At 35.4% G+C, this 288,358-nt stretch overlaps 1 long non-coding RNA gene and 1 pseudogene across 3 annotated transcripts; both read right to left on the minus strand.

Annotated features, from left to right (window-relative positions):
• Positions 1 to 3,081: 3,081 nt before the first annotated feature.
• LOC119540641 lies at positions 3,082 to 4,326 on the minus strand (annotated as a pseudogene).
• A 31,151-nt stretch (positions 4,327 to 35,477) lies between these two features.
• LOC119539289 lies at positions 35,478 to 169,503 on the minus strand. 3 transcript variants are annotated; one of them, XR_005217829.1, is made up of 7 exons: positions 169,395 to 169,503; positions 138,842 to 138,929; positions 135,980 to 136,015; positions 73,258 to 73,338; positions 39,325 to 39,430; positions 38,213 to 38,442; positions 35,478 to 37,096 (listed from the first exon to the last, which is right to left on the minus strand). It is a non-coding gene; the product is annotated as an uncharacterized LOC119539289 (long non-coding RNA). The 3 variants fall into 3 exon arrangements; XR_005217828.1 differs by adding an exon at positions 74,390 to 74,451 and having other exon boundaries at positions 35,478 to 38,442; XR_005217827.1 differs by having other exon boundaries at positions 35,478 to 38,442.
• Positions 169,504 to 288,358: the final 118,855 nt, after the last annotated feature.

A 288,358-nucleotide genomic window follows, 5' to 3' on the forward strand; every position in this document is an offset into this window, starting at 1 on the left:
GAAATTTAATGAATGAGGAATTTCTTCTTATGGATGATTAAAGAAAGTGGTTTTGGAGATAAAGCATCTACTCCTGGTGAAGATGTTGTGAACATTGTTGAAATGACAACAAAGGATTTATAATATTACATAAACTTAGTGGCAGGGTTTGAGAGGATTCACTCCAATTTTGAAAGAAGTTCTACTGTTGGTAAAATGGTATCCAACAGCATCACAGGCCCCAGAGAAATCTTTCATGAATGGAAGATTCAATTGTTGTGGCAATCTTCATTGTTTTCTTATTTTAAGAAATTGCCACTGACATCCAAACCTTCAGCAACTACCACACTGATCAGTCAGCAGCCATCAATATTAGTATAAGACCTTACACCAGCAAAAAGATCATGACTAATGAAAGGCTCAGATAATGGCTAGCATTTTAAACAGTAAAATATTTTAAGGTAAATACATTGTCCTTTTAGAAATAATGCAATTGCACATTTAATAGACTATAGTGTAAACATAACTTCTACATGCACTGAGAAACCAAAAAACTCATGTGACTTTCTTTATTGCAATAGTTGCTTTATTGTGGTTGTTTTGAATTGAACCCACAATATCTCCAAGGTATGCCTGTATGGGTAATACCTTGTTAACACAAAGAAGCGATTTATAAATGTGACTGATCATATGCAACATCTGGGAAGCTTAAAAAAAATACATGCTCTGTGGCCCATGCCTATACTTTAGAGTTGCAGTAGGCTGGAGTAAAGCTGATAACCTGCATTTTGATCAAATGTCTTGGGCCATTCTAATGATCAGTTAGGATTCAAAGCTCTGATATAGACTCTTCACAGTGCTAATTGCTAATTCTGGCTGACCCTTCCCATATCCTTCATTTCTCAAACCACACAAATATTTCAAGATATTAACCAGAGATTCCTTAATATCTAGGTTTAATTTTAAAATAGTTTTTATTGTAAACTATTTTATATGTTCATGTATGTGCTGTAAAGATATAAAATGGACACCTAGCATCTAGCTTCAGATACAGACTGTTAACAATGCATGAGGAATCCTCTCCAATATAATCTTTTCTCTCTCCCAGCAAGGTTAAATACTCTTATAAATATTGTATTTCTCATTCACTTACTTTTTAAAGAAAATTATTGTGGTAAAATATATGTTATATGAAATTAGCTATTTAACCATTTTTAAGTTTACACTTAAGTGGAGGTAATTATATCCATAATGTTGTGCAACCATCGCCATTATCTCTTTCTGAAACCTTTTCATCATACCAAACAGAAACTCTGTATCCATTATGCAATAAATCCCCATTCCTCCCTCTCCTCAGCACTGAGTAAACTAAAATCTACTTCATGTCTGTATGAATTTGCCTTTTCTAGGTGTTTCACATAAATAGAATCACACTAACATGTCCTTTTGTTTCTGACCTATTTTACTTAGCATAATGTTTTCCAGGTTCATCTATGTTGTAGCATGTAGGAATACTATTCTTTTTATACCTCAATAATATTCCATTCTATCTGTCATAGTCCATGAATAAATGCTCCTAATTCTTTGCTATTTTTCTGTATACTTTGTGTGTACATTATTAGGTAGGCATTGTTTCTCCTGATAGAATCATTAGTTGTTTTTTTGTTTATTATAAAAAAGTCAGTTTCCCTTTTCATATGAAACTGAAGCTCATGTCCAGTATATTCTTCAAGAGTGTTCTGGGAAATACACAGAAAAAAAAAAAAAAAAAAAAAAAAGAAACACCAACTCACAACCATTGAATTTTTTTTTGAAGAGGTAGAGTTTTATTAAAATATGAACATTTGAGAACATGTAAAATAGAAAAAAACCACAACATATACAAAAGACATCTGAAGTGTTTATCCACTGCCTAGGCTACCCATGTACTATCATATTTTTTCTGGTTAGACTATTTGAGATGGGAAGGGGGGACAGAGCTTCCCTGGCCCACTGCCTCCCATGCATTCTTCAGGACTGCCTCTTCAGGGAAATCACCTCCTGGCCCAGGGCCCCATTCCCGGGGCACCTGCTGGTACCCCCACTCTTGGGCTTCCTGGCTGAAATTCTACTGTTGTACTTAAGGGTGGTGAAGGCTCACTCAGAGGATGAGGCTTGGCAAGCTGCCTGGGGAAGGGACCCAATGACTACAAAGACAGTGTGCTGTCCCTGCACCGTCTGGATGGGAAGAGGCCATCCTTCATGACCAAACCCCTGAGAAAGGGTCAAAAACTTGTTGGCAAGGATGTGGAGAAATTAGAACCCTTATACATTGTGGAAACGTAAAATGGCTCAGCTGCTGTAATAACCAGTTTAGTGGGTCCTCAAAAAGTTAAACATGGAATTACCATATAACCCAGCAGTCTGCTCCCAGTATGTATCCAAAAACTGGAAGACAGGTACTCAAACAAATGCATATGTATGAATCTTCATAGCAGCACTGTTCACAATAGCTAAAAAGTAGAAAGAGCCCTAATGTCCATCAGTGGATGAATGGATGAACAAATTGTGTTATATACATGCAATGGAATATTATCCAACCATAAAAAGGAAGAAAGCCCCAATAAATGTTATAATATGGATGGACTTTGAAAATATTATTCGAAACAAAAGAAGTCAGACACAAACTGTTGTATGATTCATTAAGTTAAATATTTAGAATAGGTAAATCTATAAAGACAGAATGCAGATTGATGATTTCCAGGAGCTTGGGAAGTGGGGAATGAGGAGCAATTATTTAATTGGTACAAGTTTTCCTTTTAGATTGATTAAAATATTTGGATACTATATAAAGGCAGTGGTTGCAGAACATTGTAGATATACTAAAAAACAGTGAATTTTTCATTTTTAAATGGTTAATTTTATGTTATGTGAATTTCACCTCTGTTTTCTAAAAAAAATGTCCTTACACTGCATCTCAGTAGATTGCATGTATCTGGGATTTGAGTCGATGAATAATTCTCCATCCTTCATCACATTTTCTCACTCTTTTTTTTTTTTTTTGAAGATGCAGAAGTTTTTTTTGGTCACCAGTTCCCCAAAGGGTACCCTGCTTCTTCTTCCTCAATGCATCTGAACTTTGGTGTCATTGGTCTCAGATACCACTTTGCCATCGATTTTGCGGGTGGTGGTCTTGTGGTTGGTTTGCATAGAGTTGCTGCTGCCTAGGGCATCGCTGAGACTGAAGTCCTCTCCGTCTTCTAGCAGGCAGCAGTAGGTGGAAATCTCAGTCTCCAGCTTGACCTGGATGTTCAGCAGGGCCTCCTACTCCTGGGCCTGGCACTGCCCCTCTGCCCGGGTCTGTGCCAGCTCCGACTCCAGGTGCAGCAGGACCCCGTAGAGCTGCTCCATCTGTAGACCATAGCGGGCTTCCACCTCCCGCAGACTGTTCTCCAGGCTGGCTTTCAGATTTCTCATGGAGTCCAGGTTAATTTCCAGGGACTGAACAGTATGTCTCAGCTCCGTGATTGTCACCTCAGCAGCTCCTATCTCAGCGGACTGAGAGGTGACCACTGTGGTGCTCTCTTCAATCTGCTAAGACCAGTACTTGTCCAGCTCCTCTAGGTTCTTCTGAGCCAACTCATCATACTGGGCTCAGATGTCTGCCATGATCTTACTGAGGTCCTAAGACTTGGGGGAATCCCCCTCCATGGTCAGCTCAGAGCTGGCAATCTGGGCTTGTAGACCCTTTAATTCCTACTCATGGTTCTTCTTCATGAAGAGCAGCTCCTTCTTGAGAGCCTCGATCTCCATCTCCAGCTGCAGCTGAGTGACGTTGGTGTCATCAGTGACCCTGCGGAGCCCATGGATGTCGCTCTCCATGGACTGGCGCATGCCCAGCTCAGTCTCGTACTTGTGTCTAAAGTCATCAGCAGCCAGCTGGGCATCGTCAATCTGCAGAACAATGCAGGCATTGTCCACAGAAATTTCAAAGATCTGAGCCCTCAGTTCCTCGATGATCTTGAGGTAGTGGCTCCAGTCCCTGACCTGGGGTCCATTCTTCTCCAGGTGTTCCCAAATTTTGCCCTCCAGTCTCCGATTCTCAGTCTCCAGGCTCCTCACCCTGTCCAGGTAGGAGGCTAGGTGGTCCTTCAGGGCTTTCATGGTCTCCTTCTCACCCTGGATGCCTCCCATTCCCACCAGACTCCTGGCCACCCCGCCGACCAGGCCCCCGGACCCCCAGCCGCCCCAGGAGCTAGAGGAGCGGCACACGGAGATCCAGGAGCCTGAGCCCCTGGCGCCTGCATAGACACTGGCTGTGCTGCTGGACGGCCAGACCTGGTGGCTGGGCAACTGGACCGAGCCCATGGGTGCTAAAACTCATGTTGTCTGGGGAGCAAGGCGAGAGGCCAGGGCTTGGGATATGGACGCAGCTTCTCTTTCTTCTCTTCCTTTTCTTTTTCCCTCTACTCCTTCTCTGCTACTAAATGCAAAGGCCCTTTCCTTTTCTCTAGCACAGATTTTCTCCTCTTTTGTTCTTTCTTTTCTTTCTTACAAGTATTGATAATTCCCAAGAATGTAGATATTCCTCCCAATGACACCCAGGAAAGCTTTTATCTTGCAAAAATACAATAGTAAAGATGAAATTAGAAATATTTGAAAATGTAAATTCAAGTTGAATTGAGGCTCAGAAGTCTTTTTTTTTTTTTTCTCACTTCAGACATTATAAGTTTGAAATTCTTAGGTCTACAATATAGACTGAGATAGCACCATAGATTTTCTTTGTGATAATTAGAGATATAAAAATTAAACATTTATGAGGTTAATCCACATATTTGTGGTCAAAGAAATATGTCTTCATATATTCCAATCAGTTAGTGGCTTATAATATTTTGAAAGTTATGCCAGGTGATCTTGATATTGTGTCTCAGAAAGATCCTTCTATATCTGAAATATCTACATCAATGACTCTAATCTAGAAGCAACAGAAAAGTTAATATTTTGTATTCAATAGTTATAAAAGGATATAGTTTCAATGTTTTTGGCAATTAAAATTTATTCAGGTTCACACCCTCAATGTTTTGACATTAATTAAAGGGATAATTGATTCCTGATGGATGGATAAAGTAATTATGTTTATAAAATATTTTTAAACTATCCCCTATTTTACTGTATCTTTCTGGAAAGTAAGGTACTATACAAATAATTATGTCAAGTCAAGGGAAGTCTATATTGAAGTATTCTTGGACTATAAAAATTAAAACTGTGACCCTGCCACCGGTGAATAACAATGACTGATACATAGTGGTTTTAAAGTCCTTTGAACTTCTGTGCAGTTGTGCCTGGGAATTAGGGAAGTTCTCTAAGTAGCACCCTCTGCAGTCTCCCTTTGAACCACAACATTTAGTTCTATCTGGATTTAAAAAAGGCCTTTTGCTTAAGAGTTATTTTAAAGAAATGACTCTGTGACTATAATTATTAATTAATATTTATGAAATGAATAAATGCACAAAATATTTGAAGCTTGCACAGTAGTGCAGGCCTTGTCTCACAAAACAAAACCATGATTTTTTTAATTTATAGTTGCCATTTTCTGGGCTCAGTCAATCCATCTTTCATTTGACTTCTAAAAATTGTTATGGAAATATTCATTAAATTCCATTTCACTTGCTGAATTTATTATGCAATGTGATATCATACTAATAATATTACCACAAAATTGTTTTATCAAGTTATCTGAATAGTCAATAATCCCAATGGTCAAGTTTTCTAAGAACACTTTAATAGTTAATGGGGTTGAACGATTGTTTGCTTTGGTAAATGAATAAAAATGAAACCGTTAAACTGATAGCTAGTTCAGACACAGTTAAAAAGTCAGTTTCAGTATGACTTAAACATTCTTACTGTCAAATGGAAATATAGTAATTCTTATTGTATAGGGATTTGTTGTTATATAAAGGTAACTGTGTTTGTTTAACAGTCCTCCGTGAAATTTAGTAAGGTAAGTGGAAGATGGGACCTATAAACAGACCCTTTTTCTAAATAAGAAATAATAATCAATATACCCACCTAGTAACCAAATAATGACCAGAGAATGGCCCTTACAGTATCAAATCAAGACTGATTATATATAGCCTCACAAGTTTAAGTCTTCCCTATTGAAAGGGCATGAGTATTTCTTGGAGGATAAGATCACCCTTCTATCTGTTTCATATTTTTACATAATAATAATTTATGCTTTGTGTGAACTTTCTTGTAGCAAGTCAGTTAACTAATACTCAGAGGCTTTAAAATGTCATTTCTAGTTGTTCTTCAGTATTTTGCTAATGAATTTATATGTAAACAGTGGTTCAAATGGATCAAGAACCACCTGAAACAGAATTTCCTGTCCTTTCTCTTCTCATCTTTGGAAAGGTGATTTGTTTCTCTCTTTGTTTTTCTCGTTCTGTAATTGTTGGCAGTAGTTGCAGCAGTACCAGTGGCAACAGCATTGGTCCTGAACATCTGATATATTTATAAAACCAAGGAAACATTTTAGATTCTACAAATTTAATTCTGTCTTCTGAAAAATCATTGAAATATCAAACTGTGGTAATAAAAGGAGCATAAGACCAGAGATACAGACCATAGTGCTGCTCGAGTTTAATTTTCTCCTTTCCTGGAAATGCTGAACTTATTCACAGTATAGAGGAAAACCAAAAGGCTAGAGAGAGCCACAGTAAACCACCAAGGAGGAAATTATGGGGCTGACTTGCTGCCATAGAGAAACTCTCCAAGTTAATTTGAATCTGTATAAAAAAAAGAGAATCAGATGCCAAATCTTAACTATGGTCTACAAGCATTTTTAACTCACCACGATGGAAGAAATCTTAAACCTTTCTATTAATATCAGTTGTGGCATTCGGCAGAGGTTATTGCCAAAATCTTCAATATCCCCTGGAAACAGTAAATGTGTCATCATAGAAGCTGATTCAAATATTCCATATGAGCTGGGACAAAATCTTTCATGTTACTTTGAGACATGTTTATATTTTAAAGTCTCACAAATAGATGTATAGGTGTGCATCGCAAGATTATTAGATGGGTCTCTGAAATATTCGTGAAAACAAATACTCAATGAATATAAAGTAAACAATGCCTCTATTTTTCAGATATTTTATTTTGTAAAATGTGGAGGGAAACTTAAATTGTTTTTTAAAAGGTTTACAAGAATAGAACTCATTTTGACGAGTAGAGTAAAAATCATATAAGGATCAAGGCAATTCCTTTGAAAAGAAAAATAGAGTGCATTCAATACCAGCTATTAAGGGAATATATAATAAAATATGTTTTGGAGAGAAGAACTAGATGCATGCACCATCTATAAATATTAATTTGAGGAGAGATTTCTTTAGTACTGTAGTATGTAGAAAATAAACCATATGTTTATGTAGATGAGGAAAATAGGAATAGCACAGTCATGTATTTCATTTTTATGCTTTTCCAACCCACCTCCACACTTACCACTGTTGTGACTTTCTAGAGAGGAATTGATACACATCAGAGTTGCATTTTTTCTCTTTTTGTATTTCTGCCATCTAGATCTAAAGTTTTGTGGGTGTAGAATACATACAAAATATAAAGAATGACCTAAACTTATTTTCTTCCTGTGAAAAATGGGAATTATGCTAGTGTTTAGCCTATAAGGTTGCTATAAATCAAAAATGGAAAAGCATATCTGATATACTTAGCAGAGTACTTGGGCAGAGCAAACACTTAATAAATGCCAGTTATTAGTTTTCAGTTTAATGTTTCTTAATTAACATCTAGTTTTCTCTTAGATTCAACTAATTCCTTTGTGCCTTTGAGATTTAGTGCTGTGTTTCATTTTGACAGATTTTTTAAGCAACTACTGTCAAGCAGAGTAGTTAGGTTCTGTGTTAGGTTATAGAGGCACTTCATGAGAAAATGACTGAGACACAATTCCTGGCCTGGAGGGCGTCACGGGCTTGACAGGAGGCAATAGCTAAAAAGGCAGACCAGTAGGGGGTGCTACAGAGTAATGCTGACAAACCTGGTGCCCTGTTTTCCAGGGAAGGGGCATCTGACCTGGGCGGAGAGGAAGCAGAAATAGATCTAGAAGAGAGTCCCTGAGATATTGTGGAGAACTTAGTGGAGAAGAAGGCAGAATGAACGGAATTATCCTGAAGAATTATGAAGAAGATTGTTGGGGGAACAGGGTAGAAATATTTTAGGCAGGTCACATGGGTGGAGAATGGAGACTGGGTGCTTTCTAGCTACTTCACATAGTAAGTCTTTATTTGTGTGCAAGCCCCTTAACTCTGAGTTTACTCATGATAAAATTAGAATACTAAAATATATAAGCAATTTCTTCCTCATGGTTTTCTTGGAAGGAAGATAAGTGAAATGCTATATTTCAGAGAGTATTTGTTCCTTAGAGTCCAGTGAGAATATGAGTTTTAGTATGATTAGCATTCATTTTGGTAGAATACTTATTCATTAAGTGAATTGTTGTTACTGAATTCCTGCTGGAATAGTTAAGGTTTACTAAGTTCCTACTTTATGCTGGATACTCTTTTCAGTATTAACTCATTTGATCTCCACAACCATTTTATGTAGCCGACTTCATTTTAATTGCCCATGATCACACAGTTCAAGATTTAAATTGCTAATATTGCTCCACAGCCCCAATGTTCACTCCTAATCTTATACTAGTGCCGTTGGGTACACTTGTTCATTATTTAGGATGCAATGTGTCTAGTACCAGGGATGAAGTCATAAATAGAAGGGTTCTTGCCCTCAAGAAGCCCATTGACAGTCTTGAAGACATCCAGGGAAGCAAAGCGAGTTTAGTAAGTGCATGATTTGAATGTATTATCAGGTCTGATGGAAGGACACCTGGTCTAGACCCGGACTAAAAAAAGACATACTTAAGGATGTTGAGACAGGGAAGATATTTGTGATAGAACTGAGCAAAGAAATTGGGAAGGATATTTCAGGCAGAAAGCCTAAGGGTAAAATGACTGACCATTCAACCCTGTTTGTCTGGGATAGTCTCAATTTATGCCTGATGTCCTGGTACAATTATTAATAACACTCACTTTAGCTCTCAGAAGTGTCCTGATTTGGATGATAAATTATATGGCCACCCTCCCTACAGGCAGACACACAGAGTTGTGAACAAACATAACATATATAGAAAAACGCAAGTGATTTATCATGGCTATAATTCAGGATGTGTGATGGGAATGGTGAGATGAGAATGAGAAAGTCTGGAAATAAAGCATGAGGGGCCTTGCTTCTCAGGCTAGGGGAGGTTAAATTTCATTTTTTTTTTTTTTTTTTAGATTTTATTTTAATTGGAGAAGTTATAGATTTACAGAAAGATTGTGTACAAAATGCAGAGTTACTATATTCCCTTCTCCATTTTGAACATTTTGCATTAGTGTGGTATGGTGGTGGGAGGTCACTACAAGTTTTTAAGCAAAGGATATGGTGTGATCTGATTGTACTTTGAAACATCAATCTGATGTTATTAAGAAGAATGGATTCATGTGACACAAGATTAGAAAGAGAGAGACATAAACTTCATTCAACACATATTTATTGAGGCCCAACTATATGCACCATTCTAGATTCTTAGGATACATCGGTGTACAAATTATGCAAGATCCCTGCCTATATTGTGCTTTCATTAAAGTAGGGAGAGGCACAATAGCAATAAATATAACAAATGGGTAAATCAAATTTGTTAATAGAAGGTGATAAATGCTACGGGGGAAAGTGTACAGCAGTGTAAAATGGGTCAGTGTAATGTTACAATTTTGAATAGAATGATCATGGAAGAAGTCCAAGTTCATATTTAAGCAAAGACTTGAAGATATAGAGAAAGCTAGCCATGCAGATACCTGAAAGATATTCTAGCTAGAGGGAATAGCCTTTGTAAAGGCCCTAAGGTCGGAGCATGTCTGGCAATTCCAGAGAACAGTGAGATTGCTGAGGCTGGAGCAGGGAGAAGAGGGTGTTGGGGAGGAAGTCAGGGGACGTTGGGGGTCCAGAGCACTTAGGACATTGAAGCCTCTTTTAAGGACTTTGTTTAACTTTGAGTGACACATTGCATATCGTTGAGCAGAGGAATGACCTTCTGCCATCATTTAAAAGGATCATTCCAGCTGCTATGTTGAGACTAAACAATGTGGGGGTGGGGGTGAGGAGGGAGAGTGTGACATAATTTCTTAGGGCTACTGTAACAAATTACCACACACTTGATGGCTAAAAGCAACAGAAATATATTGTCTCACAGTTCTGGAGGCTAGAAGTCTGAAATCGAGGTGCCGTCATGGACAGCTCCCTTTGAAACTTGGGGAGAATCCTTCCTTGCCTCTTCCTAGTGTCTCGTGTTTGCCAGTCATCGTTGGCATCCCTTGGCTTGTAGCTGCAGTACTTCGGGCTCTACCTCCGTCATCACAGGTGTCCTCACTTTCGCGTTTCTCTTCTTCTTATAAGGATGCTGACCATATTAGACTAGGGCTCACCCAAATTGATTATGAACTTAACTTGAATATATCTGCAAAGACCCTATTTCCAAATAAGGTCAGATTCTGAGGTACTGGGGGTTAGGACATCAACATATTGTTTTGGGAGACACAATTCAACACAAAACAGGGGTAAAGACTGAGCTCAGAAAGACCAGTTAATATTATTATAGGAATCTAGGACACAGATGTTGGTCTGTGGGCAAAGGTATGCTAGGAAAATAGTGATAATAAAAAAGAGAGACTGTGATCAGACAAGATAGAATTGAGGCCAAACATAATAATAATAAAAAATGAGAAAGGATTCTTTACATGGTGAAATGCTATACTTTCTGGTAGATATATAATGAATTTGAAGATCTATGGGTCGAATTAAAAAAAAAAAAGTAATCTCCTTATAAATAGGTACTACAGGAAATGGAATAAGAAATTGATAGAATATATTAAAAACTACTCTTAGTTCAGGTAGGTCATGTGGACAAATTATATATTAATTATACTGGGAAAGTCTTTTTAACTGTGCCTCAAAATCCAAATGCAAGAAGCAGCTTATAAATTCAATTATATTTTTTTAGTTGTAGCAACAAACACCAACACAGTTAGAAAACAGGTGACAAACTGGGAGAATATACTTGAAATATCAATCACAAAGGGATCATCTTCCCAATGTAAAAGTAATTCTTTCAACTTGAAGGCAAAAGGAAGTCAAAAACTTGCTAGAAAAATTATTAAAAACCATGAACAATTGACAGAAGCAGATGAAATATAGGAAAACATTCTGGATTTTACCCATAATAACAAAAATAATTTGTACTACACTGAGATATTGTCACCTATCTACATTGCCAAAAATTAACTGATGTCATAAATAGAATACGAAGTTGTGATTCTCACCCAATTTCTAGTTATTAGTCAATTTTTAGATCCAGAACTTGCTGATTGAAGGGCAAACTCTTGAAGGAGGAACCTACAATACTATCTCAAGAATGTAGACCAAGTATTCCTCCATGAGTGGATTTGAGCCACGTAAGTTGCAATATTCTCTATTTTTTATAGGCCAAATCTCCTTGGCTCACCTCTTATTTCAGCAGCAGCTTTGGTGGACAACTCTGTGCAAGTCAGACTTCTCACACTTACAGCTTCACAGCTCAAACTCATAAAACTTATCATTCTGGATTCTGCCTTTGGCCTTTCTCCAAAGTCATGGGAGTCTGCTTGATCCAGACTTACTTCAGCTTGGAAGTGTTGGAATAATTGCTCTTAGGGGTTCCCTCAACTTATGGGAGATGGGAGCTGGTGGAATAATTGGTCTTTCAAGCAGGCAATTCTGCAAACCCTACTCTACCCTTCAGGATGCTCTGGCAGAGTCCTGACCATTGCCCACCATGGTGAAACTGAAAATGAACTTGTACTAAATTTTCACCTTTCCCTAACTCACTCTTCTAGCTCTCTCATCTTTGCTCAGTGCTTCTGAAAGCACTGGACATTGTGAGAGAGCACTTTACAGGCATTAAGTCATGAAACCTTCACATCACAGTAAGTCATATAATCCTCACATACTTGGTATTTAACCAAAGAAACAGTAAGAGAGAATAATCATGTTTCCCAAGGTCACATGGCTAGTAAGTAGCTGGAATTGAACCTAAGTCTGACACCAAATTCTGCAGCTTACCTATTGTTAATTGTCAAAATGCATGCTGTGATGAAAACACATTTTTATATGACAATTATTTTACATAACTATATGATATTTTACATAATTTTACACTGAAATCAGAGAGTGAGGTTTAATTATTCATCCACAATCAGTCATGTTGTTTGCTGATATCACTTAAATTCTCTGTATACTAATAGCAGCTCATATGCTCACTATTGGTAACATTGCTAAAAGTGTGGGCTAGGTGTAATTACAAAAAGCAGCTTCAAGAATGTAGCCATTTTCCATCCTGTTAGGGCTTGGATAGATGTCTCTTGTAACTAGTTTCTATTAGTCACATATCAGGCTGGGGTGTTAAATCATTACACATGTCTAATTAGAGAAAAGTCACCAATCAGGGGGAAATGAATCAGGGGTTCTATTTCATTTCTCAGACCCTGGCTATATGTGGTGGGTACATAGATAGGGTGCAATTTTCTATGCTGATAAAAACTCAACTCATTTTGCTTGAGAGTGGAAGGTTAATTTCTATACATAACACTGAGATGATTTGAAATGAAATTCAGAAGCCCAGAGAACTATTTGGCTGACTTAATTTCTTGGCTGGAAAGCATTCCATTCTTAGGGTTTAGATATATTAGATATATATTGCTATATATGCAATAAAGCAGCAGGGACAGTGAGGGTGATGGGAAGACCTAACCCGCACCGTGAACTCTGTGGCAGCATGGCTATTGGAAAATCAGGCTATGAGGCACACAGAAGTCCACATGGGAGTTCTGTGGGCATTCCAGTTAGCAAAGAGTGGGGAGTAGTAAGATGATAGAAGCAACTAGGTTGAATGTATCAACAAGAGAGGAAGTAATGTTCATGCTGGGTAAAATTAGCCTTGAGTAGATACAGGTCATACCTGTTTGGTTATTTGGGGAAAGAACATAAGGAGAGTGTGGTAGGCTGAATAATGGCCTCCCCCAAATGTCCAGATCCTAATGTCCTAGTGCCAAGCAATTGTGAATATGTTACCTTACATGGCAAAAGGGATTTTTCAGAAGTGATTAAGTTATGGATCTTGAAATGTGGAGATTTTCTTGTACCATCAGGTAGGCCCACTGTAATGACCAGGTTCCTTATAAGAGGGAGACAGGAGGGTCAGAATCAGAGACAGTCAGGGGAGGAGAGAGGACAGAGGCAGAGGTCAGAGGAGAGGGGAGGCAGATATAAAGGTGCTATGTTCTGGTTTTGAAGATAGAGGAAGGGACCACAAGCCAAGGAATATGGGTGGCTACTATTAAGCTAGAAAAGACAAGGAAAAGGGTTCTGTTCTATAGCCTCCAGAACAAACATAGCCGTTTTCATCCATTTTGCACTCTGACCCCCAGAATTCTAAGGTAAAAAAAACTTGTGTTGTTTTAAGCCACAAAGTGTTTGCATTAACTTGTTAAATAATTTTTAGAAAACTAATACAGGGAAAATGAGTTTCTTTGAACTTTCTGAGAAGATAAAACAGGAAAAAAGACGCTAAAGGTGCATGCCTCAGGACCTGATTAATGGAGAGCAGGGCAGAGGAGACAGGGAGAAACTTTTCTCTGCCCAGAGTAGACAAATGAGATAACATGTCCTTAGCAGGGTTTTAGAAAGATAGCTAACATAAATACAAAAGGACTGAATGTGGGCTTAAAGCTGATTTGATACTGATGAAGTTTTGTGAGCTGATCTTTGATATTTATTATGTTTCTTTTAAAGGTTCATGTTTCTTATTATTAGACTGCAAAGAAAATCTGTGAGTAAGCAGCACAATGAGAATCCCAGTATTATAAGTGAACAAACTGAAGCCCAGAAAGGATAGATGGTTTGACCAAAATCAAACAATGGCATCTTCCTAATTGAACAGAATGGAATTTCAAATATAGTATAACTCTTTTTACAACTACATTAAAGTATTTTATTGTTATAATGCAGTGGGTTGCCAACATGAAAGCATAAAGGGAATATGAAATAAATGAATTATATTAGTAATAATTAGCTGGAGACCACACCTGTTGAAGAATAAGTTTTGAATTACTAGCAAGTATGTTACAAAGAGAATAACAGTTGGTTCTACTTAAGTATTTTTTTTTCTTTTGAGTGTTTAAAGACTTAATATTGAAAATTGCTTCAATCCATGAATTTTCTCTAGCTGTAGCTCTCCCAGTCCCTAGCCCTTTCCTGGTACTTTTCTGGAACTCTGCTGAGTGTCTGAATATGTCTGGATGCCACCCAACCCATCTGCCCAGAATCTGACATGCCAAAAATCACAAGTCATCATGCTCTCCTGCAACTCTTGCTCTCAGTATCTGATAAAAAGTAAAATCAGGGCCCTCTGATAGGGCACCACAACATGAAGGCATGTGCTGACTTGTCAACTTATGAGCAGGAAAAAGGGACCAAAGCAGTTTCTTTGCACAAACTGAATCATATATATTCCAGTTATACAAGAAGATCTAAAGTATATAAACTATACTTTTACATCTGAAAACTGAAATATTATATTTATCCACTTACTCAATGCATATGTATTATTCAGACACTATGTTAAATACCTGTACAATATGGTAAACAAAACAGACTTGCCCATGTGTAGTTTGCAGTCTAGTTGGTCAGACAGTTAACAAACAGGTCAATGAAGAAATAATTATACAGTGACAACTTAAGAAAACACCTGAAAGGACTGCTAAGAGAGGAGGGGTAGGAGTAGGAAACTCGCTCTAGCTTAAGTAGTTAGAAAGACGACTCTGAGAGGAGAGCATTTACACTGAGATACAGGATGAAGAGAAGAAACCAGTCATGTCAAGATGTCGGGAAGACGCTTCAGCCAGAGGGGCTAGCAGTTACAAAGGCCTGGAGAGAAAGGAGTTTGGCATAGTAAGAACATGTTTGACGGCAACATAGTGAGAAAGGGTGAAACTGCTGTGAACAAAGAGTGGAGATTAGCGAAGTTAGGTTCATGTGGGGTATTTGAGGGAATGAAAATAAGCTGGGGTCTTATTCTTAGTTCAAAGGAAAGTGATGGGCAGATTTTTAGCATAGCATTCTTTGAACAATGTTCTAATTAAAATTCACAGGAGTTGTGAATAGTTATGGAACTTGAGGGGGTGGTGGTGGCAGGGGAAGGTGCCTAAGGAAATATATTTTATCTTTAATTCCCAGTTTATACTGAAGTATCTAGCAATATATATTGGATAAATGTGTGATTAACAAAAGGAAAGAAGAAGGAAGGAAGGAAAGAAGAAAGGAATGAAAGAAGGAAGTTAGGAAAGAAGGAAAGAGAAGGAAAGAAAAGGAAGGAGGAAGGGAGGAGGAGTGGAGATATTTCTAGTCACAAAATTGGGGAAAAAACTTTATTATAAAAGTTAAATTGACACAGGAGTAGAGTAATTGGGAAATATATCCTGAACTGGTCATTATCAGAAAAGAGAATGAAAAAGAGAATGTAATTCATAAATACAAGCAAGGAAAACCCTATGTTTCTAAAAGCATGACAGAGAAATTGAATGGGAGCTCTGTAGCAAAATAGTCATATCATCCTTCAATATTTAACATGCATTTGACATAAATAGGAAGATATTTAACCTCACTGAGCATTAGTTTTACCATTTATGAAATGAGATTAGTAACATTACCTACCTCCCTGGATTTATCTGAATAATAATTGTAAAATGCTTCATTAAGTGGTTGGCATATAGAAAACATTATAATAATGACAAGATTGATAATCATAGATGGTAAAGATTGACAATAGGAAACCCAAATATCCCTTATTTTTATGTCAAAAGAGACATTCCTTTCACAGTAAAGAATATTTAAATCCAAGGCATAAAACTAATTCACTTCATTTTGTAGCATTCAAGATTTTCTCCTTCAGTCATTCAACAAACATTTATCTAACATACAGTACATGCCAGATGCAATGTTAGACATGGTTTCTGTCTTTAGAAGCTTACAATTTGGGAAAGAGACAAACATGAACAACTACTTAAACATTGGACTAAAAAGTAAAAATGACATTATGACTACAGTGAAGGAAATTCTATATGAATAGAGGAGAAAAAGCAAATAAGAAAGATCTGGGTGTTCAAATGTGAGAGATGGGTCTTAAAAGTGCGGTCACAATTTTTTAAGCTTAATTGAAAACCGTAGTAATATTTTAATGAGTGGAGGGACATGATCAGATTTGCATTTTCCAAAGGTAACTTTGGATACGTGATGAAGAGGGCAGCTATTAAAATTCCAAGTGAGAGAATAAGATATGGTTGCTTTGTACTAGGGAACAGAGAAAAGTTAAAAGAGCAGGGTGAAGGACAGGGAGTGCCACAAGTTTCTTGCCTGAGCAACTGAGGAATGTTGTGATTCTAAAAAGTGAAAATGTGGAGCAAAAATAAATTAAATGGTCATGGGTTTAAACATATTTTGTTAAAGGTACTTGAGAGTGATTCAGGAAAATGTATCAAGTTAAATATGCAGGTCTCGAGTTCAGAAAGGATGTCTCAGTAGCAAAAACATTTTGGACAGCCCTCAACCTAGGAAAAATAAAGGAAGTTGAAGCCATATTTTGGATTAGATCTGACATTGATGGATACCAATCAATATTTAATGCTTCCTCAGATAAAGTATTAGACAAATGGAACCTGAGAAGACACTGAGAAGAGCAGTTATTGTAGAAAGAGAAAAAGCAAGAAAGTGTGAGGTCTTGGAAACAAAAGGAAGAAAAATTTGAAAGCAGAAGTGTGTGTTCAACAGAGTTAGCTGCAGTCAAGAAAAGGATAAAGATATTAGTTGAACAGGAAAAGTTAGAGAAAATGAGGTGTTTTTGTTTCCTAGGTTGTTTAAGCAAATAGCATGATATGGTTTAGCTTCAACAATGGGAATTAATTCACTCACAGACTGGAGTTGGGAAAATGTCTAAATCAAGGCATCTTCAAGGTTATGCTTCTTTTCCGAAGGCTAGCTGCCAGCGATCCTTGGCTCCTCTATCACATGGCAAGGTATATGGCAGTGTCTGCTGGTCTCTCCCTTCTCTTCTCAGTTTTGTTAACTTCTGCTTCTTGCTTCCTGTGGCTTTCTTTCTTTATCTGAGTTTCAGTCTCATTCTTTTATAAAGGACTCCAGTAATAAGATTAAGACCCATCCTGATTCAGTTGGGCCACATCTTAACTGAAGGAACCTCATCAAAAGGTCCTATTTACAATGTGTTCACACCCACAGGAATGGATTATGTATAAGAATATGCTTTTCCAAGGTACATACAGCTTCAGACTGTCACATAAGGGAAAGAAGTATTGCATTCTAGATTGATGCAATAGCATTTACAAAAGAATAGTATATATAGTACAAAAGAATACATACACACACACACATATATATATACATATATATATATACACAGAGAGAGAGAGAGAGAGAGAGAGAGAGAGAGAGAGAGAGAGAGAGAGAGAGAGAGAGATTACCATGGAAACAAGGTGAAAGCAAGGAAACCCAAAACCCAGAAGAAAAGGGAGAGATCAGGAGACACCACCATGTGCATTGCTATGTGGCAGAGGAGTCAAGGATCACCAGCAATCAATATTTGGGAAGAAAGCATTGTCTTGATGATGTCTTGATTTGGACATTTTCTTGGCCTCAAAACTGTAAGCCAATAAACTGTCCAAGCCAAACCACTCCATTGTATTTACTTAGACCAGTCTAAGAAACTGAAACACTCTGGCTTAGTGGAATCTCAAAATTATTGACTCTTTTGGGAGAGATTTTAAAGACTGAAGGTTTTCATAACATAATTCAAAATTTTACAACAGACATTTATTGGAGTGGAAATCAATTTTAAGTATTTTTTAATAGCTGAAAAAATGGCCAAATATTCTGAATATACAACAGAAATAATATCTACTTTACATATTCATTTGACCCAATCTACTCTGACCCCATACAAATAGCTACTTAACCAATAATTGTGAAACCAGGCATTCTTGAACTTCAATCATGTCATTTGTAGCGGAAATTCATCACTTCATCCACAACCTCTCTCCCATTATACTCCATTTTATTCCTGATTCTTGACACTTAGCTTAACCTCTCATTTTATTCCTGATCCTCTCTTTGGGGCATGGTAATGGCCTTTACTTTCTGTAGCTTTTATGAGCAAATCTATGCTCCCTATGTAATTTGAATCAATTTCACCATTCCAGCTCTTACCACAGTTATACTACTCTAACCTGATTTTGCCATTTAGGCCCAAACTTCAAGAATACAAATATTCTCTACCTCTAATCCTTAACAAGGGAGACTTCAGGCAAGAAGTATTTGTGTAAATATCAAAGGACTTCTTAGCTCCACTACTGGTCAAATATTTATTAGCATAGTGGGTTTCATTTAGACTCCCTAACTGAGGCACGATAAAGAGAATTTGGACAGAACCCAAAGAGTAACAATCAAAATGATTAATAACTTAAGAAATGGGCCCTATGAGGAAAGGAAAAAGGAATCATATTTGTAAAACCTGGAGACATGACTGTTTAAAGCTAGAGAGCAGAGACTTAAGCACTACAGTGAAGAGGCTCTTGATAGTAATAGAGAGCAATTGTTCTTTCCAGGAATAGAGGTTACAAGTTCTTTGGCCTGAGAAAGGACAAGTTGATTTAATGGATTGTGAGAATGAGGTCTCTTCTCTGTAATACCATAATGAGGCTGTGATATTTTTATCATTAAGCTCACACATCTTTATTGATATTTCTCCTTCAATAGTGTAATTAAAGATATAGCAGGAAATGTAGAATATTAGGAATCTTGAGAACAACATACAAAATAACTATAAAGCCTGGGTATCTATAAACATCCATAATATTTGACTGAAGAGATGTGGATTAACACCTGGTAAGAGAGAAAATACTATTCTCTCAAGGAAAAAATAAATTTGAACATTTTAATTTAAATATCTTGTCTTCAATTCATCTTGAAAATATTACTTTGCTACAAATTCCATAATTTTTGACCTTTAAATTTTCTTTCATATATTCTTGACCTTAGGAAAAAATCACTATGTATCTGTGGTGGTTTGGAGCTACGCACCCCAGAAAAACAAGTTCTTAAATTTAACCATTCTTATGGGTGAGAACTCTTATAAATAGAACCTTTTGATGAGGTTACTGCAGATAAGTTGTGGTGTAGTATGGGTCTGCCATGTGCATTGCTGCATGACAGGGGTGTCAAGGACCAAGGATCACCAGCAGCCAGCCTCAGGTCACTAGTCATCAGGAAGAAAGCATCACCTTGATGACACCTTGTTTTGGACTTCTCTTAGCCTCAAAATGGTGAGCCAATAAATTCCTATTGTTTAAGCCAATTCATTGCATGGTATTTGCTTTAGCAATGAGGAAACTAAAATACTATCTTTATTCTCTATAGAGAGTATTTCTTTGGGGGATATTATATCAAATTTGTGATATCAGGCTACAGAATCAGAGATTACATGGACATCGAGTGCTCATATTCATTCCATGCTCAAATTTGCTTTTACTACATTTACAGAAAGAGTACAATACTAAAGGAAGTACTATGCAAAATTAGTCACAGAAACTCTGTGTGATGATGTAATCAGCAACCTTTAGCAGTACCTGTGCCCATGTGGAAGAGCTGGGATTAATCCACTCGAAACTTTAGGCTAGTTGCACAATAGCACTACCAAAAAATCTTTAGAAACAAGTAAGAATTTATTTTAACAAATTTTAATATTTAACAAAAATTTAAAGATTAACAAAAATTCTTATAACATATTGTACTGGTTTGTATATATTATGTCACCCAGAAAACACCATATTCTTTGATGTAATCTTGTGGGGACAGAATATTAGTGTTGATTAGATTGGAATTCTTTGATTGAGTGTTTCCATGGAGATGTGACTTAATCAACTGTGAGTGAAACGTTTGATTGGATAATTTCCATGGAGTTGTTACCCTGCCCATTCAGGGTGGGTGTTAATTGGATTACTGGAGTCCTATAAAGGAATTCACAGACAGAAGGGCCTCAGAGCAGCTAAGAGTGACATTTTCGAGAGCAACTGAGAGTGACATTTTGAAGAACAGCTGCAGCTAAGAGAGGACAAAACGCCCCAAGAGCAACACTTTTGAGAACACCATTTTGAAACTCAACCTGGGAGCAAGGAGACACCAGCCACATGCCTTCCGAGCTAGGAGAGGTTTACTGGATGCCAATGACATTTCTCCAGTGAAGGTACCCTTTGTTGATGCCTTAACTTGGACACTTCATGGCCTTAAGACTGTAACTTTGTAACCAAATAAACCCCCTTTATAAAAGCCAATTCATTTCTGGTGTTTTACAAAAGGGCAGCATTAGCAAACTGGAACACATGATTCTATAAAACTTTCCAATGCTTAAAAATATCACTCAAGGAAAATTCTCCCCTTCAATACAAAGTCCATTTACTCTTGGCTTAATTTCAATATATAGAAAGGACATCTAATCACTATCTCAAAAAGATTCCTTTAAATTCTTGCAAACATTAGCTAATTGAAGCTTGGCATTCTTAAATTCTTTATCTGCATGGCATCATCCCTGGTTCTTTAATTGTCCCTTTTATGTGATTATTCAACTGGTAAATCTATCTCTCTTGTAAGCCTTCATATTTTCCATATCCTTCAGTAAACAGATTTTCAGTATGAGAATAACAAGGAAAAATTGTAAAAAGAAAGAAAAGGAAGGAACAAAGAACAGGGAAGAAACAGAGTTAAGTCCACTGAAGAAATATTTATGAAGTATCTAATATGTAATTATTCTGTTAGTTCATCAGAGGATTCAAAGAAAAATTGTTAAATGCTATCCAAGGCCTCAGAATACTGTGCAGTATTTGGTAAAACAAAGCATGCACAAATTAAGCAATTGGTTAGTTACATAATAATGTTTACCAAGAGACTTCCATGTGCAAGGCCTTGTGATAGGTACTTGCTTCCATTTTCTCATTGGATTTTGCAATAACACTTTGAGGTATTTATTACTGTTGCCATTTTAAAGATAAAAAGGAAATGTTTAGTTATGTATGCTCACAGAACCAAAAGTGGCAGGTCTGGTTTTCAAGCAAAGATTTGAAACCAATGCTTGGGCTCAACTTATAAGACTGCAGTCTCTATCACTAACTAAGCAATAAAAATCATTGGAAAGTATCGAATTTGATGGGACTGCCTTGCATTAACTACATGAGTTCATCTCATCTTAAACATGGGTTTTATTTCCACATTTGCCTAATGACAAGTTGTTGCTGGATGCACCTGAAGGTTCCCTCCATATCTAAAATTTAGTAATTCTACAATTCTGTGATTCTAAAAGGAATCAAGTTCAGCAGTAAGAAGGGGCAGGAAAGAAGATGTAACTTGATCAGCAAACACTTATTGGAGCAGGAAAGTGTATAATTGGGTAGGCAATGTGGAGTCACATTTAGGAAATGTTTTTGAATGGATGGATGAAGTATTCTAACATTGAACAAAAAACATTTATAAGGCATTTGGCACTAATATGATATCAATAAATATAAGCTTCAGAAGCTGCCTACAGTATATAGGTATATTTGGGGATGATTAGTATATCAAATGTAGTATATTTGGGGATGATTAATTCTTTCAAGAGTTTCTCAAAGCAGGGAAGCTGATGAGAAAAGATCCAGATACTAATTAGAATCTAGACTAGAAACATCAAAAAGGATAGGGTTAAGTAGAAGAAAGAACAATGAGTAAAAGGCTCCCAGGTCTACGTCAAACTTATTCCTTAGAACTTCTTTCTCTATATTCTAGTATATTTGCCTTTTTATGTCTTACTCAATTTACATATCCATATAGACAGTACTAATATATAAACTGATCTACCTCTTAGCTTAGATTTTTGAAATATTTTATCACCTCAAAGAACTATCTAACAGGTATTTATTGTCCAGTTTTTTCCCCACTGCTTTGGCCCACTGTTCAAATTTCCAAAGTTCACTTTCAGTGCTGATGCTGCTTTTATTTCAGATGATCGCACACATCTCCAGATGATTTGCAAACTTAACTCATCCTGGTCACTAATGGAAACTGTAACCACTGAGGTATTTACAAGTGCTTTCTATTAATCATTTTCTGCAATACATCCCCAATGACAGAGATCCTTGAATAAACAGTTGTGACTGTAACTTTGCCTAATCATGAGTCATCCTAATAGTCATGTCATCTTCGATTGATGAATGATGATAGCACACAAGGCAGTTGAGCAATTTCCTAAGCCAGGACCAATGGATGTCATATATTAACCATTTACATACATGCAGTTATCTCACTTAGAAATATAATTGTTTGAGGGCCTCTCCCTATTTTAAATTTGGCAATTTGCAAGTTGCACTTCACATGAATTTAAAAGAAATAGTTGTTGAATATAATTTCGTATTTAACATGCATTCAAGAGAAATATTGTATTTGCTAGTAATATTTTACATGGTATGATGTTTTGCACAGTTGAATTTCATTTAGATTATGTTTTTCATTATTTTCCTAGATTTTTCAACCAGGCTTTTAGGATTTTAAGAGTTTGACAATAGCTTGTCACCCTCAATAAACTGTTCTTAAAGGAGATGAGCTCTCTCTTTTCTCTTGAGACACTCACAGCATAATGCAGAAGGTGTCAAAAATAATTAAGATGAATGATTGTCTAGCCAATCAAATGAAATTTATCTTGGGTATTTTGACATTTTTCCTATGCTGCCCATGATTCTAATAAGAGCAAATCAAGTGTGCATCTTCTCAACAGGAGTGGAAACAATCTTGTATATTGCAGTCTAGAGTAATTAGTTGGTAGAATAATGTAGAGGTTTCAAATCATTAATAGCCCCTGCCTTCCAACTATTACATAAACAAGGTTAGAGCTTACGGCCCTAGTAATTGGCAATTTGAGAATCTTACCAAATGGAAAGAACTTCTGTGACTTTCACAAAGAGAAAACTGAATTCCTCTGAAAAAATAACACTGTTGGGAAGACAGTCATAAACAAAATTCACAGGAATTAAAGGAGGGAGAACCACAAAATTGAAAACTCCCATTTGATGGTAGTGGCAGAGGAAAGTAGTTTAGAGTACGAGCTTTGATTTTCCCATGGCTGGATTTGCAAAAGGTGAAATATGATGGCACCCCGCATTGTGCAGAGTGTGTAGAGATACGCACACTTCTCCACTCTCCATGGAAGCATCAAGAGTTTAATCATTCCAAAGGAATCATTCGATGATACATACAAATTTTAAATTCTGGATATCCTTTGACCCAGGAAACTTGCTTTTATCAATTTATCCTATGGGAAAAAGGGGGCAAGTGCAGGAAAACATACATACAAAAGTGTTTATAACAGCATTGTAAAAACAAATAAATAATGTTGTTGGGTGGCACAAACAGGCTTTGTAATTTAAGTTATATGTCCCAGCTGTCTAATTGTTGAGATACTTAGCTATCTCTGGCAGCTTCAGTAACAATGACCTAGACATGGCCAGAGAATTATTCCATTGACAGGAATAAGTTTTATTTTTTATTATTAACATTTTGTTCATTAATTTTCTGTAATGACTCTCTAAAACTATACTTTTCCAAGATTTAGATATAACCTCAGATCATTTACTCATTCAATTGTACAAAAATCATTTGATATAAATAACAACTTTCCTCAAAAGTTTCCTATGTGTGTGTTTAATATTTGGTAACTATCTTGAAAATTACCAAGTTGGGGATTTATTTGCCCATTTTTGAGATGTATCACTAATGTTCTCATGTGCTGAGAAGTTGATAATAAAATCAGAAAAGTTTGCATACTCATGCAAGTATTCTAAAGATGTGGGTTCACTCTAATGTGATGGTGTCTATCACATTACAATTATTATTACTGAGACTTGTCAATATTCTGATTGTCATTATTATGTTTTTAAAATTTCTTCCTGGATTGTGAAATATATTTCTTTTTCTCTTTGTGGTTCACAATGTTCCTATCCCACCATGATCTGAATGGAAAACATGGTTTTGTTTAATAGCTTTTATATCTGTAGCAGAGAATTTTTACCTACATTACTCAAAATTAGATTTTAAATAACAGAACCCCCATGAACTGTTTCTTAAGGAGGCTATTTGTTTCTCCAACATGTTCATAAAATGTATTACCCTTAAAAAAGAAGACTTCTCACCCTGGCTCTGTAAATTCCATTCCTTCTGCATTTAGACACATTTTTGGATGTCTCTTGTATGTTGAGCATAATGCTAGGGTCTGGGGATTCAGTGTTGTTTAAAAAGAACCATGGTGGCTGCCTTTGCAGAGTGTTAGCTACTGAGGGAAAATGCAATAAATAAATACTCACACACATTGAAAACCACAAAAAATAATATACAGAAAAACTACAGTGATGTTATGGAATTATATATCAGGTATATCTGACCTAGTCTGAGTGAACATGGAAAGCTTCCTTGAGTAACAGTCATCTTAGCTGAGGGCTAAAGAATGAATTGGAATTGACTAAGAAAATGGGGCTGTGGTAGAGAAAACCACCTGTGTGACGGCTCAAAGTCTAATGTATGGAAAGCTGATATGGCTCTAGTCAGCCATTTGATTTCCCAAATATCATAAGGACAAATGGAAGTGAACTGGAAACATTTGTCATGATCTCTGCACTATTTTTTATAATAGAAACATCTAGTCATATGCATTAACTGTAATAAACAGTTCCAACTACAGGGCTGTAGAGATAATTCTTAAGAATGTGCTATGAAAATATATAAAACATCATATATGTATAAAGAGTTATCATTTCTACCAAGAGCAAAAATGTTTGGAGTCAAGGACAAGTCTAGTGTTTTGGGGATTTCCCAACAAATACATATACTATGAATGAAATAAATTCATGAATGGGAATAAATATACATATACATATACATATTCATAAACATATATATATATATATATATATACATATACAATGAAAGATAAATATTGGTGACTAACCATGGAGCAACACATTTATCTACAGAGACTTCAGGCAGGTATACATGGAATTTTCTGAGAAAGTAATAACCCTGTTACGACCCTCTATGGGCTGGACCCTCTAAAACAGGTTTCCTGTCTGGTATTGCTCTCACCAATTGAACAAAACCAGATTTGGTAAAGCAAGGCAGCACTTTGTTCTTTGGCCAAAGAATGGAAAAGGATGAACTCATGTCCAAAAGCCACCTTCTCTCTGCAGGGAAGCAAGTGGGATTCTTTTATAGGGGATCAAGGGATGTGAGCACAAGTAGGTGGGGCAAGTGGACAGAGGGTTTTCTAAAGAATTCAAGGGTTTTTTCAAAGAATTGGTTTTGAGCATGATCTATAGTCATGCTAGAACATACTTTTACATACACTACATGTTCAGAAAATGGCATCTAAATCCAACCCAGAGGTGGGGAATTTACTATTATAATGAGCAAAGTTAAAGTAGAGTCAGGGTTGGGGTCTTAGTGTGCATGCTCCAGAAAGGGGGCTTTCCTGGCTGTGGCAAGGCAAGAACTCGAGGTTAGCATGGGGATAGGTTCTTGCTTTTTCATTGGCTGGGGACTTTGTGGTTCACTGCAGGGCAAGGAGGCGATGGCTGCAGGAACTAAAGTTTTCAGCAGCTTAGCTTTTTTGCAGGGGTTTGCAGTTATATTTCTCTGAAAATAAGCACACCTGAAGCAAAGACAGAAGTTACCTGTAAGTGTATATGAACAACCTCTTGAATCAGACTTCATCCTGGTGACACCCCTTCAGAAAATTTATTGATACTCTCTGACTACTTTGCCTGGACAATTTTTTTTCAGCAAAGCTAATTTGCGTGCCCACCCATGTCTACTATCAACCTTCCATTCTAGAATAAAGCATGACTGGTAAAATACAGTTCAGAGGAGTTATGAATGTAACAGTGGAATGAATTTGTATGGACATGGTTTATAATGAGCAAGTTATGACGCAGGCTGTTTTATAGATGATGCAGATAGATCATTGCCTTATCACAGCACTGTTGACAACCACTAAAATTTGGGGGAAAGCCAGCTGCTCTTTCTTGAATTTTATTTACTAATTAAAATTTTTTATTTTTTTTATTTTTTAGTCTTTTGTTTGCCTGATCTCAAAGTAACCATACATAATCTAAAATCAGTCCATGCATTTTGTGATGGGAAACGCATCATGGTGCCTGATTTATAATTGAAATTATAAACTAACCAATCATCATGGAGTCATTTTCCCTAAATGGTGAGTCACCTAATTTACAACTTAAAAAAAGCAATGGCAATTCATCTTCTAATTTTATTCGTGATGCTTAACAATATTATAAAGCATGTAAGTATTTTCCCAGTGTGCTAAATTTAAAATCAATGTTAATTAGATGTGTTTGAATTACAAAGCTTTTGCAATAGAAAAAAATAACACAGCTTGTATTTTTAATGTTCATATTGCACCAGAGATTTCTTTATATGAATTAGTAGAAATGTGAAAGGTGAATTATTTACAATTTTAACATATTATCTGATATATAAATATACAAAAGATAACAACTCTTGTCTCTGAATAGAATAAGAATGGAAATAAATATAGCAAAGGATTCTCAGGCTGTTTTTAAATGGAGAAATTACATTCCTTTTCCACCATTGGATGGAGGAAGTATGTCATTCTGGATGGGCTCATGCTAATAAGTATCTGTCTTGCCTCCTGCTTCTCCATCAATTAATTCTCTACCCAGTAATAAGAAACATTTAAAATATATAAACAGGTTCTTATTAATTCCCTGCTTAAAACACACACCATATTATTCTTACTATCGTCTACAGGATCCTCCCTAACTCTGGCCTCATCTCATGTCACACACTCTTTGCTTTTCCTGCCTCAGCCTAACAGGCATTTTGTTTTTTAAGGTCTATGAACATTTCTAACTCCAGCATCAAGGACTTTGCACAAAAGATTACTCTCTTTACAAACATTCTCCTGCTCTGGCATGTCTGGTTCCATCTCATCTATCATTTCTCAGTTTAAATATAACCAGAGAAGACTTCTCTTGTCACCCAATAATAAGGTCATCTCTCCCAAAACACATGCACACCAAGATATTTTTGGTGGCTATTTTGGATATTTTTGAAGTTGTAGTATTCCATCCAAGCTCCCACACTGCAGAAAAGCTGAGGCATTGCTGGGAGTGGAAATACTAATTATGTTCATATTACTTTGTTTAGAAGTTTAGGGAGAAAAATGAGACTATGGTATGGATTATTTGGGTCATCCAACTTCTATAGAGTCCTGTTTAAACAGTTAGGTAATCACACAGTCAGACTTTGAGATCCAAAAGCTGTTAAGAATTATTGGTGGTAGGAGTTCTTACATGGCATGCAGTCCAAAACACAGGGTGGAATATTATCATGGAGTGATTGTTGGCCTGGCTAGCTCATGTTAGGATATCAAAGTGGGGAAGGGTCCTAGGATGTGGTCTGTGACAGGTTTGAATGAGAACTCTGCAGTAGAAAGGGAGTGTTCAGTAAGAAAGGTAGGGGAGGGGGGCAGTAAATCCAGGGATTACTAGGTAAGTGGAATGACACATGCTATAGAAAAGAAAGGTAGGGAGGGACCAAACTGACATGCCAGAAATTATAGTATTAATAAGAAAAGCTTAATTTTCACCCAGGTCAGGGGCCTCAAACCCAAAAGGCAGAACACACCCTTGAGACCCTTCTCTTTGCCACCATGAGATTATATGAACTTCCTATACATCTCTTTACATCTAAGAGTCACGTGGACAAAATGAGGAATGTAAAATCATTCGTTGCTCTTGAGTGAGACAAGAAAGTACCATTAGCTAATTCTACCATAGCATGCTCTCCAAGGCATCTCTACTGCCTTATTTCTGACTTATCATCAGCTAAGGGTATATTTCAGCATTCTACTTTAACATTCTAGTGGTATTTTTTTCCTTCAACTTTTCTACCTAATGGATTTCCAAGATCACCATTTCTTAGGCCTTTTTAACTTTGAGCCTGCTAGAAACAACTTTACTTTCCTCCCCCAATTTCAAAACCTAACACTAACCAGGTCTTATTCTTTTGTTACTTTAGTCTTGCTAGTTCATTATTTCCTTAATAGGATTAGATAAATAATGAGTCATTCATGCATTAAACTCTTTGAACTCTTTTATTAGCCATTATGGTTTAATGGAAAGAACATGGATCTCTGATTTAGAAGACCTGGGTTTGAATTCTGACTCTGATCACTTGAGCTTATCAGATAGAGTAACTGTGCTTCAGACTTCTAATTTTAAACTGAAAAAAAAATTTGCCACAGACCACATCCAGGGAAATGTAAAGAGTAAATCCATGTGACTATGCCCAAAAATTATAAATTGCAGAGAAGGGGCTTAATAAAATAAAGTAGACTCTGAATCTAATTTCAAAGAAATGTTCAACCTCATTGAAGATAAATCTGAAATTCATTCTGTCATGTGTATTTATTGAGCATTTACTGTGCTTCAGACATTGTGGGATACATCAGTAAGCAGCAGCAGCAACAACAACAAAGTGTCTCTGTAGTCATAGAGCTTAGAATATTAGTAGGATTCTTTAAAATAAATCTGTATGAAGCTAATATCAATTGCCTTATGACATAAGACCTCCTATTGAAGGATTTTCTCATGCCAGGCTTACACAATCTTGATTAAAAATATAGACAGGAACCCTTCTGCAACAAAGCGAAAATGTAGAGCCCTTAAGAATTGTCGTATAATAGTCATGATAGTTTTCTCTTGTCAAGATGCTGATTACTGGGTTTGATAGCATCTAAAAGACATATGCTAAAGGATAATAAATGGCTAGTAAATGAGAGTCTCTGCAGACGCATAAAAATAATTTTGTTTGAGACAAATACTTCATATGTCAGAATAATTTGGAGTGGCAACCAGTGAATACCCAATTTTTCACATGACCAGCTAAGCCACACTTCAGCTTCTCCAACTCCGTAAGTCCATCTACCACTAATTGCAAACCAGGAGAAAATGAAAATAATTATTACAACATTTGCATTAAGAATTCCAGAGTCTAGATTGTATTATTTTTTGTAGACAGTTAGTTTATTCTTGGACTTCAAAACTGAAATGTTTTCACGTTTTCTAGTTGATTAGCAAGGCTAAGGGATTATATTTTCAGTAGAACTCATCTCGTTGTCATCTACAATCTCATCAGGAAGATGTCTAGCTAAAATATAATCAAGGAACAATATTATATTTGTCACTAAAAGTTAAAATAATAACTACATCATACTAAACCTTGGAGTCCAGTCTTAAAAATCTGATTCCCAAAACAACATAGAAGATAAAAAAAAAGTATAAGTAAAAAATATTTCTAATAATCAGAAAGGTCTAAGTATGCTAGTTCTTTTTAAAAGGATTCTATCCTCAAAACATTTTATTAAATATTAATGCAATGAAATAACTTGATTTCTTGATGGATAAAACATCATTCAATAGATCCTATATTTTTAGGGTATAGCTTATATATTCATTTAATAGACTTGCTTGACAATAAAATGCCTCTTTTAATTTACCAAATCACTGAAAAATGTTTCCATGGCAGGTACCGGGTTATACTGATCAAAGTTTGTTGTCATCTTATCAACTCAGTGTTTTTCAATTAGGTTTTCCTGATATTCAATCTTTGAACATAAATAGAAATTTAAAATAATAGCTTAACAAACTTAGCAACAACAAAAATAAACAACCATTAGCATTTCATATGTGAAGTAAAATATTTAAACTGTTTGAATAAGCAATAATGTTGTTTCCATATTTTTCAAGAAAATTTATATAAATCCATTTTGAAATAGACATTTCTGGAAAATTAACTTCAATCCAAAATATAAATAAATATTGTTTATGAACGTCTAAATAATTGCCTACACATAAAAACTTAGGTATACTTAGGTATAAAATTAATGGAGGCCTTTTATTTCTAATGCATCAAACCCCATTTTACCATACAGACGTAATCCAATAATCTTCACTGTCAGCAGGTAGAATTTTTAGAGGCAAATATAGGAATCAGATAGGCCGTGATGCTGTGCTGTATGTGAGCAAATGATTCTAATTAAGTGATGAGATATCCAACCAAAAATTTGCCCCAAGGAAGGAAGGAAGGAAAAAGGGGAAGGGATGGGAAAGGAAGGGAAGGGAAGGGAAGGGAAGGGCCATGAGAAGTTTCAACTCAAAACTGAAGGAGAGAAAAATATAAAATGAAGAAAGTTAAGTGGATTCAGTATGCAGAAAGTTTGATAAGTGATAATATTTCCCAGATTAAAGTCCTGAAAATTATTAACCCGACAGGAGAGTCTAATTTGTATTTATTATTAAGAGTGTTAGATTTGTTATCACAGGTTGGTTCCCCCAGAAGAAGACTCTGAAATAAAGGATAGTGAGTAGGAAAGTTATTAGGAAGTTCTCTTGGGACAAATACCTGTGGGAGAGGGAAGGAAGTAGGCTTAGGCAAAAGGAAAAGTTGCGCTATGATGCAGTCCCCGTGGAGGACTCTTCTGCAACCTCACAGGATGTTCGGATGCTAGGATGGGAGAGGGCCCTGGGCCTTCACATTCCTATACTGATCAGTCTTTTTTTACGGTTGCCACTGATCGGAGAGGTGTCTTTGGGTGGGGACTGTGTTTTGGCCACACTCCCATAGCTGGGGGAATAAACCCGATACACTTGAAAGGCCTGTAAGTGAGGTACCTAGGGAGCAATATTTGAGGAGGGACACTCTTTATGACCCTAAGAATGAGTGCTCCCTTAAAGTTTGTACACGAGGTGACTCATTCACCTCAGTCTAGTGCTGGCGCTGGTCTGGCCCTTCCATAGCTAAAACCCCCGTGTGGCTCAGATCCACTTCCTTGTATAGGGTCTGTGAGTGGCAGCTCTAGGATTTCAGAGGACTATGCTTCCAGGGAGAAAAGGAAATTTCATGGGATGATTGCAGCCCCAGATACTGCTGCTGGTCCTAGGCTTTAATTATATTCATTTCCCTCATCTGCCATCCATTCTAAATAGCCGTCACTCTCAGCTAACACCTCTTTTGGTCTTAGCAACCTTCCTGGTGGTGTGACCCAAATTCTTTGTATCTCTTCAGCAATCCGGTTTCTGAGTCTCTACTGTACTTCACTAAAAGTATATTTTCAGTAATATCCTTGACTAAATTTATGAAATACTTCAGGGATCTTGACATAGGAGGCTACATCAGGAATCACACTTCAGCAGCAGCAGACAGAACTATTATGCCCTAAAAGAACATGTGGGTCTATGACATCTCAGAAGACACCAACTTGTGACTTCAGTGGTCTGACTGAATGAGGGATATATCAGTGGAAGGCCACCAAGAACCGGCAGGCAACATGCAGACTGCAGGACTCCTTAACACTGTAGCATTATGCAATCTTCACTCTATACCCAGATCCTGCCTCTGAGACAAGGCCCAGGAGGGAAACTACATGCAGGTGAAAATAATATCTCTCTTATGGACTTGAACTGTGAATGGAATTAATAAATTGCCTCCTCCAGGACTGACTAAATTCAGAGGGGACTAATTTGATTAACAAGTTTATTAATTTTTCCATGATCTCTCATTATCTTCACTGATAAGAAGGGAGTCACTTCTAGAAAGTCAAGGAATTTTCATTTCTTATGTATCTGAATTGTAATATATTAGCCTGCTCCATTGAATTTGACCATAGTTGAGACTTTTATTAATCATAGATTTTTGTCATAAATTTGCTTTTTTCTTGCATTGTATTGAAGTACATCATTTACTTTGGTAGAAAAAAGCATATGTAAATTATTTAATATACTAAAATGTAGAGAAACTATAAATAAATTCATGGAAGTATTACTTTTTCCTATTACCTGGTCACTTGATGCCTGACTTATAAGAAAGAATTGGGATTCACCTGCCAAAGGAAGCCTACCCAGAAACATTGCAGAGATAATATTGCATTGTATATATTAATCTGGCTGTTGCCTTTTCTATATGCATGCTCCTAAAGGAAGGGACCATAAATCTATAATCATTCATCAGTTATTTTTCAATATGTGCATATCAAATTGATGTGTCAATGAAAATTTGCTCTCTATTTTAGAATTTTCTATGTATTCTAAATATTCTACAACATAGGGAAAATCTATTTTATAATCAGAAAAAAAACAAGATAAACAGAATAAAATAATTAGAACTTCTTCTACTTAGATATTTACCCATTCTCATTTGCTATTTCTTCTGGAGTTACTCATCTTATGACATATATTTTATTGCATATATGATTTTAGCTTTTCTTACTTCCTTAGAAGCTAATCTTCTTTTTTAGTATACAACATTTTCAGGAAAGAGAACGGAATGAACTTTGCAGAGTTTTGAGTTGAAGTTATTAACAGTAGAAAATTTCTCTCAGTGTAGTCTGTGTACTGTATCAAATATTTAGGTGCAGGGCATATCTGTATGCATCTCTTCAAATGAGTGCTTAAAAACCATTTAAAAGGCATCCATAAAATACTGAATGCTGTCTCTTTTTTCTTAGATGCCGTTTTATTGAGATACACTCACACACTACACAATCCATCCAAAATATACAATGATTCACAGTATCGTCACATACTTGTGCAGTCATCACCATGATCAATTTTAGAACATTTTCATTACTCCAGAAAAAGAAATAAAAATTAAAAAAAATCCCAAACATCCATATCCCTTATCTCTCCCTACCCTTTTTTTAAAACAGTTTTATTACACACAATCCATCCTGAATGTACAATCAATGGCTCTTGGTATAATCACAGTTATTCATTAACCACCACCACATTCTCATTTCTTCCCTCCCAAAAATTCCATACCTTTAATACTTTAATATCCCCCTATTATTGACAATTAGCTTTGGTATAGTGCTTTTGTTACAATTAATGAAATGATATTACAATGTTACTGTTAATTATTGACCTTAGTTTGCATTAATTGTATTTTTCCCATATGCCACCTGATTAACACCTTGTAGTAGCGACATACGTTTGTTCCAGTTCATGTAAAAACCTTCTATTTGTACAATTAACCACCATCACTGTCTGCTCTAGATTTCGCTAAGAGTTCTAGAGTGCCAGTTTTTATCCTCTAGTTTTCCTTCTGGTAACATATGTGATCCTAGTCTTCTCTTTCAATCATACTCCTACCAGCTTTGTTAATTACACTTACAGTATTGTGTGACTATCACGGAGTTTTGTGCTATTCATTTCCAAACATTTAAAATCAACCTTATTAAACAGTCTATATTCTTTAAGCATCAATTGCCCAATCTCTGCCTTCTTTCTTGTTCTTGAATTTAACTCTCAGAATTTGCTCATTATAGTTAGCTCATATTAGTGAGGGCTTACAATATTTTTCCTTCTGTTTCTGGCTTATTTCACTCAACATAATGTCCTTAAGTTTCATTTACATCATTGCATACCTCACGACTTCATTCCTTTCTGCAGCTACACAATATTCCATTGCATGTGTACACCATAGTTCGTCCTTCCACTCATCGGTCAATGGGCCCTTGATCTACTCCCAACCATTGGCAATCATGAATATTGCCACCATAAACATCGGTGTGCAAATGTTTACATGTGTCCCTGCTTTCAGTTCTTCCTAGTAATATATCTAGTAATGGGATTGCTGGATTATATGACAATTTTATACTTGAATGCTGTCTCTTAAACCCTTAGTGATTTTCCCAAGTATTTATTCTTCCCACTCCTCAGCATGGTGGTGTTTGCGTTGGTTATTTGATTTTGTGAATATGTGTGTGTGTGTGTGTGTGTGTGTGTGTCTTTGTATACAAAGGTAAAGAAGTAATTGGACTCAATACCTACTTTCTCAATAGTCTGCTACCTACAAGAAACTGCTGAGCAATGCTTAATTGCAAAGCAAATATAAATCATTTGATGATATCCAGGAATGCTGTCTGTGTCTTACCTAATGCTCAATTTTATTTAACTTAAACTTTTTTCGTTGACTGAAAGACAAGGAAGAGGAGGTCGTTGTTTTTGTAGTAATCTTTAAGTCGTCACTCCTGAACCACTCCTTTCTTTTCTTTCCCTTCCCTTTTTATCAATTTTTACTATTTCTTTATTTATACCTTGAACAATATGTAATAATGTAATATGTATCTTGTCTCAATGCAATAACCATTATGAGACATTACCTGGCTGGTATTTATATATATATATATATATATACACATATACTATATATATATATATATATATATATATATATATATATATATACACACATATACATATATATACACACACACACACACATATATGCATATATACACACACACACATACCCAAAGAATCCAGAGCTGTGATATGTGAACTTATACTGATTGAGGAGATGCCTGGGAAGGAATAAGGAAAACTCAAGGGGAATAGTGGAAGGGAGGTAAAGGACTTGATAACATTTGACCTGAAGCCCTAATATCTAATCTTATTTCTATTACGGTACATAAGTTTTTCTCATGTTTCCTTTATAACCATATACAATACCAGTCCCATCCTAACTATGATACATACTCAATAACAATTTGTTGAATCAAACTATTGTTGTTCATTGTCCTGAGATTGTATCTCTGATTTCTTTTTTTCACTCTCTGCTGGGTTAAATTCTTTCCAACATAGCAGTATTCCCTATTTATTTACATGCAGAGAAAATCAAGCCAAATAAGCAGTAATTATTTTTCTTTGATCATATGATTATATATTTTAACTATAGTTTTCTGTTTTTAGAATTGTATTTCCAAATATTATTCCCTATAGCCCTAATCAAAAATATATTTGAATATAAAGCAATAGGAAATAAAATGAGTCTGTAGTTTTTTTTTTTTAATTCAGTTTTATTGAAATATATTCATATACCATACAATCATCCATGGTATACAATCAACTGTTCACAGTACGATCATATAGTTATGCATTCATCACCACAATCTATTTCTGAACATTTTCCTTACATCAGAAAGAATCAGAATAAGAATAAAAAAATAAAAGTAAAAAACACCCAAACCATCTCCCCCTTCCCACCCTATTTGTCATTTAGTTTTTATCACCATTTTTCTACTCATCATCCATATACTAGATAAAGGGAGTGTGATCTACAGGGTTTTCACAACCACACTGTCACCCCTTGTAATCTACATTACTATATAATCGTCTTCAGGATTTTTCTACTCATCATCCATATACTAGATAAAGGGAGTGTGATCTACAAGGTTTTCACAACCACACTGTCACCCCTTGTAATCTACATTACTATATAATCGTCTTCAGGAGTCTGAGTCTGTAGTTTTTAACATTTCTTGAACAATTACTGTTTCCAAATGAGATTTTTTCTGTTTGGTATTGTTATCCAAACAGTAGTAAACATTTTAAAAATGTTATTGTTTAAAACTACTTTTCCATACATAATCTCATTTAATCTTTACAAATAAATTAAATGAGGTCTTACTTAATTTAACATACCAGCAAGTAACAGAGTTGGGTCTCAAATGTAGAACTGTTCCACTTTTCTCCCTGGTATACGTAAATGGTTTTAAAAAAGTGGGCAATGCTGTGTCTGAAGCCTGAGTTGATCTGTAAAGATAACTGAGTCTTTTTTCTTAAAATGTTGGTATGTAAAAATGCTTTGAGAATCAAGAAAGCATGAATTTTAAATTTATATTTAGAGAAAAGCTCTATTACCTGGAGCCTGTTTATCCTGCAGTTTTCTGAAATGTTGAAAATATTCATTTGATACCAACTTGGATGAATTCACATTATTATATTGTTGGTGAAAGAAAAGTGAAACCATCAATAGGATTCAGTTATAATTGCAAGATGGATTAAAATCACAGACACATATACTAGTTCATTTTCACTTGACTTACTCATTCATTAAAATATTATTGTCCTGTATCACCCCCCAGACATGTTTCCTTTGAACAGGCACAAATGTTTGCATGTCATTCCATTTAAATATCCTTACTATCTTATTCAAGTTGTGTCTGCACATGCAAAATGAAACGTTGAGCAATTTTCTGACTAATTCAATTAATTGATGTATCCACCCTGGATAATTTGAACCAATGAAACCACTTTAATTTGGAAAAAGTTTATTTATCTTCATTACCTGAATAGTTGCCTTTAATAACCATTCAAATTTGCCTGCAGAGAAACCACATTCTGATTTAAGAACCAAAGTAATAAGATTTTTGAATCACCTTCAAAAGGAATTAGAAGAAAGCAGCCTAAAATTACAAACATCTTTCATTTTCCATTCTTTTCCAATGAATTTTTTATTTTATATATACTTTAAAAATTCATTTCCCATCCGGAATGAAAGCCTGGTAGCAAGTTTTAGTCCAGAGAGAATTTTACTCTAAAAATGTAATTTTTAAAACAAAATATCCTTGTTTATATTTGTCTGTCTAATGATTGATCAATATACCTCAATCCTAATATAAGCCACCAAAGGATATTTTATGATACTGTATAATCCTATGGAGTGAACTTTTTCTCCACCTTTGAATATTTTGTTGTTACAGATGTAGAGTATTTTAAAGGACAGAAACCATTGGTAAGATTCAGTTATAATTGCTAAAGAAGCACAATCAACACTGCTGTTAGCATACCATGTTTATAGGAACTAGAAAAATTGAGATTTTTGCTTAAAATTTTATACTTTCAGACCTCACATTACTGTACTGTAACTCATTCCATTTCCTTCTGTATTGGTAAAAATAAACATGTTTTAAATGTACAATAAATCTCCATACTTACAAATTGCAGGGGAGAAAAGTGGCCTTCCTGGCAGTGACCTTGAAATGTAAGCCAATGAAATCAATAACCAATGAGGGTTTATATGCATCGTAGAAAACATCATACAGATATTTAATATACAACACCCAGACCTCATTTTCTCTGTGACACTAATTACCAGTATTTAACATTATTCCTAGGTTCTTTGTGGTCATAAGTCTTCCATGGCATATTATTGAAACAACCAAATCACATTACTGATATATACCTCACCCATTGTTTACATGCCTTTTGGGGAGACAGAGTCATTATCCTTACACAATAACAGATATATTGTATCCAGATGTAGAACAAAATGACATCCTCTTAAGACTGAGAATATAGTGAATATAGTATCTTCACAGAGATGATTTCCTTTGAATTTCAGGTAATTAAAATGAGATTATATTAATTTGTGAAAGTCAGTTCTCTACATATTTTCTGAGATACCCAACTTCCTAACTAAATATGTGCTTGTTCATTCTGTATCTCTTACTGAGGCATCTATTCCTCTTTTTTTTTTTTTCATACATGCCAGATGGGCTCATTGATTCTTCGGCATTCATTTAAAAAAAAAAAAAAAAATTAAACTATGTGGGCAGGTTGTTATAGTGTTGGCAGGATATGGTAGGACATGTAGTTGAAAATGGATTTTAAATGGGACAAATCCTGTCTCCTGTTTGCAAATGAAAATATTTCAATGCAAACTTTAAGTTTTATGTAACATGCATTGACACAGACTTTTGAGTGTAGAATTAAAATGACAGAACGTTTCTCAGATTAAGTAAGGCTAATTTTTAAAATATAAACTTTCTAGTGGGTTCTTACTTACTTCAGTTTTTCTGGATGACTAGAGATAATCCAAATTACAGATTAACTGAACTGTTAATATAGGGTGCATAATGGTTTTGTGTCATTGTGATTTTTTTTTATCTTTGATATTATGAACCCCTGAATGAAGGACAAAAACCACAGAAGTACATGGCATGTGGCCACTGACATAGCAATTGTATTCTATTCCATTGTAATCTGAAAGAGAATCAAAAACAGTATGCATTCAAGTAGGATAGACAAGAATATTCATTAATGGTTTTATGGCAGATCTACGTAAACTTTCCCTCCCTGTCTTAACATACCCTGAAGAGATGTGGACTGCCTGAACATCCCATAGAATATCATTCGGCTCCATTGCATTGATGATGCCATGTTGGTTGGACAGGATGAGCAAAAAGATTCCAGTGTACTAGAGGCCTAAACATAGGTTCCAGAGGGAGGAATACAAAACCTTCAACGATTCATGAATCAGCTGCTGTGATATGCTTTAGGGGCCAATTTTCAAGTGTGGATTGTTGCTGACAGGGCAAAGCTGAAATGAGACACACAAAGTTAAGATTTAAGGGAGCAGGGGAACCACTGCATCTCATGCTAAGTGGGTGCTGATGCACCTGTGCTCCAGTTATTTATTCATTTGTTACACAAAGCAAGACTATGCTACATGATCAAAAGCATTCAGGGTCTCTCAGATATTAATCTTTACATCCTGCTGCGGACAAGAAGGAACAATCTGTGGTCAGTGGTTAACGCTGCTGTCATAGTCACAAGACACACATCTTTACAGGGCATGCCTACATGGCGTTCCATGCAGGCTTGTGACCCAGCATTCCAGGCCACTGCCCCGGACATGGTCTAAGTGACATGAAAAGCTTGGTTCCCCACAGTGGATCAGGATCTCTCTGCAAAAGTAAAAGACAAATTTCTGTATCTTATGCTTCGTATCACAAAGAAGGAAGCAGAGAACCTTGTAGGGCAATTTGGGTTCTGGGAGAAACACCTTCCTCACCTAGGAATATTGTTCCACTCTATATACTGGGAAGCACAGAAATCTGTGAGCACTGAGTGAGGCCTGGAGCAAGGAAGGGCTCTGCAGCAGGTAGAGGCTATAATACAAGCAGCTCTGTCACTTGTGCCACATGAACTGGTTGACTCTAAGGCATGGGAAGGGTCAGTGCAGGAAAAAATATAGTATGCATATTATGACGAGCCTCACAGATGTTGTACCAACACTCCTCCCAAACGTACACCCAGGGACATATAGGGCATCCCATGTGACTAGCTGAAGTAGATGGAAAGACACTTGAGTTTTGATATGGTTTCTGTATAAACCAAAAACGGATGGCAGTTGCATTATGACAATATTTGGGTGTGGCCTTGAAAAGACAGTGAGATGGAAAAACCTTTGAAGTCAGACCTATGACTGGGGCAGAGGTCATCAACTTTGTGTGAAAGAAGATGTAGCCTAAGAATATGTTTTGATTCCTGGGCAGTGGCTCATAGCCTGGTCATCTGGTCAGGGCCTGGAAGAAAAAAGGGTAAAAGATCAGAGAAGAGAAGTCTGGGGACGAGGCATATGAATGAATATACAATAATGGGCACAAAGTACAAATATTTTTTGTGTCATGTTAACACCCACAATAAAGCATCTACCCTAGAGAAGGCACTAAATGACCAAGAAGAATGTTGATGTTAGTCAGCATTCACCATTGACCACTTCAGAACTGGTATGATGGGTGTATAAGCAGAGTGGCCATAGCAGAAGAGATGAAACCTAGTATGAGCCCAACAGCATGGACTCCTACTTACCAAGGTTGATCCATCTTTTCAGCAACAGAGACCAATACTGAGCCCTCAGTATTGCACAATCCTCAAGGAGATAAACCAGTCACATAATGGCAAGTTGTATATTTTGGACCCCTTCTATCATGGAATAGCTAGCAGTTTGCCATCCTCAGGATAAGTACCTACTCCAGGTACATATTTGCCTTTCCTTCTTGCAGAGCTTCAGCTAGCACTGCTATCCATGGTATAGGATGCTGCACAGCATTGCATCTGACCAGGAGACAAACTTTGCAATGAAGGAGGTGCAGGAGAGAGACAACAACCACGGGATCAACTGGCTGTATCATATACCTCACCATAAGGAGAAGTTGGCTCCCTAAATTGCCTTTTAGGAAGGCATTTTAAAGAGCCTTTTAAAAGCACAGCTGAAGTACCAATGGCCCCACTTATCATCACTCCCAGACACTCACTGGGCAATTTTTTGCTCCTGTCCATGAAACACTGGGCTTTACGTGATTGGAAGCGCTGGTCCCTAAAGTTACCCCTTTGCCAGGGGAGCAAGAAAAGGTCCTTCTGAACTGTAAGTTACCATGCTTTCAAGGGACTTTGGATGCCTTGTTCTCAGGGATGAGCAAGTGAGAAGAGGAATCACCTTCTGGCAGGAGTAATTGACCAGATTATCAGGAGGAGGTTTGACTGCGTTTCATGATAGGGGAATGGTTAAATATACTTGGAACCCTGGCAATCCATTTGGGTATCCCCTGCTACTCTCTCTCTCAATTTTAACCATGAACAGATACACGCAGCAATCCTGACCTAAGAAGGATGTGATTAACAAGAGGTAAGAACCCTCAGAAATGAAAGTTTGAGTCATACTATCAAGCAAGCCTTTAAGAACTTCTGAGATGACAGCTGAGGGTGATGGGGATTTAGAAAGGATTGCGGAGGAAGTAGAGAATAAGTACCAGTTGCTGGCCTAAGATCAACTGCAACAATGGGGCTATAGTTCATCGTATAGTCATCTGTCTTAGTTTCCTCTCAGGAAGAGAGGTTCTTGGGAATCATGGATTAGATGTCCCCTGAACCTCTGTGAGTCAAAGAGTGGACTGAAGTGTCAATGGAAATGCACCATAAATAAATGGCTAAATTATTCATAGGCATTTTAAAATAACACTCAATTATATATGAAACTATTACAGTGCACTTTTTGGCTTTCATTGCTTTGTGGTGAGTGTTTTTTTTTAATGATGGATTTGCATGGAGGCCTTTTGGCAACATTTTCAGCACATCAGGAATAGGGGAAATGGATATACGGTCTGGAAAACTGGGACACTGAGATCATTAAAAAGCCATATGATATTAGTTCACTTACAGTTGAATTGAATTAGTTACTTGGGGAAAACATATTCCATTATAGAATCTTACTAAAATAACTGCTATTTAGCTGATATTTTACAATGCTAAAATCAATTTATAATATATATACAACTACTGTTATAAAAATTCTCCATTAATATCACCAGAATGCTTTTTTGAATTATTACATGAGTTCCACTATTTATACAAAGAGAGTTATTTGAAAATAGAGAGAAAAAGAGAGAAAAACACATCCATAAATGAAAGAATATTAATGTAGGTTATAAATGGTGTTTGGTCTATATGATTAACAATAGAGAAAGGTTAATCTTATTTTAAACTTTTGGTTTATCACAGCAGTTTGAGGCAATATTATTTAACTTATGACGACATTCTGATTTACATAATAGTAATCTGTATTAGGATGAAGTTGTTTGAAATGAACAAGAATCAAAATTATTAACATTTCTATTATACTAGTAATTTATATAGAAAATAGTCAAATGTCAGCTATTGGTAGGAATAAGTGGCTATGATGGACATTAAATTCAATTTGATTATGGAGACCACAGTCAAAATAATGAGCCTAAAAGTAATGAAAGGAATAAACAGATCAAGAACAGATACAGCATTTTAAAAAAATGCTTTCACCTGTTGTATTTCTTCTAGTAACATTTGGATCATTTGTGTAATCACTTGTGCATTTAATTAATGGCTCTTCCCAAAGAGACTACTTGTCAGAGACAAATACACATATATTGCAAATAAATTCTTAAGACAAACATGACATGGATATTTTAATGGTCTTTTTATAAACACCTTTGCTGTGTGATGATGCATGAAGCTAGGGCTGAAGTGTTTTAGTTGCCTGAGGTGGGTATTAAAAGGGCATAAAATAATATCTAGTAATTATGTAATGTTCTTCTGACAGAATTAACTGTCAACACTATATGATCTGTCCTCTTAAAACAACTAAAACAATTAAGCATTGTACATTTGTATAATAATAGGTATAGTATTTTCTTCTCCTTACGAATACATGGTTAAGAAAGAGGATATGAAATTAATTTTACTTAAACAAATTGAACTTTCCTTCCACGTGACAATTAATATTACCTTTTATCAAGCTTTTAATTACAGTTAGAGATTCTCGATCATTTTTTGTTTGTATGCTTTGAAAAACATCCTTAGAACTGTGAAGCTAATCCCAGTTTTGCAATGAAATTGTATCTTTGAAGAGCATGGCCTCAAGACAATTTAAACACTGACAGACCACATGTACTTAGGTAACATTATGATCTAATTGTTTTTAAGATTTGAAATGAATGATTTAATAGTATACTAATTCCTCACAATTATACCCCGAATTGCATAAACCATGAAGCATTTTGAGTTCATTAGCAAAAGAGGCATTAATAATGGTAGCTCCATATTTCACAGAGCTTATCAGTTACCTCTTTTATAACAAAATGATGCTCACATAGTCTGTACAAAATAACTACATAAATAGGTAAGTAGATTAAATTCAAAATATTAAGTTTAAATTATCAATATTTTGTGGCTCTCTGAATGAATTGATTGGATTCTATTTTTATTGAATTAGTTTTAGGGATTGCTGTCGTTGCATGGATTCTCAGACAGGGTGTTAATAAAGTGATAACCTGTAAGCAAGTAATGGTCCTAAAGAAGGAATATGATGTCCTGCCTCTGCTATTCTCCTATTTGTTATTATGCTCATGAGATTTATGTATGAAATGGCTTGGATCTTAGATGCCATAGCCTACCGTTACAGGGAGCATTAGCCAAAATTAGAGGAACACAGAGGAAAGAACTTTAATTGAAATGGGGAATTAAATTCAATTTGTGCAAACTGAGGAGGCTTTTCTTGCACCCAGTGACTATATTTGCTTAGGCTGCATGTTTTGTAACCCCTTCAAATGATTCTTTATCTGCCTTCACCCTCTTCTTTTACTGATAGGAGGCAGTGAGGTCTAGATCATTAATTCTGCAGGGAATAATTCTAATTGCCCTCCCAAGCAGAACTCCTTCCTCTCTTAGTGGTCCTTGAGGCAATGAAAACTGGCACAGAGCAGAATTTAAACACGGCAACACTTAGAGAGGATGAGCAGGTGATTTAATTCCAAAGGACTTGATCACATCTTCTTTTCAGACTTAACTGCTGTGCTCTTAAGACATTTTGAACTTCTATATTAGAATATGAAAATAGAGCATTTAAGTTGCTTGTGGCTTTAAACTGAAACCAAGGTGGTAAAGCTACCTGGATAATCCCCCAAAATATGGGTGGTAACAGAACCTTGGAAGGAAAAGTGTGTTTAATTTCAAATCCAGCCATGTGGTGCTTGTCTGTGCTGTGAAGGAGGTGTAGCTTGAAAAGTGATTCTCTTTTCCTAACACACGGTCCTCAGAGGCACTTTGCAGGGGACTTATTTGCTATTTAATTTCACATTTAAATAGTTACTGATTTAGCTCATAGGGAAATATAAATCTCAAACCACCTCTGTTCCTGCAATATGCTTTTTATCTCAGCAGGATGTCTAAGAAAGGAGATAAATGATTGATTTGGGGATGGCAGGGTAGAAATACCAACTTTTAAAGTAAAAAGAATAACAAAAATAAAAGCAATTTTGCAATGCTATGTTATTTCCAATCAAACAGCATGAGGTGAATTGAAAGTATATTCTTCCTTTTCATTTTTTGTACTCTTTATTAATTCATTGTCTACATAATGTTTACAAGATTGTTATAGCTCTTTTGTTTTCTTTCCTTTCTTCTTGGTGACAGTAAATTAGCATCTGAGAAATTAATTGCCTTACCACTTTGTGTTAGCTGCTCTTTTGTCTTGTATTGGCCCTTCTGTCCAAGATTGTTCTACTTACATCACTGAGCAGAGAGCAGCTTGCATCTTTTCAGTGTTTGCTTCCTGACAGCACTTGTCTTCAATGATAGAAAGACAGAGCTTTCAGAGTCTCTATTAAATAGACTTACTCAATTTGTTTCTGCTTTTCCATTACACAGACAAACTTCAAAGAAAATATATACACTGGAAAGCATATTGGTATAACTCCCAAGCATGTTACCCTAAATGATTTGCTTTAGGATTTTGAGTGCAGGTTGCATGGGGAAGGGAACATATCCTGAGGTCCAGCTTGTTGACGTGATAAATAAAAGTGTTGCTTTAATGAATCAGTTTAAAATACACTGACTTACTTCCAGCAGTAGTGGTCTGTTATTATGGGAATGGATGCAAATTGGAAAATTAGGGCAGGAGGTAGAGCTTTAAGCCATGGGACATAAACTAAACATGACTAAAATTCAGCCATACATAAGAGGAGAGAATAATTCTCCAAGGCCCCCTGAGTTTTAATTCTTGCCATAAACCTTCTCTGAGAGGCAAGAAAGGAGGAAAAACAAAATAAGGGCATAAGCTTCTTTGGTAGGTAAGACCGCTTGGCTGACGAATAATCAAATTTCCACCAAGAGACCAAAAATGCCATGTTTACTTTGCTTTTGTTTTTCCTAGAGTTTAAAATATAGCTTAAAAAGTCTGAAAGAAGAATCCAAAATTTGGTACAAGTCCTCAATAATTTTACAATCTACTATTATTTTACTGTAGTTTTTTTTTTGTCAAAGTAAAAACAAAATTGCTCTTAATGTTTTGAAAAGTAAATCTTTTACAAGTAACATTTGAATTGTACTAGTTTATGAAATACAGATCTGTCAATCAACTTGCTTGGATTCATTATTTGTGAAATTATCATATCTTCTTTACAAGTCTTAGAGAAAGCAACTGATAAACTAAGTATGTCTTACAAGGATCAGCTATTTTACATGCTACAACCTGACTGGGGTCACAGCTGTGAAGCTCCTGGGCAATGTAAGTAATATGTAAGTAACTACATACTCTCAAACAAGCCATAACTGGAAACATTTTTCATAGACGGTAAAACTAATCTACTGTATTGCTTGATGAACAATAAGAAACATGTGATTGTTCAAATATGCTTCTTGGAATTTTTTAACATACTGACAAGACAAAAGTTTTAAAAAATTATCTCATCTGACAATTATCTTTAGCTCCAGAGGGTGGAAGAAATATAACATTTTATCCCCTCTCTACTTGCAAGATAGAGTATGTACCCTTTAAAGAGGCTGAGAAAGCTGCTTGGTGAAGTGGAGGTGGGTGGGGGGAGTATCAGCTATGGTTAAACTAGCTGGATTGTTTCTGGTTTACAGCAGAGAGTGGTTTAATCTGGCTTCCTCAGGACTCTGTAATGGTTATTTCTTGAGAGAAAATATATGTAAGCTAAGAAGGAAGCTCTATCTCTGAACTTAGACTTAAGAAAGATGATTCATGGGCTCCTATTCTCAAATGGGAGATTGGTTCAGGATTATATTCATCCATGTTGCAGAGAACAATAAGGATATTACATCTGGAGAATGTTTTTCAAAGATTTATCAAATAGGGATCTATTTGGAGCTAATGGGATTATGATGAAGACCAGTGAGATAGTGTACTTTTAGATTTCTAAGGAAGGAGCATGTTAAAGCTAGTGAAAATACCATCATTGTTAAGTCATAGAATCCCATAAAGTTAAAATATCATTTCTCAAAAGCACTTCTTGCAAACTATGAAACTGTAAGCGCAGCCATTTCTCTGCTATCTTTTATATATCCAAGAAAACTGCTGTCAGCTAACTACTATTTAATAAAAGTAAATTAAGCTCTTCCTTTTGCAGAAAACATCTTTCATCTACTGAGTGCCAAGAAAGAATATTAATACTGACTCAAGATTCAGATATGAATCCTGACCTCAAAAATATTGAATGTGATTAACTTGTATGTGCATTGGCCCAATGGATTATGAATTCTTACTTTTTCTTCATGATGACATTTTAAATCAAAGCAGTTTGAGCTTTCTCTAGTAATATTGAAGCCCTATATTTTCAAATGCTTTCTGGTACAGCCCATAAAGGATAGAGAACTAGACTGTTTTTCCTCAATAATTCTGCACAATGGCATTTCATCTATGGTTAGTATACATCTTCCCGAAATATTTTTAGTAGAATCAAAAAGGCAGAAATATGGTAAATGCTTGTCTTGTCTTAACAACAATATCAGTGAAATAGGATAAAGTGATCACATTCATAGATAATGGCATATACTTGCTTCCTTTCAGAAAGAAGTCTCTGTTCATAACAGAATGATGATTTCAGATTACATAGGAGCCCAGTGAAATAAAAATCAAAGAATTATGTTTCTAAATGCCTTTTAAAAAAATTAGGTCATTTCCAATTCCAGATTAAAAAATACTACGAACTAATTATTTTTTTCTTTGACACTGATGAAGATTTAATTATGTACCTCAACTTAGACATATTCTTAATCTGAATCCACATTCCAGTGAGTGTGTCCCCATTGTAAATAGGATCTCATAAAGATGTTATTTTAGTTACGGTGTGGTGCAGCTGAATGAGGGTGACTTAATCCAGTTTGCTGGAGCCTTTTACAGGCATAAGAAATTCAGGCACAGTCACAGAAAGCCAGAGGGAGAGGCCAGAAGCTGGAAGTCAAAAAAGCCCACCAGATGAGAAAGGAAAGAACATTGCCAGGGAACCAACCAGGAAAAGAAAGGAGAGGACATCACCATGTGACACCAGGCAGGGATACAAGCCAAGGAACCATAATGATAGCCAGGAGCTAGCACCAGAAAGTTATATACTTTGGGGAGAAAGCACTGCCTTGCTGACTCCTAGATTTGGACTCCTCCTAACCTCAAAACTGTTAACCAATAAACTCCTGTTGTGTAAGCCAACTCATTGTATGGTATTTGTCACAGTAGCCTGATGAACTAAGACAGCCACCTCCCCTAAATTTCTCCCTGGTCATACACATATTCTGTATAGTTCATATAGTTTATTGACAAATGATCCAGCAATCAAATATATATACACTCACATACACACACATATATACATATACATACATATATATATTCCCTGTTAGTTCTTTTATAAGTTATTGTTTTCTCCCAAGCTCAATCATTTTACATTCTTCCCTTTCTCTTTAGTTTTCCACACTTTTTTTCTCATTTCTCTTCTCTGTTGTCTTGTTCTCTTTTTCTGCTTATATTGATGGTTGAGAACTTCAAATGAGTTGCATTACCATGGATCAGTTTAAGGGTCTTTCATGTTTAGAGACATCCCAGCATGACATTTAGTTACTCGATTCCCTCTGATGCTGTATTAAATAAAAACCTGAGAGAATGACCAATTAAAAAAGTCAATAAATGTGTACATTGTAAGATAGTCAAATACATCCTGTCACTTTTACTTTTACTCCATTGTATTTTGATATAAACGGAGAGTATATATTGTATTGTGTGTTTTTTTTCCACCCCCCTATTGAAATGCTGCCTTGTTTATTGTGGTACTATCAACTACAAGAAAGAATGGATTTTTGAATTTGAATATATTTTCTGTGGTTATTTATATTATTTTAAATAATGTTGTGGAAATGATTCTACCTGAACAAACTGACCAAATGCTTGTTTCAAGAGATGCTATTGCTCCAGAGGGGACAGTCTGCTTCTTTCACTTCTTTCTTTGTGTAGAATTGTTGGATGATTTTTTTGGATTTACGTAGTTAATTTTTCCCTACAAAGTGTCAGCAGCTCTCTTTAGGGGTTCAGACTATTTATACATTATAATAAGTTTTCGGTGATAAGCAGTAAAATTCCGTTCTTATACAGTATTTTTTATTATTGTATCTACCTTGTACACACATGAGAACCCTAATTGTTTTCTTTCTTGTATTTTTCAGGAGGCTACACCAGATCAGATGACCCACAAAGTACTCACTATTGTTTATAATTAAGCATTAAGGAGAGAGAGAAAAATTACAAGAGCCCAAAACTGGATAGAAGTAAGGTGAGAACGTTATCACTATGTTGTTGGGTTTTAGTTTCACCATTTATAGGTTACTCTTTCTTGTGTTCAACGTAGGATGCCCTGCTGTCCCCACGTTCCTCATTCAGTGATCTCCCTCCAGTGACGTAGCAAACATTCATTGAATAACTTTTATATGACAGATCCATGCAGGACAAAGAAAATTCAGGAACTACTTGTGAGGAGCATACAATACAAACGTGTACATAAGAAGCGCAGCTAAGAGGTGTGATAGGTACAAGTACTTAGAGGGACAATAAAGAGCCTTATGGGTATCTGATTGAGACATTCAGGACACAAGATGCTGTAGAGTGGATCAGTGTTTAGTTTCAGAGGTGTCTGAGATGTTCATTGAGCATCAGCACAGAGAGCTATTCATTCGTTAAACTGACCAGATCTATTTCTTTCACAGATACTATAATGTTCCATATGCCTTAGATTTAATCTTAATCAAGAGGCTATAGGACAACAAAATTTAAGCACTTGATATATCATAAAATCATTAAATTAATGTAGAAAAGAATTAGAAGTATTCTAATCCAATTTGAATTTATTAAGCAATGTTGCATAAAATTCAGTATAAAATGTATAAAATTTCTTAGATATTGAACAATAACAAACTCAATGGTAAAGTGATATTTTTAAGAAATTAAATGCATTCTGGTCTATGGGACATTTTATTATATAAAATCATGGGAGAAGGATTTTAAAATAGATTTATCTGGTAGGTAAAACAGGTATAACCTATTAAAAAGGGAAAACTCATTAAGTAGGGAAATTCAAGAAATAAATATCTTTATATCTTTCCCAGAAGGAATATTGAGAGACCCAAGTGGAAGGCTAAAATAGAATGTACAGCAAAATTAACTAGAATGGTTGAGAAAGAAAAAGTATAGAAAATTAGGTGACTTAATAACAATAATTAGTTTTAAAGTTATATTCCATATGTACAAGTTTTCAATTTATTTTGTCTAATTTTCTTCTGCTTATTACCATAACCCTGCTATGGATTAGCGTCACATTTCTTGTTTGGAAGGCAATGACACATGGAACTGGGACTACTTTATCTCAGTTATTGAATCATAGCAATACCATGTCTTTTTAGCAGGAGACCAATAAACGGATGATTGCATATGAAAATACTATGCCAAGAAAGATGGACCTAAAAGGAGTAGATCTGCAGTCTTAAAAGTACTGTTTTATAAACATAAGGAACTGAACACATCCAACCCATCAATAATTTTTCTTGGCACCACGTTTAAACTATATCCAGGATTTGAACGTCACTCCAGTGTAGCTACTCGGGAGCCAGGTGCCACCTTTTCGTGGATTCTTGAAGTCTGCTTCCACTCATACACCATATATATCTTACACCATATAGTCTATAGTCACTCAGAGTCAAAGTGACCTTTCAAACATAAGGCCATGTATAACAAGTGACCTCCTATCTAAGAGTAGAAGCCAAAGTCGTCAAAACGAACCCCTTGTAACCGCTGTAGCCTCATCCCTTTCACTTTGCTCGCTCCGCTCTGGGCAGAATTGCAACTTTCTGTTCCTGCAACATACAAGGCAAGCTCCTCCTGCAGAGCCTTTGAAACGTGCTGCTTCCTTTTCCTGCGATGCTCTATTTCAGGTTATCTATTACGTGCTTGTTTACCTTCTTCATATCTTTGCTAAAATGTTAGATTCTGGCTGTTACTGAAGTTTAATATTTTATTTTGTATTTAACATTCTGTTATTTTTATTAAACTGTAATAAAAGCCAATTTTAGCAAAGTTAACTAGATCTTCTCACTAAATTTTCCTGATCAGAGTTCCTACATATAGAATATGCAAATAAGTGAAATTTAGAATGTGGTCACACAAATACATGTAAAATTTCAGTTCAATAATTTGTCCTAAACATATTAATTTTAAAACTAAGAGCCATTATTTTAAAAATGTGTAATTACTATTTGATATCAGCATAAATTGTATATACATTGAGAAATATTTTAATTATTGAATGAGTGTTTACCTTTTAATACACTTATTTATGAATATTTCAAAGTTCAAAGACTGAAAACTTTATAGAAACTAGCTTTAAAAACCAAGGTGTACAGTTCAATACAGTTATTAATGAAAACACTGGACAATTCAACTTCAATTCAAAACTATTTTTATCTTAAAGGTTTGTATTATGCATTTTAATGTAGTTTTTTCATATGTACTATGCCCTTAATTTGGGGCACAGGGGTAGTATGTTATACAAAATTATTTAGTGGTCATTAACATCCCCAAAATATTTAGCTTGAACCTTAATAAATTCTTTGGCTACCCCGTTAAGAATTTCTCCTAAAGATTTTATTTCTTTTGCCATAATAACTATAAACAACATGGAAAACACATTTTACCAAATATTATGGTTAATTCTGTCTCTGAAAATGGTCCTACTAACTTGTAGACTAGTTTACCTCTAATAAGATGCTGTTAAAAAGTATCTACAGAATGACATTTTCTACTATACATTTTTTGAGGAGTTCTCAGATCTCATTTTAACATGGATTTATGTTCAATGAAAAGAGAAAATATGTCTTCTATGTGTCTCCACAAATAATCTGAAACCCTTCAGTATTCTTCCAATGTCAAAACGTCTTGGTGATTTTCTCTGAAGGCTGGATTCAATTCACTATCATGATAAGCAAATGCATTTATAATTCTAGTCATATTTCTTGACACAGTTATTCAGTAGTTATAGTAAATACTTTTTTTGTTTATTCCAAGAAAAGTCATTAATAATTCAAACATTTTCTAAACTTTTGAATTTTAATCTCCACACTTCTTGCGCTTGCTGTTTTATTGTCTTAATGCACATTTGTTCTAAAGAGCCTGCTAAAATTGAATAGGTCAAATTGTTCGAGCATATTCTTATCAGTTTTTTTTCTCTGTAATTTCAGTGTCTTTGCATTCATAGTGTGCAAACAATATTTGAATTTATTTTATTAAAGAATTCAACTCAATTTAAATTTTTTGTAAGGATTGGTGAACCCAGCCCTCTTTTTCATTTGTCAAATGACTTGCAATTTTTCATAGTGTTTTGGTTCACTACAGCCCCAGTAACCTGCTGTTCTGACAAGTGGAACTTGGAAAAAATACACATAGGAATAACACTTTTTATTCTTTATTTATTATATGTGAAGAAATATAGGTATTTATGTCATTTTAGTAATCCATAAAACTTTGAGTAAAATTGTAAATGAATTTTATAGCATAACTAGATACATATGTCTGTGTAAACAATTGAAACCTGTAGAAACCTATATTCCAACATATCACTCCATCTTTTTGGCCTGTTAAAGCTCATTGATATCCTAGAACAATGAGGTCAATAGACATAAAACTCAAGTAGACAAGTAAAAAAATGCCTATGTTCTTTAATAGTTGCTTTGTAAAATTTGCACCAAATACTCATAACTAAAATAATATATGGTACTTTTGGAAGTATTTGGATTGTTTTTCACGTTATTTGTTAGCCAAATTACTAAATATGTTGGAGTTCAGAGAGTAATATTCATAATAACCAAATAACTCAAACAGCCACAGATAAATGAATTCCTTAACGTTCTATTAAAAGCTTTCATGAGCATCTACTGTGGTCTCATCCACAACTAAACACAGTGAACACAAAAAGTGTGAAAAGACATGTCTTTCATTCAATGAACTTTGGATCATTCAGAAAGAACACCCGTGATATTGGTGCATATATATTCTGACTTGAGTGAGCATAGCTGTCAGCTTGTAAACGTGTACATTCAACAGTTGCTCACTGCATCAAAAAAACAAATTGCTTCAAAACTTGTTCCTAACTGTAAATCCAACAATTAAAAAAATGAAGTCATTGCTACACTGGTAATTGATGTGGGCCTCCCTTTTTTTCATTTTTCAAATATGGTTACATCAGGTTAATTGATCATAATAATGAATGACTGAGATGTTTGGTCATGTGGGAAGGATGTTGGTGTGTATTACTCTGTCTTCTGAGTTAGTAATATTGTATATTACATATCAGTGCCCCAAATCAGGGCATCCCCAGCTATGAAGCAGGAAATGAACATAGATTTCTTCTTCACATTCATTTTCACCTCCCTCCAACGTCTGAGCCCTAAATCTACGTATTCACTTCCCCTTTCATTCCTCCCAATATATATATAAACACATGCTCACACATTGTTCAGGGGTAATAACAGGAATAGCAAACACTTTCATAACACTTATTATATGCTGGACCCACACTAAGAACATTACATGAATTAACTCCTTCAATCTACGTACTAACTTAAGAGGTATTATTATTTTCTCCATTTTACAGATAAGGAAAACAAAGCACCTAAAGTCACACATCTAGCAGGAGAAAAAAAACCACTTGAACCCTAGCCAGTCTTAATCACTGAACTAGTGCATCACTCTGGGATCTGGTTGAAATGTACATGCTAACTGCATAGGTCTGGGTTGGAAGCTAAAATTGTGCATTGAAAGAATAAACTCCCAGGTTTTGCTGCTGCTTCTCTGTGCACCAGGTGATCAGTAGCAAGGCTTTACGCTATGCTGCCTCTTGTATGTTAGGCAGGCATAGAACAAATGCGTGGTAAGAAAAGACCCCATTTTGTCATACATGCTTTGCCTGCCAGCAAGCTCTCCACATTGAAAACATGCAGAAGTTTTGAGATGCTTGGGCCCTCCAAAGCTTTAGACAAGCTATGTTTGGCCTCACTGCACCTGATGTGTCAGCCCCTTGTCCTTTATTTAGGTCTTACTATCTTTGGGTCAAATAACTCTTTCAGAATGAACTAAGACATGATCCATGTTTATGTAAATTTGCTATAAGATTGGACTTTTGGAAGATGAATTTGATATTATCAAGACAACCTTCAAAGCAGAATTATATCAAATGCCCTGTGTACTGTCTCCTCTGTATCCTGTTTAAAAGAATTTGTGATTTTTTTCTAAAGTAAACTTTAACACTCTTCCTATAAACCCAGAATTTCATTAAGGCCATTCTAGATTAGTAGAAATCTCTTTTTTTTTCTGGAGGGTCTTGATATTCTGAATAATTTAGGGATACATGTAAATGATTGAAACAAAATTATTATTCAACACCCTTTACCATATATATGAACCATCAAAAAATGATTTGGCTGAAAGTTTTATATCCCTTCCTGTATTACAACAATTTAGAGGCAGTGATCTTTAGCCTTGTCTTACCCTAGTCTTTGAACTTCTGGCAGTCTTTTCACTGATCCCATGGAATCTTTCAAAATTCTTTGCAATTCCACTAACGCTTTCTTTATAGACATTTGCTATTTTGATGGCTAATAAAAAACTCTCAAATTTATTTTGTTGTACTTTGGTAACCTTGACTGGCTCTGATACATGTTTTTCTCCCTGATACAGTAACATTTTAACATTTAAGTTGTTTTTACGTAATACATATGCATAATCATGCGCCATACTGTTCTGAATTCTAAGCATCAGGTAGAAAAATAAGCATATACTATTAAAAGAATCTGTGGGGGAAAGTAGTGAGTTAAATAAATACAGGTAGTATAATTTGAAAAGGCAAGCTAGTTTAGATTTTAAATGTATGATTACTGAGTGTTTTCTGATTATGATCAGTATCCAATTGCTTAAGACTAATCAAGTGGTTCTAAATATGACATTGTCCATCCGTTTTTATCTCTCCTGTGAAAAGAAATAGTCCCTTTCTTCAAGGATACTTGACCCATAATATAAGATGTACTTACATTAATTAAATCTTTTGATGTCATTAAGTTATTGACTTGGATTTTTTCTTTTGACAGATTTGAAATTATTTTTGAACTAACTATGGAAGTCACTCAACACAGATGAATTAAAGCCACTCAGAGGAAATTGCTTTTGAAAATTGTATAAGAAAAAGACAAAAAGATATAAAATATCTCCCAAGTCTAATAAGCATAAAAACAACTGCCACGATGTGAAGAATAGTTAGGCTAAGTAAAAGGCTAGAAGTCTTTTAGTCACCAAAGCATTTGGAATTAGGCTTTCCTGGGAAAGACAGCCAAACTGTTGGAGGTGGCAGCCTTTTTTCCGAGTCCAAAAAAGTGGAGTTCCATAGCATAGAGAAAGGTGAATATATGGTAATGAGTTGGAACCAAACAGCCTCACAGAAGAGAGAGAGAACTCAGATCACTCCAGTGAGAATGTATGGCCATTTGGGACTGTAAAAGAAAATATTAGGATTTTTAAATTGATAATAGAATGTAAAATAAAAGAAGACAGTAACTTTCAGGTGAGGTTTGTGATTAAATTCAGGACAGTCAAAAAGAGCAGAAAAGTTACATCCTGAAAAGACATTGTGTTAGAGACAGGAAATTAGTTCCTGGCTTAATGAAATGCCAAGAAATTCCAGATGACATAGTTTTAAAACATATTATATCCAACTGTTGGTCATAAGGAAATCAGGACATGGAAGATTCTGAAGTAACTTTAAGAATCTCTCTGCAGTAGAGGTAGGAATTATTTTGTCAGTAAAGTAATCAGAAAGGTTGTTTAGAGTATAAATAACCATGACATTTATAAAAATGCTTATATCACAAACCACCAGAAGTTTCAGAGCATCTGAAATTTATCACATTCAACAGTCTCCTCAAGTGTACTTTTCCAAAAAATGCCTTGAAATATCAGTTTTGTTATTCTTCAGTGATGGATATAAACCCCAGTAAAACACATTTACTGGCTTAATACCTTTGTGTACAACTTTTGTTTATAAAAGGAATGCTTACACATTTAACTCTGAATGAGTTTTTTTTTCCTTAAGAAAAAGTGCCCAAAGAAAAGAAATTAAATTATGTGTTAATATGACATGAAAATTAGAATTTGAAATGAATATTATGGGAATAAAATCTTCTCAGTTTTATATTTATAAATCACCTGGAATTATTATGTATGTTTTTGTACAAAAGACAGATCCAAGGAAAAACCAGACATTTTCCTGCCCTCTTTTCACTCCATATGCCCTTGTTTCTTTTTGCTTTGGCATACCCTGCACTGACACGTATGGTTATAATTCCAGTCTTGTGAATGACATTCAAAGTGACAATGTATGCTAGGAGATGTCCAAACTACACATATTTTCATTTCCTAGTTTATCATAACAGCAACTTTTTGAGTCATGGAGACTGAGGATACAGCAAAGTCAGTGAAAGATGAGGATATTGAATTTTCATTCCAGAATATCTTGTTTTTCAATAATAATAAATTCAAGATATGAAAAGAAAGTCACACACACATAAATGCTTATTTCTAGAGTCCACCTTTCATCCTTGGTAAAATGTGAACTCCCTAGATACAATGAGCCATGAAGATATTGAAATAAGAACTTTCCTGTGGCTTTTCAGAAGTATTGGCAGAAAGGTGTTCTAAAACCAAGAAGAGAATTGGTAAGAAAAACTAGGGGCTCAGTCTCACTTCCTTATTCTGGAAAGACTCTTTTCACCTTGAATGCTTCATAAGGGCATGTGTAAGAATCATTCAGTAGTACTTAATTTTCATTCAGGTCATAAAAAAATTGTGTATCACATATGTGTGTTCCAATCTGCTTCTATTGCAGGGAACAGAGAATTATAAAGTAGATTTTTATTTTGCTAAAATTTACAGTGGATCAGAAGATATTGTACCAATCAAGACTTTATTTAGTTTACAGATATCATCACCAATGTTCAAAGCAACTAAAATACAAAATTTGTGTGTATATATATATATTCATTTGTATATGACTATATGCTATATATTATATAAATATACATGTTATGTTAAATATATATGTTTATTCATCACACATGTCATTTTTGATTACTTGGTAAAATACCCCCTGATTGCTGTTTCAATAGGTTATCTATTGTGGTATTATAGATGGCAAATATATGAGAACACTCCTGTTATCTTCCTGAAGCAGGGGCTTATCTTTTCAAGGAGGGTGTACTCCTATATTTTTATACAACTCAATTATAATTAGCAAAAGTTCTCAATCATATTATATAATACCTAAGCTGTAGTTAGTGCTTTCTAATATGTCAGGTGCTGTGCATTTTCCACAGTTTACCTAGCATAATGTTTATAGCAAGTTTATGTGGCAGCCAAACTGTTACAACATATAGATGAAGAAGCTAAGATGACAAATTAAATAACTTATCACAATTACACAGTTAATTACTGGTAATGCCAGTAATAAAATCCAGGTGTGTCTGACCCAAAATGCAAGTTATAAACCATTTTCTTCTTACAATTTAGCTCATAGGATATTATATAAGTACTTATTTTTTCTTATTGAGTGTCGTTTTGGAGAAGAAACTCAAGCCAACATTTTATCCCACATTTTTATGACTCAACCTTGAATTATCAATTTAGGGTTTAATATAGTATATGTGGGAATGATATGGGTTAATTACCTGTCCAAAATACATTCACCTCTTCTTGCTAACTAGTAAAACATGATTCCATTAATGATGGTAATGTTCCTGGCTTAAAGAGATATATTTCCCAGCTTTCCATGTAGGTAGTGCAGGTCAAGTGAAACGATTCAAACAATGAGATGTAAGCAGTAGAAGTTACATGGACTTCTGGAATGGTTCTTTAAAGGGGAATTATTAATATTGCACACACTTTTTTTTTTTTAACCTTTTCTCTTTTCTTTTATTTAGCTTGAATCAAAGATATTTTGCCAAATCTTTGGCAGCGTTATGGAGACAAAGAGGATGAGGGTCTGCACATAAGGATGGCAGAGTTCAAAGTACTTGCATCTTAGCTCTTGGATTCTACTTTTTTTTTTTAATGAGAAATAACCAAACCCTAGTCTAACATATTTGAAATCAGTGATTCTGAGTGTCTCTTAACAGTAACTGCATGAAATTCTTACTTGATATGATATACTATATAAAATTAAACCATAGAAAAAATTAAATTTTTCTTAGGTAAATCTGATTCAAATTATTTAATTTAATTCTTAGGCTCTTAGAAGGAAACTGAAGTATGTGGCAAAGGTGTTCCTTACGTTATTACAGAAAATTTTCCCTATGGCTAAAGACTCATGTGATTTCAAAATTAAAATAAAGAAATTGGCATTACAAAGAGAATATATAATATGAAAATTAAACTGTTCCGATCACATGAATATTCCAATCTAAATTTTATTTTTGGTTTTCACTTGAAATTCCAATATAAAATTTATTTTTGCTTTTCAATTTAAATTTCATGGTACCAGGATAGAGGATATATTTTTAGAGAAGATCTTAAGCAATCCTCAAATCATATCCATGTGAGCAAATAAATATATAGTAAAAATTAAGATTGTTTATAAGAAGGAAGGAAGGAAGAGAGGGAGGAAGGACAAAAGAAAGAACAATTATGAACTAGTTCAATGTGCAAAAAGTAAAGTATATTTTTTCAATGGCAAAGATAAAGCCAGAACAGTAAATTGCTCAACTTTAATTCTAATAGTGCATTTTATATTATTTTTAGAAATAAAATGATCCTGACCTATTTCAACCATTACTATTTTCTCTAAAAAATATTCTATTTCTTGTAGCGAACAGAGCCAAGGTGACTTTTGTGTATTGAAATGAATTTTAAAAAGGGTACATGCAGTTTTACATTTGTTTTGTTTAGGATGAAAATAGTGAAAAGGAAAAAAAAAAGGTTTAGAAACAGTAGGAAAGGACTTACACAAGTAGGAAAAAATGTCAACTGAAACATTAATTCAAGAGAGCAAAATTTCTAAATCTGTTTTTCTTATAAGTAGTAATAAATAAATGCAGTGATGATTCTGTAACATGTATATGTGCTTTGAGGGTTTAGGAGGAATGGGGAGAGAAGGGAAATTAGCAAAAAAACAGAAGAATTGGAGATGTGAGTATCAACTATCCTTACATACACACATGGATGCAAGAGTGTATCATACTGCTCAGGGACTCAGTTCTGATTTTCCCTGTGGTCTGATGGCCTTTACACCTCATCAAAAAATTAAATGTTTATTGACAATGAAGTCTCAGAATGTAGCCCCCTTTGGGTATCCAATTACTTTCTTTGCTTACAGCCAGCTGCTGGGAGATGGGAATTGATTGACAGATGGATTCTGGAGTGTAATCCTCCAGGCCCAGGGAAGTGCCTCCAGATTGCAAATCTCAGTGTTGAGACTTGTTCCAAGACTCTTCCAAGGACACCCTGGAGGCGCCTAATTGAACCCCAAGGGACTGAGCTTAATTCATTTCTAACCATTGATGGCTCCCAGCCTGGAGAAACCTCCTCAAGCTCAGAAACAGTTTGGAGTTGAAAGAAGGAAAAGGAGCCAAACCAGGAGATCTAGGCTTCTACTGCATCAACATATCTGTTCTTGGTACACAGGAGCATCTTTAGGCTTTTGATAGTGGATAGTGTCTGTCTGGAGTGTCCTTCCTTCCCTCATTCTCCATTTCTCTGTAGAATTCTGTAAAACCTTTAAAGCCTAATTCTAAAGTTATGTTCCTGAGAAGTCTTTCCTAGGCTCCTACGTCATCTCTGAGTTTCAGATGGTTTTGTTGGGCTCCCCTAATGGCATATAATATTAGGTTTTTTATAGCAGGTATTTGGGTATGTATTTGTGGTTACTTAATGACAGGGAAAGTGAATTTTATACTATTATATCTTCCTTGTTGTTCCTATTGGGTTCTGAGTAGATTTTTTTTTGTATGAAGAAAAATACTTGGGCACAAGCTATCAAAGCTTCTATGCTTACTTCCTTCTAAACAAAATGGGAAAATAAGTAATGCCCCAGGGAAAGAATTACTGGGATAATCAAACATTAATGCATTTTGTAAAGCATCTAGTTTGAGACTCTATATAAAGAGTCTGTTAGTAAAACAATGCATTTGGGGATTGTGCTGGTTTGTATATATTATGTCCCCTAGAAAAAGCCATATTCTTTAATGCAATCTTGTGGGGGAAGACATATTAATATTGATTAAGTTGGAACCTTTGGATTAGGTTGTTTCCATGGAGATGTGACCCACCCAACTGTAGGCAGTAACTCTGATTAGATAATTTCCATGGAGACATGGCCCTGCCCATTCAGCATGAGCCTTGATTAGTTCACTGGAGCCCTATAAAAGCTCAGACAGAAGGAGGTCAATGCTAGCTGCAGCTGAGAGACACATTTTGAAGATGGCAGTTGGAAGCTGACACTGACATTTTGGAGAACGCCATTTTGAAGCACAACCTGGGAGCAAGCAGATGCCAGCCACGTGCCTTCTGAGCTAACAGAGGTTTTCCGGATGCCAGTAGCCTTTCTCCAGTGAAGGTACCCGATTGTTGATGTCTTACCTCAGACATTTTATGGCTTTAAGACTGTAACTCTGTAACCAAATAAACCCCCTTTATAAAAGCCAATCCATTTCTGGTGTTTTGCAAAATGGCAGCATTAGCAAACTGGAACAGGAATCATGCATAATATACCTTTTAACACTTCTGTGGACTTTTGTAAAATGAATGGAGTGAAGGCAGAAAAGAGGTTCTTGAGATTAGCTACCTGTCTTGTTGATCTCTATATTACCATTTACTGAGAGTTGTACAAATTCCTCCTGGGTCTGATTTACTGTTTCAGATGTCTAGAAAAACACAGTTATGTCAGGCTTATGGGAGCACACACAAGTATTTCCCAGTCCAGCTTCTTTGTAGCTTCTGGGAACAATTCTGAGAGTGAAATTAGCATATGACCAAATATTGGATGCCCAGAGAAGTTCCTGAATCAAGCTGATATATTTCTGTCTATTCATTAGGATTATGACCTGAAATTTGGTTTCTTGAGTTTATGACTATTATTTATGAAGGATGATAGATAATTACATTATGCTTCACTTCCTCCTTCTATGAAATTGATTACTTACCACTCAACAACAACAACAAAAAAATATGGTGAATTTTTTGGTTTGCTAAAGCTGCTGAAATGCAATGCACCAGAAATGAATTAGCTTTTACAATTTTCAATAAGTTACAATTTACAATTCTTAGGCCATGGAAATGTCCAAATTAAAGCATATAAACAAGAGTATACCTTCTCTGAAGAAAGGCTGCTGACATCTGGGGTTCCTCCCTCACATGGGCAAGCATGTGGTGACATCTGCTAGTCTTTCTCTCCTGGTTCTGGGCTCAATGGCTTTCTCTCTCAGCCTCTGTCAGTCCTTCTTTCTTCTCTGGGTGTTTCTCTCTCTCTGCTCTCTCTCCAAATGTCTCTGCCTTTTATCCTCTCACAAAGGACTCCAGTAAAAGATTAAGATCCACCTTGAATAGGCTAGGTCACATATCAGTTGAGACAACCTAATCAAAAGGTCCCACCTACAATAGGTTTGCACCCATAAGAATGGATTTAAAGAACATGACCTTTTCTGGGTAAATAACAGCACCAAACTACCACAGCAAATATTTCAACTCTCATCCAGTTATATGTAATGTGTTCTCAATAGGCAGGAATTGGGGAATGATCTTTAAGTACATACACCTATGGTGCTTTATAAAGATTGTTTTTATTCCTAGGGCAATATTTTAAATAGTGTGTGTATATGTATGTGTTTGTGTGTGTGTGTGTATGCATTTGGTGTTTTTGTTTATATACATTAATAAGGTCTCTTTCAGGAAAAGTTAAACTACATATATCCCCTTCACATTGAAACAAGCTTGTTTAACTCCCCCTTCCCCACTTAAGAGATGTGATCTGAATAAAATTCAGTGTTGTCTTTCATTGCCCATTTCCTTTAAAATTCATTTAGTAGGGAGTGTCTTATCTTGTTGTTCCAGTTTACTAATGCTGCCATTATGCAAAATACCACAAATGGATCGGCTTTTTTAAAGAGGAGTTATTAGGTCACAAATTTACAGTTCCAAGGCTATAAAAGTGTCCAAAACTAAGGTATCAAGAAGAGGATAACTTCACTGAAGAATGGCCAATGGCATCTGGAACACCTTTGTCAGCTGGGAAGGCATATTGCTGGCATCTGCTGGTCCTTTGCTCCTGGATTGCACTTCAAATTAGCTTTCTCCAAAAAGTTTCTGGGCTTGTCTATCTTAGCTTCTTTAGCTACTATGCATCTAAGTATCGGGGTCCTATCTTGGCTTCTCTGGAGCAAACTCTGGGGTAACATCTCCAAATGTCTCCAGGCATCTCAAAGCATCAGCAAGCATCTCTCCAAGAGTCTCTCTCAGCTGCTCTCAGGGCATTTTGTCTTCTCAGCTTCTCTGGAGCAAACTCTGGGCTAGTATCTCCAAACATCTCCAAGCATCTCAGAGCATCACCAATCATCAACAAGCATCTGGGTCTCTCCAAATGTCTGTCTCAGATGCTCTAAGCTCCTTCTGTCTGTGAGCTTTCTCATAGGACTCCAGTGATTTAATTAAGACCCATCCTGAATGGGCAGGGTCCACATCACCATGGAAGTAATTTAATTGAAAGTTTTCACCCTAATCAACAGACTAATAAATCTGCTCCCACAAGACTGCATTAAAGAACATGGCTTTTTCTGGGGGACATAATATGTTCAAACCAGACCAGTTACCCTTAGATTCAACCTTAGAAAAGTGACAGAGCTTCTCTATTCATTTTCTTACTATAAAGGAACTTTTAGGTTACTAATTCAGAGATTAGACTATCCACCCCAAGTAATCATCAGAATTCTGAACGTGATATAACATCATTTATCTCCCACCCACCACTCCTTTGCTTTGGAAGAAGGCAGCATTGTCCTTCTACTCTCTTTCCCCACTCAGTCATTTCTCCTTTTCTCCCAACTTGCTAGAAATGGATTTAGTCTCTGCTAAGATCTGACTTAGAGGAGAAGAGATGTGGGGGAAAGTACAATTTCCACATGACAGAAAATGGTGCCTCCAGTATTGGGACCATTTGGGTGTGCAGATGATTCAATGATTTTGTTTTTTTTTCTCTTATGGTGTTTTCTTAGAGATATCAGAGGCTTAGCTGGTTCCATTTTGCTAAGTCTGCTAGAATGCAAAATACCAGAAATGATTTGGCTTTTATAAAGGGGGTCTATTAGGCTACAAATATACAGTTCTAAGGCCATAAATGTGTCCAAACTAAGGCATCAATGGGAGGATACCTTGGTCCTTTGCTCCTGGGTTACATTGCTTTCAGCTTCTGATTCCAGTGGCTTTCTCCTTAAATGTCTGTGGACTCTCACTTAGCTTCTCTGAGGCAAACTTGGGGCTTCATCTCTTAGCTTAGCATCTCCAAACATCTGGGCCTGTGTTGGCTGTGGGCAATATCTCTGTAAGTGTCTCTGAGCTCACTTCAAGATGTCTCTGCCTTTTACCCTCTCACAGAGGATGCCAGTAAACTAATTAAGGCCCACCTTGAATGGGTGGGGTCACATCTCCATGGAAACAACCTAATCAAAAAATCCCCCCCCATAATAGGTCTGCTTCCAGGAGACTGAATTAACAGAGCAGTCTTTTTTGGGGTACGTAATGGATTCTAACCGGAATAGTGCCACATGGGTGATATCTCTCCACTGGCTTGTCCCAGCTGTTCAGTGACAGTTCCACACTATTACAGTGTTATCTTCTCTTTGAGCTTGTCCTATTGAGTCTTTGGAATCATGATAATGTTTCTATAATTAAAAACAAATTAAAGGAAAAGTACCAGTCTCTTCTGGGCCAGTCTGCAATGGGCATGGGTATGGTGGAAGCAGATAGAAAGGAATCTTACTGCAGAGGTAAAGAAAGAAAAATGAGTTGGGTTCATTGTGACATTGGCATATTGAAAGCTGAAAAATGAGAAGGTAGAAGTCTCTGTGGTCACTAGACTAGTGTTTGCCACTCAAAGAAGGAGAGGTGTGATTTTGAGGAGCATCACTTGGGTAGGGATGTTTTGGGAATTGGAGAGAACTGGCTTAGAAGCGTCAGCAAGACTAGCAACTTCTTTCAAAACTTTAGGGCAGATTAGGAAACTTAGTCAACTTTGTGTATACAGGGGAAATCTCCATGGAGGTAGGATTTAAAGGCATAAAGAAAGGGAAATTCTGGAAAATAAATTGTATCACAGGGCTGAGAAAGTCAGTTTCGGGACACTGCCAGAATAGTGAAACGCTGAGAAATTAGAAGGTAATTGAGAGTGTGAGAAATACGAAGTTTGCGTGGAGACTTGACTTATAAATGTGAGCAACCTGCAAAAGTTGAGATTGTCCTGAGGCAAAACTCAGGAATGATGGTCAAGAATGAAAAAGGAAATTATATATATACACACACACATACGCATAGTTATATAGTTATATAGTTACATAGTTATATAGTTATATACTTGTCTTACATATACATATGTTAAAGTTTCTACCATGTATGTGTGTTTGTGTCTGTGTATGTATGAACATGAAATATGGAAAGTATGAAGGAGGAAAATGCTGAAACTATGCTTAGCAGATAAACTTCAAAACTCTGTAACTGTGCAGTCCTGTCTCAGAGTGCAATTTTACAGCAGTTGGTATGACTAAGTAGTGGATTTCTGTAACCTTGGATTCTGCGAGTCTAGTTACACCCTAACAGAAGCTGACTTTAAAATAAACATGAGTTTACACATGCTGGAAAACACTGGCTAGAAACCCTCAAACATGTAACAGAATTCACAAATATTAGTTTATGTGAGTCATGTATGGCCAATTATAGTAGCGAGGAAGGAGTTAAAACAGTTGGTCTATCATCCTTTCTTCCCTGATTACCAGGAAATTCACTGCAGATAAAAGAACACAGTCTAATCTTTTTGTAACCATAATATGTCTACCTCTGGGTAACTGAACTAATGATATTTGTGAGGAAGACAGTCCTTATTTATGGAATGCTCTAAATAGTAAGTCTCTGGTTTAGGATCACACATGGTTAATACAGTTAGAATCTATAGGTTTATAAAGTATAGCTCTTTGGAGAATGTACAGGCGCTATATAATCTTTGGGTATAAAATGACAATGTTGCAAAAATTAAATACCTCACACCATATGATATGACTAACACATCTCAGTAGAGACCTCATTTTATAATCTGGGTCAGAGGACATGTGTCCTGTGGGAAAGAAGGATGTGTGGTGCCACATATGAAGTCTCAGACCTTTCCTTGTTTCACCTGTGATTCTTGAATTAGGCTTGATCCTGGGTAAGGTCTCAGTTTGGTAATCTAATTTGACAATCCAACATATTTCTTTCCTCTCAGATCCTGCTATGATCAGGATTGTTTTTTAGCCCCACAAATAAAAATCTTTTATTAAGAAGAATGAGATGATGGAAAAATATGGTGAGACTAAGGTACCGGGTGTTTCCTATTATTTAATATAAAGTAGTGAAAGATTGGAGGTGAATTACCATTGATAAGTCACATGACTGAAATACTGTTGAAGCAAATTGATATCAACTGGGGTTTACTGGCTAGGTAGATTAAAAGCAAGTGCTAGGCCAAAGGAAATGGAGCAAAAAATTATATACATCTGATGTGATTAGCACTTCACTTAAAATCTAGTCAACTGTCCAATATAAATCTAATATGAGCCACAAATACAAGTCACATTTGTAATCATAATACCAGAGTCACCTTAAAAAAGTAAAAAGAAAAAGGTGAAATTAATTTTAATGGTATAATTTATTCAATCAAATGTATTAAAAAATATCATTTCAACATGTAATCATTAAAATCATTAATTCATGTTATATATTTTTGTACTAAAATTCTGCAATCAAACTTGTATTTTCCACTTAAAGTATATTTGTTCTAACCACATTTCAAATGCTGAACAGACACACATGACCAATGGTAAATGCATTATATACAGCAGGAGTAACCTTTAAAGGAAAAAAAAAATAGAAAAATGAACCAAATTTCAAAATTCTTATACAGTAACCATTACTCATAATCCAAATACCAATTTCTTCTTAAATTAGAAATTTTAAGCAAATCAATGTTCCCAGAACCCCCCAAAATCCAGTCTAACCACACAAGAGAATTTAGCTGGTGTTAAGCTTTCCTAATAATTTTAAGGATATAAGCAACCAGGAGGCCAAACAAAGGAGGTAGAGAGCTGGCTCCACATGGCTCCCTGGGTCCTTGCTTTCCATACTGGACATGCCATAGAGTTAAAATTACAGTGTTATTCCCATTACTAATGACATTTCCCATGTATCATACCTTCCCAAAGACCAAGATGTTGAGTAGGGGCCATCCTTCAGTAAACTGGTATTTTAATTGGCTTATGGATATAATCTTATGCCACATATATAGTACAGGTATTTATAGACACTGGTGTCCCAAGCACAAGGTTATACACAGTGCACAAGACTAGGGAGCTCCAACCCCACCCTACATATTTGTATCTCTGTGTTGTGTCAATGCATTACATTATTTGTGTCTCTTCAGTCATCAAAAAGGCAATCTAGGCTCACCTATACAAATTAGCATTCCAGTTGCTATATACGATCTCTCCTGGTAGCAAAAGAAGCATAAGACACTTTCCAGTGATGGAAAATATTTGCATTACAGATTTCTCTACTACACCCATATCCTCTTTTTTCTAAGTTCTAGGAAGGGGCTAAGCTCTAGAGAAGATGGTGAAAGCTGCTAAAAGAAAGAAGTAGACTACAAACAGGCACACGAGTGAAAACCCCTCTGTTTTGCGCTGAGCAGAATAAGAAGAAAATTGAATGGGTGAAAATGATTTTATATAGACAGTGAACAATTAATTTCACTGTGGAATCAAAAGGTTCACTTGAAGACGTGAGGGATTCCCACTGTTACAGTTTTTGGGCTACGGAAAAATTTGAAGCACTTTATACTGCTGGCCTCATGCTGTTATATGGTTTGCTGTGTATTACCCTACACAGTGAACTTGAGTAGACAGATGGTTTGGCAAAAACAAAACAAAACAAAAAAAAAACAAAAACAAAAAAAACAAAAACAAAAAAAACAAAAAAACAAAAACGATAGGATCAAGAAGAAGATTCAGTTTTCATTCTATAGCCTGTGTGGTCTTGGAGTAAACTGAATTATTATCCTCTTATGTTCCATTTTAGAGGTCTCTGGGGTTAAAATATACATGCCATTGTTTTAAGTGAATATACATATTAGATCAAGGAGAAGAAAGAGAGAAAAAAGCACGTCAGGGAAGTTTGGACAAGACGTTTCCGAAACAAGACTCTGTTGAACTCCTTCCTTCACAGCTATATTCCTGGTGGAAATAGGCTGATTTTTAAGCCCTGTATGTTAAATAAAAGTGGGAAAACTTTTGCTTCTAGAGAGGTGAAAGCTGCTTCTTTCTTCCCTCCTTGGTTCTTTCCAAAGGTAGATCAGCTCAAGCATGAATGGTAATTATTGGGCCACAGTTACAGTGGAAATCAAACATTCCCCCTGTCTTTGGAATATCTCAGGTATCTTCCATTTGGCCAATAGGGAAGAAGTTCCTAGGCTGATGTTTACTGTTTGAGAAGAGAGCCCATCCTGGAGGAAGTACCCATCCTGGGTACAGATTTGACATGTTCTTTCCTCATGTCTTTTATCTTTGAATTACCTTTCTTACTTCTGGTGTGTCAATCTGGAGTAGAGTTCCAGGCCCCTCAGAGCACCCAGTTTATTTACATCCCAAGTTTAAGGCATGCCAATTTCTGCCTATTGTATTCAGAGCTGCTCTGGGTTTGTCTTATTCTAAAAATAGGGAGATTTTTGTCTCATACACCCTTTCTGCATGTCCCTTGTACATCTGTGGCAGAAGTATGCAAGTGGTTGGGGATTTTGGTTTTCAGGATTGTGACTCCCAGTCAAGTGTTATTTCATCCAGATTAACATCCATATTGTGCTTTATTGCCACAAATAACGCCATCCATTCAATTTGGCGGGGCTGCACAGGCTGTACCTCTCCTATAGTTTTGCAAACATTACATCATTTCATGAATATCTGAAAAAACCAGAGTGAGGGCCCCTTCTGTAAAACTTCTTTTTCTTGGTGGCAAAAAGGATTTATCAACCTAGATACACCTGTTTGGAATGAAGCCAGTATCCTTGATTTAAGCGTTCAGCATGTGCAGATGCTGCTAGGGGTCTCTCTTGCATCAATTATTATGGAAGCCATGCCTTAAAAAAAAGGAAAAAGACTTTTTGTCTCTTAAATCAACTTCAGTTGGTGGAGATAACACGGTTGTAAAACTTATCCTTTGAGTAAATAGAGCGTAAGAGACCATGAATTCTTTTTTATAAGAGCATGTCAGTTTTCTATAATAACTGTTTAAATCCCTAGATTCATCAGATGTGTAGAGTTAGCATTTGAAACTTATAGCAGTCAGTTCAACTGTAGTGTAGTACGTGGGAGACAGGAAAAAAAAAAGAACATTACCCAGTTTATTTCAACAAGAGTTTAAAGTCTATTGTGTTTTTTAAGACAGCGTTTCCTAATAATCCTGAGTCATCTGGAAAGGGAATAAGAGTGATTTAGAGCTGGGTAATTTTATAAAATACCAAAATGACTATTGGCAATAAGAGAGGAGACAGAGATTCAAATAATTTAGATCTTAATTTCTACTATTTAATACTAAAACATTCTTTGAACTCTTTAACCTATAATTCAATGGGATGCATAGTATCTCAAGAACTCTTTGGAACATTTTTCCTTTTATCCCCTTATTACCATAAATAAGTCAAGATGTAATCTTCCTTACTTTAGCCAATTTCATCTGTCTAATTGGATGAAGGTTATCAAAAGATGGAATCTCATCATCTCATCATCTAAAATTCAATCATTCAATCTTATACATACAAACTTACCTTTATCTCACCTAATTTATGGAAAAGTTAAAATATACTTAACTCAAAACTGATTTCGTGGTGATATCTATAAATATACACATATAAACACAGACACACAGACAGACACAGGCATATACACAACTAAAATAAAATTAAAACCAGACATAAAAATTTAAATATCCCTTAAAATGTGTATTTGGTTATTTAAGGCATGATTTTAATTTATGATGAGCTGAGTGATAAACATTCCATCAATATTTGGGTCCTACTATATTTGAGTCACCTTTTTAAGTACTGAAGGGTATAGCAATGAATATGGGAACCCAGGTGCTTGTGCTCATGGAACTTATGTTTCCGATTCTGGTGCAAAGCAGAAATGAATCAAATATCAGATATAATTCAAGTAGTGGGTGATCAATATTACATAGAAAAATAAAAGAGTAAGGGACAAGGGAGTGACACAAGATTGCTATTACAGATAGAATGGCCAGAAAACTCCTTTCTGATACAATGACTTCATTTGCACCATTCTTTGCCAAGGACTATGTGGTCTTGTAACAATAATTTTAAGACAAGAGTTTGTAATACAAGTTTATTATTTGCCTGATATTACACTCATACTCATACTTCAGGCTTCTTTGAATCTGCCCATATTGTTTCTTCTCTTTAGAATGTCTTCTTTTCCTGGGAAAATCTTATCCATCTGTAAGCTAATCTATCATCAGATAGCTTGCAAACAGAATCACTCATTCATTCATTCTGAGGTAGTGATTGGTTTACTTTTTCATTCATTCCTTCAAAATTCCATATCAAATACTCTATATATGCTAGCCATGGTGTTGAAGAGAGTGTTTAATATAATAGGCACAGACTCTGCTTTAGAAGGTTTTTGTATTTATACTGCACACTCTCTGCATTGTGTCGTGATATGTTGTTTACCTAACCCTCTCCCTGGGGGTGCTGTGAGAATCCAGGGCTTAGGGGCGAGACTCCATTGCTTATCTTTGTATCCCAGCACTGATCATTACATATCAGGCAATGGCTACTTATACATTTTCCAAATAAATACATAGTGGCTTTCCCAATCACATACATCTCCAAAATAACAGAGCAAGAAGCAAAGCTTAGATTCTCTAAATCCTACACTTTTTCTGCTGTGCTATATGGGCTCCAATAGAAGTTCATCAGAGGTAGTAATCATTCCATTAATCTACTTTTGATATAATAAATAGATACTTTTTTTAAAGTTCAGGTGATTCTGAATGCATACATTAAATTTACCAAAGACTTTCAAGTATTTAGCCCTAGTGTAAAATAGGCATACTAAGTAAGGAGCTTCCTTTATTTTCTTAGAGCACTGGGCTGATGAGCCTATAAATTAGGGGCAATTGTTACGGGTTCAATTGTTTTATTTGTTTCATATGCCAGAGGGAGAGCATAAACTCCTTTTATGGCCATGAAGGAGGCAAGAGATGATGGTGTGGGTGAATAAGCAAAGAACATTAATTATTCCTTGAAAAAAATTACTACCCCCCAAACACTCTACAATTCAAACAGAAGTCAATATGTGAGTGTTCCCATCTGAATATGGGAGGATGATAAGGATGAGGATAATGGAAATAGATAGTTTTAAAGTTTTTATTTGAATTAGGAACTACTATCCCCTTTGTTTAAAGGAAATGGTTAGCGGATGTTCCAGTTTGCAAATGCTGCCATTTTGCAAAACATCAGAAATGGATTGGCTTTTATAAAGGGGGTTTATTTGTGTTCTAGTATGCTAATGCTGCCAGAGTGCAAAACACCAGAAATGGATTGGCTTTTATAAAAGGGGGTTTATTTGGTTACACAGTTACAGTCTTAAGGCCAGAAAGTGTCCAAGGTAACACAACAATCAGGTACCTTCACAGGAGGATGGCCAATGGTGTCCGGAAAACCTGTGTTAGCTGGGAAAGCACGTGGCTGGTGTCTGTTCTGGAGTTCTGGTTTCAAAATGGCTTTCTCCCAGGATGTTCCTTTCTAGGCTTCAGCTTCTCTCCAAAATGTCACTCTCAGTTGCTCTTGGCGCATTTGTCCTCTCTTAGCTTTTCTGGAGCAAAAGTCTGCTTTCAAAAGTTGTCTCCAAAATGTGTTCGTAAGCTGAAGCTCCTCTCTCAGCTCCTATGTGTTCTTCAAAGTGTCCCTCTTGGCTGTAGCAAGCTCGATCCTTCTGTCCGAGCTTATATAGCACTCCAGTGAAGTAATGGAGGCCCATGCTGAATGGGTGGGGCCACACCTCCATGCAAATTATCTAATCAGAGCTGTCACCTACGGTTGGGTGGGGCACATCTCCATGGAAACACTCAAAAGAATTACAATCTAATCAACACTGATAGTCTGCCCACACAAGATTACATCAAAGATAATGGCATTTTGGAGGACATAATGCATTCAAACTGGCATAATCTGATTACAAAGTTACAGTCTTAAAGCCATAATGGTCTGAGGTAAGACATCAATAATCGGGTACCTCCACTGGAGAAAGGCTATTGGCATCTGGAAAACCTCTGTTTGCTCAGAAGGCACATGGCTGGCATCTGCTTGCTCCCAGGTTGTGTTTCAAAATGGCATTCTCCAAAATGTCAGCTTCCAATGGCTGTCTTCAAAATGCGTCTCTCAGCTGCAGCTAGCTATGAGCTCCTTTTGCCTGAGCTTTTACAGTGCTCCAGTGAACTAATCAAGGCCCATGCTGAATGGGTGGGGCCATGCCACCATGGAAATTATCTAATCAGAGTTATCACCTATGGTTGGGTGGGTCACATCTCCATGGAAACAACCCAGTCCAAAGGTTCCAACTTAGTCAGCACTAATACATCTGCCTTACAAGATTGCATCAAAGAATATGACTTTTTCTGGGGGACATGATACATACAAACTGGCACAGTAGATAACAAAGAGATTGAGTATTGCATCTGAACTACATTTAGATATAGTGTGATATTAGCTCTTGCTATTTTTGCTATTAGGTAACAAAAATTTCAAATATGTATCCAAGATGGCAGCAATCTTTATTTTTCCTGTTATCAAATTAAGATAGAAAGCTATGATGAAATTTTGTTTTTACCAAGCAGAACATTAATGATAGATGAACTCTGGAGAGACCAGAGATACTAATGCTAGTGGGAAAAACAAAAGCTTTCTGATACCAGAATTGTTTGGAAATTTACTAACATCAAAGATGAGTAAAAGCATTTTCTTTAAAAACTCTTAAGCTCTTATATTAAAATACACTGCAAATGTTTAGTTTACCATAAAATCACAATTCATGGTTCAGGGATAATTTTTATTTTTTCAGACTAGCATTGTTTTTCTGAGTATTGACCTACTTCATCTCAGGCATCAGGTACTACGTAAAAGAGATTTCATAGGAATATTTTCTCCTTCCAGTACAAAATCTCCAACCTTTCAACTTCACCTCTTCACTTTCCTAAACACTGATTTATTTCTCATTCTCCTGCTCTATGTTGGATTTGATGCATGATTTTGGTTCCCAAAGACTAGTTCTCTCTGGCTATATTGAGGCATTAGCTCTAGGAAAAGACTTAGATAATGGAGTAGCCCTTCCTCACACTTAGCACCTAGCTTCCTTTTCTCTAAGGGTGGCATTTAAAAGCCTTTGTCAGAAGAAAACATAGATATTTTTAACCTGCCTTTGTTTTTACTATCTATTAACTTGATAATATAAAGTTTTCATTAAGGAAATTAAAACATATAATCCCCAACATGTCACTCACTAGTGTGTGTGTCTAATGGGGATTATGAAGTTGGTAGAGATAAAATAGAAGGCAGAAAAAATAAAAGTAAACCAATACAGGTAGATTGGGGAAGTAATGCATCATAATCACTAATGTTATGGAAATGTATCTAGCACAGAGATAGGTCTTTAGTTTGCCCTAAATTCTTGTGGAATGAATTTTTTGAAAGTCCGACATCACAACTTCCTGTCTGGAGCTCTTTTGCATTTCATATTGATTTATTATTTTTATATGTTTTTGGTATATAGTCTGTGTTCAAATATCCAAATCTGGCACTTCACAGTTCTATGATCTTGGGCAAATTACATAACCTCTCAATGAAATGTGAACATTGAAAAATTAACCTCTTAAGGCTTTCTATAGAAACAAATGGAATAAGATAAATTCCTAAGAATAGTTGAAAAGTACTTGAAAGTATTTAATACTTATCATTTATTATTTTTAATTTATTGTACTCATCATTATAGTTATTATATTAGTGTTATGATGATGAGCATGATAATGACGTGATGTATTTTTAAGAAATTTTTCTTGACTACCCCATATAAATTGTATTGCTTCCAGTTCAATATGTATTGCAGACAGGTATAGTCTTTATAGTACTTGTCACTTCTCTGGTTCCTCTGTTAAATGTTTATTTTATAACATTCCCCATCTTATCTACTTTGTCATTAGTCTATCTTATTCATTCCTGAATACTTAGGACAGGCTCCCGATAAATTTCATTAAAAGATATTCCTAATTAATATCAATAGGGAATGTTTATACAGGATACCAAACGTTACTCAAAAAATTATATATTTTTCTCATTTTTTTAACTGAAAACTATCATATCCTATTATTAACCCTTTTCTATTTATGAGAACTTAGATATGTTCCCATTGCCTCACAATTGATATTTCAGAGGGCGGGAATGTGAACTCTTGGTACTCCCTGAAACTCCTTAAGTATTTTGTTATGGGTCTCCATGCACTGAGCTTAGGCTGGTTTCTTAATTATGATAACTGAAGTTATTTTCAAATGTTTAGACCATAACAAAAATAAAGAACCATACAAATAAACCAAAGAATATTTAACTTATATGTATATGGTTTCCTAGTGTTTATGCAGAATTAATACCCTTTGGTATTCTGCCCAAGAATAAGTTTGCAAGAAGCAAGTGTCTAAAAACAATATTCTTCAGGTTTGGTACTTGTCATTAATGACATGATAAGAGAAAAGAAAAAAGTTGAAAATGAAAGATTGACATCAAAACACGGTAGTTTTGTTATAGAGGCAATTTTGTGTTATTTGTAATTGAACGATGTTTGGGATTAATTAAATTAACTTTAAGCTGCCCAGACTTAGATTCTAAGCATGGTTGAGTAACTCATTCCTTTCTCAGGCTTAGTTTGGTTATTTAATCATTGCTAAAGAGTTTGTAATGGCTTCAGGACATCTTAAGAAAGTGTTCTGATTCCCTTCATTTCTATATCCAAATTTTGTAAAATGAGTAACTGATATATGATAAAACATTTAGGTGAATCAACTATCTTTGGAAACTTAAATCCATTTGAACTAGTTCCTCTCATATCTTTGAACAATTTCCTTGAATGTCTTTGAAACTACAACAAAAGATCATATAAAACTTACATTTAAATGATGGAATAGTCCTGTGACTGCTCCTGTTCTTTGCTAAATTCTCTTTGTAGTATATACGGCTGATAAACAGAGCTAGAAAGAGAGAGAGATTAATTAAAAAAGAGTGAACTTTCAAGACTTACATTCATTTATTTTTTCATCAAGTTCCTTACTATTTAAGGATTAAATTAAAGCATTCTTCAGGATTTTTAGATTTTAAGTCCCAACATGTTAAATAACTACCTTACTTGTATTCTCTATGTATATATCTATCTCCATCAGAGTCATCTTAGAAAGAATAAAACATTTTGTCTTTTGGCATATGTTAATCCATTTTAGATTTTATCTTTACCTACTAAGTGGGCAAGGCAAATATCAAACTAAAATTGGCAATCTCTAAAGAGTATAAATACCTTGTATTGTTAGAAATTTTTTTTCTATGATTTTTCTTTTCCAGAACTTTTTATCACATTTTGAAGGAAGGGTAGGATTAGTCTATCTATTTATTTAACTATCCCTCATCTATCTGTGAGAGAGAATACTAGGTAAGTTTATTGACTGCTGCCTAGAATAAATCATCTGTTAATAAATAAAATATTCAGAAACCTGCAGCATAATAATGGTTTCTAGCTATACAAGAGCTTATAGAAACATCAATAACAAAAACAAGAATGAAAAAAGAAAAAAAAATACAACTAGAGACCGCGAATTGAGAAAACATGAATTTTAATAAAAGTGGAAATTATGATAGCATTAATAACATAGTATAATGCTAGTTTCATATTTATTTCATGAATTATTTTTACTCAGTTCATTGGGAAATATAAATCAAATAATCAATAATTTGAACTAGTATAATTAGGGCCTTTCAAGGAACCATAGAAGAGCATGGTTAGGTCTGATTTCTGTGCTATAGCCTTGATTTTCTTATAATAATTCACTTAAAAAATTAACAAAAAAGAAAAAGAAATTAGCAGAATTCATTTGGACAAAGAATTATAGAATACTCTCATATGGTGGATTTTGGGGTAGATTGAAATTTTGTTGTTTATTTTCCTATGTAAATTTGGATTGAGGTTTTCACTTCATTAGAGTTAGTGGGGAAACTGAATGGTGAGAATATGGGCAAAGGTCCTGAACTCACAATTCATTGCTGCTGAGGTGGAGTTGATTCATCTAAAATGGATATCTTTGCTGGGGCTTGCACTATTAAAAAAATAAATAAATCTCTCACTTATCCAGTAGTTACATACATTATAAATTTAAGTGCTGAAGGGCTTGCATGCTTAGGGAGAGCTATTTGTTCTGTATACACTGGTGATTGAATAGCTAGAAGCAAAAACAGCTGTCCTGTAGAATAAAACATCTCAAGAGGGAGAAGCTTCTTATTTGGCTGTAGGGCTCTATTCTACACAAAATAACCCTTTTTAGCAACAGCCACAGTAACAGATCAAGCAGTAGATTTTTTTTTTTTTTAAAGCCCATGGACAAAAATCTCCTTTGCAATATTTGATTTTAAAAAGAAAAACATAAATTGAAAAGTAACGTGTCCTAGTTAAGAATTGGCTCGATATCTTACTATGCTCAGTCAGCCTTAGCTTGAGAATATCAATTACACCAAGACATGTACTTTTCTTTCCCCATATACATTTATGGCATAAATGTTCCATATGCTGTTAAACATAAAATTATTCAATATTGGTGTTTTTTAAGGATTTTCCAACAATAGAATTCATTTTCTCGTTAGGCCTCCTACAGAAGTCTAAGTCTTGAAAGCATGTCCCATAACCAACACTTTATAAAATGAATATAATCCTCAGTTCTCTGCAAACAAACCAACCATAAGAAAGTGTTCATGTTGGGAAGATGAAGCGTTGCCATGACCCAGCTTTTCCTGGGATCAGTGAGTAAATATTTAACAACAAAATATTCAAAGATAATGTACTAAACAGCTATGCCAATATATATGAATGTCAATTATCCATAAAGAAACTCAAGAAGAAAACAAGCATCACAGCATATCAGTTTAATTGGAACAGAAAAGGTGTAGATGTTGAAGCAAAGACCAAACCCAGAGACCATTGCTCTAGTTATTCCAGTTAAGTGTGGTTTAAAGTTTCTTGTTGAGAAGGAATTGAACAATAAATCTCTCAGCCATTTATTCTTTATTGCTTTGGTGTTTCTACTGTTTATCTTTCATTCTCTTCTTTTCTTCCTTTCACTTACCCAGGAGGATCTTTCCTCTCTTCTCATGATTTCACTACCATCCAATTTTGATGACTCTTAAGTCGCCAAGAGCTACAAATAATACTACATAATGGATAGTGCACTGGATGTTTCCAAGGAACATCAATGTCAATATATATCTAAAGCATAACACATCACCTGGTTTCTTCATCTCAAACCTCCTCCTCCTATATTACCAATACCTTACTTTGCACCACAATCTATCCAGTTGCCTAAGGCAAACACCAGGGAATCATCCTTGAATTTGATGTCTATCTCACCTGTGTTTGCTCATTTATCAATTCATTACTTGCTTCTATCTACTTTGCCAGGTACTTTTTTCTTCTGATTCTGTTTTCATATGTCTTTCACTTTTATGCCTTTTTTGTCATCCATACTGTCATTGCCCTGGTCTAAGCCACAATCATCTCCACTTAACACCAAACCACTTTGCTCCCCATTTCAACTCAGCTTCACAAGACAGAGTGCCTTTGTAAAACAAACTTTATTTTTTAGAACAGTTTTAAGCTTTTAGAATATTGTATAGTACAGAGTCCCCATATACCCTATACCAAGTTTCTCCATCATTATCATCTTACATTAGTATCATACATTTGTTACAATTAATGAATCAGTATGGTACGTTGTTATTAACTAAAAGCACATACTTTATTCAGATTTCATTGTTTTTACCTAATGTCATTTTTTTCTGTTCCATGACCCATCCAGATGATGACATTACAGGTGATTGCCATGTCTCTTTAGGCTCTTTGGGAGGAAGTCACTATGGGCAGCATACATGTACGCAGTGTGCCTAAATTATGCTCTCCCTCCTTGAGAGAAGATTATAGACAAATTATTTGGTATTCTTTTGTATGAGAGACTTGTGTCTTCTCTCCCACTTATTTATTCATTTAGTCATTTATATCAATGTGGACTTGTGCTGGTTTGGATGTATTATGTCCCCCAAAACACCATGTTCTTTAATGCAGTCTTATAGGGGCAGACGTATTAGTGTTAATTAGGTTGGAATCTTTGGATTAGGTTGTTTCCATGGCTATGTGACACACTCAACTGTGGGTAATACCTTTGATTAGATTATTTTCATGGAGGTGTGGCCCCTCCCACTTGCCATGGGTCTTGATTTAATCATTGGGGTCCTATATAAGAGCCCAGACAGAAGGAGCTTGCTGCTGCAGCCAAGAGAGACATTTTGAAAACAGCCATTGACTGTAGCCTTTTCTACTCCAGAGTTTGCCTGGGAAAAACTAAGAGAATGCCCCCAGAAGCCTAGAGATAAATGTCCTGGGACAAAGCCATTTTGAAACACAACCTGGGAGCAGAGGAAGGAGACACCAGTCAAGTGCCTTCCCAGACAACAGAGGTGTTCCAGATGCCACTGGCCATTCTTCTGTGAAGGTACCCTATTGTTGACACCTTAGCTTGGACACTTTTGTGGGCTTAAGACTGTAACTTTGTAACCAAATAATCCCCCTTTATAAAAGCCAATCCATTTCTGGTATTTTGCATAATGGCGGCATTAGCAAACTGAAACGGGACTCATGGATTATTTTTATACTTTGGGTTACAATTCAATACTACTTCATTCATTTTGTTGCTCAAATTGTTCCAGCATTGCCTCATTTTGTTGCTCAAATTGTTCCAGCATTGCCATTAAGAGTTCTTTCATTTGGCTCCTGTGTCCCTTTGACACACAGTGCTTTAGTTTGTTTCTGTATTTTTTTAAAACACTTCCTTACTTTCTGGTACTACAAGATGCTCTGGGCATATTTAGTGTATTTCCTGTGCTAGTCCCAGAGTAGGGCATTTCTCCAAGGAGCCTGGGTTCCTTTTGTTGGAGAATGATATTAGAAACCAAGATCTAAATGTTAGATGTTGTACCAGTTTGAATATACTGTGTCCTCCAAATGCCATTATCTTTGATGTAATCTTGTGTGGGCAGACCTATCAGTGTTAATTAGATTGTAATTCTTTGAGTGTTTCTGTGGAGATGTGCCCCACCCAGCTGTGGGTGATGACTCTGATTAGATAATTTCCATGGAGGCATGGCCCCACCCATTCAGGGTGGACCTTGATCAGTGGAGCCATATAAATGAACTGACAAACAGATGGAGCTCAGTGCAGCTGTGAGTGACATTTTGAAGAGGAGCTACAGCCAAGAGGGACACTTTGAAGAAAGCACAGGAGCTACAGATGAGAAACAGTTTGAAAAAGGCCATTGAAAGCAGACTCTTGCTCCAGAGAAGCTGAGAGAGGACAAATATCCCAAGTGCAACTAAGAGTGACATTTTTGGGGAGCTGCAGCCTAGAGAGGAATGTACTGGGAGAAAGCCATTTGAAACCAGAACTTTGGAGTGGATGCCAGCCACGTGCCTTCCCAGCTAACAGAGGTTTTCCGGACACCATTGACCATCCTCCAGTGAAGATACCTGATTGCTGTTGTGTTACCTTGGACACTTTATGGCCTTAAGACTATAACTGTGTAACCAAATAAACCCCCTTTTATAAAAGCCAATCCATCTCTGGTGTTTTGCATTCCGGCAGCATTAGCAAACTAGAACAGATGTGCTGATTGCTACTGTGGTATTTTTGCTTCTAGGATCACTCAAGTGAAAGAGCAAGGAAATGTGTGTACACTAAAACTTGTATATACATATATCTATAAATATTTCTATATCTAAGCATCTGTGTATCTAAATTAGGCTAATCATGAGTTCATATTTATATGCCCAACTCTAATCCATTACCACATAAATTATTCTAGCCTCTTCCTCTTGCTGATTTGTGAACTACACCAAAAGGGAGAAATCTGACTCTCCTTATGAACCACTCATTTACTTAAAGGTTCAGTTCACTTACATATGTATATGAGTATCAGAATTGTTCACCTATATCCCATGGTAAAGAATTTTATCAATTATGCTACAGTGCTTGTGTACAGTTTTTTTTTTTTTTGCCTTTAGTTTTACAGACTGTGCTCATTTCAAAAGTTACTTAGGTCAGCATCTTCTACCCACACTTTTTTTTTAATGCAATTTTATTGAGAAATATTCTCATATCATATAATCCATCCAAAGTATACAATCAGTGGCTCACAGTATCATCACATAGTTGTACATTCATCACCACAATCAATTTTTGAACATTTTCATTACTCCAAAATAAAAAACAATAAAAATAAAAAAGAATACCCAAACTATCCCATACCCCTTATCCCTCCCCCATTATTTATATATATTTTTGTCTCTATTTTATTATTCATCTGCCCATACACTGGGTAAAGGGAGTGTCAGTCACAAAATTTTCACAATCACATGGTAACATGATAAAAGCTTTTAGTCATACAATCATTATTAAGAATCAAGACTACTGAATTACAGTTCAATAGATTCATTATTTCCTTCTAGTTATTCTAATACACTAGAAACTAAAAAGGAATATCTATCTAATGCATGAGAATAACCTCCACAATGACCTCTCAACTCTATTTGAGATCTCTTAGCCACTGAAACTTTATTTTCTTTAATTTATTTTCCACTTTTGGTTAAGAAGGCATTCTCAATCCCATGAAACCAGGGCCAGGGTCATCCCTAGGAGTCGTGACCAACTTGAGAGGGAGACTTCAGAACTGGGAGTAATTGCAATTCTAAGACCCCCCAAATAAATGTCTTTATTGCCTTGCAGCTTAGTTTGTGATTTTTTGATTGATACTAGGCAAATATGTAGACTCTGAGGTCTAAAGTTAAAAATTGTGATAACTAAGATTTATTCTGATTTCAATTGGCATCCCCATTATATTTAAATATACTTGTAAATGATATTAGTGTTTTATTGAAAAATCTTCTCTCTGAAGTCTATTATTTTTGTAGCAATTAAATATTTTAAGAGCAAATTGAGGCTTTTCACATTGTAAGACTTAATTCAGTATCAGCAGTTAAGTTTCATCTGTCTTTTACTGGATTTTGCTATAATCATTTTTGAATTTTTTGTATATGTTTATCAAATTGTCTTTTAGTTGCATTGCTTCAAATCAATTCATTTAAAATTTCAAACTGCACAAAAAATTATATTGGAACTAACTGGGAACAAAATTGTAGAGGTTCCATTTACAAAATGAATATGGTAATGAAATAAATGACTTTCAATATCAAGGTTATCCATTAAGTTTTAATTGTTTGCTTTCAAGCTACTTTCCAGTAGCTCATGCTGTTGTTGTTGTTGTTTCATCAACCTTAATAATAGACCTGCCATAGGGGAAAAAATATTTAGGCCTTAAAGGTGCTTCATATCTAATAATTTAACTTTTTAGATTTCCTCAGCAAGTAACTATATCAATACTGAGCAAAAACAAAAAAAATTAAAAACATTTTTAAATGTATGTATCAAGTATTCTCTGCCTCCAAGTGCTGTCTGTGTTTGCCAGTGGATGGCTTGGCAATTTAAATGTGAATTATACTATAGCAATTGATGTAGATCTGTTCTTAATAATTAAATATTTTCAACAGAATTGTTGAAAAAGCCAATGAAGAGAACTAGGAAGGCTTGCTAATGTTTTCTGCTTTAGAGAATTACCTATTCACATATTGTGAACATTTTTATAATCAGTGTTTTGTTTTTTCTTAATGAATAGTAAAAGTGATTGATAAATTCTAGCTATATCTTTTATGAGATATACATACTGCACACATTTTCTCCAATTTTATTTCTTAATACTATCTTTCAAAAAAGAACACTCTATTTTGGTGAAGTCTAATTTTTCATTTTTTTTTCTTTTATGGTTTGTTGTCTCTAATATAAGAAATGTTATCTTATTCAAAGATCTCCAGAATTTTATTCTATGTTTATTTGTATAAAGTTCATATTTTTAGCTTTTAAATTTAGACCTATGATTCATTTCAAGTTAATATTTGGCCATGTTTTTAAGTATGTATTTTATGAGGAAAAAGATATGGTTCTTTATTTTCCATACTGATACCCAGTTTTTCAGAATCACCTCTTGAAAAGACACTTTTCCTCATGCAACACCTTGGCAATTTTTTCAAAATCAATTTTATATGTATATTTCTAAACATTCAGTTCTGTTCTATTGTTCTACATTTCTGTACTTTTGCCAGTGTAATACTCTCTTGATTAATGTCGCTTTATATTAAGTTTTATGTTAAAGAAGTGTAAGCCATTCAACTTTGTTCTCTTTTCTAAAAATTATTTTTTCCATCTATGTTCTTAACATTTCCATATAAATTTTAAAATCAGATTATCAATTTATAAAAATAAAATCTAGGATTTTAACTGGGGTTGTATTAAATCTATACATAAATTTTTGGAAAAAAGAATCTTTCCATTTATGTTGGTCTTAATTTTTTTCAGGAATATTTTGTATTCTTCACATATTATGGTTAATATATACTTATATGTTGCACATTTTGGGATGTGTTTCAGTTTGCTAAAGCTGCTAGAAAACAATATACAAGAAATTGACTTTTATAAAGGGGATTTATTAGGTCACAAATTTACAGTTATGAGGTCACAGAAGTATCCAAACTAAGACATCAACAAGAGGATGCCCTTACTGAAGAAGGGCTGATACATACAGAACATCTCTGTCAGCTGGGAAGGCATGTGGCTGGTGTCTGCTGGTCCTTTGCTCCCAGGTTGCATTGTTTTCAGCTTCTGATTTCAGTGGTTTTCTCTTTCAGTGTCTGTGGGTTCTCATTTAGCTTCTCCAGGGCAAACACTGGACTTCATCTCTTAGCTTAGCATCTCCAAATATCTTTCTGTCTGCATCTCCAAGCATCTGGGTCTTTGTTGGCTCTGAGCTCTTTCTCCCCGAGCTTTCTGAAGGACTCCAGTAAACTAATTAAGACCCACCTTGAATGGGTAGGGTCACCTCTCCATGGAAACAACTTAATCTAATAAGCTCACTCAAATGGTCTGCCCCCAGAAGAGTGGATTAAAAGAACATATTTTTTAGTGGGGTACATGAAAGACTCAAACCAGCAGAGGATACACTGTGAATATTGTTTTTAAAATTTCATTTTGTAATAGTTTTTGATAGCATATAGAAATGCAATAGATGCTTGTATATTAGCTACATATCTTTAGCTGGTCTGAGTTTATTTATTCTAATTGTTTGTTTTATAGGTTCCTTAGGGTTTTCATTTAAATGATCAGGTTTTTTGAGAATAAAATCATTTTAAATTCATATATTGCCTTATTTCACTGTTTCTTACCACTAGGACAATGTTAGATAAAAGTGATGAGAATAAATATCTTTTATTTTTCCCCAATTTTAGAGGAGAAACATTCAGTTTTTCACACTAAGTATAATACTGGCATTTTTTTTTTTTTTTTTTGTAGATCCTGTTTATCTGGTAAAGAAAATTTTCTTATATCTCTAGGTTGCTAAGAGTATTTATGATGAATTCATGTGGGATTTTACCAAATGACTATTCTGCATCTAATTAAATAATCATATTTTTATTCTTCATTATATTAACATCACGTATTAGATTGATTTTTGAGTGATAAGCCAACCTTCCATTTAGTTATGATGTACTATCATTTTATATACTCCTGGATTTGCTTTGCTGATATTTTGTTAGGAATTTTTACATTTATGTTCATGAAAGATGTTGCACTCTAGGATTTTTTTTCTTTGGATGTCTTTTATAGTTTTGGTATCATGGCAATATTGGCCTCATAAAATCAGTTTGAAATTCTCCATCCTCTATTTCTGAAGTTATTTCCTAAAAGTTCATCTTATAGTTCTCCAAATTTACTTATCTTCCAACCTTGTGGAATTTCACCCCACACATTCATACAATAGTATTCAAAGATTCCAGGAAGACTGCATGAAGATTTCTGGACCTCTTTCTATAAACTCTCTCTGTTCTCATGTTATGCCCCACAATTTCCCATTGCCTCAGGATCCCTGAACTCTGGTCTCTATATCCTCAAATCGATGAGACTTCTATACTCTGTTTAGGTATCCCCTTTTTACTGCACTGAAATCTGGAAACTGCCTACCTGTAGCAAGCTAACTGATTATAGGGCTCATCTCATTTAGTTCCTTTCTCTCAAGGATCAAATTCTTCTACTGTGTATTTTCTAATGCCTAAAAATATTTTCATATTTTGGTCCCATATTCTAACTTTTTAAGGCATAAAGTTACCCTGGTACCAATAACTTCATCATGGCCTGGCTCAGAAGTAAAAAAATAATGCTGTAAAAGGGAAGCAGAGAAATACAGCAATAGCCAGAAGGGGTGTGATCAGGACATTTTAGTTGTTTTTGTTATATTTGTTTGTAAGTTTGTTGAGTTTCATAACGTTTGACTACTAAGGGATTGGATTCAGAGTAGACGGAGGGATGTAGAAGAGAGGAAAAATTCTATGAGCAAACTTCCTGATTAAAGAAGATACAGATTTCACTGTAGAAACAGAAAGTTTAACTTAGATAGGGGAGACAGTTTATACAATGTAGAGTTTGGTTGAAATGCATTTCAGCAGAAAAATGTAGAGTTTGGTTGAAATACATTTTATTTGAATTTTTGTGGGTTAGATTTACATACATTTAAATATAGGTAAATATGTATATGTGTATGCATGTATATATGTATGTGTGTGTTTGCATGTGTGTGTGTAAATATATATTTTAAACCCTCCTTTTCTTAGATAAATGGAAGCCCAAAATGAACACTTTCCTCCCACTTAATTTTCCTGAGCAACATAACCTGAAATTATTCCATAGCAGTAGAGACATTCTTCATTCCCTTTTTTTTCCTCATTCCTTTTTTTTTTTTGAGATGCACAATACAACATGTGGATGATCCCTAATACCTTTACTTAATCCCTACTGGTTTTTTTTTCCCCTATTCTTTTACCTTTAGAAATTGTACATTCGTCTTTTTTAATTTTTTTCTATTGTATCTATGGGATAGAGTCTTAATACCAGAATGCTGAATCAAAAGTTACATACATATGTAATTTTACTACATGTTGTCAAATCACCCTCCTGTCTGAACTTTATACATTCCCTCTAGCAAAGTGTGAAACAGCTTGTTTCCCCAGACTCAAAACAAAGTATGTGGACAAACTTTTGGATTTTGCCTGCTATAAGTTAAGAAATGCTGCCCCAAGAGTAGTTTTAGCCTGCATTTCTCCAGGTATGAATGAAATTGAGACTCTTTTTATATAGTAAGGGCATTTGCATTTCTTTTATGGTAGAGTCCTTGTTGATATTTCTTGCCTCCTTTCAATAAGGTTTACAGGATTTCCCTTCTGTTTTTAGAAGCTTTTTCCTATTAAGTATAATTTCTAATAAATATTGCAAATATAATTTGCTTGTGGTGTTTTTAGCTATCCACAAGCTTTCCTACATTAAAGTCAAATTTATCTATCTTTTCTGTTACTGCATTTAATTTTGAGTCATCAGCAAGAAAAAATTACTCCAATCCCAAGTTATAGCTGAATTTACATATGTTTTCTCTTATTACTTGAATATTTTAGATTTCTGCATTTAAATCTCTGATCCACTTGGAATTTATTTTTGGGTATGTTGTGAGAAATGTGAACAATTTAATATATTTTATTGTATAGTTATCTAGTTATCCCTTTAACATTTATTAAAAACACCATCTTTTCCCACAAATTAAAGATCTCTTCTTTGCATATGCCACTTCCATATACAATTTGGTTAATATATTATTCTATTTTGTTCTCTTGGTCCTACTGTTTATTTATTCACCAGCCTCATATTCTTTTTAATTATTGATATTTTATTTTGTGTTTGAATATCTGGTAAGAATAACCCACATCCCTGCTATTCCTTTTCAGAATTGTGTTGGCTACTCTTGCTTGCTTGTTCTTCAAACTTATATATATAACGAATTTGTCTGACTTGAACAAACATGTAAATAAATAAAAACTTAATTATGTTCTTATTTATTTACATTATTTTAACAAGATATGCCTTCCCATTTGCTTAAGCTACTGTAACATCTTTCAGGAGCATTTTATAGTATCCCCATATGATTTTGGACATATTTTGTTAAGGCTGTGGTTAGGCCATCACATATCCCTTTCCTATACTAGCTCATGTTGTTGCTGTCAGTAGCTTGTCCACAATTACATGTATTTTGGGGCTCACAGAGTTACTTTTCCATTTAGTTTTATTGTATATGTTGGCTATGCTAATTTCTCATGTTTTGCTAGGCTTTTATCATGTTATATTTTGGGGGTTTATTCAGGGATATTAAAAACTACTCTGCTGCTACTGTCACTTCAGCTCCTTAGGCTAAAAAATCTAATAAACATTTTTTTATAAATGTTTTCTAATAAAACATTTCTTTTATGAAATATGTAAAATATTTCAAAGATTAAGGGATAATTATCCTAAAGACATGCATTTAGTCACAGAAGAAGTGCAATGTATACAATCCTGCCCTCTGGTGCTTACTAATTAGGATAGACAGTGCAAATGGAACCTACAAGAAGCAGAATAATTGAGTTGTGACCTGTGATGGTTAGGTTCATGAGTCAACTTGGCCAGGTGATGGTACTCAGGTGCCTGGTCAAGCAAGCACTGGCCTAACCATTACTGCAAGGATATTTGTGGCTGGTTAATAAACCAGAAGGCTGGTTTATTAAATCATCAGCCAATTGGCTTCGGCTGTGACTGATTACATCAATGAAGGGTGTGTCTTCCACAACGAGACAATGCAGTCAGCTGGATTTGAAGACTTTTAAGTGAGACAGATAGAATACCTTCATTTCTTCTTTGAGTAACCAGCAAAGTGTTTTCTGAGGAGTTCATCAAAGTTGCCAGTTCATTCCTGAGGAGTTCATCGAACACGTTCATCATCGATGTTGCCAGCTCATTGTCTGAGGAGTTCATCAAACATCTTCATTGAAGTTGCCAGTTGCTGCCTGCCTTACAGAATTTGGACTCATGCATACCCACAGTAGCATGAGACACTTCTACAAAATCGTATATTTATAGATATCTCTTGTTGATTCTGTTTCCCTAGAGAACCCTAACTAATACAACTTGGTACCAAGAGTGGTCCTTGAGAAACAAAATCTTAAAATGGGCTTTTACAATTGGTTTTCTACTCTGATTAGATTCAAAGGCACTAATGACTCCATTTCCAGTAATCAAGATGGCACTGACAGTCCACGGTGTGAGCTGGCAATGGAGATACGCAAAATAGCACCATTTGATTCTCCTAATAATACTCTTGTACAAAGCAAGGCTCTAGGTGACACTGTTTTTGACACCTTAACAGAGTTTTGCAGAGGTAAGAGGTATAATGAGGTTGGCTGGTTGCTCTTAGATATGCTGGATAAAGTTATATGAGAAAGGGATGAGCTAAAGTCTTCAAATTTAGAACTTATGCACCGCATGACAGATGTAAAGGTTTCTATGTGTGCCCTGAAAGAAAATCTTATTTCTTGTGGCCACAGACTTGAGATTTCTGAAAACTAGACCTAGATTCTCATTGTGCAAATAGCAGATTTACAACATAAACTAAAATCTCAACCTCTCTGTGTGTCTGTTGTTAAAGTAAAGGCATTGGTTGGAAAAGAATGGGATCCTGAAACTTGGGATGGGACCATATGGATTGATAATAATGACAATGAGGACATTGGGACCCTGAATTCTGATGAGTCTTTGTTAGATATATCTATAATGGTCAGTCCTGAGGACGCAGACCCCCCACCTCCAGTCTGTCCTGAGGAGAGAGCTACCCAACCTCCGGCTAGCTTTGAGGAAACAGCTTCCAAACCTCCAGTCTCCCCTGAGGAACCTGCCATCCAACCTCCACCTAAAGATGTTAATACTTCAGTGTCCTCTAAAAGTGTAATCACCTCCCCTGAGGAAGCAGTCCTCACTCCTCTGATGGGGAGGGATTAATGCTGTTTCATCAGATGAAACTGCAATAGAATGTCCTGAGGTGAATGGCTTGAGGGGTACTTCTAATTTGTTTTTCATGACCCACACCCACCACCAGTCTTTGCTTCAAGACCTATCACTAAAGTCTCAACAGGCCCCAAAGGTTGAGGTACAAAGTGTTACCCATGAGGAAGTACACTATACTACAAAAGAACTGTATGAGTTTTCCAACTTATACAGACAGAAATCAGGAGAATATGTGTGGGAATGGATGTTAAGGGTGTGGGATAATGGTGGAAGGAATGTAAAGTTGGATCAGGCTGAATTTACTGATATGGGCTCACTAAGCAGAGATTCTGCATTCAATGTTGTAGCTTTAGGGGTTAGAAAGGGTGTTAAGAGTTTGTTTGGGTGGTTGGCTGAAAGGTGTACCAAAGGTGGCTGGCATTACCTGAGGTTGAAATGCCAGAACTGCCCTGGTATAATGTAGAGGAGGGGATTCAAAGGTTTAGAGAGATTGGAATGTTAGAGTGGATTTATCATGGAAGACCTGCTCTCACACCCCTGGAATGTCCAGAGGACACAACTTTTACCAGGACTGTGAGGAATAAATTTGTGAGACTAGCTCCATTATCCCTGAAGAGCTCTGTAGTTGTGCTTCTCTGCAGGTCAGATATTACTGTAGGAACTGCTGTCACTGAGCTGGAATCCTTAAACACAATGGGGATAATTGGATCCCAAGTTGGCAGAAACCACGCAGCAGCAGTTTATCACCAAAGACAAGATGGGCATAGCTACCATGATGGAAAACAGGCTCAAGGCAGCAGTCAAAATAATCTGACTCACAGAGACTTATGGAATTGGTTAGTAGATCATGGAGTACATAGCAGTAAAATAGCTGGTAAGGTTTTTGTGTGTCAGAGGATGGGAGATAAATCCAACAAAAATACAGGGGCCTACCACCACAGTAAAATTTCTAGGTGTCCAGTGGTGTGGGGCATGTCAAGATATCCCTTCTAAGGCAAAGGATAAGGTGTTGTGTCTGGTCCCTCCCAGGACCAAAAAAGAGGCACAGTGCTTCATTGGCTTCTTTGGATTTTGGAGACAATATATGCCTCATTAGGGTGTGCTACTCCAGCCCATTTATTGACTGACCAGAAAAGCTTCTAGTTTTGAGTGGTGACCAGAACAAGATGAGGCTCTGAGACAGGTCCAGGCTGCTGTGCAAGCAGCTTTGCCACTTGGACCATATGATCCAGCTGATCCAATGGTGCTGGAACTGTCAGTGGCAAATAGAGATGCTTTTTGGAGGCTCCTATAGGAGAATCTCAACACAGACCCTTAGGATTTTGGAATAAAGCCTTATCCTATGCAGATAACTAGTCTCCATTGGAGAAACAGCTTTTGGCCTGCTATTGGGCCTTAGTGGAGACAGAACCCTTCACCATGGGGCACCAAGTTACCATGAGAAATGAGTGACCTATCATGAGCTGGGTGTTGTCTGACCCACCAAGCCATAAAGTTGGGGGTGCACAGCAGCACTCCTTCATAAAATGGAAATGGTATATATGAGCTAGAGCTTGAGTGGGTCCTGAAGGTACAAGTTACATGAGGAAGTGGCCCAAATGCCCATGGCCTCCACTCCTGCCACATTACCTTCTCTTTCCCTGCCCACAGTTATGGCATCTTGGGGAGTTCCTGACAACCAGTTGACTGATGAAGAGAAAACTCGAGCCTGGTTTACAGATGGTTCTGCATGATATACAGGCACCACCCAAAGGTGGACAGCTGCAGCACTGCATTTCTGGGATGTCCTTATAGGACAGTGGTGAGGGGAAGTCCTCTCAGTGGGTGGAAATCTGAGCATTGCACCTGGTTGTTCACTTTGCTTGGAAGGAGAACTGGCCAGAGGTGCATCTGTGTACTGATTCATTGGCTGTTGCTAATGGCTTGGCTGGATGGTCAGGGACTTGGAAGGAACATGACTGGAAAATTGGTGACAAAGAAGTCTGGGAAAAATATATGTGGATAGATCTTTCTGAGTGGGCAAAAAACATGAAGATTTTTGTGTCCCATGTGAATGCTCACCAGAGGGTGACTTCAGCAGAAAAATATTTTAATAATCAAGTGGATAAGATGACTCATTTGGTGTATACCAATCAGCCTCTTTCCCCAGCCACTCCTGTCATTGCCCAATGGGCTCATGAACAAAGTAGTCATGGTGGTAAGGATGAACATTATGCATGGGCTCAGCAACATGGATTTCACTCACCAAAGCCAACATGGCCACAGCCACTGCTGAGTGCCCAAGCTGCCAGCAGCAGAGACCCACACTCAGTTCCCGATATGGCACTATTGCCCTAGGTGATCAGTCTGCTACCTAGATGCAGGTTGATTACATTGGACCACTTCCATCATGGAAGGGTCAGTGATTTTCTACCTGGAATATACACATACTCTGGATAGGGGTTTGCCTTCCCTGCATGAAATGCTTCTGCCAAAACTACCATCCCTGGAGTTACAGAATGCCTTATCTGCCATCATGGTATTCCACACAGCATTTCTTCTGACCAAGGAACCCACTTCACAGCAAATGAAGTGAGGGAATGGGCACATGTTCATGGAATCCTCTGGTCTTACCATGTTCCCCATCACCCAAAGGCAGCTGAATTGGTAGAATGATGGAATGGCCTGTTGAAGTCTCAATTACAGTGCCAACTAGGTGTCAGTATCTTGCAGGGCTGGGGCAGTGTTCTCCAGGAGGCTTTATATGCTCTGAATCAGCATCCACTCTATGGTGCAATTTTTCCCATAGCCAGAATTCATGGGTCCAGGAATCAAGGGTGGAAACAGGAGTAGTACCACTCACTATCACTCCTAGTGATCCACTAGGAAAATTTTTGCTTCCTGTCCCTGCAAGCTTAAGCTCTTTTGATTTACAAGTCTTAAGTCCAAAAGGAGGAGTGCTTCCATCAGGAAACAAAACAATAATTCCATTGAACTGGAAGTTAAGTCTGCCACCTGGTCACTTTGGGCTTCTCATGTCTCTGAATCAACAGGCAAGGAAGGGCACCACCTCTCAGGTCAGAGTGATCTGTTCCTGCATCTATGCTCCTCCCCACACTTAGGAAGGCCTTTGCCTTAAACCCTTATAAAAGGCTTTCTGTCTTCTTTGCATCGCGTGGTCAACTTCCCTGTGAATGTGATGCCTGCCCAGCCTGAGAGAGCCGTCATGATCTCTCCACATCTTCTCACACTGTAAGTAAGCCCTGAATAAAAGTTCATGTATCAGGAAAAAAAAAAAAAACAAACAAAAAAAAAAAAAAAAAACAAAAAAAACAGGCAAGGAAGGGGATTACTGTACTGACTGGGGTGATTGATTCTGAGTATCAAGGGGAAATAGCACTGCAACTACACAATGGAAGTAAAGAGTAGTTTTCCTGGAATACAGGAGATCCCCTAGGGCATCTCTTAGAACTACCATGCCCTGTGATTAAAGTCAATGGAAAATTGCAACAACTCAATCCAGGCAGGACTACCAATGGCCAAGAAACAGGAATGAAGGTTTAGGTCACCCCACCAGGCAAAGAACCATGGCCAGCTGAAGTGCTTGCTGAGGGTAAAGGGAACATGGAATAGGTAGTGGAAGAAGGTAGTGATAAATATGAACTATGGCCACATGACCAGCTACAGAAATGAGAACAATGATGGCATGAATATTTCCTTCTTGTTTTGTTATGAATATGTTTGTATTTGTTGGTAAAGCAAATATTTTGCTTTCTTTTCTATCTTATCCCCTTACCATATGACATAAGCTGTATTGTTCATTTTGCAGTATTTAAGTTAAAGGAGGTCTATTTTAAGAGTTCATGTCACCCAAGGACTTGCACCCTATTCTGAAGCGATTTAGTGCAGGTTGTACACAGGTTGTTAGGTGAAATATATGTCTGTTATTGTTCTCTATTTAGAGATAAATATGGTTTAAGGTGATGTGTATAACTGCCAAGTTGACAAGGGGTGGACTGTGATGGTTAGGTTCATGTGTCAGCTTGGCCAGGTGATGGTACCCAGGTGTCTGGTCAAGCAAGCACTGACCTAGCCATTACTGCAAAGACATTTGTGGCTAGTTAATAAACCAGAAGGCTGGTTTATTAAATCATCATCCAATTGGCTGCAGCTATGACTGAATACATCAACAAAGCACGTGTCTTCCACAATGAGAGAATGCAATCAGCTGGATTTAATCCAATCAGTTGAAGACTTCTAAGTGAAACAGATAGAGGACCTTCACTTCTTCTTTGGCTAACCAGTAAAGCATTTCCTGAGGAGTTATCAAAGTTGCCAATTTGTTCCTGAGGAGTTCATTAAACGTCTTCAATGGAGTTGCCAGTTTGTCGCCTGCCCTATGGAATTTGGACTCATGCATACACACAGTTGCATGACACATTTTTATAAAATCTTATCTTTATAGATACCTCTTGTTGATTTTGTTTCCTTAGAGAACCCTAACTTACACAGGACCCATAGTTCAGGAAGCTTTGTCTGGCTGTCCTTCCTGATCTGTGATATTTGTCCCTGCTAGTATTCCTTATTTCAGAAAAGAAAACACGTATTTTTGTTCATAGTGAAGATTTCCATTTAATCCATTGTTTTCCTTTGTTTGTTAGACATTGTGAATTATCTTACAACATTGGCCTTAGTGCCATTCAATCGCTTCGTGTACATTCAACCAAAGACAAGGAATTACTGAACAGACAGATGGATTGTGGATATGCAACTGTCTACAGGAAGAGGGTAGGGTTTGATTGCCAACTGGAGGCCACTCTTCTGCCTGACAGTGTGGTCTCTCTAGTCATGGTGAATCTGAACAACTCTAGAAAAAGTCTAATGCTTACGGGGCAATGTAAAGCTTTCTGAAGACTTTGAAGAAAGATGTGTCCCTCTTCTGTAGAATCAGAAGCAAGTCATGTAGGAATGAAATTCTGCTGCTTGTAAAATTATTTTTATAACAGTGGATTGCACAGTTTACTGTTGTATCTTTCCTTTTTCATAAAGATATCCAGAGGAAGGTCATCTATAGGAGCTCTTTCTATCTTTCTGCTCAGCCATTCTTAGTGTGTGACTTCCCTCCTTAAGGTCACCTTGTTGTTACAAGATGATTACTGAACTTCCAAATGATATTTCTAGGTTTAAGGAAGAAGGGAAAGGGGACAAAATATGGGTAATATGGGATTTGCTAGCGATGTTGGGTCTCCTTTCAAAAGCATCCTCAGAAACTTTAATCAATGGCTTTCACCTACATTTCATGGGCCACTCCTAGTGGCAAAGAAGGCTGCCAATTTATTTATTTATTTGTTTGTTTGTTTGTTTGTTTGCTTTTAAGCTTTCACATTGCTGCATGAAACAAAATACTTGCTGTTACTAAGGAAGAGGAAGGGAATAGGTTTTGAGTAGGAAGATAGTCTTTTTGTCATAGGATTAGATTACATTTACCATGTTTTATTGCCTCCTTTTTAATCTGAATAGGAGGAATCAATTGCAACACTTGTAAGTTAAGTTTTTAAGACAGCATTTTAGTGGCATTTATTATACTTTCTACCTGTAAGCACACATATCATTATTAGTGTTTACAAACCCAGGCAAAACAAAACATAATACCAAAAGCATTTCTTCTTTGAATGACTGGACACTCATCTGAAAAAAAAAATAACTTATGACATTCAACCTATATATAATGAGAAATCTTTTGTTCCCAATATCTTATTCTGCTTTTTGTTAGGAAATCTAACACACAGGCAGATCAAGATGAATGTGTCCATGCTTGTTAAATAGGGCACTGTTTGCTCTATGGAAAAAAGATATATTAACAGGGTGGAATGATATATATATTTCTGCAACATCTTGTAACTGCACTCCATTAGAAATTATTACCACCACAATGCTGCATGGTCTGAATAGATTCATATAGTTTTAGAGCACAGGGTAAGAAAGAGAACAGCTGTCAGGACAGTGTGGCCCTGCTCCGCCTGACCTATGTCAGGAGTCATCTCAATCAAGCCAGTATAGACCACCATCTTGGTCAGGCAATTCCAACACTGGTGAATTGTTACAGCAATGGATCTAAAAATAACATCAGTTGTCAAATGCATGCAAAATTGAATTTCATCAGAATTTAAAAGAATTGTGGACTAGACTAAGACCATAGAGTAAAATTTTATGACTGTAAATTGTTCTCTCTATTGCAGAGAGATGGCAAACTTGTGACTAATATTATACCACATTCTCTCATCTGTGGGGAAAATGACACAAGAAGACTTTTCAAAAATATTTATCCACTCTCATAAATGTCTGGGTATGCATAAAATATAATTTTAAGGGTATTTTAATTTGATACAATTTACCACCTGACAATTGCTCTTTTGGCATTTTGGATTCAACTAATGATGAGTGTATTCATTAAAATAGTCTTCTTTAATGAAGAAAGGCTTAATTAATATCTACATCGAAAGTCAAGACTCAAAGCATACTGATGGCACTGATTTATTTAGAGATGAATATTCCTGTAGTAATGAACCCCAAATGTAATCTTAGGCTAGGAAAGAAGATTAAATAAATGAGTCCCCAGTGTGATCCAACTTGATTCTGTTGTGGTGAGGACAAAGATGGACGTTCAAAGGTCAACATGGAAATTGCTCTGGAGTAAGTTTCATAAATTCACTAAGCTGAAATTTTATTAACTGTCTATTTAGAGTAAATCTTCATTAACAGGGTTAGAAAACCATCAACCCTAAAAATAGAGATGATTACTCCAAATGATAAAATGATCAAGCCACAAATTATTAAAAACTAATACCTTTTGAGTACTTAAATGGACTTTTCTACTCTTATGAGTAGAATATGAATGTAAAATAAAAATTGATTCTAGAAAAGAATTAAATAGAAGGGGTAGAACTCTTGTTTGCTCCTGGGAACAGTATAACTATCTAAAAGTAAGTTATTGGGTCTTTCTCTTCTCACAATAAGAGCATCTGTCAGGATGAATAGTACCAACTATGAATAGCACTTCTACAAAGAGGACTAAAAGCAAGATTAATGCAGAGAAAAAATGAATCAAGTAGAATAGAATGTATAGAATAGATTAAAATAATAAATATGTAGTTTCCCTTTATAGACAAAAAGTTGTATCTCACATAGCCATCTCATATAGCTATGTCATGCAACCCCCACGTATGTGAAAACAAAAAGGATACAGAAATAGGTGGAAAATAAAAGCACAACAGAAGGCACATTGATATAAAAGTGGTTATGGCACACCACCTCTTATAATAAGAAACATGGGTAGGGTAATTTAATATAAAGCTTGGTAAGTAGTAAAGCAATGCAGTTTTCTCCTAGGGAAAACATTGTAATAGAAAAAAGCCAATTCAGTGAGTATCCAAGGAAATACCAGAATAAGACTGGTGTCTTTGACTGGGACTGCCACTTTCCTCAATCCCATGCCATTTTATATACTGGCTATCCCTACACTTGCATAATAGGAATCATAAGTAGTTACAGTGGTGCTCAAAATACTTGTTAGATTTGTAAATGTTTCACTCATGTTATTTTCATTCACTCATATTGTTATTTTGGTTTTTTAAATTACGCCCTCTGTTTATAATATCTTGAGTTACAGAATTCCAGTGAGAATCGACATACTAGGAACATTTGAACTTAAGCATTCTGGAGCAACTTAAAACATCCCCCCAGCTTCACAAATATCCTGGCTAAAATATCATGATCGTGCAAGCCTTTTTTCCCTCACATGCTAGTTGCACCAAAGAAATATTTGTGAACTAGTTAGACCTGGTTGGGTAAAAGCTAAATTTAGTATAAGATAGGGTCGGAAATTAGAGAAACCCAGGCTCAAATCATGGCTCTGCCACTTACTAGCTGTGTTTCAGTCATTCATTTAACAAATATTCATTAAAAAGCAACAATTTTCCAGGTACTAAGACCTGAGTACTGCAATGAATAAAGTACATAATGTCCCTACAATCATGGAGCTAGTGGAAGAGCAGGGATAATAGAAAAATAAACAGAGATGGCCATTCCAGTGAGGACTAAATTTATGAAGAAGAAGAAACAGGGTAAGGAGCTAGATAGTGGAGTTTGTAGAGACATCTTAGTTGAGACAAGAGGGAAATGAGAGAGGACTTAGAAGTATCTGTTAAGAGATTCTTTCAGGTAGAAATAACAATCAGTGTAAACGCTTTGAGGCAGGAGAGTGAATAGCAGGTAGGAGGAATAGCAAAAAGGAATGTGCAGCTGGTGCCTGGTGAGCAAGAGAGATGGGTAGGAGAGGTAGAAGTCAGAGAGGAAACTAAGAGTCAGATCATTTGGGGCCTCTGGGTCATGATAAGCACCTTAAATTTTGAATTTAACTCTAAGTTTTGGTCTGATTGACAGTTAAAAAAGATCACTCTGGCTACTGTAAAGAGAATAGAGAGTGTGAGGGTAGGGCAGGGGCAAGGCTCTGTGACAGGAGACTATTTAGGGAATATTTTCATAGTCTAAACTCAGTTGTAGTGGCAGAAATAATGAGAAGTAGTCAGTTTCTAGACATACTTTTCAGATGCAATGGATGGTTCTTGCTAATGTATGAAAAAATGTTGACATCAAAAAGACTTAATTAGCTTCTCTAAGTTTTCATTTCTTTAAATACACAATGGAGAACTTAATTAAGTACGAGTTGTGAGAATTAAATGACAATATCTGAAAAGCAATTAAGACAATTATTATATATTATGATACAATACCTATCTCATGTAAAATTATCTATATTATTATGTTATAGATAATATTTGCAGCTTACCCAAGCTTTGGCATTAAACCATTTTAAACTCTTCCAGTAATAGTCCCAAATTCAAATTGCAGGACTTGGTCTTTTCACATCCATAAGGGAATTTCCTGGTCATGAACATTTGTTTATGTGTCTCTACAGGCAGTTTTCCTACAGCTACCTTCTTTTATTCGGCAGGAGAAGTTTTAATTCATGCGATAATAACTTACTTAAAAGTAACCTAGTTTCTTTTCCCTCTTTTCTGGTGACTTGGCGTGTTTGCCTAGCCACTAGCTTACAGATACTGTGCAAGTGCTCCATCGTGCAGTTTCTTATCCTGCTAGAGAGGACTTGTGGTCAGAGGGCAGAATGTTTCCTGCAGAATAAAGTGGCAACATGATGAACTGCAAAAGCCAGTTCTAAGGGTTCCATTATGTCAGGCAGGCAGTCAACTGCCCTGGAACAGACCACAGCATGTGGCTGCTGGGAGGTGCTTTCCAGCCCTGCTCAGTCACGTCACACTCAGAAAATGATAGCACTGTGTGGCACACTGTGATGTATTACATTTTCTTCATGTTACATAATTATGATAAGGAACATAAAAATCAAATAGTAGGGAAGATTCTAAATGTTGAATTTGTATAAATTCTTCACATGTAATATTTTCAAATTTCTAAAGATATTGAAAAGTTGAGCTTGTTGAGCTTGCTTCCATGAACATATCTATATTGATATCTGTATCCATATTTATATAATATACATTTAAAAATATTTTTAATATTGTTTTGTGGATGAAATGACAATTCCTGATTATGTTTTACTTTTCAGGGTGATTTTTTATTCTTGATAGAAACCATAAATAAGAAACTTTTAAAAGTGAAGAAAGCTTATTCTGAAAAGTCTCCTGGTTTGGCAACTTCTTGTTGGTTAGACTGTCAAACAAAATTATATATATGAATTATATATAAGATGTGGGCTTGCATTTATAAAAGGAAAGAGGACTACTTTAGTAATGTCAGAAAAATAAATAAAATTAATGGGTTTTACATGTACAATTTTTCTTCCTAGAAAAAGTTAATATTTGTTCAAATGGGTTTTTTTTGTCCAATTATAAAGCCATTCTTGTTCTTTTGAACAGCTATCACTTTAAAATATATTTTAAATTTATTTTATTAAATAAATATCAATATAAAATGGGACTGGTTTGCATCACCAACTCAAAAATAACAGGTCAGGATGATTGCATGTCGTTTTAATAAAAAGTGACTCAAAGTTGTGTAACAGCATTTTGTACTTGAAAAGTACCTCTCATCTTTAAAGTTTCAAAAGCCATAGAGTATAATATAGTGATAAAGTACATCCACTGGAGCTAAATCTTTAAAGAAACCAATATTCTTACGAATAAATATTTTAACAGGAACACTACAAAAACTATATTGTCTTTTTGTGGTTCAAAATCTCAAAAGTTAGCACTTGCAATGTAGTACTGGGTAACTGCAGGAGACTCATGAGTCATCGTTCTCTGTTCCTCAGAAAATTTCTTAAACTGAAGTTCTTATTCCTCTGTAAACTAGCTTTGAAGAAAATTAAGCTGAACCCTAGATGCCCACTGCAGAATAAAATCACTCTTTCAACTCTAGAAGCCCACCGCAGAATCAAATCCCTCTTTCATTATACTAAGGATTTAGTGATACATGATAGTATATTGGTGATCTGGAAAAGTAATTCCATATATATGCTAATATTACACTTTGAAACAGCTTCCTGAGAGCCTACAATGGCAAAAGAACAGAGGAGACTCTAACAGAAATCTTTAAATATATTGATAAAGCCTGTAAGAAAGTAACATAATAAACAGCCCAATTACATTTTTACAGATCAACAAAAAAATACTCTGTTGCCATTTCTAAGTACTCAATTAGTTTAATGTAAAAATTTAATATAATAGTATCATTTAATAACCATTATAAATTAAGTACTCAGTAAATTGATTACACCTATTAGTAACCTCTATTATCTTATGGAATCTTCTTGGAGGCTCCTCTAAGCAGAGTAGGCCCTTCCAGAATCCAGAAGGTCAAAGAAGGAAATTTTTACATCCTGACCCATTACAAGTACTTTAGGATTTAACTTAGACCAAGGTTATTCTGATGATCTTAAACTTGCTCAGAGATTTTTGACCAGAGATTCAAAAGCAGGGGTCCATAAACAGAATTAAGGAGGTCTGTAAACTCAAATTAGAAATATATATATATGTATATTTCACTAACCTTTTATTTATATTTTGCATTTCATTAAGTTTTTGAATGTAGATAACAACCTACAGTCATTTTGGCTGTACCTGAGATTGTGAGACTTGGTCACCTCCATTAAAGTTGTTGCAGACATCTTAAAGAATCTTTTACACTTATCGCTAATTTAAATTATAGTAATTGTTAGACCTATTACTTAATATTTTTACTTAATATTTTAGTAAAGAAATATATATTTATCTATATAGAATCTGTTCTCTTCGCAATTTGCAGTTATATTTCAAGATAATTGATATTTTTTACAATCCTATTTATAAGCATTTAAAAACATTAATCAGAGAAGAGCTCCATAAGCTTTACCAGACTTCCAGAATTGTCCATAGCACAAAACTGGTTAATAAATTATATTTTAGTCAAGTCAACCTGATCAAGAGTGCAGGTTAGATCATCCTTATCCTTACTGATTTTTTGCCTGCTTGATCTATTAATTACTGAGTGTGGGGCATTGAAATCTGACTATAATTGTGAATTTGTCTATTTTTCTTTTCAATTATAACATCTTTTATCTCATTTATTTTGATGTTCCCTTGTTAGATGCATACATTGTAAGGATCTTTATGTCTTCTTAGATAATTTACCTCTTTATAATTATGCAATATTTTCTTTATCCTTGATAAACTTGCTTGTTTCAAAGTCTGCTTTTTCTGTGGTTAATGTAGTTTCTCCACTTTATTTTGATTAGTGGTAGCATGGTATATCTTTCTCCATCCCTTTACTTTTAACCTGAGTTTTTATATTTGACACGGGTTTCTAGAGAACAGCATAAAGTTGGCTTCTTTTTTCCAATATGACAATTTCTATCATTTAACTTCTCTGTTTATGCCATTCACATTTTTTATTTAAACATTTTTTATTGTGAAATATAATGTATATATAGAAAAGTGGTAACTTTCAAAATATGGTTTAACAAGCAGTTATAGAGCAAATTTCAAAGTATGGTGTGGGTTACAGTTCCACAATTTCAGTTCTTTCCTTCTAGCTGTTCTAATACACTAGAGACTAAAAATAAAATCTATATAATGATTTAGCAGTCGTAACACTTTGTTAAATCCTATCTTGTCTGTTGCTAATCCTGCCTCTCATTTGATCACTTGCTCCATCTTCAGGGATATATAGTATGCCATTCACATTTAAAGTGATTATTGATACAGTTGGATTGCAATCTCCCATCTTGCTAATTCTTTCCTGTTCATTGCTGGAGTCCCACTCCAGACCAAAATCATATTTTCATATTTTATCTTTTAGGCCTGATCATAGGCAATTACAAAGGCTTTATCTGGAAGAGTCACAGGGGAAAGGTGCCCTCCCCACACCATATGTTTTGCACAGTCAGTGCATTGTACATCATATGTATTGCACAGTCAGTGCACCGTAGTGTCAATGCACTTGTTGTACAGCCAGTGCATTGCAGTTTTAAGGATTCAGAACTCCTCTTCCACCAGTCATGCTCTTAAGTATAGCTGCATTTCTTAGCCCAGGGGCCTCCATTTGGGACCTTCTTATGTGGGGTGGGGTAGAGCTCCACTTGAGATGTTAAGGTGCCTCTGCCAAGACCTCCTTATGAGGGGTCTTGAAGACACTTTTCCACTCCTTCCCCATCTTCCTTTTCTCAGCTGACTCCATGAAATGGCAGGAGCCGTTTATTTAGGGCTTCCTCAAAAGAGAGACTATCTCCCCTGGATGTTCAGTAGGGAAATCCCCAGTGCCTGTACAGTATGGAAAAGTGTGGCCCTGGGGGAGTCAGCACCTTTCCTTTGTGGTGTCTTGCTTATACTACTGCAATAAGCAACTAAAGGCTTGATTGTTACTTTTCAGTTTGGCTCATGACCTGATTAACACCCTCAACACCTGGCAGCTCTTGGCCATTTCTTTCGTCCTTTGTTTCTTTTTTTACCTTCCTATTTTGCCTTCCCTCTTTTTCATTGTTTATGATTCTATTAGATCTCCTCTCTTCACATATAATTTATACTTGTAAAAAATGTTTGGCGGTTGCCCTTGGATTGACAATATACATTTAAAAATAATGTAATTCCATGTTCAGATAATGCTGTCTTAGCTTCCCAGGAGAGTCATAAATGACTATCAGAAACTGGATGGCTTAAAACAACAGAATTTTGTTATCTCACAGTTCTGGAGGCTAGAAGTCTGAAAATGAAGTGTCTTTCAGCCATGCTCCCTGGGAAGTTTGTAAGGAGGAATTTGTTCCATGCCTCCTCCTGGCTTCTGACAGTGACTGGCAATCCTTGGCATTTTTTGGCGTCTGGCATAACTCAACCTCTGTATGCACTGTCACACGGTGTCTTCTCTCTCTGTGTCTATGTCTCCTCCCCCACCCCTTTTCAGTGTTTTACAGTTTATCGGCACAGTAACAAATGCAGACTTAAGTAGTCTACAAACTATAACCAATACACTGAGCAACTCTATTCCACATCTTACAGTTAATAGCTTAAGGTATTCCACTACAGTTTTTAACACCTAGCATGATGTGGAATATTTGTTACAACTGATAATAGCACATTTTTATAATGGTACTACTTATTATATCTCATGATTTAACATAGGGTTTGCTGTTTGCATAGTCTAGTTCTGTTGGTATTTTTGTTTATTCTGTTATCATATACACAATCTAACATATCCCCCTTTTAATCACGTTCAGATATGTATTTCAGTGCTGTCAATTATGTTTGCAATGTTGTGTTACCATCACCATCATTCATTACCAAAACTTTTCCTTCATCCCAGATAGGAACTCTGTGCATTTTAGACCTTAACTTTCCATTCCCTATCCCTACCACATCCCCTGGTAACCTATATTTTAGATTCTGAGTCTATGAGTTCAGTTATTCTAATTATTTCAAACAAGTGAGATCATACAATATTTGTCCTTCTGTGTCTGTCTTATTTAAGTCAACATGATCTCTTTCAGGTTCATCCATGATGTCGCATGTATCAGGACTTCAGTGCTTTTTACAGTGGAATAATACACACACACATACTGCATTTTACTTGTCCATTCATTGGTTGATGGACATTTGGGTTGCTTCTATCTTTTGGCAATTGTAAATAATGCCACTACAAATGTCGGAGTGCAAACCTCTGTTCTAGTCCCTGCTTTAAGTACTTTGGGGTATATACCTAGTAGTGGGATTGCTGGGTCACATGTTAATTCTATTCTTAGCTTTCTGAGGAATCACCAAACTGTCCTCTATAATGGCTGCACCACTTTACATTGCCACCAGCAATGACAGAATGTTCTATTTATCTGCATCCTCTCCAACAGGTGCTAATTTCTATTTTTTTAAAAAGAGTAACCATTCTAATGGATGCGAAAAGGTGTCTTATTGTGGTTTTTATTCGCATTTCCCTAATAGCTAGTGATGTTGAGCGCCTTCTCCTGTGTTTTCTGACTGTTGTATATCTTCTCTGGAGAGATGTCTATTCAAGTCATTTGCTCTTTTTGTAAATCAGGTTATCTTTTTGTAGCTAAGTTGAAGGATTTCTTTACATATTCTGGATATTAATCCTTTATCAGATATGTGATTTCCAAATATTTTGTCTCATAGGGTAAGCTGTCATTTTACTTTCATGATAAATTCCTTTGAGGCAAAAAGTTTTTAATTTTGATGAGATCCCATTTATCTATTTTTTTTTTTTATTTTGTGTTTGGTGTAAAATCTAAGAACCCTTTACCTAACACAAGGTCCTAAAGATACTTCCCTCCATTTTCTTCTAGGGGTTTGATACATGTGGCTATTAAATTTAGGTGTAAAGTGTTGCAAACGGGGTTCTACTTTTCCCAGCATCATTTGTTGAAGAGACTATTCTTTCCCAGTTGAGTAGATTTAGCCCCTTTGTCAAAAATCATTTAGGTATAAATGTGAGAGTAGATTTCTGGGCCCTCAATTTGATTACATTTGTCTATGTATCTGTCCTTGTACTCGTAACATGCTGTTTTGATTACTTTGTCTTTGTAATAAGTTTTAAGATAGGGAAGTGTGAGTCTTCCAACTTCATTTTTTATTCAAGACGGCTTTAGCTATTTGAGGCCCCTTTCACTGAATTTGTTTATTAGCTCTAGGAGCTATGTTTTTATTATTTTTCAGGATTTTCTCTCTATAAGATCATGTCATTTGCAAATAGGGAAAGTTATACTTCTTCCTTTCCAATTTGGGTGCCGTTTCATTGCTTAATTGCTGTGGAAGAACTTCCAGTACGATGTTGAATAACAGTGGTGGTAGTGGGCATCCTTGTCTTGTTCCTGATCTTAAACAGAAAGCTTTCAGTCTTTTGCTATTAAGTAGGATGTTAGCTGTGGGCTTTTCATATATGCCTTTTATCATGTTGAGGAAGTTTCCTTCTATTTCTAGTGTTCTAAGAGTTTTTACCAAGAAGGGGTGCTAGATTTTATCAAATTCTTTTCTGCATCAATTGAGATGATCATGTGTTTTTCTCCTTCATTGTGTAAATGTGGTGTATTATATTAATTGATTTTCTGATGTTGAACCAACCTTGCATACCAGGGATAAATCTCACTTGATCATGGTGTATAATTCTCTTAATGTGCTATTGGATTTGGTTTTCTAGAATTTTGTTGATGATTTTTGCATCTATATTCATAAGAGATATTGGTCGGTAGTTTTCTTTTTTTTGTGGTAACTTTATCTGGCTTTGGTATGAGGGTGATTCTGGCCTCATAGAATGACTTAGGGAGTGTTCCCTACTTTTCAATTTTTTGGGAAAAGTTTGTGCAGAATTGGAGTTAAGTTTTGCTGGAATGTTTGGCAGAATTCTCTAGGGAAGCCATCTGGTCTTAGGCTATTTTTGGGGGGAGATTTATCTCCATTCTAATCTGTGTTATTTCCTTCCTTCTGCTTGCTTTGGGTGGAGTTTGCTCTTCTTTTTCTAGTTCTTCCAGTTTTGAGGTTAGGGCTCTGATTTGAAGTCTTTCTTCTTTTTTTGACGTAGGCATTTAGAACTATAAATTTCACTTTCAGCACTGCCGTCACTGTGTCCCAGGTTTGTTGCATTTTCATTTTCATTTGCCTTAAGATATTTCCTAATTTTGCTTGTGATTTCCTCTTTAACCCATGGTTGTTTAAGAGTATGTTGCTTTAATTTCCATGTTTTTTTTTTAGTTTTCCATTTCTCCCTCTGTAGTTGATTTCTAGCTTCATTCTATTTTGTTCAGAGAAGATACATTGTATGATTTTAATATTTTTGAATTTATTGAGAATTGTTTTGTGATCTGACATATGATATATCCTGAGAATGATCCTTCTGCACTTGAGAAGAATGTGTATTCTGTTTTTGTTGGGATTAGAGTATTGTTCAAGTCTTTTACTTTGTTATTGATCTTATGACTACATGTTCTATCCATTATTGAAAGTGGTATATTAAAGTTCTTACTATTAACGCAGAACCATCAAATTTTTTGTTCAAATCTGTCAGTATTTGCTTCATGTATTTTGGGACCTCTACTGTTAGTGGCATATATATTTATAATTGTTACATCTTCTTACTGAATTGTTTCTTTTATCAGTATAAATATCTTTGTCCCTCATAAATGTTTTGACTTAAAGTCTATTTTATCTAATATTAGTATAATTACCCCAGCTCTTATTTGATTATACTTGCATGATATATATTTTTCATGCTTTCACTTTCTACCTACTTTACCTTTGTATTTAAGATGAGTCTTTTGCAGTCAGTGTATATTTGGGTCATGGTGTTTTATCCATTCTGCCAATCTCAGCCTTTTGAATGGAGAGTTCAATCCATTTACATTCACAGTCACAACTGATAATGCAGGACTTTCTTCTGCCATTTTGCTATTTAGACTTTGTATGTCTTATACATTTTTGGTCCCTCAATTCTTCCACTAATGTCTATTTTTATATTTATTTGATTTTTTGTGATATATCACATTGAGTTCCTTCTCTTTTCTATCTGTATGCATTTGTCATATATTTTTCTCATCATCACTATAGGGTTAATATTTACTGTCCTACATATATAACAATAATATTTGTTTTGATACCAACTTAACTTCAGTTGCATAAACCTATACATTTTCCTCTGTCCCCCACATTTTTTGTTATTACCTCTTATATCTTTGTACATTGGATATCCAAAACCATATGCTTATCATTACTTTTTGTAAATTGACATTTATAATTACCCAGTTGGTTACCTCTACCCAATTTCCCCTATTAATAATATCACATATTAGTATGATACATTTTTTTAAACTAATGAACTAAATTGATATAAATGCTTATGCCACTTTGAACCCTTGTCTAGCGTCCTTTCATTTCAGCCTGAAGTCTGAAGAAGTCCCTTTAGCATTGCTTATAGGGCAGATGTACTAGTGATGAACTCCCTCAGCTTTTGTTTATCTGGGAATGTCTTAATCTCTTCCTCATTTTTGACAGAAAGTCCCACTGGATATAAAATTCTTGGCTGGCAGTTGTTTCCCTTCAGCACTTTAAGTATTTCAACCCACTGCCTTCTTGCCTCCATGGTTTCTGATGAGAAATTCGCACTCAATCTAATTAGGGCTCCCTTGTACGTAACATGTTACTTTTCTCCTCCAGCTTTCAGAATCGTCTCCTTGTCCTTTGCATTTGAAAGTGTGATCAATATGTGACAGGTGTATTTTTCTTCATGTGTATCTTGTTTGGTGTTTTCTGGGCTTCTTAGATATGCCAATTCATGTCTTTCATTGTGTTTAGGAAGCTCTCCGACATTATTTGAAAATTCCTTCTGCCCTGTTGTTCTCTCTTTCTTCTCCTATTGGAAATCCCATAATACATATATTGGTACCTTTGATGGTTGTCCCAGAGATGTCTTAGGTTATTTTTGCTTTTTATAAGTCTTTTTTCTTCCTGCTCCTCAGCTTGACTCATTTTAAGTGTCTTGTATGCAAGATCACTAATTCTTTCTTCTGACAGCTCCAATATGCGTTTGAAACCCTCCTGGGCAGTTTCCATTTCTGTTATTGTAGTCTTCAACTCAAGTAGTTCTGCTTGTTTCTTTAAAATTTCTATCTCTTACTAAGATTCTCATATTGACTTCACTTCTATTTTCTTGATATCCTTTAGGTCTTTCTTTTCATCTCCTTGGGAATTTTGAAGAGTTTTTTTTTTGTTGTTGTTGTTTTTTTTTTTTTTTTTTAAGGTTTTGTTCATTATGTCCACATTCTGGCCTTCTTCCTTAGTGTTTTCTGGATTTTTTTTCTTTTCCTGTAGATGGGCTACCATTTCCTGTTTCTTTGTTGTCTTATATCTTTTGCTGCACACTGTACCTTTTAACATATTAAAATGTTGACTCAGGGATTATTCCCTGAGATTGTCTGTTTCTTGGTTTTGTAAACAGCTGGTGATAAGACAAAGATTATGTTGAGCTTTAGCCCTCCTTAACAGGAAGGTCTCTGCCCAAGATGAATGCAGTGTTTGCAAGGGTTTTCCCTGTCTTTCTGGACCTCGGTCTTGTCCTGAGCTTTTGATTGTAACTTGTTTTGGAGTTCTTCTGCTTACAGGAGTTTGGTTGTCCCCTCTGTTTCCCAGGATGACAGACCTTCTGTCCATTTATTGGAAGCTGGGACGCCTTTGCCCCAGACTCTCTTGCCTCTGTAGTTCTTGCACTCCTTTCATTGCCTCAAGTTGCTTTTGCCTGGAGGGCAAATTCTGGGAGGAGGGGCATGCTGGAGAGAGTCTTTTAAGTCAGTTTTTCCTGCTGAAACAGGACCAGGGAACCACCAGGAGGCACAGACAGGCTCTACAGTGCCCCTGAGAGGGGAACCAGAAAGGGTAGCAAACGCTTCTTTCACAGCTTCCCAAAGCTGAGCTTTCCTGGCCTACTCAGCAAATGCAGCCCTTTGAAGAAATGCTGCCCAGAAGAAACACAACATACTTACTGCTACCCCAGTGCAGGATAGTTGAAACAATGCCTGCTGCTGCCTCTGTTCGGGGGGGGGGGGTGACACAATGGCTGCCCTCAGAGCCAGGCCCCCATGATCTGAAGTCGCTAATCAAAAGCCGGGATCATTGATCAGTGGAGCCCACCCCTGGTCTTAGGGAAAAGGATTTTTATGTCCCTTTCTGTTAGCAGCAGGTAGCCAGCAGCTGGGCCTGCAAAGAGAGAGCAATTTACTGTTCTTTACCTTAATTTATCACTCTTCATCCTGTTTTTCCCTGGGTGCTGTACAGTGTTCCTTTGGCCTGAAGAGTTTCAAAATATTTGTTTCAGACAGTTCCTGCCTTTTTATTCATTGTTATGGTTGAAGGGCTGAGTCCTGCAGCTCCCAACACCACCATCTTCCCACAATCTCTCCTTTACTTTTTAAAAGTAGACTTTACTTTTTAGAAGTGTTTAACATTTACAGGAATATTGAGAAAGTAGTATAGAAAAATCCTTGTGTCTCTCTACCCAGTTTCCCCTATTAATAGCACATATAGTATGATACATATTTTTACCAACTAATGAACTAAATTGATATGTTATTATTTACTAATGTACATATTCCATTCATACTTCATAGTTTTATCTAATGTCTTCTATGTTGCAGAATTCCATCCAGGATATCACACTGCACTTAATCACTGTATCTCCTTAGGCTTCTCCTGGCTTGAGTGTCTCTGACTTATTTTGGGTGACCTTGACAGTTTGAACAGTACTGGCCAGGACTGTTGCAGGATGTCCGTCTGTTAGAGTTTGTCTATTGTTTTTTCACATAGTTAGACTAGGATTATGGGTTTTTTGAAAGAAAGGCCATTAAAGGTAAAATGCCATCTTCATCACATCTTATCAAGAGTACATACTATCAGCATGATACATAGGACTGTTGATGACTTTGATCCCCAGGCTGAGGTGTGCTTCTCAGGTTTCTCCCCTGCAAAGTTTCTATTTTGATCCCCTTTCCATACTGTACTCTTTGTAAGGAAGTCATTATGCTCAGCCCAAATTTAGGAGTGTGGAATAATGCTTCCCCTCATTCAGGGCTGAGCATATACAAATTATTTGGAATACCTCAGCACAGGAGATTTGTCTCTTCTCCCCCATTTATTGAAATTTTAATCATTTATTTATATCAGCATGGATTTATGGATATACATTTATACTTTAGGTTATAATCCAATACAACATAGTTTATTGCTGAAATTGTTCCATCTTTGGCCATTGGGATTTTTTTTCAGTTGGATACTATGATCTTTGACATTGTCCATCAACTATTATTATTTTTGAGCACAGCTTAACATTCTGGCATTACACAATGCTCCAAATTCATCTTGTATATTTCCTGCCCCAATCCTAGAATCAGCCATTCTACAAGGATCTCAGTTTCCTTTCATTGGAGGAGTGTATAAGAAAACTAGTCCCTAGGTATGCTCATTGCCATGAGGTATTTATGCTTCTAGATCGTCTCAGCAAACAGGCACAGAAATATATGTGTGTATATTAGCCCTTGTACACACACATATCTGTAAATATTTCTATATGCAAATGTCTGTATCTATATGCAGCTAAACATGAGTGCACACTGATATATTCAACTCTAATCTATTACTACAAGGATAATTCTAATCTTCTCCCCTTTCTTGTCTGTAAATCCACACTCCAATAGTGAGAAATCTGGTCCCACCATCACCCTCCATTTACTTAATTGTTCAATTCCATTGTACATGTTTAGCAGTATTAGAATATATAATCCAGTCCTTCATGGAAAACAGTGTTATCATCTAGAATATAGTATTCATGTGCAGAGTTTTTGCCTTTAGTTGTACAGAATCCATTCATTTCCAAAGTTACTTGGATTAGCACTTTTTCCCCCACTTCCTTCAGTGGGGTTGTTTCATGTATTTGTAATTTAGTTATATTCTCTTGTCACAGTCCTCATTTTTTCCTGGGCATTCTCTGACTTCCTAAATATAATATATATTTAAATTTACATACATTATTGTTCAGTGTTTGTGTTGTAAAGTTATATGGATTTTGACAAATGTATAATGTCATAGCTCTACCATTAGAGTTTCATACAGAATAGTTTCACTGCCCTAAAATCCACTGTGCTTCATCTATCTAATTCTCACCCCATTCCCCTCCAAACTCCTGGTTACCAATAATTTTTATTGTCTCTACAGTTTTGCCTTATCCAGAATGTCATATAATTGGAATTACAGCACATATAGCATTTTTAAATTTACTCAAGACCATTTTTTTTTTTTATCTAATGTCCTTTTTCTCTTCCAGGACCCCTTTTAGGATACTATGTGGCAATCCTTAGTGTCCTCTTTTTGACTGTGACAGTTTCTCATACTTTCTTTTTTTATTGGTTTGAAGGTTTTGAGGAGTAGTAGTCAGGTATTTTATAGATTGACCCTCTACTGGAATTTGCCTTGTTTTTTTTTTTCCATGATTAGACTGGGATTATGGGTTTTTGAACTAATTAAGTATTCCATTTAGTTCAACATTTCCATGGTTGGATATTTCATATGGCTAAATGATACAGGGTTCAGAATAAAATCTAGTCTGTAGGCCACTGAGAATCCTTGCCTCACACTAGATATGGGATGGGAATTAATATAATTTTATTATAAAGTATCACGCAATCCTTTGAACTTCATCCAAATTATAAGCAAAAAATCACATGATTTGTTAATAAAAAATTTTATGCTCTGTTAACTGATAACCCTATAGTTCTTTTTTAACTTTGTTTATCAAGTAAAAAAGCATTTCCAAACAAAATGAAGCAAAGCAATGGGAAAAACAAATATCATGAAATAATTTTATTCCTTCCAATATACTCTTATTCAAATAGTTCTTCTTTCAAATGTGTTGAGGCTAAAAATTTGGAATTACTTGACTTTTACAGAGATTTGTAATATTTTCACCACAGTTATTGATATATTGGGAAATATATAAAAATGTTGCACAACTTAGAAAATGACTATTAAATAAGATGTTTACTCTTTAATTCAAGGCATCTTATTTAAACTTGATCTTTTCAGAAAGTGATGGTTGATTTGAAATATATATATATACACACACACACCCTTCTACAAGTAAATATTTTTGAAAAATTACATTTATTATATCCTATGCTTTAAACATGTTTTTGTGAATTCTCAGAGCTCTGGAATCAGCTATTTTAATGGGAAATATCAACAATATATACAAATTGGTAAATCCAGTCCCCATTTTCAAATCAGTCAGATTAGAATTAGTTTTGTGAGAAGAAAGTCTGAACTTGATATTTCATTCCATATAACATGGTGATATACAGGTCCCCATGAAAAGTCATCTGATCTCTGAATTCTAAGATAAATATACAAACAGATATAAGAAGGTGTCATGGAGTTGTGTCATGAATGTGACTGTATAAACTATATTAGCTCTTAAATGTATCTTACCGACATTCTGTGCTTGTGTTTCATGGATACTACCTAAAAGAATGATGAACCATTTCAAAATAAGTCCTTGAATTAAATTTATTAACATTCCCAACAATCCCACTCTACATTACACCTGAATTCATAATTCATAATATCAACCTAAATACACCACTCCTAATGCCAAACCTATTCCTTAGCAAGACCATGTTTAAGTTGGGAAGGGAATGATGTCTTATTGCAAGTTTCTGAAGCCATGACAAAAGGAGGCCTCTCTGGCATTAACATGCTTTAGCTCATAGTATATTGAATTCTTCGTTTGTGTATCCATGTGGACTTTTAATTTTTTACAGCTAGGCAATTGACTAGGCAATAGTAGGATTCAGAATGGAATAAATATATGCTTTTCTTTGATAAAGTGTAGGAATGGTGATCATGAGAGCTGAGTTGGAAAAAAAAAAGCTGCAGAATTTCTGGAAATAAGGACCAATTCTGCCAGGTCAATATTTGGATCCTGATTTTACCTTTTTATATCAGACTATATAAACACACATACATACATACACATATATACATATGTAAATTATATATAACTTTTTTGTAAGACATAGTAAATATTTTTTTATTTACTTTGTTGTAATATTATAAATCTTCTTAAGGATTTACTTTTATTTTCTCAGTCTTTGTGATTTATATTGTTTTACATATAGTGAAAATGTTAGTCTATTCTCTCGTCAGAGTTTCTAAAAATGGTATGAAGACAATCAGAACTCTCACCTATGAAGCATCTACTGTGCTAGAGTATATGCAAGATACTTTACAGTAAGGTTTACAAAACCCTAGAACAATGATTGCTATTTTTCAGTTATCCTAGAGCAGTTTGTAAAGTATCCCCCACACATGCAACTGAATACTTTTCCAAAATGATCTGCAAAGGAACCCCTATTGAAAATGAGAATAAATGCATGTCTTAAAACTTTCCAACATAATTAACCATTTCTCTTTGGATGTTTACTTTGATGTGTCAACTTGGCTAGGTTATGGTGCTCAATATTTGGTCAAGCATGCACTGGCCTGATTGTTACTGAGAGGGTACCTCATAGATTTAAATTATTAGTCAGTTGATTGCATCTACAGTCAACCAATGAGATTGCCTTCAGCAAAGAGGGATATCTCTTCTTCCAAACATTTAGAGGCCTTAAAGGGAGAACTGAGGATTCCAGTTTCAGAAAGAATTTCTTTCTCTTATTCAGTCAGTCAGCTACTCTTGGGAAATTCATTGTTGACTTCAGTGGAGTTCCCAACTTGAGGCTTCACCTGGGGAATTTAATGTCATCATCGAGCGCCCATCTTGTAGCCTGCCCTACAGAATTTGGACTTGCCAATCCCCATGGTGGCATGAGCAAATTCCTATAATGAATCTCTTAATATTTAAATATATATGGAGAATCCTGACTAATATGCTTTTATTCTTCATTCCATCAACAGATACACATTTCTGTCAGGTATTGTTTTCCTTTTCCCTGAAGAATTTGTTTTAGAACTTCTTGCACTGCAGATATGTTGGTGATCAATTTTCTCAGTTTCTGTTTATGTAGTAAATCTTTATTTCATATTAATTTTTGAAATGTATTTTCACTTGCTCTATAGTTATAGATTGGCTTTAATTTTATATTAGTACTTTAAAGTTGCAGGTTCTTTGTGTTTTCGCTCACATAATTTCTGATACAGAATCTATTGTAATTCTTATCTATTTTAAGTGTTTGTGTGATGAATCTATTTTTCTTGGCTATTTTTGTCATTTTCACTGGCTTTCAGAAACTTGATTGTGAGGTGCAATCATCATCATCATCATCATCATCATCATTATCATCCTCCTGCATGGGGTCCATTGAGCTTCTTGGATCTTTAGAAATATGTGTGTGTGTGTTCATGTACACACACGCACACCTATACATATACAATCTAAATGGAAAAATTTCAGCAAATGCTTCCTCAAATATACTATCTGCCTGCCTTAATTCTGATATTCCTATTAAACATAGTTGATAGACCATTTGATACTGTCTTAAAATTTATTGTTGTTCTGTTCATATATTTTTAAGTCATTTTTATTTTCTGTTTCAAATTGATAGCTTATATTACTATTTTCAAGTACACTGATATATTTTTCTGTGTTGTGAATCATCTGTCTATACCTTACAGGGTACTTTTCACTGAGGATCCTGAATTTTTCATTTCTAGAGCTTCCTCCTGTGTGTATTTCATATCTTCCATTCCTTTTCTCATCTTGTTCACATTTCCCTCTATCTAGATGAGCATATGAAGCCTACTTATAAAAGCTTTTCAACATCTTTGTGTGCATATTCCATAATTTCTGACATTTTGAGGTCTGTTTTTATTGATTGATAATTCTTCTGGCTAGGGGTTATATTTTCCCTGCCATGCATTGTCATTGCGTTTTTAAATGTTTGTGAATGCTGAATTTGTTTTTGTAGTTCTTTAAACAGTGTTGGGACTTGTTCTGGGACTCAATTAATTTCCTGGGGAAATAATTTTTTTTTTTTTTTTTTTTTTTTTTTTTTTGCCTGCTGTTAAGTTTTGTTTGGTGAGTCCAGAGCAGTTGCAATCTAAGGCTAATTTAGTTTCCTATTAAAGTGATATACTTCTGAGGATTCTACCCAATGTCCTCTATGTTATGAGGTTTTTACATACTTGCTGGTGTGAACTATGAATTCTTGGAAGCCATGTGTTTGTTCTTGAAGTTGTTTGTGCTACTGTTCTCCAGTGATTTGTTCCTTAAGCTAAAGTACTTTCTTCTCATGCATTCAAAGATTAGAGGGGTCCCATCTGCAGGTGTTTGGAGTTCTTTATCTGTAAAGCTCTATCATCTCTTGTATTTGTCCCTGCCCCCCCCCCCCCGACTGTAGCTCACTTTGTCTCTTTAGCTAATTCCCAATCTGAATCCTAAACTCAGTTAGACTACCAGAGGTTTTTGTAATTCCAGCTCCTAACACTGAAGACTAAAACCTATCTACAGGAACTGAGATTGGGGTAAGACTTACTTACATTTACCACTTCTCCATTATTCCTCTACTATCTGTTGTCAAATGTCTGAAAGCCCTTGTTTTAAATAACCCATCCAGCTTTCTAATTGTTTAAAGTGGGAGGGTGTTCTGATTTGCTAAAACTGCTAAAATGCAAAATACCAAAAATGGATTGGCTTTTAAAATGGAGGTTTATTAGTTCACAAATTTACAGTTCTAAGGCCTGAAAATGTCCCAGTTAAGGTATCAATACTATGCTACCTTCTCTAAAGAAAGGCCAATGGCATCTGGGGTTCCTCTGTCACATGGGAAGGCACATGGCTGGAGTCTGCTGGGCTTCTCCTGGAGTTAGCTTCTCGTTTCTGTTGTTTTCTCTAAAACGTCTCTAAGGTTCTGTCTTAGCTTTTCTCTCTCAGCTCCTGTGCATCCTTGCTTGTATCTTCCAGGGCATTTTTCTCTAAGCGTCTGGGGATTCTCTTTTAGCTTCTCTGGTGCAAACTCTGTATTTCATCTCTTAGTTTCTCTCCTGGTTCTGGTTTCAATGGCTGTCTCCAAAATGTCTCTGGGCATTTTCTCTCTAAGCATATCTGAGCTCTCTTCAAAATGTCTCTACCTTTTATCCTCTCATAGAGAACACCAGTAAAGATGATTAAGACCCCCCCTTGAGTGGGTGGGGTACATCTCCATGGAAATAATCTAATCAAAAGTCCTACCCACAACAGATCTGACCCCACAGGATAGATTAAAAGAATATGGCTTTTTCTGGGGTACATAATATATTCAAACCAGCACAGATGGTAAAGCAGTTTACTCCACCATGCTTGGAAAAGGAAGTCTGTAATCTCTATTAATAGAGCAGATAAACATGAATCTTCTCTGCCTTAAGCAGAGGTGAAAATCTATGGTTGTTCCCAACTAAGCCTCTTCTTGCCCCATAATATGGCCACTGCTGGACCACGGGATTTGGGAGGCATGGTTTGAAAATGGCTTATATAAAATAGCCATGACTACAAAATCAATCTTAGTAACAAGTGGGTGCTTAAAATATAAGCCCATTCATTCAATACATGTGTATTATGTACGATGCTTTAGGAATTGGAGAACACTACAGTATGCTTCGTATGCTCTCTGTGTGCTAGATACGAAACCGTGAACATCATTAAAAAGTAGCAATTACAGATCAGTGCTAGCAGAGTTGTTTAAGGGAAGATGTACATGAGGGGATTTGGAAAGTTTTCATTGAAAAGATGACATTTTTGCAGACTTGAAGGAATAATGGGAGTTTTTTCACTGGCTAATTCAGAGAAGGGCATCCTATGCAGAGAAGAAAGATTAACCAAAGTGTAATAACTTAGAACAGCCTTGTTTGTTCTGGAAATTACAAGGAGAAAATGAATTGAAGGTGCTGGATGTGTAGGTCGTTCCAGAAAGTACAGGCAGGAGCTAGATTGGGAAGTTATTCTATTGTAGAATTTAGATTTTATCCTTAAGATTATATTGAGCCACTGACTGTGTTTTAAAAGATTTACATTTTACAAAGATGACAATGGTGGTAATTTGGGAAATGTCTTAAGATTAGAGTTCTTAACATTGACTGCAAGTTAGAATCATCTGTTAGCCCAGACCCTACCAGTCACAGATTCTGAGTCTGGGCCCCGGCTTTGACGTTTTTAAAAGCCCCATATGTCTTTAATAATTTGCAGTAAAGCTTGAGAGCTGCAGTTATACTGGAAAGATCAGTGAAACCCAAAGTAAAGACATGATTTGATACTCTTACAAAAGGAAATTTTAACAAAAGCAAAGGCCAGGCAGTAGTTAAAGAGGAGAAAAACTAGGTGTTAAAACCATGGTTCTCAAAGTTTGATATACAAAGGAATCACTTAGCATATTTGTTTAAAATGCAGATTATTTTAGATCTTATTTTTAAAGATTACCGAATTTGTATATATGTGGTAGCATGTATTTAAGAAAAGAATCTCCTTGAAGAATACAGTTCAAAGGGAGAAAAAAATTCAAGAGATACTTAGTACTCTTTGGTTTGGATTTGGGGAATATAAGAGAAAGATGTTTTAAAAGCTCAAAATTAAAATCTTTTTCACATTATACAAAATAAAGGTTACTCAAAAGTAAAAAAAAAAAAAAAATCCTAAAATACAGTTTTTTTACTTAACATACATATACATTGTCAAATTCATAAACATAAAGAGAAAGATATTCTTCTATGTAGGTGTACCCTTCTATTTAATAAACAAAACATAAGTAATCGATTAGGCTGATATCATCTCAATTTTGATAAAGTCACTGCATTGACTGGGTTTTGACAGATTTATTTTATTTACTCTCTAAGACTTGCTTAATGGTAGGTTATTTATTTTAATCAGAATATTAGAAAGATTGAATCTTTACATTCATAAATCTAGTTGAATTAATATTTTCTTCCCAGAAATAGTAGTAATATCAGAAAAGATATTTCTATTCAGGAGCATGTAAGTCTACCAGAGCATATAGGATTGGAAAAGAAAATACTATTGATTTTAGTATCTGACTTTTAAGATTGGATTGATGAAATTACCCAGTCTGTAATTCAAAATATTTATTCAAAATGAATCTATCAGATTTCTAGCCTGTGATGTGTATGTTTGTATTGTTTCCTACCGTTCATCCTCTTGAATGTTTTAGGCAAGCTTGCCCCTTCGTTGCTTTTTCATAGGCACCAGTTGTTATTTTTTGCTCAATTGTTCCTGTGTGGGAAGGAGCTTTTTGGTAAAATTTCCTTGAGAACAGCTGTACTTAAAATGATTTTAATTGACTATGAAAATACTTCCTTTCTTTTTAAATGCTTAGTCTACTAAGTGGGCAAAATAAATCAAGTATGAAGTAGGAGGGAGCCAGATAGAGTGTGATAAAGTATGCCTTAGAAAGAGTGAAATAAATATTAATTTTGAGCCTACTTTCTGAGTAAAATCAATAATAACACACTTAGCTCCACCCATGGAAGCATGAGTAAAAACTAACGAAACTTTGATAGAAAAATTGCATGTGTAAAGTTGTTATCACCAAACTAATATCATTGATGAGAAGGACTATTTGCTATTCAGTACTTTAGGCTGGTGCTTCCCTAATTATTTTGTTAAATAGAATGAGGTTGTTTTCTATTATATTCAATATAGATAGATACAGCTAATGTTGAATTTTAGCTGAAATATATGTAGATACAAAGAAAATATGGGCCAAGGAGGAAAAAGGAGATAGACAAAGGGATGAGTTAAGAATATTTAAAAGATTACTAAAAGAAATTTACAAGGAATAAAAATGGGGGAGACACTGTATAAGAAATAAAAAAAAAGAAAAGCCCCTTGGACAAAGGTCAAGTTGTACAAAGATACATAGTAGCTCCTGCATTTAATATACAACTTGACTATCCTTCATGCCATCAAAGAGCAACATAGTCCACCTGTACTTCTTTTCCTCCAAACCTGTGAGCACTTCTCAGAGAGAGTAAGTTGCCACCCCACACTCTCTATGTATGCTAATGTTCTAATTCAGAGACCAACAAACTACCTGGTCTGCAGGCCACATCTTCTCCTCCACCTTTTTTGGTATAGCCTGCAAACTGAGAATTGTTTTCACATTTTTAAATGGTTAGAAAAAAATCAAAAGATTACTAGTATTTCATGACATGTGTGAAATGTAGTATGATAAGAAATTCAAATTCAGTGCCCATGAATAAAGTTTATTTGGAGTACAGCCATTCTCAGTTGTGTATCTATTTTCTATGGCTGCTTTTGCTTTACAACAGCAGAGTTGAGCAGTTATGAGAGGGAGAGTGTGGACTGCAAAGCATGAAATATCTAGCTGGCTTTTTGCAGAAAACATTTGCCAACCCCTTTCCGCATTCAATAAACCTATTTTGAGTGTTTAAAGTTAAGTAACTTGCTAGGAAGTCAAGTCTTAGACTCTTCAATATGATTGGTCCACACTCTATAGGCCCATTCATTTCATCATTAGGCTGACCTTAATTCTCCTATTTGTATATGTATCATCTCTGTCCACCCTACCATGATAAAATCTTTACAAGGGTAATTTACATGCTTTAGATGTCTTCTAGTTCCCTTCTTCAATATTTTTGTAGTTCTTACAGATCATACTAGAGACACAATAATGGTGGATTTACCTCTTTCTACTTATAATTTTATCATTGGTTATGGGGCTAAAGTTTTCTCAAAATGAGGTTTAATAAGTGATGAATAATATGGAAAATTTATCTTCATCCACTGTGGAGTGAGTTTCAATACGGTGTATTATGGGAACACAGGCTCAGGAAAAACAGAAACTTTCAGCAAATGACTACTTTATTCTTACATAGCACAAAGGATCCAAAAGAGCAGGGCAAGTGATCCCACTGTGGCTAGTCTCCCGGGGATACCTACTGCTGGGGTCAGGGTCGGTGGATATCAGCTCTGCAGGCCCCACTTTGCTTTGAAGAGGAGAAACAAACCTGTACTGCCAAGGGTGCGGTATTTGTTCAACCTAGAGGAATGGGCCTTGCCACTTAGAGTTCCTGCCCTCATGGGCAGCTGGGCTGCTTCTTCACGGTTTTCAGGTTTAAGCTATGGTCAGTCCTTCTCATCAGACCTAACATCTCCTCCTGGGTTGTAGAATGGAAATAAATTAGAACGTCTGTATGCTATAGAAAAAGAGGTGGGTGAGTAAGCAAGGGCTGGGAGATGGCCTCTAGGTGTGTCCCTGACTTCCCCAGCATCCACATCACTTTGCTCATTTAATTATTTTTTTCCAAAACTAAGTTGCTTTTCGTGCTTTGCTATCTTCTGATTTTCATTTCCTGGGTTGTGATGATAATTATGTTACCAAAATAATTTAAATTCCATACAAGTTAAACAGTGGGAAAGAAAGTTAGGAGAGTTCAACACCCACTTTAATTGATTTTCTGAAGTAAATTGATGACATATGAAGAAAAATACTTTTCCTAGGTTTTGTGCACTGTAAGACATTGCTGCCGGGTTCTTCTGTGATCTATGGGGTTGAGTGTATTAGTGGGTCATGAGTAAATTTTCCAGGACATTTCCATCATCAGAATGGGTAGCCTAGGGAGAAAGGATTTTTCCCCTCATATTTTTTTTGGGAAACGTAGGTATGAGAACAGTAGCAATGAGTATGATAGCAGAGATGAAGAGAGGAATATATTTGGAAAAGGTTTTGTTCACTATGTTCCAAAAATATAAGAATTTGTATTATTTAAAAAGTGTTTCTTTGTCTATGGAGCTAAGCTGGGAATAGAATAAGTAACAGGAGCCAAAAAATTATGGTTTTATCAAGGTTAAAATTGGAGTGGTGGTGGATTTTTACTTACTTAATCATATTTAACTGCAAGTGGGAGCGTTTTCATCATGGTTTCCGGAATTTTGCAATTATGCTATGAAAGACTGAAATGGGATGTGGTACAAGCTGATATGTTTATTGAAATACTATCAGAAAGATACAAGGGTATTATAAAAATCATGCTGAGTTTAGAATCAGATCCCCCACCCCCCCCCACCCCCAGAATATCTAGTTTGGGCCTGCATATTTTGCATATTTCCCGGAGAAAAACAAAATAATATGGCAAAATGTGAATTAACTAAATAGAAGATGTGGAAAAATGTGCCCTGGTGAAATGGCTGGTTGATTTTTTTTCTTTAATCCAAACTGAAAGAGAGCTGGCTATGAAAAAAAAAAGATATCTATTCTGGGAAGGAAGAGAAGGACAATGACAGGAACTTGTTCAGGATTTAGCACTTTTCCATCGATCAAGTCTCCATAAATAATCTGGGGAATCATGCACCTTTGGGCATGGTGCTTGGACAGGCTTTAGAATGGGTATAACAGTAATGCACAGGAAATAGTATGTCAGATATGGGAGAAAAGGAACTTGAGTAGTGATAAATATATTCTATCAAGATGGTAAAATATAGTCATGCTAAGAGGTAGAGACATACACAAGAAAGCCACAAGAGAGCTTAGGAATTCGAACACTAAGACTGCCCATGAATTTAAAGCTTTAAAGATTAGTGATTCTATGCAGAAGGGTGCTGCTGACTTCCTGCTCTGACTTCAAAGGCTGGGGGGTTAGATTAAAATATACACACACTCATAGACAACACACAAAAGAAAACCCTGGCTACTTACAGAGTCTAAGAAAAAGAATAAATAATTCAAATCAAGTTAATATTATATCTTGGCCTTTGAGATGTAATTCTTGTATGTGACACCCCAATGACAATGAGCTTTGGGAGCCCATGGCTCTATAAGAGTTATATATAAATTTTTTGTGCACCTGATGTATCAAGCTTGGTTCAGATTCTTTACGTACAATTTTTTTCAGTTAATCCTTATAATAGCCTCTGAATAGGAAGTACTCCAACATTACATTTTACAGATAAGAAAATGAGGTTGGAGACATGAAGTCATTTTTCCAAGCTGTGCCAGTTTGAATGTATTGTGTCTCCAAACGCCATTATCTTTGATGTAGTCTTGTGGGGCAGACATTTTGGTGCTGATTAGATTTGCTTGGAATGTGCCCCACCCAGCTGTGGGTGATGACTCTGATGAGATATTCCCATGGAGGCATGGCCCCACCTATTCAGGGTGGGCCTTGATCAGTGGAGCCATATAAATGAGCTGACTCAAAGAGAAGGAACTCAGTGCAGCTGGGAGTGATGTTTTGAAGAGGAGCAAGCTTGGTAGAGAGGAACGTCCTGGGAGAAAGCCATTTTGAAACCGGAACTTTGGAGCAGACGCCAGCTGCCTTCCCAGCTAACAGAGGTTTTCTGGACGCCATTGGCCATCCTCCAGTGAAGGTACCCGATTGCTGATGTGTTACCTTGGACACTTTATCTTAAGACTGTAACTGTGTAGCCAAATAAAACCCCTTTTTATAAAAGCCAATCCATCTCTGGTGTTTTGCATTCTGCAGCATTAGCAAACTAGAATACAAGCTAAGATCTGTAATAATTGGCAGGTCAGAGATTTTGATGCACATCTCTGGAGCATTTTACTGCAGAAAAGGGACCCAGAAAGGCAGAATTATATGACTAAAGAGGACTTGAGAGAGGTCAATTTAAACTTTTTTTTTTTTAGTTGAGAAGCTGCAGCTCAGTGTAATCTTAAGTGATTTATTCAAGGTTAATTGGCAGAGCAGAACTAGAATCCAAGTCTCCTGACTCCTTTACACCCATCTGTCTATGCAAAATTCCTGTCATTACTTTCATAACAACATATTTCTTCCATCCATTGGACATCATTATTCTTATTTGGGTAACTTTCAATATACTGAGTACCTACAGATCAAGTAATGTAATTTTATAAGGCATGTTATTCAATGATTGCATCTTTTTTTAATAGTAACTTAAGTTTTCAGTAAAACTTTTGTGTTGTTGTCACTGACATAGTAAAAATGAGTCTTCATGGAGCTGGTTAAGAAGATATCATTATAAACCATATTAAAAGCTATCTAAGCACTTGAAACTAAATTGATTCCTATGCCCTTCAAATCACCAATCTTGAAACAAAATCAGAAACCTGGCAGGTTGAGCTTAAATCCTTAAATGAAAAGGCTCAGATTCTACAATATGAACTAGAGACCTCTAAAGCTCTCTCAGGAGTTTTAATTAAGGATAATGCTGTTCTCTTCAGGAAAGAGAGAGATACTTTAAAACTTTATGTAAAAAAAGAAAGCAATAGATCTTAAATCCATGGAATAACTCAGAGAGAAATACTACATACTAATCCTCAGCTATAATTGAAGCTATTTTGAAGATTAAATTCTCACACCTCCCTTTTTTCCAAAGACTAATGCTTTTGTATGCCAATGATAAGGTTCAATATTCACACAAGCTCAGAGATAGTTTCCTTGGAGGTTTAGGAAGCAATGCTGTAGATAAAGATAGAATCGCCTCTTTTATATGGGAAGAAATTATGTATGCAATATAAAGTATTTTCTCCTTTTAATTATCCCCTTGCTTTTTATTTAAAGTTCTTTGAACCTCTCCAAAAGCGGTACTATTTTACCTTAGATAATCCTTTCCATCCTTATCCACTGTGACTCATTCACCATACCACTGAATAAATATTTAAAAAAAAATTGACATAAAAATAATGCAGTAGAGTAGGTGTGCCAGTTTGGATATATTTTATCCCCCAAAAGCCATATTCTTTAATGTAATTGTGTGAGGGCAAATTTATTAGTCTTGACCAGGAAGGAAAAGTTTGATTAAATTATTTCTATGGAGATGTGGATCACACCCCATTCAGGGTGGGTCTTAGTTAGATTACAGGAATCCTTTAAAAAGAGCTGACATAGACCCAGATATGTGATGATGCTTGGACATGCTCGGAGATGCAGACAGAAGGACGTTTGGAGATACTGAGTTAAGAGAGGAATCCCAGAGTTTGTCCTGGAGAAGCTAAGAGAGGACCCCTAGATGCTTAGAGAGAAATGCCCTGGGAGAAAGAAGCAAAGATGACATTTTGGAGAAAGCCATTTTCAATTGCAACCCCAGAACAAAGAGCAAAGGGCCAGCAGATGCCAGCCATGTGCCTTCCCATCTGACAGAGGTGTTCCAGACACCATTGGCCTTTCTTCAATAAAGGTATCCTCTTATTGATGCCTTAGCTTGGACACTTTTATGGCCTTACAACTCTAAATTTGTAACCAAATAAACCCCCTTTATAAAAGCCAATCCATTTCTGGTATTTTGCAAAATGGCAGCATTAGCAAACCAGAACAGCAGGCCTTATCCATAGTCCAAATTTGTTCCAGAGCTATGGTGCTTGGATCATAAAGCATTATAATACGTAGTGTTTATAATGTTTTGATTGGAAACATTTAAGATGGAGGGTATCACATTTAAAAAAAATAAGAATTCCCATTGCAATCTGGCAATAATGGGTCTGCATTTTTGCATGGAAGCAGGGGGTTCTATTTTGCATGGCTTTTGGGGTCTCCAGTTCAACACCTCACAATCCTCTTATTAATCCACACATCTATGCATTTTCCACAGGTTCTATAGGCTTTTGAGATTTCTGCATCAGCAGTAAACTTTTGGCATTTGCGCATGTGCTTCTCATGTTTCTCACTATTCACAAGAAAACTCAAGGTCCAAGATATGAAATAATGTCCCTTCAGGGAAGACCAAATTAATTTAAATCTACTGCAGGATACGGTGGAGTAGTGTATCATTGAGTTAAGAGAGTGGGCACAGCCCAATTCTATTATCTTTATTTCCACCCAAATTTCCCTTTCTTAGCTCATTTATTAAGTTCAATAACTTAATAAATAAAGCAAAATAAATAAATGTACAAATAAACACACATTAAAAAGTTTTTTTACTTTGAAAGATAACCATAAAGAGAAAACCAAATTCAAATTTAGTTATATATTAAAAAAAGAAATAATTACTGTATGTAGAAAATGATGTTTTCAATAATGGGATCTTACATTTATTGTGGATTAGATTCATGCCATGATTAATCCACCATGGCCATTTTATGGAAAAAATAAAAAAGCTATTTTATAATATTTATAATAAATTTTATAGTTAAAGCAAAAATGATTTATCAAGTGGAAGAGAAAACTTAAGTGGAAATTGAAAATATAGCTACCTTGGGATGTGAATGTAATGCACAAGGATTACAGAACTCTCCCTAGCAATGTGGTTTTAGAGAACCCCAATAAACTGCACAAATACTCCATAAATTGCTATGATGTAAATGTGACTAATAAGGTTTTATTTCAAGTAAAATTTAATTAGAAAATTTCAAGAAGTGTTTTCTTTGCATAATCCATTCACTTATGCCACAAATATTTATTGAGTGCCTGTTACACTGACCATTTTTCTTTGTTCTAATGACTCTTACAGTCTAGTGGATGAGACAGTCATTAACCAGCTTATCAAACAAATGCATAAATTGCCATATTCAGTGGTGTTTTGGAACCAGTTCCTAATGGCTGTTGAGAGCCTACAGTAAAAATTTCAGTAACTTTGGGACTGGTTGTTAAACACAGGCATTATGAACATCAACTTTTTCACAGTTACAGTTGAATAAATTGTATTAAATACAAAGGAACTCAGTTATTCCTAACTTACAGAGTCGATGTACAGATTAATTTAAAACACTATTTGGCACTTATTAAACACTCAACAATAATAGATATTATTATAATGACAAATATTAAGAGCCAAAGAATTTCAAATATATTGGATATGTACTGCTATCAAAAAAAATTATTTTAGGAAGAAAATTAACTGGTACCCCAAAAAACAACTGATTCAGCTCTTTTGCATGACAGCAGTGTGGCTGTCTTCACAGTTAACCAGGCTCAATCATTTGGATCCTAGGCACAAATTCTTACCAAAATATTAGGAAGGTAAATCCAGAAATATATAAAAGGATTATTAACCATGTCCATGTGAAATTTGTCACAAGATGGCAAAGTTGGATTAATATATTAAAATAAATCAACGTAATATATCATGTTAGGAGAATAAAGGGCAAAAACTACATGCATATGTGACTAGAAACAACAAAAACATTTGACAAGGTCATACACAAGTTCATGAATGAAAAAAAGAACTCAACAAACTAGAATTAGAAAGGAATGTCCATAACCTGATAAAAGCTATCTTCGAAAGATCCATATTTCATCACACTTTACTGTGAATAAATGAAAGCTTTCCCCATAAGATCAGGAACAACATAAGGATGTCTGCTCTAACCACTTCAATTCAATATTGTAGTAAGGGTCTTAGGAAGGGCAATTAGGCAAGGAAAAAAAGTGACACAATTTTTTAAAATGGTCAGAGGCTGTGAGCAGACATTCCTCCAAAGAAAATTTATAAATGGCCGATAAGCGTATGAAAAGATGCTCAACATTATTAGTCATTAAGGAACTGCAAATCAAAACCACAATAAGATACCATTGCAAACCCACTAAGATGGCTTTATTCAAAAAGATAGACAATAACAAGTGTTGACAAGAATGTGAAGAAATTGGAACACTCATGCATTGCTGGTAGGATTATACAATGGCACAGTCAGCTATTTTTGAAAACAGTCTGTTAGTTCTTTGAATGTTAAACATAGAGTTATGATATGACCCAGCAATACATTTCCTAAATATATACCCAAGAAAACTAAAAATAAAAGCCCACATAAGAACTTGTATAAAAATGTTCATCGCAGCATTATTTGTAGTAGACAAAAGTAAAAACAACCTAAATGTCCATTAATTCTTGAATGGATAAACAAATGTGTTATATCCATATCATGGAATCCTATTCAGCAATAAAAGTATGATATATACTGATACTGGCTACAATATCAGTGAATCTTGAAAACATAATGCAAAGTGACAAAAGCCAATCACAAAGAACAACATACTGCATGATTCCATATAAAGTGTCTAGAAAAGGGAAATACATAAAGACAGAAACTAGATCAGTGGTTTTCAGGGGCTTGTGGAAGGGGTGGGTTGGGGAATAGATACTAATCTGTATGGGGTTTCTCTTTCAGATGATGAAAATATTCTGAAATTAGTAGGGATGGTTGCATTCAAAATTCTGTGAATATACTAAAATCCATTGAATAGTACATTTCAAAAGGGTTAATTTCATGGTATATAGCTTATATATCTAAAAAGCAATTATTAAAAACAACAACAAAATTAAAACAGATCATGCCATGCCCTGGCCCAAAACCCACTCTCCAGTGATATTCCATCAAGCTTAGAAGCATATCAAAAATAATTTCTATGACCTTTGAGTCTCCCAATTTTAAGCAACTATCTTTCTTATCCCAACTGCTACCATTCTTTGCCTCACATTCTGCTCACATACAGACCATCTTTTTGATCTTACATTACCAAATATATGCTTGTCTTAGTGACTTTGTACTTGCTGTCCCTCTACATGGAAAGTCATCTGGGATCATTTCACCACTCAGCCTCTTTTGTCATTGAAGTCTCTGTTTAAATGGCAGAAATTTAGAGATGCCTTTCTTGAAGTTAGTGACTTAAATAGCTTAGTTACTCTACCTTCCTCACCCACCCCATCTTATTTATACTTCTTTTGTCTTTAGAGCCCTTAATATTAATTTATGTTATGCACATTTATTTGTTTATTATTTATATTTCCTCTCTCCCCCTATAGAATGTGTCAAGGTCTTTGTTTTATTTACTTATATATGGCTTCAACATTTTTGAAAGAAAAAATGAAAGGGTAAATGAATGAATGATTGATTATGCGAGTACATTGAGCTTGAAAATTAACTCTTAAGTCTTAGTTTTCTCATCTGTGAAATGTGACTAATAATACTCCATGTTTGGAAATATTTTATGGTTGAAGGAAATAATTTATTCAAACTGCCTGTCATATACTTTACTCAAAAATTAGTGATGGCTGTTAGTGGTATATCCTAAAAGATATGGTTTAAAGCTGACTTTTACTCAGTGGGAAATTATAGGGGTTTTAATATTTTTCTGAAAAGTATCACAGCTTCATAACTCAATAAAATAAAACATTAATAACTTTGCACTCCCTTGAAAATATCTATATTTAAAGTCCAAGAATTGAAAGAAAATAAAGAAGGAAAATAAGAAGTATAACATGTGAAGTTTAAATATAAGATGCATTGAGATCTTAAAAGCGGATATTAGCGATTTCTCAAAGTGCCTCGCTTAATGTCACAAAAACCCCGTGCAGTAATTGGACTACTTGTCCAACAGTACTTCCTAAAAGGAAGAATTATTCAGGCCTGCTGATTTATCTGTAGAAATGCTCTGCAGAAAGAAGATTTGAGCACTGAACCAATTTTATGCTGTCAACATCTGAAAGAGTTTTGCCCAAAGGAGAACGTAAAAGCTGAGGAGTTGAAAATTCTGCAAGTTTTCTTGCTTGTTATTAAAATCATAGAGTAGAGCTACATTTTATCCTCATGAAGTTGTTAAAAAAAAAAAGCACCTCGATTTTGAATAAAATACTACTAAGTGGGTGAGCATGCGCTTTCAAGGATCATCTGAACTGTCCAATTCATCCAAGTGACAATCGTGCTGAGTGCCTAATGTTTCCATGGCTGTGCTTGCCCTTGTGACTATAGTGAAGAACAAAATGGATTTCATGTCTTCTTGGAGACTGGTGTGTTACCAGGGATAGAGGCATTTAACAAAACATATCGTAAAAGAATGCGTATTTAATAGTGTGATAGGTTAGGAAGAAACAAGAACAACATGCAGATTCCAAGGAAGCTGAAGAAGTGACATTTGGATAAGGTCCATTTACCTAGTTGCATACATCACAACTTCATTTCTTCTCTCAGTATTCCATTGTATGTACACATTGCAGTCCACCATTCTGTTTATCACTCGATGTGCACTTAGGTCACCTCCATCCATTGAGAATTGTGAATTCTGCTGCCATAAACACCAGTGTGCAATGTCCACTCATGTCCCTGCTCTCAGTTCTTTCAAGTATATACCCAATAACGGAGTTGCAGGACCTTATGGCAACCCCACAGTTAGTTTCCTGTAGAACCACCACAATGCTCTTCAGCTGGGCTATGCCATTCTACCTCCCCACCAACAAGGAATAGGTACACACCTCTCCACATTTTATCCAGCACTTGCATCCCTCTATTTTTTAAACAGTTTTATTCACATGCCATACAATCCACCCTAAATAATCAATGATTCCCAGTATAATGACAAAATTATTCATTCATCACCACAATTTATACGAGGCCACTTCCATTTCTTTACCAAAGAAAGAGGAAGAGAGAAAAAAAATGAAGAATAAAAATACAAAAGATGGAAGAAAAATAAAAATAAAATACAATGAAAAGGTCAGACACCACCAATACCAAGAATCCCATGTCACTCCCTTATATACTCTTCCTATAAACATTTAGTTTTTGTATATTGCCTTTGTTATAATTAGTGGAAGCATCTTACAATGTCACCATGAACTATAGATTCTAGTTTGCATTGATTATATTTTTCCCCTATACCATCCAATTTTCAACACCTTGCAAAGTTGACATTCATTTGTTCTCCCTCATTTAAAAACATTCTTATATTTGTACACTTAATCACCATCATTGACCACTTCAGGGTTCACTGAGTCAAACAATTCCAGTCTTTATCTTCTATCTTTCCTTCTGGTGTCAAGCATACCCTTAGCCTTCCTCTTTCAACCGTACTAACATTTGTTCAGAGTCGTGTTGCCATCACACACTATTATGCTATCCATTCCATTTCTGGATCTATATAATCAATCCTGTTCAACCTTCTGTACTCCTTCAGCATCAAATGCCTGATCTCTAACCTCCAGACAGCCTGTTCTCAACTCTCATGTTTTGCTTATTAATATTAGTCCATACTAGTGGGACCATACGGTACCCTTACTAATAATCTTCATTTCTACAGTCTCTGCCAAACCTATCTCTCCTGTCTTTTCCTATCTGCCTGTAGTGTTCCCTTTAGAATTTCTTGTAGAGCTGGTCTCTTGTTCACAAACTCTCTCAGTGCCTGTTTGTCTGAAAATATTTTAAACTCTCCCTCATTTTTGAAGGACAGTTTTGCCAGATATAGAATTCTTGGTTGGCAGATTTTCTCTTTCAGTATCTTAAATATAACATGCCACTGCCTTCTCATCTCCATGGTTTCTACTGAGAAATCCACACATAGTCTTATCAAGCTTCCTTTGTATGTGATGGATCACTTTTCTCTTGCTGCTTTCAGAATTATCTCTTTGTCTTTGGCATTTGATAATCTGTTAAGCGTCTTGGAGTCAGTCTCCTTGGATCTATTCTGTTTGGGGTACATAGCCTTCTTGGATCTGTGATTTTATGTCTTTCATAAGATGGGAGATTTTCAGTGAATATTTCCTCCATTATTCTTTCTGCCCCTTTTCCCTTCTCCTTCTGGAACACCCATGACTTGTATATTCATGGTCTTCATGTTGTTATTTATTCCCTGATACCCTGCTCACATTTTTCCATTCTTTTCCATATCTGTTCATTTTTTGTGTAGGATTTCATATGTCCTCTCCTCTAGTTCCTGAATCCTTTCTTCTGCCTCTTCAAATCTTCTGCTGTATGTCTCCATTGTGTTTTTCATCACTTTTACTGTGCCTTCATTCCCATAAGTTCTGCCAATTGTTTTTTCAAATTTTCAAGTTCTTCCTTATGTTTGCCCAGTGTCTTCTTTATATCCTTCATCTCTTTTGCCATATCTTCCCTCAACTCATTGATTTGATTTTTGAATTGAGTTAGCATATTTGTTTGAAGATCTTTAATTAGTTGTTTCAACTCCCGTATCTCATTGGAAGTGTAAGTTTGTTCCTTTGACTGGGCCATATCTTCATTTTTCCTAGTGTGATTCAAAATTTTTTGTTGTCTAGGCATCTGATTCCCTTCATTACCTCAATCAGATTTTCCCAGACCAGAAAGGCCCAGGTCTCAGGAGGAGGCTGTATTCAGTATCAGGTTTCCCTGAGGGTGAGATCCCATATTTGTCAGACCTTCCTGTGAGGCCTGTAGACTCTGTGTTTTTCCTATCCTGCCAAGCAGGTGGCACTTGTCAGTCCACAGCTCCCCACTGGCATTAAGAGGTGTGGTGCATTTAATTTTCAGTGGGTGCTGTTCTGGCCAGGGATGGAGGATGTCAGAAGACAAGCTTAAGAGTTTTTGTTTGTTTGTTTGTTTTTTTTCCCCCCTGGCCTGAGCTCTTTGAGCAAGAATTGCCACTTGAGCTGCGGTCCCCTTCTCTTAGGAAAGATAAGCCATTTAGAGAATTATCTTTTACACTTGAGTTATCTTAACTCCACCCGTGCCTGGGTCAATGCTGACAATTGAAAATGCCTGAGGCTTTCTCTAAGGAGCTACTTAGAATGAGAGAATAAAAAGAAAAAAAGAAGTCCCCTTTTCAAAGCCAGTCCCCAGCCCTACAGTTCACCAGGTAAGAACCAGAGTTGGTACCCAGTCCTGTGTGCCCCTTTTCTTTGGACACAGCCCTTTTCCAGTATTCTGAAATCAGCAGACGCCAAAAGCCTGTTTTTGTTTATTATTATTTTTTTCCCATCAGCCCCACATCCTCTCTGCCAGGAGAAAGCTCTGGGTTCTTTTCCTGCTTGCTCCTTGTTTATCTGTGCTTTTAGCATATATTCAGTATTCCAGATTTGTTACTTAAAACCACAATTGGAGCTTGGTTAAGCTACATTCCCTTGCTTCTGGCAGGGACTACTTCTTTTTCCCACACAGAAGTTTTGCAACTCAGCCTGCAAAACTGGTGGAGGAGGGGTGCCAGCTCCACAGTTTGGGGAGCTTTATTTACAGTTCTATGCTGCGATCTCAGCCATTCCACCCATTCCTGACTGGTGCACGATGTTGTCTAGTCACAGATGTCCCCCACAGTTGTTCCAGACTATTTTCTAGTTATTCCTGGCTATTTACCAGTTGGTCTAGGGAACTAACTAAATTCCACACTTCTCTATGCCGCCATCTTTCCCTGCCTCTAGGTTAAGGTTTGATAACCTAAGGTTATGTTGTTTGGTCAAAAAGCAGCATTGCCCTGATTGTTACCGTGAAAGTATTTCATAAATGATTCTAAATCATTTGTCCATTGATTGCATCTATGGTTGATTTCCTCTATAATCAACTAAGAGATTTTCTGTGGCATTGAGAGGAGTCTTCTCCTCCCATCATTTAGAGGCCTAAGAGGGAGAACTCATGATTTTAGCAGTCAGAAAGAAGAATTTCTACCTCCATTTCAGCCAGCCAGCTTCTGGGGAATTTGACTTATCTTTCATTGAGTTTTCAACTTGTAACTTACTATGTAGAATTCAGATTTGCCGATCTCTACAGTCATGTAAGCCAATTCCTATAATACAAATAAACATATACAGTATATATGTATGTATATATATACACAACACACACACACACACTGTCAGTTTTGTTTTTCTGGAGAATCCTGACTAATATACATACTACACTCTGGATTTGACCTTCAAAAGAATATGGAATAAATGTCATTATTTCCACAAATTTATAATACAGACTAGAGCTTAGAAAGCCTAATTTACTTAACTTGCTCCATATTTCATAGATAGAATATTCAGAAGCTCAATTCTAATTCATATTTGTCTGTTTCAAAAACCACCATTGCCCTATTTGTCAAACCTCAGCTGGTCTAAGCATTACCTAAGGTTCTGATTAAAATATATATCCAAGATTTATGATACCATGGATAGTATATTGGACTTATGATATGTGCTTTTAATATACATACCAAAAGGAATCTGATGAGGACCACGCTTTTATAAATACTAACACTAACAGATTTTCTTTGGATGTATGGTTATGTAAGATGAAGGACCACAACCCTATGCTTCTATGATGCTTCATATTTGACTTTAAAAGCTGCCTCTGCCCCCATCTTGTTGGGATACTAAAGGAAACTGCTCATCCTTTAATATGCAGAAGTATAACAGTGTCCATGCATCAGGGAAGCCAGTATGGTGATAAAAGTTAAAGTACTCAGGAAGGAGGATCTAAGATGGCAGCATAGAGAGGAGTGAAAGCTTGTTAGTCCCCCTGGAACAAATTAAAAAAAAATCAAGAACAACAGTAAATAATCCAGAATAACTTTGGGGTGGGGAAAGTGTGACCATCCACTCATCATACACCAACCTGAATTGGGAGGAATGCCTGAGATCACAGCGTAAAATCTGTAAGTAAAACTGCAGATCCAAGCCAGGAGCCCCCTTCCCTCACAGCCCGAGCTGCAAAGCCTCATGGTGCCAGAGAGAAGCTCTCTCCCAGCAAGCAAATGTAGCTCAGCTGAGCTCCAAGTGGGGTTTTAATTAGTGAGTGTGAACTGATCACTATGAGCTATGAATCCCCAACAAGCAGACAGAGGCTTTGGGTGATGACTGAACTTGGAGAGCTGGAGGATCACCGCAGACTAGCCCTGAAGGGAACTTTCTGTCCCTTTTTCAGCTCAATGGAGAAAGCCTCAGCCATTTTCAGTTCCCAGTGCTCTGACCCAGAAAAGGGTGGAGGTAGCACAGGCAGAGAGAGACCATTGAAATGCTAATGACCACTCCCTAGAGGGGGTCTATCTTCTCTAAGAGGAAATGGGTGGGGCCCAGCTTGACTACCTACCTTCCATTCAGAACCAGACCCCAGAGCCTGGGGGAAAACAGCCATGGGCCATACCTCCTTATACCAGTCTGGAATTACAGGCTGACAGGTGCCACCTGCTGGGCAGAAAAGCACAGTGACCTGAGGCATCACAGGGTGTACCAATTTTCTAAGACACACCCTCAGGGAAACCAGATACGGAATATTTCTTCCTTCTGGGACCTGAGCCTGTTCTGGTCTGGGAAAACCTGATTGGAGCAACCAAGGAAACTGTGCCTAGACAACAGAAAACTGCAACCTACACTAAGAAAAATGAAGTTATGGCCCAGTCAAAGGAACAAACTTACACTTCAACTGAGATACTGGAATTGAAACAACTAATAATAAGTCAATTCAAAAAGTTTAGGGATGATATGGTAAAGAGCTGAACCAGATAATGAAAACACTGTGTATACATAAGGTAGAAATTGAAAGTTCAAAAACCCAACTGGCAGCATCTATGGAAATGAAAGGCACAACAGAAGAGATGAAAGATGCAACGGAAACATACAACTGCAGATTTCAGGAGGCAGAAGAAAACACTCAGGAACTGGAGAACAAGGCACCTGAAAGCCTACACAAAAGAACATATAGAGAAAAGAATGGAAAAATATGAGCAACATCTCCAGGAACTTAAGGACAAAACTAAAAGCAAGAACATACATGTCATTAGTGTCCCAGAAGGAGAAGGGAAAAGAGGCAGAAGCAATAATAGAGGAAATAACCAATGAAAATTTCCCATGTCTTGTGAAAGATGTAAAATTACGGATCCAAGAAGTGCAGCATACTCCAAACAGAACAGATCTGAATAGGCCTATGCCAAGACACTTAATAATCAGATTATCAAACGTCAAAGATAAAGAGAGAATCCTGAAAGCAGCAAGAGAAAAGCAATCCGTCACATACAAAGGAAGCTTGATAAGACCATGTGTGTATTTCTCAACAGAAACCATGGAGGCAAGAAGGAAGTGGGGTGATATATTTAAGATACTGAAAGAGAAAAACCACCAACCAAGAATCCTATATTCAGCAAAACTATCCTTCAAATATGAGGAAGAGCTTAAAATATTCTCTGACAAACAGACAATGACAGAGTTTGTGAACAAGATACCTGCTGTATAGGAAACACTAAAGGAAGCACTACAGAAAGAAAGGAAATGACAGGAGTTAAGAGGTTTGGAACACAGTTTTGGGAGATAGTAGCACAGCAATGTAAGTACACTGAATAAAGGTGACTGTAAATATGGTTGAAAGAGGAAGGCTGGGCCCATGTGGGACACCAGAACAAAAGACAAACAATAAAGACTGGGACTGTGTAACCCAGAGAAACCTAGGGTGCTCAATGATTGTAATAAAATGTACAAACATGTTTTTCCATGAGGTAGAACAAATGAATGTCAACATTGCAAGGTGTTAAAAATAGGGTGGGATTGGGGGGAAAATACAATCAACGCAAACTAGAGGCTATAATTAACAGAAACATTGTATATACTTCCTTTAATATAGCAAAGGCAATATTCCAAAGCTAAATACTTATGTGGGGGGTGGGAATAGGGGAAGGGTATGGGACTCCTGACATTGGTGATGTTGTCTGACTCAATTCTACTTATGTTAATTCTATCTTTCTTTTTGTTGCTTTCTAGCTATCAAGTTCTGTTTGGTTTCCTTTTTGTTTGTTTGTTTGTTTTTTCTCTCTTTCTCTTTTCTTTTTCTTTTGCCTCTCTGCCTTCTTTGACTCTTCCTCTGTCTTTGTGGAAGAAATGGACATGTCCTTATATAGAGAGTGGTGATGGGGCAGAATACATAAATATGTGACTATACAGGGAACCAACGATTGTTTACCTGGGATGGAATGTATGGTGTGTGAACAAAACCATCTTACAAGAAATGGGTTGATGAAGAAAACTTGAAGGCACTATTTTGAGTGAAATAAGACAGACACATAAAGGCAAATATTGCAGGGTCTCACTGATATGAACTAATCATAATACGTAAACTCATAGACATGAAATATAAGTTACCAGGATATAGAATGAGGCTAAAGAATGGGGAGTGGTTGCTTATTATAAGCAGAATGTTCAACTAGGGTGAACTTAAATGTTTGGAAGTGGACAGGGGTGATGGTAGCATGTATTGAGAATAACTAACAGTGCTGGAAGGTGTGAGAACCTGGTGGAGAGGGTAAGCTCAAAGTCATGCATGTCACCAGAAGGAAAGTTGGAAGTTAAAAGATGGGAATGTATAAAACAGTGAATCTTGTGGTGGACAATGCCCATGATTAACTATACAAATAATAGAAATCTCTCTCATAAGCTACAGTATGACACTGTAACTAGAAGCTAATAATAGAGAGGCATATAGGGAAAAAATATATACATATTGCAAACTATATACTACAGTTAGTAGTATTTTAACATTCTTTCCTCAACAATAACAAATGTACTATACCAAAATTATGAATCAATAATGGAGGGGGCATGGTTAGGGATATGGGAGGGTCTGAGATTCCTTTATTTGTCTTTATTTCTTTTCTGGAGCAATGAAAATGTTATAAAAATTGGAAAAAAAATTAATTGTGTTGATGGATGCACAGTTGTATGATGGTACCGTGGGCAATTGATTGTATAGTTTGGATCTTTGGATAGTTGTATGGTATGTGAACAATCTCTAAAAAAAAAATAAATAAATAAATAAAGTTAAAGTACTTAGGTTTACTCTCATTGATTTTCCAGGAAGGTCTTTTGACTCCTGTAAACTAGTATGAAAGCAATGGGAAGAAAAAGCTAGATCTCAGGACTGTGTTAGAAAGAATATCTTTCAAATAATCAATAGCTACATGAAGTCGATACGGAATATAAATTCTAACTTGTAGTACTATTGTCAGCACATTCTTCTACTTTAAGGTTTGCCTTAATTCTCACATCCAAAGGTTATCTTCATTGTAAATAGTGATAGAATATAGTGCAATTGTAATGTACGTTCATGTCAACAACCTTTCAGTCAGATGAAATTTTCCATTTACTTGACACAAAGTTAATAACATTACTGCTGCTAATAATAAATGATGTATAAAGTGTTCTTGCTCTGAAACCCATAATCAATAACATTCCAAAATACTGCATTCTTAGATTTCAAGCCTATTCTTAGTTTGTGCCACTCCTTTATGCTTAGATCTACAAACTTGACTCATTATTTTAATCACTAACACTTATTTGAGAAAATTTGTGATATAGTACAAAAAAAGACATGAAATTGTTAATCCTAGTTTAGCCCCTATTGAGAAATAATTATAACTTGGACACATTCATTTTCCTACAAATGTGATAACTTAGGGAATTTGAAAAAAAATTAAAAAGTTAGGGAATTAATTATACTAGCAAAAATGTTATATAATGCATTTCAGGAGTCAGTTTAGTGTCTTTTAGTATGTCTATGGCATTGAGTCTCTCTTTAGGTTTGAATAAAACTACTAATAATTTCAAGAAGCAAACCATACTATATTATGTTAAAGTATAACATATTGCATTTATCTTTCTTCTTTATTTTCATAAACATTTGGAAGGCTGCTCCCAGTTCATTGTGGAGTTATCAGGACAGCCTAATACAGACATCAATCAAAATGGGCAAGGGGGTTTTAAACCATAGTATCTATGATTGATAGGAACATATTTCAAAATTACTTTCTTTTTATGCAACTAGGGCCTCTTGAAATATTTCCAGGGGGAGATTCAAAGAACATTGTAGAATACCATCACTTTTATTATTTAAAGCAAAAAAACTCTGGCATAGGACATAAAAACATTAGGAACATCAGGAATGTTGTCATCAGATGTGAAGAACAAGGTAAATAAGCAAACATACATACTCATAAACAGTGCTATAAAACAATTATCCATACGGAAACTCTGTATAACAAGCCCGAACACACCTGGAAAGTGTCAATGGTTTTTGAAATACACACTGAACACTCCTGAGATATGAAGTATTCATTTATGGATGGTGCTCTTTGACAGAGCAGTAAATGATATTTTATTTATTGCAACTGACAAAACTAAATGCAAGTATATCTTGAACTTTTATACAACTTGGCAAAGTTTCAAGCTGGAGATGGCAATGGTTGTTGATATGACTCTCCCTACCATAGTTTAGAAAGATGCAGGAAAGTCTCAACCAATTTTAGTTTTAAGAGAGCCAGACTTGTAAAAACAGTGTTATTATGAGAGAAAAGGTCACTGGTTTTCTAAACACAGAGACTTAGCACCACCATAAAAGAGAATTCATTTTATTAAATGAATGATGAGCCAAGAAGGTCAAAGTAGGTTGAAAAGAACAATAGCAGGTCGTGAGCTTATAAATCCTGGAGAAACTTTCTTTGATTTTAGAATCCAAGGATAATATATGAATTGGTTAAGTGCAAGAAGCAACAGGAGGTCATTCATGCTGATGCAAGATACGAATTAAAACTTTTAAAAAATTGAGCATTGAATGTTACCAAGTCTGGATCTAAAAATATTTTTAAAAAGCACAAAGTATATAATTTCAGTTGTTTTGTAAAATGTAACCCTGAAGCAGGGGATTAATGAGTGTGTGATACTTCAATAATGTTGGTTCTTATCCAGTTAATGTAGAAAAATTCAATTCAACTTAACTTTTACACTGCTTATTTGTCCAGTCTGCTTATTTTTATTTATTTGATAATTAGCTTGCCCAATTGTAACTTGAGCTACTCAAGTTTCTATGGGATAAGGAAAATAATTACAAATATTTAGTGTCATTAATTGGTTTCCAGCAAATGTTAGATGTACCACTACCATTAACAGCATTTCAAATTATCCCAGTGATAATTCTTATCAATTTCTGGGAAAACTGGAAAAAATATGCATATATCACAAATAAAATTTATTCTACTGTAGTTATTAATAAATATTATTTTCCAACATGCACTCTAAAATTTCCAAAAAATGTAGGGCAGAAATTTTGCAATCTTTATCTCTATGAAATCTAGCATAATATTTTGAACATATTTACTACAAAGACATTTGTAAAATTGGTGATTAGGAATGTAATTCATTAGCAATTTTATTTGAAGAAAATCATTCTCAGTGGATTTGAGCATGGTGATTATTTTTGTTTCTATCAAATTTAGAAAAATTAAATTTGAGTTTCAGCTGTTAAATATAAAGAGCTTGGATGTTGTTGCTTATGACCTAAAAACAAAATAAACAAAAAGCTGAACAAATGGAAAATTAACAAATTTTTTGGACCCATCAGAGAATTGAGGTTGTATGGCCAACTGCCACCCTGAAATCTGAAGAGATGCACAAATCCAGAGAGTCACCCCTGAGATCTGCTAACTTGGAGCAGAGGTGGCTGGAGCCATAAATGGTAGGAATATTTAAATGGTAATTTTATCATATTGCTGGAGGCTGAGGGTGGACTAGTGTGAAAGTGAGCAACTACCGGGGCCTGCACTCTTTGAGGCCCAAAACTTTGGTGGTTTAACCTACAAAAATTCCATGAGTGTGATACTGAAAAAGATGCTGACCTAAGAAACTTTGGAAATCTTAAAAACTAACACCCCCAAACCATTCTTAATATAACTGTACATAACCAGTTAATGCAGTTGATTCCTACAGAGGTGAGAATTAACAGTTCTGATACTTCTCTACATGCTTGCTCTCTCCCTTATTTCCCGGGTTTCATTGTTTCCAGCTTCAAACTAGCACAGTAATCAATATGAACATCAACAGTAATTAGTCTTGTTGATATGATGCTATTAAAATGGCACTTTACCTCAGTGATCTTCCTCATAAAACATATATCTGCAATCTAAACAAGAGGAAAAAGAAAAATATCAGAAAATTCCAATTTGAAGGATTATATACAAAATATCTGACCAGTTCTTCTTTAAATTGACAAAGTCATTAAAAACAAGTAAAGCAGAAGCTATATTTTCCAAGATGAGCCAAAGGAGACATGAGGACTAAATGTAAAGTGGTATCCTGTATGGATTCTGGAACAGAGAAAGGGCATTAGTACGGACTTTAGTTAATAATAATGTATCATCAATATTGGTACACAAATTGAAACAACTGTACCATACTAATTTAAGATGTTAATAATGGGGGAAACTGAGTGTAGATTATGTGGGAACTCTCTGTATAAACTCCTCAATTTTCCTGGCAATCTAAAACTGCTCTAAAATAAAAACTGTATTTATAATAAATTAACTGTGTTAATTCCAGCAACCCATTGTTATATTGATTGCAATATATTACCAGTAATCCTTTTTTGTCTTTCTCTATTTTTTTCAAAATATTATGCATGTGATATTCATATTAGGAAGACTTTGAACCAGTTAACTAAAATTGCAGAACTTCATTTTCCATATTTGTTTATCTTAACCGGTAAAGTTGTCATAAATATTAAAATATAATGTAGTGACATCAATGTATTGCTTCAACCAATATTTGCTGAACACACACTTGGTGTGCCAGGGACTGCCCTGGGTAATGGGAATACTGAAATATATATCTGCTCTCATCTAATTCTAATGGCAGAGGAAAACACATGAAACAAACAAAAATCAAAAACCCAGTAAACAAACAAAAAACCAACACAATGACTAAAGGAACAAATCTGTATAGTTATGGCCTACAACTATTTATAAATAACAGGGTAATATGACATGAAACAGCACATTAAGAGGCACATATCAGGTTATTAATGAATGGTGGTATATTCAATTTAAAAAATTCATTGTTCACACTTCACAGTCCCTACTTCTCCTTAGTATCAACTTTCAAAATTAACTGCCTACATGCTAACCTTTGTTTCACACTCTTCTTTTTGGAGTGACTTGGGCTAAGAGAAGCAGTTTTCTTGTTTGTTTTTTGTTAGTCAATATTTTTCTTGAGTTGTTCAATATTTTGCTCTTTTTAACTCAATGATTAGTTTTTTTTTTTCTCAATAAGTACTGATTATATGAAATTAGATGGTGCTTCATAGTGAAGGCATAATTAAAAGCATAGATCAGTTGATTTTGAGTTACACAAACCAGAGATAATCTTGAGTGCGCCTGACTTAAGTGTGTGAAAGCCCTTAAAAGATGCCCTGTGTCTTTCCTGAGGTTAGAAAGCAATTCTTTTGCTGGCCCTGAGGAAATAAGCTACCATGCTGTGATGGGTTCACATTCCAAGGAATGAACACAGCACCCAGCTGACAGCTAGCAGGAGAATGAAAATGTCAGTCCTACAACCTCAAAGGACTGAATTCTGCCAACAGCCATGTGAGCTTGGAAGAAAACCCCAAGCTCCAGAATAGCACACAGCCATGTTGGCACCTTAACTGCAGCCTTGTGAGATGCTGGGCCAAGGATCCGTACAAACCAGATTCCTGATCGACAGAAACTTCAAGATAATAAATGTATTTTTAAGCCACTAAATTTGTGGTAATTTGTTAATTGGCAATAGGTAACTATTACAGTTCATTTAATAAACAATAAAATAAAATAGTAAATTTTGTCACCAGACAGCCTATCTACCATAAGGGATTAGCTAAAGGAAGTCCTCTAAACAGAAAGGAAATGATGAAAGAAGGAATCTTGGAACATCTGGTAGGTAGAAAGAACATCAGAAAGAATAAAAATATGTATAAATACCATAGGTTTTCATTCTCTTGAGTTTTCTAAATTATGTTTGATGGTTGCGGCAAATATGATAACATCATCAAATATGGTTCTCAATGTATGTAGAGGAACTATTTAAAACAATTATATTATAAATGGTGGAACATAGACCCTCTTAAGGTAGCGAAGATTTTTGCACATTACTCAAATTGCTAAAATGTTGATGCCAATAGACTGTGATATATATTATATAGTGCTTAGAGAAACCCTAAAATATCTATACAGAGATACACTCAAAAATACAATAGATAAATCAAAATAAAATTCTAAAAAATACTTTTGCAACCCAGAGGGTGACAGGGTATAAAAACAGCAGAGGGAAAAAAGCCCACAGAGAAATAATTTAAAAAGTAGGAACTAACAGAAAATAAAACAAATTAATAGATTAAGCCCTAACATATCAATAAAATGGGAAGACATATTTAAAGGTGTTTGGTAATTACCTGTATTTTAAATATATGATTGATTCACCAAAATATTAGCATTATTTTTTTTCCTTTTGAGGTTGCTAGGATGTCTACTTCATTAATAAGATATCATGCTTTGCTCCCAGCTTTTATGTAATCACAGTCCTGCTGTTTGTAAAGTTAGAAATTCTGTGACACATAGGGAACAACCCATAACCAATCTGTTCTAGCTGAAGCTCTACTTTGTTCTGGAGGAGTATACCCACATTTGAGGCATGTGTTTTTCCAACTTTGCCAGGCAAAATAATCAGAGCTATTGATATGATTTATAAAGATAGACAATAAGAGGAATCTACCTGTTTCATCTGCAAAGCATTATAGTATGTACATGGTTCATTCACCATAGTTTTGAAACCAATAGGAAATGAAAAAGAAAAGAAAGGAAACCAAAGAGAGGAGGGAAGGGAATGATGGAGGGAGAAAATGGTGGTAGAGGGAGAGAGACAGAGAGAAAGAGGGAGAGAGAAACCCAGAGAGTTGGATTCCTGGAGGTTGGCTTACCTCTATCATCCTTAACAATTGAGACCTAAGTCCTTGGCAGCCAGTATACCTCCTGTGATGCTTCAGTAAATAAATGAAGAATTATTTCCTGTTAAAAGGAAGAACAATATCTGAGCCTCTAATTACCATATGGCATAGAGCTAAGAATTTTAAATTTAGTAACTGTATACTTTAAAAAACATGGCTCTTAGAAAATACTGTTCCTTAAAAGGCCTCAATATTCTAGATGTAAAATGCATCCACAATAAAATATTTAAACTTTTATAATAACAAAAAAGCCTCAAAGTTAAATTGTATTTAAACTGTTTTGTGAATGGAGCCAGCAGAGTATTAGCAAGCTCCATATTTATTAGTGTTTGCCTGCATCAAGCTAATCACATTCCCTCAGTGGAACTGAATTTTATAATAGAGAAATCAGGCCACAAAAGATGAGTATCTTTATTTATCTAAAGACGTTAAGTAATTTAAATTCAACTCCAAAGCTGCCCATGAGAAAAGAAAAATAATGACATCTTCCACAAAATTGAAGCTTTAAAAGCAGTTATAGACAAAACTTCACAAGAATGTTATTGTCTATTGTCTCTGTCATTGCATCCATAGATACATAGGATGTAAGTCTGATATCTGATACAATGTGCCCTAGTTACTTTGGAGTATGAAAATGGAATTTCTTTTATTTACAATATTTGCTGTTCAAGTGAAGAAAGGAAGAGGGATCCTCTGGAATTGCATTATTTGGAGCCTGAACTAGAGATCAACAAGGGAAAAATAAAGATGTCTATACTTTGTAGCAGCACTGTCGTCGGAGATATGTTTGATGCAATAATATATAGAATGGTACCCAAAATTTGGTGGAAAAGAAAGAAAATTGGATTAATGAGATTCCCTTTTGGTAATCATAGCCACACTAACTGAATATTCTACTATGTACTAGACATTTTTCAAAGTGATTCCCAAATATTAAAGCATTTAACTCCTAAGAAACCATTATTATTCCAATTCTAGACATAAGGAAATAAAGGCACAAGAGATAGAGTAGCTACAATATGGAAGATAAAGATGTTAGGTAATTCACCCTAGGATGTTGTTGCTCATCAGCTGTGAAGCCAAGAGGTAACTACAAACAGTCTGGCTCCATAGTCTCAGGCCATTAATCACCATATTCTGCTGCCTTCCAAAGAAAGCAGTATTAAAGCAAGACAAAATAAAACTAGCGAATGTAGAGAAAAAAGTGGTAAATTTGTTCCTATCATAATAGTGTCTAACAACCCTAGCGACACTGAGCTGTATCTCAAGATTGCATCAAGAAGCATCAGAAATCATGGCCAGATTTGGTATCTAATACCCTTCTTCACAAAAAGCTTCTGGAATCCACAGAGACAAACCGATCTCAGGTTTTAATAGGAAGACTCGAGATGGCCATGGATTATCTTGCTTTAAAACAACAAAGAAAGTTCCAAATATGTCTGACTAAACTAGTGAAACAGGAGACAGCTTGAATAGGCTCCTGTTTTAATTTTCCAGGGCTGGTGTAAACAAAGTACCACAGACTTGTCACCATAAACAACAGGATTTGTTGTCTCATAGTTTTTTGAAAACTAGGAGTCCAAATCAGTGTGTCGGCAGGGCCATGCTTTCTCTGAAGCCTGTAGCATTCTGGTGGTGGTTTGCCAGTAATCCATAACTCAATCTCTACCTCCGTGATGTGGCCACCTCTTCCCCGTCTGTTTCCTGCTCCTGTGCTCAAATTCCTCTATGTAAAAGGATTCCAGGCATAAAAGATTAAGGCCCACCCTGACCCAGTGTGGCCTCACCTTGACTAATAACCTCTTTAAAGATCCTGTTTATGAATGGGGTCACACCTACAGGGCCAGAGTTTAGAACCTGAACATATCTTTGTGGGGAACAGGATTCAATCCATAATAATAGGACCTCTGAATCCCAAAAGATATCTTCCCACATTCAAAATACATTCACCCCACCTGCTTTATTTCCTAGCTGCTGAAATAATTACCATGAAATGGGTTGGCTTAAACAATGGGAATTTATTGGCTCACAATTTTGAGGCTAGGAGAAGTCCAAAGTCATGATGTCAGCAAGGTGTTGCTTTCTCCCAGAATACTGTGGTGTTCTGGGCTGGCTGTTGGCAATCCTTGGCCCTTGCCTTTTCTGTCACATGACATTGCACATGGTGGTGTCTTTTCCTTTTCCTCTGGGTTCCATTGACTTCCAGCTTCTGGCTGCTCCCAATGGCTTATCTCCGTTCTGTCTGATTTTTAGTCTGCCTATGAAGGACTCCAGTAATCTGGACTAAAGCCTAAACTGATTCAGTTGAGCTACATCTTAACCAAAGTAATATCTAGAAGAGATCTTCACAGTAGTCCACATCCAAAAGAATATGTACCAAGAACAAGAACATGTCCCATCCTGGGTACACAATTCAGTCTACACACCACCTCAAAAATCTTAAGGCATTTCAGTAACAGCTCTAAATTCAAAACCTCATCCAAATCAGTAACGGGTGTTGTCGATTTGGGGCAAAATTACTTTGTCTATGTATCTGTGAATTCTGGACAAGTCACCTGCTTCTAAAATACAATGATGGGACAGGCATAACATAGACATCCTCATTCTGGACTAAAGAAGTTGGAAGGGTTAAAAGGGTCACAGTTCCTAAGCAAATCTTAAACCCAGCAGGGAAAATTACATAGATCTTAGGGCCTATGGGAGTGGCATCCCTACTTTCTCCGAGCTCCAGGGTGGTAAACACATTCTCCTCAAGTACCAGGGTAGACGCCCCAACATCACCAAATACTAGGGTGGGCCTGACCTTTCCAAACACTGGGGTGGTGGCCTCTCTCTCTTGGCTCAATGAGGTCCCCACATCCTAGGCCTTTGCATCCATGGTTCTGCCCTTGGGATCATTCTTCCTTTATTTTATCCCAGCTCCATCCCTTCCAGTCCAAGCTGGCAGTTTTTATGCTGATACAGAATTCTCAAAAATCTTGTCAGTCTTCTGTGTAATTCAAGGGGGTCCAAGACATCAAATGTGAAGATCTTTCACAGATATTTGCTGGGTAATTATATTTCTATTCCTGACTTTGATCGTTGATTGGATTTATGAGTTATATGCCTAATCTCTTTATCAAATTGTTCTTTAGCCATAACTAGTGCTGAATCCAGTTCTCTAGGAACTCACATCCCAGGAATTCAGGGAGAGACCTGTTAGAGTAGCTTCTGGCCCTAGTCCCACCACATGGTATCTGAAGAAGTTCAGAATTTTCCAAATCTTCAATTTCTGGTTCCATTTTGCTTAACAGTCATCCTCAATTCAGTTCTTTCCTCTCACATTTTACTGCAAGCAGCAAGAGGAAACCAGGCTGCACTTCCCACACTTTGTTTAGAAATCTTCTCTGCTAAATATCCAAGTTCATTGCTTATAAGTTTTGTCTTCTATCGGACATCAGAACACAACTCTGCCAATTTCTCTGCCATTTATAACAAGGATCATCCTTTCTGCCAATTTCCAATAACACACAAATTATTTCTATCTAAGGCCTTTCCCAAAGCCACATTTAATGTCCATATTTCTACCAACAGTTTCTTCAAGGTGATCTAGGCTTTTACTATCAATGCCTTGAAAGTGTTCTAGCCTCTACTCATCACTCAATTCCAAAGCCCTTCCACAGTTTTAGGAATTTGTTATAGCAGCACCCTACTTTTTATTACCAAAAATGTCTGCCACGGCTGCTGTAACAAAGTACCACAGACATTGCCATAAACAACAGGATTTGTCGTCTCTCAGTTTTTTGGAAACTAGAAGTCCAAATCAGTGTGTCAGCAGGGCCATGCTTTCTCTGAAGCCTGTAGCATTCTGATGGTGGCTGCCAGCAATCCATAACTCAATCTCTACATCCATCAAGTGTCCATCTCTGCCTTATCTGTGCTCAAATTTCCTCTATGTAAAAGGATTCCAAGCATAAAGGATTAAGGCCCACCCTGACCCAGTGTGGCCTCACCTTAACTTATAACCTCTTTTAAGATCCTAGTTACAAATGGGTTTACATTCACATGAACAGGTTTTAGAACCTGAACATGTCTTTGCAGGAGACAAGATAAAATCCATAACAGCTTCCATTAACCACCTTCAAAATATATGTGCTTCAAATGGAATATAGTGGGTACAATTCATTGGGACCAGGATTCCTTAAAAGCCCATGAGATATTATGACATTTGGATGCTTGCAATGATACAAAGAATGTTAAAGAAAAGTCAAATCAACCAGTTGTTGGCACCTGATTACAAAATGAAATGTGATGGATTTGTATAAACCACCCATCAACAATGAGGAGAAAAACATTTGTGACCTTGGTCCTTGGTCTAATTTTATTATTTAAAACATTCCTGGGATGAACTGTGGGGAGTCTGGCTTCCTTGGGCTCTAAAAAGCTGAGGACAGATATCCTATTCAAGAATGCTTGGAATTGAGCCTGCTTTTCCCCCCAAAAAACAAAAATGTGTGCTCAGTTCAGCCTAAGGATGAGAAGAGTCCAATGTTTATACACATTTCCTTAAATGGAAGCATGTTTATTGTTAGTACAAATTCCTTTGCAATGGTGATTTACAATTGAAAATAAAAAGTTAACCTGGAAAGAATTTCATTCTTTTTCAAACTTGACAAGACTGCATAGAGAATGTTAAGAACAGCTATATATACCTCCCCTCAGGGAATTAAGGAATAAAGCAGAGCTGTTTTAAGATATCTTGCATTTGCTTTTCCTCTGTGGAGCAAACTTATACTAAGTGTTGTACTTTTGACTATATAAGTTGACAAATTATAGCTGATATATGTATGTCATCATATATAGTCATGCCATATTAATGTGATCTCTACATCACTAAAAATCCCTTACCTAATTCAATTTACAGGGATAATGCAATTGATTACCTATTTAAATATACTGCAGAAAATACGAGGGAAAAATCCTTTAGGGAGGGAGTTTTTACGTCTCAGGAATGAAAGACCCTAAACAAAATAGGAAATCTAGCAGGCACAATGGAAAAGTTTGAGAAAATGGACTATATAAACATTTAAAAGGTAAATATGGATGAAAGATAGTCTGGGGAAAATTATTTTCAAAACATATTACAGAAAAAGAGTTAAAAGGATTGATAAGAAAATAAAATAATAGGAAACAGGCAAAGATATGAATAGGAAACTCATAGAGACGAAATGCAGATAGCCAATAAGCATAAGATTGGATATAATATTTGTAACTATTAAACAAATGCATTGTAATTTCTACTTACATTGGATTCTCTGCAGGAGCCCAGGTAAAGTCACTTCATGGGGAGCGCCATTAAGTCTGACCGAGCACAGACTGAGATACTACCATGGCTTATGCCTGCTGGGACTCCAGCTGCATATAGTGGCAGAGAGAGTGAGACAGGCACACAAAGGGGAGCTGCCACATGGAAAGTGTGATCCAAGGCTTCCCATATGAATCTAAAGTCCCCATTTCCTTTCCCACTGCCAAGAGGAAGCATTTCATCTTTAGAAGTGTTATGAGTAGGCGTAAGTATCAAAAAACCACACATTTTTACTGAAATATACAAAATACAAAGCTTTACCTAAAGGAACTTTAGTCTAAGTTTACCATATTTGGAAAACACACACAAACACATGATACAAAACAACAAAACAACAACAGATAAAGAAAATTATTTCTTTCTCACCCTCCACTACTGAGTGCAGGCTCATAAACGAGATCAAGGGAATTATAAATAGAACTAATTTACATTCCCTCTGAATGCAATACATGGAAAATCTGTGGCCTCACTACTCTTATGAAACAATGTTCAACTGATATATCATGAACAAATGAAAGTTCGAATGGCATTTATGTAGCATAATCCACCCCACATAGAGTTAATAAAAATTAAAATGATGATAATAGTCAGTGTTGGTGGTGGAGGAAAACAGCAACTTCATTTGGAAGTATAAGTCACTACAAACCTTTTGGAAACTAATCTAATAAAATCTAATAAAATGTGAAATTCTCTTTGTAAATATTCTTTGATGAAGAAATTCGACATTTGGGAATTTCAGCACTAGTACCTGAGGGTATATGTAAAAAATATTTACTGCTATGTAATATACATCTCAAAAACTCAGAAACAACTATTCTATCATTAAGATAATAGTAGTACATTCTAGGAAATTTAGTCTATGGAAATTATTACAACTATTACAAAGAATGAGCCAAGATGTATGTAAAGATATTCATGACATGTATTTTGAGTGAAAAAAGGAAAGTTTCAGAGTAGATGTGGTAAAATACCATTTACAAAAGAACAAAGAAAAAACAAATTTATAAAAAAATAAATTAGGCAATTTTAAATATAGAAACTTAAAAGAGGGAAAATCACAAGGTGCATGGCCAGAATGAAGAAAACTGTGCCCAGATATACATGCATTATTTTATACAATTAAGGTCCTTTTTTGGAAAAATGTAAAGATTGTCCATAATATCCTTTAGCAAATCTATGCAAGCAGTTGAAGATTGAATCATGACCCCCACAGAAGACAAGTTCAAGTCCTAACTCCCAGTCCTGTGGGTATAAACTCATCTGAAAATAGGACCTCTTAAGGTGTTATTATTAGTTAAGGTGAGATCTCTTTTGTGAGTAGGATTTTTAAAGATCCTCTTTTGATGAGGCCCAACTGAATCAGAGTGGGCCTTAATCGATATGGCTGAAGTCCTTACAAGCAAAGAAACTGGACATGGAAGTAGAAGCCAGAAGAAAGCAGAAGCCAGAAAATAATGCAGATTATCATGTGTTGGAGGTAGAGATAGAAGCCAATGAACTTCAAGAATTGTGACAAGCCAGCACTGGAATGCCACAGACTCTGGGAGAAAGCATGGCTCCTTGAGACCATGATGTTATGACTTCTAGCTTCCAAAACCCTGAGATAAACTCCTATTGCTTAAGCCAACCCTTTGTGTGGTATTTGTTGCAGCAGTCCTGGCAAACTAAGACACATGATCTTACTTTGTTCTTGTCCTTTGCTCTGCATTTGAGCTATTGAGGGACAAATGGATGCTATCAAAAATATTAGCAACTTATGTAATTAACTCTGAGAATCTGTGATGCCCAAAAAGCTAATTCATGACCATAGTGTATTAAATTTGGAACTTTTTGATTATTGTTGATATCTATACTACCTGAATTATAAATATATGTTTTCATATTCTTTGAAAAGATTGCTCCATTTGTCTGGCATTTTTGTTGTTGTTGTTTTGTTTTGTTTGTTTTCTCCTATGTTTTCCAGTAGCCAAGTTGACACTGCGCTAGTTGTAGCTCCACTCCTTTCAGAGCTTAGAACACTAACCTAGATCATTACATTTTCCCTTATTTTTTCTTTTTTCTTGGTCTTTATCATGGTCCTTTCCTAAGGGGCTTTGTGCTTTAACTTTAAAGCAGTTACTTATTTGAAGAAGCCAGATTGCTATACTTGATAGATAAGAAAGGGTTTCAAATAGGTACATTTCAAAGCTCTCACTTGTTGAAATATAAATAATATATTCTTTTACTCCATGACTTACACACATTTGTTCAGTCTGTGATACATGTCTTTTCCAACAAGTTTCCAGATGATGGAAACTGTATCACTTGTAACTATGAGAAAATTGCACTTTGGATTCTGTCTAGAATGCAGACTGGATATTGCTCTTGTGTTCTGTGAAATAAGGTCTCACAGTTAACGAATTTTCTGTTTATTTTTACCATGTTTCAGTATCAAATCTTTGGAGAGAGAATAGAAGCAAAACCTTCTGACCCTCCTTCTATTTTCTGCATTGGGATGAGAGTTTGCTCAGATACTGACCCTCACCAGCTACAGTTTGTTTATGGGTATGTCACTATATTAATGATCTGTGCTCATGTGGAAGCACTCTTACTTGCTCTTACATTTTCAGAACCCTCTTAGAGGCAGAAGAGCCATTCATAGCCACATAACTGATTGGATAATTGGACACAGATATCTCCTATTTGGTTGGGCAAATGGAAATTAATAGGAGTTTCTGCTTTGACCTGTAGAACTAAAATACTGTTTAACTTCTGCTCCACCTACTAGAGAATCTCTGCATTCATTGAGTAGTTACTAGGAAGGAGTCAGGGATAGGATGTGAATGTCAGATATAAGCCCAGGAATTAATATTCAGCAGACTATTTGGCTATTTTCCCTGTGCATACAGCTCTCATTCAAGAAATAAAGAAGAAAAGGAGTCGAGCAGTTTGATTCAAGGAGTTAAAGGTTAACACAAACTACTCATATACTAACCTCCAAAATGGGGCTGGGGGAGCACATTTAAAGAAACTGGCATTTTAGACCAAAGGATCATTTGGGGAGACATAAACTCTGCATCTGCCAAAACTAATTATATCTTATGTAGGGATGCAGTAATTTTAAATTGCAGCTGAGCCTCTAGGTTGGCATGGAGTTCAAAAACAGTTTGTGCATGATTGCAAACTAGGCAAACAAGAATTTAAAACTGAATAGCAATAGAAGTTTCTTGTCTAGGGTGAAAAGAGACTTTATTTGCAATCTGACTACCAAAGCTGCTCCTATGCTCTATGGCAGAATTTCAGGTAGGGAGAGACCGGCTAATGCTGGAGCAGAGTCGGCTGACTTATCTCCAAACTGTCTCTAGTTGACAAGGACTAGCCTAAATTCTACCTGATGTTTAGTGGCTCAAGTTGTTAGGATCCTGGGCATCAACATATGGGGTGGAAACAAGAGGAAAGTAGGTTGAGGAAAGGGATTATTTTACTGCAGTAATAATAACGAAAGAAAGTTAAGCCATGGGAGAGTAAAGAAGTGAGGAAATCAAGGTTTAAGGAAGGAGCATGTAGCATAAATCATTACTTCTTACCAGTTGTCTGAGGCACAGGCTTGAGAAGATCAACCACTCCACAGAAGGCAAAAAAAAAAAAAAAAAAAAAAAAAGAAACCTAAGAAACAAAACCCTGACATCTGCAAAGCAATGGAAGACATTACTGTCTCACTCATGGTATCTGGACCTCTGGCACAGTCCAACTCCTTGTTTTGTGATGCCGAAACAAAAAAAGACGTTCTGTTTTCTCTGATGCCTACATTTGTCAAAATGTTGTTCTTTCCTTGGGCCCAGAACAGACAAAAAATAAAGTGAAAAAATTATTTCCTGAGTAATATGTCTAGATTTTGTGGGAGTGAAGCTTTGTAAGTCAAATTTGGAAGACCCTCCAAAATCTATTGCATCATAGAGACTTTGAAAGGTTGACTGATAGTAAAAAATAAAACCATGGTCCACAAGGACAGGAATCCAGAGTGCTTTCAGTCACTCCACCTCTTGAAGGCAGGAAAACACACTTACCTGATAAGCCAATCTTACCTTTCATGAGCAAGATCACTGTGGAAAGGTTAAGAGTTATACAGCAGGCACCTACCTTTTGCATTTTTGCTTCTGGCATTGTCTTAGAAGCAACGTTAACCTTACTTACCCAGGTGATAGGCAAGTGTGGAGGAGAATTTGGCCATTACAGATTTATGTGGGAGAAATAGGAGGTCTTGAGCCTTATGTCTACATGCAGTACTCTGAATTAGAGTTGCCCAGCATTCTTGGCTTTGTTGGGGATTGGAGGCAACAACATGTTTGCTCAGTACTTATACAGGGCAACTTTACCTTTCAGCTATTATCTCTGAAGCACACAGATTCCTTGGCCCAGTATCCCAATGAGAAGGAGGGTATTGGTAAGATTCCATTCAGAACCCATATACTAAATAGATTACTAAATAATAGTAATAATAATAATAATACATAAGACATTTTCTTTAAAATCTGTTATCAAAGGATATTTCAATCTCTACCTCCATCTTTTTGTCTCTTTCTTTCTGTCTCTACATCTGTTTTTATCTATATCTTCAAGGATACATTGATTTTCTTTTCACAAAATTAACAAGTGTAGATTCAAATATCAGTTTATTTTTACATTCTAAAATGTAATGTTTTCTTGCCTTTCAGTTGTTTCCAAATAACAATGTAAATCCTTTCTGTTCTAATAGTATAAAAGATAATTTTGAAGAAAAGAATCTGTATTCGTTTTAATATATACATGAAATATTTTAAGAACATTTTAAATGAAAATATTCTAATATATTCAAATGGGGAAATGAAAGAAACTGGAATGATAATCTAAAATTATTTTAAATCTATTAAATATTTTTACATAGAAGAGAAATTTTAATTTCATGGGAAAATACATCATTCAATTTTTTTTTAAATGAGTATTGAATAATACAGATTTTTAAAAGACTTTCTGAGGGATACTAATAATTTATTGGTAAAATTGAAAATAAAATGCAAGGTATCATATCTATTTCAATACTCTTGCAACTAGAACATTGCTCTCCTTTTACAGTCAATTGAGATTTCAATCTTTAACATGAAAAATAAAATCTTCCAAGAATAATCCATCTCATTTTAAATAGATCTTAGAACCATTTTTAAAAAAGCAATAGAATTTTTATTTCACTGTTCATCTTTAAAAACTTCAGGACTGATCTTTCATAGCACCACCCAGTGATGAGAATCTTAAGGGCATTCTGAGATTAAAGAATTAACCCTCTAGTAATGATTAGAATTGATTAAAATATTTGTATTGTTTTTTAAGGGGGCTATTTGTGCCCCCTTAAATTCTATATTATAATTTCAGCTTTCTCTAATAAGAATGAAAATCTATAATGAATATTACATGTTCCAATTAAAAAAGTCCAAAACTCAACATATTATGAGGCTTGTGCCATTAAGCTGGCTCATTTAAAAAACCAGTAGAGTACCTGCATGATAAGACACACTACTGTCCTAAGATGAGCTGGTAAAATACTGGAGATTTTCTTATAGCTCTAGGGGCTAGAACATTTTTTCATGGCATGTGATCTGTTTTTCTGTATCTTTAGTGTATTTGTGCAACTCTAGCAATACAACTTCAAGAGTAACTACTTTTTTTTACATTTTGAATTTAAATTATCTGCTTCCACAAAGTATTCTTGAGGTTATAGATTTTTCATTTTAATAGTCTGAATCCCTCTCATTACCACTCTTCTCTAGATGACATAAGTTTTGAGAATACCTTTTAAAAAACTCTCCAGTGTGGATCTATATTCTCACTAGTGAAGAGTATAGTAGAAATGCCACATCGTAGAATCTAAGCACAAACTGCTATTAACATAGCCTCTTTAAGAATCCACTTCACAAGTAATTTGCTACCAATATATTAGGTTGATCATCTACCATAGTATATGCCAGGCACAGTTCTAATGGCACTGAGGATTCAGCAGTGATAAGAGGAGAGCAGACAAAATCCTTGCCCTCATAAGCCTTAAATTTTAGTGTAAGTTCTCATTTAGTCCTTTTATACATGGACTGCTACCAAATTTTTTTGTTTTGCAAATTGCTTCTGTTAAAATTCATAAAAAATTCTGTCTATTTCTCTTTCAGAAATAATTCATCTCTAAAATTATTATCTTAAAATATGTATGACAATGACATGATTATTAAAAATGTAGATAATTTTTGAAAAAGTAAATCTATTTTTCTCCCTCAGTTTTTTTTTTTTTTTACATCTTCTTCTACAGATAGTTTAAATAGGTGTTGTTGGTAAATAGAAAGTTGAAATAATTACATTTCTGCTTCCTTTCTTTTCCATTTGACTTCCTGCTTGTAAATTCAGACTTAGGGAACAATAAGCAAGTTTTAGGAAAAATAAAAGAGTTAATACTAATGAGAAAATTGAAATAAAAAAATAGCTCTAACGGATTGGTGTGTATAGATGTGTGCGCGAAATAGAGTAGCTGTAACTGATGTTCAAAAAACAGTGAATTCATTAAATGAGTATTCATCTATCAGACATTGTCATAATGAATTCAACCTGAAACACACCATCACCCTCGCGTTTATCACATATTAACAGAAATAGACAAACGTTAGTGAGGCAAATCATGTTACTGAACTGGTGGTTTACAGACAGCAGTAGTCATAACGATGACACACAGTCCAGATCTGTCAGTAGGCGAACTATAGCATAATCAGATTCTATCTCTCATAAAACTAGAAAGTATCCACAGGAGAGTCATTTTTTTCTTCTACTCTTCTGTCAAAGAATAAAAAGTTAGATATTTGAAAATTTTTAAACCTTTTGTGTTTAGGATAAATATTCGTATCTAGTTATTATATGGCATATCCTATTTAAATGCAAAACTGACATACTATTTGAAGTGCAGTCACAGACTATGAAAACAAATTCCAAATAGAGTAAAGCCACAAACACTTATCTTTTGGTGTACCATCACTCTAAAACATGTGTGAAAATGACCATCATTCATACACTATGCCTGAATCATTCATACACTACTCTTTTCAATGATATTATTATCTTTTATGAAAAAAATTAGGAATATTGTGCCTGATTTTAAAAAGTGCACAAAAAGTCGCTGCATGAATAGTGGTTATATTTTTATTTATGTCAAAAATGAAACCACTTAGATATTCTGAAGGTTCATAAAAACATCAAGATTGGCAACTGAATTTTAGCCCCTGTGTCCTTGTACTGCATGGAGACTCAGTCTTGAATCTTTTCGTTTGCATTCAATTTACATAATTCTATTTCTGACCACACTCTGCAGTGACACCTGGATGTAGCACAGTTGTAACTCTTCTTAAAATAACGAATTTTCTGAATTAAGCTTTGCCATCTAGCTATTTAAAACTGTATCAGATGGCACAGTAGAAATACTTTAAATCCTTTGATCAGAAATTCTGTGCCTGTTTCACATTTGAGATGAACACTTTAAGAAATATCACATATTCACATGCAAATGAATGTTGAGCTATGAAGAGTATTTATTTATGCAAGCATCTGCAATGAATGTTCTGGTCATATTTATTTTATTAGATTCGATTTAGACTTATATTTGTGGAAACCTTAGCATTGCCCATCAATATTAAGTGAGCCACCTAACCTTATACATATCTCCTTTAACTCCACACAATGCTATCCCTTATGGAGTGGAGAATGCGTTCAATTTTGCAAAACGGGGGGACCTTTTGATATAAATTTACTTTTAATTGTTTTTTCAAGTCATTGATTTGTCATAATTATATTATGAAGCTCAAGGTTAAATAAATTACACAACTTCCCGTTAAAGATACAACCCTTTAGAAATAGATGTGCCCAAATTATTAATTTGAAATTAATTTATGAGACTTTGTATACAAGTCACTATTCAAGTAGGTAGATCAACTAGGTACATAATGTAAAATGACCGAATTCGTTATCTAAAGAAAAAGAGATGTATATGTGTGTGTGAATGTATGTGTGCTTGTGTGTTAATTCATATAAGGAAGTTAGTAGAGAGTATACACTTACTGGTTATGGATAATAATTATAGAATATAAGTGATAATAACTGTTGATTGAGACAATACCACTTGGCAAGCAACTGGTATGCATAGATTCTAATCTTCATAATAATCATGCAGGTTAGGTGTTTTTACTTCTGTTTTGCAGTTCAGAAAATTATAGTTCAAAGATGTTAACTCACTAGCCCCAAAGGACATGGGTGTGAACTACTGTAGTCAGAAACCCAAACTAGGGCTACTCTTCCACAACCATTCATTTTCCAATATTTTGCTTTTATTGTGAAATGCTTTTTAACAGAGACTTGGTTAACAATAAGTATATATTTGAACATGGGGGTTAAAAGCTGTGTAATTTAGGCAAGTTATAAATCTTCCTGGAGGTTCACATTTTTTCATCGTATAAGAAGATTATTAATACTTTTATTTAGATTAAATGTTTTTTAAAGATTAAATGAGATTATATATGACATCTAGGGAATGTATATTAGGGAATATACATATATATGGAAAGAGAGGAGATACACACACACAGACATCTCCCTCTACATATATACATACATACATGCACACACATCCATACATATACACAGATGTATATCTATGTATATCACACAGAGGCTTTTTCTTAGGTTGAATTAAATAGGAATTTATGAGTGTTCCATTTAATAATATTCTGGGCATTATTAATATGCAGAATAAGTTGAGATTTCAAATAAAATTTGTTCAGAAAATATTTTTATATTTCCGTATATTCTGCTTTTTTAATATCTCTAAGTTGGAGGGTGCCTTCTAAACATTTTAGTTGCCCATTCAAAAGACTTCAAAAAGTGAACTACAGACACATTCATCTCATAAAGAAGTTTTTAAAAAATTTATTTTAAATTAGGACCCAATATTGGACAACAGTGATGTTGCAATGGGTTTAGTAGAGTTAAATTCTTTCTTTTAGCTGTGGTAATGACTATAGTCCATTATTGCAGTTTGATTATGTTTTATTAAATGATTATGCTTTCTAAGTCCTTAGGAAAACCTTAATCATTACTTGAAAATTTTTTTCTTCCACTTATGGCATATGATTTTCTGTTTTCCTCATATAAATGTATGTTTTTCTAATGTTTCTCTCATCTGAATTTTAAATAACATATATGAATAATATAAAAGAATTTCTTATTTTGAATTCTGAATATAATACAAAGTAAACCCTTGAGTAAACAAATATTTATTCATACCTTGGATTTTCCCATATAGTATTGTAAGTATCTTAAAATTTTAATTAGAGACTTGAATGCCTAGATTTATTCAAATATTATAATATGTATCCTTATTTCATGGATAAAATAAATGTATTGCAAGAATGGTCAGATGCAAATGTGAAGTTTTGAACTGTTCTGCTCTTGTGATTTATGTACAATTATACTAGCTTTTTGATCCATACTATTTTCCTGTTTCAGGAAATGTTTGATTATTAGTAAACTCAGGGTAATTTGCAATTTAATTTTTAAAGTTTAGATGCATTCTATTGTAAGGCATAACTTTAATATAAAAAATCACCATAACATTATATGGATTGAAATTATATCATTTAAATCAATCCTTCAGAATGCAGGTAAGTCAAATGTAGACTTGGTAATTCAATTGCATGACAATTAGCTATACTGGCTACATTGCCTCCCCTGAAAGATAAGTTTCAGCAGACATAACTCATAGGATCATATCTTAATGATGGGATTTTTTCCTTTGCTATGTCATCATTTATTGCATCCATTAATAAATTTTTAATTAAGGTTAAGATAAAGTATTTGGATACTACTAATTTAAAGTTTATTCATTAACCCACTCTTAATATTTTGTTTCTTTGGAAAACAATATTTACATAAGTAAGTTATATACACAAAAACATGTACATGTACTTCTGTTGGGGATTGAATCATATCCCCAGAAAAGGCATGTGTAGGTCCAGTCTCTGCTCCTGTGGGTATGAACCCATTTGTCAATATGACCTTTGAAGATGTTATTAGTTAAGGTATGTCCAAACTGAATGAGGATGGCCCTTAATCCAAAGTAGCTGAAGTACTTATAAGCAAAGGGAATTGGACACAGAGAGACAATCCCCAGGAGAAACAAGAATCTGGAAGTTAATGGGACCCAGAAGAGAAAAAGAAGATGCCACCATGTGTATTGCCACGCAAAGGAGCATCTCAAAGAATGCTGGCCAGCCAGAAGATACTGACACCGGCAGGAAGCAAGCTTTCTAACCTCTGAAACTGTGAGCCAATAAAACCTGTTCTTAAGCCAATCAAGTATATGGTATTTGTTTCAGCAGCTAGGAAACTAATACACCTTCCAAGTAAGATTATTAGTACTCTTCCTCTTTTATACAATATTGCATTGTCATATAACTTTCTAATTATATTATATATTAAACCTATTAACACATCAAATTAAAAAGTGGGGAATTCAAATTACGATGTAATGCATGCATGGGGTAAAATACATTGACATTTTATTTAAGGAATAATAAAAAAATGTTTTCCCTGATTTAAGTTCCTGTGTTTATAATTAATCTGAGATTGTAAAATGATAATAATAAAATGAAAACAAGGCCTGTTATACTTGTTTTCCCTCACAGGATATCCATGGAATACTATTATATACAGATTAAGATAAGTTCCTATTAGTTTCAGTTTCATAAATGAAACTGTACTTTTCATAAATGAAAAGTACTTCAGCTACTTTGGATTAAGGGCCATCCTCATTCAGTTTGGATTTTGTAATTTTAATTCCATGAAAACCTTGAACCTCCACAATAATATATTTACCCAGGACCTCCACAATAATATTCATTCTCTGAACTCATGCAGGTAGAGCCAAATTATATTTGTACTTATATGCTTATATAATTTTTCCCTAGCTTTTTTGAAAACACATCCTCTTCAAGAGGAAGGAGGAGGGTCCCTTATTATTAAATATTATATTCTTATATTAAATACAGAAAATGGTTTTATATATATACTCATATACATACATATACATATGAGAGGGAGAGGAGATCCTTTATTTTTGCAAGTGTTTAAATTTATACTATATTTTACATTTGGAATATCTCATAATCTGAGATTCTTTATTATTCACATTGACCATCAATGTCAAGGTAATATTATATCCCCACTTTACAGATGAAAACATGAATGCATGAAGCAGAACAAATCAGACAATGGGGCAATTCAGGAGTTCAGGAGCAAAGACTGACTTAATCTGTCCATAACTCATCAACCACCTAGTGAATCGCTACATATTTGAGCACTAAAATTAATCATACAGGGGGATTTACTGTTTGAAAAAGAATAAAAATAGTAAAAGTCTTAGCTGGTTGCTCCAGGCATTTATATAACATTTTTGTTTGGCCACAAACCTTGTATGGCCTCTTATTTGACGTGTTCTTCTATTTCTAGGAATCTCATTACACTTATTGTAATGAGATTCAGAGAATATTGTACATTTGTCAATTCTGATCTCCTGAAAGGCTGTAGTATAGGAAAAGCAGCAACAACTTGGAAATTTGATCGTATGGCTTACAAGTGTGACATTGGACATGTTACTAGACTTTCTGAGCCCAGTTCACAGGGTATTTGTAGGGATAGAGCAATCCAGCATAGTGAGAAAGACAGCCTAGCAAAGTGAGAGGGAGCAGAAGATACTGATAAGGAAGATGATGGTGTCTGGAACCAGGCAGCCTGATTTGAATTCTGACCTTACCATTTATGTCTTTGTTTTAGTCCCTTCATCTGTAAAATGTGAATAGCAGTAAGAAATAGCCACAGTTTGTTGTAAGGATTATATAAGCGCTATGTCAATGTATTCAAATCTTATTTCTATTATTGCCATGATATAAAGTATGGCTAAATGATTAGGCTATTGCTTACTCATGTTTTATTTTATCATCACTGCTGTGAACTCTTATTTCCACCCTGTACACTTATCTTTATGAAATAATTATGAATTTAAATGTATCCTCAAACTCTAGGTGACATGTGACTTTCATAACATATTTCTAGATAGGAGATTATATCTGTTCTAAATCTGAAAATACCATACTTGGTGGTATGTTATTTCAGTTAAAATTCATTTTGTTTAAATTTGGCAAATATAAAAATATACTTAGGAAGAAAATAATTGAAACAAAGGAGCAAAGTACCAACTTGCCTGATTTTTAACAGTGAGAGCCCAGAAGACAGGGCTACAATTTATTTAATATGAAATTTATTTCTCTTTCGTCTATTGGTCCAGAGGTGAGAAGTCCAGTGTTGGTCAACCACAAGTTCATTCCAGGACTGGTTCCTTCATCTCATCACTGCACAGTTCTTTAGGGTGTTGTCCTCATCTATGTGCTTGAGGCTGGCTTTCTGGTACCACATTCCCATTCTAACATAAGCACAAACAACTTCCTTGTCAAAGTTTATGACCCAGAATTTACACAAGTCCCTTCAAGATACATCCACTGGTTGGAACTTTGACTTAAGTCCATACCTGGCTGCAGTGAAAAATCTGTTTTCTTGCTAGAATTTATATGCCCTGCTGCAAGGAAAGAGGAGACAATGGATGCTAGAGAACAATTTGCTCTGTTGCAAGGGAAAAACTACTAGAAACATTAAACTGATGGTGCTTTGTTTCAGTTAATACCTAAGATTGAATTTGCACGGCATAAACTGAAGAGTGGAATGAAGATAAAATAGAGCTGTGAAAGCAGTGACACAACTGCTTACTTCAGCTTTCCTAAACTGTTTCCCTAAAATCTTTATCCACATATGAACTGATTTGCCCTCTATGTACATACAATTGTTTCACTGATTTTGCTACAAAGTAATTTCTAGCATTCCAGGGAATATGAGGAGAGCAGTACAAAGGAGACTTTTTGCAAGCACCTTCTTTTTATAGCCCTTCCAACTTCAAAGAAATCAAGAACCATTAAGCCACTTCAGTGGACTGAATATCGTTAGGAATGCAGCCAACATACAGATACCAAGATCATTGGAGTCTCATGGGAATATCAAGATTGGATGTGAGAAGATGTCAGGGAATATTTTCTTCCTTTCTCTTTCCCTCCTGTCTTTGAAGACAAGTATTTTCTTACCCATGTTTCATTTTCTCTCTCAAGACTTCACTCTACTGATTATTCACAGTTTCTGCATGGTCATAACACTATGCTTGGTTTTCTGTTCAGCTTTATGTCATCAAAACCCCAGATTCTCCATATATATTTATTAAACATTTAAAAACTGAATGTGTTTACTTTTTTACCCTTAAAGTAAAAGTACCTTTAGGTACTCGAGGACTATTCCTTACAAGCACTACAGCCAGAGACAAGAGCTTTCAAAAGGCCTAAGGACAGGTAAGGATAGTTCATATGGTGTATCATCCTGACTTCAATGTACTTTGTGGCTCTGCTGTTAGGTCATTTGAATATTGCACCCAACCCATTACTTTAAGGTTTCAAAAAAAAAAAAAAAAAAAAAACAAAAAAAACAAATAAACAAACAAAAAAACTAAACCTACATTCTTTATCTGATTTAATGTATATCTTATTTTGTTAAACCTTCTTTAAAACTTCAGATGCAATTAAAGGGACGTGGAAAGGAAAGAAAGGGTGCATTGAATTACATCTATAAATGCATGTCTTTTTAATGTGTATATACCCACACCTAAGCTTAGTTTCTTCATATAAAAAAAATAGATAAGCACATTGTATCAGTAGATACAGCTTTAGAAAACTGATACAGAGCAAGATTATTTGGTAACATTTATAAGCACAGATAGGAAATTCATATAAGAAAACTAACACTAAAACCATGGAGTTTCTTCTAGAAATTTGTCTTATATTATTTGAAAAACTTTAGAAAATATATGTTTAATTTAGCTCATTTATTCAGCAAAATGTTTATATACTGACAGTTGAAGCTGGAACAATATACATGGCATAGAAAATATTTTATGTGAGTGTAGATTGCATAACAGTGCTTATTGATGTTGTCAATAAACAGATTCTATATAAAATCTTATCAGAAATAAGGTCAATAACTTGCATTGTTATAGTCAATAACTAGCTTAGATTATCTCTAGAGGAAAAGTTCGTTCTGAAGAAAGTCAATATAATTGATGATAATTTAGGTCAAATATTTTGTTATTGTGAAAAAATACATTTTTATTGATTTAATTTTCCAAAATTCCTATCTCTGTTGGTCTGAATAAAAAATTGGTTGCGTAACTGTCCTCTGGAAATTTTATGGTAGATTCTAAAGTTAAGGTAACATTTTTCCTCCAGTAACATTCTAGTTGCTAAATAAATAAATTGAAAAATGAAGGAATAAATATTTTACCATAGAGTTCAACTGAGTCAAAATAAATTATAGTATATGGTCAGTTTGGTATTTTTTTGGAAATATGATTCACAAGATAATTTGAATCACAGAAAGATTTTATGAATCTGAACTTTTTGAAACAAAGTTTATCAGGTATTACATATATTACCAAATGAAACAAAAATATCATAAGTAAAAAAGGTAATTGAATCTTATGAATAAAAAAGGCATACCTGAAAAAGTATTAATTAATTCAAAATTATTCAATAATATATATTGAGTATCTATTATATGCCAGCTGCTGTTTTAGGTGCCAGGCTTAGAGCAACAGAGGTAAAAAATCCATGCTCTTGGGGAGCACAGAAGTTAAACAATCAAAACAATCAACAATAAATATATTGATAGTATATGAATGGTGATATATACTTTATAGAAAAAAGTGGACCATTGCAATAGTAGAGGAAGTGGACAGGAATTTTAGATAGAGGAACTGTCATTTAGCAGAGACCTAACAGAAATGAGGAAAAAAATCCAAACAACCTACAGGCATATGAGACTTTTTCAATGCTGAATCATCAAAAAGATCACTAAAATAGCTTGTTAGTTAAGCAAAGCCAGATTTATTAACCTACTGCAGTTAGGGAGAGAATCAGAATGGGTAAGGCAGAGGTGGATCTTTATGATGCTTTGGGGTATATCATGTTGTTTAAGATAGATTTTACAATTCAAGGATCTAATTGTGTTTGAGTAAAGTTAGAAACTTAGTAGTTTAAGATTGGTGGACACAGCAAGGTAATAGTCTTGAAGCAAGATGATAAGTAAATAGTTGTTTTATGAGTGAGATTTTTCCAGTGGGCAACCTATTATCTTAAAAAGTGGCCTGTTTGCCCAGATAATTAATATAGTGTATAAAAAAAATTGGGCCTCATGAATGTCCTAAATCAAACTATGAAGAGTTTGTAGTATTATCTTCCTAAGGAAAAAAAAATTTCTAAAAGAAAGAGTTAAGACACAATGACATCCAGCAGTTTAAGTTTTCAGTCATAACGGATAAATGTTTTTGGATACAGAAGGTTTCTGTTCTCAGCAGGAAGAGAATCTCAGGCACATAGAACAGTAAATACAGGGAAAGGAACAAGTAAAGGCAGCAAAATTATAGTAGCACAATAGTTTTGTTTCAGTGCTTAGCACAAACATGTATACCAGAACTGAGCACCATTTTGCCCAGGCTGGCATGCCCTGAGTCTTTGTTATTAGCCAATGTCCCTAGACCTCAGTCTAAAATCCTTTTGAAGAAACATCATGACAAACAGTAAAGAACAGAGAATGTATTGTCCTCTTAAAACACCTTCTGTTCTTTGGTTTTATGGATTTTTACTTTGAAACTTACCTAGAGTAAATGAAAACAAACAACAACAACAACACAAACATTGGATATGATCTACCAGAGAAATCTTTGGATTTCTATTGCCGGAAAATTTCTCAGTTTTCTTTTTTGGTTGCACTCTAGGGGTTACCTTCCAGACCCATTAGCCATCAGCCACTGTTAACTAGGACCCATCTCTGCAATACTGGAAACTACATATCCCCTTATCTAAGAATTAATTAAGCCCAAAGGAGAAAAGTATACCTGAAGACACACAATCGGAGGAGTTTGTTAGTTAAGTAGCAATATTGGATCTACTCCATTAGTATCTTGGCCATAAAGAAAAACAGAAATATAAGAAGAAATGGTTTAGAAGCCACAATATGTGGTATATAGCTAAATTTTAATTTGAAAGTCTAGGAATAAATGACAGGAAGTAACAGAAATGGGATTACAGAGGATAAATGATTATATAGTCTGAATTATGCTAATAATTTTGTAACAGAATATTTTCTTAATTTTGATAAGTAAAAAATGATGCTATTGACAACTGAATATGAATTTTGAAGTCGATTTCATTCTAGGTTTAACATTTTGTTATTGCCTTCTGCATTATACTTGGAAGGAACTTTAGATGTTGGCATAAACAGACAAGGAATAAAAGTTTTAAGACTTTGGACAATGTGTGTCATATCAGCCCTTCAAGTTACTTGAGAATCAGGCAGGTGCTTTTAAAATGCTTTATGTGTTAAAAAACAATTTGGAAATAACCTCAGGCATTTTAACTGAATGTAAATGCTGCTTTTTGAGGCTGAATATGTCAAGGAGTTAGAAAGAAATTGAGATTGAAAGCGTTCACTGCTGAGAGTCTAAATAAACGCAACTGTGAGTTTTCTTTTGTAATATCATCTTTGAAAAAGAGTGGGAAGGAAAGCAAAACAACATTCAATTTATAATGCGTTATTATAAGTACTGGAAATAGAAAACATGGAATGTTAATTTTTTATATTTTGAAGCTTTCACATCTATTAGGATCTAATTGGCCAAATTTCCTAAGCTGAAAGTTAAAAATTAGCTTGCTACATGGAAAAGAGTAAAGAAAAAATATGCATTACCATGTGTGCCAGTTTCAATGTATTATGTCCCCCAAAACGCCATTATCTTTGATGCAGTCTTGTGTGGGCAGGAAACTGTAGGTGTTGATCGGGTTGGAGACTATTGATTGGATGTTTCCATGGAGATGTGATCACTCAACTGTGGGCGAGATCTTTCATTGGATAATTTCCATGGAGGTGTGGCCCTGCCTATTCAGCACGGGCCTTGATTAGTTTACTGGAGCACTATATTATCTCAGACAGAAGGAGTGAGCTTGCTACAGCCAAAAGGGACATTTTTAAGAATGCACAGGAGCTGAGTGACATTTTGAAGAGGAGCTGCAGCTAAGAGAGGATAAAACACCCCAAAAGAAACTCAGAGTGGCATTTTGAAAAAAAAAAAGCTGAAGACTAGAGAGGAATGTCCTGGGAGAAAGCCATTTTGAAACCAGAACTTGGAGCAGATGCCAGCCACGTGCCTTCCCAGCTAACAGAGATTTTCCAGACACCATTGGCCATCCTCCAGTGAAAGTACCTGATTGTTGATGTGTTACCTTGGACACTTTACGGCCTTAAGACTGTAACTGTGTAACCAAATAAACCCGCTTTTATAAAAGCCAATCCATTTCTGGTGTTTTGCATTCTGGCAGCATTAGCAAACCGGAACACCATACGTGTCCAAGGAATCAGAGAAGAGAAGCTGATAAATACCTTGGAGAAAGTGCAGGCATTTCTTATACCTAGGAAAGCAGAGGTAAAAATTGTGGGGGAACTCTCAGTGAAAAGCATTTCTTCCAGTGAGCCTTATGTCAGCTCACTTTGAATTATTAAATATTTCAGCTGAAATTTCTATGTGTCCTCTTACTCAGAGTTTACTGTAAGTGTCCACTAAGTGTCGAAAATAAAATAGATTTTTATGGTTTAAGGTGGGATAAGGTCTCAGATGAATTATGCTGTGGACTAAGTCCTTACAAGCACTAAAAAAAAATTATATAAAGAATTTCTTTTTCACTCTTATTCTCTTCCTTTTCTTCTTTTCTCTCTTCTTCCCCTTGCTCCTTTTGCTCTTTTTTCATTTATCCATCTTCCTTTTGTCCTACTTTTGTCCCTCCCTCTTTCCTTCTTTTCTCCTTCTTTCCATATTATTATGTGTTGTACATTGTTGTTCAAAACCATGCACAGAAAGAGTATTCCAACACTATAGAGCTGTATAAAATCCTTGAAACACTACTTTGGGGTATTTACCCAATGCTACAATAAAGTTTGGGCCTTTTGTGGCATATATCTCATTTTATGGAAGCCCTAACTTGAGAGAGAATTGGCCCTTAGTCAACCTGGCAACTGACTGCAAATCCATTTCTTCCATTATTATATCTCCAATGTGTCCCAGAGATAAATATAACTTATACACAGAAGTATCAATAACTTCAATTTATGCCCCCATTCATCTCTGGGGGCTCTTCCATGAGGACACAGGAACTGGCCTTCTTGGCTGGATCTCCATGAGATAAACTTCCTTCACCCATTCTATCTGTCAGTGCTTAGAATTTTAATTACATGTAGTACAAAGTAAATTTCTCATATCTATTACACATAATGCATATAAGCATGTAAGTATCAATGAAGATTGAAAGGTCTTTTTTTCAACTAGGTAGGAGTTCCTCTGCTTTTTACCACCATCATCTCCTCATTTCATGGGAAAGTTAGTGGATTTTTAAGTAGTTGCTGTTCCCTGGAAAACTTGTTTTGCAGTTAAATGGAGAACTGGAGAAAGTCACTGGAAAAAACAATCAAGCAACAGTGTAATTTTACTTGATTATTTTCATAGTAGGTATTTACATGTACAATGTCATAGAGTTTCTTTAATGTCTAAAATAATGTCCCATCCTGTGTTTGTGCCCTTTAAATTGTGCTTTCCCATACTACTAAGGACTTGGCTATGTGACTTCCTTTGGCAAATGGCACAGTAGCCAATGTAACACAAAGCAGAGACTTGAAAATTGTGTGTTCACTGGGGCTTGCAGACTCCTTCTGCAGTTGGGATTCCTTCCTTAATAAGAACAAGTAGACTGCTAGAGCAGAGATGACCTGTCCCAACTAACAATTCCCTATAGCCTTTTAAATGTCTTCTGGAAAGAATTAAATACAAATACTATGAGGCATCTGTATACATAATGAGTTACCTCTTTTTATAGTATCTATAATGGTTTTAGTTGTTTACCATCATTGGGAGAAAGTAAAAGTAGTTTCTTGAATTATTTTCTGTGTTCTGTGGTCCAGAGGAGAAATGTTAGTTGAGAAAGAATTGACCATTAGCCAACCTGTCAACTGACTGCCAATCCATGATCGAGCCCAGCTGAGACTAGAAGCCCTGCCCAGCAAAGCCGTGGCCGAATTGCCATCCCTCAGAATGATGGGCTAAATAAATTAAATTATTGTTTTAAATTTTGAGGTGGTATACTACACAACACTGGAAACTGATACAAACAATAATTTGAATAGGTTAGTTACTAAACTAGCAAAAGGAATCAAACTGCTTGTGTTATAGGCACAACAGTATTTTTAGTATTTTAATATGCAATGCTTCATTTTCTTGATTTAATAATCAGTAATACTGCATAGTATATATTGAGCAGTTGATGCTATAAGATTTCCAGATCATCATATTTCCACATAACTATCCCCTTAGCAGTTCTTTCTCATTAGATTTTATTTTTGTTTCATTTTACTTACCATTATATAAAAGTCATTTTGAAAGATCTTAATTAACAGAGTAAGCCAAAGTATGGGTAATCAAAATATGAAATGTGAGAGTGTGTGTATGTATAATTAGGAATTTTAACATTCATAAACAATATTTTAAAAATATAAATTTTCCATATTATAGGCTTGCAAACTCTAGAATATATTTAAAATGTGTTGCTGTAAGCAATTATCAAGTTAAAATGACTTGCTGTTATGAAAAATATTAAGAATGTACACACACCATTCCCATGGGTTCCTGTGAATAAATTATTAACAGGAGTTGGACCTCTTCCAGTACTTTGGCATGAAGGGTTAGGAAAAATATAACAATATAGAATGTGACAGGGTTTGTTTGTTTGAGCCATAATAATACACATCCCTGGAGGGCAAGAATCTGAATTAGGTTTGTTAAGCAACTACTTAGCAGTTTGTTTATGAGACACTTAAATATCATTCAAGAGTTGCAATTAAATGTCGGCCACCATCTTTGTCAATCCAATATATGGAACAAATTTTCCCTAATTAAATAGCACTGTAGAATCAGAATGTGGGTTAAAGAAGGGATAGGAAAAGCTCTTGAGATTTTGAAGATGATAACTAAGAATAAACTAATTAAGACACTAAAGTTGTTCTTTGAGAAGTAGGACAATGATAAATTAAGTTAAGAAAAAAAATAGAAGCAGGAAAACTAGGTCAATGGGCGGATTTGCCATCTGTACTGTTCTAAATGATCTTGGTAAACTAAACACTTTCTTTTTCCTATTTTGTGCTTTTTTATTCTTTTACAATTCCCTCCTCTTGGCCCTTCAACATACTGTTTTGTTCTTCTGCCAATTTTTAAAACAACTTGATAAGCCCATTAGATAACCATAAAATAATCACATGGAAATCAAAGAAGGAAACAGTTATACCAACCAGACTGATTTCATGAGCTCCTACCCTGTCAAGACATACACTGTCCACTAAAGTGATAACTAAAAAGTCCAAGTTCCTATCCATGAGAAATTCAAAATATAGTCAAAGTTGTAAACCTGGGATTGTAAGGCTACATGTTATGTGTTGCTCACTTACTTATCATTCTCCACCACCATTTTATTAGCTAAGCACCAAAAAATGTCAAAGAGCTATTTGATATTTTATTCAAGGGTTTCAGGGAAATAAACATAAAGTTGAAAGTAATATGGAATAAAAGACTGTTGTTAGAAGTGTATTTGATAGTTTAGAAAAATGTCTGGTAAATACAAAAGGAATAAAGCTATATTAGGAATATATTTGAACATTAGATAGGCAAAGTGAGGGTACAAGAGATAATTGGAATTTTTAAATTCATACAGCTACCTGGGTGGCATGCAGGCACTTTGTAAGTGATGCAGCATGGCAAATAGCTTGTAAGACTTAATATCAAGCTTACAAAAGTGTATAGAAAGATGCTCATGCCTGGGGCTTTCTGAGAGAAATCAACGGAAATGCTGGAGTGTTTAGTAAGAAAGATTTCTAAGTGACAATTTTCTCTATAAGGACTGCAGAAATACTAACATTTTCCCCATGGAAGGAGTATGTGCCAAGTAATAGAGGAAGGAATGCAGCTAAAAGATACTTAGAGGAGACTATATTAGTATTCCCCGTTTTCAAGTCTCGCATAAGTGACTGACAAATATGCTTTTGACCCCAATATGAGGCCTTAAATTAAAAAATAAAATTATATTTGTTAATTTAATGGTGTATTAAATGTGTTCATTTCATATTTCTAGATAAATGTGGCCTATTGTTCATGAGTTAGCTAAATAATTTATGCCCATCTGCAGTAAGCCAACCATGTATGTTGGTCTATCTAAATACATTTAGCACCAGGACAAGAGAGTGAGAAAGGCAGGGAGAGAGACAGAAACAGAGATAGATAGAGAGATACAGAGACAGAGAGGAAAGTTCCATTTATTTGGTTATAATGGATAGAGCATGAAGTAGTACCAACCCTGTGCTATTAACCACTCTCCAACACTTATTTCTAGCTGGGTCTTTCTCAGGGAACAAATTATATCCCTTGGTCTGGGGCAGGTTGTCAATGATTGCTGTTAGCAACTCTTCTTGGAACACGGCATAATTTATTATGTCTCCATCTTCAATCATTCATCCATAAGGGGAGGTAAATGAAAGGTATCATGCCTTTCTCCCATGGCTAGTCTCATGGTTTACCTGCTCCCCCAAATCCCATCTTCTCATCAAAAGGAGGGCCCTGCTCATCCAACCTGATCCATCCCCCCAGGGTTGTAAGGTTGTTATATTGCATCACTTATTCATAAAATTTGCTTATGCAATTGGAGTCCAGATAATTATTGGCTCAATCACTACATCTTCCTAGGCACATTTAAGCAACACCAGCAATTGAAACAAAATATCTATGGCCAGGTTACTACTTTTGTTTTCTTATCTGATCATAATCAAATTAAGACAAGTAACTTGACCTCTCTGGGCCTCATTATCCTCATCTCTAAAATGGGAATAAGAAAAATAGCTACTTTATAAGGTTGTTGTAAGCGTTAAATGAGTTAAAACCAATGAAGTGCTTAGAACACTGATGTGGTAAGTATTGTAAACATTGACTATTATTTTCATCATAATTATTATCTTCATTATCATTGTTATTTTTATATTATGCTTCCACATTCCCCATCTCAAAAGTTGGGGACCCCAATTTTAGGAACTCCAAATCTCCAGCTCTCTTCAGATTTTGTTAAAGATCTACACTTCCTGCATGTATCTCTCTCTGAAACAAGGTGAGGAACCACAGATTCCAGGAGTGCAGTTGTTGGGCAGCTGATGTCAGACCATGTCCACCTGTAGGGTGTTCGTGAACTAGAGTGGCAGCTACGAGAGACAGACGTCAGAAACATTGTTGATGCTGAGAGGATCCAAGAAGGCACCTAAGATATGCCCAGTATGAGTTTATTCCTTAGACTTTTTGCTTTTATGTTTAAAATTTTTTTTCATATCAGTTCCTATACTATTATTTTATTGTCCTTTGTTTTATTTTCTTATCTTGGAATCCTCTTGTATTTCCTTAAATTTTTAATTTTTCTGTATTTTCAGGAATTATATCATTTATTAATTTTATTTATTATTATTATTTCATTATTTTATCTTACTTTTACATGTTATTTCATAATTTGATTTCTATTTTACTGCTTGGTAACAACCATGGCCACTGAGAGGGTAGTAACAAATAAGCCTATGCCATAAATTCAGGGACTTGAAATCCTCTGTCACCACCTGTCCTTTAGAATGACCTGTCCAGATTCTCCATTTGCTTTTCCAGGGCTTTTGTTCAGTTATTCTAAAGTGGGACCCAGGTTTCTATAATATTAGCAAGCACCTTAGGTGATCCTCATGCAGATTATAAGAAACCCATGCTTCCAGAAAAGCATTCTACAGTGAAAGGATTTATTTATTTATCTAATTTTGGTCTTATGTTTTATTTATGCAGATTTTCAATTTGTACACATTCCTCTCATTATTTTTTAAAAAAATCTGTTTATTTGATTCCTGCCCTTTTATACTTCTGATTAATTTCAGTGTCATTTTACATGCCCATAAAGAATTAGTGGAGTGTTAATTTCTATAATGTTAAGAAAAGATTCAGTATTCATTTACTAGGTGATATATTTGTACCTTTTTTTTTCTTTTCCTTTTAGATCTCAGTGATGTTTTGTAGTTTTCTAAATAAAGTCTATTCACATATCTCTGCCAATTTATTCTTAGGTGATTTTTGTTGTAACTATGAGAATAAAAATGTAATGTGATTTTAGATGTAGAATTATATGTGTAATGTGTTACTTTACATTTATTCCTTTTTCTGCTTCAGATAAAAACAGTTATCTTTCTTGTATGTTTTAGAGTGGTGAAAATGAGCAAGCTTCATGAATATTTTAAGAAAATGAGATTATTAAAATAAGAAGAAACAAGCTTATTGTATTGCCCAATGCTGCCATATAATCGTTTCCTCTAAAGCTTTTACTCTCTCACAGATATGACTGCTTGTGGTATCTTTAGGGCCAGAACAGACTGTCTTTAATCCACTGGCTCTAAAATTCAGGGAGGAGCCTGAATACTTTAGTACTCCAACACAGAAATGTCTCCCTAACAGTGACGTTATCATACCTTGACGTTATAGTGAGGAACATTGTAGTCTAATGACCTAAAGAATACAACAGTTTTCTGTGGCAAGGGATTAGATATCTCTAGCAGGTCCTGATTGCTGTGTAGGGAGATACAGAGGAAAGGAAATAACAAATATGCCAGCATGACGGAAACAAATATATTTAAGAGCCAATGCAGAACTACATTCCCTGTTTTTCTTTCATGAATTGCACCACCTGTGGTAATAATTTTTTAAATATTTTATTTTTCTAAATATTTTAGAAATTCTCTAAAATATTTTTCTAAAATATATGTAGGAAAACCAAGAGGTCTTGCTGGCATGATGGTTCCTGTGGTCAAGTACCAAGATTGTGAAACATCCATACCCAAAAAAGCATATTCGCTTTTTACTGCATTTTACTGGGAAGAAAGCAACAAAGAGATGCTTTGGGGTTAATCATAATTTGTTGACCACATTAGAAACCAGTAATTTGTTGACCACATTAGAAACCACATTTCTGTGGTCTTCCAAAACATTCCTTCATTAATTTATCAACATTTTTTGCTTGCCTCCCAAATGCCAATCACAGCAATGAGTTTACTTGTATCATGCAGAAAGAAGGACACCAGAGAAGAAAGATGCAAGAATTTCTTTGACAAAGCACCTAGTACAATATTAAGGACCAAGTTGTAATGTACATAATTTTAACTGTTATTGTTAATTCAATAATGAAGCTGATTCTCTGAAGCCCATGTAAAATTGGGCAAAACAAAATAAGCTTTGGGTTGTCCAAGACCTAAAGTAAGTCTATGGTATAAGGGCATTGTGAGATAAATTTCACATCTCAATTTTCAGTATTGAAATTTCTTTACATTTCCTCTAATATTAAGTACAAATGTCTATGATTATCTCTAGAAACCTTCAAAATCCGGTCATATTTTTACCTGCACAAATTTACTTTCTAGTAAATATCCACATGGTCTTTTCCATAGTTTCTTACTTTTGCTCTTTTTCTTTTGTTCCTTTTCGGTATATCTTTAATATTCCATCTCACCTCTCACCTACTGCCTAAGACCTTTTGATGTCATTCTGTTTTGAGGTATTTCAGCAATTAATTTTGTACTCCTTGATTTAATAGAATTATTTACTGTCTTGTTTTGTCCAATATTGTTTCCTGATTTGTTTGAAAATACTTAGGAAAGAAGTCTGGCAAAAATCTGTTCTACTTTCTTTGCCATTTCTTACAAGCAATTTAATCTTAGATGAATTTTAAAATTTTAAAGACTTAACAATCATATACCTAGGCTGTTGTGGACTGAATTGCTGTATGATATATCATGGGAACACAGGCTCAGGTACAATAAAAATTCTCAACAAATGACCACTTTATTACTTACATAGCACAAAGTTTCCAAAAGAGCGAGGGAAATGTTCCCATCATTCCTAGTCCCCTGGGGTGGCCCAGTGCTCCCGTCATGGATGGTGGATAGCAGCTCTGCATGCCCTGCTTCACATCAGGGAAGAGGGACACCTGTGCTGCCCAACTGTGGGGTATTTATACAACCCAGGGGGAGGAGCCCCTGATCCTGAGCAAAGAGCATGTATCAAGCAATGTTTGCACAGAGTTTCTGCTCTGATAAGCATCTGGGGCAGCTTGTTCCTGGTTTTGGGTTCAAGGTACAATCTGGCCATTCCATTAGACATAACATCTCCCAGGGACTGCAGAACAGAAACATATTGAAGTATCTGCCTACAAAGAAAAGGAGGAGGGTAGGCAAGGGCTGAGTGACAGTCACTGAGCTGTCTGTGACTTCCCCAGGAGCTGCTCATTTTACAACCAATGAAACTAAACTTTAGAGTGATTAGTGACTGCTCTGCCAGGGTAAAAATGTTTCTAAAATCTGGAACTTTTAACTCTGATAAATTTCCCCCCTTACATCACCATCCAGATATTTTTTGACAATTCTATCTCTAAAATGCAATCATTTCTTATTTTGTGTTTTTAATGTTGTCTTACATCTGACTGTTTCATCATTGTTTTATTTCTGATCTCCTTTCCAGTGATAGAATAATGCAGAGCAAATACTATTCAGAAACTTAGTGTGTTCAGATTGATTGATTTACCTGGAAATGTTTTGCTTGTTAAAGTTTTAATATCATCTATATGGACTTATTATTTCTGATACAGAATTCAGGTAGTCATTAAAGCATTCAATGTCTCCCCCTCCCATGCTTCCCATTGCCTCTTCCCTATGGTATCTATTGATTGAAGATAATTTCAAATATACTGATTGAACACCTACAATCAATGAAGCAACATGATAGGCTATAGAGAAAAAATGGTGGGAAAAATATTCATCTTGCCCTAATGGAATCTGCAATCTTTCGAATAGACACATACTGTTCAAATAAACACACATAAACACTAACACATACACAAGCACATCCAGAGAGAGAGAGACAATATCTAGCTAGGTCAAATGTTTAGAGGAACATGTACACAGTGACTATAACTATATCTTATCTAGGAGTTGACACAGTGAGGATGGTAGATAATCATTACTTCTTGAATAGATGCTGGTGCTCATTTTTTAAAGGCTGGGCAGGTGTTATTTAGGTGCTATTCACTAAATTAGAGTACTCTGGAAGAGAACCAGATTTGGGAAGGATGGCTTGATAATAATTTTGGTTTTAACCTAGAGCTATTTCTATTATAATGCCACAATTGCATTCCTGAAATATCTTGCATTGTACAAAATAATGCTTTGAAAATAATAGTGTTTATAGTGATTTTTCAAAATAAAAAATCTGATCGAGGGTGTAGTCTTACACACACACACACACACACACATATTTTATTTTAACACAGAGGGAAATGCCCTTGAATCTTCCTAATGTGCACTCACAGCTTTACCGACTGCTTAATAGTGTGGAAAGTTTAGTGATTCTTAAAACCACTCAGCCAGCCATTACTTGCATTTTTGCAGACTTTTCAGCTCTTCCTTAAGATCTCCGTGTATTACTAAAGCTTTCTTTTTAATTGTGAAGTTGCTTATTACTGAATACTTCAGTATGTATCATACTAGGAAAAATCACATGTGAATCAATGTGACTTTTGTGTTAAACTTATATCACCCGATATGACAATTTTGCATGCATTAATTTTCATTAAAGAACCACATGTTGTAGTGGAATACATGAAATCTAGTTTGAAATTCCTTTGAGACGAGTGGTTAGACATGGGTCTAGAGTTCAGAGGAGACATCTGAGCTAAAGATACAAATGCTAATTATATGAACATGGTTGGTTACAGAAGCCTTGATTGTAAATGAGATTATATATGGAGAGAATATAAAATGAAAAGACGGGGCCTAGGAGTGAGCTGCGAGAATTCCACATTTTTATAACCATTTAGAACAGCATGATCTTGGAAAGGAAATAGAAAAGGAGTGACCAATGAGACAAAAGTGGGAAAATGTATTAGAGCAGTGAAGAGGAGAGGTAAACTCACAATTTACATATTCTCACCTGATTATCATCTTCCTTTTTTACACCACCCCAAGAATACATTTAATAAATCAAAAGAAAATTAAAACAACTTTGAAAAATAGCAGTAATGTATTAGTATGTTCAGAAAAGTCATCTATATTAATATATTTAGGAGTTTAAATGTACATGTTATTCCTCTGTGTGTGTGTGTGTACATGCCTTTTTATATATGCTTAATGAACATATTATTGTGGATTCTTTTTTCCTTTTAATCTCTCTGGACAAGATAATGAATAAATGACTCATATGAAAGCTGTTAGAGAAATTATATGATGTGCTAACTTGTGACTTAAAAGGAGCCAGAGGAGGAACTTTGACAAGAGATTACATACACTTAAAAAGTCTGACAGTTATGTCAAAAAATGACATATACACCTTGGTTGACAATGATACATGGAATTTGAAAGCAAGATATAGAAGCCATCAGTAACTCCTCAAAAGTCTGAGCAACAATTCTAAGACATCTAATAATGCTAAAAAGCCAAGAGCAACTCACTACTAAGGAAATGGAGCCTGGCAGTTACAAAATAGCACCTACGATATGATAAGAGGGAATGGTGGATGACCTGAAAGAGGGTACGTTGTGAAACTTTTTTACTTTTCAATACAAGAACATATGGAGAAAGGCAATACATGAAAAATGTAAAAAAATCGCAAAGTACTTTAGTGGAAATTCCTAAAAGTACAGTGAAAGCTAATTCTAAATCTAAATGAAGTCTTATAAATCAGATTTAGAATCAGATATTCAAAAACCAACTGTACAACTACCAACTACAGTAATCTTGGTCCAATTTTATTGGCTTCACTTTTTTAGAGCTAAGATTAGCATAAACCCTTTGTGGCTATGAACTGATGGGACTGTCTATTCTATTTCATGTTACTTTCAAGTCTCGCCCTTAAAAGGAATGTGAATGCCTCTTAAAATTGCCCTGTTCAGATCCTTGCCTACACAGATGGAAGAGTGAACAGCAGTGAAGCTGAGCTAATGTTCCTACTCCTACTTCAGAAACCTGCCCAAACATTTTCAAAGTTGACTCCACAATATTAACATTTTGTGTTCTTTTAACTTCCCTCCATGACTCCAATCAACCATAAAGTGTATGCTTTCCCTTATATCTAGATGGGTATACTTTTAACCTACTTTGTTTAAAATTTTTCTCTAAGCCATATAGCTTGAGAAATTTGAATTATAACATGGTTTATATTGGGTGAGGTGCCGTTGAGGATGGTTTGCTTATTATTTAAATAGGCTCTATCATAATTTTTCTATTAGTTTATTGTATTTACAATCAAATTATTTTAATGGATTAGACTCACCAGGCCATAAGACAGGAAATGGTTTTGGTTCTTTTCCCCAATGGCTTTCGAAGGTACTCTGTCGGATCTCCCTGCCCTACACTTGGCACGATTTCATACATATCTCAGAGCTTTTTTCCATTGTTCACATTTAGGTATTAAGATAGAATCAAATTTTTTACATAGTTTAAAAATTATACCTCCCATTCAGTTTAATTATTTTTTCCTCCCCACCCTAACCAGGCCTGACACCCTTGTCAAATAGCAAGTGTGGTAGGATGGGATGGATGAGGATTAAAGTAAAATAGCAAAGTTGAATATATCTGGTGATATAAACTCTAGCTTCTAGAAGTTCTATCTGGCAGAGTTTCTTATACTTTCTTGAAATACACAGAGTACTTTTGTTAGTACTTACAGACCGGCTACTTTTAACTGCACTTTTTCCTGAATGGGCCATGAGCCCTTTGGCATATGGCGTAGAACCCCCTCTTCACATCTGGTATCCAGTAGAACATCCTTCAGTGGAACATCCTTCAAAGGTTTGAGTCACTTGACCCAGGTTTGCAGAGCTCTAGGGCAGAGTCTTTTTAAGATGATTCTCAAACCCAGTTCCCCCTCATGTTGACATATAAAGCAGCCAAAATCTAGAATTGCAAGCTGGTCATAGTTCTAACATCAGAACTAGATGCACCCATCCTCTCATCTTTAGATTTTTCATTGAAGATGTCAGATATCAATCCCTGTGCTATTGAAAACTAGAAGACACATGTAAGGACTGAATAGGTATTGAAGTCATTTCCCTAGAAATGGTTTTAGGCAAGATGAAAAACAGCAGGCAGACAACTTCCTTCAAATAATTCTCCATCTAACAATCCTCTCCTCTCATTGTTCTCCTGCTTTCCCCTATGCATCAGTGTGGTAGGGATGAGTCAATTCCCATCCCCTTAGCAACAAGACCTTTATTTGAAATTTAGGGCAAACATCATCTATTGTTACCAGATTTGGGTTCTCAGACAAATTAGGACAAAAGGAAAAATTTCATTTAACATCAAATTTCATATCTAAGGTTTGAAATGAATTTGAATATGTTTTCAATATTTAATATTAACATGATTTCCTACCAAATAGTATTTATTAAAAGAAGTGGCTCTATATTGATTTATGCCAATTAGAATATCCTTTGAATGCTGGAAAATAATATGCTCCTTAAAAGATAGGAGAACATTGATATATAACAACCAGGCAAACTATAGAAACTACTGTGCCTCTGATATCCAATAACATTCCCAGCTTGATATTTTCAAAGATGTATAATATCATTTCATAATCCTGCAAGAATTGTTCAGGAAAGATCTAAGTACTTCATGTTTTATGCTTCATACAAGCATATTTTTGGTATCTACTGACACTGGGCAATGAGAACTCTTTCCACTTCAAATCTAGACTGCCCAATTTATAATAGGAAATATACATTTTAATCAACAAATTGATAATTTCAGAAGTGAAATAGGAAGAAATATGGGGATAACTGAGCTAATATAGATCAAATACAGTTCAAAAATAGTAATACTGACATAGGAGGAAAGAGAAACGAGAAAATCCAAAACTCCATTTAAACTACCTCTTTAAAAATATTATGCATATCTGTTCTTTAAAACTTGATGACATAAAAGATGAAAGAGTTACTTGGAAGTATATCAATGGAAATATAAATATAAATATTCCCAAAAAGAAACATTCTCAATAATAAGTAAAATAGGCAATGCTGAATTAGTGAATGACTATTTTATTTTTTGTTTTGCAGCAATGGATGAGCTTACCAATTTTTGATGGAATCATTCATTATTTATAAAAGGTAAATGAAAAATTCCTAGGCTGTCTATTAGAGTGCCAGGCAAGTTCCTTTAGGCTAAGTTTGGGGGCAAAAAAAATGTTTAAATGTTTTTAGGGACTTAGAAATTTCTGTGGGGTTAATTTAGATTAACTGATTTTTACATATGTATTATGTGCCTAAGACTAATGCCAGTCTTGTGGGTAAGGAGGAAGAAAAAATTTGATTGATGACAGAATACCTCCATGCTTTGTATTGTTAGTTTTATCAATATATGGTATGCTGGTTTGAATCTATTATGTACCTTCAAAAAGACTATGTTCTTTTAATCTATTCTTGTGGGAGCAGACCTATTGTGGGTGGGACTTATTGGTTAGGCTATTTCAATTGACATGTGACCACCCCATTCAAGTGGGTCTTAAACCTTCACTGAAGGATGAGGATAAAAGGCAGAAACATTTCAGAGAGCTCAGAGAAGTTAAGAAAGAAAATAATGCTGAAAATAATGCTCAGAGACATTTTGGAGAAAGCCATTTTGAAACCAGAACTAAGGAGAAGGCCAGCAGATGTTGCCATGTGCCTTCCCATGTGACAGAGGAACCCTGGATGCCATTGGCCTTTCCTCAGAGAAGGTATCTAGCTCTTAAGGCCTTAATTTGGACATTTGACTGGCCTTAGAATTGTAACTTGTAATTTAGTAAATCCCCATTGAAAAAGCCAGTTCATGTCTGGTATATTGCATTCTGGCAGCTTTAGCAAACTGAAACATATGGCCTTACTCGTGAAGGCTAAATTGTCTTAAATTTTCAATTTTCTGACAAATTTATATGTAGTGATATTCTCACCACTTTGACTCTTCAAGCGATGTGTTTATTGCACAGTGAGCAATCTGTGTGCGATTGATTCCTTATTAATTTCAAATTAATTTGTGGACCTTAAAATTCAGTGATATCTTCTTTGCTAATGTGCTAAATGGGACAACAATGTGAGCTTCCAGGAATGGTTTTTACCCTCTATCCCAAAAGCTCAATAAAGACAAGCTTAGGAAGATTGAACTCCTCTCCACAAACTCCTGCCTCTGATCTTGCATTATCCTATGTGACCTTCCAGTAAAATTGCTTTCCAAATAAGAGTCTGTCCCCTAAACAAGTTATACAAGATGGAAGCATGTAAGAGAATAAAAGGAAACTAAGTGTTCTAGTTTGTTAATGCTGCTGGAATGCAAAACACCAGAGATGGATTGGCTTTTATAAAAGGGGGTTTATTTGGTTACACAGTTACAGTTTCAAGGCCATAAAGTGTCCAAGGTAACACATCAGCAATCGGGTACCTTCACTGGAGGATGGCCAATGGTGTCTAGGAAAACCTCCGTTAGCTGGGAAGGCACGTGGCTGGGGTCTGCTCCAAAGTTCTGGTTTCAAAATGGCTTTCTTCCAGGACGTTCCTCTCTAGGCTGGTACCAAGTTGTATTAATTAGGGTTCTCTAGGGAAACAGAATCAATGAGAGGTGTCTCTATCAGGTTTGTAAAAGTGACTCACACAACTGTGGGTATGCACGAGTCCAAATTCTGCAGAGCAGTCAGCAAACTGTCAACTCCAAGGAAGATGTCCGAAGAACTCCTCAGGAAACAAACCAGCAACTTTGACGAACTCCTCAGGAAATGAACTGGGATCTTCGATGCACTCCTCAGGAAATGAACTGACAACTTCGACAAACTCCTCAGGAAATGCTTCACTGGGCAGCCGAATAAGAAGTGAAGGTCCTCTAACTGTCTCGCTTATAAGTCTTCAACTGATTAATTGGATTAAATCCAGCCAATTGCATTCTCTCATTGTGGAAGATATGCCCTTTGGTGAGTCATCAGTCACAGCTGCAGTCAATTGACTAATGATTTAATAAACCAGCCTGTTGGTTTATTAACCAGCCACAAACGTCCTCGCAGCAATTGTTAGGCCAGTGTTTGCTTGACCAGACAGCTGGGTACTATCACCTGGCCAAGTTGACACATGAACCTAACCATCACACTAAGACAAGCAGATGTTCTGCTTGCTTGTTTTCCCAAACCCTTTCTGCCTCTTAAAACTCAAGTATGTAGGATAGTAAATTACCTGCATTTCATGAAGACATGATTTTGTTGCTGTCCCATGGCAGAGATCTTCCTTTATCGATAGACTAGGGGACGAACTCTGTGGTCTAAACCTAGAGCATGATTCTTAACTTTCATTTGGAGAGCATAAGTGTCTGAGGGTCTGATGGAAGAGCTATAAACACACTTGCTATAAAAAGTCACAAAATATATGTATGATGCAATGGAATTCTACTTAAAATAGAAGGAAAGAATTACTGATACAACAGTAATATGAATGATTCTTAAAAACATTATGCTGAGCAAAAGAAACTAGGTATAAAATAATACATACTGTATGATTGCATTTATATGCAACACACAAAACTAGGCTATAGTTTCAGAAAACAGATAAATGGTTACCAGGAGCCGGGCACTGAGGTGAATGCAAAGAAGTACATTCATCTGGAGTGATGGAAATGTTCTTATTTTGATTGTGGTGGTAGATACATAAGTATACACATTTTTCATGTCTCATTTTAATATATAAATTATACTAAAATAAATTTTATTTTTAAGAAGTCATATACCCCAAAATGCTGCATTCAGATTCAAGCGCTTTATAGACCCCATGAACTCTTTCTAGTTATCTCCTAAGTATCCTGGGATCTAAGTCTGGGTAATAAAATATCATGGGGAGAGTAGTAGTATATAAATGGATTTTGAAGGACCACAGAAAGTTAAGATTTGCCATGAGAGTGAGAAGATATATCTATTTTACACAGAATCAAAATGTACAAAAGTTTCAATTTTCATTGCTTATGTAGAGTTGAATTCAGATAAAGATGATTCTGTAGCTGGTTCTAAAAATTAAAAGCACTAACATGTAATGTATATATTTTGTAATATTCTGAGAAATCCAGAAAATAATTATATATTAGTCTTAGCTTCACCTGAACTGCTATCATAAATATCATATAATGGGTTGGCTTAAATGATAGTGACAAAGACTGTTTTTCCTTCCCTTGACCAAGCTGCCAGCCTTATTCCTCCCACACCTCTCCCTGCTTCTTCCCCCATCCCACTACATTGTAAGCAATCTTGCAGGTGTAGGACTGCAGAGGAAAACAGCTGAGAGACTGCAGGGAATAAATCCAACCAATCAACCAACCAACCAAACAAAAACAAAAAACAAGAAAAAAAGACAACCTCAGACCCTAAGTGTTCTAAACATCAGTCTCGCCTTCAACCTCCCTTCCCCTTTTCCTCTTAGCCCAGCCCTTATGCTACCCAGGTGCTTGTGACACTCCTAATTAGGCACTTCCCTATCCCCTTCCTCCTCTCTCTTGTCCCTTATAGTCCCTAGGAAAAGGAAAACATTGTGAATCAAGTGTTTCTAATGGAACCTCAGTAAATCCCTCCCCACCTCAGGGATCAAACCTACCAATCCATGCCCACATAAACCCCTTACTATCTTCCATTGCTTTTCCTCCAACCCACTCCCAGCCAACTCACTGGCTGTTCTCTGTTTCCATGGAGTTGGGTTCTGTTCTCTCTCCCCTGCTATAGCAGCCCCCTGATTAAAGTCATCTTTGCCTGTAAAACCTATTGTCCACTGCAATTTTTTCTTTGGCAACAGGATTTCATTGGCTCACCATTTTTTGAGGCTAGAAGGCTTGCTTTCTCATAGGGTTGGTAGTGTTCTGGCTTGTTGGCAATCCTTCAGTTCCCAGGCTTTCCCATGAGCAATGCTGTTCTAGTTTGCCAATGCTGTGGAATGCAAAACACCAGAGATGGATTGGCTTTTATAAAAAGGGGGTTTATTTGGCTACACAGTTACACTCTTAAGGCCATAAAGTATACAAGGTAACACATCAGTAATCGGGTACCTTCACTGGAGGATGGTCAATGGCGTCCAGAAAACCTCTGTTAGCTGGGAAGGCACGTGGCTGGCGCCTGCTCCAAAGTTCTGGTTTCAAAATGGCTTTCTCCCAGGACGGTCCTCTCTAGCAAGCTTGCTCCTCTTCAAAACGTCACTCACAGCTGCACTCAGTTTTCCTCTCCTTGAGCCAGCTCATTTATATGGCTCCACTGATCAAGGCCCACCCTGAATGGGTGGGGCCATGCCTCCAAGGAAATATCCCATCAGTTATCGTCCACAGTTGGGTGGGGCGCATCTCCATGCAAACAACCTAATCCAAACATTCCAACTTAATCCCCACCATTATGTCTGCCCCACAAGATTGCATCAAAGAATATGGCTTTTTCTGGGGGACATAATACATTCAAACCAGCACATTCCACCTCCTGGACCACAGAAAAACATATTCTTTCCAAATACAGAATACATTCATCCCACAATGCCACAGAAACATAAATCATTTCAGTAACAATAGTTAAGTACAAGATCCCATCAAAATCAAATATAGGCATGGTCAGTCCTAAGGCATACTTTTCCTTTAGCTTTGGATCTGTGGGCTTAAAACAAGTTATATGCTTCTAATATACAAAGGAGGGACATTCATAGGATAAACATTCCCATTGCCATAAGGAGAAACAGTAAGGAAAACAGGGTTAACAGGACCAAAACAGTTCCTAAAACCCGCAGGACAAACTCCATTAGATTTCAAAGTCTGAGAGTCATTTACAGAACAACGTTGCATCCTTGGGGCTTGAGAGAGCGGGAGCCTAACCCTTCCTGAGGGCCTTTGTGGCAGCCCTTTCCTCTCCAAATGCTTAGGTGAGTGCTCCAACATATCCACATATTGGGGAGACCACCTTCTCAGCCCCACCCTCCTCAAACATCGGGGCAGCTCCCGGATTCCCTTCCATCTCCGGGGCACATGCTCAACCCCTTCAGAACAGTGTGGTGGCAGCCAGGCTCTCCCCAACTCCCTGGGAATGTGTTCCACCCTCTTTGGGACTTCGGGTGGCAAAACTCTTTCAGAGCATCGAGGTGGAATGCCCACCCTCGACCTCTGGGGCAAACTCACCCTTTCCATGCGTGTGGGCTGCTCCACTCTCCTAGCCCAAGGCCTCTTGACTCCAGACCTCAACCTCCATGTCTCTGTCTTTGAAGAAATTTTTCCTTTAATTTTCTCCTCCAATCCAAACTGGCAATGGCTCTGTCTATAAAGATCTCACAAAAATTCTGTTGGCTTTGCATGAAGCATGCAGGGATCAAAGCCATGAGACAATAGGACTTTCCACAAATCCTTTCTGGATAATTCCATCTCCAATGTTGGCTTGTACTGAAAGGGCGGCTGGATTCCATGTTTGGTTACATCCTCACATTGGGCTGTAGCTTCTGGGATTCCACCCCCTGGAAGCTTGTAACTTTCCAAGCCATCAGCTTCTGGTTTCTTTGAACCCAAGAGTTCAGTTCTAAGTTTATTTCTCCCCACTCGCATTTTACTATAAGCTGCAAGGAGAAGCCAGGTTACATCCTCCACACGTAGTCTGGAGATCTCCTCAGCTAAGTATTCCAGGTTGTCACTTTCAAATTCTTCCTTCCATCTGACACCAGGGCTCAATTTTGCCAAATTCTCTGCCACTTTAAAACAAGGATCGCCTTTCTTCCAGTTTGCAACAACACATTCATCATTTCTGCTCAAGTCCTCATCAGAAGTATCTTTAGACTCCATATTGCCATAAACAGTCTCTTTAAAGCAGTTTTGGCCTTTTCTATCAAGCGCCTCACAATTCTTCCAGAATCTTCCCCTTATCCATTTAAAAAGCCGTTCCAACATGTTTGGTATTTGCTAATTCAGCAGCTAAAGCACCCCACTTCTCTCGGTACCAAAATCTGTTCTCGTTTGCTAATGCTGCAGAATGCAAAACACCAGAGATGGATTGGCTTTTGTAAAAAGGGGGTTTATTTGGCTACACAGTTACACTCTTAAGGCCATAAAGTGTACAAGGTAACACATCAGTAATCGGGTACCTTCACTGGAGGATGGCCAATGGCGTCCGAAAACCTCTGTTAGCTGGGAAGGCACGTGGCTGGCATCTGCTCCAAAGTTCTGGTTTCAAAATGGCTTTCTCCCAGCACTTTCCTCTCTAGCAAGCTTGCTCCTCTTCAAAACGTCACTCACAGCTGCACTCAGTTTTCCTCTCCTTGAGCCAGCTCATTTATATGGCTCCACTGATCAAGGCCCACCCCGAATGGGTGGTGCCATGCCTCCATGGAAATATCCCATCAGTTATCGTCCACAGTTGGGTGGGGCGCATCTCCCTGCAAACAACCTAATCCAAACGTTCCAACTTAATCCCCACTATTATGTCTGCCCCACAAGATTGCATCAAAGAATATGGCTTTCCTGGGGGACATAATACATTCAAACCAGCACAAATGCCCTCTCCTTTCTCTTCTGGTTCCATTGACATCCTGCTTCTGGCTCCTTCCTGTGACTTTCTCTCTATAATGCTTCCAGTAATAGTGATAACACCCATCTTGATTCAGTTGGTCACACCTTCACTAAAAATGGTATCTTCGAAGATCCTAGTTCCAGTTGGTTCACACATACACACAGGGATAGGATTAAGATTAAGAGTATGTTTTTTTCTGTGGTACATAATTCAATACACCACATATATTATCTAAAAACATATAGCAAACAAGATGAATTCTTAAACGTTGGAGTTGAGGGGAATTATGCCAGATCCTGTATTTTTCTCTGTGAATTAAGAGGCCAAGCCCTCTATTATCCAGGGAAACAGACAGTTTAGAGTATAGAGGAAAGCTTGAGAAGAGTGATAAAGTTTTGCAATAGGTGCTCTAGGGAATAGGAGGGGATGATGAACAAAACAAAGTTCTGTAGAGAAGCAAAAATAATCCATCTTAACCTTTAAACTGTGGAATTATGTTAATATTAATCCAAACTGTTGTATAATGCTTTTCTCCCAATGTGCCAATTAGCCCAGGAGGTAAGATCTACAGCTGGATTGAGATAGGAGTGGGAGTTAAAAGGTCAGTGTCTTATAAGGGTGAGAAGTTAACACTGCTTTGGAGGTGGAATTCAGGTTCTGACTTTGGAGTCCAGGCTGAACAGGAAAAGAAATAATCTAGGAGGAGGGAGCTGATAAACCAAGGGAAGGGGGGTCCTTCAAGGCACAAGAGCACAGAGGAGGCAAAGAAGTGCATATATAAGAGCTCTGGATGCATAGGATGCTGCAGGTAAAGGATAGGATATTTGATCTTTAAAATTTTAGAAGTATGGCAATGTGCTTTCTGAGATATCTGGACTTTCTCATCTTCTGAAACTGAAAGTGAGCCTCTGGGCTTTCAGTTGAATCAGAAATGGAGTTGGTGGAAGTCACTTACTTATTAACTTACCAGACACAGATATGGAACTTGATAGGAAAAAAACACACAAACAAACAAAAACTTACCCAGTGTTCCAGTTTGCTAATGCTGCCATTATGCAAAATACCAGAAATGGATTTGCTTTTATAAAGAGGATTTATTTGGTTACAAATTTAGAGTTCTAAGGCCATAAAAGTATCCAAACTAAGGCATCAACAAGAGGATACCTTTACTGAAGAAAAGCTGATGGCATCTGTGCTAGTTTGGATATATTATGTCCCACCAAAAGCCATATTCTTTGAAACAGTCTTGTGGGGGCAGACATATTAGTGTTGATTAGGTTGGAACCTACTGGTTCAGTGTTTCCATGGAGATGTGACTCAATCAACTGTCGGGGAGACCTTTCATTGGATTATTTCCATGGAGGTGTTGCCCCATCCATTCAAGGTGGGTCTTTATTGGGTCACAGGAGTACTTTAAAAAGAGACACCCAGGCCCAGATACAAAGCAGCTGCAGCTAAGGGAGGACAAAATGCCCCAAGAGCAACACTTCAGAGAATGACATTTTGAAACACAACCTGGGAGCAAGCAGATGCCAGCCACATGCCTTTCCAGCTAACAGAGGTTTTCTGGATGCCAATGGCCTTTCTCCAATGAAGGCACCCTTTGTTGATGCCTTACCTTGGAAACTTAATGGTCTTAAGAATGTAACTTTGTAACCAAATAAACCCCCTTTATAAAAGCCAAGCCATTTCTGGTGTTTGCAAAAGAGCAGCATTAGCAAACCAGAACAGCATCTGAACACCTCTGTCAACTGGGAAGGCACGTGGCTGGTGTCTGCTGTTCCTTTGTTCCCAGGTTGTATTTCAAAATGGTGCTTTCCAAAACATCTCTGGGTCTCTGTTAGCTTTTCCGGGATTCATCTTTTAGCTTAGCATCTTCAAATGTCCTTCTGTCTGCATCTCCAACTATCTCTAAGTGTCAGCAAGCATCTGGGTCTGTGTTGGCTCTTAGCTTCTCTCTTAAATACTCCAGTGAACTAATCAAGACCAACCTGAATGGATGGGGCCACACCTCCACGGAAATAATTCAGAGTTATCACCCACTGTTAGGTAAGTCACATCTCCATAGAAACATTCAGTCAAAGTTTCAACCCTAATCAAAAGACTAATAAATCTGCCCCCACAAGACTGCATTAAAGAACATGGTTTTTGGGGGGACATAATATATACAAACTGGCACCCCTAGAAAATGTGCTAATCAAGATTAAATAGGAATAGAACATAAGAGATAGGAGATTCAGGGAGAGTAGGTGAGAAAAGACCAAAGAAAGAATAAGTCATATTTTATTTTCTGGAACATGATTTACAATCTTCTTGCCATTTGTATTCAAATACTCCAACTATCTTGCTAAGCCCATCTCTTTTTATGCTGAAAGGAAAGTGGGCCCAGTTCTGATTTGCTGATTAATTCAATGCCTCAATAAAGTTTAGATTTACTGTCCAAAGCCATATTCTGCTTCTCATATACGAATTGCCTCAGAGAAAATTTCTAACAGATTCCCCACTAGTTTGTTATTCAGGAGTGATTCTGTGAAGCTATGTTATTTTTAAAACTTGAAAGGAATCTGCTTGTCTTCAGAACTGCCCTCTTCTGGTCAAGTTTCTCTTATGAACACCAGAATTTACCACAGAAAAAAATAAGAAACAAGACAGAGATACTTCTGCACGGACAGTTTCTTGGGGGCTTATTGATTTTATGTTCATATTATGCACATAAAAACCACAAAATAAAATGCTGTTCTGGATGTGAATATCATGTTCAAAGAGCATGATTAATTTAATTAATTAATTTAAAAAAGTGACTCATCATTGAAAACATTAAAACCATAAAGTGAATTTTCATATTTATCAAGCAAATTCTGAAAAATACCAGGGTAAGATCTGTGGGGATATACAATATGCACTATCATAACATATATTTTCATAGTACTTTATTTTTAAGATGCTTTCTAAGTTATCAGTTGATCCCAACAATACCTTGTGAGGTTGGTGATGTCATTCCCATTTTATAATGGAGGAAAACTGAGGTTCAAAGTGATTATATTATGTGACAGGTAAAAAATCATAAAGATGCTAAGCTGTGAAGACTGGTTTGTTGTCTTCAAAACCCATGCCTTTTTCACTAAAACATGTCATCTTCCTGAAAAAGTTGCTGAACACAAGATGATAAGAACCAAGTTATGGAGAATGACAAGGATCAAGTTACAGAGAGAGAGAATATTTTATCTCTTCAACTATTTTTTTTTAATTGAGTGTCTTTTGTATGCAGGGACTGTTTGAGAAACTGAAGTTGCAAAGGTGAAGGGGACAAAGCTTTTGCCATCACAAAGCGTTTGGTCTAGTGTCATATATGTAAAGGCAGCCTGAGTTAAACAAAATACATTTTAAAGGGCATTTAAAAAAGGCATGGGTAAATTGTGAGGTAAATAGTTCGGACAACCTGAAAAGGTCAGGTAATTTTCAGTGGAATGGTTGTAGAGACTATATGGAAAAAGGTGTTTTGGCATTTAGAATTATGTACCTTAATTTAGATGCGTACTTGGTCTTGATCTGTGTTCCTGTGAGTGTGGACTTATAGATAGGACCTCTTGAAGATGTTAATTAAGGTGTGGCCTAACTAAATGAGGATGGGCTATAATGCAGATTACTGGAATCCTATCTAAGCAGAAGAAATGAAGACATGAAGAGAGAAAGCTACAGGAAGAGGAAGTAGCCAGAAGTTGGAAGTCAACAGAACCCGGAAGAGAAAGGAGAGGACATTGCTGCATGATGCGAGGTACAGATGCAAGTCCAGGAACCCCAAGGGCCACTGGCAACCAGCAATAAAATGTTACAGACTTTGGGGAGAAAGCATCTCCTTGCTGATGCCTTGGTTTTGAACTTCTCCTGGCCTCAAAACCATAAGCCAATGAATTCCCCTTCTTTAAGTGACCCCATTGTGTGGTATTTGTCATAACAGCCTGGAAAACTGACAAAGATGGTCTTGAGTAATAATCAGAATTAATGAAGAGGCAGAAATGACTGACCTATTGACTTTGGAGCGTGATTTTACCAGGCTATTTCCTGAAAGTCAGGTGACTTCAAAAGATAAGAGTATGAAAAAGGAAAGAGATTAAAGCTAAGGCATGTGGTCAGTTCTGTGAAGAGTCCCGACATGGTCTGCTGCAGTTGTCAAAAATACACATGCCCACAGGATCCACACAGGAATTGTATCTGAGGGAAGGGGAAGAGGTTGGCAGATGGGGGATGGGTGAGTTAATGGGAACAATGGCAAACTGCAAAGCTATTACTTACCAATTTGAGGAGTCACTACTCGGTTCAACTAATTCTTGGTATATGAAAATGCAGAGTGAATGTTCCTAGATATTTAATTATTCACGAGAGGATCAAAATTAGGATTTTTAAGTGAAATATCCAAATTTGTCAATTTTGTCACATAATTTAAAAGTGATTTTAAATTTTAAAACCATGTGAGTCAGAAAAAAATCTGTAGGCAGATGTAGTCTAAAGATGTCTGGTTTGTGGTCTCTGGTATGATGGAAAGAGCACTGGGCCAGGAATTTGAAGGCTTAGGAACTTCCCATGCATATTCCTGGCCTGCTGTGTAATATTAAGTAGTAACTTCATGGCTCCTTGCTTCCATGTACTCTACATAACAATGTGGGTGATATCTGACACCTTAATTTTATGATTTTAGAATGACCAAGTGAGATAATGTACAGTGGGATCTGAAAGGCTCAAAATGCTCTGAAAAATACTTTTATTATTTATAAGGGTGATTTATGAAACAAGACAAAGATCTATTACTGATCAACAAATAATATATTGATACTGTGTTGTCATCTCTGCTTTCAGCCTGGTGTTTGTTTTACTGTCTTCATAAGAAGGTATTATCACTTTAGAGTATGTAAAATATCAGTAGGCAAGTGCAATTTATCACTTGGCCATACTCAATAGGAGGTAGGTTGATGTGTTAATTTAATAAGGGTTATTTATACTGCAGAACTCCGAGGGGCTTCTGTGTCCTGTGAGACTGGGTAATTTTTTTTTTTTTTTTTTTTTTTATGACTAATACTCTATTGGGCCACTTCTTTAGGACTTATAATTAAACTGAAGTTTTGGAAAATATCTTACACTATGATACTATGAAATAAGTGAAAGCATTTGTGAATGAGAGCTATTTAGGAAATTCAAATACCAGCCTGTGGAGCAGAGGATGGAATTGGAAATAATGAAGCTGAATGTTGCCCAAACTCTCTTGTCTGTGCAGTGATTCCCATGGGCAGCTGGAAAGTCCAGTTTCTGTGTCCAAGGGTATGTAGTAAACCTGGACTTGGTTTCAGAAGTTGTTAATATCTAATGGAGTAAACATTCACAGGCAGGGCTCAGCAGCTCTACAGAAGCCTGCATTTAGCCCTCAAGCTGTGCAGTTCCATGGTAAGTGTCCACTCGTAACTGTTGTGGCTTAGAGAGCAGAATCTATAAGCCATACCTATGAGACAGGAATTGAATTTATGCAGCAATTTCACTAGTCACATCTATTTTGTTTTTAATTGAGATATAATTTAGTATTGCAATGCACAGGTACTAAGGGTGCAGTTGTGACGAGTTTTTTTATGGTGGTGACACCCACGTAAGCCACATCTCAATTGAGGTATTGAACATTTCCTCTACTCCAGTAAATTACCGAATGTTCCTTGTAGGAAATTCCTCCCCTGAGAGGAAACTACTGTTCTAGGTAGAATATGTTTGCTTGTTCTATAATTTAATAAGCATAGAATCAAACAGTATGTAGTCTTCTGTAACTGGCTTCTTTTTGCTTAATATGTTTTGAAGATCTATCCATGTAATTTAGTTTATCAGTAGTGCGGTACGAATCAGTAGTGCATTCCTTCCCACTGTGTTCTCTCTCCCACTCTGTCTCTCTTGATTAGTCTATACAGGGTTTTATCAAAAATTTTCCAGCTCTTGGCTTTAATGACTTTTTTCCAATGTTTGTGTTCTATTTCTACTGATTTCCACTCTCATCTTTATTATTTACTCGTTTCTATTTACTTTGGGCTGCATTCATTCTTTTTTTAGTTTCTTAAGTTGTAAGCCTGGGTCACTGATTTTATAGCTTTCTTTTTTTCTAATATAAACATTTCAAGCCCTAAATTTCCCTCTAAGTCTACTTTGGTTGCATTCTACAAATTTTAATATGTTTTATTTTTATTATCATTCAGTTTTAAATATTTTTAATTTTCCTCATGATTTTTTCTTTGATCCATGGATTATTTGGAAGTGTGTTGCTTAATTTCCAAATAGTTAGAGATTGCCTGTATATTTTAAAATTAATTTGTGGTTTAATACTCTTATAGTCAAATAAACACTTTATATGATTTTATTACTCTGACATTTATTGAGACCTGTTTATGGCCCAGTATATGATCTGTCTTGGTGAATGTTCCATTTGCATTCTTCAGTTAATGGCTATAGTGTTCCATAAAATAATTAGATCAAGTTGGTTGATATTATTATTCAATTCTTCTATAGCCTTACTAATATTTGAATGGTGTTTCAAAAACTGCAAGGTGTTAATATCTCCAAATATGATTGTAGATATCTTTTTTCTTTTTGCTTTACTTATGTCAATATTTATTTCATGTTATTCATTTTATTTATTTCACTTTGGATCACTGTTATGATTAAGTACACATGAATTTAAGAGTATAATGTTGAATTAACACTTTCATCATTAAGAAACAATGCTCTTTTTCCTGGACTAACATTTTGTTTCAAAGTCCAGTATGATATCAACATGGTATAATGGCAAAAATAAGTTATGTTTGGTGCCTCATCATCTCACCTAGCCTAGTCATAAGTTCCCTTTTTGAGTGACCATCCCATTCAGCCCTGCCCTGGGCCTAACCACAACTAGCAAGGCATGCACCTCCACATGGTTTGGATGATAAAGATGCCCCCATCTTCTCCAAACGGCCCTTGCTATTTCTTCCCTTTTTGCTACATAATTTTCTAGCAGAGCGTGTACTTCATATGGCTTGAGTGGTAAGAGCAGCTGTCAGCTTCTCCAAAGGGCCCTTGCTGCTTCTGCTTTTCATGACATATAGTTGAAAGTTGCCAGTGCCTATCATCCACGAGAGAGCCCTACTCCACCCCTCTGGGTCACGGTAAAGGCAAGAGCTCAGGACTCAAATGTTTTTGTCCTCCGCCCCCCCTCTGCTGCCTCTCCCAAGAGCCTGGGTTTGGTAAACCCCAGGCCTCTCTGCTGGCCTTACTCTCCTTCTCCCCCTCCCCCTCCAGGCCCATTGAACTAGCAAAGCTGTCATTTCGTACATTCTCACAGTCTGATCTCTGTGTTTGCCTCTCATCACCCAAAGATCATCAACATGACATCCAAAACACATGGCCACAACATCTTTCCTATGTTTAGGTTTTGCATAGCATATCGTTTTTTCCTTCATTTTACTTTCAACTTGTCTCTGTCTTTATGTTTAAAGTCTCTTGTAAAATGATCTGGTAGGATCTTGCTATTGTATCCATTTGACAACCTTTGCCTCTTAATTTCGATGTTAAGTCCATTTTAATTTATCATATGTTGATATGTTCTTTATTTTCCACCTGTTCCCTAGATTTGTCATTCCTTAGTTTCTTCATTTACTGTCTTGTTTTGAATTAATGAAGTATTTTTTAACATTCCATTTTTATTCTTTATTGGCTAAGTTTCTGTATCTTTTTGATTTATTAGTTGTTTAGGGGATTACAATATGCAGCCTCAACTTGTTACACCTTAACTTGAATTAATGTTGTACCATTTAATGTACAATGGAATAATTCAAATAGTATAATTTGTACTTATGTGTTGAGATATCATTGTCACATATTTTATCTACATTTTTTGTAAACCCTAAAGGCATATTTATTCTTTTTGCTTTGAATAGACAATTAACTTTAATGCATTTGAGAAAAGAAAGGATACAATATTCTGTATTTACCCATATAGTTACCATTTTTGGTGTTTTTCCATTCTTCCTATGGATCTGAAATTACACCTGGTTTCATTTCCCTTCTGTTTGAAGAACTTTTCTTAGCATCTTTTCCAAGTGGTTCTGTTGGCATTAAATTCTCTCATCTTTCATTTATTTAAAATGCCTTTATTCTTCATAAAAAAAAAATACTGTGTATTAGTTAGGGTTCTTTAGGGAAACAGAATCAACAAGAGATATCTGTAAATGTAAGATTTTATAAAAGTGTCTCACGCAACTGTGGGGATGCAAGAGTCCAAATTCTGTAGGGTGCGCAGTGAACTGACAAGTCTGATAAAGGTGGTGGATGAACTCCTCAAGAAACGCTTTGCTAGCTATCCAAAGAAGTAAAGGTCCTCTCTCTCTCTTCCTTAAAAATCTTCAGCTGATTGGAGGAAATCCAGCTGATTGAATTTTCTGATTGCAGAAGGCATGCCCTTCATTGATGTAATCAGTCACAGCTGCAGTCAATCGACTGATGATTTAACAAAGCAGTTTTCTGGTTTATTAACCAGCCAAAAACATCCTTGCAGTAACAGTTAGGATAGTGCTTGCTTGACCAGACACCTGGATACCATCTCTTGGCCGAGGAGACACATAAACCTAACTGTCACATACTATTTGATGGATATAGAAATCCCAGAATAATATTTGATTTCTTTTTATCTTTCAGTGTCTTAGGGATGTTATTCATTGTCATTTGGACTCTACTTTGTTCTGAAAAAAATCAGCTGCAATTCTTAAATTTATATCTTCTCTTACAATCTTTTGTCTTTGGTTTTCAGCAGTCTGACTAAGATGTGCCTAGATGTGGTTTTTTTTTTGCATTTATTTTTCGAAATTTACTCAGTGGCTTAAATAATTGGTTTGCTGCCTTTGATCGAATTTGGAACATTTTATTTCAATTTTTCCTTAAATGTTTTTTACTGCCCAATTCTCTCTCTTCTTCTAAGATTCTGTTTAAGGTATATTAGACTGCTTGAAAATGTCCTACAGGGACATTTTAATTTTTTAATTTTAATTTTTCCTCTGGGCTCCATGTTAGGTGGTTTCAATGTATTTCTTGGTAATGTCATTCATCCTCAATTCTTTTGTGTCTGATTGGCCATTAATCCCATCTAACTTTTATTTCACATATTATATTTTTCTTCTAGGATTTTTATTAGATTGTTTTAAGTAGCTTTAAATTTTCCCTAAAATTCTCCACTTCTTCTCCCATAATATTAAAGTTTTTACCAAGAGATAATTTAACATATTTACCATAGACATTTTGAAGTTCTTCTCTGCTAATTTTAACATTTGGCTCAACTGAAAAGCTTTATTAACTATTTTTATCTTGATAAAAAGGATTAGGATTCTCTTATCTTCCTTTGAAGGGTTTCATGCTTTGTACTATTAGTTAAATCAGTGGTGGTTCACCTTGAACTTATGGAGGCTTTTTTTTTATTTTTCATTTCATTGATTTTATCTTTTTGTTTTGTTTTGTTTGTTTTCCTTAGCCTTAGGGAGAATAACTTAGGCTAAAAATGTTGTTTTTATTCCTAAACTGTGCACATTTTGGAGTTTCATTATAAATTTTTGATGCTTTTCAAGCCTCTCAAACTTGGTGGACATCAAACTCCAAATTTGTTTCCACTGGATTGGGCCAGATTGAAATCTCTTCTCAAGTTATTTAGCTTTCTACCCATAGATTTCCACCTGAGTTCTTTGGACATTTATCCACACATGCTCAATTCATGGTTAGACAAACATTAGAGGGACATTCCTAAGCATATTTTGGGTCTTGCTCCTCCTCTGGAATTGCCCTGTTTCCAGGATTCTGTATCCCATAACAATTCTGATCAATCAGTCATTCCAGAACTCAATCCTCTTCCTCTCAGGCAACATGCTGCTCAGTGAGTCCCAGGCAGCTTCTGCTATGTGGACTGTTTGGCACCCTTCTGGGAAAAGCCAGATATCACACTTATTTTAAAGATCTAATTTCTTGCAGTTGCAGCCTGTTGTGTGTGTATGTGGTTTCATGTTTATCCAAAGTGTGTTATTATCTGCAAATTAGTCTAATACAAGCTACTCTCTTATAATTAGAACCAGAATCACCTGGTTACATTTTTACATTCTCATTCTCCACATAAATTAGGGCTTATTTTTATTAGAGAATTTGTAGATTTACAGAAAAATGATGCAGAAAATATAGAGTTCCTATATACCCCCATTATTAACATCTTTCATTAGATCACTACATTTGTTACAATTGATAAAAGAATGTTATTATAATTGTACTGCTAACTATAGTCCATGATTTACATTAAGGCTGCCTGTTTGTGTTGTATAGTCCAATGTTTTGTTTTGTTTTTAATTTGTATTTTAGTAACATATATACAACCTAAAATTTCCCATCAACCACATTTAAGTATGTCATTCAGAACTGTTAATTATGTTCACAATGTTGTGCCACCATCACCATCATCATTATCACTTTTCCATCACCTCAAATAGAAGCTCTGTACAATTATTTCTTTCAGAAAGGCTTGTAGTTTTTTAGGATGTTAAAAGAATGCCAATAGACTGCTCTTTCTTTTGAAAATAAGATAAACTATTTGTAGCTTCTCCATTTACTTGCTTAAAATTTTTATCTTTTATGGCTCTAGCTGAAAAACTTATCAAGGGTATATTCTAACTTTAATGCAGATTCCAACCAAAAACTCTGGTGCCTTAACACTTGTTATTCGTTTATTCAACAAATATTTGTTGAGAGTTTACTTTGTTCTATGAATTCTCATAGATTGTACGACTACAACAGTGAAGCAAACAGTGAAAAACCCTAGCTACCTCAAGCAGTGTATATGCTAATTGTGGAGTCAGATAATAAATAAGATAAATTATTCAAATGCATAGTATGCTTATTGCCAATTAGTATTAAGGAGAAAAATTAAGCAGGGAAAGGAGTTAAAAGAAGTATTAGATAAGAGAATGCAATTTAGTTCATAAATCTTTGAACTAAACAGCCTGTTACTACAAAACAAAGTGACATTATATTGATATTATAACCCACTGACCTACATTATAGAAATGAGCATCCCCTTACATTGTTCACCAAGTATTTCAAGGGTTTTTTAGCTCACTGCCTCAAGTGTGCATCTGCTCAGGTCTCTCAGGATCCCCTTCAGTCTGCTTGTGCTGTTATCTCTCTTCTGCAATAGCTAATCCTGCTAAAATTCTGTGATACCTACTGTGTTGGTCACAGCTGCCACTAAAGATCTGCCAATGCCCCAAAATGGGGCACTATCTCCTCATTTACTAATGGACAATTTGTAATTTCATTTCCTAAAAGTAACTCTTCATGTTGCTTTCACAGCTGGTTAGTGGGTCAGGAACCACTGAATTTATTCCAGATTTTCTCATACTTTAGTATTCCAGCCCTATTGAACCCATGATCCCCAGCATTTGATGTTTGGGATTTGATCCCTCCCCCAATTCAAGGGCAAACTCATTTCCTGCCCTAAATTAATGGAAAGAGGACTGTATATATGTACTTCAACAGAAAAACCAACCCCTCCTTGACCAGCTCCCATCCAAGCTCTGATAATACAACCCTGATGGAAGCTTTTTGTCACTGATATACACAGTCCAACCCATGGCCACATTATTATATTTTTCCTAAAACTTGGATTATACAACTGCTCCCTAAATGATAGGTATCTTTAGAAGCATTAAAAATCAGTAGCGTATGTACAGTTTAGGGATAGAGTCTCCTTAATTGGCATTCTAGGGCTACACTCTTAACTCTGGAAATAGGAGATGTTTCTTTAGCTTCTTTGACTTTGGTCCATTCAGTAGTTGAATATTAAGAATGGGGAAAATAGAAGAATTCTCCTGATACTGTAGTTCAGAGTCAATGCATTAGTTCTTCTAGCTGAAATAGAATGAAATGTTATTATAAAGTTAAGAGAAGCATATATTTCAGAACTCTAATATGTAGGCTAAAGAAATCATGGTTTGTAAGGAACAGGAAAGCAGAAAAGAGCCAGGGTGGTATTCCTTTGTGCGTGTGTATGTGTAAATGTGTAACTTCTATTCAAGTGTATCCTGAGGCCTGCTTGTCCATTCTACCTCCTCCCAGCTCCATGCTGCTTTCCCCCATTATCACTCAATAAAATGGTAACAGGGGCAAATATGATTTTCCATTTTCAAGAAGACAGTGCGTTTTGAGAAAACATTGCTTTAGATCAGTTTTTGTCCCTTTTGTTACCAATTTTTTAATGAAGTTAAATTATTTAATAATTCTGCAAATATATGAAATTCACCTTCTTATTAATATTGAAGCCATCTTTTTGTCCTGTAGTAAAGCATTTAGAAATATTTTGGCTTTTGACAGGCAAATATTTTTTCAATTTTTAAAAGTAACTACTTCATAGTTACTTTCTTTATCCCATTACTAACTACAGCAGAGGTGGCTTAAAATATGTTTTGCTGCACCTTTATATGGTGCCGTTTGTCAAATTCTGAGATTTCAAAAATAGTTTCTTCTTTTTTCCCTATGTAGAACTAAGAATGAATTGGAATCTAGAGCAAATAGAGCCTTTTCCTAGGAGGAAGGATGTTGTCAAAGTTTAAAAATAGTTTTTGGACCCCTATTTCTACATGTGCCCATTATAAACTAAATTTATCCCAGTTCTTAAACTTGTGGTTTCTCTGCTCCCCTTGTTTCTGTGTGACTGGAGGAGTTAGAAGGTGATAAGCTCCATCGGTGTCTTTCTGCTCAGATTTCCCTCTCTACCTGCATCTTATGACAATTGTCCTTAATGGGATTGTTTGCCAAACATTCCCTTTTTTTCCTGTCAGCAAATCCACGATTGGGGAACTATAGTAGAAGGGGTGGGACAGCATTAATGGGCCCCAGCCCTAGAAGATGAATCACGGTTGGTATAAGCCAACTAAGGAAATCTTCGGTCTATACCAGACTGTGATATGCACGTGACCCAGATCCAACCAATGAAATGTGAAGGGAATTCTGCTGGGTAGGGGATGAGGCTGGGAAAATATTTTCTCCTTAACAAAAAGGAGCACAGAAAGAGTAGGTTCCTTTTGTACTCATTTAGTTTCTTCTTGCTTGGGGCACTACTCTAAGGATGTGATACTTGTAGTGTAGGTGTGACCAACTCACTAAAGAAAGCAGGAAATCTCTTTGGTCTAAAATGATATAATTATGCCACTAATCTGTTTCTGGAACTGATTTTTTCAAGACCTGTATTGTGAGACAGTAAAATTACTTTCTGGCTTAAGGCATGGCTTCTAAGGTATTATGGAGAAGGAGACATCCTAACTGAAACAGAGACCAAAAGAGAAACCACAGTCAGCTCAATCACTAAAATTACAGGAAATTGCGATTTGCACAATGCATTTCTGTCTCCATTTCCTTGGGTCTAGTGGGTTCTACTTTTCAAATAATTGAAGTAGTGAGCTTTGAGATTTAGTGTGGATTTAGGAAAAATGGCAGATGCTTGCCTGCTTTAATTCTGGGAAATAGTAGATAACCTAGTTCAAAGCCATATGCCATACATTCTGTCAAATTCAGATAACTAGAGTTCTGCATTAAATTTCTGAAGTTTGCATTCATAGCCCAGCTTTGTGGTTGACAATTTTTCCTTTTTTAAATAAATGTTCTCCTATCCAGCCATCTATCTATTGATATATCTAATCTGTCTATCCATCCTTTGGAGATCTCACTGGGATTGAGTTAGAGTTGGTTGTGCCATTTGGGATATTCCTGGGTCTTACAAATAAATACCATCTTTGGATCTATACTGGTTTACCAACTATTGTGGTACCAGTAATATAAATAAAAAATATGAAGTCTTATAAACCAAAATAAAAATACTCTAAAGGATTTACAGGTCCCCACCACCAAATCTTCTATCGCAAATTTAAAACAATTATGATTCTTCTAAGCATGGTCCCAATCCATTTCTAAGTGGGAACTCTTCATTCCTGTCCCCCTCTTCAACTTTCTGAAACTTTAAGATCATTATGGAATACTGCTGGCAGTTGGTAAGGGTTATTGAAGTTTGATAGGACTATTAAATCAGGACTCTTTATGCACAAATGAATAATATTTGGGCAGAATGATAGTGATGAAAGCTGGAAGTGAATAAGCTGGAAGTTCATCCCATCAAGAGTTCCCCTGTCTACTATGGAATCTGTTAAAGTAAGAAAGAGATTTGGGTAGAGAAAAGTGAGGTGGCAATAATTAAGAGACCAACTTCACTGTCCTAGGGTGAAGTTTCTGGACTTTTGAACGTAAAATATGCATACACATTAAATGACCAAATTTATTCTGTAAACACATTCCTAATAAGGATAGAACCTTGGTGACATTTTCCAAATAACAAGTCACTGAGCTTTTTTCACATGACACTATTCCAGAACAACTTTTTATTACTTAAAAGCGTAGAGTGTTTATTTATCTTCAATCCAAATTATTTAGTGTGGTCATCAATATCACACCATAGTGTATCAATGACTATAATCAAAATTAAAGGAGTCTATGACCAGTAATGTGTTGATTTTATTTCCTACTACCACAGGTAATTTCTTGTCAAGTTCTGACTTTTCATTACAGACGCATTTTACTTTTTCAAACTTTTTTTCCCCATGTGAATTTCTTCTTTGGTCTATATGTCTTAGGAAAAACACAAGCACTATGAATACCTGTGAATATCTTAGGTCCATCATCAGGTTCTATTCTTGAGCTAGATTTATGACCAACTTGAGAAATAAATTGTTGTTTCTGAATTGGTAGTTTTAGGGTCTTGGGTTAATTGAACCCTAATGTCGTGACCCAAAACCTTTGACTAGGAAAAATCCTAGGCTACTCATGCTGGAAATTTTCCTGAAATTATATCCTAGGGCAACAATTAGAAATCAGTCTTTACTTGCCTGTGGAACTGGGGAAAAGGCACATGAGAGAAAGCAGTGTAACCCACTCTTGTTCTCCTGAACAACCACTGCTCTTTGCAAAATAGTCATGTCTTAACATTAATGAGGTTTGATCAGTCCTACATAAATAAGTCCATTTGTGTTCCTATGTGGAATATATATACTAATGCAATGTATGCATCTGAGAAAAATATTTCTTATATGTTTGAATAAAAATGACCACTATGCTTATGGCATAAGAAACATAGATTTTAAAATAATCTGCAAGTGAATAGACCTTGAGCTAAATTTGACTTTTATAGATATGCATCAGTGTTATTAAGAGTAAACATAGTACCTTCTGCTTTTCAAAGTAACACGCTTCTAATGAGAAATTTGGCATCAAGTAGATCTATATTCAAATCCCAGCATCATCTTGTATCTGATCCTGAGCAGAATAAAAGCTTATTGACTAAAAGTTTAAAGTTGAAATTATTAAATTGCAAATGATTTCTTTTTAAAGACATTGGGAAAAGTAGAGAACTATTATTTGTTTTGATCATTTAAAAATAGTGGTCTGTGATTCATTAAGCAAAGCAATTGTTTATCTCCTCTATTTCCAGGATGTACAAAATGATGAGTTTTAATAGAGAGAGGGATTTTATTTTTATTTGTATGGATTTTTGCCAATACAAATATCACTATTAACAAATAGTACATTTTTTTAAAAGTTGTAGCTAAATATCTTAGTTTTACTTGATACAAATATGCTTGGTTCTAACTTAGGATTTAAATACCATCTCCTAACTTCATTTGACTGAGAAAGGAATTAAATTGGTTCTGAGTAATGGTAATCATCTGGTATCTTTGACCTTTCCACATATCCTGCTTTGGAGGAAGGGGAATAAAACAATGTGAACAGGTAACGGGAACTGGCATACTATGACATTTAGTGTCTAAATGAAACACTGTATTAAAAAGTTTGATTCTAATTAAAAATAAAATAAATCACTATGCTATCTCTTGTTTCCAAATAAATATGAATATTTTGTGACTAACATAAGGTCCAACTAGATTTGGAGATGAGTCTTGCTTTGTAAGTTGTAATATATTATAAAAACATATTTTAGGCCTCCTGTCACCTCTGCAATTACTACCACCACCTGCTTCTGCTACTCAAAGCCCAAAATCTATTTCTGAGCCAAGGAGTGCATCAACTTTTAGATCTAGATATCACAGATATGACCAGAGGATGCCCAGTCAAATGAGGAGCAAGATAATAGATTGGAGGACTAAACTTGAGATGAAATGAACTGAAAATAAAAATACGTATGTTGGTGAATGAACCTGCTTCACATACAGCCTAGAGGAGAATCCAACTCTGCAAACCTGGTATTATGGCCATCTGTTTCTTTGTTTGTTTTTATCTAGTCAGTTGCTGTCCTCTCACCCCTTTCTCAAAATTGAGCTGTTTTGTTATTGAGAACTCATTTTGGGGAGATTTGTGTCATTAAATTCCCATCCTCCACCCACTACTCATAAACATGCTGCTTCACCACGGTAGTTTGTGTGTAGGCCAGTGTCTTCCATGGAACTTTCATGCTGCACTTCTCAGAAAGGTGATTTCTTTCTACTGAGGTTACAAAACATAAAGAATGGGAGTCTTTGTTTGTGAGTGACCATCTTACCTTACAAAATATAAAAGGTATCCAAATTGGAAAGGGAGAAGTAAAACTGTCATTATTTGCAGATGACATGATCTCATATTTGGAAAATCCTGAGAATTCAATGACAAAGCTACTTGAGCTAATAAAAAAATCTCAGCAATGTGGCGGGATACAAGATTAATGGATATAATTCAGTAATGTTCCTGCAAACTAGTAATGACCTAACTGAAGAGACACTCAAGAAAAAGATTCCATTCTCATAGCAACTAAAAAAATCAAGTACCTAGGAATAAACCTAACCAAGGACATGAAAGACTGCTACACAGAAAATTACACAATTTTATAAAAGAAATTTAAAAGGAACTAAATAATTGGAAAAATATTCCATGCTCATGAATAGGAAGACTAAACATTGTTATGATGTCAATTCTACCCACACTGATCTACAGGTTCAATGTAATTCTAATCAAAATTCCAACAACCTACTTTGCAGACTTGGGAAAGTTAGTTATCAAATTTATTTGGAAGGAAGGGGACATTGAAGTGACAAAAACATCCTAAAAAAGAAGAATGAAGTGGAGGACTTACACTTCCAGATTTTGAAGACTACTATAAAGCTACAGCATGGTATTGGCATAAAGATAGATATATTGATCAATGGAATAAAATTGAGAGTTCAGAAATAGACCCCCAGATATATGGTTGAATGACTTTTTATAAGGTCCTAAATCCACAAAATGGGGACAGAACAGTCTCTTCAACAAATGGGTCTGGTGGAACTGGATAGCCATAATCAAAAGAATGAAGGAGGACCCCTACCTCATACCCTATACAAAAATTAATTCAAAATGGATCAAAGACCTCAATATAAGACATAGCACAATAAAACTCTTAGAAGATAATATAGGGAAACATCTTCAGGACCTAGTAATGGAGGTAGCTTCTTAGACCTTACACCCAAAGCACAAGCAACAAAAGAAAAACAAAAATAGATAAATGGGAATTCTTCAAAATCAAAAGCTTCTGAGTCTCAAAAATCTTTGTGAAAAAAAAGAGAAGAGGCAGCCAACTCAATAGGAGAAAATATTTGGAAAGCATATATCTGATAAGAGACTGATGTCCTGCATATATAAAGAAATCCTACAACTAAACAGTAGTTCACAAAGCACAATTATAAAATGGACAAAATATGTGAAAAGGAATTTTTCCAAATAGGAAATACAAATGGCTAAAAACACATGAAAAAATGTTCATCTTCATTAGCTATTAGGGAAATGCATGTCAAAACCACAATGAGATACCATCTCACACCGTAAGAATAGCTGCCATTAAACGAATAGGAAATAGGAAATGCTGGAGAGGATGTGGAGAAATTGGAACACTTATTCATTGCTGGTGGGAATGTATAATGGTATAGCCACTATGGAAGACAGTTTGGCGGTTTCTCAGAAAACTAGATATTGAGTTACCCTACGCTACAGCAATTCCACTTCTCAGAAGATTTCAAAGCAGTTCCACAAACAGACATTTGTACACTAATGTTCATAGCAGCATTGTTCACAATGGCCAAGATATGGAAACAACCCAAGTGTCCTTCAACAGAGGAGTGGATAAACAAAATGTGGTATATACATATGATGTGGTATATACATATGATGTGGTATATACATCAAAGAAACAGGAAACTACAAATGCTGGAGAGGATGTGGAGAAATCAAAACACTTATTCATTGCTGGTGGGACTGTATAATGGTACAGCTACTCTGGAAGATTGTTTGGTGGTTTCTCAGAAAACTAAATATTGAATTATCCTATGATCTGGCAATTCCACTTCTTGGTATATATCCATAAGATTCAAAAGCAGTGACATGAACAGACATTTGTACACTGATGTTCATAGCAACACTGTTCACAATTGCCAAGAGATGGAAACAATCCATGTGCCCTTCAACAGATGAATGGATAAACAAAATTTGTTATATACAGACGATGGAATACTATGCAGGAGTAAGAAGGAACAAGGTCCTGAAACATATGACAACATAGATGAATCTTGAAGATATAATGCTGAGTGAAGTAAGTCAGACACAAAAGTAGAGATATTGTATGTTACCACTTCTATGAACTCCCTGAACAATGTAAAATCAATGTCTTATAATGTAGAATACTGGAGACTTAGTGATAGAAAGAAGCTAGTGAGGGGCAATGATAATGTAATATGTTCAGATATGTTAATAATGGTGAATTCAAAGGCATGGGAATGGATAGGGGTCACAATTGTTTGTTAATGGGATTATGAGTATCATAGCTGTATTGAAGGTGAATAGGATTGAAAGGGGTTGTGATGGCATGTTTCCCACAGATCAGCACCACAAATAGAGATAGATGCTTGCATGGTATACTTCTAAGGTGTAACACTAGCACAGAGAGTTGAAAACAGAAAGATATATGGGAAAAATCTACATATTGCATACTAGGAACTATATTAATAGGAATACCATACTAGTACCACACAAACACTAGGGACAAATAATTAAGGGCTGACAAGAGCTATGAGGTGTTTTGAGTCATGAGAATTGTTTAAAATGGAGATTGATGACGATTGTACAACTAAGTGATGATAATGTGAGATATGGATGGATTATCATGGACATAACATATGCTATATGAACGTAAGAACCCCCAAATTTATAAGCCAAGCCCTTGATCTTGAGGCTTCCTCGGGTGAAACTTATGGTTATAAAGGGGAGGCTAAGCCCACCTATAATTATGCCTAGGAGTCACCTCCAGAGAACCTCTTTTGTTGCTCAAATGTGGACTTTTTCTAAGCCTAACTCTGCAAATAAATCCATCACACTCACCCCAACATGGGACAGTACCCCCTTCCCAGATGAATGAGTCTGCCTGGCAATGTGGCACACAGATTCCAGGAATGAGCCTGACCCTGGCATTGAGGGATTGAGAGTGCCTTTTTAACCAAAAGGGGAAAAGAAAGGCAACAAAATAAGGTTTCAATGACTAAGAGAATTCAGATAGAGTCAAGAGGCTGTCCTGAAAGTTACTCCTATGTAAGCTTCACTTAGATATTCCAAATGACCACAATATGATAAGCCCAAGTGAACCTGAAAACCTTAAAGCATACCTGGGTCCCTATCTGAGACTCCATAAAAGTTTCACTCATTAAGTTTATTCTTCAGAAACATAAATCCTTCAGGGAACTCCTATGCCAGCTAAGTCTCAAAACCCAGAGGCAATAGCCTCTTCAAAAAAAAAAAAAATGAATTCCATAAATAAATTATACTTCTGCTTATGTGAAAGTAAATACACTATTTGTATCCCATAATTCAGTTGCTACATTGGATTTCTAAAATAAATCATAGCAGTGTTTTCTATTTCAAATCCACTTGTGAAAATAAAAGACTCAATATTTCATAGATGTTCAGAGCAGCAAGGGCAAGTCAATACTTTCATCTTATAATTCTTAATAGTAATAGGAAGAGAATAGTTCTAAAAATAGAAAATAAAAACAAAACAAAAAAACTATATCAAGATGGATACCATCTATGTTGACAGAATTGTGGTCCTACCAGCAAAGAATTTTGGAACAGAGGAGAATTATTTTGATAATTAATACCCAATTTCAGTTCAAATGGTAGTGGGCAAGAAATGGTCGGAGACTTTGATGGTTACTATCAGATTCCCATAGAATATCATCACAAAATAAACAAACAAACAAAAAAAATCAAAGATATATAGTCCCCTTCACATGAAAAACTGACTCAGAGCAGAAGAAAACATTGCTGTTGCTGAAAATGTTTGTATTAATATAGAAGGTGAAAGACCATATGAAAATAAACAAGGCATAATTAGCAAAAGATCATGGAACAAAAAACTGGATTTAGAGAGGGTGAATTTTAAATAAACAATAGTAGTTGAAAGCACAGATTGTAGAGCAAGGCTCCTCAAATTCAACTCCAAATTTCATTTTTTATTAGCTGTAGGACTTTGGATAAATTACCTAAACAGAGTCCCACCTATTTTAGGTAAGAGCTTACCCAAACATGGTGATGTAAAGAAATATTTTTAATATTCTCACAAATTCTTTGGGTCATGAATTTATACAAGGCATTGTTCCAGTGCTTTCTCTCTGCTCTAAGATGTCTGTGGCTTCAGGTGGGATGTTTAGAAGGAAGGGAGTGAGCCAATATCTGGGGCTGGAATCATCTGGTGGTTCGCTTACTCATATGCCTTGCACCTTTGTTGGGGTCTTTGTAGGTTGGGCTCAACTGAGGTGGTTGATCAAAGCATCTGAAAGTGTCCTCTCCATGTGGCCTTAGCTTCTACAGCATGGCAACTGGGCTCTACAGGGAACATCCTGAAAGGAGGGTGTATGGAAAGTCAGTGTTCCAAGGAGAAGTTGCATGGCCTTTTCTGGCCTTGTCAGGAGTCATGCAATGTCATTATTGATGCATTCTGTGGGTTACTAGTGAGTCACAGAACTAGCCCAGGTTCAAAGAGAGGAGAGACATAGACTCCCATGCTTTTAGAGGATTAGTGTCAAAATATTTAAATTTGCACATTTGTATTTACAGTTAAACTGGAGTCGATTTTTATGTGGAAGAAGTTAGGGGCTGAGATTTACTATTCCTATAAAATATTCAACTGATTCAGCATTATTTATGTAAAATACCAATATTTATCCCATTAAAATTCAGTACTAGCTTTTTCATAAATCAAATACCCATACATGTGTGGGTCTGCTTTTAGATTTCTATTATATTCCATTGGACAATTTGTCTATTCTTGTACCAATACTATGCTGTAGCTTTGAAGTAAGTCTTTGAAAAATGACAATTTAAGTACTTCAACTTGTTTTTCCTTCTTAAATATTGTCTTGACTAATACTATTGTAATTTCCATATACATTTTATATCTATTTTATTGATAACTCATCACTCAATTTGATTTGGATCATGTTAAATTGGTTAAACAGTTTGGAAAGTAATTGTTATGTTTACAGTTTTGTGTTTTCCAATCAACTTCCAATGATAATAGTATCTCCTCCATTTATTTATGTGTTCTTTAATTTTTCTCAAAAGTAATTGTTTTTCCTGTAGAGATTTTGCACATATATCATTATATTTTTCCCTATATATTTGATGTTCATTCTGTGCTATTTAGAGGTAAAACAAAAATATGTTTTATAATCTGTTGTTGCTGTCATATATAAATACAACTTGTGTTGGTACATTTATTCTTTATCTGCTGGATTTTCTAAATTTGCTTATTACTTGTAATTTTTTTTGATGATTCTTTTGGATATTCCACACACAAGAATATGGTTAGAAAATGAAAGTTTTATTTCTTATCATGTTGTTATTATCATTATCAAAATTATTATTGTAATTAATAGTAGTATTAATAATTAATAGTGGTATTTTTGCCTTATTGCACTGGCTAGGTCCTCCAGTACAATGTTGAATATAAGTGCTTTCTCCTTGATCTCGAGAGTAAAACTTTCAGTATTTCACTTTGTCAGACTTTTTGCTGTATTTTTAATGGATAATCAGAATATGTTTTCATTCCAATCAAGATGAATTATGCCACTAGGCATAATTACTGGTCTCACATCCTGGTGACAACTAAAGCTCTTTGAGTGTAGAGGTATCTAGAATCAGCAGTGAAGGGATATTAATGACAGAGAAGTGGAAGCAGACTTAATGGAGTTCTTATGGCCTCAGCTCAATGCAATTAGTTGATGAAGGAAAAGGTTTTATTTTGGAGGTAGTTATAAACAGAAATGGAGAGCAGAACTTTCTTTATTAAATCCATATGCTTTTTATTTTCTTGATGTTCCTCTGAAATACAGGATGTGGGATGTTGAATATTAAAGGGTTATTTTTTAATTCTTATAATTGTAAAAAAAAATTAAGCAAATGTTGAACGTTTTACATGCTTTAGTAATGTTTTTGAAAAGTCCTTTCTTATGGATGTTATGCACTTTTTTAAAGCTTTGGTTGCTTGTCTTTTGGTATTTTGTGCCATGGTCTTTTGGTGAGCCAGAGGCAAATCTAACAAGCCATTTATGTTTTCCAGGAGATGCAATAAAATAAATAAATAAATAAAAATGCGTTTAAAAAAAAGATGAATGAGACAGATGTCAAGATGAAATGTTACCACTTCCAAGGTAGAAAGGTTCTTGTATTTAATTTACCAACAATTTACCTCTTGGTCTCATTCAGGGCTAGTGCTATATCAGATCCTCAATGTTGGTCTTTTTGCAGTAACTTGGCAGTGAATAAGTGAGCCTTAGTGAATGATTGCCCAAGCTGTTGGACCAATGGAATGTTCCACTACCTGCCCACTGATAACTCTATTTTTGTGTCCATTGTATCAGCAGTAGGGTAGGCAATGGTGAGGCTGGTTGGCATCAACTAGCCAAGTTATTCTGTCTACTTGATTGTTTAGTGCCTTCACAGTAGATGCTCTTTGGTGTGTGTTAACATGCCACAGAAAGATCTTCACACTTCCTATGCTTACTTCCATAAGTCCATCAGCATGCTTCTCTCTTGCTTCTAATATTTCTTCTTCAAGGTCCAAACTACCAACCTAAGCCATTTGCCACTGCTATTGATTCAAATATATTCTAAATTCAGGCTACATCTTTTACCACATAGTGTATATAAATGGATATATTGCCTGAAACTCTTCCCATTGGGAGAATTTTTCTCACCACTGTTTCTAGGACACTCCTGTGTGAGGCTGTAACACATCAGCAATCCATTTTTAGCTTGTATCACATAATGAGACAAAACATTTGTGAACCAAACTTGACCTTTTACCTCCTCCACCAGCAAGCAGATTGTTAGACATACCCCTACCCAATGTCACCACAGGTGCAGTGCTGAGGGAACTAGTACAATGGTCATAGAAGACATGGGTTTTGGTCACCTGTTCGTGCTACTTATTTGTGGCTTTTGACTCAGTTTGTGTTGCGTTCTGAATGTACCGGTACCATCTTATAATGTACTGGTACTTGGCCTCCCTGAATTTATGATTTAGTTGTTCTGATAAAAATCTAGTGCACGTTGGGTGTTTCTGTCCACATGATCAGATCTTACCTGAGGTGTTACGATCAGATCTTTTTCTATCAGGGTTCAGTATTAACATAAATAAAAGTGTATACTGTTTTTGCTGAAAATCACATGGCTTTTCTCATAATCTTAGTGATCTACATTGAGAGTCTCCTAGTGGGCATAGCTATAAATTCCACAATGGAAATGACTGGGGAATCATTACCTTTTACTTGCCATAGTGTTGCAGGTTCCTTCTTCCTGGGTTCCGAGGCCCCCTTAAACAATAGATACTGAGATGAAAACTGGCTCAGATCCAGAAACTGTCCAGGAGATTATGACTTTTTATCAGAATGGTTGCCATCAGCTTCTTGATCATCCATGTTTAACTTCTTTTGCCATATAGATTGAGCAGTACCTCTTGCTCACCATATATTTTGTCCCTACTGATGCTATCTTATATTAAACATATCCTGGCTTTCTTCAGGTTACTTTCTTAGGTCCCCTAAGATCTTGATGCTCATTATGGGGATTTGTTTCAGTTTCCTAAAGCTGCTGGAATGCAATATACCAGGAATGGATTGGCTTTTTTAATGGGAATTTGTTAGTTTGCAAATTTGCAGTTCTAAGGCCATGAAAATGTCCAAATTAAGGCATCAAGAGGAGAATACCTTCTCTGAGGAAATGCTGATGGCATCCAGGGTCCCTCTATCACATAGGAAGGCACATAGCTGGCCCTCCTGTCCCTGGGCATTTCTCTGTTAGCTTCTCTGAGCTCTCTGAGTTTCATCTGTCTTTTATCCTCTCCTAGAGGACTCCCACCTTGAATGGGTTGGGTCACATCTCCATAGAAACAACCTAATCAAAGGTCCCACACAACAATAGGTGTGACCCCACAGGGATGGACTAAGAGAACATGGCCTTTTATGGTGTACATAGCTTCAAACCAGAACAGGATTGTATCCATCTTGCTGCTGAAAGTTAAGCATCACCACCTGGCTTCAATTATTTCAGCATCTATGAGTGACTCTCTCTTCTGGGCTCTGGGGCTAAACTGGTGAATAGGATGGATAAGACACCTGTTCTTATTGAACTTATCTTTCAGTGAGGAAAGGCACACAAAGAAACAGATAGACAAATGAATGAAAAATCATTGCAGGTACACCATTGTGCCAGTTTTAATGTATTATGTTCCCCAAACGCCATTATCTTTGATGTAATCTTGTGTGGGGCAGACATTTTGGTGCTGATTAGATTTGCATGGAAATGCACCCCACCCAACTGTAGGTGATAACTCTGATGAGATATTTCCATGGCGGCATGGCCCCACCCATTCAGGGTGGGCCTTGATCAATGGAGCGATATAAATGAGCTGACAGGCAGAGGGAACACAGTGCAGCTGTGAGTGATGTTTGAAGAGGAGCCACAGCCAAGAGGGACACTCTGAAGAATGCCCTGGAACTGAGAGAGGAGCTTCAGCTTACAGAGACATTTTGGAGACGGCCTTTGAAAGCCGACTTTTGCTCTGGAGAAGCTAAGAGAGGACAAACGCCCCAAGAGCAACTGAGAGTGACATTTTGGAGAGAAGCTGAAGCCTAGAGAGGAACGTCCTGGGAGAAAGCCATTTTGAAACCAGAACTTGGAGCAGACACCAGACACGTGCCTTCCCAGCTAACAGGTTTTCCGGACGCCATTGGCCATCCTCCAGTGAAGGTACCTGATTGTTGATGCATTACCTTGGACACTTTATGGCCTTAAGACTGTAACTGTGTAACCAAATAAATCCCCTTTTATAAAAGCCAATCCATCTCTGGTGTTTTGCATTCTGACAGCATTAGCAAATTAGAACAACCATTTTCAGTAAAAAGAGTGTAAGTTAGAAATTGCATGAGGTGTTACTTTGGGTGATTATAGAAAGCCTTTCTGAAAGAGTAATATATAAGATAGGAATGACAAAAAGCCATGCAAACATCCATGATTGTAGGCATTATTCAGTCAGAGGGAACATAAATTGCAAGATTGCTAAGTAAGGATTAAATGAGATCATTAAAAGAGATGTTCTTAGAATTCTAGTGTTGCTACAGAAGAGGGGGGAAATAGAAAACCTTCAGATAATTTAAAAATGCACAGTGGTGGTTCCACATAGAATCAAAAACAGGCCTCTAGGACATACAGTTATATGCCTTAGTTAAATTAGAGCATCCCAATTAGTGAGAATAAAAAGATAAAATAGTTCCACATTCCTAGGAAAAGACTGATGTTATTGTAAATATTTTCTTTTCATTATTTCAATTTCAAATTATTTATTGATAATATATAGAAAGTCAGTAAACTTGCATATTGATCTTTTATCCTGCAATATTGTTAAACTTACTTATTATTTATCATAGTAATTTTTATAGATACCATCAGATTTTCTACACACAATCATGTCATCTGTGAATAGAGACTTTTACATCTAGATACATTTTACTTAATTATTCCTGCCTGATTGCTCTGGCTAGAACCTATGATACAATATTAAATAGAAATATGGAGAGTAAATATCTTTGTATTATTCTTGATTTTAGGGAGAAAGAATTCATCATTAGGTGCGATAGCTGTAGGATTTTCTAACATGCCTAATATCCGGTTGAGGAAGTTCCCTTCTATTCCTGATTTGCTGAAAAGTTTTTTCAGGAATAGATGCTGGATTTGTTAAATGCCTCTGCATCTATTGAGAGGATCATATGAATTTCTTTTCTATTTTTTAACATGTTGAATTACATAGATTGATTTTTGTGTATTAAACCGGTTGTTCATTGCTGGCATAAGCCCTATTTGGCCAAGAAGTGTTATCCCTTATTATATATTCTTGGATTCAATTTGCTATAATTGTGTCCAGAAATTTTGCATCAAATTTTATGAAGATTATTTGTCTGTATGTGAATACTATTTTTTTTATTTTCCTTCTCATAATGTCTTTAAATGGTTTGGGCATTAGAATAATGCTGGCCAACGAATAAGATATATTCCTCCACTTCAACACTCTGAAAAAGTTCATCTATAATTACTATTTCTTCTTTCTCAAATGTTTGGTTGTATTCTCCATGAACCCATCTGAGCATGGAGATTCTTTCTGGGAATGTCTGAAGCTACAAATACATTTTCTTTAATAGGTCTATTAAGGACTTCTATTTCTTCTTGAGTGAACCTTGTCCATTTGTTTCTTTCAAGATTTTTTTGAATGTTGTCTACGATGACAAATTTATTGGCATAAAATTATTCATAATATTCCTTTATTATCTGTTTAGTGTCTATAGAATCAGTAGTGATGTCATTTCACTCATTCTTGATATCAGTAATTGCTGTTGATGCTTTTTTCTCTAAACAGTCTGACTGTAAGTGTATCAGTAATTTTTATCTCAAGTAAATAGCTTTCTGGCTTATTAATTTTCTCTTTTTATATTCCATTAATTTCCAATTTTAAGTTCATTATTGCCTTTATTCTATTTAGTTTTGGTTTTATTTGATCTTCTTTTTCTTAGTTTCTTACAGTAGAAGTTGTGATCATTGTGTGGAGAACTTTTTTTTTAATATAGGTGTGATGGTTAGGATTCATGTATCAACTTGGCCAAGTGATGGTACCCAGGTGTCTGGTCAAGCAAGCACTGGCCTAGCCATTACTACAAGGGCATTTGTGACTGGTTAACAAACCAGAAGGCCAGTTTATTAAATCATCAGTCAATTGGCTGCAGCTATGAATAATTATATCAGTGAATGGCATGTCTTCCAGGATGAGAGAATGCAATCAGCTGGATTTAGTCCAATCAGCTGAAGACTTTTAAATGAGACAGACAGAGGACCTTCACTTCTTCTTTGGCTAACCAGTGAGGCATTTCCTGAGGAGTTCATCAAAGTTATCAGTTCACTGCCTGAGGAGTTCATCAAACATCTTCATTGGAGTTGCCAGTTTGCTGCCTGCCCTATGGAATTTGGACTCATGCATATCCGCAGTTGCATGAGACACTTTTATAAAATCTTTTATTTATAGATATCTCTTGTTGATTCTGTTTCCCTAGAGAACCTTATACAATAGGTGAGTGGTATTATGAGTTAAATGCTAAGTAATGATTTGGTGGCATCCCATAAAATATGTTTTATTTTAAATGAATTCAAAATATGTTCTTATTTCCCTTCTGATTTCTCTTTAACCCATGGGTTATTTAGAGGTGTATAATTAATTCTGAAATTTTGGGGATGTTCCAGATATCTTTCTCTTTTTTTTTATTTCCAACTCTATTTCTAACTTAATTGTGGTCAGAGAACATACTTTGTATCATTTTCATTATTTAAAATTTATTGAGACATTTTCATGGCTTGGAATGTAAGCTATCTGAGGAAAGTTCACAAGAATTTGAAAGTAATGTCTATTCTGCTGTTCTTGGAAGAAAGGCTTTAGGAATATTAATTTGTATGGCTCTGTGCTCTTTACCTCAAAAACTTGTAGATGTTCCCTTCATGAATAACACAAGCAAGACTTTGCAATTAGAAACCTCACCACCCAAGCTTTATTCCAACATTCACATGGTGATCTAGGCAAAAGACTATCCTAATATATTCATACATACCATCAAAGATAACAGACTGCCTTTTTTGGCGACCACTGATTCAACCTCATCCATGACCTAAAACTGGATGATTGAGGGTACTGGAAAAGATTTGAGGGAAAGCTACCTTTGAACCTTGCTAGAAGGTAGTATAGCAAATATTCTTAACTACCAGCACAGAACTTAAATTAGAAGGAAACATTCTTTGATTCATGTTTCCCAATTGAAATGGCATCAGTAGTAAGAATTATACAGCAAAAGATCCTAAACTTAAATTCTCCAGACATCCTCCAAAAGGTTCACAGAACTCCACTGCTTACCCAGATCCTTAGAACAGCTGACAGCTATAAGAAGTGGACAGCTTCCACCCAAGAATATTGGAACAAAATTATTCTAGGTGTTACACTCTCCTTTATATACCCTTGTTTATTGTGCTCTTGGTTGCACTTTATGTCTTAATTGATTTAAGTTTACACACATTTGATTTAGTCTGTCATGTTTCATTTAGAAATGAAAATGAGTTGTTTAATCTAACTACTTAATAGGGTTCTCCCAGTTATTATTGACGCACTCATTTTGAAACTGTTGGATATGTCATCCCTTGCAAACTCCTGGGCAAATGCAAATAATAGTTGTACCAGCAAATAATGCTGCTAAAATAAATTTCAGTCATGGATATTCTAATAAATACATAGTTTTATGTGGCATTAGAATGATTTATACTAGTGAACATTTAGGACAGATTTGTTACAACTGGACTTATATAAAGACCATTATGCAACACAATCATATATTTTGTGCCATCCTCCAGCCATATTTTCCCATTTATCATTTGCCTATGTTGTTATCATTGTAGTAATAAGAAAAATTAAATAAAAAATGAATAAACTATTTAAAATCATGGGTTATTTTATGTAATTTCAACAATTTTTAAAATTTTCGGGTATAGAAACAATTAAGGATGATACAGTAGCTTGTTAATTAACCTTTACAGTAATGATAGTCTTGCAGAGTATATATAATTCAAACATAAATGTCCATGTGGCTGAAGAGGGATAACTATTTTTGGAGAGGGAAGGGAATGTATCAGTCTTTTTTCACCATCCCTGGAAATAATAAGCTTATGGTTTCACTAAGATTGATTCCATGCCATTTGTTGCTCCTGTTCTTGTTTGGTTTTGATTTCTTTTTTCGTATGCAGTACTAAGATGGCATCTTTGCACCATTGTTAACACTTTGAATTGTATCAGGATTACCACTAAAGATACAGAGTAGAAATCTGCATCTAAGATTAAAGAAAAGGTAGCACCCCTATCTAGAAGGACTCACGGAGCCCTTGAGACCTGTTAATTTATTCAAGCCTGGAAAATCACGGGCCATGATTCCAGAGTATCTATCATCCAGTTTCTTCCAATTATAACTCTAGGAGTACTTGTTTGTCTCACACTTGGTCAATGTCTGTTGTCCAAACTTTTAAAAGCCCCTACATAGCAACAGTCCTAACAGTAACCATAAAAATAGACTAAAATAATTCCAATGGACACACACACAGAAAATTGGATCCTCATGTTATAGCAATAAAACCTTATGTTAAAAGAAAAACAGTGTTGAATATCTGGAAAATCCCAGAAAATATCTCTTGCAGCTTTTGCTGACTGAAAATCACAGACAGGAGCTAAAATAAAATAAAATGTTAAATCTCACACTCTTAATAAAAAAAGAAACATGATTTTATACCCATAGGATTGAGCAACAAAAACTTGCTTTAGTGAAAATGTTTTTCAAGTCAAGCAATATCAGGACTTTATTTCTGTATATCAACTAATCAGGAGCATACCCATTCCAGTATACTACTTCTAAGTACCAATTAATTAGAAGGAGACTCTATCATGTAACCAGTTTTCTACAGATGTCAATCCATTTATGCCTCTGAAAGTCTACCAAACCTTGAATTTCACACTCCTCAAAATCCCAATATAATATCAGCAATCTAACCTGCTTGGATAGAGTCTACTTGATCATTACAGCTCTCTTAAAATAAGTTCAACTTTGATTAAAAAAATTCTTTTCCTTCAGATATTAAGAATGGTCCCATCATCTTGGAGAGTAGACAAAATTGTGCATATGTCATTGTATTTCAGTGTTATGAATAATGAAGGAATCGATGAAGTCTTATATGATTTGCTTACTAAATTTAATTTAAAATGAGTTACATTTGTAGTTAAATGTACAGATTGATAGTAAAGGTGTGAAGAAAACATGAAAAAAGAATACTGTCTACATATACAAAAATCATTGTGCTAGTAAACATGTTTTCCCATATGACTTAATAGTTCATTTTCAGGAATCTCTGATACTAATTTCTTAAAAAAAACTTACAGGAATTATAAGGAAAATCTGAAAACTTTTTTTACATGTTCCATTGTGTTTTTGTCACAAGGGATAGCAGGCAAGAGAATGAGAGTAATTCGTTATCTCTCTTTGCTTCTTAGCTTAATATGTATAAAAATGAAAGAAACTGCTTATGTTATAAATTATTTGAAGATTAAATGGAATTCTATTCCTGCTTTCATGCAGTATTCAACACAAGATATCTACTGCCATTTTGTGTATTATGAAGATATTGTTGTGTATGTTTGATTTTCTAAACACTAAAGGCCCATATACCTCAGTTCCTATTACCCAAAACATCATGTTCCACTTTCAACAAAAAAATTACAAAGCATGATAAAAGCCAAGAATAAACAGTCTAAAGAGACAAAATAAACATCAAAATCAGACTAAGATATGGTCGAGATTTTGCAATTATCAGTCCAGGCATTTAAAATATGAATACTATGTTAAAGGCACCAGTGGAAAAAGTAGACTACATGTAAGAAGAGATGGGTTACATAAGCAGGGAGTGTAAACTGCTAAGATAGAAGTAAAGGGAAATGCCAGAAATCATAAGCACTGTACCTGAAATGATGCATAACTTTGATGGCTTATCATAGACTGGGCTGGCTGAGGAAAGAATCAGTGAGCTTGGCAATATATTAATGGAAACATCACAAACTGAAATGTAAATAGAAAAAAAGAATGACAGAAAGAAAAAGTGGAACAGAAAATTCAATAATTGTAGGAAATACTTAGAAATGTAACTTATATATTATTGTAATACCACAAGGAGAAGAAAGAAGTAATTGAACACAAAGATATTTGGTCTAATAAAAGTTAAGAATTAAAAAGAAATCATGACAAACAACAAATCATAGATCCAGGAAGCTCAGAGAACATCAAACAGGGAAATATCAATCAATCCATACCCAGCATATAATATTCAAAATGAAGAATACCAAAGACAAAGAGAAAATCTTGAAATCAGCCAAAGGGGATTGAAAAACAAAACAACCAACCAAAAAATACAACTTTACCTATAGAAGGACAAGAACTTACATCACACTTCTCATCAGATGATAGTGGGGTGGAACATTTAAAATGTTGAAAGAAAAAATCCCCTAACCTAAAATTCTATATCCAGGGAGATTATCATTCAAAAATGGTGGAGAAATAAAGATTTTCTGGGATCAAAAATAATTGAGGAAATTCACTTCCAGTCTACCTACTCTGCAATAAATATTAAAATAAATTCTTCTTGGAAAGGGAGAATGATGTAGGTCAGAACATGGTGTCTACATAAAGAATGGAAGAGCAACAGAGAGTTAATAAATTAACTGTTGCTTGAATGAATAATAGTAACAGTATGTTGGCTGATTATAGCATATATATAAGTGAAACAAATGACAATTTATAAGTTATGAGAGGTAAGAATTGAGATTACTCTCTTACAAGGTACCTGCACTACATGTGAAGCACTGTAGTGTTACTCAAGAGTCGAGTTAGATTAGCTATAAATATATATGGCAATGCCTAGGACAACTACCAATTTTTTAAAATAATTATAATTGATATGCTAAGAGAAAAAAGAAATAGAATGCTCCCAATTAAATGTTCAACTAAGATCAGAAAAGACAGCAAAAATGAAGAAAAATATATAATACTGAACATGTGCAATGAAAGGAAAACAGTTAAAAACATGAAAAATATTAAGCCAGATATACCAATAATCATTTTACATGTGAATGGTCTAAACACACCGATTAAAAGATAGAGATTAGCAAAGTGGATAAAGATTAAGATCCAACTGCATGTTGTATACAAGAAATGCACTTTAAACATAAAACACATATAGCTTAAAAGTAAATGGAAAATATATCACACTAACACCAAAAAATGGATATATTTATCTCAGACAAAGCAGACTTCAGAACAAGGAAAATTCTTAGGGATAAAGAGAGGTATTACATAATAATGAGACAAATTCTCAGATAAGATAACCTAAATACATGAGGAATTAAACTGAAAGAACTGCAAGAAGACATACAAACACCCCCCATAATACCTACCCAGAGACTAAAATAACCCTCTTTTGGTATATGACAGATTCAGCAGGCAGAAATTCAGTGACGATGTAGTTGACCTAAATAGCACTATCAGTTAACTTGATCTAATTGACATTTATCAAATACCACATCCAAAAAAAGAAGAATGCACATTCTCTTCAAGACTTTTGGAACATTCACCAAAATGGACCACATTCTGGCTCATAAAACACACCTTAAAATGGGAAATAATAGATGTATGTTTGCAAACCGCAATGGAATTCAGTAACAGAAAGTTAGGTAGAAAAATCCAGAATATTTGGAGACTAAACAACATATTACTAAATAAAGAATAGGTCAAAGAAGGATTGAGGGAATTTTTAAAATGGAAGAAATGAATATTAAACAGCTACATGAAAATTTGTGGAGTTTAATGAAGACAGTGCTTCAAGGGAAATTTATGGCATTAAATGAATGTACTAAAAAAGAAGAAATCAAAAACACTAAAGTAAATAACCCAGAGTTCTACCTTCATAAACTAAAAAGAACAGCAAAGGAAAGCAATCATAAAAATTAGAGCCAAAGTCAATGAAACCAAAAGTTGGGTCACCGAAAAGATCAATAAAATTGATAAACCTGTTGCCAGCCAATCAAGAAATAGAGAAAACAATAATTACCAGCATTAGAAATTAAACAGGAGTCTTCACTACTGATCCTGTGACACTGAAAGTATAATAAAGGAAAATTATTATTTCTTTTTGTAATTTACATGCTAGTACTTGCTTAAGCAGCTTAGGAAACTAAAACACAGAGGGAAAGTCGGCTGGAGAGAGAAGCTTTGAAGAGCAGCCAGAAGCTGAAAGTCAATGGTGAAGAGCGAAGAAATCGCCGTGTTTTGCCAAGTGATGGAAAAGCCAAGGACCAGGAATCACTGATGGCCAGTCCCAGAGTGTCCCAGTCTTCTTGGAGAAAGCATCGGCTTGCTGATGTCTCCATTTTTGTACTTCTCCTAGCGTCAATAGCGTAAGTCAATAAATTACCATTGTTTAAGCCAACCCTTTGTATCGTATTTATTTTAGCAGCTGGGAAACTGAAACAATAACCTATTGGAATTAGGTTAAAATCACATTAAACATATTAATAAATTTTGAAGAGCCCAAAAACCTTTACAGAATTAAAACTACCTGTCAAAGGACATGGTACCTCTCTTGATTTCATGTTTTCTTTAATGACTTGCAATGGAATTTGTAAATTTTATTCAGGGGTCTTAAACATTTTTAATAGATATTTTACAAGTACTTTGCATGTGATGCAATGGTAAATCAATTATTTTAAAACTTATATATTTGATACTATATATATTTTGTGCTTATTTTTACCCAAAAGCAATACTAAGTTTTTGTATTAATTCAAAGTTTTAAAAACAAATTATTTAAAATTTTCTACACTGGCAATCATATTTTCAAATGAGTTTTTTTTTGTTTGTTTAATATGTTCCATCTTTCATTCAGTCCTATTCTTCTAAATAAATGCTTACAATGAGTTATTGAATAATATCATTTTCCACTTATTTTCCAATACAGATATATAATTTCAAAATATGTCCTTGCTAATAATTTAAAAGGGGATAAACATATATTCATTCTACCACACTTAAGTAGAAGAAATAATCTTTAATATCTTGCTACAAAACTAAAGTAAAAAAGAAAAATTCCAGACCTAAGAAAATATTTTTTGCATTTAAAATATTGGTAGAACATTATTTAATATTATCACCAGGTTATATTATCTCAACATATATGTAGATATATATATATCCACACATATGGATAAATAATATATATAATTTGCCACTTGGAGTGCTTGTTTTTAGTTTACATTTAGTCCTCAAGACCTGTAAAGAACAATGTATTATCTATGTTTCAAACTGAAAAACAATCATTTTCTTGGGAATGATTGGGAATTCGCTGAATTCTCCCTATACTTTCTCTTACATGAATAAAGTATAAAATAAGAACTTTAAAATATCTTTCATGGGAAGGGTTAAAAATCTTTCTTGTTACTGTCTCTGAATTTGGGATTTTTATTTCTGGTTAGATAGGAACAGCAGCTGCTCATTTGCAAGTCAGAGTATCAAATGTTACAGAATGAGCTTCCTGTCTTTGAGATCCATGGGAATTCTGAAATTAGAGTAATAGAATCATAGCTTTAGGATGGACTTGTAGAATTCCCAGAAACCTGTGGTCATCAAAGTACTGCCCACAGGCCAAATCTGGCCTACCATTTGTTTTTGTGTGCCCTGAAAGACAGAAATTATTTTTTACATTTTTAAAGAATTTGAAAAAGATCAAAAGAAAATTAATATTGTGTGTCATGAAAATTATATGAAATTCAAATTGCAGGATCCATAAATAAAGTTTTATTGGAATACACCACATTAATTCATTTACCATTGTCTTCGACTGTTCTCTTGTGACAGAGACCATATGGCTTGCAGACTTTATTATCTGGCCCCTTTTCAGAAAAAGTGCCAACCCCTGCCATAAACCATAAGCCTATCTGTGGCAAAAATCATATCTCTAATAACAATGACAGAGATGATGTAGACTTTATTGGACATTTCCATTGACAAAATGTTCATATCATCAATAAATTTCCCACTGTGGTTTGTAAGGTTCAGATTCTTAAAAAGTCTGTACTTCTATTGAAACAAAATACCTCTTTGTATATATAATGTATTATTCTCAGTTCTCCTCTCTGAAACAAATTGCAGTAAATATAATGCCCTATTAATGAAAGTCCTTTAAATATTATAAAATGCTATTTCATTTCCCCTTAAAACAAACTGTATATTGTACAACTTCAGTGTGAACATTTAAAATTAAGTACTCAGGTATCAGGATGTATATAGATATGCAAAAATCAATATACAAACTTTCAATTTTGGCAAAAGTAAAATATAAAACATGTGGTAATAGAAGTTTTATCAGACTATATATCAAAAAGATGATAACAGTCCCAGTCTTTATCATTTTCTAAACCTATTCCAAACTTGAGTGTTTAATCTATGCTGTATTTTTGAGACAAACTCCTTGAGAATTCTGCAGTAGAACATGCATTACCTGTTCATTTAACTATTTCATGGAAGTGATGACAGATCCTAATCCAACAAAACAGGTAACTACAATTTAATTTAAATTCTCTGGAAGACCTCAGCTGACTGATTATTTTCTTTCATTTTCAAGAAGGATCTAAAAATAAGAACATTTCATCCACAGGAGTCATGAGCTGGCCTAAAAACCTGTTTTCCCATCTAGTCTTACATTTTGGTTCACTAGATTACTCCTGGAATATCTCTCATTCATGCCTACTTTTCTGATGGCCAGTTTCTGTTTGGTGACCAAGTCTGATGTTTCCCTACTGAACCTGAGGGCATTGGAATCTTTCTATTACTTTCATGCAATGCTGAAAATATCAGTAAGACAGCCTTGGGTCCTTGCTGCCTGGATTCATTGTTTAATGTTCTGTTCTGGTTCTTGGGGTTCTGCCTGAGAAGAGCTACTGTAATCATAACCCCTGCTTTCTCAAAAATATTTGGTTTATGGTATTCCCCTAAATATTTAAATATATGAAACCAAACTAAACACATGTTGATTAATACCTCTAAAGAAAACTCTACAATACATTTACTGTAACGCCTAACACATAGTAAAATTTCAACAATATTAGCTGTTCTGACCTATTTTCATAAATGGCAGGAATGTGTGTGTGTTTGCATATAGAAGTAAGAAAGGAAAAACTTCTCATTGCTTATGTATATTTCATTTATTCTAATGTCATATGTAGATAATCAATGCTTTTAGAATTCAGGGAGTCCTGTGGAAACCATGTAGACATAGCATTTTCTTATGCTAATGAAGAAAAATCAAGTATAATATTATATGCAGAAAATGCTATACAAAATACTGAAAAACAGAGATTACTATTCATTGACATTGAATTTCACAGTCATAAATTCAATGTCCAAAATAAACTGAAAGTTTTTATTCTGCATTTTTATTCTGCATTTGGTACCAGGGAGTATTGTGATGCATGAGACTGAATATAGTACAATGGTACTTTAAAATATTCTACTAAATAAATCTCCAAGAGCATAATATCTGATGGAAAAATTATTAACAGAACACTAAAATTCTGCTAAATATACATTTCAATGAAAATGAAGAAAATATTTACATGTCCTAGGGTCTGTATTCCACAGGTGATATGCACTTAATTTTCTTCTAATTAAATTTCCAAACAATTAAAATGAAAAAAATTGCAAAATCATCATTGAATTAATTTAATCAATTCATTGTGCTTTTTATTGTTGAAATACAATTTCCAAGTTTGAGATTAGTGAGCACATTTATTTCTTAACTGTGGCTTCTAAGCATGGCAAAAATTATTGCAAAAATTATTGCCAAAGTTCAGTATTAATTTTCTTATAGTTATTTCTTAAGGGTTGAAAAATATATCTTATGCAGAATACAAGGAACACTAACATATTTGAAAAATATGATAAATTAAACTCTATAAATTTTGGGAACTTTAATCCATCAAAAGACATCTTTCAGTGCATTGAGAGCCAAGCTACAGATTGGTAAAGATATTTTCAATACAAATCACAAAAGTAGGGCTTGTGTCCAGAATACAGAAAGAATTACTGCTAACCAATAAGAAAACATTAAACTGTCCAATGGAAAAATGTGCAAAAGGTTTTAACCAAAAGAATATCAAATGGCCAAGAACTACATCAAATATACTGAATCTCTTTAGTCAACAGAGAAATGTGAATAAACACCACCTTGAGATAGAACTACACACCCACCAGAATAACTTTAAAAAACACAATAATAAATGTCATTGAGGATGTTGAACAAGTGAAAATCTCATAAGCCTGCTGGTGGGTGAGTAAATTGGTATAATTGTTTTGGAAAATTGCCTTGCGATATCTACTGAAACTAAGCATATGCCTTCTCTATTATCCTGCATTTCCGTTTCTAGACATTTACCCCAAATAAATGCATGTGTATTTGTAACAAAAGTATAAAATTGTTTGTAGTGGCATTATTTATATTCATCAATCACTGGAAAAGCATCCATGTACCTGTTAATTGGAGTGCTGTATAATAATAAAAGTGGAAACTACTGTTCGTAGTAAAATATTTTGGATAAATCTCACAAACATAATAAGCCAGTGCAAAATAATGCACAATGTATGTTTCCTTCTATATAAAGTCCAAAATCAGCTCTGTTAGAAATCAGGATGGTGGTTATCTTTGGGCAGGAGGGATATGTATAGTAGCAGTTGGGAGGGCTTCTGGGTTGCTAGCAGTATCCTACTATCTTTGATGATTTCTATCAGTGTGTTATACTTTTTGGTTACTATTAGAGTTGTACAATTATGATGTGCACATTTTTCTGCTAGGATGTCATATATCACTTAGAAATTATTTCAAAATTCTGAAAGTCCCTTAAACAACACACCTACTTTTTCAATCAAAAGGAGATATCTTCTCTATTCATCCCCAATCTGTGCCTTAGGTCTTGTGACTGAGCCAAGTTTATGTAAGTGAATGGGGCCAACCCGTATAACAGATGCTCTCTGAACATCTTGAAGGATTAGTAATGCCCATGCTGCTAGAGAATTATCTTCAAATCACTAAATCAGCGTAAACAACATGATAAAAAGTATAGAAAGTTTATATGCTCATAATGTACAATTTTACATAATGTGCATTTTCCACTAGCAAATACCAATGCAGATAGAATCTTTTTTTAAATACAAGCACATTCTCTTGATTTACATTCATATATAATAATTTGGACATTCAGAGTTCAATGAAACAAAGCATTCTGACTTTCTTCTATCTACCATCCCACCCTCAGTAGTGAATCAAGTACAGTATTCATTTTTGGATACTCACTAATTTTTTAAACATATTGTTTTTTTAGTGATTTTGTCTTGAATAACCCATTCAACTCACATAAACAATTGCAATTATAATACATCTAGTTCTGTAATAGGACCTTAGCATGCTCAACTCAAAATAAAATAGCCATTTTACACCCATTTTATCTCATACTCTAATTTTTTAATTATAGAGTTTGGTCTCTGGCTTGTCCATAGCTTCAAGTGCTATTTAAGTTAAAATCATAAGAAACTTCAGCATTTCCTACATTCTAAGAATTGATCTCTGTTTCCTTTATCTCTTTCTTCTTACATTCTGTTCAAGTTATATAAATTCTAGTTTTCTCCTGTATGACTATTGAGAGAAGATCTATAAACTCAGTCTCTGTGTTTGTTTAAAATTTGTCAACAGGTTTACTGCTATTCATTCCACAGTTTTGAATGCTTTCCGAAAGCTGGGGAAAAATACTGTCAATCATTTTTCTTGAGTTTTATGTCTTTCTGACTAAGTTTGTGTTTCTGCTTCGGTGTGCTCCTACTGCATATTAAAAGTGAGCTCACTTAAAAAAAAATCCTAAGATGAATTATTCTGCTTGAACAGGCCAAGCTGTTCTAAATAGCCTACTGCTGACAGTGCTTAACTAAAGTCAACAAAGAGAAGATAAGGCTTACTGGTATGGTTTGTTGAAATATTAATACCAATTCCAGCTGTAAAAATGATAAATACTTTAATAAAGATAGCTTGTTCTTTACCAAAGTTTTCAGTACTCTTTTTCTATCCATGCAGGAATATTCCCAGTAGTCAGATTTAATCTCACAAAAGATATGGGCTACTAAAATGTGGCTATCTTATAATGTCCCCAAAGCTTTTAAAATAAGCAGCCAAAGCATGTTAGCTACATTTCACACCCTTTAAAATCTGACATGTAATGGATTTTCTTAATTTTTTTTGTTTTTTGTTTTTTTGGTAAACAAACACATTCATTTTGTTTAAGATACTACTTCACATGGGAATCTGCTAGGTACATGTCTATATACCAATTGTGTGGAATTTTTTGGTGCACTTTCTGTTTTTGTTTCTGTTTTGTTTGCTTTGTTTTGCATTTGTGGGGTTTTGTTTTGTTTTGTTTGTGAAATACATTCATATGAAGTACATGGAGTCAGGCAACAGCATTAATTATGGAGGATTATAGACTTAAATTGTTGAACAGAACCTGGGTATTAGAATCATTAGGTACTTATTTGTTGGCAGAGAGGTTCTGTGTCATGTACTCTCTGTATCCTGGTAATAAAAGCATTTTATGGTGCCACTGCCACTTCAGTTTCATGAGGTTTTTATGTGACATGGCACATCAAATCTGCCAAGCACAGGACCAGCTGGAAAGAGACTACCCATCAGGAATCTCATTTTATTTGAAAGAAAAGAAATGTAGGTGACTGTTCAGTGTAATTAAAGTAAAAAAAAAAAAAAAAAATGGCCCCCACACATGAAAACTATAAAAAATATGCATGTTAATTTTAATAATGAAAATACCTAAAAGCAAATTATGGAAGCAAAACAAATTTGGCATTGGCAAATCACGGAAGTCAATTTTCAAACCCCTTGTAATTTTGTGTCACAAAATAGTAGAAGGAAAAGTTACTCCATAAATGTTACTGGGAAAGCAAAGCATTTTGAAAAAAAAGTAGAATTCAGTTCACTTCAAACCAAAATAAATTCAGAGGGACTTAAAAGAAAATGTAGAACTGCCAAAATGTAAAAGTTTTATAATTATTATAGATAACTTTCTAAGTGTATGCATGTTTGTATAAGATCCATCCTCTTCATATAACTTTTAAACTAATATGAAGAATGCAAAAATAAATATTCTATTAAAATATATCTAAGCATTTAAAATTATTTTCTTTATACTTTTCGTTTAGCAATGAGTTGAGCATGTACTGCAAGTGAAGCGTTGTGCTAGGCACTGGGGATTTCATGGCAAGCAAAACTGGAAACCTGGAAAGTACCAGAATTGAAAAATGACCAGAATGATAGGAGAAGAAGCCTAAAGGAACATTGTGCAAGACAAGATTGGAAACAGAGACGGAGAGGATTACAGGAACACACACAAAAACTCTTGGATATTTGAAAAAAATTTAAGAGCATGGGTATAAAGCACCTGCTTGTTTTGTTACTATTGTTGTTGTTGTTTTTGAGAAAAAAACACACCGTCTACAATATGGCAAATAAATGGGAAATAATTTATACAAGTGGAATTGTTTGTTTTTCAATATTTATGGATATATCAACTTGCAATTCCACAAGTCGTGTGTCCAAGCGTTCATTTGCTCATAAGCAGGCTAATACTCTACATTATTTTTTTTCCCATTTGTAGAAGAAACTGATATTATGACTCTACTCTGATTATTAATTAGGTCAATACTTTTTAAAGATCATCTTGGTCATTTATAATTCTATTTCTGATAGTGTTCCCTTTATGCCTTTGCCTAGGACATCTGTGAGGAGAGCATTTCAGGCTGAAATGAGAACAGGTGCGAAGGCCCCGTGGTGGGAAAGAGTATGGGATTATCAAGGACTCGGGAAGAGATTAATTTTATATTTTAGACAGAAGTTTAATGGAGAGAAAATATTAGTATTTTATTCAAGGTTTTAGAATTATAATAGTATGATAAATATTTCAAGTTAAATACAAAAGTCTATTTTTATAAAGATACTAGTTTATCCTCTCATTTACTAATACAATCTTAAATGCCTAAAATAAATTAGCAGTTTGCTACATAAATTTTTATATTTCATGCTCTTGCAAAAACAAATACATGCAAACATACATAGAGAGATATTTATTTGCATAGAAAAATAATATCCTATCATATATGTTACATGGTAACATATATGCTCTCCTCACAGATGTCCTAGGCATGTATGTTACATGGTAACATATATTATGAATTTCACTCCAGGTCATTATCTAAAGTTCCAGTTCATTCTTTTAAATAGATTCATAATAATTCAAATTACGGCTTCAACGTAATTTATTCATTCATTCTCTGGGAAAGAAATGTGAGGTTTATTTCAGTTTTTCTTTCTCTTAACAGTGTTTCAATTAAGGTCTTTGCAAATACATGCTTATAAATTGTTCTGAAGAATACTCCTGTATTAGTCTATCTCATGAGTCTCCCTTTTCTTTAGATAGTTCAAAGGATTTCATTTTATACTAAAATATTTTTGATTACTTAGGAAGTACTATTGAACAGATATTTCCTCCTTTTTCTTCTTTTGAGATGAATAAATGAGGAAGAATTTGGAGTCAATGTTAATATTTTGCAGTGAACAGCAGAACCATTTTGCAGAACACTTATGGCTTATTTTGCTTGTGATAAAGAAATGCTAGCATAAATTTATGTAAGTAATTTTTGTGATTCTTGCTTTTGGTAGAGACAGACTTGCTTTACAAGTGTCTCTGCTTTATCCATCTTCAATCTTCACAATGAGTAATTATAAGAATTTCCTGAAATTGAAGAGTTGATAGACACTTGCAGAACCTTATAGAAAGAAGACGGTGAAAAGAGCCAGCATTTCCCAAACTTCAAGGATCCTGAGAAAGTATTGCATTATTAGAAGCATTTCTAGGAATCCTCCCCATACTGTAACCATAATTTTGTTGGCTCATTCCTTTGGGTCCAATTTTAAAATGAGATCATACGAACTAAGGTAGTCCTTGAAGATAATATAAATTTATCCCCAACATTTTAAAAAGAAAACAAGGACCAGAGCTGTTACGTGATTGATAGAAAGTCACGGATCTTGTTAGGTAGTAATAGAATGTGAATCCCTTGTTTCCTAGGCAATACTCTTTCATGGATTTATTGAAAGGTAGGACTTCTAGGTTATCATTGCATCTTTGCCTCAAAACATAGTGAGGACATGGGGGCAAATGTGAGCCAAGACCTAGCTTATCTTTCCTACTAAGAATGTAATGTCAGCTTTTTTTCCAATTTATTCTGCAATTAGCATTCTTTTCTGAGAGCTGCCCAGTGTGTCATTCTCTAACACTAGTTCTTTTCTTTCTCCCTTTTGATTTTCCCACTGCACACATAAGTTAATAAAATCTTTTCATCTTACATTAGTTCTGAACTGAGTGTAAATTTCTAGTAACAATAGAATTGAATTCATTAATTTTAAAACGGATTAGTCATTTGACTCACCCTGGCCTGAAAATCATTCATAATTGTCAGACAGTTAGTATAAAACTTATGATCTCTTATCAAGAAAATGCCCTATGAGTGAGAATATTTGAGACACATGATCCCAATCATACCATTTAATATATTGATATTAATTCCTTAATATATGAAATGTTAAATTGATATAATAACCCAAAACTTCACAAGTTACCCATCAATAGAGGTAGTTGTAATTTAAAATATGCCTGCTTTTGAGGGAAAAAAACTGTATTTCACAGAAATGAGAATAAGTCACATTGGTGTGTGGCATTATTTAAGCAAGCCTATTTCCATCCTGTTCTTAGCTCTGTAACTTCAGAAGATTTATTGTTTCAGTTATGATTAGGTAGAAATAGTAATATTTCCTCAGAAAATGTAAAGGAGGGTATTAGCTTATGTAAAGTATGGGTTTTGCAGCAAATTAGACCTGCTTAAGAGAATCTCACCTCAGGTTTTCAGATCACTCAGAGAAAGAAAAGATGATTATTAGGTGATAAAATATTTTTTCATATGCTTACTTTTATGAGATATCTATACTCTGTTCTTCATATTTTCAGATGAGTGCTTCATAGCATATTAATTTTAGAAATATAAAAATATCACATTGTTCTATAAAGCTCCATACATGTGATCAGAGCAGCACTGTGACATGCTCCATGTGAAAATTTGTACATAGAATGTAGAAATTTGCATATTGAAATGTGCCGTTGGAATGCGTAGCACCACGCTGAAATCAATACTGCTTTCTTACTGTAAGAAATAAGTTGCTGTATGAATTTCTTTTCTATGGGAAAGAGTGCACTAAAATGTTGTTAAGAATATATTAGATGCATAAAAAATTCTGTAATATGCCATATATGGTTTGATTCGTATTAAGAACAAGGCAAGTGAGTTCTAAAGAAGTTAATTAAAAGAAAGATTATGTTAGCTTTAGAATTAACAAGTCAACATGATATTTAATATTCTCAATTCTCATGAAATTTTAGACTTCCATTTGGCCACTTAGAGTGAAGTACACGTATCCAAATTTTACAGTCCTTCAAACAACAACTAACAGATATCATGAACTTAAAAAATGATGGGGAACATAACATACTATAAACCCAGAGAGATATAATTTGAATGCTAAAAATCTAAATTTCTTACATAGAGATCACTTTATAGTAGACTTTTGCTTATTTGGCTCTCAAATGTTGGTACTTATTTTGCTTGTTGTATCCAAAAGATAGTATACACACACACACACACACACACACACATATGTATATACATGTATATGCACATGCATATATATGTCTATGTATATGTGCTATGCTAATATGACAGTTATAAAACTTCCATCCTTGTCTATAAATCAGTGCCCACCCAAAAATGTGAAGAGGACAAAAATTCCTTTGTGAGCAAAAATTAATTTGTATGCAAATTTGGGGACTGGCAATTTTAGTATAGATTTCCTTCTGCTCAGGTGAACTGTATAGTGTTGGATACTGTTCACCTCTCTTTAAATGTTTATAAAGGAGGAAAGTAGTACATGGGCTTCACCCATCATGTACATCATACCTTTCCTACAAAAGCTTTTCAGACTAAAATGGGGTGAAAGAGTAGTGAAGTGACTTATGAGGAGTTTATCGACTGAGCATACAAATTCACACCAAGGCCCCAGGGTCACAGCCAAAGTGTTTGAAGAAAATTGAGAGTGTGATACTACCAAAGCCTATAGGGAAGGGTTTTGAAAAAATATGAGGGTAAACAACTGTGTTTATTGAGTTTGTGAATACACTTTGTGCCAGGCACTCGTCCAAGTTCCGTGGATAAACTGGCCAGAAAGACAAAATCCTGCTCTTATGTAGTTTGTATTTTGTGAAAGAAGATTTTCAATAAATAAACACAGATATGGAAAACAGCCAAAAATAGGCAATGACTGAAACCCTGCTTAAAGTACAACCTGGTGATGACATGGAGAGTGGAAGGTGAGGGGCAATTCCTTCTAAAAGAACAACTGGTGCAAAAGTCTTTAGACAGGATGACAATTTGTATGAACTAAAAAGAGAAAAGAAGCCTTGCAATTAAGCATAGTGAGACTGATATCTTAGATTGAGTTCTTAGAAACAGAATTTTGCATGATTTTTTGAGGAAGTTCTCTTCGGAGGGGGGGCACTGTAAGGGAGAAATTGAAGTTGGATATGGAAGGGAGAAAAGTTGAGCAAAAGTGGGATCTGCGATCTACCATACTAGCTGCATGGTATAGTTACCCACTCCCCCTTGAAGCCAATTGTGCCCAGTTTCAATTAATTTTTGGTTAGGGAGCCACCCACCAGGAAGGCAAACTTCCCTACCAAGATGGCACCATATCTTTGATTTTAGTAGGAGGGGTTCAGGAAGATAACTAAGAGGTCAATGTCATGGAAGACCTTCAGCTAGGGTACATAATTTGGATTTTATTCTAAGAGCAATAGAAACCCTTTAAATAGGAGAACAGCATGATAGGATTTATATTTTTAAAAACTCACTGTAACGGTTTGTATATATTATGTCCTCCAGGAAGAGCCATGTTCTTTGATACAATCTTGTGGGGGCAGATGTATTAGTGTTGATTAAGTTGGAACCTTTGGATTAGCTTGTTTCCATGGAGACTTGACCTACCCAGCTGTGAGTGATAACTCTGATTGGATAATTTCCATGATGGTGTGGCCCTGCCCATTCAGCATGAGCCTTGATTAGTTTATTAGAGCCCTATATTAGAACTCAGACAGAAGGAGCTTGCTGCTGCAGCCTAGAGAGGAACATCTTGGGAGAAAGCCATTTTGAAACCAGAACTCTGGAGCAGACGCCAGTCACATGCCTTCCCAGCTAACAGAGGTTTTCCGGACGCCATTGGCCATCCTCCAGTGAAGGTATTCTATTGTTGGTGCCTTATCTTGGACACTTTATGGCCTTAAGACTGTTAACTGTGTACTCAAATAACCCCCTTTTATGAAAGTCAATCCATTTCTAGTGTTTTACATTCTGGCAGCATTAGCAAACTGAAACACTCACTTTGAATGGTGAGTGGAAAATGGAATTGATAAGACTGAATGCATGGATAAAAAAATATGAAGTAATTGCGGGAGTCTCAGCAAGCCATAATGGTGGCATGAACAAGTTGATGTTGATGGAGTTTGAAAACAATGTATGTAATTTGCAAATCTATTTTGGAGTTAACATTGAGTAGTGGGTATAAAAGAGAAAACAATATGTGACTCCTAAGTTGGTTGTAATAATATTTACAGAGATGAATGAGATTTGGGGAATTATAAGTGTTGCAGAAAAATCAAGAATTTAATTTTGAGCATAATGAGTTTTGGATGAATATTAACCAAGCAGTGAAAGTATCAAATATGTAGTTGGTTAGTCAGGACTTTAGGTATAGGTGACATAAAGACCTAAGCTACAAATTTGATAGTAACAAGACTGATCAAACTTTGTGCTTGACATAACTTTAGTCTTGTATGGCTAGGACAACTAATAAAGTTCAGTTATTTTTCTGTTATTGCAGTGTTTGACACAGTTCATGACAACTCAGGATACCTCCCCCAGCAGGTTTTAGCACCCTTTCCTCTTTCCAAGGCCACCTATCCCATGGTCTCTGCATCTAAAAACTTTACTTGCCCAACTACTCCTTAAGACATTTCTGGCTTAGGCTTTCAATATCTCCCTATTGCAATAGTCCTTCTTACTAAAGTCTTTCCTTACTAATGACAAAAGGTGCATTCTTTTTCCTTTTTAATAGTTATTGGCATATAACTTGTATTTAAAATTACAGCACTTGACAAGAATATCTAGACATGCAGGTAGGTAGAGGAGGAAACGCTGTTTAAAATTCAAATAAATAGATTAAATAGATATATTTGGTAACATCTTAAAATTTGAGAAATACAAAAGAAGGAATAAATATCAAAGGCAATGGAGATGGACTTGCCAAATTGTTTGAAGAATACCCAGGAGATTGTAGTTTTGTGTATAGAAACATTATCTATGCTCATTTATTTTGAGAACCAGAAAATGATCAACAAGTTACCACTAGATATTGACTATAGAGTAACATTCCCTGCTTTCATTATACATGAAAGAGCAGCTTTAGTAGGCTGCTAGAAGAAAAGGCTCGACTGTACTGGGTTGAGGAAAATAGAGACACCATATATAGAAAACATCTTCAGAAATTTCCTGTGAAGGGACCAGAACAATGAGTCAATATGTGAAAGGGGATGTGAGATCAAGGGACTATATCTATCTATCTATCTATCTATCTATATATATATATATATATATATATATATATATATGTATTACTAGAGCACACTTGTTCATGATAATAATCCAGTTGAGTGGAAGAAATTAGCATTCTTGGAGAAAGAGGGAATGATTTGGGAAGCCAGGTCTTTAATAAGGCAAGAAAGAAACAATGAATTCAGAATACAAATGGAAGGGTTGAAGTCTTAAATAAAAAAGTCAAATTTGTATGTGAGTAAAGGAAGTGATAAGACTTCTGTGTATTATTACAAGGACCAAAAAATCTTGTCATTTTTTTGTTATTGTTCATCCATACCTAAAATGCCATTTAAAATGGATGGATGGATGTATAAATAACAGAGTTGAACCTATTTAAATAAAAATTACTTGAAACTACAGTATATGTTATGTTATGAATCTTTTGCTTGAAACGTGGACATACCAAATGCAAGTTTTAACAACAACAACAAAAAAGGGGACAACCATTTATTGATCACACTACTGGAAGATAGAAGTTGAACTACAGATATGGAAAGGACATAGTTCCCTCCAGGAGTTCTCAGTCTAGCAAGAGAGAATGGCAAATATGCTTGTGATTTCAATGGAGTAAGTACCATGTTTTGTGCTATTACAACTAGTCGGAGGATCTAGCAAATCACGTAAATGTTAATGGTAAAGGTGATAAATAACATATTATATTTCTAGAACTACTATTAGTTTAATTTTGTCAGAACATGCAGGGAGATATGAGGGGCACGAGAAGGTGGATCAGAGGAGTAAGAAGTTGCCAGATTATAATGAGACTCATAAGCCAAGATCTCAAGTGTGACTTCAGTTTATGCTGTCCAAGAAGAGTTTCTAGAATGTAAGGGCCATGAAAAAGACCTGGGAACACCGATAAAGTTAGATTAAAGTATGGAGATGTGGAGGAGTATGTTTGCCTAGGAGCTCTGTAATTTTGTCTGTGTTGCTCAGGGCTGTATAGTTTCATCTTACAAGAACTGATAATTATTCTTTTACTGCATGGGGTCCATGGAGGAGTAGATGAAAGAAAAGGAGGAAAACCCACCCAGAGTTGTGGTATATAACAGTAAGCCAAAGTGGAAGATCCTGAACAAAACACATAAGGACTATTGTGGGACCAGGGCTTCCTGTTTGCTAGTTCTTTTCATTACCCTGACTGCCTTCAGAAGTATATTTCTCACATTCCTCACAGCTACACATAGCCACTCTCATCAATAAGCTAATGAGTCAGAAAGAAACAGAAACTTAGCAATACACTTTATATCTTTTGTGGTAGATGGTAGATTATGAAACAGCTGTTTTGCATTAAGGTGCATCGTAAAAGTGTGATCTAACATAACCTGTAGGATTTTACTATGAAAACAACAGCAATTTGTTTACCAACCAAGCAAAGACTAGGCAGTGGCCCAATGCCTGGAAGAATAATTCTATCCTCTAAACAATACTAACCTTTCACATTCTAAATATATTTATTTAGACTGGGTAACTTTCATTCTATAAGCTAAAGAACATTGGCATTTGGAGCCCTAAGAGGAACAAATGTTCCTGCTCATGTGAATGACCAAACACAATTGTTGGGCAAAGGCAAGTTAGATTAGAATTCAAAAGTTACACATGGTGGTGGAAGTGGCTGTGCAGTCCTCAGTGATCTGTAAAATCAAATGCAACTATAGATCAAGCAGAATCAAAGTTGCCTGAAAAACCTCAGCATGAGTAACAAGTCATTACAATTCCTACTGAAAATCCTTTTGAAGCAGTGACTAGGCCTAAGCCCAGATTGAAAATTTAAAAATAATTGACTCCAAGGGAGATGGGTGATCAGCTGTGCGACAACTTTTACATAAAACTCTTGCTGAGATGAGCATAATTTTATTGGAATATTAGAATGGAATTGTTCAGTAAAAGATGGAGGATATACTTTTTTCTTACCGTAAGAACAGTAATGACTTAATTTGTACTTCAGATAAGACCAGGGACATATCAAACAGTATGTTCTTGAAATTCCACATCTCCCATGAAGTAGGGAAACTAAAGAACAAAATCAGAATACCCCATATATGTAATTATAGCCTACACACATTTTAATTTACTCCATCCCAAATATATTTGCATTATATATGTAGAATTTAATTTTATGTAAATTTTATGCAAATTGTGTCACTTAGTCATACATCTTCTTGACTAGTTTAGCTAAAATAAATTTCCCTCCTTCTTTCTTCCTTCCTTCCTTCCTTCCTTCCTGCCTCCCTCCCTCCCTTGCTTCCTTTCTTTCATCCATCCATTTATCTATCTATATCTATCTATCTATCTATCTATCTATCTATCATCTTTATGATATACACTTTAGGAAAGATGAGTGTTTTTTCTAAGTTGATTTTAGTTAGGTTTTTAGCTTTATTCTAAACCAGTCTCATAAACTTGGACAACACACGCTGCCTTTGATATATAGGGCTGTTCTTGGTTCTCTGGAGCTGTCATGTTTCAGAGTTGATAATGTTTGATGACGGAAGTTCTCTACAGGTGATAATACTCTTGAAATCACTTGAAAGACAGGTTGCTTCTCTTTGTGACCTCTGCATTTCATGCTTGGCTTTTGAGATCTTTGCCGGTAATTTTTGCTATTAAGAAATCAGGGAAACTATTAGAGAGGAAATAAATTACTCCACCCAAATCAGAAAATAAATCTAGAATATTTTCTATGTATTAAGTACCCACTATACTGTCAGATAAAGAGTCTCAGGGACTTAAACACGTTTTTATTATATCTTCACCAAAATTCTGTTAGGAAAGACTTAGTATCATTATTTTATGAATGAAGAAATTGAAGACTAAAATAATGTGCCCTGGTCAGCCAGTAATGGAGCTAGGATTTGAACCATTTTCTGTCTGATTCTGAATCTTGTGATCTTAGAAATTGCTACCCACAAACTCCAATCCCAACTTCATTAATGGTTCACAGCTCATTTGCTGCTACTATTATAATGCTTTTAGGGAACATTTTCCCAAAATATGAGGAACATTTTCTATCATGAAAATCATGTTGAAAAACACTAAGTTAAAAAAAAAAAAAAGCACTCCATAGGATTCCCCAGAGACCTTAATATGCCATGGTTATTTTGAATCTACAAGAGAAGGATGTAGCATAAATGTTTTTCAAACTTATTTGGGCATGGTTCATTATTTTCAAAAGATATCCCATAGAGTAAGAGTTCCATAGCATATATATTGGGAAATGCTGAATTTTTTAAAATATGGTGGTTAAAAACAAGGGAAAATAATGAAGGCTGAACAAATTCGTAATTAAAAAAAGAACACTAGTGTAAATAGAAATTGATAGATCAAATCTGTCTCATTAAATCTGAGCATTATTGCCCAGAGTCTTCCAGTAGCTCCCTGTCCTTAGCATTTACAGCATTCATATTTGGATAGAAAAGCTTCAGTTTCAAAATGAGGTCACAGTCATTTTTCTTCTTTTCAGTGAAAACACTTTACATGTAAAACATTTACATTTTCCACCTACAACCATATATATTATCTATTTGATGTTAAAATAATTATGAAAGATATCTAAGAAAAATTATTGTGAAGACAGTCACATCATGAAAGATTTGCCAGAATAACATATGTATAGACATTTAAGACATGTTTTACTTTACAAGAAACACTCACAGAAAATGCTAATGACTTGTCAAAATATTTTAATGTGATTTCAAAAGACTAGGGGGAATTTATGCAGAGTTCTGGAATACAGTAAGAAAACATGAATTTGTCATGTGTAGGAATAATCTGCTGTAATGATTATCAGTACATAGGTAGAAACAGCATAAAACTATATATTTAAATGTACAAGCAATGCTAATTTTGTTAAGTACTTTAAAAGTTAAAATTATGAAATGAATTGGAATGCATTTAATTATAAAATAGGCATCTTACATAAAGGTACAAAGCAAGGAGCAAGTTCAAATAATGTTGAAATAAATTTTATATAGATAGTCACGGCAGATCAAGGGAAACATGTCACCAAAATAAGGGCAGAATTACCCATTTGAATGTATTCTAAAGCCACGCCTCTACCTGGATCAAAAGCACATATTTCACTGAATGTTTATGAAGAATAAACATCAAGAGAAGTTTATTTGAAACTTTTATTTTAGTAATTTTGATGATGGAACTTCACGTAATCGTCAGTAAAATCATTGAGAAGAATTATAAGTACCTTATTCTTTAATCTCAAAACCTAAAAAAATCATTTCTTTCAAGGGTAGGACCATCATCATCCTCAAAGCCTGAGAAACAATATCACTGAGGGAATCCAAGTTGATACATGTTGTTACTACTATTTGCTTATTAATAATTGCATGTGGTTCATTAGAAACTGCATCACCATCATTTTTCTTCAAAAACAAATTATGCTCAGGAACATAAAAGGCATTATATACCTATGAAAACAAATTGGACACATTCTGCTTAATGCAATTATATAGAAAAATAGCATTTCAGAAGAGGTGAGAACTCAGGCACTACCGTTCAGTTACATTGTAGGTGAAGCCCACATTTCTCTGTGGTCTGTTTGTCAAAGGAAACATTCTACCGAGTCATCTCTCCAAATATCGAGCCACCAGGAGAGCTGAAGTTTTAGGTTTTATACCCCCAGTGAGGCCCATGGCTCATGTGCTCAAATCCAAAAATGTGTTTATAGGAAGTGACAAGCAAAGAAGTTCAAAGAAGGGAGTGTGGGGATCACTGTTGTTTGATCGTTCATCTGCAATATGGGCACAAAAGACACCCCCCAAAATCAGAACATTTTGCCATATGTTGGCAACTATTGTTTAATTTCTATCAAGAATTTGAAAAATTTCCTTAGATATTGTATATGAACAGTATAACAACATATTTGTTATTGTTTTACCTCTGTTTTACCCTCTTGTGTTAATGGGTATTATATTACATTAATTAGTGTTGAGTTATAAATGCAATTTTGTATAATATATCCACTTTGACATAGTTATATTTCATACGACTTCCAGATATTTCTTTCCTAAAGCTTATCAGTTTCTATAAGAATATAATTACTTCAAAAATTTTTCTCCCCAGTTAATATTTCACTGATTTATCCTTTTCAATTTTCAATCCCTAGTTTTCAATTTACCTTCTTCTTCACTGGTATAGCTTTTATGTTTGAAAGCCAAATAAGCTCAGTTTAATAGTGTGTTATTGAGTGCCAGCTTGGGGCTGTGCACGTTGCTAACTCCTAGAACACAAATGTAATAAAAGTAATAATTTGTGAGAAAGTACCAAGAGCAAAGTGCCAAAAGTGCAGGTGATTAGCTGCCTTCAAGAGAAAGGATAATTCTTTCTCAGAAGTCAAAGGGAACATCAGCTGCCAAGAATGACAAGACGGGGATTCCAGGAGAGCTGAAAAATCATTATTTGTTATTAATCTTAATCCTATTTTCACATTTTAAAAATTATTTGTTCTTCAATGTATTTAATTTTAATTTTTAAATTGAAGTTCTCTCAAGGATATGTGATATATATTTGTATATGTTTTCAGTAAAAAATGGATTTCTTAAAACCATTCACTCTAACTTTTCCTTTATATACTTTGTCGTTGAATCCCCTTTCTTGGCATTTAGAATGAGAAATAGATTTTCTGCTCCTTAATGATCTCCTTTTATCTTAGTTTTCTATTTCTTACTACGAGAATAGGAATTTGCTCATCCTCCAAATATTTCTGAAAATTTTCCCAGGTTTTGATAAATTAATTTCTTCTATTACCATAACAAGTATAGGAAGAATGGAATCTTCTTCTTAAGATATGAAAATCAACATTTACATTTGCTTTAGCTGAGTTGAGAAGAAATATTACTAGGGGACTTTTCATGCATTAATTCCTTGGCTTGGGGCTTTTGTGGTAATTCATGTGCTACAAATTCTAACCTCAAAACTGCATTAGGAAAGTGCAGTAGTATGAATACCCTGGAGAGCCTGGCAGAGACAAATATGGTTCCTTATATGTCCCTGTGTTGGTGGGCAGAGTTTTGTCCTACTTTTCACTCAGTGTGCAGCCTTTCATATTAGAGCTGTATTTGATAATTTAACTCCCAACATCATTCCTTGATTCCCATGTGGTGATTAATAACACAAACTCCCACTAGGATCAGTAATTAAAAATATCAGCTCACACTTATATGTCTAGTTTCCATCTTTCTGTTGTTGGCATTTTTGTTATTTTTCTGGGTGTTCAGCTATTCACTATGCTAAGTACCTATCAGCCAGAATATCCGGGTATCTCTTGTAAGAGTGATTTAAAATAATTTAACTCAAGTAAAATTACATAACAGCAAGAGCAGAATCTCTATTCTTTGGAATCCTTTTCCTTGGAGATATTTTCCAGTATCATATTTTTAGAGAAAATGTGATTATTTTCCTCATTCATGCACATCTACTCCCATCACACTTCATGCTAATTTCAACATCCACATAAAAATCACATAGGTTTTATAATTCTTTTTGTTTGTTTCTTTTAAAAGAGTGTGATCATACAGCAATGTTTATTATCTGCTTTGCTTTTCTTTCCTATAAACACGTTCCAACTATCCAACTCATTGGATATAGATCAGACTCAATATTTTTCATATCGGAATAGTATCACATACTACACATATGCCAAAATTATTTACCTATAACCCTATTCCTGAATATTCAGCTTGTTTCCAGTTTTTTGATGCTATGGAGATGTGGAAGTTAATATCTTGCACATCATCGTTTTATATTTGTATTTCTATTTTAATATTTGAATTAAATAGATAGCCAAGGGAATATTTTAACTAATATTTATTTATTTATTTATTTATTTATTTATTTTTATTAGAGAAGTTGTAGGTTTACAGAACACTCATCCATAAAATACAGACTTCCCATTTATCATCCTATTATTAACACCTTCCATTGGTGTGGTACATTTGTTACCACTGATGAAAGCACATTTTAATACTTATACTATTATTTTTAATTCCTGGTTTCACTTAGGGTTCACTGTGTAGTGCAGTTTCATGGATTTTTAAAAATTTTTCATTCTGTTACTATACATATGACCCCAAATTTCCCCTTTTAATCACATTAAGATATATATGCTTCAGTGCTGTTAATTATGTTCACAATGTTATGCTACCACCACCATCCATTTCTAAAACATGTCAATCATTCCAATAGAAACTATATTTTCATCCATAACTTCCCACCCCCTATCTCTACCCCATCCCCTGGTAACCTATATTGTAGATTCTAACTCCGTAAGTTTGCTTATTCTAATTGTTTCATACCAGTAAGATCACACAATATTGGCCCTTTTGTGTCTGGCTTATTTTACTCAACTTCACATCTTCTAGGTTCATCCATGGTATCACATGCTTTTTATGGCTGAATAATATTCAATTTTATGTATACACCATATATTGATTATACATTCATCAGTTGATGGACACTTGGATTGTTTCCATCTTTTGACAATTGTGAATAATGACACTATGAGCATCAGTGTGCAGATATGTTTGAGTTCCTGCTTTCAATTCTAGTAGTGAGATTGCCAGGTCATATGGTTATCCTATACTTAACTATCTGAGAAACAACCAAACTGTCTTCCACATAATGACTGCACCATTTTACATTCCCACCGGAAATGAATGAGTATTCCTATTTCTTCACATGTTCTCCAAACACTTGTAATTAACCATTTTATTTTTTAATAGCAGCCATTGTAATGGTGTGAAATGGCATCTCAGAGTGGTTTTAATTTGCATTTCCCTGATGGCTAATTTGTGGAACATCTTTTCATGTGCTTTCTGGCCATTTGTATATATTCTTTGGAGAGATGTGTATTCAGGTCTTTTGCCCATATTTTAACTGGGTTTGACTTTTTGTTGTGAAGTTGAAGATTTCTTTATATATTCTAGATTCCAAATATTTTCACCCATTGTGAAGGTGGTCTTTTTACTTTGGTGTAAAAGTCCTTTGAGACACAAAGGTTTTTTAGTTTTGATGAGATCCCACGCAGTAATGTTTATATTTATGACAAAAGAATGTTAAATGACTTTCAAAATATTTGTCTGCTTCATCTCACATTCCATCTAGGAAATTGTGAGAGTTTCTATTTTCCTGCATTTTTGTAAAGTTTGGTTGGTGCTTAAATGGTTTCAGTCAAGCAAATGAAAAATACTTCATCATTTTAGCTTTACCATAAAGTTATCTGAATACTAGTCAAATTGAATATTCTTCATATGTTGATGGTGCATATGCATTTTCTTTTTCATGGCTTGCTTGATTTTTAATATTTACTTTTGGGTCTGTTTGAATTAATAAATTGCATGTGTCCTTTCTGTATCATTCATGTTTTTATGACCTTCATATTGCTCTCTCTCCTTTCCTCCCCTCCCCCTCCCTATATATATCTCAGCATTGAGATATATATTTATCTTTTTCCTTATTGTCTTGGATTTCTTGTCTTGCTTCATATGTTCTCTTCCACATCAAACTTGTTTTGTGGATTTGGATTAGATAATTTCTAGGTTCCAAAATTCTATTGTTCACATTTTAAACTCCTGATTCAATAAAACCATAACATGGTAACAAAGGCCATGGTGACTCAGGTCACAGTAAGTGACTTGCAAGAAGTTTTACAGGATTAAGTACAGTCCATCCAGAAGAGCTCATTCTAAAAATTTCATCTAAAGTCATTTAAAATTTGGGAATAGTTCATTTTCTATGTGTTTTCCGGAGTTACAGTTAACCATCTTGCAAGGTGTTTGTTTATGATCATATTGTAAATCAGAATAATAACTTTGAAATTGAGTTAGAAATGCCATATCTATATTAAATTTCTGTCATCTAAATAATCTAAACCAATTAATATTTTTATTATGAATTCTCACCACGATTTTTTACTTACACACCTACATACTTGTGCACATGTGTGTATCTTAATAAATACCTGTAATCTGTCCAATAAAAAACAATTGGGAATGCCAGATATGTAAAATCCTGAAAATCTCATTAAAATTTCCATAAGTTGTATAGGTTGCTATCTCATGATTTTGTTAACTGGCTATCGGTCTAAATATAATTTCCCATTCAAAATATTTGTGCCAATTTGCATGTCTATCAGCAAACACATGACTTTGTCTTTTCTGATTCTCAGGATTGAGTATTATCATTGAAAAACAACCAAAAATCTAATGCAACTTACTCTCTGTCAACATATGTACTTTAGAAGCGATGAAAATACTTACTGTGGAAGTAACAAAACCACTTATGGTACAAAAATACAAAAACTGTACAAATAAAATTAATGGACTTCTGTTTACTGAGATGTCACAATTTTATAAAATGTGGTTGAGTTATACAAAGTTTCAAAACCATATGTCTATGATTTATATATTTTTTCATTTATGTATGAGGCTCTAATAAAATAAACATAAGTAGAAGCTAGTGATATGTGGTGAGTGGTGAGATTATTGGTAGCTTGCTCTTAAAAGTTATTTATTTCTTAACTATTAACATATACATATGACTTGGTAAGGACCTAATAAAGGTAAGAAAACATACAATGACACAATTGAAAAGCAACAGAAGTGCATCCTGTAGACTGTTCAACATCCTTAAAGCATCCTGACCCTTCATTCTTACAAGACTCTGAATAGGGGTCAATTCCATCTGTTGGTGCTTTAGTGGCAAGGTGATTGTGATGCACAGGGCAAACCCTAGGGCCTGCGGGAATCCAGGCTGGTCCCAGACACTGGAGGGGACTTGAGGAATTTTGTGGAAGCCATTGCTGGTCACTGGGACCAAACTGGGAACAGATCTGGTCTCGTGGTATTCCTGCCAGCTGGTACTGCCAGTTCTAGTTGGTCCCAGCCACCAGATGGAGGTTGAGAAAATTTTGAGCAAGGAACCAAAACGGAGGAAACATTCTGACTAGGGGATGGAGGCAGCTATCAGGGCCTTGCTTGACTAGGTCTAAAGGTGATACTCTGTCAGGTGCACGTGGGATTTTGACACCATGTTCAGACATGACTTCCCCCTTTTGTGCACACTGGGTAGCTCACAGTATGAGGGAGCCATGAAATCTGATTGATAAGTTGTGTTTTTCTTTCTTTAATCATTGCAGCTAAATGAGGTTACATTTCTTTTCAAATTGTTTCTAGCTATGTGAACTGTGACCAAATTTCATTGAGCTGGATGTGTAGTAAATGATGCAGGAAATTCTGCCTCATGTCTGTTGATAAGTTGTTATGGACCAAGGCATACACATCTTCATGATAGATAAAATAATCATGAGGTTAGTTTCCTTATACAAATAAAGATATCTAGGTTGATAAAAATTGTGTATCTCCCATAGCTTCAGAGCTTAATGTCTTATAGGTAAAAGTAAAAGAGATGAAATTCTAACTCTTATCTATCATTCTCTATATGAGTGGTTTTCCAACTTAGGTGCATATCAGAATTACTTGGAGGGCCCATTAAAACAGAGAAAGCTGGGTCCCACACCCAGAGTTTCTTACAATAAATCTGGGTTGATTTGCATTTCTAACAAGTTCCCTGGTGACTGTTGTACTGCTGGTCTGGAAGCCACATTTCGAGAACCACTGCTCCATAGCCTGCACTCTTTGTCCACAAGTAATCCAAGATGAAGGCTTCTTTTTTGACAGTGAAGCACATCTGTTTTTCTCACTCCAGTCTGCATCTTTCTCTGGCTGGGAGAAAATATTTTGGAGATCAGAAGACTTCAGGAAAGAACTATATAATATGTTTCTTTTACCCTATATTGCATGGTTGTCTGTATTATAATAATCTTAATGTGTGGTTATACTTGTGAAATACAATGATGCTGGAGAAGTTTTTAGAAGTTTTAGAGTCAGTGGTGGCTCACAAATACTGTAATAGCATAAATTGTAATAGCATAAAAAAGGTTGACTTAATAAGTGAGATTTCACCAGGGATTGGTAGTATCAAATAAAGGCCTTTTTGAAATAATGTTTATTTTAGATAGTATTTTATTAAAAAAAATGGATAAATGGGTATAGAATAAAGTAACAGAGAAAAGCTAGAAAAGCAAAGAAAACATTATAGAAGAAATGGAATGATATTTATTGTATAAGTACCTGACAATTGTAGTTAATATAGATGGGATGTCAGTACAAATTTTTAAACAAAATCTCAGGCTTAACTTTTAATGCTCTTTCAAAAAAATAGAATCAAAACAAAGAAAGTTAGCACATTTCAGAATAGAGTGAAGTAAATACATATTCTTGAGGCCTGCATGTTTGTTAATCTTCATTCTTATAGGGACTTATTTATCAATTGACATTTGTGATTTTCCTACCTCAGAAAATAGTATATCCCAGTCAAATCCCTAGTAGTTAAAACATTTGAATCCATTTGTAGAAAGCCAAAGGTTTAGCATAGCTTTCTCCCTTTGTAAGAAAAAAGTGACAACAATAATATATATTATGGAGTTAATTTAAACTGAACTTATTTTGAATTGACATAATGGTATAGAGGACAGTCTCCAATTTTAAAGTTTCTGCTTTCAATAGATCAGTAATAGTAATAATTTAAGAATGAAGCCATGCTACTTGTCTACAATGTTTAAAAATGTTTAATTGTCTCTTTTGAAATGGCTTTGAAATTATCAAATACTTAAAAATGTGATGAATTGATAAAAAACATGGCACTACAAAAGAAAGGGCAAGATTCTCTTATTTTGGGCACAATATTGGGAAATTTTGGCTGGTAATATGAAGAGCAGATTTAATTAAGGGATTTACCAGACTGCAATTGTTAGTTCAGAAAACTAATAAGCCTGGAATCCTGATGTATGAGAGTAAGGATGCATCAGTGCAAGTTACAGCTACATCTGGTACCAACTTCCACTTTGCTTAGATAGGTATTAAATAAACTATTTTAATGACTCATGTGACCTAATAGGATTGATGCACTCACTGCCCATTCAGTGAAATTAACTGAGCAACTATTATGCTCAGTACTATGCCAGGCTTTGTTCTAGGCACAGCTGTGAACAAAATGAACAGAACTAAATATCACTGCTGAGTGAACTTTAAAATCTAGCAAAGATGAGAAAAAATAAAGAGTACATCTAATAAATAGGATCCCTCTCCACATTAGGTTAGGTAAAAAGGATTGAGATTTCTGGATAGAGGAGGAGGCAGGCTACAATATTAAGTAGGGTAGCAAGGGTGAGAGTTGAGAACAGTGAGGAATCAGCCAAGGTGGTATCTGTGGGCTGGGTGTCAGGCTGAAAGAACCTTGGAGGAAAGAAACACTTGAGGAACAGCAAGGAAGCCAAGGCTGGAGTTGAGTGAAAGAGGGTGAAAGTAGTAGGGGAGGAGTATGGAGAAGTAATTGGGGAAGACTGTGGATCACCTTACAGCTTATTGTAAGGACCTCAACTTTTTCTATGAGTAAAATGTGAAGACATTGTGGGATTTTTAGTGGGGTGATGAGTTTGAGGAAGAGAAAGGAGTCAATACTGACAGTAAGATTTTTGACCTGAACAGCTGGATAAATGGAATTAAGGTCAGCTAAGATGGGGAAGTGTATAGATGGAGCAGATTTTGGTGAGGAAAATCAGAACCTATTTCAGTAAGACATTTTGATGCTCTATTAGGCAAATAGCCTGAAGGTAAAATTCCAGGAGGTGAAATTACTACTGAATGCTTTGTTCAAGAGTCCAGAGTTGTGTATTTTGACAAATGAAATGAGTGTCTTAGTCACTATCAGTGATAGTGACTCTGAAGGGGACAAGAAGTATCTTGGTGGGGTCTTCTATTGTGTCCTTGGTATGTATAGAGACATGTGTAATCTTGATTTATAGTTTAGGTATCTGTGATACAAGAAATCTCCAGCATTGTTTACCTCAAAAGGGGCAACCTTAGATAAAGGATTGTTATTTCTTCCTTTGGTTGTGCTAGATAGCCAGACCAATGACAATGGTTCAAGAGGCTATAAAAATTGTTCAGATGGAGCTGATTGTTGACTATGCCATCCATGGCTAAGATGACTTTCTGAAATTTGGTCAAGTTTGACAACCTTTGGGTCTCATGCTTTATCAAGGAGGTCCTAGTTAAGGGATAAATGTAGAAAATCTCTATTGAGCTCCACAACATGTGATGGCGGTAATCTGTCTGTCATCTGTAAAGTGTATGAACTCCCTTTCTGGTTTACTGAGTTATTGCAAGCCTCCACAACTCCCACCCTGTCCTAAGTAATGAATGGCTCTGGGAGTAGCTAATGCCACCCCTAGCATTATAGTCTTGTGCAAGGGTCTGAGGACAAGAGGAAGTCACTTCCTCCTGCAAAGGGAGATCACCAGAGGGCCCAGATTTATCTCCATCCTATAGTTACCATTTCCATTTTAGCAAGGAGGCATCAGTGGCTGTGCTGAGCTTGTGGAATGCTGCTTTCATGTCCCATAATGGGCAGTGGTGTATGACAGTCCACGGGTTCAGGGCCTATGAGAGCCTCTTTTCCAGAAAAACCCAGTATATGTCCATCAATTGCCACTCTACTGACATGTACAAAAGACCAAGAAGGGCAGTTTCTTGCATTAGACAGCTATAGCATCTTATGGTCATCATGGGTGGTCCAGGGAATCAGGAAAACAGGAGGGGAGGTTGGTTTTAAAGCCTCTACAATGAAGGAGAGAACACTAATAAGAATAACAGTTCTATTGCAATTTGGACAAATTCTAAAGTCTTTTGTTTGGGAGACTCATTTAAAGTAGGCCCAATTTAGAGTGAGTAACAACATAATTATACTTAAGTAAAATTTGTATATGAGGAATATAATCCCTCTACAAACTCAAGAGGCCTGGAAGTTCCTGTTTTAATTTTATGGATGCCAAGGGAGGAGGAGTAGATTTCCCTTACAGTTTCAATAATGGAGTACCTTAGACTGATCAAATAATGCCCCAGCATTTAACTGAATTGGGGTGGTTTGTACTATGTGTGGAGAGAGACCCATCCATTTTTTGTGAACTAAATTGTGAGTATTTGTTTGTCCTGAATGAGTGTGGAAAATGAACCTCCACAGGAAGCTGTCTCCTCTTTGCTCTTGGAAAAAGTTGGATGCAGTTAAGGTCTTGCCTGCAAAGATTGTGTGCAGTGGTAGTGCTCTTGAGGTACCCCCATGGATAGTTAGGTAAAGGTATATTGTGTTCTTTTAAATATGAAGGCAGATTGTGGCTGAGAGGCACTTGAAATAGGCACTAAACAGAATATATTAGCTAAATCTATGACTGCGAAGTTTCTGATTGGATAGAGTCAGTAATTTAAAGAATCTTGGGTTTGGGGAAACTTAATGTGTGAGACTATTCCATTAAGGTTGTGGTAATCCACTGTGAGATACCATTTGTTCCTTCCAGATATAAGAACAGGCTAAATTGGGCTTTTAGATGGAGAAGTGGTGGAGATAATCAGCCCATCTCTAAATAGGTCTTGTTTAATGGACTTCAATCCTTGAAGGCACTTTTTAAATTTATATTGGGTTGTGTAAATACTAAACTAGGATGAGGGAGGGAAATCCATGGGGTCCCCATTTAGTCAAGTTGATTTTAAGTGCCAAAGAATTAAATTCATTTTAATTTATTATTTTTTGATCAGAACAGCTATGCTTTCTATAAAATATTTTAGTACAGTGGGCACAGTGGCCATGGAGAATTTAGGCAATGCAGTATTTCTGATAGTTAAGATGAGGCAAACCTGAATATTTTATATTCAGTAACTTGCCTAAAGTGAAACTTCTGTGTACTAAGTAGGTCATAATTCCATTTAAAATATCTAAATTTAACAAAACACTGCATGATAAAAGCATAGTAGGGAAGGCATTGATAAATACAAAGTCAAGGATAGTGGATAGCGTTGCCTCTAAAGTAGAGGCGGGGGATGTGGGAAAGAAGATGAGCACATGAAAAGATACATGCTAATGACCATATTATACTTCTTGGACTGAGTAGTGTATTTATGTATATACATTATATATTAAACTTAGTAAGTAATATGGGTACTGCATAAATTCTTTTTTTGCATATACCCAGTATTATGTTTAAAAGAGAATATAAAACACAATAAAATCTCTAGACATCCTGCTAAACTGTGACTATTCTCCTTGTAGTTCAATTTCTGCTTCAGATATTCTGAAACTATGTAACTATGCATGTACATATGCAGAATTGTGGTAACTTTCTGGTAAATAGAAGCTCTTACATTTAAGTGCCATATGAAGTCATGAATTTTACCTTAAAATAATTATGAATAGTATTAATATAGCTGCAACAGCTTTCTGGTTGATATCTATATCCTTAGAAAAGTAGTCTTAGCATTGTAGACATGCATCAAAATGACAAAGAGAGATGAAAATATAAATGAACAGGTGAATCTAACATTCCTGAATGGCAACAGACAGTATGCATGAATGGTCCTAAAATTATATGCAATTTGACCATGTAATTAATTTCTATAATCTTCTTCTAAGAAAACAATCAACAGGAATAAAATGAGAGTAATTATATTTTTCATCAGTTGGCTGAACCTACAAAATGTGAATACCCTGGGAAAGTTTAAAGATACAGGGAATCTCTTAATCATTGTTTGGGAAGTCTATGATTGAGGGCTAACAACGTGGCCACTGGATTCCATTTCAAAAACAGATAAAGAATACTGAGGCCAAGAGCCTACACAACAGGAACCGTTGGACGTAGTAGACATAAGACAGGAAGAAATGACTCAAGAAGAGATATGATAACCAGCAGTCAGTCCTAAGTAAATGGTATCTTGATTCTGGAATGATGAAAGGTGTTAAAGTGAGTCAATGAAACACTAATTTTAGTGATGAGGAAACAAAGAGGAACAAAAAAGGGATTGAAATAAGATTTAGGGGTGAGATGAAGTTGAAGGACGTGTGGGGATTAGAGATTATGTCCATGTTATTTATTTGTCATAGAAAACTACAATGTAAGAGTCTGTAATGCAAAATAAGAATAAATGCCAACATAATCTGTTGAAATAGCAGCTATTTTCAAAATGATCAGACTAAATATCATGTTCTTGCTTTAATGTTCTTGTTTGATGTATTTCCTTCTCAGTGGGGTTTGATATAGGCACTGATGAAAAACATTAGCATTTCAAGGACTATGTGGATCCAATGTAAGACAGAGCAATGGGGAATGATTAGTTGTTGTGCAGTTGGTTTTTGGAAACCAGTGAAACTACACCTATCATTAGTTAATTCCATCATAATTTTTATTGCTTATTTCTTTCATTGTTTAATCTTCCCAGCACAAAACAAACAAACAAAAAACACTAAATCCTTATTCTCAATCCTTATACCAAATCCCCAAATGTAGTATCTGGCCTACCTTATACTTTAGACATTGTGGATGACACTTTAGTTCAAAAAAGGTTAACAATAATGTTTTTTTCTAAGAAAAAAGATAGTGTTCTCAACTAAAGCAGTTCAAATGAGCTTTATTATTTAAAAATCTCAATTTCTCATACTTGCCCACTACCAAATTGTGGGTAGGCAATTATGAATTATACTCCATATTTCTAATGTACCTACTTTTCAGTAGGCTATAATTTATCAGGAATTGACACACACAATTCGGAAATGTTCGGATTATTAGGTAGTATTGAAAGAATTTAAGATAAAAATAAATCTAAACTACTGACCTAAGGACAAAAAGGCTAAAACCATCACAGATGAAAAGAGGAGATTGACACAATGATAGTGTATTAGTTTGAGTAGGTTTATGGACTGTATCCGAATGAAGCTTTCTGTCCTTTCTGCTTTTGTAGATGTAGTGGCTAAATTTACAATTCAATTGAAAATGATATTTTCTAACTTCACCTTGGCTCAGGCATGCCCTAATCTTTCTACTACTTATTTCTTGTTATAATACTCTCTTTTCTTTTCATTCTGAATATAAGACACACATGTCATCTAATCATCTTAACATTTATGGAAGGGTTTTGTTTATTTTTTTGTTTTTTTTTTTTTTGAAAAGACATTTTTTATAGTCCTTTTATGAACTGGTCTTTTAAGTTTCTTTGAACCAGTATACTGAAATGGAAAGTTGTTCAATAATCTGGCCACTAAACTCAAACAAAACTCAAAAGAAAAACAGACATTTATTGTGCATCTGTTATATACAGGTGCTGTTCTATTTCTGAACGTTCAGAGAAGGAAGCATTTATTCAATTCATTTTTTCAGAGCTGATTAACAGAAACAGACAGCGAAAGAAATGGAATGCAGAATGGTGGGAGCTGCAAGGTTGGTATATGTGCTGAGATTTTCTGGGAAGTTTTTATAGAGTTTGTGATGCCTGAACTAGATTTTGAAGAATGATTAGTGGTTTGCCATCCAGCCATGTAGGGAAAGATAGTCCAAGAAAATAACATATTGTATATCAATACAACAGGGATGAGGCAATGAAATTTGCTCAGGAATATCAAAAAATTTAGTATTGATTTTATTATCAGACACTGTTGGCTGTCTATCCTAATCCAATCTCCCCTTCTTCATAGTTGGCAGAGAGAAATTTTGGGGGAGTGTTCTATTTATAGGTAGCTATTTTCTCAGAAAAGGGAGCCCTTCCCATCTCCTCTGTTCTGGGGACATTGGAAGATTATATTTCTCAGAGTCCTTACACCTAGATAGTTCTGTAAGACTAGTTTTTCCAATGTAATGTATGTAGACATGATTTAAACCCTCCCAGGCCTGATGCCTAAAATTCCCCATAATTTCCTGTGCTTTTCCTTTCTCTTCTCTACATTCACACAACAGAAAGGAACCCTGAAATCTGTACCACCACTTGGTGGAGAATTACCCAGCCAGGAACATACTCTTTGAAAATAGCCTGAGTAAGAGGTACACTTACTGTTTCAAGACGGGGTTTTATTTGTTATTACCTCAACTAGTATTACATACCCTGACTAAGACAAAAATTAGCACCATGAAATAGGGGACTGCCTAATACTACTGGTTTCATGGTCAGTCAACTGCAGGCTGGAAAGGTTGTGGTCTCTGTTTTGCATTAGCAAATCATTTGGAAAAACATCACCTGCAATAATATGTCAGAGAGAAGACATGTCAACTGAGCTAGAAGCTCCAGTCAAAGAGATTGGAACCCGAACCTGTTTGTAGGTCATTTTTGGCTACTTTTGACAAATATAACAAGAAAGAAGGAGCTTAGGAAAGAATTAGTAACTCACAAGCATAAATAAAATGAGATTAGAAGTGTACAGCTACTTGGTGATATGTAGGTGAGAAAGCTAAAACTTATAGACCCAATATAGGAAGAACCCGATATAAAAAGTCAATGAATAACAAAGACCTAGTAAAACAACTTGGCTGAATATGGGGACAGGAACAAAGACATATCTCAGAATTAAGGCATATGATTCAAAATAACCTGTGGCCAAATAAGAAAAAAATATAGTGAAGAGGGCAAAATATTTGAAATAAATAACCACAAAAACATCGCATGTGAAAATAGTTGCAATGAAGTCATGCAAATGTTTGTAAGTAAATTTGCAATCTTAAATTCATGGGAGGAGGGGGATATATAGGTCAAGATCAAGAAAGCTAAAATGTGTTTCTTTAAAAAGACTTCTACAAAGGTGCCAAAGCCTGGCCTTAAAGATGAAAAAAAAAAAAGCATATAAAGAATCAATATTAAGAATGGTGAGGTTATATCATTATGGGTCTTACAAGCATTAAAACAATTATGAGTATATTATCAATATTTTATGAATATACATGTCAATGTTAAGTTGGAGTGGGGTAACATTCCCAGAAATCAGTAATTTACCTAAAATATAATTCACATAAACTCCTGCAGGTAAAACCTTTAAAATATCCAAGTCTATAATGTTGTGTTTTTGTTTTTGCTTTTTTTTTTTTTTTTTTTTTTTGGTTAATCTGTAATTAAAATCTTGACCAAAATGAAATCTCCAGTATGAAATAATTTACTGGAAAACTCTAGAAAACTTTTAAGAATCTCAATTTCATGAAAACTCTTCTGGAACAATAGAAATGGAGGGGACACCCCACAGTTAATTTTAATGGTAGCATAACCTTAATCTAACTCCTTACAAGGACATTATAAGAAAGGAACACTATTGGCCAACCCCACTGATGAAAATAGATGCAGACATCCTGAATAACATATTACTGATGAAATCCAGTTGTATTTTAAAAAGGATAAAACATCATTATGGTGTTAGTTTTATTAAAAAGATGCTAATAAATATTTACTGTTCTAAATTAATCAATTTAATTTACCATAGTAACAATAAAGGAGAGCGATCCTTATCACCTTAATAGGGGTATAAAAGACATGTAATAATAACCAATATATATTGAAAAACAAAATGTCATGGTGACAGAGAAATAGAAAAGTTTCTTAATCACATGAAGAGTATCTACAGAAAACATTATGAAAAATATATTACTTAATTGTGAAATGATGACAACCCTTCTTTAAAATCTTTAATGGGTATCTGCTATTGCTATTTTCCTCAAATGTACTGGAGAAGTCAGGCCATGCAGTAAAGTAAGGAAAAGACATAAAATGTATTAGCCTAGAAGGAAGAAAACAAAATCTCCACCTCCCATTTTGTTCAGAAGATTTGACATTGTTTACAAAACCAAAGGAACTACAGATAAATTATTAGAATAAGTTAATATATGAAAAATCCTGAATATTAAGTCAAGATACAAAATTCAGCTGTATTTTCACATTCCAATAACAAAAGTAATCATCAATGAAAAGGAAAGAATTATTGTTACATGAATGAATGTAGCTGAATCTTACAAATGAAATGGTGAGTGTTGGCAATGATATTTTTAATGACTTGGATGATGGTTGCAAAGTGTTCTTTTTGTAATAAATCATTAATTTGTATATTTGTTTTGCACTTTTATGTATGTGTTCTTTTTCACACTTAAAAGTATTTATAAAAGACTAGCTTCTATTAGAAAAAAAAAAATAGTCTTATCTTGCACTAGCCAGAAATGGATTACAGAATCAGTACCATCCTGACACTATTATCAAATCTCCTCTTCACATGCAACGAGGAAAGATGAAAAAGGAAACACCTCCTAGAGCACCATCAGAGTTTCTGGGGACCAGTATCTGCTTTGCCTCTGCCATCCATACCATTTTCAAATGCGGGTGCATATTAAGGTTACCTTGTTCTTGTTTCCCAATTATATAACGTGTGTATGTGGATTGAATGGTTGAATCTTTATGAACTCCAGAAAAATCATGTTCTTAAAGACCAGCAGACGCCACCATGTGCCTTGCCATGTGACATTGGAGCCTAGGATCATTGGCAGCCAGTCTTCAGGAAGAAGTTATCGTCTTGATAATGCCTTTATTTGGACATTTTCACCACCTCAGAACTGTAAGCTTGAAAGCTAATAAATCCCTATTGTAAAGGCCAACCCATTTCTGGTACCACATTTCAGCTGCCTAGCAGACTAGAAGAGGGACCTTACTTGGAGGTCTGTCCACAGCCTGCAGTTCTTTCACTGTGACCTGGATTGGGTTGTTTTCCAGGGGGAGGAAATTAGTATGTTCTGCATGTGAAATAAAAGTGAGTCCTTGATTACAGAAAATGCAGTCTCTGGCAGACACAGTGTTAGGTATTCACTATGTGGTTTCATTGTCCCACTGGGCTCAAAGGAAGATGATATTTCCCAGCTCCCCATTACCTAAGTACCTCCTAAATATCAATGACCATGTGAGGTCCACCACATCCAGTCCTGAACCTAAAATCTCCCATGCAATAATCCACTTGTCTGCTCTCTCCTGTGTGAGCTAGAAGCAAAGGACTCAGATAGTCATGACACACAATGGGAAGGGCCAAGATCCCTGAATCACCACCTGAGGAAATTTCCTCAACTACGATTTCCAAATTGGACAATGTATAAGAAAGAAACAAACATATTTTGTCAAGAAAGAAATAAACAAAAAGATTCCATTGTTTATTCTGACTTGCAAAAGCTAGTATAACTTGCCAATTAATAGACTACTTTTGCATTCTGCATTTCTGTGGGCGCCCAAAAGGACAGTCCTGTAGGATGTTAATTTCAACCTAGTTCGTAGAGAAAAGGCACATTGATGGTCAGAGCTATGTTCAGGTCACCTTGTAAATTAGTTGAGATTTATCTTTAGCAGTTCCCCACAGTGGTTTGGATCTCCTTTAGCCTTATCTCCATCTCCAAGGATCCAAAGAATTCAGATGGCTGCACTCTTTCTGTACTAACCCATCCTACTGATCCTTCTTTACTGCCTGTGACACGTATGGTTTATTACTACTTTCTGTGAGTGGAGCCTTACCGTAGGCAACAAATACCCATCAAACGGGAGAAATCCTTCCTGCCCTGGAGTGTACATACTTACTCTGGGAAGTCAGGAAAAGCCTGAGGCTACCCATCCTCACCAGCAGCACCAAATCAACAGCTATAAATGCAAAAATGCAAGAAAGGGGACAGGAAGAGGAACATGACTGGTATTTTTTTGTCCTTACTATGACTAGGCGATATACCAGGCAATTTTTGCAGCTGATATTTATTTATTTTACAAGAATCCTGAGAGGTAGAAAATATGATTAAATTTCTACAGAAGCAGGATATGGGTCTTAATAATATTAAGTAACTTACCGAGTAGGACAGATTCTTATGTTTATGAAGAAATGTGTAAAATAAATTGCATGCTATGTTGGTAAGATAGCACAACATTTAAAGTTTTGTTTGGAGAAGGGGAACAATTGAACTTCATATTTCATCTTGCTTTAAAAACAGTAATACTCTGTATATTTTGTAGGGCTTTTCCATTTATGAACTGCATTCATATAAATCATCTCATCCAATATTAACAAACAACTTGAAGATGATTATACTCTTATTGTATAGTAGAGGTGACTGGCTCAAAAATTTCAAGTCACACAAGTAATATGTAAGCCACCCAGGATGAGAAGCTAAAACATTCTTATTCTACATCCCACACACCTCTCTTATCTTACTCCATGATTAGCTTAGATTGGTGAGAATTTGGGATTAAGTACTATATATTTGGGTTCTGGTTTTCTCTCTTCCTCAATATTGTTAAATGACTTGAAAAAAAAAATGACTCAACATCTTTGTACTGCAGTTTTGTCTTCTTTAATGTCCATTTCCACCCCTTGTCTTTGTTTCTCATTTAAGCTAGATACCAGGGACTACTGATGTCTCAAAGCATTAGCTCATTCCTATGTCACTCGCATTTAAACTTCATTTTCCTAATCCAAGTTGAATATCCAGGTGGCAATTTTAGACAGGGTCAATAAGGGAACTATTTTGATAGTAGGTATTATTTTGTAGTCACTCAAATCTTCTCCCCTTCCACAGTGGAACCAGTCCTGTTTATAGAATAAGAACACATAGAAAAGACAGTGTATATTGAATCATATTTTTATAAGATCTGGAAACTATGGAGTTGTATTTTTTTTTCAGTCTGGCTATGATGTAACAATTTATGACATGCTTAGCAGTCAGCAGAAGTAGCTGTCACTGCTATTATAATTTATTAGCCTCCCTTTTTAGATTAGAAGGATGATGGGCTAACATGAGAGCAGGAGGAAATCTGACAAGTCATTGCCCTGCACCTGGGGCTCAGCCTGTTGCTAGTCTTAATAGAGCATGCATAGTAATAAATCTATACTGATTAATTAAGTGGTGCTATCCATTGCTTCTGCTGTCAATGAGGAAAAAAAAAAAAGATCCACTCTGAAATTCAATCTCCAGATAGTTAAGGCTATTATCCATTAATACTTAGATTTTTCTTTCAACTTTTATTCCACTAACATTTATTGAGCACCTTCTATGTGCCAAGAAGAATGCTAGTTTATAGGTATAAAAAGATAAATAGTTGAAGACCTCTAAATGCACTTACTCTAGTGGAAAGAAGGACAAAGACATATGGCTACTGTACACTGAGGAAAGGGTTAACCAAGTAGTGAGAGGGTATACAGGATGTTTTTGTGGGAGCAAAGAAGAAAAACTCACTATAACCTTGTCTAAATTAAGGACACAACCAGTAATAGGATGCATAAAACAGGACAGTAAGGACTGTAAATATTAGTTAGAGCTCATTGATTTAACACGTTACAGGAGAATACTATTCTCTGGAGGCCTTCAGGGGAGAACATTAGTTGCCTTGGGAGGCTGCATATGTCATAGCTTTCAAATCAATTTTTGAGATTACAGGAAGGTGAACAGCAACATCAGAGTGTTTGGGAAGCTTTCATTCACTCATTCATTAGTTCATTCACTTATTAACTTATTTACTGACAGACCACTAGAATAAAGTTGAACACATTACAAGTGCCAAATCAGTAACTATGGAAAAAAAGACACATATGGTGTTAAGCTTCACTTGTTTGCAGAAAGGACCATAAGAAGCTGGATCGAGGGAAAGAGGGGAGGGAGAGACTCAGTGTGAGAACACAGAAAACACTGATACTTCCAGTTCTATTCCAAATTGAAACGATGCTTCTTCCAAGACTTCATTACTCTGCTGAGGAATGAACTGGTTAAACAGTTCCATCTCTGATCATCACACCCACTTTGTACATTAAGCCCATCTTTCAGCCAAGCCTGTTGGCTCTGCTGGAAGAACCCAGCCCAACTTGTGGCTGACTCACCCTGCAGAGAGCCCATTTCTTCTGCTCAAAATGAACTCGGCTCTCCTGGTGCAGATCACAGCATCTAAATGGTTCAGCTAATGCTGTTACCAAGCTCTGCCTTAATGGGACTTTGACTCAAAGTCTTTCATCTGACAACATGGTCGACAAAAAAAACAAACAAACAAACAAAAAAAAACACAGTTTCAATATGCATTGGTAGTGTCATACCTCCCACGATTCTAAGCTCTCTGTCCTGGAATACTTCTTTACAAGTTGGAGAACCTTTGTTCTAGTTGCTCAATGAAATATATTTCAACAATACCTGTTCAATGGAAGCGGGTTGGGGGTGTTTGGGGTAGCAGGGATTTCCTAGTGATTCTACTATTCCTGCCAAAATTTGGATGATCCATATTCTATAAATACAATGCATGCTAGCAATGCACTGTTGAGGGGTCAAAAGACCTTCTCACACTTTTGCTTAGGGCCATTGTGGAGGGTTCATGGCTGCAAGTCTGACATTTCTAGAGTGGTGGATATGGGACCTCTGCCTCATTCAGATCAGAGCTCAGTATCACTTAAAAAACAATCAGACAAACATGTTGCATTTCCTCCTGATTTCCTCCCCTCCAGGGCACCAGTATCAGCATGTAATAACTCCTGGATGACTATTTCAAAGCCTGCAGTGATGTTCCACTTTCTGTATGAGCACATGTTAATTTTCATATAAGGCCTTTGATTCCTTTGGGCTTCAGCCATGTTTGCATGTTTGATGGGAGAAATTGTAATGGAAGAAGAAATGAAAAGAACCCACAGCACCTTTCAAAGGATTCTGAACAGATGCTAAAACCCCTACAAATACGGCAGAGCTGAAATGTGCTGATTTCTAACATGAAAAACGACCACACTGCCTGACTCTGTTCATCACACTCTCTATGAAGGTCTTTTATGTTTGGGGATCTGCTGGCACTGCTGCTGATAGGGTAACTTATTTCACATGTGAAAGTAATGAGCAGGTAAATGTGTAATAGGCTACAGGACTCTGGCTTTCAAAGTGTGATTTTTGTTGAGTCTGCCAGTTTTAAGGACTGTACCTGCTACCTGCAAGAATGCTTGTATGCATTTTACCAAGACTGTATTTAAAAAATAATCCCTTTACTGAATAGAGGCTTGCTTGAAAAGTTAGCTGTAAGGGCAGTCTTATTTTCTTATTTTCCTACTGGTTTCTATTACGTAATCAGATGTGTTCCTACAAAGCACAAAGAAATGAAACCTTTCCTAAAGAAGGAGTTAAGGCCATTTCCTGTTCCTCTGACATTCTTGGCTTTGCAGCAAGCCACAGTATTATGTCAGAAGGGAGTCTGGAGTCCAAAAAAATATACTTTTTCTTTGTGTTTTTCATTTATAATTTCTTTCTTTTTGTTGTAGAACTTTCTTAACTCTAAATCTCTGCTATGAGATCGGCTTCTATTCTACAGGAATCCTATAGACTTTAAATTTTAAGGATTTTTTTTTAATTTTAACACTGATAACTTTAAACACTGAGTTTAAATTTGCTTTTCACACATTTTCAAATGTGCAGTTTTGTTGGATTTGAGTTGCTACATGTTTTATCATACCCAAAGTTACTGAATTCAAGAATTCTCGTGCTTTAGAAACTATAAAGTAAGTTTTGAAGAAATGGCTGGACACATAGTCAGTCATGATTTCTAGTTACCAGCTGCTTCTTGCAAAGATCAAATGTAGTAAGATGTATAGTCCCCATGCCTACATCTATATGTAGTTCAAATACACATGGTCTGGAATGGGTTAAACAAAAAGCACCAAGCTGTTCAAGTGATAGAGTTTTCTTGATAAAGTGATACCATCATAACCAATGACGTTGAGGATAGTTTTTCCAGAAGAATTTCAACAACATTTTCTTAATGCCCAAAGTATATATAACTCTTTCTACTCTTACTATGCAACCTCTAAAAGAAGCCATTTCTGGAAAGAGATACCTACAGCAAGAATTATTTAATAATTGACTAAAAGCTCTATATGTGCACGAATTAGCAGGAAAGTATAAATGTAGAACTTTAGAAATAAATGATGAAATATCTGTAGTAAAATTACAAATATGTTAAGAAATATGCATATTAAGAAATCAAGGCTTCTCTGAGTAGTGTTAAAGTCCTAACCAAAGGAAGTGATCATTCCATTGTAGACAATTTTGGAATATGAGGCATAATGGCATGCAAATAAGAACCAGGGAATGGTGCACAACCAGAATGATGAAATCTGATCACCTAGAACAAGACAGCTCAGAGAGTTCTTAGAATCACCTAATTTACTAATGAAAAGAGATTGCATTTGATATCAATATTGCCTCTATTTGGATGGTTACATTATTCATGCTCCCATTGTATTTTGAGGGATATATTAATACATAAAAAAAAAATCATTACTATGGGTCATTAAAAAGTCCCTAGTTAAAATATTTTTTTCATGAGTGATTGCCTGGAGATTTCCAGGCCTCAGCAGACAAAAACTTTTCCAATTTTATTTTTTAGACTGTTTTTAAACAATATTTTATTCTGGGTTTTATATTACAAATCATCTTCTTACTATAATTTAATAAATAATTGGAGACATTTATTTTAAAGGGTTATGTGTATGACTCCTCATATAAATATTAGGGTTTGTTTCAAATGTATGTCAGCTAAAGTATATGACCATTTCTATTTGCATGTTCTAATACTTGATACATGAACACATGAATACGTTTCAAGCATATGAAAGTAGAATTGTCACATATTGATATGCTAGATTTCAAATTTTCTATAATAGCAGGATAAAGCATAATTTTTATTCACATATTTTTGAGTTTCATTTACTTCTTTTTGCATAATAAAAATCAAAGTCCATGTATGAAATAATAATACTTTAATATTTTCCTCCTAAACCTTAGACCTTTGAGAAAAAAAAATCTGACAAATAGCCCACAATTAAGTATTAAAAAGAAAACTGAAATTCAGCTTTTAGAAATGGAAAATTTATTGAGTAAACAGGACTTGTTTTAATCCTATCCAAAGGATATGAAATATTCCAGGGTAAGGACACACCAACCTCCTTGATTTGCAGTGATAAACATGGCAAATGTTGCCATTTGTCTTGAGTAATTTATAGTAAAGTTATTGGGAACTAAGCATCTGAAAACCAACATTTGTCATTTTATACAAATGTCTGGCAAATTTTTATTACGCTTAATCTTTATGCTGTTAGGTTATAGGATTTTTTCCTTTCCAATTTACTAGTCAGATAAATGAGGGAGGATTACCTCTACTGGAAATTTAACTGAGAATGATTTGGTTCCCTAATATTACTGAATAATAGCCTTCAAGAGTCAATATTCTTCTGAAACCCACAGTAGAGAGAAATTATAGCCCTAAATTCATATAAAAATAGTAGAAAACAAATGAATCTGTGATTATGAAGCTGTATCTATATGCAACAAAGCACAAATAGAGAAAAAAAGGAGCATTTCCATTTAAAAATATTCTCTGCTATATCTTCAGGTGATTTAGTATTCACATTTATGATGTATAAACTTTAATTTTAAAAAATAAAATGGAAACATGAAATATACATTTTTACTATGTACTGCCCCAGTGTGATTAGGACTAAGAAACATGAACATACATCAACTTTTACAAGGAGCATTTTCAGAATTGATTTGATTTTTATTTGAGGGCCTTCTGTCAGAGGACCATCATTACCAAAACCATCTTACCTTGAGAAGGATTTCAAAATGATAGACTGATTATTGCTTTTTTTTTTTTTTAATAGATTAAATGCCACACTACTATACCCCATTAAAGGTTAGGGATAATTGTTATTACTATCAGCTTATGTAATGGTTTTTCTCAACAACAGCTGCACAACTGAAACTCTAGAATCTACTTCAGATAGATTAAATTAGAGAATCAGGAAGCAGGTCCCAGGGATTTATATTTTAAAAAATACTGATAAATTGTGAAAGATTAGGTTGCACCCCACAAGCCTACAACCTATTTACTAGAACTGCTTCTGAGTCTTTCAAATGAGGTTTGGTTGACTGATGCAGCTTTTCAGCTCCTTTGGTCTCCATTTCCGCTGTGGTCATAAGCCAAATGTCAGCTGAGAGACCCCCTGACACTTGAAACCTTAGGAAAATTGTATATAAACTCCATGTACAAAGGTCTACAGAATTTTGGCAACCTTCAAAATTTTGTCAATTCCCAGAGGTCTTCTATTCTCCCAGCCTTTTCTTTACCCAAGTCCAGTGTTTCTCAAGAGTTCCCTTGTCTTTTTAACATATCAACTTGTTTTCATCTTCCATATCACCCCACCACCATCATCCCTCACACAACAATCGTCATCAAGCACATCCATCACTCACACAGGGCATAGGTAAATTCAGCAACATTTTCTGAGAGTCTTGGGAGACCTGGAATAAGTCATATTCCAAGTACATCAACTTCTGCCATTAGTTTTCTTCCTTTCTCTTCTCCCTACTGTAACTGCTACCCAAGTGAACTAGGTATTCTTCTGCAACTTTTGTGCAATCTATTGCCACATTCTGTAAAGGAAGGAGGAAATGGTGAAATTTACCATCTACTACAACTGATTTTCAAAATATTGTTTCATGAAATATAATTATTACTGAGCAGTTTTTGTGCCAGGTATTATAACTGTTTGCAAGTTAAACCACCATTACTGGACTTTCTCTTATTAGAGTAAGTATACGGAGCTCACGGGAAATTAAGAACTCCTTAACAATTAGGAAAAGTTGTGAAATTTAGATTTTAATTACTTGTATTCTATCAGTCTATATTCTTATTATCAGAAATGGAATGATTTATGACTTTATAGATGGAATCTACAATGTTTTCAAAAGTTGTGAAATTTAGACTTTATTTACTGAGTAAGGAAAAACAGAAGTCTACTACTGTGGGAGGGATGAGAGAGTGAGGAAAAATTCCCTCTGTGATACAAGCAATCAGGAAGGCTGAAAACTGAGAATAAAGTACAAAGAAGCACAAGACAGCACCTCACAGCCAGAGGACTTTGAAACTTCTAGTAGTTTTTCAATCCCAGGTCAAGTTCTGACTAGATTGATGCACTCTCCAACCTTACCCCACCAATCACATATTAATGGCCTGAAAGCAGAAGCCTGTTTATTTCCAGACTTGAATACTACTTACTTCAATCTCTATTGCTTCTACTTCAATGTGGATATTAATTTTAAAATACATGAGCTATACAAAAAGCAAGGGAAAAAAATGCAGCAAAAGGAAATATACTCATAGATAACCCAGACTTTGGACTTATTTGAGAGGAAATTTAAAATAATTATGATTGATCAATATGCTTAGGAATTTAGTAGAAAAGATGGACAGCATGAATGAACAGTTGGGAAATTTCAGCAGAGATTAAAACTATAGCAAAATATTGACTGGAAATTGCAGAAATGAAAAACACAATATTAAACATGAAAACCTCCCAAAGGGCTTTTCAGTAGACATCACAGTTTAGTAAATAATTTGTAAACTTGAAGAAAGGAAGAAGGGTCAATAGAAATTGCTGAACCTGAAACCAAAAGAGAAAGAAAAGAGTGAAAATTTAAACAAACAAAAAACATCATTGCCACAACAAAAATGGATCTGGACATACAAAAGCTGTGGGGAAACTTCAAACAGTCTTAGTGGAGTCCAAGAGGGAAAAAAGAGTTTAAACAGGGAAGAGGTAATATTGGCATAGAGAATAGTGGGAATTTTGCAAAAATAAAGACATCAAACCACAGTTTTAAGAAGTTCAGAAAAGTACAAGCAGGATGAATACCCCAGAACTATTCTAAGGCATATCACAATCAAACTGCTGAAATGAATATATACAGGCATATCTTGAAGGCTTTCAGAGGAAAAGGCACATTATATTCAGAGGAACAAAAATAAGAATTACAGCACATTATTTTCACAAATCAGTCAAACCATAGGAAAATGCAATGATGTTGAATCTTTAAAGTACTTTAAGGGGAAACAACTTGTCAACTCAGAATTCTATGCTTAGCAAAAATATACTTAAAATAAAGGCCAAGTAAAGGCTAAATAGAGATTTTTCAGACAATTAAAAGCTGAGAGAATTTGTGGCCAGCATTCTTGTGCTATAAAAAATGTTAAGGAAAGTTCAGGTAGCTGGAATATGATACCAAACAAAATATTAATGTACACAAATAATGGAGAATACTGGAAATGGTAAAATAAAGACAAATACAAAAGATACTTTCTAATTCTCATCAATCATTCCAAATGTTAAGTGATTGTGCAAAGCAAAAAATGCTAACAAATATATTATGTGATGTTTATAACTTATGAAAAATAAAATGTAAGGTAAAAATAGCAATGTTGAGAGAGGGGAATTGGAAATAACATAATTCTAAAAAAAAATGAGCTTAATTACATTTTCCTTCTGCTACTTTTGAAATACATTTAATTTTTAATAAGGTGAGTCTATTGCTATGAATACTCGGTATACTGAGGGCATTGATAATGCCTTGGACCTTCGTGACAGCACCACAAAGTTTTGTTTGTTAGATGTGTCTTAAACAGCTCATCGTGCTGTGATTCGGTGAGCCATGTTATCTCCAACATGGTTATGTCATTTTCATCTGTGGTTTCCACAATCAGCACAGTAAGGAAAGGGAAAGTATGGAGTGTCATGTGTAGGGTTTTTACTGTTTCTGCCCAGCATTGAAACTAACTCTTTCTTTGGTTAAAACCAGACTCATGGTTCTGCTTAAATATAAGTGAGCTGGGAAGTATAATCATATGGTGCCCAGGAAAGAGAGGCAAACCAGACATAAATGATTGCTAGTAATTTTGGTCAAAGAGTCAAACCAGAAGAACTAGTGATTAATATGTACTCAACATTATTGCTCCACGTGATATTAAGTTGATGTATTTATAGTTCCTTAAAAGCATGAAAACATTTTCTACCCTTCCTTCCTTCCTTCCTTCCTTCCTTCCTTCCTTCCTATCTTTCTATCATCTAACTTTTATTTATAAAAATGACCTTATTATCTATGAAAAATCCTGATAAAATGTGTACAAATAACAAAAAATTCTTGATTTTTTAGGCAGTGAAGACTGGGACAAAGATTAAGAACATATCACATGCATTTATTTCAATTTTTGGGCTTCTTTTGAAAATAGTTTAGCATTTCATTCTTTCATTTTATTTAATGACAGTATTGGATATGGACACAATACTTAAAATATATATTCAACATTTCATATAAGGAAACATAACTGTCAGAAAGTGATTTTTAATAATTCATTATTAAAATGTTTATATAAAGTTTCATATGCTGGAGACTAATATAATTTTAGGTAAAAAGAGATCAAGTACATGACTTGAATTTCTAAACCATGGTATTCAGTCCTTAAGTTGTCTAGTATGGATGATTATAAAAATATGCTCTAACTTTCTTTCAAATACCTTAATCCCTAAAACTATAGGCACACATTTGGAGTGGTCATGATGAATAATTTTTCTTGCTTTTAGAGTATGAATCAAGAAAATGAGAAATCAATCACCTTGTTCAGTTATCAGTTTTGACAGTAAAAGTGTTCCTACTTTTTTCTGTTTTTCTGATTGACCCACGACTGAAGGAAGTCCTTTCCTTTTCTTAAAATGTTGAAGATCAGTATATTTCTCCAAAAGGCTCTGCTAAGTTTGGAACTAAACTAACCTTTCACATAAACTTATTAGTTGCAGTGTGCTATACAACTTCCAGTGTTATGGACCCAGAGAATTAATATCTCTAAAATTTAAGGAATTCCCAAATTTGTTACAAATCACTTTTTTTTTTTCATTTTTATTGAGATTGTTCAAATACCATACAATTATCCAAAGATCCAAAGTGTACAATCACTTGCCCTGGGTACCCTCATACAGCTGTGCATCCATCACCACACTTAATTTTTGTTCAATTTTTAGAAACTTTTCATTACTCCAGACAAGAAATAAAGTGAAAGATGAAAAAAGAAAAAAAGAAAAAGAAACTCTAATCCTCCCCTATCCCTAACCAACCCCCTCAATTGTTGACTTGTAGTATTGGTATAGTACATTTGTTACTGTTTATGAAAAAATGTTGAAATACTATTAACTGTAGTATATAGTTTGCAATAGGTATATCTTCCCTATATGCCCCTGTATTATTAACTTCTAATTGTATTGTCATACATTTGTTCTGGTTCATGGAAGCGATTTCTAGTATTTGTACAGTTAATCATGGACATTGCCCACCGTAGGATTCAGTTTTATGCATTCCCATCTTTTGACCTCCAACTTTCCTTCTGGTGACATATATGACTCTGAGCTTCCCCTTTCCACCTCATTCACACACCATTCGGTGCTGTTAGTTATTCTCACATCTTGCTACTGACACCCCTGTTCATTTCCAAACATTTAAGTTCATCCTAGTTGAACATTCTGCTCATACTAAGCAACCGCTCCCCATTCTTAAGCCTTGTCCTGTATCTTGGTACCTTATATTTCATGTTTATGAGTTTACATATTATAATTAGTTCCTATCAGTGAGATCCTGCAATAATTGTCCTTATGTGTCTGGCTTATTTCACTCAGTATATTGCCCTCGAGGTTTTGTCATCAACCCATTTTTTTTTTAATATGTTTTTTTTTCACTCACCATACATTCCATCCTAAGTAAATAATCAATGGTTCTCTGTATGGTCATATATTTATGTGTTCACCACTTTCACCACTATCTATATAAGGGCATATACATTTCTTCCACAAGGCAGGAGGGAGAGTCAAAGAAGGTAGAGAGGCAAAAGAAAGAGGAAAAAAATGACAGCTAGGAAGTAGCAAAAGGAAAAGTAACCTTAAATCAAAGTAAAGAGTCAGACAACACCACCAATGTCAAGTGTCTAACATGCCTCCCCTATCCCCCCTCTTATGTGCATTTACCTTGGTATATCGCCTTTGTTACATTAAAGGAAGCATAATACAATGATTCTGTTAGTTACAGTCTCTAGTTTACATTGATTGCATCCCTCCCCCAAAGCCTCCCCATTCTTAACACCTTGCAAGGTTGACATTCACTTGTTCTCCCTCATAAAAGAACAAATTTGTACATTTTATCACAATTGTTGAACACTCTAGATTTCACCAAGTTGCACAGTCTCAGTCTTTATCTTTCCTCCTTTCTTCTGGTGTCTCACATGCTCCCAACCTTCCTCTCTCAACCGTATTCATAGTTATCTTTGCTTAGTGTACTTACATTGCTGCGCTACCATCTCCCAAAATTGTGTTCCAAACCATGCACTCCTGTCTTCTCCTATCACTCTGTAGTGCTCCCTTTAGTATTTCCTGTAGGGCGGGTGTCTTGTTCACAAAGTCTCTCATAGTCTGTTTGTTGGAAAATATTTTGAGCTCTCCCTCATATTTGAAGGACAGCTTTGCTGGAAATAGGATTCTTGGTTGGTGATTTTTCTCTTTCAGTATCTCAAATATATAACACCACTTCCTTCTTGCCTCCATGGTTTCTGCTGAGAGATCCGCACATAGTCTTATTAAGCTTCCTTTGTATGTGATGGATTGCTTTCCTCTTGCTGCTTTCAGGATTCTCTCTTTGTCTTTTACATTTGATAATCTGATTATTAACTGTCTTGGCATAGGCCTATTCAGATCTATTCTGTTTGGAGTATGCTGCACTTTTTGTATCTGTAATTTTATGTCTTTCATAAGAGATGGGAAATTTTCATTGATTATTTCCTCTATTATTGACTCTGCCCCTTTTCCCTTCTCTTCTCCTTCTGGGACACCAATGATATGTACATTCTTGTACTTTGTTTCATCCTGAAGTTCCTGGAGATGTTGCTCATATTTTTTCATTCTTTTCTTCATCTGCTCCTTTGCATGTAGGCTTTCAGGTGTTTTGTTCTCCAGTTCTTGAGTGTTGTCTTCTGCCTCTTGATGTCTGCTGTTGTATGTTTCCATTGTGTCTTTCATCTCTTGTGTTGTGCCTTTCATTTCCATAGATTCTACTAGTTATTTCTTTGAACTTTTGATTTCTGCCTTATGTATGCCCAGAGTTTTCTTTACAGCCTCTATCTGTTTTGCAAAATCTTCTCTAAACTTTTTGAATTGATTTAGCATTAGTTGTTTAAATTCCTGTATCTCAGTTGAAGGGTACGTTTGTTCCTTTGACTGGGCCATAACTTTGTTTTTCTTAGTGTAGGTTGTAGTTTTCTGTTGTCTAGGCATCTGACCTCCTAGGCCACCCCTATCAGGTTTTCCCAGACGAGAACAGGCTTAGGTCACAGAAGGAGGAAATATTTCAGTATCTGGTTTCCCTGATGGTTTTTCTTAGAGGATTGATACGCTTGTGCTTTTCTGCCTGGCAAGTGCACCTGTTAGCCCGTCACTGGCTGATGGCTTAGAAAATTACGAGCTTCCAGGGGGTGGAATCCCAGAAGCTACAGCCCAACGTGAGGATGTAACCAAACACGGAACCCAGCCGCCATTTCAGTACAAGCCAAGATTGGAGACAGAATTATCCAGAAAGGATTTGTGGAAAGTCCTATTGTCTAATGGCTTTGATCCCTGTGTGCTTCATGCAAAGCCAACAGAATTTTTGCAAGATCTTTATAGACAGAGCCATTGCTGGTCTGGACTGGAGGAGACAGACAAGGAAAAACTTAAAGGAAAAATCTCTTCAAAGACAGAGCCATGGAGGTTGAGGTCTGGAGTCCAGAGGTCTCGGGCTGGGAGAGCAGAGCAGCCCACATGCACGGAAAGGGTGAGTTTGCCTCAGAGGTTGAGGGTGGACATTCCACCTCGATGCTCTGGAAGAGTTTTGCCACCTCAGTTCCCAAAGAGGTTGGAGCACATTCCCAGGGAATTGGGGAAAGCCTGACTGCCACCACACTGTTCTGAAGGGATTGAGTGTGTGTCCCGGAGATGGAAGGGAATCCGGGAGCTGCCCCAATGTTTGAGGAGGGTGGGGCCGAGAAGGTGGTCTCCCCAGTGTGTGGATATGTTGGAGCACTCATCCAAGCATTTGGAGAGAAAAGGGCTGCCACAAAGGCCCTTAGGAAGGGTTAGGCTCCTGCTCTCTCAAGCCCCAAGGATGCAACATTGTTCTGTAAATGACTCTCAGACTTTGAAATCTAATGGAGTTTGTCCTGAGGGTTTTAGGAACTGTTTTGCTCCTGTTAACCCTGTTTTCCTTACTGTTTCTCCTTATGGCAATGGGAATGTTTAACCTATGAATGTCTCTCCTTTGCATATGAGAGCACATAACTTGTTCTAAAATTATGCCTTAGGATTGGCCACGCCTAAATTGATTTTGATGGGATTTTGTACTTAACTTTTGTTACTGAAATGATTTAAGTTTTTGTGATATTGTGATGGAATGAATGCATTTTGTATTTGGAAAGATAGTGTCATTTTGGGGTCCAGGGGGTGGAATGTGCTGGTTTTAATGTACTGTGTCCCCCAAATGCCATTTTCTTTGTAGTTTTGTGGGGCAGAAGTTTTTGTGCTGGTTGGATTTGCTTGGAGTGTGCCCCACCCAGCTGTCGGTAATGACACTTAGAAAAGTGTCAGTCCATGTCTTTTGCCCATTTTTAAATTGGGTTGTTTGTCTTTTAGTTGTAGAGTTGTATGATCTCTATATACTGTGGATATTAAACTCTTACCTGATATGTTGTTTCCAAATATTGTCTCCCATTGCATAGGCTGCTTTTTTATTTTCCTGACAAAGTCCTTTGATGGGTAAAAGTATTAAATTTTGAGGAGGTCCCATTTATCTATTTATTTTTTCATTGCTTGCACTTTGGCTGTGAGGTCTAGGAAACCACCTCCTATCACAAGATCTTTGAGATACTTCTTTAAGATACTTTTTTCTTAAAGTTTTATGGTCTTAGCTCTAATGTTTTGGTCTTTGATCCATTTTGAGTTAATTTTTGTATAAGGTATGAGATAGAGGTCCTCTTTCATTTTTCTGGATATGGGTATCTAATTCTCCAAGCACCATTTGTTGAAGAGGCTGCTCTGTCCCAGTTGAGTCAACTTGACAGCTTTATCAAAGATCAATTGTCTGTTGATGAGAGGGAGTATTTCTGAATACTCAAGCCAATTCCAACAAATCACTCTTGAAAAGAAGAAATAGGGGGAATTTATTTATTAGTTTCATAAGTGTTAATTGGAATTTTTGTTCTTCTGCTAAAACCCAATATTCAGAATTTTAATTTCATTCCCTTGGGAAAGAAAATAAACATTATTAACCATATAATTTTGGAGGCTTTCATAGTATAAATTTCTCATTGTATTTTGAGGCCCTTGAGTGTAGAGACTCAATTTCCATTCTTGTCTCCTATAAAATCTAACATGGTACTTGTCACATGGGAGCAGCTCAATAGATGTTTGTTGAAATAATTAATGTAAATATTGTGACTGCAATTAAATATCATAGAATTTCTTTACTTACATATTTTTTCACTGATGCAGTTTTAAAATAATCCAAATATTCTAAAAGTCTTGTGGTGCCCTTTATCACTATTTAAAAAGAAATTACCAGGTTTTTGGATGAAACCTGGAAGGTAGTGACAGTGCCCTAATTTAAAGATCACTTCCTGTGGGGTTCTTATTTGCTACTTTGTGGACATCTGGCAGGAAAAGTAATTTTTGTGAGTATATAATACAGTACAATAGTCAGAAATAATTTTATTGGCAAAAACTTTTTCATAGTCAGGAAAATCATCCTTTTTCAAGCATACTATAATTTACATTAATCTGATAATGTATCTTCTGCTGGTATAGATTTCTTTACTAATTGTGCAGCTATATTTTTTGAGTGTCAGGCATACATAACACCACATTTTTTTTTCACAGCAATATTAATGAAATTAACAGAAAAGATAAGAACTCTCATGTTCTAGCTATTGATTTAAAAAAGAAAAAAAAAAACAGTCCTTTAAAAATATATTTCTACTTTATTTCCTTCAGTTGCTGGGAAAGGGGTAACATTCATGATTATATTTTTACCATGAGACAAAGAGGCTTAATAGAGCAAAATGATCCAAGGACAAATAGTAAATTAAAAAGCCAGAAATTGAACCAAGGGCATTCTTTTTCATATTGAAGTTCAGAAAAACTTTCTTTATTGTTGCCCAACCACTTTTCAACCCCAAAACTTACATTTGAATGAGTAGTCGGGTTACCAGATAAAATACAAGACACTCCCATTTTTTCTCTTTTTTTTTTTAAATTCAGTTTAATTGAGAAATATTCACATACCATACAATCATCCATAGTGTGCAATCAATAGTTAATACAGTACCATCTTATAGTTGTGCATTCATCACCCCAATCAATTTTTGAACATTTTCCTTACACCAAAAAGAATCAGAATCAGAATAAAAAATAAAAATAAAATCAAAACAAAACAAAAAACCACCCAGGTCACCCCTCCTATCCCACCCTATTTTTCATTTAGGTTTTGTCCTCATTTTTCTACTCATCCATCCATACACTGGATAAAGGGAAGACACTCCATTTTTGATTTGCAGATTAAAAATAAAAACAAGTAATTTTTAGGATAAGCATGATCCAAATATTGCATGGGACATACTTATACCAACAATTATTCCTTGTTTATTTGAAATTAAATTTTAGCTGAACATTGTTGTATTCTTTGCTTGCTTGTTTGTTTGGTCAGTTTGGCAATCCTAATTTGACGGTGACACATAAAAGACACAAGGTTAAGAAACTGAGGTTAAGAAACAAAGGGTTAAAGGTAAACTGCTAGACACATAGCAAATATAATTTTAAGAGGGATAGGGATCTACTAAAGATCTCTGAAATACCCCAAAGACTTTTAAACCTGATTAAGAATCAATAAAATAAATTTTTAAAAGTAAATGAAATCCCTTCCTGCAAACAATGACCCACAAAATCAATGATCTATTTCCAACTCATTGATTCCACTTTTCTCCAAGTAATATTATTCTGTTCATTTTTTGTGCTTTTTATCCCTTTGCCCAGCAGTAACTGAGTGAGTCCCTTGTCCAGCCATAGAGAGGTTGCACAAAGCTTGGAGTCATATAGTAACCCAGACACTGAAGACTCAGAACTGAACATGGACAGTGACCTTACTGTTGTTCTGGTTTGAGTGCCAGAAGTGGGGAGTAAGGTGCATGTTTGGATTGTCTTTACAGACATAAGTTGAAGAGTCCAGACTTGGAAACCAGAAATAATAAGTTCAAATCTTGGTTCTGACACTTAATAACTTTGTTATCTTAGGCTCGTTACTTAGAATTTCCATTTAGAATTCTTCATTTGCCAAATGTGTTTTATACCAGTCTTAAAGTTTTTATAAGACCCAATGGCTTAATGTTTATAAAGTGCTTATATTGGTTCAGGGCACATGATAAGAATTATATAAGTATTCGTTGTGTTTTGTTGTTATTGATATTTTTCATTTGATCAACTTGATCAATCCTAAAAAAAAACCTGTTTTATCTAAATGATAAAGTTTAAAACATAAGAGGGTAAGATTAATTAAATTTGCTATTTTATTATCATCATTAGGAATTCATGATTTACTGAAAGAAAGATAACTGATGGGTAGCAGACTTGAATTTGTCACCTAATTTTTCACCTCTACCAAGTTCACTGTCTTTTTTGCTTGTAAAAGCATGTCAACTTATGAATATAATTAATATCAAATGTTAAGAAATGCTTAATCATGTGTGTTTTGTGCAGCTCCGCTTATTACTTGCCCCACTTTCCTTGAGACAAGTAGATTACTTTTGTAATGTGAATGCAATCTCCAAATTTATGTCCATGAGTATTTTAAGATGCATTCTCTATAGGGACCAAACTGGCAAATAGTAAAATTAATATTCTAATACATCTAATATAACCGCAGAATTAGCCACATTCTCTACTTCAGAAGATATCCCATATAGTAATAGTAATAGATAGTAATAGATAGAAAGATATATAAGAATTAGATTTGGGCTATTCAAAAATTTTTGTAATTTACTAAAAAAAGTTTTCAAATGATGGCTTAAAAAGAGCAAGAGAGAGAAGAGAATTACGGGTAGTATGTAAATTGAACCAAACAACCCCATAGTTGAATACCATTTGATCCTTATTCTAGATCCTTAGCACTTCATACTTATATTTCTATATGAGGGGCAATAGCTGGTCTCTTCTGACACATCGTCCCCTCTGATTCAACACTTTCCTTTTTAAAAGATAATTTGACAGGGCAGAAATAAGAGTATTAACATATGTTTCATATGATACAAGTGTTCCCAGTGTAAAGCAACACTAATACCTGTAGACCTTGGTTTACATAGTTTTCATATGTAAGTTAAGAAGTCTTACTTAAATAACACTAGTCACCCAACAACATGATTCAAATTTTAGTAACCACCATATATAAACTGAGTAATTGTGTAAAGTGCAACAATCACTTCTAGCTCTTTCAGTCCACAAATCACTATTTAAGTAACAAATGTTGTCATGATCAATGATCAATTACATCACTTCTTTCAAAGTCTGTGATTTTCACTCTACATCAGTTGTTCACTTCACACATTGACAGTAAAGCCTAAAGTTATTTTGCCTCTTTGTCTCCCATTCACAAACCCTCTTGACATTTACAAAAATGGAAAACAAAAGAGGGAATTTCCAACAAAGATGAAAGTGAAACAAAGAAAGGAAAACTGGTGATAATGAAAGTGAAGTTAAAATCAAACATACATGAAATAATAGAAATAACTGATGGTAGAAATGTTGACATTCTCGCTGTTGGAGAGACTCCAGATGTGCTGTCAGAAGAACCTAGTGAAGGCAAACTTATGGACATAAATGAGAAAAGTGGTTGTGAGGAAAAGGATAAAAATGTCCCAGAGGAAGTGATGCTAGTAAAAAACTTCACATTAAAAGAACTCTAAGAGATACTTCATGACAAGATACTTCAAGATGTTGGAAGCTCAAAGGATAAAATGTTGAAAGCTGATCAAACTTAGAAAGGGATATGACAATTTGCCATGCCATAGAAAAAATGATTTATCCATATTAATTATATGATAAGAAGATGGCAAGCACTGTTCAAACTACTCTTAGTAAGCTTTTATACAAAGAAAAACTTTCTCAATGAACTAGAATACAATGCTGTTCATCCTACATTCATTAAATTAGACTGTACTAAATATCAGTTTTGGTGTGTTTTTTTTTTTTTTCATTTCCTTATACATTTTAATCAACAGTAAGGGAATTTGAAATGTTTTGTCAAGCATTTTTTTAAAGACTATGGAATAAATGTACTTTTTCTCACTGATTATCGAGATTGCTTTACACATGGTCATTTTTATGGTTCCACACTACCATGCAAAGAGAGGATAGTCTGTGTATGGATCATTGTATAATTTCTGCTATGCTGAATCATGAGAAAAAGAGAGGCTTGGGAAGACCACCCAATACTTATGAAATGTTTAATCTGCACTCAAATTTTAAAAAGCAGCAATCCTCATAAAATAATTGGCATATTTTAAGAAAAATATTTAAATGATAAGCAAGTAATATTATAGCAAATATATGGAAGAACTGGTTTAGCTATTCAAAGCCAGAGTCCAAAGTCTAACAGGACCAAGGAGGAGAATGTCATTGTTTTCTATTTCAGCTGTTCAAGTGTTCTTTGCTTTCAGTTGTTGCTTCCTGATGGTTCAAACTAGTAACTGTCTGTTAGTAAACCAAAGCAACAATGACATAATAAAACATTCCTTTTTACCAATTTTATATGAAATAATTCATATAAAAGAAACACGTATTTTTTCAAAAATATGTGTGTGTCTGTGTGTATACTACATTTAATCAAACTGAAATTGCATTGATAGCAATTACCTCTAGTTTTGGTATTTTTGCAAAGAAAAACTGCTGCAAAATAAACTAAGACAAGGCTTTCTTAAATTGGAATTTCTATTTGGTATTTAGTGGCTAGCCTTTACATGTAATAAGACATTATTTTTATCATATCTGCCATTTATAGAAAAATATAAAAGAGAATAGATGAAATTTAAGAAATTTAAGGAAAATATAAAATAAATAATTTGGTTAAGGTATTTTGATTCCTTATTCTGTTTTCGTTTAGAGTAGTTGATGTTCATGTATACACAAAATACAGCCCATTTTTCCATCAGAAGTATTTGGTGGTGCAACATATTGTAAAATAATCTCCAAAATAACTAAAAGCCAGCATAGAAACTGCATAGAGCTACCCTAACTTTGACACTTGCTTGGGAGTTGTCAGAAAATATATTTAAATTGTTGCCTCCCTCCCTACCTCCTAACCATCATTTGGCTCTTTGGGATTGAAGGATTTCTCTACCCTTCCTGTTAGGTTTTCTTCCTTTTTCCATTTTTCACTTTTAAGAGAATAATCAAGTTATTATCTTTTATTTCTATTATATGTAATATAAACACATTTTCTCTGTAGGGAGCTTGAATAATTTATTTGAAGAAAACTACCATGAATTTCAGGATTTGGGGCATTTAGCCAACTTGACCTTTAGTAAGGGCTCTTTCTTGGATTTGCAACCTCTATTTAAAAGAAAATTGATATTTGCTACTTTTGTGAACATTTTAGTAAGTCTTCAGGTTTTTTTCTTTTTTCTTTTTTTTGAGGCCGAAATACATGGAGAAATATTAAGTTTTCAAGCATTATCAACTGAGTTCTAGAAACTAAAATTCTGCATTAAAATGCTTTTAATCATTAAGCTGTGGGGGTGACTTTTTGGTAGGTAGTAATTTTGCAATCTGAGTCTAAATCCAGGCTATTGATGGCGATTTATTATTATTTAGGTAGAAAACCCAAACCCATTCAGGGAATTATGCTTCTAGCCCCTGTGTGTCACATAATAGTTAGACTCCAGGTGGAATTTCAAAATAACCCTTACTTAAGACCACTGGATATCACTATTAAATAAAGTCTTCTCAGAAACTCAGTCAGTGGAAGTCAACTAAACTGGCACGTCTCTCTGTAATATGGCCTGAGAAGCTCTAATTTTATCAACATTTTAATTAACAATCTTTGTGAACATGGAAAAACAATGCAAATAATGTTCAAGAGGTAATAACAATGAACACATGTCTTTTACAACTAATGTTGCTCTTTTGGCATAGAGAAAAAAAAGGATTATGCTAGTAATATTCAAACTGCTGAATACAAAGGGATTTGCTTATGCTTTAGAGTATTTTATCTGTTCCTGTAAATTATGAAACAATTACAGCGGCCTTCATGATAAAAAAGGAAGCCAAAATATGTGCCAAAAGGAAAAAAATTAAAATATGGGAAATTCTATATGACAGCCCTGTTCAACAGAAATATAATGTGAGTTTCATATGTAATTTTAAATTTTCTAGTAATCATCTTAAAAAGAGGAAAAATAGATGAAATGCATTTTGCTAATAATGTATTTTATTTTACAAAATATATCGAACATTTTATCATTTCAACATGTAATCAATATTTTTAAATTATTAATGAAATTTTTTTTTCATACTAAATCTTTGTGATCTGGCATGTAAAATGTATCTTAGTCAGAACTAGCTAAACTTCAAGTATTCAAGAGCCACATGTGCTAGGGGCTGCTGTATTTGACATTGCAGATTTAGAGATTTACTCTCTCCACAGAGCAAATACAGATAATGTAGGATAATCTCCTCTTTGGCGTATGTGCGAAAAGGGTGGTACTATTTTTCCGCTTTATGAGTTCCTACCTACTTATCCCCTACCTACATGTTGCACAATGATTGCTTCAGCATGCATATGGTATCAGTATGCACGGTACAGAATATTTCTTTTCTCCTGCATTGTCACAAAGGTAAAGCTATCCTTTGTGTAAAATATATGTGACCAGCCATCATGCACTTGGAGATGTTTCTCTTAGAGGGGTGACTTTTAGCAAATGGTTTATTTTTAAGAAATTTCCAAGCATTAAATAATTGAAACACCAGTGAACAAACTAAAATCTGTCTTATTTTTATTAATAGGCCACAATGGACTGGAAATGCATCAGGTTTAGGCACAAACAAATAGACATATGTTTGAATCCCAGTCTGATGATTATATGACCTTCAGTGACTCATGTAGTTTGTTCTGGGTCTCAGTTCTCCACTTTGCAAAATTTTGTATATAGATATATGAAAAAAATTGCCCAAAGTCACACATTTCTAGTAATTGGTTGATCTGAACTTTGATCTTTGGAAGAAAAGGCTGGTACACATGTATAGTTTAAAAATAAATTAATCATTAATATACAAAAATGTTTCAACAGATGTCATCTGTCAGGACATAATCTAATGACAAATGGCCAGCATAATGCTATAGATTTTCAGACAAAGATAACGACAATCTGAAAAGAAACATTCACAAAGACATTGTAGTAAAGGTCGTACAAATCATGAAAGAACTTGAATAAATGCATTCATTAAGGAAATCACATGAAGTGTTTACAGAAAAAATGATCAGACCTATCTTACTGATATTTTGGACATCAGGGTTAATATTTTCTAGAAAGGAAGTGAAGCCAGATTGTGGATAGAAATAAAGGATATACTAGAATTTATTTTAGATTGGTGGCAAGTTATTAATAATTTAAGACTTTAGGTAAGAAATTCTAGAAGTGATGTCCACATTAGTTCTAAAATACTTGATTTATTGTTTGCCTTGATTTTCCAGGACAAACATGATTGCTATTTAGAGTGTTCATAAAATTAGATCATTAATTTTCTATCCAAGTTGGGATCAGGACCTAAAAATTACTTCTGGGGTTATTAAAACCAACTGTTTTACACATAGTATTTCTAACAATAACCTTGTGCAATCAATATTACATATCCATTTAACATATAAGGAAATCAAGACATAGAAAGGTTTACAAACTCTCTCAAATCTACTCACTTCATATGAGATGAAGCTAGAAGGCAATAAAGAAATTTTATGGCGTAACCGTTTTCCCCTATATAACATTATCACATGTTCCCCTATCTACTAGGCATTTATTATGTTTACCGTTTTTGGTAAAACTCATGTATTTCCATTTGTGGCTTGTTCTTTTTTTTAATGCAATTTCATTGAGATATATTGACATACCAAATAATTACTGACAGTTAAGACAACAGTGGGCTACAAGGGCCAGGAGAGCAGCTGGGCTGTCCTGGCCTTAGCAAGGGGCATGAGCTCATGGTAGCTGGCCCTCCAGGGTAGGGGTCACCCAGCATGGTTTCTGCATCTCATGGTCTGAAGGGACCAAGTGTGTTTGCTCTCTGTTTTTGTATCTTTTGTTTTTCTGATCCGAACTTCACTGCTGACCTGTTCTAGGCAGCTGTCTTACAGACACATGAATGTAAGAGTAGGAAGGTGGTGAGTGTTAGGATCACTTGGACTCTTTGACACTTGAAGAAAAACATCACCACAATTAATTTTGGAATATTTTCATTACTCCAAAAAAATTAAAGTAAGAATAAAAAAGAACACCACAAACCTCCCATACTCCTTATCCCCCCCATTTATTTATTTTTTGTCTTCATTTTCTTACTCATCTGTCCATACACTGACAAAGGGAGTGTCAGTCACAAGATTTTCACAATTACACAGTCACACCTTAAGAGCTATAGTTATACAATCATCTTCAAGAATCAAGGCTACTGGATTACAGTTCAACAGTTTCAGGTATTCCCTCTAACTAGGCTAATACACTAAAAACTAAAAAGTGATAACTATATAATGCACAAGAATAAACTTCAGAATGACCTCTCTTAACCACTGAAACTGTTTTCATTCCTCTTCCCCCTTTTGGTCAAAAAGATTTTTTCAATTCCATGATGCCAGGGCCAGGCTCATCCCCAGGAGTCATATCCCACATTGCCAGGGGGATTTATACTCCTGGGTGTCACGTCCCATGTAGTGGATAGGGCAGTGGGTTTACCTGCAGAGTTGGCTTAGAGAGAGAGGCCATTTCTGAGCAACAAAAGATGTTATCTGGGGGTGGCTCTTAGGCTTAATTATAAGTGAGGCTTAGCTTCTCCTTTGCAGGAATAAGTTTCATAAGGACAAGTCCCAAGATCAAGGGCTTGGCCTATTAAATTGGAATTCCCCAATGTTTGTGAGAGTATCAGGAATTCCCCAGGTGGGAAAGTTTAATATTTCCACATTTTTTCCAAGTTGCTCAAGGAAACTTTGCAAATACCTTTTTATTCTCTGCCCAAATTGCTCTGGGATGTATCAGGGCATCACATTAACCGGTATAAACCAACAAGATCTCACTCACTATTCAAGTTTCAATGTAATTATGGTGTTCGAATAAACTGACCATACAAGTTAAATTAGATAGCATGTGACAGAAAATATAAATTTTGTGCAAAATAAACATCTCTTCCTTTGGTCTCAAACAGAAGTTGAAGTTTTACAGCACCATCAATATCATCCTTTACCCATTAGTCTGATTGGCCTTAGTAATAACCAGATCAGCTTCATTCATATCTCTAATTGAAGTCTGATCTCTTTTTCAGCTTTTTTAAACTGTTGCTGTATGGGGTAATGCTGACTTTCATAGCTTCAGAACTCTAGGTCTGAGTCTCAGTTGTCACACAGATACCCCAAGTTCTAGGGAACAACCAGGTTGCATGCAAATCGCTCAGCATCTCAGAATTTAGAAATAACAGCAACAACTCAGGAATAGATGTGATTGTTGTAAGAGCTTACAATCTAGGAACCTTTACAATATCCTTTCTCTGATAACCTATGCTCTTGAAAACAAGTATCAGAATTTGCACATTACAGTTTGTCCATATTAGTGAGGCATTATAATGTTTGTCTTTTCATTTCTGGCTTTTTGACTCAACATACTGTCCTCAAGTTTCATTAACCTAGTTGTATATCTCACAACTCCATTCCCTCTTGCAGCTTCTCAGTATTCCATTGTATGTATACACCCTTCACACTTCCAGATGTACCTTTAGGCCACCTCCATCCATTGCAAATTGTGAATACTGCTGCCATAAAAACCAGTGTGAAAATGTCCATATGAGTCCCTGCTTTCAGTTCTTCCAAGTATATATGTAATAAGAGTGTTGCAGGATCATATGATACACTTGGCCTCTTGTGGAACCATCACACTGCCCTCCAGATGGGCTGCACCATTCCACTTCCCTACCAACAGTGAATAGGTACATCAGTCTCTCCAAATTTTCTCCAGCACTTATATCTTTGTTTATTTTTAAGCATTTTTATTCACACACCATACAATCCATCCTAAGTAAACAATTAAGGGTTCCTGGTGTAATCACATAAATATTTACCACCTCAAACAATGTGATGACATTACCATTTCTCCTACAAAGAAAGAATAAGATGGAAAAAAATGAAGATTAAAAAATAAAATAGCATAAAATAAAAAGGAGAAACAAGAAAAACACCAAGAATCCCATACCCTTCCCTTATATCCCCCTTTTATTGACACTTAGCTTTTGAATATTATATTTGTTACATTTCATGGAAGTATATTACAACATTACTGTTAACTATAGATTCTAATTTGCATTTATTGTATTTTTCCATATGCCATCCCTTTTCAACACCTTGCAATATTGACAATCATTTGTTCTCTTTCCTGTAAAACTTCCTTATATTTGTACATTTAATTACCATGATTATTCACTCTAGGTTTTGCTAAGTTATGTGGTTCCAGTCTTTATCTTCTATTTTTCCTTCTGGTGTTATACATGCCCCTCTTCTTCCTCTTTCAACAATCCTCACACTCAGTTTTGTTCAGTGCACTTACAATATTGTGCTACCATCTATCATTTTGTTTTTTGGATTTTATGTGTCATGTCTTATTTTCTCTCTCTCTCTCTTTTCACTCTTACTGATAATCTTCATTTCTACACTCCTTTCCAAACCTCTGTCTTCCATCTTTTCCTATCTGCCTGTAGTGTTCCCTTTTGTAGAGCAGATCTCTTGTTCACAAAATCTCTCAGTGTTTGTCTGAAAATATTTTAAACTCTCCATCATTTTTGAAGAACAGTTTTTCCAGATGTAGAATTCTTGGTTGGCAGTTTTTCTCTCTAAGTATCTTAAATATATCATACCACTGCCTTCTCACCTTCATGGTTTCTGCTGAGAGTTCTGCACTTAGTCTTATCGCACTTCCCTTGTATGTGATGGATCTCTTCTCTTCCTGCTTTCAGAATTCTCCCTTTGTTTTTGACATTTGATAATCTGATTTTTAAGTGTCTTGGAGTCACTCTACTTGGCTCTGTTCTGTTTGGGGTATGCTGTGCTTCTTGGATCTATAATTTTATGTCTTTCATAACAAATGGGAAATTTTCAGTGATTTTTTTCTTCCATTATTCTTTCTGCCCCCTTTCCCTTCTCTTCTCCTTCTGGGACACCCATGACACATATATTCATGCACTTCATGTTGTCATTTAATTCCCTGAGATCCTGCTGATATTTTTTCATTCACTTCCCTATCTGTTCTTTTGTGTGTAGGCTTTCAGATGTCCTGTTCTCTGGTTTACTAATCCTTTCTTCTGCCCTTAAAATCTGCTGTTGTAAGTCTCCTTTGTGTTTTTCATCTCTTTTATTGTGCCTTTCATTCCCGTATGTTCTGCCACTTGTTTTTTCAAACTTTCGAGTTCTTCCTTATGTTTGCCCAATGTTTTCTTTATATCTTTCATCTCTTTTGCCATTAACTTCCCTCAACATGTTGATTTGATTTTTCAATTGATGTACCATGTTTGTTTGAACACCTTTAATTATTGTTTTAGTACCTCTATCTCATTTGAAATGTTAGTTTGCTCCTTTGACTGGGCCGTATCTTTGTTTTTCCTAGTGTGACTTGTAATTTTTTGTTTGTGTCTAAGCATCTGGTTTCCTTCATTAGTTTATTCTAGAAGTCTTTTTCACTCTTTTACTTAGGGTTTTCTTGTCAGTTGGCTTTGTTCTCTATCTGTTCATTGGTGTTCAGTTCAAGTTATTCTAGATCTCTAGCATAGATTCTGTTTAACTGATCAGAATTTTTCAGCTCATGTTATTCTGGTTCTTGCCCTGCCCATATGGAGACTTTATTTTTTGAGGAGGGTCTACCCAGATATGATTGACCACCATTAGATTTTCTCAGACCAGACTGGGCCAAGTCTCAGGAGGAGGGTGTAATTAGCATCAGGTTTCCTGGAAGATGAGACCCAGAGGGTGCCAGTCTTTCCTGTGAAGCCTTTCTAATGTGTGCTTTTCCTATCTGCCCAGCAGGTGAGCCCACAGCGCCCCACTGCCATAAAGAGGTGTAATTTGACTGAGATTCCCTTCCTTCTGAAGGTTTTATGATACACTGTTATCATTAACTAGTCTTTTACTATTAAACTTAAATGGCCAATTGAGACAAAAATCTGAGACTGTTCTTCCACTACTGACTAAGACTGGTGTGGCGATTATCCAAAATGTACAATCATTTGTTCACAATGTCATCATTTAGTTGTGCATTCATCACCATAATCAATTTTTGAACATTTTTATTACTCAAAAAAGTAAAAATAAGAATAAAAATAAAAGTAAAAATAATACCCAAAACATCCAATTCCCCTATCCTTCTATTATTCATTTACTTTTTGTCCAAATTTTTCTACTTGTATGTCCATACAGTGGATAAGGGGAGTGTGAGCCACAAGGTTTTCACAATCACATTGCCACACCTAATAAGTTATATAGTTATATAATCATCTTCAAGAACCAAGGCTACTGGATTGCAGTTCAACCGTTTCAGGTATTTCCTTCTAGCTATTCTAATAAAGTAAAAACTAAAAAGGGATATCTATATAATGCATGAGAACAACCTCCAGAATGACCTCTCAACTCCATTTGAAACTCTCAGCCACTGAAACTTTATTTTTGTTTCATTTCTCTCCTCCCTTGGTCAAGAAGGCTTTCTCAGTCCTACAATGCATGGTCTAGACTCATCCTCAGAGTTATGTTTCATGTTGCCAGGTGGATTTTCACCCCTGGGAGTCCCATGGAGAGGGGAGGCAGCAAGTACACCTGCAATGTTGGCTTAGAAAGAGAGGCCATATCTGAGCAACAAAAGATGTTCTCTAAGTATGCCCCTTTTCTTGGGGGCACAGCCATTTTCCAATATTCTGAGCTTAGCCAACTCCAAAAGCCTTTGTTTTTATTTATTTATTGTTTTCTTTTTTGTTTTTTCCATCAGCCCCACCTCCTCTCTGCGAGGGAGACCTCAGGGTTCCTTTCCTGCTTACTCTGGGTTTATCTGTGCTGGTAGCTTGTATTCAGTAATTTAAATGTGTTAATTAAAATCACAATTGGAGCTTGGATGACCTACCTTCTCTTGCTCCTAGTAGAGACTGCTTCTTTTTCCCACAGGGAAGTAACTCCATACCAGCCTGACATGCTGGTCAGGGAGGGGCACCAGCCTTTGCACTTTGAGGGCTTTACTTACAGTTCTATGCTCTGGTCTCAGCACTTCCACCCATTCCAGTCTGGTGTAGAATGTGTGTCCGGTCATGGATGTCCCCCAAACAGTTGTTCCAGAGAGTTCCTTGCTATTTACTTACTGCTCTAGAGGATTAACTTAATTCCACACCTCCTTGTGTTACCATCTTGCCCTGCCTTCTGACTTAATAAATGCTAATACACCACTTAAGGAAAAAAAAACAGCAAAGTTCAAGAGCTTATTCCATTTGATTCACTATTTGGTTAAAAATAGAAAGACAGCCTTCCTCTCCTCTCTGAGAAAGCAATTCCTCCAAAAACAGTTCCTCACATATATACCCAAACCCTGAAAAATGTTTTTATCTTAATTATTTACTCTGAACTCCCATATTAATAAAAGCAAACAAAAATACAGAGTGTACTTTTTAATTACATTTTAAAATTTCATTCTTAAAGCTCTTAGATTCTCATATTCAAATACAGAAAAAAGTAGCATACCTTTCCATTTGCATTTTCAAATAAGATAATAGCAAGATGGCAGAATTAAATGGGTGTAAGAGATGATTATGTGCTGGCTTTCACCATCAGGGTCTGTTTGTACAGACTGGTTGACAAAAGATAAGTAGGACGTGTAAAGAGTTAAAGATTTATTTTTCCCAATAACATATTAAATTTTCTATTCATATCCTACAGGGAAAGTGAAAGAAAAGTTTTGGGTGTTTATTCTGGTTAAATTGATAACTGCATTTGCTATTATAAGATGAAGGAAAATGGGTTTCATTATAAATGCACATTTTAGATACAGCTTCTAGTCAAGTATATGCATATAAATTGATGGGCTGAAAAGAAAATAAAAATCATTATCTTTTCCAGCATAATGGAAAGTATGACTCATTCTTTTCTTTCCAAACTTGTTCTCCTTCTTTGTTCCCTATTTTAGTTTAATTGCTACATCCTCCTTCTAGCACTTTGGCTCGTAAAATATAGAATTATCATATCATTATATTACTGTATCCTACAGTCTGTTCCCTACCATGCTTTCCTGAACTCCTAATGGACTTTCATGTGTCTGTACCAGTTTTCCTCAGTGTAGAATTTTACCTTCCTTATTTCAACATATTGGTATTCTCCATCCTCTTCAAGGAAGCAAAATGATAGTTTCTACTTCATGATGTCTCCTATCAAAAGTTTACATAGCAATACCTTTCTGTTTTACCATTTGCTATACCCATATCAGTTTCTTTAAAGGAACTTAAATTTATTAGCTTATTTTATCTAATAACTTATTGTGTCTGTCTCTTATTCTATCTATCTGTGTGTGTGTGTGTGTGTGTGTGTGTGTGTGTGTGTGTGTATGATTTAAGGTGACTGATAGAGTTAATTCAATGTGTAGCATAAAAACTCAGTAACTATTTTCTTAATGACCAATTGAATATATGAGTGTTTTCTTCCAAAATGAAACCAAGGGAAATTAGCTTTGGAGGCTGCATTGACTTGAGTTTACTTTTTTTTAATTAAAGTTTCCTATAACATCTCAAACAGCTTCCTTGTCACCAAAGATAATAAATATCCAGGATAAATGAGAATTTGTTCCAAATGAAGGCATATATATGTGTGTATATATGTATATATATATATATCAGTCAGTGTATTTCAGTTACATTCAATATGGATATTCACTCAGTCATTGATTAATGAGACTGTATTTGAAGAGTTTCTGTGGAGTCTACCAGTCATATTTCTTAGCATGTCTTTAACATATTAAATTTTTCCATAAAGTAAAAAAAATATCGACCATCACCTGGTTATTCTTATGCTCATAAAACTCCCAAGATTCATAAATTGGCAGACTGAAATGGTAATGACCTGTAAAGTGGAAAACAGCTGACAATTTGGAAAAGAAAAATAGCAACCTAAAAGTATGATGTATAAAATAAAAAAATTCAATGATTACCACAGAAATTATTGTCTTTTAAATTTAGGTACAAATAATAGCAAATGCAGTTATCAATTTAATAAACAGTAGGTGAAGAAAACTCTTCTCCCTTGTCTTTTCAAAAAGGAGGTATAAATCTCATAATATCTGATTTAAATTTGAGCTCCCAATTGATAAATATACAAATGAAGTGGAGAGAGGAACATCTCTTCTGTGGTTTTCCTTCCCTATTTTGAAACAGCATTTGAAGTTTCACTCCATGACAAGAGATGTAAAAACATTCACAGCTTCTTAGCAGATGTGCTGTCCTGGGGCAAGACCTGAAGAAAGAACAAATCTCCTTCTCTAGGCCCTGGTGCTGTCGGTTCAGAAATACAATCCAAACTCTGTGAAGCCAGTGTAGGGCTGGCATCTGTAGACATCGTTGAATGTGTTAAAGTGGCAATAAAATTCCATGGCACTATTTGTTTTTTGTTTTTTGTTTTTAATGTACACATATAGAGTCTAATTGAAAATATTAAGAATATAGCAGAACCAAGTTAGTTAAATATTACTGCCTAAGAGAATATAAGAACAGCACCTAATTTCATCAATATAAATTATTTTTATCATGCTTCTTTTTAATTTCAATTGTCAAGTATACGTAATTCCTTAAGTCATGCAAGTATTTTCAAAGGAAATATTTCAATGATACATGACCTAGAATTGGAAGAGCATGACCTTACAAAGTACTCACGCATTCTTATAGTAAGAAAAATACAGAAAACGAAATGCTCTTACTTTGGAATGGTCTTTTCTGAAACAGTGTGGCAGCCCAGGGCCCGGGCCACCTCCTAAATGGGAAGGAAACCCCGAGCATCCAACAGCCTTCTTAACCAGGACAAAGATCAAGAAAGAAAATAATTTCCCTGGAAGGGAGAAGAATGTAATCACAGATGTAAAATGGCACTGATTGTATCTTAGTCTTAAAAATTAATCTTAGTAAACCATCAGTTCTTCAGCCCCCTTATTGATTATACTAGAAGCCCGATGTCCTCACACTCTGTGCAATGTCTTTGTTCTAGAATCATATACATATTGCCCCTTGCACTGCTGCCCCTTTGCGGAGTGCTGCCCCTCCAGACCACCGCCACCAGAGACTCTCTCCTGTTCTTAGACCTAATAAATGTGTCTACTTCTATGCCTGTCATGTTTTATGGTCTCGTGGCAGCACCAGCTCATGCCCTTCAGAAACTTGATCTGGGCCCAAACACAGAGTGCCTAATTTTCCCCGGAGGGGGAAACAACATCATTACAGGGTGGGGGGGGGGGGCGGGTATCATCTCTACGCTTCTTTCTAAAAATGTGGTTTACGGAACAGGATATTAACGTCACAAGGAAGCCTGTTAGAAATGCAGAATCTCAAGTCTCGTTCCTGACCTTCGGAATCAGTATCTGCAGTTTCACAAGATCCCCAGGTGTTCCTCTTATCATCAAAATGTCAGAAGCTCTGGTCAAGTGCATGTGGGTAGGATGGGCAAAACAGGAGCTTTTGCTGATCACGTGAAGGAATTAAGGTGTCCTGATTCCTGTGCCCAATGTGAGTAAAATTCAAGTAGGGCTAGGGAATTTGCTGAACACAAAGGAAGATCAAAGACATCACAAAGGTTGTCTAATAAAACATAACAGAGGAGTTAGCTAACATTCATTGCTGCCAGAACCTCGGTTATTTTCAAGAGATAGGAACTGACCAGTTTCTGAATTTTTATTTTTCTAACAATTTAGTCAAGAAGAGAATTTTGCTGAGTTTTGTGGGTGTTTTTACTATCTGAGAGGCCCAATATTACTTTTTACACTTTCCTTGAGCCAATGATTGACAAGCAAGTAACAACCAGACTTTCAGTATCAGTTCAGAGGGGAGGAGAAAACCTTATCTGTTTGTTTTGCATCAGAAAATATATAAATAAAGGTAGTTTTGCTATAGGAAGTCCCACTCTTAGAATAAGAGTTAAAAAGGGAAATGAAATACAAGAATTGATTGTCCTATTTGACCATCACGTCCTAAATAGAGAGATCATCATATAGTTCCTTGGCAGTAAGTGTTTAATTCAAACTTGGCATTATTCTGAATCAGCACTAAGTGAATGAATAATAAATGAACAACAGCGAAAACAACCAGTGAATTAGGGAGGATTGTAACAGAAGTTTTCTCTAGCAGGGGCAATTATTCCATTCTCAAAAATTCTGTAAGAAATTAGACAGAATCCATCATTAGAATTTTTAGAAAACCAATACCAGGGAAATTCTGAATCTGGTGAAAACACTGATGATGACAAGGGAAGTCAATTTCCAAGAGCACCAATGCCAGTGCTTAACTCTTGATACCTTCTTCACTAATGTCATACTTACTTGACATGTGTGTGCTACCAATCAAGTACCTGTCATGGCCATGCTTGTTCTAGAATGAACCATATATTAGTTGAGTTCTGAAAACATGTAAACAATACTCAACTCTCTCAGTGCAGTATCCAATTTGAACAGACGATTTGGGACACTGCAGGTTTTTTTTAATATAAATCCCAGCACATTTATAATTGTAGGAAAAAACATCTAAGAAACCATCAAAAATACTTTCTTATGAGGACAAATTTGAAAATGGTAAATATCAATAAATTTATATTAAAAATTATGTTGTCCTTTATATGTAATTCATTTTATGTTGCAATCTTATTATACATGGAAAACTTATAGTAGGTGTTAAGTTTATTGTTTGACATCAGTGTGGTTATTGCATTTTATCATACCTTTTAATTCATGGTACAAGGATATTCCATAACTATAATAACTTATAAGCTTCCTCACTTTTCTTCTTCTAATATTACATCATAGAACTCTTAATATCAATCTGTATGTTCAGCCTCAACCAACACTTGGGCATCAAATTTTGTCCTGTTAGTGAAAGATAAGAACAACAACTATATTTCACAGTGGTTTGGCTTGGGTAGTCTTGATGCTCTGGTTCTGTTATAACTGCAATCACATTTGACCCCTTTTTCTTAGGCTATTGATGTGCTATTTAATGCTGCTATGACCTGTTCTATACCCTAGTTACTAGGTTCCTCCTGCCATCTACTCTGCTTTGAGCTCTCTCTGTGAATATGTCCCTTTCTGTAAAACTGTGTTAGGGATTAAATCATAAACACCCCCTTTATTTATCCTTGATGTCTAGTGCTTCTGCTACTGCTATTGCTAATATTAAAAATAATGAAAATGAGAACTATAAGAATTTTTTATTATAATTTTTCATTTATTGTTTTACATTATGTGTTTTGTATAGCACTCATGACAACACTATGATACAGGAATTATTATCTCCATTTTGTACCATGTTTAATGAAGACTGTTTCTCAAAGGAATTATGTGAATTCCCAATGTTACCTAGTTGAAAAGGAAAGTGCATAAGCCATTTTTTAAACACAGCATTTAGTGTCAAAGCCTGTGTCCTCAACATTATGCACACTACACTAACTCACAAATTACCCACCTGCCCCTGTTTGATTTCACGACCCTAGATTGGTGTTGGCAAAAAGTTTTATTTCTAGCACTAACTGGTTAATTAGTAAAAATTACCTAGAATTTTGTGTCACAAAGATTTTCAGTTTTGTTTTTTAACATTTTATTTTGAGATAATTGTAGATTCACATGCAGATTTAAAAAGTAATACAGAGGAACCCCATGCACCTTTCACCCAACTTCTCCTAATGGTAACATTTTGTGGAATATCACAACCAGTACAATATTACAGCCAGCAAATTAGCACTGATATAATCCACCTGCCTTATTCAGATTAAGCCAGTTTTAAAAACACTCATTTGTGTTCTTGAGTGTGTCCTGTGTGAGGGTGTATTTAGTTCTCTGCAATTTTATCACATGTGTAGATTCATGAGCTCACCACAACAGTCCAGATATGCAACAGTTTGATCCCTTGTGCTATCCTTTTATAGCCTATGCTTCTCCCCTGACTTCCCACTTCCCAACTCCACAGGTTGGCCATTATCCCATTGAAGTACATTTCCAGTTTGAAGCCATTATAAATAAAGTTCTATAAGCACTCTTGTACACGTTTTACGTGATCACAGGTTTCCATTTATATGAGATAAATGCTAATGAGTGCAATTACTGAGTCTTAGAATAAGCACATATTTAGTCTAGTTTTGTAAGAAACTGCCCTATACTTTTTCCAGAGAGGTTGGAACATTTTGCATTTCTGCTGGCAATGTATGAGTGATTCATTTGATCTACATTCTTGCTAACATATGTGAAGTATTACCTCTAGTTTTTATTTTAATCATTTTGATGAGTGAATAGTGATATTCGTAGTGGTTTTCATTTTCCTTTCTCTAATGATGAATAGTGTTGACCAAATTTTTATATGCCTGATCATGTTTTTGTCCATTTTCTAATTGGGATTTCATTTTATTTTGTTTTGTTTAATGTTGAGTTTTCAGAGTTCTTTATATATTCTAGGCACAAGTCCGTGTAGTTTGTAAATATTTTCCCCAAGTCTGTAGCTTTGGGAAACAGGATTTAAAGGCTTTGTGCACATATGAAAAAGTTTCATGGCTGTTTAGCAACGTGTAACAAGGGAACAGAAAGAGACTGTAAAAGCCCTAGTTTGCTACATGTATATTTGACATCGCTATCCTAGAGAGTAAACATATTTTAGACTTTAAATACCTGAGCATATATACTTTTGCTTCCCAGCCCTCCTAATCTGTTCAATTAGAACAGCTCATACAATCAGATGTTGTAATTTATTAAACAGAAAGACGTATTTTGATGGTAAAGGCACCATTTTAATTATACACCTTATATTTAAGGGAAATTTAAAAAGCTGGTTAGAAATTTGTCAAATTGAATATTTAATAGAAAAATATTTTAACCACTTATATAGATTGTGTTATAAGTAATTCAAAATAATTATAAGACATGTTTAAGTTCATATAAATGTATTAAACATATATATTTACTGCTACTGAAAGTTGGTCTTTATTTATTATATGCTCATGTCATATTTCTGCCTATCTTTGTACAGAAGTATATTATAGGGCTAAATTTTTATTCCTTAAAATTCATTTTGTAGAGTTCCTTCTTCTTTTATATGTGTGCTTAAGCAACATGATATATTTATACAACACTACAACATGATATACTCATACAATATATCATACTTTCCAACTCAGAGTAACTGGATGAATAAAATGAGGACAATCATTGCTAAACACCTCTTCATTTTCTATCCTCCTTATCTGTTTCTACCAAATATCAAATATTATTTGCTTCAAATGCTTCCTTTACCTGCGTAAAGAAAGTCACAGACTTTAATTTGGAGGGTGTATGTGAAGGCGGTATGAAAAAGCTGCTGATTCTTTGTACCTCTCCTGTATGGGGATAATAGATTCTAGGGTAAACTTCTCAAGTCAAGCATAGGAATCTCATTTTGTATGCCTAAAGAGAGAAATCTTGTTCCACTACAAAGAAAAACTTACCTAACCTTCTGATGTAATAAATGATGCAAACTATCTTAAATAATTTGCTCCTTCAATTAAATTAAAAAGCCCATTCCTTTTAAATGAATGCACAAATGTGGATTTGTGTTGTTTTCTTACAGGGAGCACAGTGGGTTTTAATTTTTTTCTGTTTTCTTAGGCAATAGAAATAAAAGAAAAATTATAATTATATTTAGGGTATTCTGTGTAAGCTCAAATGTAGAAAACTGATATTAAATGTTATTTTTAGCAGTGATTCTCTCTCCAATGTGAAATACATATCCTTCCATTTGTAAGTTATATATTTCATTAATATTTGAATTTTTGAGAAAATGTAAAATTATGTTTTAGTTGACTATAACAGCAAAAATGAGAAAAAAGGAAAGAAATTAAATATACTTAGAAGATGCTTGCTCATATATTGGATGTTTGACAGACTCTTGAAAGAACAAGTTGGCATGAAAAGTTTCTCAAGATGTGTTAATCCACAGGTCATTCTTAAGGTACGTTTACTTTTAATGTGAGATTTCTGCTAGAGGATTTAGTCACCTAGAAGATAATTTAAATTACAGGACAAGTACATTTCTCTTAAGAGGTGTTTTATACATTTTAAATTGCAGGAAATGAGGTTAATGAAATTGAGCTCCTTTAAGTGATTTACTATAGATTAAATGCAAAACTCTTCACCTTAATAAAGTTCAATACAATAACCATCAATATAACAAATACAAAATATTTTGCACAAGTTTGTGTGGTATATGTGCAGGCACATTGCATGGGAGGGGAGTTATAAACCACCTCTATATGACTCCAAGTCAGATGTCCATCACCCTAAACCCTCTGAAAGACAGTGAAGCACATGGAAATGTATAAAGCATCTGAACAACACAAAAGGAACTACACAAACACTGAAATTAAGGCAAGTCAACCATTAGTTTTCCATTTCAAACTCTATTTGGCCTGAAAAATCTTACATAGTTGCTTATCTATTTTTCCATCTTAGTGCAGATTTTAAGCAACACATTACATGTGGGAGGAAGTAGTGAGAGGTGTTGGTTAAAGGCATTCTGACAGCATTCAGAGTTACAGCTGACAGCCTGACATTGAGGAATACAGAAACTCCCAAGCATATGCAGAAATGTGCTGCGTGTTTTAACGCAGAATACGAATGGAGATACATAAAGACAGTGATGAGTCATCAAGAGAACGACTACATTATGTGCTATGTCCTCTGTTGATGAAGGGCATGAAATGTACTCTGTGCTTTCTGGAAGAATTTCTATCAGTAAAAATATGAAATGAATCACTGGAAACTGATGGAACAGACTCCAGTTATCTAGAATATTCCTTTACATAAAACGTGGTCTCAAGGTAAAGGCTGCCCCCAACTTTTCTGCTTCTCCTAGAGTTTTATTCTGAAGCAAATTGGGATTATAAAATATACAGGTCTTAATCTACCAACAATCGGGATTTGAATTGATGTTCCATTTCTTAATTAAGTGTGCGAGTCAGGGCCATGACACCTATTTGAGGTTGTGTTCACATCTATAAACTCCAGTTTTATTTATTCCTAAGGCCAAGCAAACTAAAGCATATATGTGAATGAGAAGTCACATTGACTAATGTGAACAAGGAGCTGTTAACAATGTTTGTGTCTGGGTCTCTTCTTTTGGTAATTGAAGACAATTGAGATTCTGGAGTATTTTTCAAAAAGACTAATGTCTAACAAGCTTGCTGACTTTAAAGAGATTTTATTATTTTAAAACACTTGCTTGGATGGTATGTATTATAGAGCATAGATTTGACTCTGGGTCAGATTCCATCACTGTGATGGTTGGGTTCATGTGTCAACTTGGTTAGGTGACCCAGCTGTCTGGTCAAGCGGGCACTGGCCTGATGATTGCTGTGAGGATATTTGAGGCTGGTTAATAAACCAACGGGCTGGTTTGTTGAATCATCAGTCAATTGACTGCAGCTGACTGATGACTCGTCAAGGGGCGTGCCTTCCACAATGAGAGAATGCAATTGGCTGGATTTGGTCCGGGTGATCAGTTGGAGGCTTATAAGCCAGACGGTTAGAGAACCTTCACTTCTTCTTCGGCTGCTCAGTGAAGCATTTCCTGGGGAGCTTGTCGAGGTGGCCGGTTCGTTTCCTGAGGAGCTCGTCGAGGTTGCCGGTTCGTTTCCCAAGGAGTTCGTTGGACATCTTCCTTGGAGTTGACAGCTTGTTGACGGCTCTGCAGAATTTGGACTCATGCGCTCCCACAGTTGCGTGAGTCACTTTTACAATTTGATAATCAGAGACATCTCTCATTGATTCTGTTTCCCTAGAGAACCCTAACTAATACAACTTGGTACCGGAAGTGGTTCTTGAGAAACGGAATCTTAAAATGGGCTTTTACAATTTGTTTTCTACTCTGATTAGATTCAGAACCACTAATGACTCTATTTCCAATAATCAAGAGGGTACTAACAGTCCATGGCAGGAGTTGGCAAAGGAAATACACAAAATAGCACCATTTGATTCTCCTAATTGTGCTCTAGTACGAAGCGAGGCTCTGGGTGACAGTGTTTTCGACACTTTCACAGAGTTTTGCAGTATTAAGAGGTATAATGATGTTGGCTGGCTGCTCTTAGATACTTTGGATACAGTTGTAAGAGAAAGGGATGAGCTAAAGGCTTCAAATTCAAAACTTGAATGCCGTATGACAGACGTAAAGGGTTCCATCTGTGCCCTGAAAGAAAATCTTATTTCCTGTGCCCGCAGACTGGAGGTTTCTGAAAATCAGACTCAGTCCCTTATTGTGCGAGTAGCACATTTACAGCGTAAACTAAAATCTCAACCTCTCAGGGTGTCTGCTGTTAAAGTAAAGGCATTGATTGGAAAAGAATGGGATCCAGAAACTTGGGATGGGGACATATGGATTGATAATAATGACAGTGAGGACATTGGAACCCTGGATTCTGCTGGGTCATTGTTAGATTTACCTGTAGAGGGCTGTCCTGGGAAAACAGCTTCTCTGCCTCCAGTCTGCCCTAAGGAGCCTACCACCCAACCCCCACCTAAGGAGATCAACCTTTCAATGCCTGCTAATCTTGTAATCACCTCCCCTGAGGAAGCAGCCCTCACTCTTTTGTCTGGAGAGATTAATCCTGTTTTAAGAGATGAAAATGCAACAGAATGTCCTGAGGTGAATGGCTTGAGAGATAATTCTAACTCTTTTCATGACCCACCCCTACCACCAGTTTTTGCTTCAAGACCTATAACTAGGCTTAAGTCCCAACAAGCCCCAAAGGGTGTGGTACAAAGTGT

This window comes from Choloepus didactylus, chromosome 7 (assembly GCF_015220235.1).
Source record: "Choloepus didactylus isolate mChoDid1 chromosome 7, mChoDid1.pri, whole genome shotgun sequence".
Lineage (NCBI taxonomy): Eukaryota > Metazoa > Chordata > Mammalia > Pilosa > Megalonychidae > Choloepus > Choloepus didactylus.